This window comes from Salvelinus alpinus, chromosome 8 (genome assembly GCF_045679555.1).
Source record: "Salvelinus alpinus chromosome 8, SLU_Salpinus.1, whole genome shotgun sequence".
NCBI classification, from domain to species: Eukaryota; Metazoa; Chordata; class Actinopteri; order Salmoniformes; family Salmonidae; genus Salvelinus; species Salvelinus alpinus.
The window spans coordinates 40906874-41195231 of record NC_092093.1 but is presented as its reverse complement, the minus strand read 5'-3'; the positions used below and the strand labels follow the sequence as shown (position 1 = coordinate 41195231).

General features: G+C 43.2%; 5 protein-coding genes across 15 annotated transcripts in view; 2 read left to right on the top strand and 3 right to left on the bottom strand.

Annotated features, from left to right (window-relative positions):
• Window positions 1-2630: 2630 nt before the first annotated feature.
• LOC139583167 (eukaryotic translation initiation factor 5-like) lies at window positions 2631-36962 on the bottom strand. Of its 3 annotated transcripts, none has more exons than XM_071413971.1 (12): window positions 36912-36962; window positions 36482-36677; window positions 35358-35637; window positions 34716-34797; window positions 34013-34185; window positions 23463-23574; window positions 22675-22790; window positions 21747-21908; window positions 7365-7526; window positions 4917-5081; window positions 4567-4707; window positions 2631-3030 (listed from the first exon to the last, which is right to left on the bottom strand). In XM_071413971.1, the coding sequence occupies exons 3-12, from the start codon at window positions 35427-35429 to the stop codon at window positions 2932-2934; spliced, it is 1284 nt and encodes a 427-aa protein (XP_071270072.1). In that variant the 5' UTR covers window positions 35430-35637; window positions 36482-36677; window positions 36912-36962; the 3' UTR covers window positions 2631-2931. The 3 variants fall into 3 exon arrangements, with proteins under 3 accessions (XP_071270072.1, XP_071270071.1, XP_071270073.1); XM_071413970.1 differs by having other exon boundaries at window positions 36445-36677; window positions 36912-36956; XM_071413972.1 differs by having other exon boundaries at window positions 36821-36915.
• A 27829-nt stretch (window positions 36963-64791) lies between these two features.
• Window positions 64792-80071, bottom strand: LOC139583138 (protein LBH). Of its 2 annotated transcripts, none has more exons than XM_071413922.1 (4): window positions 79818-80071; window positions 68958-69062; window positions 65497-65665; window positions 64792-65188 (listed from the first exon to the last, which is right to left on the bottom strand). In XM_071413922.1, exons 2-4 carry the CDS (start codon window positions 69042-69044, stop codon window positions 65157-65159), a joined length of 288 nt encoding a protein of 95 aa, XP_071270023.1. In that variant the 5' UTR covers window positions 69045-69062; window positions 79818-80071; the 3' UTR covers window positions 64792-65156. The 2 variants fall into 2 exon arrangements, with proteins under 2 accessions (XP_071270023.1, XP_071270022.1); XM_071413921.1 differs by lacking the exon at window positions 79818-80071 and adding an exon at window positions 78725-79215.
• Window positions 80072-106369: 26298 nt separating this feature from the next.
• Window positions 106370-235709, top strand: LOC139583136 (serine/threonine-protein kinase MRCK beta-like). 5 transcript variants are annotated; one of them, XM_071413919.1, is made up of 38 exons: window positions 106370-107287; window positions 133021-133112; window positions 156743-156826; window positions 163696-163791; window positions 164620-164768; window positions 168519-168612; window positions 174320-174520; window positions 175969-176217; window positions 176775-177018; window positions 177208-177327; window positions 182638-182771; window positions 183460-183702; window positions 185160-185270; window positions 186360-186598; window positions 187115-187220; window positions 187422-187546; window positions 187733-187838; window positions 191774-191922; window positions 195689-195783; window positions 197471-197550; window positions 198616-198645; window positions 203992-204075; window positions 204638-204718; window positions 204831-204936; window positions 205163-205299; window positions 205843-205982; window positions 206068-206149; window positions 206940-207156; window positions 207636-207698; window positions 209713-209954; window positions 210322-210676; window positions 214740-214837; window positions 219197-219281; window positions 223973-224090; window positions 228176-228293; window positions 230206-230314; window positions 230660-230730; window positions 234044-235709. In XM_071413919.1, the coding sequence occupies exons 1-38, from the start codon at window positions 107113-107115 to the stop codon at window positions 234134-234136; spliced, it is 5121 nt and encodes a 1706-aa protein (XP_071270020.1). In that variant the 5' UTR covers window positions 106370-107112; the 3' UTR covers window positions 234137-235709. The 5 variants fall into 5 exon arrangements, with proteins under 5 accessions (XP_071270020.1, XP_071270018.1, XP_071270017.1 ...); XM_071413917.1 differs by lacking the exon at window positions 234044-235709 and adding an exon at window positions 233692-234028 and having other exon boundaries at window positions 223976-224090; XM_071413916.1 differs by lacking the exon at window positions 234044-235709 and adding an exon at window positions 233692-234027.
• A 28397-nt stretch (window positions 235710-264106) lies between these two features.
• Window positions 264107-269865, bottom strand: LOC139583135 (cell division cycle-associated protein 4-like). Of its 3 annotated transcripts, none has more exons than XM_071413914.1 (3): window positions 269548-269687; window positions 267400-267470; window positions 264249-266124 (listed from the first exon to the last, which is right to left on the bottom strand). In XM_071413914.1, coding segments are annotated over exons 2-3 (828 nt in total). In that variant the 5' UTR covers window positions 267402-267470; window positions 269548-269687; the 3' UTR covers window positions 264249-265298. The 3 variants fall into 3 exon arrangements, with proteins under 3 accessions (XP_071270016.1, XP_071270015.1, XP_071270014.1); XM_071413913.1 differs by lacking the exon at window positions 267400-267470 and adding an exon at window positions 267991-268070 and having other exon boundaries at window positions 264605-266124; window positions 269548-269733; XM_071413915.1 differs by lacking the exon at window positions 267400-267470 and having other exon boundaries at window positions 264107-266124; window positions 269548-269865.
• Window positions 269866-287720: 17855 nt separating this feature from the next.
• The window catches only part of LOC139583134 (probable G-protein coupled receptor 132), a 9821-nt gene continuing 9183 nt past the window's right edge, over window positions 287721-288358 (top strand). Inside the window, exon 1 of one of the 2 annotated variants that reach the window (XM_071413911.1) lies at window positions 287721-288022. In XM_071413911.1, coding sequence (XP_071270012.1) covers window positions 287980-288022 — 43 coding nt within the window. In that variant the 5' untranslated portion in view covers window positions 287721-287979. Of the gene's footprint in view, window positions 288023-288200; window positions 288292-288358 lie in introns of those variants that run through there. The other variant, XM_071413912.1, reaches the window with a different exon arrangement.

Sequence of the window (288358 nt, the reverse complement as noted above, 5' to 3'; positions counted from 1 at the left end):
CCCCTTATATGGAATACACTTAAGGTGTTTATTAACAACTTAAATGACAAGCTACAGTATTATTCAACTTAGTCTGACGGTGACATTGGTTTTGACATTCAGTTCTCTATTTGCACTCAGGCATTGATTTATTATTTTGACTTTTCATTCTTATTTTCGTAGGATTGTGTAACGTCTATTTTCCTATGTTGAATATACTACACGAGTTGAGTACTTCGCTGCTATTCATTTACATATTTGCTTGTTTGTTGTTGCTGGATTCAAGTTGAAACTGTAGGTAATAGCTCCCCCTACTGTTTTACGTGGGAATAGGACTACTTGTATGAGCGTCATGAAATCAATTCAATTGCTCGATCTTGTGAATATAGTTGAAAACTGCTGATTCCATAGTATTAAACTTTGTCCTAAATATGTCATTCTCGGCCTGCTAAATTGGTGTGGTCACTCACTCATAATCCCCTTGTTATCATAAAAGAAAACACTAACTCAAGTCCAGACAATGTAGGAACAAAGTACCGTACCTAATGCTGAAAAACATCCCCACAGCATGTTGTCACCACCATGCTTCACCGTAGGGATAGTGCCAGGTTTCCTCCAGACGTGATGCTTGGCATTCAGGCCAAAGAGTTCAATCTTGGTTTCATCAGACCGGAGAATCTTGTTTCACATGGTCTGCGAGTCCTTTAGGTGCCTTTTGGCAAACTCCAAGCAGTCTGACCACTCTACCATAGAGGCCTGATTGGTGAAGCGCTGCAGAGATGGTCCTTCTGGGAGGTTCTCCCATTTCCACAGAGGAACTCTGTCAGAGTGACCAGTGGGTTCTTGGTCACCTCCCTGACCAAGGTCCTTCTCCCCAGATTGCTCAGTTTGGCCGGGCGACCAGCTCTAAGAATCTTGTTGGTTCCAAACTTCTTTCATTTAAGAATGATGGAGGCCACTGTTTTTGGGGACCTTCAATGCTGCAGCAATTTTTTGGTACCCTTCCCCAGATCTGTGCCTCGACACAATCCTGTCTAGGATCTCTACGGACAATTCCTTCGACCTCATGACTTGGTTTTTGCTCTGATATGCACTGTCAACTGTGGGACCTTATATAGACAGGTGTGTGCCTTTCCAAATCATGTCCAATCAATTGAATTTACCACAGGCAGACTCCAATCAAATCATAGAAACATCTCAAGGATGATCAATGGAAACAGGATGCACCTGAGCTCAAGGGGTCTGAATACTTATGTAAATAAGGTATTTTTCATTATTTGTAATACATTTGCAAATATGTTTAAAAACTTGTTTTCGTTTTCTCATTATGGGGTATTGTGTGTAGATTGACGAGAAAAACAACAAATTGAATCCATTATAAAATAAAGTTGTAATTTAACAATGTGGAAAAGGAAGGGGTCTGAATACTTTGTCATTATGGGGTAGTGTGTGTAGGGGGGAAATATTTTATAATAAAGCTGTAATGTAACAATGTGGTAAAAGGGAAGGGGACTGAATACTTTCCCAATGCACAGTGCCTATAGAAAGTCTACACATTGTGTTAAAGTGGGATTAAAATTCATTTGTAATTTTTTGTTAACCATCTACACAAAAAAAAAATGTAAAGATGAAAAACAAGACACTAATATTCGACAAGTATTCACCCCCAAGTCAATACATGTTACAAACACTTTTGGCAGCGATTACAGCTGTGTCTTCTTGGGAGCTTTGCACACCTGTATTGTGCAATATTTGCCCATTATTCTTTTCAAATATCTTCAAGCTGTCAAGATGGTGGGGTTCATGGCTAGACAGCAATTTGAAGTCTTGCCATAGATTTAAGTAAAAACTAGAACTAGACCAAAAGAGGATTCACTGTCTTCTTGGTAATCAACTCCTGTGTAGATTTGGCTTGGTGTTGTAGGTTATTGTCCTGCTGAAAAGTGAATTCCTCTCCCAGTGTCTGGTGTAAAGCAGACTGAAGCAGGTTTTCCTCTAGGATTTTGCCTGTGCTCATCTACATCTAGTTTATTTTCATCCTGAAAAACAACAATATTTGGTGTAGATCAATGACAATAAAAATTACAATTAAATCTATTTCAATCCCACTTCGTAACACAAAATGTGAAAAAAGTTCCAAGTGGGTGTAGACTTTCAATGGCAACCGTACATCCTGATGTAGTTCCCTGTTAATCACAGATTATGTGAACTCACTGCTGTCTAGTGGATTTAGAACCTGCAGCCAAATCCCAAATGACCCCAAAGTCAGTTGGAAATCCATACAGGAGTTGCTTGTTGCACATTTTACACCATTGTCAATTTAGCACGACATCTCGATTCTCACATGAACCTGTTTGGGATATTCCTAGGTAGACTGACTACTAGCCTCAACTTTAGTAGAGATCATAACATTACCATCTGTAGGTGAAAATAGTATCCATTTTACTCCACTATGAACAACAATCATATTGGTGTAATACCTACAGGCATTGAAGAGTAAACCGCACCAGTCCAATTCATTGTCAGTTTCCGTTTCGTCCCTATATTCAGTACGCTAGTATCGGATCTGCCTTGGGAGTTTTTGTTTTTGGAAACATTATTAACCATGAAAACACCTGAAACTGTTTTACTATAGAAACAACACAATTAAATAAGGCAAAACTTATTTAATGATTGAAGAGGAAAATATTTCAGGGAGAAAACAAATGCAGCATTTGTATTTAGTCTCTAGTATTAACCAAAAAATAACTCTTCATCCATATACAAACACAAGATCTCATCACTTCAACTAGCGCAAAGTAAATAGATTCATCGCGCAAAGCTGGAAGGTAGCCAAAGCAGCAGGTGGGGTGAGGGTCGACCAGGACCAAAGGCATGCTGTTATTATTTATCATCATAATCCTCAGAGTGCTTGCAAAACTCATGTCGGTGGAGGCTTGTTAAGTTTTGTTTTTAGATGGCGTCGATGTCAAAGTCGTCCTCTTCCTCTGCAGGCTTCTCTGGTTTCACAGTCTCCACTTTCAGCTCGCGGGCTGAGGCTGAGTAGACCACCTGGGAGGAAAGAAGGGGATGTTAATTGGGTGAAATTAAAGACACTGCGGTGCCACTCATTTCTCACCAGGCACTTCAGTAGGAAGCATAAGTATTCTGTACACTCGAGTCAATACTTTGTTGAAGCACCTTTGGCAGCAATTACAGCTGGGAGTCTTTCTGGGTAAGTCTCAGAGCTTTCCACACCTGGATTGTGCAACATTTGCCCATCATTTTTTTCAAAATCCTACAAGCTCTGTCAAATTGGTTGTTGATCATTGCAAGACAGCCATTTTCAAGTCTTGCCATAGATTTTCACCCAGATTTAAGTCAAACCTTTAACTCAGCCACTCAGGAACATTCACGGTCTTCTTGGTAACCAACTCCAGTGTAGATTTGGCCTTGTGTTTTAGGTTATTGTCCTAATGAAAGGTGAATTAATCTCCCAGTGTCTGGTGGAAAGTAAACTGAAACAGGTTCTCCTCTCGGATTTCCCATTTCCATAACATGACGCAGTCACCACTATGCTTGAAAATATGGAGTGGTACTCAGTAGTGTGTTGTATTGGATTTGACCCAAACATAACACCGTATTCAGCTCAAAAAGTGTATGGCTTTGCCAATTTAAAAAAAAAATTGTATTACTTTAGTGCCTTTTTTCAAACAGAATGAATGTTTGCTTTTAAAAAAATCTGTAGGGGAAACGTTTTCACTGTCAATTAGGTTAGTATTGTGGAGTAACTACAATGTACAATGTGATCCAGCCTCAGTTCTCCCATCACAGCCATTAAACTCTGTATCTGTTGTAAAGTCACCATTGGCCTAATTTTGAAATCCCCGAGCGGTTTCCTTCCTCTCCGGCAACGGAGTTAGGAAGGACGCCTGTATCTTTGTAGTGACTGGGTGTATTGATACACTTTGTGTGGTGTAATTAATAACTTCACAATGCTCAAAGGGATATTCGATGTCTGCTTTTTTTAAATATTTTTTTTTTACCCCCATCTACCAATAGGTGCTCTTCTTTGCGAGACATTGGAAAACCTCCCTGGTCTTTGTGGTTGAATCTGTGTTTGAAATTCACTGCTCGACTGAAGGACCTTATAATTGTATGTGGGGTACAAGGATGAGGTCGTCATTCAAAAATCATGTTAAACACTATTATTGCAAGTCCATGCAACTTGTGACTTGTTAAACACACTTTTGCTTCTGAATGTATTCAGGATTGCCATAAAGGGGTTGAATACTTATTGATGAAAGACAAGCTTTATTTTTTATTAAATTTGTAAAAATGTAAAACAGTATTCCACTTTGACATTATGGGGTAGGCCAGTGACAAAATCTAAATTTTATCAATTTTAAATTCAGGTTATAACAGTAGATATGTCAAGGGATGTGAATAGTTTCTGAAGGCACTGGATCTGAATAGGTCCATGGTAAGAGGAAACCTTGCAACAGTGGCCATTTTCATGTCAGTGCCATAATACCAAACCTATGTCTATATGCACGTGATGGGAATGAATGTATATAGGTCAAATCAGAGGCAGTGATAAGTCATTACCTCCACATTATCTTCATCTTCCTCCTCGTCCACCCCGCTGCCCTCGCTCTCCTCTTCCGCTTCCTTCAGCCACTTGACGAATGGCGCTGCCTTGGCGTGGATCTCTTTGGCCAGCTCCTTGGACACGTATTTCTTGGACACCTGACAAGACACACAGGATTGATGTGTTAGAGGTAGGATGAAAAAAATGACAGTTTCATTTCACAGGTTCTAGTGTAGGTTACAGAGTCTCCTCTTAATATGTAAAATATCTTGGACGGGTCTCTTGCAAAATAAGTGACCTTCATGACACTGACCTGGGTAAATAGAAAGTTGAAAAGCAGAAAAAAATATCCCATCATCCCCGTTACCTTCTCAGCCCAGGCCAGGATGACGTCCTCCTCCAGCAGGTCGGCGTCGTACAGGTCTTTGAGGACAAGGGGCACGCGGGGCAGAAGCTGGGACTGGTGCAGCTTCACCAGACACTCAAAGCCCCCCAGGAGGTACTTCTGGGCCTTCTTGTTGTTGTGGGTAAACTGGACACCAGAGAAATGTTTTAAATTCACGGTGCGGCTGGAGTTTGAGCAAAACCCAACAACAGGATTATAGCCGTTTCTATTGCCACAATTATTTTGGTTGAGGTTATGGCCGTACAAATTGCTAGTGTTAAGATTACTAAGCATATCTCCGTCAACTAGTGTTGTGACACTGCTTCATGTCTTATGCGTTATGGAACTCACAGTTCACAAACACCAACTATGGACAACATTATGCTGATGTCCATCAAATGCATCAGGGCACTGACCTCGTGCCCAACAACTGATGTGACAGCACTGACCTAATGCCCAGTTTGCATTAACAGAGGTCCTCTGTAGCTCAGTTGGAAGAGCATGGCTCTTGCAATGACAAGATTGTGGGTTCGATTTCCTGGACCACCCATACGTAAAAAAAATATGCGCCTGACTCAGTCGCTTTGGATAAAAGCATCTGCTAAATAGCATATGTTATTATATTAACGGGTGCGGAAGACACATTTCAGTTGAATGCAATCAGTTGTACAACTGACTAGGTATCCCCCCTAGAGTAGCAGCCCTGACCCTCACACTCGAGAGCTGCAAGCATTTTTCACACAGCAGGCGGTCATAAACAACTTCAGGATTAAAATATTTTACTATTCATGAACTCTCAAAGGATAATTCTGCTTGAAGTTCAGTGACATCCCTCAACTCCAGTGTTGTGTACATGCGAGATCAAATGTGCATATTAAAAAGCCTGTGTAGGCTACAGACATGGGCGGAAAAGCACGCGCAGTATTATTTCCATGGAAATTAAAAAGGTATACCTAACGATTTTGGCAATGAGCAGCACTTAATCTACAGAGTCAGACAATCTTATGGATACCATTTTAATGTCCGTGTCCACTATGAAGGACGTTAGAGGAAGTTTCGGGAGCAAATACCAAATAAACTCAGCAAAAAAACTAACAGACCTTTTTCAGGACCCTGTCTTTCAAAGATAATTCGTAAAAATACAAATAACTTCACAGATCTTCATTGTAAAGGGTTTAAACACGGTTTCCCATGCTTGTTCAGTGAACAATTAATGAACATGCACCTGTGGAACGGTCATTAAGACACTAACAGCTTACAGACGGTAGGCAATTAAGGTCATAGTTATGAAAACTTAGGACACTAAAGAGGCCTTTCTACTGACTCTGAAAAACACCAAAAGAAAGATGCCCAGGGTCCCTGCTCATCTGCATGAACGTGCCTTAGGCATGCTGCAAGGAGGCATGAGGACTGCAGATGTGGCCAGGGCAATGAATTGCAATTTCCGTACTGTGAGACGCCTAAGACAGCACTACAGGGAGACAGGACGGACAGCTGATCGTCTTCGCAGTGGCAGACCATGTGTAACAACACCTGCACAGGATCGGTACATCTGAACATCACACCTACGGGACAGGTACAGGATGGCAACAACTGCCCGAGTTACACCAGGAACGCACAATCCCTCCATCAGTGCTCAGACTCAGCCTATTGCGGACAGAAAGGCTGGACTGAGGGCTTGTAGGCCTGTTGTAAGGCAGGTCCTCACCAGACGTCACCGGCAACTACGTTGCCTATGGGCACAAACCTACCGTCGCTGGACCAGACAGGACTGGCATAAAGTGCTCTTCACTGACGTGCCGCGGTTTTGTCTAACCAGGGGTGATGGTCGGATTCGCATTTATCGTCGAAGGAATGAGCGTTACACCAAGGCCTGTACTCTGGAGCGGGATCAATTTGGAGGTGGCGGGTCCGTCATGGTCTGGGGCGGTGTGTCACAGCATCATCGGACTGAGCTTGTTGTCATTGCAGGCAATCTCAACGCTGTGCGTTACAGGGAAGACATCTTCCTCCCTCATGTGGTACCCTTCCTGCAGGCTCATCCTGACATGACCCTCCAGCATGACAATGCCACCAGCCATACTGCTTGTTCTGTGCGTGATTTCAGTGTTCTGCCACGGCGAGCGAAGAGCCCGAATCTCAATCCCATTGAGCACATCTGGGACCTGTTGGATCGGAGGGTGAGGGCTAGGGCCATTCCCCACAGAAATGTCCAGGGACTTGCGGACTAATACTTTTGATTTTGACCCCCCCCCCTTTGTTCAGGGACACATTTTTCAATTTCTGTTAGTCATGTCTGTGGAACTTGTTCAGTTTATGAATCTTATATTCATACATATACTTACACAAAGAAACACTTTTTTTGCTGAGTTTTGCATTAGCGCAATGACTAAGTCTAAGTATCTACTAGCATGCTACTCGGAGACTCACTCTGAGGAAGTGACGTTTGTACTTCTTGATCTGGTCGCGGATGTTCTCGTCCATCAAAAGCTCAGTCAGGATCAATGGGGCCGTGTCCTTCACATCCAGGCGCTCCGCCTCGGCCAGGATTTCTTTGTCCGAGAAGTCGACGGCACCGTCCTCCTTCTTTTGCTGTCGAGGGAGTGACAGAGTGAGCCACTCAGAGACATCTCACAAACAGTTATGAGGACATTTTGAGTCAGCTTTCCACTCACTCATTGTCTTTATTGATCCTTATACAACTGATATATACACAGTACCAGTCAAAAGTTTGGACAACTACTCATTCCAGGTTTATTTGTACTATTTTCTACATTGTAGAATAATAGTGAAAACATCAAAACTAATGATATAACACATATGGAATCATGTAGTAACCAAAACAGTGTTAAACAAATCAAAATATATTTTTTATTTGACATTCTTCAAAAGTAGCTACCCTTTTGCCTTGACAGCTCTGCACACACTTCACATTCTCTCAACCAGCTTCATGAGGTAGTCACCTGGAATGCATTTCAATTAACTTTTTAGGGATAGGGGGCAGCATTTTCACTTTGGATGAATTGCGTGCCCATATTGAACTGCCTCCTACTCTGTCCCAGATGCTAATATATGCATATTATTATTACTATTGGATGGAAAACACTCTGAAGTTTCTAAAACTGTTTGAATTATGTCTGTGAGTATAACAGAACTCATATGGCAGGCAAACTTCCAAACAGGAAGTGGAAATTCTGAGGCTGGTGTTTTTTCTACTCATCGTCTATTCAAATCCCAGGAAGATATGGATTTGTTTGCACTTCCTACGCCTTCCACTAGATGTCAACAGTCGGTAGAACGTTGAATGAAGTGTATACTGTGATGTGGGACCGGATGGGAGGTGTTTCAGTCAGTGGTCTGGCAGATTGCCAGTTCCTGGTCACGCGCATTTCTCATGATATCGCCTTGCGTTCCATAACTTTTACAGACAGAAGGAATGCTCCGGTTGGAACGTTATTGGATATATATGATAACAACATCCTGAAGACTGATTCTCTACTAAGTTTGACCAGTTTATTCGACTTGTAATATAACTTTTTGAAGTTTTCGTCCGACGTTATGCGTCACTTGCACGAGCGTTTGGATATGTGTACTAAAAGCGCTAGCAAAAGCAGCTATTTGGACATAATTAATTGACATTATCGAACAAAACAACAATTTATTGTCGAACTAGGATTCCTGGGAATGCATTCTGATGAAGATATTCAAAGGTAAGGGAATATTTATGATGTAATTTCGTATTTCTGTTGACTCCAACATGGCGGAGAAAATTTATTTATACTTGAGCGCCGTCTCAGATTATTGCATGGTGTGCTTTTTCCGTAAAGTTTTTTTGAAATCTGACACAGCGGTTGCATTAAGAACAAGTGTATCTTTAATTATATGTAAAACATGTATCTTTCATCAAAGTGTATGATGAGTATTTCTGTTATTTGACGTGGCTCTCTGCAATTTCTCCGGATATTTTGGAGGCATTTCTGAACATGGCGCCAATGTAAACAAAGATTTTTGGATATAAATATGCACATTATCGAACAAAAAAATACATGTATTGTGTAACATGATGTCCTATGAGTGTCATCTGATGAAGATCAAAGGTTAGTGATGAATTTTATCTCTATGTTTTTGTGACTCCTATGGCTGGGAAAATGACTGTTTTTTGAACTTGGTGGTGATCTAACATAATCATATGTTGTGTTTTCGCTGTAAAGCATTTTTTAAAATCAGACACGATGGGTAGATTAACAAGATGTTTATCTTTCATTTGCTGTATTGGACTTGTTAATGTGTGAAAATTACATATTTCAAAAAAAAAAAAAAAATGAATTTCCCGCGCTGCCTTTTCAGCGGAATGTTGTGGGGGGGTTCCGCTAGCGGAACGTGTGTCCTAGAAAGGTTAACAGGAGTGCCTTGTTAAAAGTTCATTTTTGGAATTTCTTTCCTTCTTAACGCGTTTGATCAGTTGTGTTGTGACAAGGTGGGGGGGGGGTTACAGAAGCTAACCCTACTTGGTAAAAGACCAAGTCCATATTATGGGAAGAACAGCTCAAATAAGCAAAGGGAAACAATACTCAATCATTACTTTAAGACATGGAGGTCAGTCAATGCAGAACATTTCAAGAACTTTGAAAGTTTCTTCAAGTGCAGTCGCAAAAACCATCAAGCGCTAAGATGAATATGGCTCTCATGAGGACCACCACAGGAAAGGAAGACCCAGAGTTACCTCTGCTGCAGAGGATACGTTTCTTAGAGTTACCAGCCTCAGATATTGCAGCCCAAATAAATGCTTCAGAGTTCAAGTAACACACATCTCAACATCAACTGTTCAGAGGACACTGTGAATCAGACCTTCATGGTAAAATTGCTGCAAAGAAACCACTACTAAAAGGACACCAATAAGAGACTTGCTTAGGCCAAGATACACAAGCAATTGACATTTTTGTAGGCTCCCCGGTGGCGTAGAGGCTTAAGGCACTGCATTTCAATGCTTGAGGCATCAATACAGACCCTGGTTCGATTCCAGGCTGAATCACAACCTGCCGTGATTCGGAATCCCATAATGCAGCGCACAATTGGCCCAGCATCGTCCAGGTTAGGCCGTCATTGTAAATAAGAATTGGTTCTTAACTTTTCTAGGGTAGGGGGCAGCATTCAGAATTTTGGATGAAATGCATGCCCAAATTAAACTGCCTGCTTCTCGGGCCCAGAAGATATGCATATAACTGGTAGATTTGGATAGCAAACACACTAAAGTTTCCAAAACTGTTAAAATAGTGTCTGTGAGTATAACAGAACTGATTTGGCAAGCGAAAACATGATACAAATCCATTCAGGAAGTAGTTTGTTTTGTTGGTTTCTATTCAATGCCATTACAGTATCCATTGACTTAGGGCTCAAATTGCAGTTTCTATCCCTTCCACTAGATGTCAACAGTCTTTAGAAATTGTTTCAGGCTTGTATTCTGAAAAATGAGGAAGAGCAGTCTGAATGAGTGGACCCTAAAGTGGCACAGAGCTTGCTTTCATGCGCGAGACCGAGAGAGTGCCTTTCTCGTTTACCTTTAACGCCCTTTTGCGTGGGGGGAAAACCTCATTCTGATTGGCTGGGCCTGGCTCCACAGTGGGTGGGTCTTAGCCCTCCCATCCCCTTTTTTTATTTTTATTTTTAATTATTTTTTAATTCTGGGTTATGAAATTGAAATTCTAACCAGCTCTGCATTGCTTGTTTGAAAAAGGTTTCAATTTCAATTACTCGAAAATGTGACATGGCAATCTGCAAAAAGGCCATTTCAAAACAAAGAATAAGCTTTTCTTAATTATCTACTTGAGAACCATTTTGGGTTCAAGTAAAACATTTGTATAAGTGAAGCTTTTACAGTGGTGTATGCATGCTATATATGGCCTGGTTTAGCATCCCAGATCGAGCGAAAGTCTTTGCCCATATGATTTGAAAAACGAATCCGCAGTAGGCACCGTCATAAGTACTTTTTTTATTTCACCTTTATTTAAGTAGGGGGCAGTATTTTCGTTTTTGGCTAAAAAACGTATCCATTTGAAACTCCCTATTTCTCAGCCCCCGAAACTAGAATATGCATATAATTGTCAGATTAGGATAGAAAACACTCTAAAGTTTCCAAAACTGTCAACATTTTGTCTGTGAGTTTAACAGAACTGATATTGCAGGCTAAAACCTGAGGAAAGTCCATTCAGGAAGTGCCTCTGTTTTTGAAACTTCTCTGTTCTTATGCATCCCTATTACCCATTTAAAGGGATATCAACCAGATTCCTTTTTCTATGGCTTCCCTAAGGTGTCAACAGCCTTTAGACATAGTTTCAGGCTTTTATTTTGAAAAATAAGCAAGAACGATCACATTGCGTAAGTGGATAGGTGGGGGCTCTCAGAGTGAGTTGTGCGCAACAGAGATAGGCAGCCATTGTTACTCCCGGTCCTAGTGAAAAACCAACACTCCCAGTTGATATATTATCGAATAGATATTTGAAAAACAACCTGAGGTTTGATTATAAAAAACGTTTGACATGTTTCTGTGGACATTATCTGGAATTTTTGTCTGCGTTGTCGTGAACGCTTTTTCCTGTGGATTTCTCAGCATAACGCGCGAAACGAACGGAGGTATTTGGATATAAAAATATCTTTATGGAACAAAAGGAAAAGTTGTTGTCTAACTGGGAGTCTCGTGAGTGAAAACATCCGAAGATCAAAGGTAAACGATTAATTTGATTGCTTTTCTGATTTTCGTGACCAAGTTACCTGATGCCAAGTGTACTTAATGTTTTGTCGAGCGATCGATAAACTACCACAAACGCTTGTATTGCTTTCGCTGTAAAGCATAATTTCAAAATCTGAGATGACAGGTGGATTAACAAAAGGCTAAGCTGTGTTTTGCAATATTGCACTTGTGATTTCATGAATATGAATATTTTCTAGTAATATTATTTGACTGTGGCGCTATGCTATTCAGCGTTGCTGATGACAATTATCCCGGAAACGGGATGGGTGGTTCAGAAAGGTTAACCAGGTTGGCTAGTTGAGAACAAGTTGTCATTTACAACTGCGACCTGGCCAAGATAAAGCAAAGCAGTTCGACACAAATAGTTACACACGGAGGGGTGCAAAGGAGCAAGATAAATAAATACAGTATGGGGATGAGGTGGATTGGATGGGCTATTTACAGATGAGCTATGTACAGGTGCAGTGATCTGTGAGCTGCTCTGACAGCTGGTGCTTAAAGTTAGTGAGGGAGATATGAGTCTCCAGCTTCAGAGATTTTTGCAGCTCGTTCCAGTCATTGGCAGCAGAGAACTGGAAGGAAAGGCGGCCAAAGGAGGAATTAGTTTTGGGGGTGACCAGTGAGATATACCTGCTGGAGCACGTGCTACGGGTGGGTGCTGCTATGGTGACCAGTGAGCTGAGATAAGGCAGGGCTTTACCTAGCAAAGACTTATAGATGACCTGGAGCCAGTGGGTTTGGTGACGAGTATGAAGCGAGGGCCAGCCACCAGAGCGTACAGGTCGCAGTGGTGGGTAGTGTATGGGGCTTTGGTGAAGAAACGGAGGCACTGTGATAGACTGCATCCAATTTATTGAGTAGGGTATTGGAGGCTATTTTGTAAATGACATCGTCGAAGTCGAGGATCGGTAGGATGGTCAGTTTTACGAGGGTATGTTTGGCAGCATGAGTGAAGGATGTTTTGATGCAAAATAGGAAGCCGATTCTAGATTGAATTTTGAATTGGAGATGCTTAATGGGAGTCTGGAAGGAGAGTTTAGTCTAACCAGACACCTAGGTATTTGTAGTTGTCCACATATTCTAAGTCAGAACCGTCCAGAGTAGTGATGCTGGACGGGCGGGCAGCGATCGGTTGAAGAGCATGCATTTAGTTTTGCTTGCACTTAAGAGCAGTTGGAGGCCACGGAAGGAGAGTTGTATGGCATTGAAGCTCATCTGGAGGTTTGTTAACACAGTGTCCAAAGAAGGGCCAGAGGTATACAGAATGGTGTCATCTGTGTAGAGGTGGATCACAGAATCACCAGCAGCAAGAGCGACATCATTGATGTATACAGAGAAGAGAGTCAGCCCGAGAATTTAACCCTGTTGCACCCCCATTGAGACTGCCAAAGGTCCAGACAACAGGCCCTCCGATTTGACACACTGAACTCTGTCTGAGAAGTAGTTGGTGAACCAGTCGAGGCAGTCATTTGAGAAACCAAGGCTGTTAAGTCTGCCGATAAGAATGCGGTGATTGACAGAGTCGAAAGCCTTGGCCAGGTCTATGAATACGGCTGCACAGTAATGTCTCTTATCGATGGCGGTTATGATATCGTTTAAGACCTTGAGCGTGGCTGAGGTGCACCCATGACCAGCTCTGAAACCAGATTGCATAGCGGAGAAGGTACGGTGTGATTCGAAATGGTCGGTAATCTGTTTGTTAACTTCTTTGGGACAGGGGGGCAGTATTGAGTAGCTTGGATAAAAAGGTGCCCAGAGTAAACTGCCTGCTACTCTGTCTTAAAAGCTAGAATATGCATATAATTAGTATATTTGGATAGATAACACTCTGAAGTTTCTAAAACTGTTCGAATGATGTCTGAGTTCATATGCTCATATGGCAGGCAAAAACCTGGCAGGCAAAAACCTGAGAAAAAATCCAACCAGGAAGTGGGAAATCTGAGGTTTGTAGTGTTTCAACTCTTTGCCTATCCAATATACAGTGGAAATGGGGTCATGTTGCACTTCCTAAGGCTTCCACTAGATGTCAACAGTCTATTTTTTTTTATTTTTTTTTATTTCACCTTTATTTAACCAGGTAGGCTAGTTGAGAACAAGTTCTCATTTGCAACTGCGAACTGGCCAAGATAAAGCATAGCAGTGTGAACAGACAACACAGAGTTACACATGGAGTAAACAATAAACAAGTCAATAACATGGTAGAAAAAAAAGAGAATCTATATACAATGTGTGCAAAAGGCATGAGGTAGGCAATAAATCGAATAATTACAATTTAGCAGATTAACACTGGAGTGATAAATCATCAGATGATCATGTGCAAGAAGAGATACTGGTGTGCAAAAGAGCAGAAAAGTAAATAAATAAAAGCAGTATGGGGGGTGAGGTAGGTAAATTGGGTGGGTAGTTTACAGATGGACTATGTACAGCTGCAGCGATCGGTTAGCTGCTCGGATAGCAGATTTTTAAAGTTGTTGAGGGAGATAAAAGTCTCCAACTTCAGAGATTTTTGCAATTCGTTCCAGTCGCAGGCAGCAGAGAACTGGAAGGAAAGGCGTCCAAATGAGGTTTTGGCTTTAGGGATGATCAGTGAGATACACCTGCTGGAGCGCGTGTTGCAGGTGGGTGTAGCCATCGTGACCAGTGAACTGAGATAAGGCGGCACTTTACCTAGCATAGCCTTGTAGATGACCTGGAGCCAGTGGGTCTGACGACGAACATGTAGCGAGGGCCAGCCGACTAGGGCATACAGGTCGCAGTGGTGGGTCGTATAAGGTGCTTTAGTAACAAAACGAATGGCACTGTGATAAACTGCATCCAGTTTGCTGAGTAGAGTATTGGAAGCTATTTTGTAGATGACATCGCCGAAGTCGAGGATCGGTAGGATAGTCAGTTTTACTAGGGTAAGTTTGGCGGCGTGAGTGAAGGAGGCTTTGTTGCGGAATAGAAAGCCGATTCTTGCTTTGATTTTGGATTGGAGATGTTTGATATGAGTCTGGAAGGAGAGTTTGCAGTCTAGCCAGACACCTAGGTACTTATAGATGTCCACATATTCTAGGTCGGAACCGTCCAGGGTGGTGATGCTAGTCGGGCGTGCGGGTGCAGGCAGCGAACGGTTGAAAAGCATGCATTTGGTTTTACTAGCGTTTAAGAGCAGTTGGAGGCCACGGAAGGAGTGTTGTATGGCATTGAAGCTCGTTTGGAGGTTAGATAGTACAGTGTCCAAGGAAGGGCCGGAAGTATATAGAATGGTGCCGTCTGCGTAGAGGTGGATCAGGGAATCGCCCGCAGCAAGAGCAACATCATTGATGTATACAGAGAAAAGAGTCGGCCCGAGAATTGAACCCTGTGGTACCCCCATAGAGACTGCCAGAGGACCGGACAACATGCCCTCCGATTTGACACACTGAACTCTGTCTGCAAAGTAGTTGGTGAACCAGGCAAGGCAGTCATTAGAAAAACCGAGGCTACTGAGTCTGCCGATAAGAATATGGTGATTGACAGAGTCGAAAGCCTTGGCCAGGTCGATGAAGACGGCTGCACAGTAATGTCTTTTATCGATGGCGGTTATGATATCGTTTAGTACCTTGAGCGTGGCTGAGGTGCACCCGTGACCGGCTCGGAAACCGGATTGCACAGCGGAGAAGGTACGGTGGGATTCGAGATGGTCAGTGATCTGTTTGTTGACTTGGCTTTCGAAGACCTTAGATAGGCAGGGCAGGATGGATATAGGTCTGTAACAGTTTGGGTCCAGGGTGTCTCCCCCTTTGAAGAGGGGGATGACCGCGGCAGCTTTCCAATCCTTGGGGATCTCAGATGATACGAAGGAGAGGTTGAACAGGCTGGTGATAGGGGGTGCGACAATGGCGGCAGACAGTTTCAGAAATAGGGGGTCCAGATTGTCAAGCCCAGCTGATTTGTATGGGTCCAGGTTTTCCAGCTCTTTCAGAACATCTGCTATCTGGATTTGGGTAAAGGAGAAGCTGGGGAGGCTTGGGCGAGTAGCAGCGGAGGGGGCGGGGCTGTTGGCCAAGGTTGGAGTCGCCAGGAGGAAGGCATGGCCAGCCATTGAGAAATGCTTGTTGAAGTCTTCGATTATCACGGATTTATCGGTGGTGACCGTGTTACCTAGCCTCAGTGCAGTGGGCAGCTGGGAGGAGGTGCTCTTGTTCTCCATGGACTTTACAGTATCCCAGAACTTTTTGGAGTTAGAGCTACAGGATGCAAATTTCTGCTTGAAAAAGCTGGCCTTTGCTTTCCTGACTGACTGCGTGTATTGGTTCCTGACTTCCCTGAACAGTTGCATATCGCGGGGGCTCTTCGATGCTATTGCAGTTCGCCACAGGATGTTTTTGTGCTGGTCGAGGGCAGTCAGGTCTGGAGTGAACCAGGGGCTATATCTGTTCTTGGTTCTGCATTTTTTGAACGGAGCATGCTTGTCTAATATGGTGAGGAAGTAACATTTAAAGAATGACCAGGCATCCTCAACTGACGGGATGAGGTCAATATCCTTCCAGGGAACCCGGGCCAGGTCGATTAGAAAGGCCTGCTCGCAGAAGTGTTTTAGGGAGCGTTTGACAGTGATGAGGGGTGGTCGTTTGACCGCGGACCCGTGGCGGATACAGGCAATGAGGCAGTGATCACTGAGATCTTGATTGAAGACAGCAGAGGTGTATTTGGAGGGCAGGTTGGTCAGGATAATGTCTATTAGGGTGCCCATGTTTACGGATTTAGGGTTGTACCTGGTGGGTTCCTTGATGATTTGTGTGAGATTGAGGGCATCAAGCTTGGATTGTAGGACTGCCGGGGTGTTAAGCATATCCCAGTTTAGGTCACCTAACAGAACAAACTCTGAAGCTAGATGGGGAGCGATCAATTCACAGATGGTGTCCAGGGCACAGCTGGGAGCTGAGGGGGGTCGGTAGCAGGCGGCAACAGTGAGAGACTTATTTCTGGAGAGATTAATTTTTAAAATTAGAAGTTCGAACTGTTTGGGCATGGACCTGGAAAGTATGACAGAACTTTGCAGGCTATCTCTGCAGTAGATTGCAACTCCTCCCCCTTTGGCAGTTCTATCTTGACGGAAAGTGTTATAGTTGGGTATGGAAATCTCAGAATTTTTGGTGGCCTTCCTAAGCCAGGATTCGGACACGGCAAGGACATCAGGGTTGGCAGAGTGTGCTAAAGCGGTGAGTAAGGCAAACTTAGGGAGGAGGCTTCTGATGTTGACATGCATGAGGCCAAGGCTTTTTCGATCACAGAAGTCAACAAATGAGGGTGACTGGGGACATGCAGGGCCTGGGTTTACCTCCACATCACCCGAGGAACAGAGGAGTAGTAGGATGAGGGTGCGGCTAAAGGCTATCAAAACTGGTCGCCTAGAGCGTTGGGGACAAAGAATAAAAGGAGCAGATTTATGGGCGTGGTAGAATAGATTCTGGGCATAATGTGCAGACAGGGGTATGGTGGGGCGTGGGTACAGCGGAGGCAAGCCCAGGCACTGGGTGATGATAAGAGAGGTTGTATCTCTGGACATGCTGGTCTCAATGGGTGAGGTCACCGCATGTGTGGGGGGTGGGACGAAGGGGGTATCAGAGGTACGGAGAGTGGAACTACGGGGTCCATTGCAAACCAAAACAATGATAGCTAGCCTGAACAACAGTATGCAAGGCATATTGATATTTGAGGGAGACATACAATAAGGCATAAAGTGATTGCAGGTCTTGATTGGGAGAGCTAGCTAAAACAACAGGTGAGATAACAGCAGCTAGTCAGTTAACACAGCAGCAGCAGGTAAAAATGGCGACGGCTAGGCAGAGAGGGTCGGATTAACTACACACAGATCCTGAGTTAAAGCACAGAGCCGACAGATAAAACACAAATAAACGGAATGGAGTACCGTGAATTAATGGACAGTCAAGCAAGCATCAGCTATGTAGCCAAGTGATCATAGTGTCCAGGGGGCAGCCGTAGATGGAGCAGTGAGGCCTCCACTAAGCTAGCCCGCGGCGTAAGATTGTTCGATAGACCTGTTCAGATAGCAGCCGATATGCTCAAGACAGCTAACGATTAGCGGGCCGCAGTTAGCATATGGGCGTTCAGGTTACGTCGCGATGGAGGGGCCAGTTGAATAACTCCCTCGGGCAGATAACGTCGGTATCCCAGTCGTGAAGGCCCGGTGGGGCTCCGCATCGGCAGTAAAACGGGTCCGGATAGGTGATTGTAGCCCAGGAGTGGCTGATGGAACTCTTCAGCTGGCTAGCTCCGGGATAATTGGTGTTTGCTCCGGAATTGATGTTAGCCAATAGTCACTCGGATAGCAGCTAGTTAGCTGCAAGATCCAGGTGTAAATGTCCAGAGATTGCGGTAAAAATCCGGGGATATGGAGAGAAAATAGGTCTGGTATGCTCTGGTCTGAGTCGCGTTGTACAAAACTGGCAATAGTTTTCCGAGCTAAAGGATAGCTGATAAGCGCTAGCTGTGGTTAGCTGAACTACTCACGTTAGCTTGTGAGCTGGCTAACTTCTGGCTAGATGAATAACTCCCTCGGGCAGATAACGTCGGTATCCCAGTCGTGAAGGCCCGGTGGGGCTCCGCATCGGCAGTAAAACGGGTCCGGATAGGTGATTGTAGCCCAGGAGTGGCTGATGGAACTCTTCAGCTGGCTAGCTCCGGGATAATTGGTGTTTGCTCCGGAATTGATGTTAGCCAATAGTCACTCGGATAGCAGCTAGTTAGCTGCAAGATCCAGGTGTAAATGTCCAGAGATTGCGGTAAAAATCCGGGGATATGGAGAGAAAATAGTTCTGGTATGCTCTGGTCTGAGTCGCGTTGTACAAAACTGGCAATAGTTTTCCGAGCTAAAGGATAGCTGATAAGCGCTAGCTGTGGTTAGCTGAACTACTCACGTTAGCTTGTGAGCTGGCTAACTACTGGCTAGCTTCTGTTGTAGATTTCGGATACGAGGTGAATAATAACTTTGAGGAGAAAAAAAGCAGATCCGCACCACATTTGGTGAGGTAGGTTGCAGGAGAGTGTTTTGAAGTTGAGTTTTTAAGAAGAAAAAATATATATATAAAAAGAAATGCGAAGAAAAATATATAAAAAATATATACACGGGACAGGACGAGGACAAAGGACATCTGACTGCTACGCCATCTTGGATTCACTATAGAACCTTGTTTGATGCTTCTACTATAAAGGAGGAGGGAATGAGAGGGGATTTGAGTCAGAGGTCTGGCAGAGTGCCACGAGCTGGCCACGAGCTGGTCACACGCATTCACATGAGAGGTAGCTTGCGTTTCATCGCATTTCTGAAGACAAAGGAATTCTCCGGCTGGAAGATTATTGAAAATTTATGATAAAAACATCCTAAAGATTGATTCTATACTTAGTTTGACATGTTTCTATGGACTGTAATATGACTTTGTCTGAACTTTCGCCTGGACCTGCCAGCGCGTCGTCAGTTTGGATTGTGTACTAAACGCACGAACAAAAGGAGGTGTTTGGACATAAATGATGGACATTATCGAACAAATCAAACATTTATTGTGGAACTGGGATTCCTGGGAGTGCATTCTGATGTAGATCATCAAAGGTAAGTGAATATTTATAATGCTATTTCTGACTTCTGTTGACTCCAACATGGCGGATATCTCTTTGGGTTGATTGGGCTGAGCGATGTACTCAGATTATTGCAAGGTGTGCTTTTTCGGTAAAGCTTTTTTGAAATCTGACACAGCGGTTGCATTAAGGAGAAGTTTATCTAAAGTTCCATGCATAACACATGTATTTTCATCAACATTTATAATGAGTATTTCTGTAAATTGATGTGGCTCTCTGCAAAATCAGCAGATGTTTTGGAAGCAAAACATTACTGAACGTAACGCGCCAATGTAAACTGAGATTTTTGGATATAAATATGAACTTTATCGAACAAAACATACATGTATTGTGTAACATGAAGTTCTATGACTGTCATCTGATGAAGATCAAAGGTTAGTAATTCATTTTCTCTATTTATGCTTTTTGTGACTCCTTTCTTTGGCTGAAAAAATGGCTGTGTTTTTCTGTGGCTATGTACTGACCTAACATAATCGTTTGGTGTGCTTTCGTCGTAAAGCCTTTTTGAAATCTGACACGTTGGCTGGATTCACAACAAGTGTAGCTTTAATTTGGTGTATTGCATGTGTGATTTCATGAAAGTTAAATATTTATAGTAATTTATTTGAATTTGGCGCTCTGCATTGTCACTGGATGTTGGCCATGTGGGACGCTAGCCCAGAGAGGTTAACTTGGCTTTTGAAGACAGAAAGGCAGGGTAGAATAGATTTCGGTCTGTAACAGCTTGGGTCTAGAGTGTCTTCCCCTTTTAAGAGGGGGATGACTGCGGAAGCTTTCCAATCTATGGGAATCTCAGACGATACGAAAGAGGTTGAACAGGCTAGTAATAGGGGTTGCAACAATTTCGGCAGATCATTTTAGAAAGAGGGTCCAGATTGTCTAGCCCAGCTGGTGCAGGGCTGTTGATCGGGGTAGGGGTAGCCAGATGGAAAGCATGGCCAGCCGTAGAAAAATGCTTATTGAAATTCTCGATAATTGTAGATTTATCGGTGGTGACAGTGTTTCCTAGCATCAGTGCAGTGGGCAGCTGGGAGGAGGTGCTCTTATTCTCCATGGACTTTAGTGTCCCAGAACTTTTTGGAGTTTGTGCTACAGGATGCAAATTTCTGTTTGAAAAAGCTTTCCTAACTGCCAGCGTATATTTGTTCCTAACTTCCCTGAAAAGTTGCATATCACGGGGGCTGTTCGATGCGAATGCAGAACGGATGGATGTTTTTGTGCTGGTCAAGGGCAGTCAGGTCTGGAGAGGAGCAAGGGCTATATGTGTTCCTGGTTAAAAAAAATTGAATGGGGCATGCTTATTTAAGATGGTGAGGAAGGCACTTTTAAAGAATAACCAGGCATCCTCTACTGACGGGATGAGGTCAATATCCTTCCAGAATACCCGGGCCAGATCGATTAGAAAGGCCTGCTCGCTGAAGTGTTTTAGGGAGCGTTTGACAGTGATGAGGGGGTGGCCGTTTGACCGCAGACCCATTATGAGTAAACTGATATGACTAAGGAGTTAAATCAGATACATTTTTCCATAAAGAGACAGGTATTAACCTCTCCATGTTTGCAGGATCTAGTCCATTTTTACTAGTTTTCTATTGAAATTCATTGTGGAGAGCTCATCTATATATTTTGTGATAGGAATACCAAGTATGTCTACTTCACCATCAGCCCACTTTATAGGTCAACAGCAGGGTAATGTAAAAGTTTTTTATATATTTTTTTTATCCAATACGTAATATAATTATAATTAGGTTTTCATCCAGAGACCAGAAAAGTTACCTAGATCTTCAATGAGAAATTGCAGGGACCTAGCTTGCGGACTTCTTTTAAAACTTGTCGACTTTGTTTTTAAACCTTGGATTTCTAATCCTGTTATTTGATCTGATTTTAATAGCTAGCATTTCGATGGCCATAATGAATAAATATGGTGACAGTGTGTAATTTTAAACGAAGAGACCTGCTCAAAAGGCAGCAGCAACATAATTACATACCACACTGCATTTGAGCTCTGCTTAGTGCGTGTTCATTTCCTTGTGGAGTCTAGCAAACCCATTTAGCTACATCTATGAATTATTTAATTAATTTATGCAAGCGAGCAATAAGCAAGGCAACAGGACCCAGGCAAAATAGGCTTTAGTTTAGAGAATTGAGGTGACAACCCTAAGGTCACTTTTTTTTTTTTACCCCTTATCTTACCAGGTAAGTTGACTGAGAACACATGTATTTACAGTAACGACCTGGGAAATGGTTACAGGGGAGAGGGGGGGGGGGGTGAATGAGCCAATTGTAACCACTGTGACCTTTAAACGGAATCTCTATGAAGCCTGAACTAGGGAGGTGCGGGTTGTTTCTGCGCAGGGCTCGAATCTTCACACGTAACTGAGCAATAAGCAAGTGTGTTATGGCAAAACAGAAAAAGGGTCATTCCTAGACAGGGTCAGGAGTCTGACCTTGACAAAGTTGTAGAAGAGGTTGACCCTCTCCTCCAAGGGCTTCTCCAGGTCCTCGCTGAGGGTCAGGTTCTTAGCGTGCGTGCTGATCTCCTCCATCCTGCGCTGCTGGGCCTCCTCAGTCGTCTCCTCTGCCCAGTCCTCGTCATCGTCGTCTCGGTCCTAGAGCATATCCATTAGATTTGAGTTATACAGCGCTATTGAAAATAAGACGGATCAGTGTTACACAGTGGAAACTATTCCAATGAGGCTGTATGCTACAGAGAAACAAGACCAATGGGATAGAATGGAGACTGGGGTTGGGTTTCATCCCCTCCCATCTACTCTCGTTCACTCCCCGTCATGGCTCCGAGACAATTGGTTAAGTGTAATAAACAGCTCTACCTAGATCGTGCTATATTGCTTTCACCTATCCAGTTATATCAGATCTGTGAAGGAGAGTGAACAAAGGCAGAGGGATGGGAATACAATCATGTGCCATAATGTTGTCATGACTGTCCTGTAAGGATCACAATGGGTCAAATCAGCCTGGCAATGTCTGACAATAACCATACCCTCTCCCACCCCTTAGGTAAATGTATGTAATAGGTAAAGACCTTAAGAGTTTAATTCTGGAGATGTTTAACTCTTTAAAACTACTTCTTCCATGGTGCCCCAAATCCTAATGAGTTAATTGTGACATGATTCATTTAAATCGGGTAACAATTAAACATGGTGGATTAAATAAATAGTCATCAGATTAATGAAAGTAAAGCCACGACAATGTCAACGGTTAGGCAACTAGGCCTTGCAAGACAAGTCTCCAGGTCAAGGTCTGTCAAGCGCAACCTTCACGCCAGTCAAGCTAAAATCGAGCGCACCTGAAGTTTACAACAACGTATTTGACCGAGGTCTGGCTGGCACTGGGAGATGAAGTGCTTGTACTCACCACAACATCGGGGGCGTCTATGTCATTGTGGTTCGCGGCTTCGCCATCACTGGAGCTGTTCTCCTTGTCTTTCTTCTTGCTCTTCTTCTCCTTCTTCTTGGCAGACCCGGTGTCCTCTGTTTGCAGACAGCGAGATGACGGCAGTCAGGATAGAAGCTATTATTACAATCTGTCCTCCAATCCTTGTGTTTCTCAGACATTTACCCAGCAGGAGAAGCAGTGTTTTTTTAGTGTAGTAAATTCAATACACCCAGGGAGCCTTCAATGATTTCTGGCAGTGTTAAAAACCACTGGGAGAGCAGATGACACAGCAGATGCTGCCCTCAGAATACTCCAATGCTCACTGCAGCTCATCTTTGACAATGACTCATGTAAATTCACCCTGCACATTGACACCCTTAATACACCACTTAACGTGACTCAAATAATGCCTTTATGTTGCTTGTGTCTAGCAACATAAAAGAATGGCTGTGTTCACGTGTGCATTAAAATGAAGGCTAGTGTGTCTGGGGTTCTCTTTAAACCAAGGCCACATTGAACAACCTCAGACTGAACAAACCTGTACAGTATATTCAGAAATTTCCTGACTTTGCAAGACAACAGTAGCATATTAAATGAATGGAATTTCCAGAATGTCCATGCTCGGAATGCATGTTTGACAAAGCAGTTTTCCTGAAAGAAATAAAAGGCTTCTGTCCAGCTACATTTGAACACATACTTTACAATTCCCTGCTTTTCTCAGGCATTCCCAGAGCATGCATAAACCGTTTGTTCCTGGTCTGGCGCACCTGGTGGATTCCTGAGGATGAACGTGCAGAGCTTGTGTCGTGTGTCCAGCATGCCCCTGTAGCCGCAGGCCTTGCAGGAGTTCCCAATGGTTTGTTTCTTGGCGTTGATGTGCTGGAGGACAGTGATATATAAAAATTACAATAACATTTTCAGTACAGCCTTAGGGCTAAAGCCTAAGTTATACCCTTTGCAGTAGGCAAAGGAAGAACTACAATAAGATATGCAAAATGGCAATCCTGTGTAGTTGCGTCACAAAAGTACGCAGACGTGTGCAGCCCCAAAATTATAAAAACACAAGTATGCAGGATTGCCATTTTGAGTAGCTAATTGCATTCTTGCAGCTATAAAAATGCTTTTGTGACCATCAATTCTGTTTAATTTCATCTCCTAAACATAATGGTGCATCATTACGGGCCAGCTGCACGGACATAGATTAAGCACAGGCCGGGACTAAAAAGTAGACTCAACGGAGTCTTGGCTTATTCTACATGTAACAAAAATATTTAAAAAGTGTAGGTCCCATATTTAATAAGCTGAAATAGGAAGATCCCAGAAATGTTCCATACACACAAAAAGCTTACTTCTCAAATTGGTTTACATCCCATTTGTGAGCAATTCTCCTTTGCCACAATAACCCATCCACCTGACAGGTGTGGCATATCAAGAAGATGATTAAACTGCATGATCATTCAGGGCCCGAAATGAACACCCGCAAGTACATTTTGGCTGGTAAGAGGTCCATTTCACCAGCCACATTGGCGGGTGGTCAGGGCACCAGAGTGCGAGCATAACACTCATATTTGTGAATAAAAAAAGTCCAGTATGATCATATTTATAGTAAAATAATTGCTGCAGTAGCTGTTTTCAAAGTATTTCTGCCGTTTTGTTTCATAGCTGGTAAATTAAAAGCACAAAGCCAAAAATCTATTAATTATATAAAATCGCCTATCCCACCTGAGCTACAACACTGCCTGGCTGGGGGTTGTGCGCACTTGAAGAGCAGAGTAAAATATGAATTTTTTGAAGCACAGGCATAAAAGTTAATCTTATTTACTTTAAACAAAAGTTGGTAACACTACTTGACACCCAGTGTCAAAACACATTATGACGCTGTCAAAACCTGTCAATACATTTAGTTAGACCTGTTGTGACTTCAGTTACCTGATGTGGAATAGAGTTCCATGTAGTCATGGCTCTATGTAGTACTGTGCACCTCCCATTGTCTGTTCTGGACTTGGGGATTGTGAAGAGACCTCCGGTGGCATGTCTTGTGGGGTATGCATGGGTGTCCGAGCTGTGCGCTAGTAGTTTAAACAAACATCTCGGTATATTCAGCTTGTCAACACCCCTTACAAAAACAAGTAATGAAGAAGTCAAATCTATCTTCCACTTTAAGCCATGTTAGATTTGACATGCATGTCATTAATGTTAGCGCTCCGTGTACTTTCAATGGCCAGCCATGCTACCCTGTTCTGAACCAACTGCAATTTTCCCAAGTCCCTCTTTGTGGCACCTGACGACATGACTGAACAGCAGTCCAGGTGAGACAAAACAAGGGCCTGTAGGACCTGCCTTGTTGATAGTGTTAAGGCAGAGCAGTGCTTTATTATGGACAGACTTCTCCCTTCTTAGCTACTGTTGTATCAATATGTTTTGACCATGACAGTTTACAATCTATGGTTACTCCATGCAGTTTAGTCATCTCAACTTGCTCAATTTCCACATCATTCATTACGAGATGTAGTTGAGGTTTAGTGAATTATTTGTCACAATGCTTTTGTAAATATTTAGGACCAATTTATTGCTTGCTACCCATTCCCGAAACTAAACTGCAGCTCTTAAGTGTTGCAATCATTTCAGTCACTGTAGTAGCTGATGTGTATAGTGTTGAGTCATCCGCATACATACACACACACTGGCCTTACTCCAAGCCAGTGGCATGTCGTTAGTAAAGATTGTAAAAAGCAAGGGGCCTAAACAGCTACCCTGGGGAATTCCTGCTTCTACCTGGATTATGTTTGAGAGCCTTCCATTAAAGAACACCCTCTCTGTAGATGGTGTAATGCCATAACACGTTTTTCAGCAGCAGACTATGATCGAAAATGTCAAAAGCTGCACTGAAGTCTAACAAGACAGCCCCCACAATCTGTTTATCATCAATTTCTCTTAGCCAATCAGTCATTTGTGTAAGTGCCATGCTTGTTGAGTGTCCTTCCCTATGAGTGCGGAAAGTCTGTTGTCAATTTGTTTACTATGAAATAGCATTGTATCTAGTCAAAGACAATTATTTCTAGAAGTTTAATAAGGGTTGGTATCAGGCATATTGGTTGGCTATTTGAGCCAGTTAAGGGGGCTTTACTATTCTTGGGTAGTGGAATGACTTTAGCTTCCCTCCGGGTCTGAGGTCACACACTTTCTAGTAGGCTTAGATTGAAGATGTGGCAAATAGGTATGGCAATATCATTAGCTATTATCCTCAGTAATTTTCCATCTAGATTGCCAGACCCCGGTGGCTTTTCATTGTTGAAAGACAATTTTTTCACCTCACAGAATTCATAAGTACAATCGTCTTTCATAATTTGGTCAGATAAACGCTAACACCACAGCCAAGTATGTTGCTGGCATGTCATCCCTAAATTTGCATTTCGTGCCAATGAAAACGTCTTTAAAGTAGTTGGCAATATCAGTGGGTTTTGTGATAAATGAGCCACCTGGATTCAATGAATGATGTCATTTAAGGTGCTCCAAAGCTTTTTACTATCATTCTTTAAATCATTTTTATTTCATAGTATAGTTTATTTAGCTTAGTAACATTTCTTAATTTGCAGTACTTTTCAATTCTTCATCAATCCAAGGGGATTTAACAGTTTAGTCATTTTCATAATGGGTTCGTGCTTATTAGTAACTGGAATAAGCAATTTCATAAAATGTGTCACGCACAGCATCTAGTTGCTCATCATGACACACACCCAACATGCATCTACCACAATGCTCTGTTGCTGATGAATGAAGGAGCAGATTGCAGGAGCAGGACAAGGACCCTCTGATAAGGTAATGTACAGTGCATTCAAAAAATATTCAGACCCCTTGACTTTCTCCACATTACAGCATTATTCTAAAATGTATTTAAAAAAGGTACCTCAATCTACATACAATAACAAAGCAAAAACAGGTTTAGAAATGTTTGCAAATTAAATAAAACAAACACATTTACATACAGTACCAGTTTGGACACCTACTCATTCAAGGATTTCTTTATTTTGACTATTTTCTCCATTGGAGAATAATAGTGAAGACATAAAAACTATAAAGTAACACATACTGAATCATGTAGTAACCCCAAAAAAGTGTTAACCAAAATAATTTAAAAGTAGTCACCTGGAATGCATTTTAATTAACAGGTGAGCCTTGTCAAAAAGAGAATGTGGAATTTCTTTCCTCCTTAATGCATTGAGCCAATCAGTTGTGTCGTGACCAGGTAGGGGTGGTAAACAGATAGCACTACTTGGTAAAAGACAAAGTCCATATTATGGCAAGAACAGCTCAAATAAGCAAAGAGAAATGACAGACCATCATTACTTTAAGACATGGTCAGTCAACAAGGAAAATTAAGAACTTTTAAAGTCTCAAGTGCAATCGCAAAAACCATCAAGCACTACGATGAAACTGGCTCTGATGAGGACCGCCACAGGAAAGGAAGACCCAGAGTTACCTCTGCTACAGAGGATAAGTTCATTAGAGTTGCCAGCCTCAAATTGCAGCCTAAATAAATGCTTCAGAGTTCAAGTAACAGACATCTCAACAACTGTTCAGAGACTGCATGAAATCAGGCCTTCATGGTTAAATTGCTGCTGCTGCAAAAAACACTACTTAAGGATGCCAATAAGCTGAAACATACACAACAGACATTAGACCAGTGGAAATCTGTCCCTTTGTGGTTGGAATAAAATTTCAAATTTGGACTCAGACCAGTGTCTTTGTGAGATGCAGAGTAGGTGAACGGATGATATCCGCATGAGTGGTTCCCACCGTGAAGCATGGAGGTAGTGCGGGGGGGGGGGGTGCTTTGCTGGTGACACTATCTGTGATTTATTTAGATTTGAAGGAACAATTAACCACCATGGCTACCACAGCATTCTGCAGCAATACACCATCCCATCTGGTTTGGGCTTAGTGGGACTATCATTTGTTTATCCACAGGACAATGACCCAACACACCTCCAGGCTGTGTAAGGGCTATTTGACCAAGGAGAGTGATGGAGAGCTGCATCAATGACCTGGCCGCCACAATCACCCTACCTCAACCCAATTGAGATGGTTTGGGATGAATTAGATCGCAGAATGAACAAAAAAAAGCCAACAGGTGCTCAGCATCTGTGGCAACTCCTTCAAGGCTGTTGGAAAAGCATTCCAGGTGAAGATGGTTGAGAGAATGCAAAGCTATCAAGGAAAAGGATTGCTACTTTGAAGAATCTATTATTTAAAATATATTTAGATTTGTTTCACACTTTGTTACTAAATGATTCCATGTGTTATTTTATATTTTTGATGTCTTCACTATTATTCTACAATGTAGAAAATAGTAAAAATAAAGAAACCTTGAATGAGTAGGTGTCTAAACTTGAATGTTACTGTAAGTATTCAGACTCCTTGCTATAAAAGACTCGAAATTGAGCTCAGGTGCATCCTGTTTCCATTGATATATATACACTGCTCAAAAAAATAAAGGGAACACTAAAATAACACATCCTAGATCTGAATGAATGAAATATTCTTATTAAATACTTTTTTCTTTACATAGTTGAATGTGCTGACAACAAAATCACACAAAAATTATCAATGGAAATCAAATTTATCAACCCATGGAGGTCTGGATTTGGAGTCACACTCAAAATTAAAGTGGAAAACCACACTACAGGCTGATCCAACTTTGATGTAATGTCCTTAAAACAAGTCAAAATGAGGCTCAGTAGTGTGTGTGGCCTCCACGTGCCTGTATGACCTCCCTACAACGCCTGGGCATGCTCCTGATGAGGTGGCGGATGGTCTCCTGAGGGATCTCCTCCCAGACCTGGACTAAAGCATCCGCCAACTCCTGGACAGTCTGTGGTGCAACGTGGCGTTGGTGGATGGAGCGAGACATGATGTCCCAGATGTGCTCAATTGGATTCAGGTCTGGGGAACGGGCAGGCCAGTCCATAGCATCAATGCCTTCCTCTTGCAGGAACTGCTGACACACTCCAGCCACATGAGGTCTAGCATTGTCTTGCATTAGGAGGAACCCAGGGCCAACCGCACCAGCATATGGTCTCACAAGGTGTCTGAGGATCTCATCTCGGTACCTAATGGCAGTCAGGCTACCTCTGGCGAGCACATGGAGGGCTGTGCGGCCCCCCAAAGAAATGCCACCCCACACCATGACTGACCCACCGCCAAACCGGTCATGCTGGAGGATGTTGCAGGCAGCAGAACGTTCTCCACGGCGTCTCCAGACTCTGTCACGTCTGTCACATGTGCGTGTGAACCTGCTTTCATCTGTGAAGAGCACAGGGCGCCAGTGGCGAATTTGCCAATCTTGGTGTTCTCTGGCAAATGCCAAACGTCCTGCACGGTGTTGGGCTGTAAGCACAACCCCCACCTGTGGACGTCGGGCCCTCATACCACCCTCATGGAGTCTGTTTCTGACCGTTTGAGCAGACACATGCACATTTGTGGCCTGCTGGAGGTCATTTTGCAGGGCTCTGGCAGTGCTCCTCCTTGCACAAAGGCGGAGGTAGCGGTCCTGCTGCTGGGTTGTTGCCCTCCTACGGCCTCCTCCACGTCTCCTGATGTACTGGCCTGTCTCCTGGTAGCGCCTCCATGCTCTGGACACTACGCTGACAGACACAGCAAACCTTCTTGCCACAGCTCGCATTGATGTGCCATCCTGGATGAGCTGCACTACCTGAGCCACTTGTGTGGGTTGTAGACTCCGTCTCATGCTACCACTAGAGTGAAAGCACCGCCAGCATTCAAAAGTGACCAAAACATCAGCCAGGAAGCATAGGAACTGAGAAGTGGTCTGTGGTCACCACCTGCAGAACCACTCCTTTATTGGGGGTGTCTTGCTAATTGCCTATAATTTCCACCTTTTGTCTATTCCATTTGCACAACAGCATGTGAAATGTATTGTCAATCAGTGTTGCTTCCTAAGTGGACAGTTTGATTTCACAGAAGTGTGATTGACTTGGAGTTACATTGTGTTGTTTAAGTGTTCCCTTTATTTTTTTGAGCAGTGTATATATATAATCTCAATCACAACAGGTGTAAATATGGGTCAGGAGAGTTAGGACCAGTGGTGCAGCGGTCTAAGGCACTGCATCTCAGTGCGAGAGGCATGACTATAGTACCTGGTTCGAATCCAGGCTCAAACACAACCGGCCGTGATTGGGAGTCCAATAGGGCGGCGCACAATTGGCCCTGCGTCGTCCAGGTTTGGCCGTCATTGTAAATAGGAATTAGTTCTTAACTGACTTGCCCAGTTAAAAAGGTAAAAAAATAAATGACATGTTATGACGCTAGTCAAAGTGTAACCCGAAAGTCATCGGCCCGATGAAGTGAGACTGTTTGGTTCACAAGCTAGGTTGTTTTGATGTTTGAGTTTCAACTGCTAGGAAGAAGACAACACTTCTATTAGTCAGACTCAACGCAAACATGACAAGTTGCATTACCAAGGTAAACTCCCGCACTTAGTGGCAGTTGAACATTTGTCTAAGTTAATTTGTTTAAAGACTCAAGTCACAATATACACCACGTTATTTCTTACTCGTAATACACATGACCAAAAGTATTCGGAAACCTGCTCGAACATCTCATTCCAAAATCATTGGCATTAATAAGGAGTTGCCATGACAGCCTCCACTCTTCAGGGAAGGCTTTCCACTAGATATTGGAACATTGCTGTTGCCAAAGTTGGAAGCAAAGAATCTCCTAGAATGTCATTGTAGGCTGTAGCGTTAAGATTCCCTTTAACTCGAACTAAGGGACCTAGCCTGAACCACAAAAAACAGCCCCAGACCATTATTCCTCCTCCACCAAAAATTGACCGTATGCTTTTGGGCAGATAGCGTTCTTCTAGCATCCACCAAATCCAGATTCGTACGTCGGACTGCCAGATGGTGAGCGTGATTCAACACTCCAGAGAACGTGTTTGCACTGCTCCAGTCCAATGGCGGTGAGCTTCACGCCACTCCAGCCAATGCTTGGCATTGCATATTGTGATCTGAAACTTTTGTGCGGCTGCTCAACAATGGAAACCCATTTCATGAAGCTCCAGATGAACAGTTCTTGGTCGTACTTTGCATCCAGAGGATGTTTGGAACTCAGTAGTGAGGGTCGCAACCAAGAACAAATGATTGAAGCGCTACGCGCTCATCGATCCTGTTCTGTGAGCTTGTGGCCTTCCACTTCACGGCTGAGTCGTTGTTGCTCCTAGACGTCTCAACTTCACAATAACAGCACTTACAGTTGACTGGGGAAGCTCTAGCAGGGCAGAAATTGACAAACTCACTTGCTGGAAAGGTGGCATCCTATGACAGTGCCACATTGAAAGGCACTGAGCTCTTCAGTACAGGCCATTCTATTGCCAGTGTTTGTCTATGGAGATTGCATGGCTGTGTGCTCAATTTTACAGTGTACATTTACTTTAGAAACATCAACAACAACAAAAATTGGGTGGGGTTGGATAAAACAGTATAAAATCAGGGGTGTCAAACACATACTAAGGAGGGCCTAGTGTCTGCAGGTTAAGATAACCAGGTGAGGGCAGTTCTTTACTAATTAGTGACCTTAATTCAGCAATCAAGTACAAGGGAGGAGCGAAACCGTGCAGACATTCGGCCCTCTGTGGAATGAGTTTGACATGTGGTATAAGTGGAGAAAGCCCCATTGAAAAATCACTTAAATTTACGTGGTGCCACCCTAGAGTCATGACCTACTCAGAACTTTCATTATTACAATGTATTATTTTAATACCACCAGTCATAAATATATTTTTTCCATATCACCCACCCCATTAGTGGGTATTATGGTTGTGGAAGACATTTAGCCTAGGTAGGCTAAAACTTCACAAGCCTTAATTCATTAGATTATTGCTGACTGTTAGAAATGCAGTGTAATTGACCTTTACATTTTACAACAAAGCTTAGAGAAAACAAAATCAAGATGTCGTAAATTCACCCATAAATATGAAAAAAGATTTTTTTGGCCATATTGTCCAGCCTTACCTCTAACCCTGGCAATTTGACTGGTAAACTGTTGGTAAACAGCTGCCTGGTAATGTGATGCAATCATTTCCATGGTAATGTAAAATCTTCATTCAAATGATGTGGCCCATGCAATCAAATCAAATGTATTTATTTAGCCCTTCTTACATCAGCTGATATCTCAAAGTGCTGTACAGAAACCCCCCCCAAAAAACCTCAAATCAAAGGTAAGTCAGTACCTGGTGTGGCCACCAGCTGCATTAAGTACGGCAGTGCAGCTCACGGACTGCGCCAGATTTGCCAGTTCTTGCTGTGAGATGTTACCCCACTCTTCCACCAAGGCACCTGCAAGTTCCCGGACATTTCTGGTGGGAATGGCCCTAGCCCTCACCCTCCGATCCAACAGGTCCCAGATGTGCTCAATGAGATTGAGATCCGGGCTCTTCGCTGGCCATGGCAGAACACTGACATTCCTGTCTTACAGGAAATCACACAGAATGAGCAGTATGGCATCATGCTGGAGGGTCATGTCAGGATGAGCCAGCAGGAAGGGTACCACATGAGGGAGGATGTCTTCCCTGTAACGCACAGCGTTGAGATTTCGTGCAATGACATGCTCAGTTCGATGATGCTGTGACACCGCCCCAGACCGACCCTCCACCTCGATCACGCGCCAGAGTACAGGCCTCGGTGTAATGCTCATTCCTTCGATGATAAAAAGCAAATCCGACCATCACCCCTGGTGAGACAAAACCGCAACTCGCCTAAGAGCACTTTTTGCCAGTCCTGTCTGGTCCAGCGATGGTGGTTTTGTGCCCATATGATGTCTGGTGAGGACCTGCCTTACAACAGGCCTACAAGCACTAAGTCCAGCCTCTCAGCCTATTGAGGACAGTCTGAGCACTGGAGGGATGGTGCGTTCCTGGTGTAACTCGGGCAGTTGTTGTCGTCATCCTGTACCTTTCCCACAGGCGTGATGTTCGGATGTACCGATCCTGTGTAGGTGTTGTTACACGTGGTCTGCCACTGCGAGGACAATCAGCTGTCCGTCCTGTCTCCCTGTAGCGGTGTCTTAGGCGTCTCACAGTATGGACATTGCAAATTATTGCCCTGGCCACATCTGCAGTCATCATGCCTCCTTGCAGCATGCCTAAGGCACATTCACACAGATGAGCAGGGACCCTGAGCATTATTCTTTTGGTGTTTTTCAGATTCAGGAGAAAGATCTCTTTAGTGTCCTAAGTTTTCATAACTGTGACATTAATGAGCATGCAATACGGCTTTCGTCAGTACGAAATCCTTGTCGACCCACTGTGCTGTCAGACTTGGCATGCTCATGGGGCTGACGTCGCTGGCCCAAATGTGTACAGGTTGGCTTTCGCCGACTGGTCAAGCACATCAACCACGTCAGAACGGTTGATTGTTAAGGGCAATGAATTCCATCATCTTGGCATTAAGGGATTTCGCTTGAGTTGTCTCGCTGAAAGTCTCTTACTCTTTCAAATGACTGCTCGATCCACACAGCACATTGTAGGCTAGGAATGCTGTGTTGAACGTGTAGCGCTATATTTTACGTGGTGTCATTACGTCAGCTTTGACATCGGTTTTGCAAATCAGCGTTAAACTAGACAAAAATCGGGACGATGCCGGCATTTTTAGCTAACATCGGGCGATTCCGATGTGCTTACCGATACATTGTGCATCCCTAGACATAACACTTAACTAAACACAGTTTGGGCCGGCCCCAGTTATCCAATGAAAGCTGTGGAATGAGTCACTGTACACATTTCATTCCATCCAGTCATTTGTAACGGCACTGCCGCATAGATATTCATCGGCGAAAAACAGAATCCCCCTGGCTGCACGGACCGACGACAATGCTAACATTATTAGAATAGAAACCTGCCCTGTCAATGAAAACATGGCATAAACAGAGGAGTGGGGTATAGGGGTAGAGAGTTCACCCCTCCCTTCCTCACTGTACAGACAACACAGGCCAGAAGATGCCAAGCCCAGGAGACAAGGCTGTTTTGATGGAAAACTGCACTAATGCCAAATGGAACCTCAATCATGTGACCCTGCTGCTACAAACAGTGGATTTATTATTTAAAACGAAGGAGGCCGGTCGGTACTGGTTGGATATAGGAAACAAGTATTGTCAAAAGCCAAAATGGATTGATAGTGAAGAGCTGGCATTCCCACCCCTTTCAAGTGATAGCAGAGTGTGGGTCGGTTTTCAATTAGACCTTTTCCAGAATCTGACAAATGGTGGACGGGGGAAAGGAAAAGCTTTCCGGACTATTTACCAGGTCGGTTTCAGGATTGTCACACTCGGGACACAGAACAAACTTCCGGATGAATCCGTCCAGCATGTCCTGCAGCTTGTTTGCCTCGTGGGACCCATTGACGATGAAGCGGTCGTTTTTGGCATCAAACTGGGTCTGGGCACCCAACTCACAACCAAAAAATTTGGTGGGATCTGGACAGGGAGAACGAGAAAGACATACGTTTGAGTTTAGCGTTGTTTAAAGCCTTCCTATCCTCATCATAGGTTTTGGAGAGTGGGTTATATTTTCTTCTGATATTCATAGCCAATAGGCTCTTCACCTTTCCTAAAGATAAAGGGGGTCCACCACATCAAGATGATTCCTGCTCCCATGCCATCAGTGTTGTAGATCAGGCTATATGCCACAATCCAAAATGAATGCAAAAGCACCATATAATTTGATTCACTTTGAGCCCAATCTACACAACTAATGTGGACTCATCTTGTCAGACTACTTGAGGCCTGAAAACATCCAACAAACTATGATTTGAGTGTGAAGTCCCCTTTCATACTATCTTTACAGATGACTGGGCACACTGGAGAGGCCAGGGAAAGTATGCAATTTACAAGTACTGACAAATATTCCAATCTGTTCACAATCACAACCTTGGGAAATGGATGCCAATTTAGTGGGTCAGACCAGTGCCCAACAGGCACTGAGCTGGGGAAGGGGGTATACTCACACGTGGGAGGCCTATTCAGAGACTTGGCAACGTCGGTCATGTTGACTATGACAGTCTTTATCCCATTCCCCTTGCCTTCCACCTGGAGGATAGGGAGGGGGACATCTTTCAAACTGTTTCACAGTGGTCACATTCTAACAGCGTAAATACCTTTCCACTCAATGTGCCAATTAAGTTGCTCCTCGTGTGCGAGACGAGCGCACAAAGGCAGACGGGGTTCACTTTCATTTAAGTACAACATTTGAGAAAAATCACATTAAATCTAAGCATCTTTGAGTGGAAAGTATGTCTCGTAAAGTCTTTCAGAGGGAACATTTATTTCAGTGTTGTTTCAAGAACAAGGTTTCCCCTAGGGCTATACATGACCTTCCCTTGAGCAATTAAATGGATTGGTTAGGTCTCCACCATAGTGATTTCAATGCATTTCCGTGCTCAATAAGGAAGAGACAAGGGAATGAAGCTCTGTGACCATCGGGACATCCCTCGGCCCCCGACACTAGTTGAGCTCTGAACAAACCTTCATGACAACCACCGCACTGTTCAAGGTAAAGGTTCCCCATAACCACAGGTCTAGGATCAGATCCTGAGCCCCAAATATGAGGGGGATGACAGTGACTCCAGACCACCACAACCCGTACTCACCTTGGCGATTATACGGGGCATCTTGTAGCGGTAGAACTGGTCCAACACGCTGCGGTTGACGTTAACAGACATGATGGCTGGCCGCGGGCTTTATCAGTACGACAGGAAGATCTTGGACTGAAAATTTTTGGTATCCTCTGTCTGGCGAAGAGGGGATGACATAAACGACTGGAAGAGGGTTCGGGCTCGGACATGAAAAAGGTCTTGCCACTGAGGCTGCAAGCACCGCGCTTGTAGGCTAAGTTCCCCACACACAGGTTCCAACAGCTGCGCAACAGCTCTGAGAAGAGAGGGGAAGACTTAAATCGATGGAAGGCATTACAGCAAAGAATGAATGTAGTATAAAGTATGATTGGACGTTGCTTTCTAGTGTCAGACTGGAACAAGACACGAGTCCCTAGGCCCTATGGGCTTCCCACACTTGCATACGGTCACTTATGTCACCTGCCAAACGGCAGTGCCCATGTATTTACATTTGTTGTATCCCATTATACGGGTTATTACAGAGTCATTACTTAATTTCTAAACTTGAGATGTACGAATAGTCCTAATTGTCAAATCAGACCAATTATCATTAACGTCCCTTAGTAGGTTGACAGTCACCACAATGTACAAGATCACATTTGCAGAGTAATAACTAGTCCACATACAGTGGTGTAATATGGTCAGGTATGCCATTGCAGCTTCCTACCTATGTAACACTAAACATGTGGCAAATGCACATGAGAATTCCAGAAACATATGGCATATAAATAATCCAAAAGCACAGTGGACTAAAATAAATTAAGACAACCAGCACATGTTAATTGCACCATTGCTACGAATACATTCATTGTCAATATAGTTAACACATCACTATAAATCATCGCACATGTAATGTAGGTGATAAATGGGTAAGACCGAAAAGCACACCAGGCCTCAATTGTGCTGCAGAGTGCGTCATACAGTGAAGCAGTGCGCGGGGGGAGAAAGACGCCATCTTTGGTCCACATAGGAGGCGCATTCACTATACAAACAGGTTTGAAATAAATTAAATACGTACTGACACAGAGCAGTAGGGATTAAAGTATAAGTGAGGTTAAAATACCTTTCCCATCCGTCGCTCCTTTCGTCCGGGTACTCACCGTTTTCGCAAAACAAAGACATAAACACACCGCTGGTCGCCCAGGCAGAGAAGCAATAAAGTGTTGTGTGGATGAGCAGTAAGGTTGTAGTGGAGACCGAGCCGCACTGCAACGGTGCCGAAAGAGTAGTCCGACTTTACGATGGGGGGGGGGGGGGGGCCACTAAGAAAACTCGAGACGCCCAAAAATGGGGTATCTGTAACGAACAACAAACAAACAAGTTACTATAACTTATAAAATGACAGCGAAAGCTGACATCTATCTGTACTGTGGTGATAATAGCTAGCATCGGCACATTAGCAACGAATATATATAGAAAATAGTATTAACGTTAGCTACCTAAAAAGGATTCAAGTTGATTTGCTCTGTTACGTTTGAATATTTGCTGATTAATACAAATTATATTTCTAGCCAACTTGCTTGGACTCACCTCCAGAACGCTCTCACATAGGTGCTTGCAACGCCACTATAATGTGCTGTCAATCTACACGAGCTCCAACACTATTCCCGCCCATTTTGACGACGTCATTAAATCAGCGATTTGAACGGGTCCTTAAAGTATGGGAAACATGTTCTACTAAAATAGACCACATCCTGTCGTTTCCGATGGGAGGCAAGTGAGCCAAGTAGGCCTGGCTGGTTGCCTACTTGGCAGGCCAACCAATCAGAATTTGGGTTTAATACTTTTTATGGAAAAGTTTGATCTTACTGATATATGGAGAGAGGTTTCCTTCCAGACAATCCAGAATAGATTTTTGGCTTATATCCAAATGTATTGATAGTGAGTGTTACTACAAATATTTGTACTATTCCCCTCACAGGCCATAGAACCATTTACATTGATATCAAAATATTTACCCCTGATACTAACCTTGGTAGAGCATCCTACTGGAAGCTAAATAGCTCGTTATTAAATAATGATATAGTTAAGTTTGAGGTTAAAGATCTGCGTTCACACTTTTGGGAAAGGGCTTGTGAAGAAAAATATTTTTGCAAGAACTGGGAGCTCTTTAAATTTGAGGTGTCTAAATACCTTAGAAAATATGGTAGTAATCTTGCTAAGACCAGAAGAGCTGAGGAGAAAAAGGTGATCATTAACATAACTTCCCTTTCTCAGAGGTCCCCAGCCGGCCTCTCAGGAGAGGAGAAGATGGAACTGATTGAGTTACAAAATAAACTGGATAATATATATAGATTAAAAGCAGAAGGAGCCTTTATTAGATCTAGAAAAAATTGAATTGAGGGAGAACAGAGTTCATCCTATTTCTTTAGACTTGAGAAATTTCACTCTACAAATAACACGATCCATAAATTAAACATTGATGGTGTTATTACAGATGACCATTTTACAGAAAATTGTATAGCTCTACGTACTGTCAGGAATCCACAGATATGTTTTTTGGCTCACTGAATAATGTTCACTCTATCAGTGATACAACATCTAAACAGTGTGATGAACCCATCAAAGTTGGAGATTATAGAGTCTATCAAACATCTAAAGAGCAATAAATCACCAGGTGTTGATGGAATTACATCAGAATTTTACAAATAATTTTCTGAACAAGTAGCTCCCTTCCTACTTGAAGTATTTTTTAGAGAGTATTAAAAACAATGTTCTCCCTCCTACAATGAGTCAGGGGTTAATAACACTGATACCTCAGCCTAAAAAATAAGTGCTGCACATCGATAACTGGCGTCCAATTTGTCTTCTTAATAATGACTATAAGATATTAGCCTTACTATTTGCAAAAATAATTAAAGAAGTCCTGGATGCAATCATTGATGAAACACAGTCTGGCTTTATGAGGAACAGACATATTTCTAACAATATCAGACTAGTATTAGACATACTTGGGTACTCAGACCTAATAACCGAGGATAGCTTCATGTTATTTTTAGATTTTTATAAAGCACTTGACACAGTAGAGCATCAGTTCCTCTTCCACTCCCATAAGAGACTTGGATTTGGGGATTTTTTCTGTAAGGCTATTAAGACTCTCTGTACGGCTATTAAGACTCTCTATACAAATGGTAACAGCTCTATCAAATTGAAATATGGCACCTCACCTAGATTTGAGTTAAAGAGAGGAATTAGGCAAGGTTGTTCTATCTCTCCGTACCTGTTTTTATTAATCACCCTTACAAATTCTTTAAATAATAATAATCATATTCACAAATGTAAATTCACAAACAAAGCACCACATTTTCTTACCTTACAAAAAGAAATTGAACTGTATTTTAAAACAATTATATACTCTACTAACAGAAAAGCTGTTCGAATAATAATTGTATTTATGTCCCTAAAGGTCCTTGTGTAATGTGATATTGTACCCCCTAGCCCAATTGTCCTTTGTATATTATTTATATATACTTGTGTTCCCACATGTACTTCCTGTATTGATTTGTTGTTAATAAAAAAATAAAAAAATAAAAGTGAGCCAAGTAGTTGGGATCAAGTGTCGAGATGGGTTTTTGGGGCGGCAGGATCTAGTTGCTAGATCGAATATCCCCGAGCTTACAAGGTAAAACAGCTGTCGTTCTGCCCCTGAAAAAGGCAGTTAACCCACTGTTCTTAGGCCGTCATTGTAAATAAGAATTTGTTCTTAACTGACTTGCCAAGATAAATAAAGGTTAAATAAAAAAATACATTTTCAACGTCACGTTTATTGGTCTATCAGATGAGTCAGATGACTTAGTGACGTCATTAAAAATATCGTCATCATATTCAAATTAGGTTCAAAATGAGATGCAGACGTTGAACTTCAGCTTTTTATAAGGCCACCAAGATAGAACAGTTAGTTTTAAATATATAGTTTAATGTTATAAGTGATATATTAAAACGTTTTGTAGTGGGCGTTAACTGTTTGGCTAGCTATTTTCCGGTAACATGCTGAGGAACAGTACCGGTTAGCTAAATGAATAACGTTACATTTGCTGGGCTCCGCACATGCAAGAAACTAGCTGAGGACTAGTTAACAGTTGTCATTTTCGAATCAATACGGAAGACTTTTGGTAACATAATTGATTAAAGTTATTAATAGCTAACCCTTTACTCTTCTCTTAATACATTATATAATTTCACATGGGCAAGAAGAAATAGTAGCTAGCTCGGTAAATACAATATTATATATTTCTCAGGTAGTTAGCTAGCTAACGTTACTGTAGCACAATAAATCCGATTCTGCACGTGTCAGAAAAATAGCAGAGTAACTAGCTAGTTTAGCGAGCTAACGTTAATCATTCAGGACCGCACATCAGAGTGAACAGGACCTAAGTTACTTGTTTACTCGAAGTAGAACATGGATGAGCACGGACGAACAGCGTTTGTATGAATTAATGTACTCTACAGTACTGCATTGTTACACCTTAAAAGAGCTAGAACAAACATTATTTTACAATCGTTTTGTTTTGAACAGAACCATTACCAGGCGGACATTGGAATTCGTTTGAGTGACAGTGAAAATAAAATTTTAAAAACTCTTCCCTCAACTCGCTGGCCGAATTTGGCACATGGGTGGTTTTATTTGGCCCTCAAAGTTGAGGCAATTTAAAATATTAATATTTTTATTGTTGTACGTAAGACTGGAAAACACCAGGAAATCAGCTCCAAGTGATTTTTAAGAATCTATTAATGTATTCCCATGCATAAGAGACACCTGATCATATACACATGTAAGCAAGGTTTGAAATATTTTATGGAAAGATTTATATTTGTTTGCAAATTGACTGGAAGATGTAACTACAAATTATTTGTAATTACAGTCCTGCCCCCTAACCATCTGCTCAAGAAAAAATGTTGGCATGCGCCTGAATCTAGTTGATGATCCCTGGGATAAAGGGAATGGATGACTCCCCTTTTCTGTTTGTTTTTGTTCTCTTCACCAGGATAGTGAGACAGGGGAAGTCCAGGCACCGAAAGAAAAGTACTATCTGCTATGTTTTTTGGTTAGTTAACTTCACCATGTTTTTTTTCTAAGCTGCGCTCGCATTCTACACATGGTGCATTTCTTTATAATTTTTTCTATGAAGGCACTAGATCTAAGTAACATGCTGACCAGACCGGACACGTCGCGTGCGTCGCAAAATAAATGTAGAAATCCATGTTATTCAATTATTGCACCCACACTGCTCACGCGCACCAACACGCGTCTGCGATGCCAAGGGCTAAAATAACTAATTTCTATTTCTGACACAGATCGCGCTGCAAGTCCTGCCTCTCCCATCTCCTCATTGGTTTATAGAAGCAGGTAACCACGTGCCATCTCATTGGTTATACCCACGTGGGTGATTGAAAGACGAACTGTTTTGCCAGTTGTCGTGGTAATACTATGAAAGTGTAGATGGATCACCATATAAGTTCAAAGACGAAAAAGCCTGGAAGGAGGAGAGATGACTAGAAACGAGTCGGTTGGCCGTTTTGTGTGTGGATTAATTGTCGGAGTAGAGGACCTTGTGCATTTCAGGTAAAATAACTCAATGTTTATATCCCAGGACAAATTAGCTAGCAACTGCAAGCTAACTAGCTAAATTGCCATACATGTTTAATGCTTTTTGACCTGTCCCCAAATTAATGTCATTGGTTCAGAGTTTGTTTTGATATTTTAACCTGCGGGTCGTGATCACGTTTGGTGTAGGGGCACAAAATAAACTTATGCACGATGGCGCACACGCGCAGCCAGTTTGGGTTCCGTGTAAAAGGACTCTTAGTCCTTACGCAATGCCAGTTTCTGCCCAGAGGCTGCTAAAGTTATCAATTATGTCCTCCACTTTTGTTAATCCAATTTATAAGATGACGATGTACTTGGTTTTGGTGGCTTGCGGCATGCCTACTTTGCATTTGCCTGTTGTTTTTGACAGTTTATTTTCCAGGGGCTGTATTCTCTTAAAATAATGTCTGTTTGAGATTAACTTTGTGATATTTTTGTCTCAATGTGTGTGCAATTAATCGCTGTGGGTGTATTGTTATTATACGAAAGACCTTCAATTGGATGATGGCCTTCTCCTGCATGACACCTTTGCTACATGAACTTCCTCTATGCTCGTGAGGATGATTTCCTCCGCCACCTGAGCCTCCTCCTGTATGCTTGTGAGGAAGCCTCCTGCCACCTGACAGACCATCTCCTGCAGACCACCTGAACTAAATTTAGCCTCTGCTGGGTCTACGCTCTCCTTCACTTTCTTGTTCTCTCCTAAAACTCCTACTTCCCTGTCCTCTTTCAAAAATAGACAATTCAAGACTTTAAACCTGTTGACATAAAACAATAACAATGCAACTTTAATTTCTACAAACTTTGTGGTTGGTTGGCTTTTTCTACTACGCCGTGCATCTGTTACAGATTGAGGGGGTGAATTCATGCAATTTATTCTGGTAGGTACTGCCTCAGGATAGTGTCTTCCGTGAACCCTGTTGAAAGACATTTTTACCAGAAAAGTATGAGTGAAATTTATTTTTATTGACAAAGATAATCAGAATAAAATGCTTCAAAGTGATCACACACAGCATAACCCCCTTTCTTCAGATCCTCAAAGGACTTCTGCAGACTGATGTCCTGACGTTTCTCAGCCACATCTTCCACCTGAGTAATTTTAAAAAAGTGCAAGGTTTAATCTGAAATTTGATTGAATTCAGCTGGATGTTGGTCTATGCTTAAGGTCTCCTGTTTTATAGTTAATTTAGTTGCTATAACATCTGGTAGTATATTGTAGTTTGCAGATAACCATAAACTATTATGTCCTCTATCCCTGTTATTGACCCTGATTATTATTATTTAATAGTACTCTTCAGATAATTTAAACAGCAGCCTGGTTGTTTTTCTCTCTGTATGTGTAGGAGGAGTGTGATGTAGATTCCAGAAGTCATTAGAAAGGCAGCCTTTCTTGCTACTCCCGTGACCAGTACCCAAATGAGGACCTTATATTCTTACCGATCGTGCCCTGCTATAGTTAGTAGTGTATATGAACTCATCCCTGTTGTCTGCAAACTCCTGGGGTCTATGTCACACTCCTTCTCTTCCATCAAAACTGACACTACCTTAACAACCATTGCCTGATTAGCAACACCCCCAATAACAGAGAACATATTATAGAATAAAGACCGACACTTTATCCTATGAAACATTTTCAGTTGCATCCCTCTGAAACCTGATTGATCTTTGGAAGCTCTGCTCTAATGCTACACATGGTGTATGTCTTTCTGCTTGAACCATTTTCCTATTGAGGGGTTGCATGCACAATGTGTTCTTCCAGGTTGTGATCAAATGCTCTACTTTCATGGTGTCTATATGTTCACCGTGTTAATAGGCATTTAATAAATGTACAACCTTTGAGTTGTCTATTTTCTGAAGCTGCATATAATTATAGTTGACTATATTTTGTGGTATTCTTACTTAAATCTGATCATAGAGCAACAGAACATAAGTAGTTGCCTATATAATGTGCTGAGGAAGTAAAAACTCTGAAGCAGCAGAACGCAACATTGAACATTCAGGTTGCAAAGCAGGAGAAGAAACTCACTGAAATGGAGTCAAAGGTAAATGAGAATGACCGGTATAGTCAGAGATGGAATCTTCGAATTTATGGAATTGCAGAAAGATCTGACAAGAACATCAAAGCAAAAGTGACGAACATTTGCAGTGCAGTCAGTGGACATTCTAAACCTTGTTTGAAGTCAGTAGGTCACATGACCAAGGAGCTATTGCAATTTTAAATTTTGTGAAATTCATGAAAAATCATGTGAGATGAAAATGGACAAACTAAAGCGTGTGGGAGTAGGCCCACTGATTGTACATTCTGAACCTGTTTGAAGTCAGTAGGTCACATGACCAAGAAGCTATTGAAATTAGAATGTTAAACAAATTCATGTAAAAACATGTGAGATTAAAATGGACAAACTAAAGGGTGTGCAATATAGAAGGATAGTCAGTGGACATTCTGAACCTTGTTTGAGGTCAGTAGGTCACATGACCAAGGAGCTATTGAAAATCAAATGTAAAAAAGTGTGTACTTTGTTTACACTCCCTAACTAATTCAACTAGGAATACAAGATGCTGCTCACATTTCCACATGTTTATTGGCTTTGCAAAGCGAATTACGATCCAAATCGTGAAAATAAGACCTGTGCAATGTTGTGCACATTTTTTTCCAACATCATGACACTTATTTGGAGTCTGTGGCTCAAGTGGTTTGAAAGCGCGAATATCCGTTGAATATCCAACCTGAAACTGTCTTTACCTCGGTCCACCACGACCAGTGATCATGAGATTCATCTCCAGGACAGCGAGATATCTGACATGGAAAAGTGCAACAAAAAAAAAGACTATTTACAGAACAACAACCTGAGGTTCAAGGAGGACATGACAACATTTGACAAAGAAGCTCGGAATCGTCTGTTGCCAATGATTGAAAGAGCAAGGGGGGAGTGCATACTTTGCGGGAGCCAAGGCTTTTGATACTGGAAGGGAATTCGCGCTGACGCCTAGCTTGATGCTTATTGGATTTACCAAGTGAGTTGTGCAGGACTGATTTTTATTTGCAAATTATAAAACGTTTTATTACTAGAGGGAAAAAACAATATTTGTGTGAGCCAAACTTTTATTTTTTTAAATGATGTCATGGAAATTTGCACTAACACTTCATGTTAGCCTGATGGCTATTCGTTTTACCAATCTATGGCACAATGTTATTTGCAATTGTATAAAAATATGTATACTTTCGGTCTACCACCTGTGTGGTGCAAAGGACAGTTTTTTTTGTTGCAACTAGTACGAACGTTTCATTTGTGAGAACGCGGTTCATGTGAACGTATAAAAGTTTAATATTCTTCATATAGTCACTGTGATAGTAAAATGTTAATTTCTGTATTTTCTATTAATGCCAGGGTTATCCGTCATTTTGAAAAGGAAATATTTATTTTTGTATTGTAAGGGTAAGAGTGACGACTTATTTCATTCATCTGTTCCACAGATACTGCGTTTTGGAAGTGGCAAAGGGGGAATGATATTTGGCACTAATCGGTCAGCAGGTGTCGCTATTTTAAAAGGCAACTTTTAAGGGTCATATACTGAGACATGAAGCGGATAATGCAGGGAGAAGGATTATGTTATTGGTAGATGTCATCCATATTCAATTCATCTTTGTGAATACTTATGCTACCAATAACAAGTCAAATAACGATTTTATTTAGAGACATACATTTCCATTGGCCAAAGTAATATGGGGTGGAGATGTTAATACAGTATTACATGATGATCTAGATAGATGGCCTCCTAAGGATAGCAATTCTGTTTGTGAGATAAGGAATATTTGTCTAAGGTTAGGTGTTCTAGATATTTGGAGACATAAGAACCCAGATAAGACCTCCACAAGTCTGGTTCATCCTTGGGAGCAATTTCCAAACGCCTGAAGGTACCACGTTCATCTGTACAAACAATAGTACGCAAGTATAAACACCATAGGACCACGCATCCGTCATACCACTGAGGAAGGAGACGCGTTCTGTCTCCTAGAGATGAACGTACTTTGTTTTGAAAAGTGCAAGTCAATCCCAGAACAGCAAAGGACCATGTGAAGATGCTGGAGGAATCGGGTACAAGTGTCTTTATCCACAGTAAAACGAGTCCTATATCGACATAACCTGAAAGGCTGCTCAGCAAGGAAGAAGCCACTGCTCCAAAACCGCCATAAAAAGCCAGACTACGGTTTGCAACTGCATTTGGGTACAAATATTGTATTTTTGTACCATCATTATGTTTGGAGGAAAAGGGGGAGGCTTGCAAGCCAAAGAACACCATCCCAACCGTGAAGCGCGGCGTTGGCAGCATCATGTTGTGGGGGTGTTTTTCTGCAGGAGGGACTGATGCACTTCAAAATAGATGGCATCATGGAGGAAAATTGTGGATATATTGAAGCAACATCAAGACATCAGTCAGGAAGTTAAAGCTTGGTCACAAATGGACAATGACCCCAAGCTTGCTTCCAAAGTTGTGGCAAAATGGCTTAAGGACAACAAAGTCAAGGTATTGGAGTGGCCATCACAAAGCCCAGACCTCAATCCTATAGAAAATGTGTGGGCAGAACTGAAAAGGTGTGTGCGAGCAAGGAGGCCTACAAACCCGACTCAGCTACACCAGCTCTGTCAGGAGGAATGGGCCATAATTCACCCAACTTATTGTGGGAAGCTTGTGGAAGGCTACCTAAAAAGGTTTGACCCAAGTTAAACAATTTAGAGGCAATGCTACCAAATACTAATTGAGTGTGTGTAAACTTCTGACCCACTGGGAATGTGATGAAAGAAATAAAAGCTGAAATAAATCATTCTCTTTACTATTATTCTGACATTTCACATTCTTAAAATAAAGTGGTGATCCTAATTCACCTAAAACAGGACATTTTTACTAGGATTAAATGTCAGGAATTGTTCAACTGAGTTTAAATGTATTTGGCTAAGGTGTATGTAAACTTCCGACTTCAACTGTATATAACGTGACATGACGTAATGATGCCATGTAAAATTTTGCACTACACGTGCAGCATTCCTAACCTAACCCACAATGGCTGCTGTGTGCATTGAGCAGTCAACAAGTTAAGCAGTCATTTAAAAGAGTAAGAACATTTCAGTGAGACAACTCAAAGGTGAAATCAAGTAACACCAAGATAAGGGAATTCATTGCCCTTGACAATCAACCGTTCTCTGTCGTGACTGGTCAAGCACCGGTACACACTACCAAGTGCGCTATTTTTCAGATGTTGCCATACCGGAGTTACAGTAATAGCGTCACTGCTATTAGCTTCACGACATACTATGGAACGCCGTTTGGGTCTTTGCGTGTCAAAAAAGATACGTCAAATAATACTATTTGACGCGTTTAAATAAGCTTTTAATTTTAAAGAAGGTTTCAATTTGACATGTCAAATAATTGTTTTATTATAGAATGTTGTGTGTTCTGAATTTGCATGTGCAAGCCAAGCACCACCACTACCATCAGTAGCACTGTCAAAGCTGTACAAAAGTCTGTAAACACCGGCCACGAACGATGTGTTTACAATACCGTGTTGGGAACAAAGCATAATTTGTTTGACCTCAACTTCTGGGGTAGCTAGCTAGCTTTAGCTTGGTACCCAGCTAGCACCAATACAATCAGCCTGAAAACAATGACCAGTAGAAACTGCAGTCATTTAAATTATTCTTAGCAATGATTTAGGAATCCTTGTGAGTAAGTATTAGCTAGGTAACCACTTGTTGTTCGCCGATTGAAATGTAACTTCAGTTCATGAAAATAAATAGCTAGCCAGCTACTTAACCATGTTGCAAAAGGCTAACGTTATAAGCAGCCAGCTAGCTTCATCTGGCTAGTGAGGCTCGACCGGACTGGGTTAGGTGTTGTGAAGCAATGAAATGGGGTATCAGTCTACTTGGTGACACCCACAGAACACAACTGAAGAGTTAACGCAAATATTAGCTTAGTAGCTCTTATCGCGGGACTGTGACTATTGTGTATTGACATTCATATTGTACGGCTTTATCTAAGGATTGGGGATCAATGAATAGGGTATCAGTCTACTTAATATATTTTTATATTTTTTCTAAACGTCCTTCAGAGTTCTCAGACTCCAAAACATCCATGCAGTATTGTTTTTCCTCAGGAATAGTGTTCAATACACATAGGTTGACAATAAATGTGGCTCAATTGAGTTGTTTCAGAGTCCGGCAATAAGAGCTACGACGCTAATGTTCTCTGGGTGTCACCGAGTAGACTGATGCCCCATGTCATTGATCCACAATGTAAGGCTGTAAGGCTGTACAGTGAAATAAGTATGCCCCAATGCAATTCTAAAGTATAATACATCCAGTGTGATTTCAAAAGCCCCGGCCCGCTAGCTTTCTAAACGCCTTGCCTCCCGCTCGCCTAGCATAGTAGCGACTACCGAACGGCTCCCAGACTCACGTATTGCTGCTCATTGGACACCATGATCACTCGGCTACACATGCCTCTCTAATGTCAATATGCCTTGTGTTCTGCTGTTTTGGTTAGTTATTGTTTTATTTCACTGTAGAGCCCCCAGTCCAGCTCAACATGCCTTAGATAGCTGTTTTGTCACACACCCCACACATGGGGAGACCTCTCCTGGCTTAGCTGGTGTCTCCAGAGATGCAAGCTCAATCATAGTCACTCAATGCCTAGGTTTACCCCCACTGTACTCACATCCTACCATACCCTTGTCTGTACATTATACCCTGAATCTATTCTACCATGCCCAGAAATCTTCCCCTTTTACTCTGTTCCCAACGCACAAGACGACCAGTTCTTATAGCCTTTAGCCATACTCTTATCCTACTCCTCCTCTGGTGATGTAGAGGTGAATCCAGGCCCTGCAGCCCCCAGCATCACTCCCATTCCCCAGGCGCTCTCATTTGTTGACTTCTGTAACCGTAAAAGTCTTGGTTTCATGCATGTTATCAGAAGCCTCCATCACTAAATTTGATTATTCACCGCTTTAGCACACTCCGCAAACACTGATGTCCTAGCCGTGTCTGAATCCTGGCTTAGGAAGGCCACCAAAAATTCTGAAAGTTCCATTCCCAACAACAACATTTCCCGCCAAGATCGAACTGCCAAAGGGGGCGGAGTTAGCCTGCAGAGTTCTGTCATACTATCCAGGTCTCTGCCCAAACTTTTCGAGCTTCTACTTTTAAAAATCCATCTTTACAGAAATAAAGTCTCACTGTTGCCGCTTGTTATTGACCCGCCTCACACCCCAGCTGTGCACTGGACACCATATGTGAATTGATTGCCCCCCATCAATCTTCAGAGTTCAAACTTATGTGACCTAAACTGGTATATGTTTAGCACCCCGGCCATCCAACAATCTAAGCTAGATGCCCACATTATCACACAAATGATCAGGGAACCAACCAGGTACAACCCTAAATCCGTAAACATGGGCACCCTCACATATATCATCCTGACCAACTTGCCCTCTAAATACGAGCACCCCTTATCACTGTCAAATGCTCCCTAAAACACTTCAGCGAGTAGGCCTTTCTAATTGACCTGGGTATCCTGGAAGGATATTGATCTCATCCCGTCAGTAGAGGATGCCTGGTTGCTCTTTAAAAGTTATTTCGCCATCTTAAATAAGCATGCCCCATTCAACAAATGTAGAACAGATATAGCTCTTGGTTCACTCCAGGCTTGACTGCCCTTGACCAGCACAAAAACATCCTGTGGTGTTCTGCATTAGCATCGAATAGCACCCGCAATATGCAACTTTTCAGTGAAGTCAGGAACCAGTATACACAGCCAGTTAGGAAAGCTAAGGCTAGTTTTTCAATAGAAATTTGCATCCTGTCGCACTAATTCCAAAAAGTTTTGGAACACCGTATAGTCCATGGAGAATAAGAGTATCTCCTCCTAGCTGCCCAGTGCACTGAGGCTAGGAAACACTGTCACCACTGATAAATCTACGATAATTTCAAGCATTTTTCTACGGCTGGCCATACTTCCCACCTGGCTACCCCGGGCAAAAGCTCTGCACCCCCTGCAGCAACTTGCCCAAGCCCCTCCCCCACTTCTTCACCCAAATCCAGATAGCTGATGTTCTGAAAGAGCTGCAAAATCTGAATCCCTACAAATCCGCTGGGCTAGACAATCTGGACCCTCCTTTCTAAAATGATCTGCCGAAATTGTTGCAACCCCTATTACTATCCTGTTCAACCTCTTTCGTATTGTCTGAGATCCCTAAAGATTGGAAAGTTGCCGCGGTCATCCCCCTCTTCAAATGGGGAAGAGACACTCTAGACCTATATCCATCCTGCCCTGCCTTTCTAAAGTCTTCGAAAGCCAAGATAACAAACAGATCACCGAATCCCACTGTACCTTCCCCACTATGCAATCTGGTTTCAGAGCTGGTCATTGGTGCACCTCAACCACACTCAAGGTCCTAAGATGAAGCTAGCTGGCTGCTTATAACGTTAGCTTTTTTGCAACATGGTTAAGTAGCTGGCTAGCTATTTATTTTCATGAACTGAAGTTCAAGTGGGGAACTACAAGTGGCAACCTAGCTAATACTTACTCACAAGGATTCCTAAATCATTGCCAATAATAATGAAAATGACTGCAGTTTCTACTGGTCATTGTTTTCAGGCTGGTTGTATTGGTGCTAGCTAGGTACCCCAGAAATTGCGGTAGAACAAATAATGCTTTATTACCAACACGGTATTGTTAACACATCATTCGTGGCCGGTGTTTGCAGACTTTTTGGTCCAGCTTTGACAGTGCTGCTGATAGTCGAGTGGTGGCGCTTGGCCTGTATGTGAATTCAGAATACACAACAATCTATAATAGAACTGTGTTATTTGACATGTATCTTTTTTGACACTGACACGCAAAGACTCAAATGGCGTTCCATAGAAATTAATATTGTTTTTTAGAACACATTTGTGGCCATTCAAATAACATAAAAATTGATCACAAATACAGTGTAGACATTTGATAATGTTGTAAATGACTATTGTAGCTGGAAACGGCAGATTTAGGTGTATAGAGGCCCATTATCAGCAACCATCGCTCCTGTGTTCCAATGGCACGTTGTGTTAGCTAATCCAAGTTTATCATTTTAAAAGGCTAATTGATCCTTAGAAAACCCTTTTGCAATTATGTTAGCACAGCTGAAAACTGTTGTCCTGATTTAAAGAAGCAATACAACTGGCCTTTAGACTGGTTGAGTATCTGGAGCATCAGCATTTGTGGGTTCGATTACAGGCTCAAAATGGCCAGAAACAAAGTACTTTCTTCTGAAACTCATCAGCCTATTCATGTTCTGAGAAATGAAGGCTATTCCGTGTGAGACATTCCCAAGAAACTGAAGATCTCGTACAACACTGTACTACTCCCTTCACAGAACAGTGCAAACTGGCTCTAACCAGAATAGAACGAGTGGGAGGCACTGGTGCACAACTGAGTAAGAGGACAAATACATTAGAGTGTCTAGTTTGAGAAACAGATGCCCCACAAGTCCTCAACTTGCAGCTTCATTAAATAGTACCCGCAAAACACCAGTCTCAACATCAACAGTGAAGAGGCGACTCTGGGACGCTGGCCTTCTAGGCAGAGTTGCAAAGAAAAAGCCATCTCAGACTGGCCAATAAAAATAAAAGATTAAGATGAGCAAAAGAACAGACACTGGACAGAGGAACTCTGCCTAGAAAACCAGCATCCCGGAGTCGACTCTTCACATTTGACGATGAGACTGGTCCAATGTGCCATTGGGAACACAGGACTGTTGGTTGCTGATAATGGGCCTCTATACGCCTAAATCTGCCATTTCCAGCTACAATAGTAATTTACAACTGTTAATAATCCCTTTTGCTTTACATTCTAGAGGGATGGCAACAATACCCGTAACATAACTCATGCAAATTATAACAGTGAAAAATAAGTAAAATAAATTTGGTAGTGAGAGGAATTCCAGTTACGGGTAGTGGGAGAAGATGAAACTAGGAGGGGACTGAGCACGCACCCCTGACGGGCCCCCGTGTTGAGCATCAGCGTGGCGGATGTGTTGTTACCTACCCTTACCACTTGGGCGCCCCTCAGGGGTGGGTGCTCAGTCCCCTCCTGTACTCCTTGTCCACTCAGGAAGTCTCGGATCCAGTTGCAGAGGGAGCTGTTTAGTCCCAGGCTTGCCATTGACATATTTGGTTGCCATTGCTCCATGTGGACTCGTTAAGTTCATCAACCAAACTCTGGCTTCCTGGAATACCTTAATCCTGGTGATGAGGGGACGGTAAACCTTACCAAACCAGCCATGACTCAGAAAGGAGGCCAGCTGTCTGATGAGGATGTCACAAGCACGAGTAGGATAGCTAATGTACGTATACATGTTGAGAGAGTTATCAGACGACTCCAGGTGTTCAAAATCATCTCCCAGACTGTCCCCATCAACCTGGCACACAAAATGGACAAAGTCCTTAGAATCTGTGCAACACTGCCGAGTGAGCATTGAGAATGTTCATACATCTGAAATGCAACTTTATACACTATAATTTCATCCACATGATACTGTGCATTTGGAAAGTATTCAGACCCCTTGACTTTTTCCACATTTTGTTACGTTACAGCCTTATTCTAAAATGGATAAAAAATATAATCTCATCAATCGACACACAATACCCCATTATTACAAATCAAAACAGGTTTTAAAACATATTTGCAAATGTATTAAAAATAAAAAACAAATACCTTATTTACATAAGTATTCAGACCCTTTGCTATGATAATCGAAATTCAGCTCAAGTGCATCCTGTTTCCATACAACTTGATAAAACTGTGATAAATTCAATTGATTGGACATGATTTGGAGAGGCACACACCTGTCTATATAAGGTCCCACAATTGGCAGTGCATGTCAGAGCAAAAACCAAGCCATGATGTCGAAAGAATTGTCCGTAGAGCTCTGAGACAGGAAATCAGCATTAAAGGTACCCAAGAACATAGTGGCCTTCGTCATTCTTAAATGGAAGAAGTTTGGAAACACCAAGACTCTTCTTAGAGATGGCTGCCCGGCCAAACTGAGCAATCGGGGGAGAAGGGCCTTGGTCAGGGAGGTGACCACGAACCTGATGGTCACTCTGACAGAGCTCCAGAGTTCCACTGTGGAGATGAGACAACCTTCCAGAAGGACAACCATCTTTGCAGTACTCCACCAATCAGGCCTTTATGGTAGAGTGGCCAGATGGAAGCCACTCCTTAGTAAAAGGCACAACAGCCCACTTGGAGTTTGCCAAAAGGCACATAAAGGACTCATAAGAAACAAGATTCTCTGGTCTGATGAAACCAAGATTGAACTCTTTGGCTTGAATGCCAAGCATCACGTCTGGATGAAACCTGGCACCATCCCTACGGTGAAGCATGGTGGTGGCAGCATCATGTTGTGGGGATGTTTTTCAGTGGTAGGGACTGGGATCGAGGGAAAGGATCGAGGGAAAGATGAACGAAGCAAAGGACAGAGATCCTTGATGAAAACCTGCTCCAGAGCGCTCTGGACCTCAGACTGGGGTGAAGGTTCACCTTCCAACAGGCCCATGACCTTAAGCACACAGCCAAGACAACGCAGGAGTGGCTTCGGGACAAGTCTCTGAATGTCCTTGAGTGGCCCAGCCAGAGCCCGGATTTAAACCCGATCAAACATCTCAGGAGAGACCTGACAATAGCTGTGCAGCGACGCTCCCCATCCAACCTGACAGAGCTTAACAGGATCTGCAGAGAAAAATTTGAGAAACTCCCCAAATACAGGTGTGCCAAGCTTGTAGCGTCCCACAGTTGACAGTGCATGTCGTAAAAACCAAGAAGACTCGAGGCTGTAATCAAGGTGCTTCAACAGAGTACTGAGTAAAGGGTCTGAATACTTATGTAAATGTTATATTTCAGTTTTTTTATTTGATATATTTTTCAAACATTTCTAAAACCCTGTTTTTGCTTTGTCATTATGGGGTATTGTGTTTAGATTGGTGAGGGGGGAAAAAACAATTTAATAAATTTTAGAATAAGGCTGTAACGTAACAATGTGGAAAAAGTCAAGGTGTCTGAATACTTTCCAAATGCCCTGTGTTTAATCTGAATCATTTGAATGTACTGTAACTTTGCCTGTTCCTGATAATTACAGGCGTCCACTAGGTGCTGCTATCATGCATTCTTAAATCTTTTTCAAATATATTTTCTTCAACACCAAAATGTCTCTAACAGACCAAGAGGGAAGACAACTGTTTTTCAAGTGCCACACTGTTTTCTAAATTGGTGCCCTTTAAAACCAAACGCAGAATCTAACTGAAAACACATTTGAAACCCTTAGACGTGACTCCTCGTCCTTCATTTCAAAATGTTAAGTATCAAAGAAAATGTCAACAAAGTGGAATTTCATTGTGTTTTTATTAACACCATCATTTGCCAAGCGCAAGATGAGTTACGGTATGCTTAGATAAGTTCATGAGGTGCCATATGACAAGAACGAGCTATACAAGGTACAATAAAAATATTCATAAATCATGAGGAGTTATCCGTAGGCATTAGATAAACATGTATGAAGAGAGCTGTACAAGACATAAAAAACACCAAGAAGGATTATGCAAATATAAATCAGGTAAATGTGCATATGAAGAGAACTGTGCAAGACAAAAAAAAACACCAAGAATTATGCTTTGATAATAAGGTAGAGCTGACGGAACTTCACAAGGAACAAAATATAAGAACTATTTAAAAACACAAAGTATCAGGCCCCGTGCCTAGGTATCACAAAGATGAACATGTTTGGAGCGCAGAGTTAGTCTGCCTGACTGGAACTCATAAACAGTTGAAGTCAGAAGTTTACATACACCTTAGCCAAATACATTTAAACTCAGTTTTTCACAATTCCTGACACTTAATCCTAGTAACAATTCCCTGTCTTAGGTCAGTTAGGATCACCACTTTATTTTAGGAATGTGAAATGTCAGAATAATAGTAGAGTGATTAATTTCAGCTTTTATTTCTTTCATCACATTCCCAGTGGGTCAGAAGTTCACACACACTCAATTAGTATTTGGTAGCATTGCCTTTAAATTGTTTAACTTGGGTCAAACGTTTTGGGTAGCCTTCCACAAGCTTCCCACAATAAGTTGGGTGAATTTTGGCCAATTCCTCCTGACAGAGCTGGTGTAACTGAGTCAGGTTTGTAGGCCTCCTTGCTCGCACATGCTTTTTCAGTTCTGCCCACACATTTTCTATAGGATTGAGGTCTGGGCTTGGTGATGGCCACTCCAATACCTTGACTTTGTTGTCCTTAAGCCATTTTGCCACAACTTTGGAAGCATGCTTGGGGTCATTGTCCATTTGGAAGACCCATTTGTGACCAAGCTTGAACTTCCTGACTGATGTCTTGAGATGTTGCTTCAATATATCCACATAATTCTCCTCCCTCATGATACCATCTATTTTGTGAAGTGCAACAGTCCCTCCTGCAGCAAAGCACCACCACAACATGATTCTGCCACCCCCGTGCTTCACGGTCGGGATGGTGTTCTTCGGCTTGCAAGCCTCCCCCTTTTTCCTCCAAACATAACGATGGTCATTATGGCCAAACAGTTCTATTTCTGTTTCATCAGACCAGAGGACATTTCTCCAAAAAGTATGATCTTTGTCCCCATGTGCAGTTGCAAACCATAGTCTGGCTTTTTTATGGCGGTTTCTTCCTTGCTGAGCGGTCTTTCAGCTTATGTCGATATAGGACTCGTTTTACTATGGATATAGATACTTTTGTACCTGTTTCTTCCAGCATCTTCACAAGGTCCTTTGCTGTTGTTCTGGGATTGATTTGCACTTTTTGCACCAAAGTACGTTCGTCTCTAGGAGACAGAATGTGTCTCCTTCCTGAGCGGTATGATGGCTAATTGGTCCCATGGTGTTTATACTTGCGTACTGTTGTTTGTACAGATGAACGTGGTACCTTCAGGCGTTTGGAAATTGCTCCCAAGGATGAACCAGACTTGTGGAGGTCTACAATTTATTTTCTGAGGTCTTGGCTGATTTCTTTAGATTTTCCTATGATGTCAAGCAAATAGGCACTTAGTTTGAAGGTAGGCCTTGAAATACATCCACAGGTACACCTCCAATTGACTAAAATAATGTCAATTAGCCTATCAGAAGCTTCTTAAGCCATGACATCATTTTCTGGAATTTTCCAAGCTGTTTAAAGGCACAGACAACTTAGTGTATGTAAACTTCTGACCCACTGGAATTGTGATACAGTGAATTATAAATGAAATAATCTGTCTGTAAACAATTGTTGGGAAAATTAATTGGTGTCATGCACAAAATAGATGTCCCAACCGACTTGCCAAAACTATAGTTTGTTAACAAGAAATGTGTGGAGTGGTTGAAAAACGAGTTTTAATGACTCTAACCTAAGTGTATGTAAACTTCCGACTTCAACTGTACTATCCTTGGCAGCACGTGTGAAATAGAATGCCTTCAGATTAGGGATAACATCAGCACAGAACTTCATATCAATAGATACATCATTAACAACCTGCTCAGATTTAGCCCAGATAGCAGTTTGCATCTCTCCAGTCCTCTGCAGAATATGCCCATTTGCACCTGCATGTAGTACCCACGGGGTCAATTAGGTTGCAGCTGAGGAACCCCATCCACCAGCTTCACGTCAATGAGTTGGCCAGAGAACAGTTCAGTCAGAGACTCACACTTCTTATTCAGAACAGGACATTTGATTTCTAGAGGTTCTTGAGAGTTTAACACTCTATCTTGGCTTGCGGGAAAGCCATGGCTCCTTGACACTCACTGCTGTGCCTCTACTCTTCAGACTAAACCCACAGCTCTCCATCCATGTGTAGGCCACCTGCTTGTTCTCCTTGCCATATGTGGTTGCTGAGTTCCCATGGCTCTGGATAAGAGCGTCTGCTAAATTACTTAAATGTAAAATGTAAATGTAAGAGATGCTCCCGAACAAAGTTTTCGGGATTTGTTGAGGTGTGCACAGGGACCTTCTTTGGTGGGCTAGCAGTGATCTGAAGTTTACGTGCGTCATACCATGCATGGGAGCACTCTGTGCTTTAGTGACCTCCTCCAAGCTGGCACATTTACACTCCTCCAGCTTCATAAAATGACTTGCATTTCTGACACTGCATGTTGATGCCGTGTTCACTATGAGGCTGCTCTAGCTGTGTGGCTGCTACTGGATCCTGATGAATATTTGGTTTAGCTTTAATGCACTTGTGCAGAAGGCTCCCCACTGGAACATTGGCCCATCCAAACTATTCTTATGTGCGTTGTGGGAGTGGTATGCAAGAGTTGGAGTTGGAGGTAGAGATGGAGAACCGGCCGGGGTGATGTCAGAGAACTCTCACTTGGTTTGTGACGTTTGAAGCAGATCTCGCTCAATGTTTTTGTAGCTAAATTGCGCTGCGTCCCGAGTTCCACTGGCATTGCTCATCTGTACAGGACACCCCTGTCAATCCTCAATACACAGCATTCTGTACCTTCAACAAAAAACTACTGATAGAATAGTCCATTACAGTACAGAATACTAGTACAGAACACATGGTGTTCACAGTTGACTAGTTTAGTTCCATTTTAACTAGTAGGTTTAGGTTATGTTGGTAATTTCCTATTTGGTTGTAAAACTCACCTTGATTCTGTACCTACCTCATTGCCATTCGAGATTAGACTGATACTTACACAATGAGCCATTGAAACCAATAACCGTGTGTGCATGTTGAAATCAGTTCAGGTCAGTGATATGGTCTCATCACAATTAGCTAGCTAGCGAACATCAAACATATCAGTCATGGAAAGGGCAGGTTATGATAAACAAATAGCCAGCGAGCTAGCTACCTTCCACAGTATTGCAGCTGCATGACTGTAAGACTTCGACCTGCCCTGCAACACATGAACACCCTACAGTCTCCACCGTGTGGTCAGATACCGAGGTAAAGACCGTTTCAGGTTGGATATTCGCGCTTTCAAACCTCAATATGTTTCAAACCACTTGAGCCACAGACTCCAAATAAGTGTCATGATGTTGGAAAAATTGCGCACAACATTGCACAGGTATTTCATGAATTGGACATTAATTTGCTTTCCAAGCTAATAAACGTGGAAATGTGAGCAGCATTCCGTATTCCTTGTTGAATTAGTTAGGGAGCGTAAACAAAGTACAAACTTTTTAAACATTCGAATGTGACCTACTGACCTCAACCAAGGTTCAGAATGTCCACTGACTACCCTTCTATATTGCACACTCTTTTGTTTGTCCCTTTTCATCTCAGGTGATTTTACATGAACTTTTCAAAATGTAACATTTCAATAGCTCTTTAGTCATGTGACCTACTGACCTCAAACAAGGTTCAGAATGTAAACTCAGTGGGCATACACATTTCACACCCTTTAGTTTGTACATTTTCATCTCACATGTTTTGACATAATTTTAAAAAAAACTTTAATTTCAATAGCTCCTTGGTCATGTGACCTACTGACCTCAAGCAAGGTTCAGAATGTCCACTGACTACCTTTCTATATTGCTCACCCTTTAGTTTGTCCATTTTCATCCTACGCGGTACATACATTTTTAATTTCAATAGTTCCCTGGTCATGTGACCTACCGCCCTAAAACATGCTTTAGATTGTCCACTCTGCCTTCATATCGCAAACTCTGTTGTTTTTCTACTTTCATCTCATGCTATTAGACTTAAATCTGTAAGCCTGAGACCCAGTAGGTGTGGACATTGCTGCACAGTGGACACCCACACTCAGAAGTCATTTGGAGAAAAAGAGAGTATCTGACTGACAGAGTAGTTAACAGTGATTACTATTATCTGTCTGACCCCCTTGTAGCTTCAAACTCTTTGAGGAAATTACAATCTAACCATGCAGGATTTTCCATGGTCCCTAGACTCCCTTCTGACTATGTAACTGTTGAAATTCAGATTGTAATGCTATAATTTTTTGTAAGTCTTATGGTCGGGCATAAAATGTTGTCTACAATTTCTTGCTTTCTCAGGTCCTGCTGAGTGGATGGTATTGATGCCTTTTCAGTCTAGCTCCAGTCAGGTGTCATTATGTTATAAGCAACACGGCACCTCCCTCCCGTTTTATAACACCCTTCTACCATTTGTCTACACTCCAAGAACCACGAGAGCCCTCTAGCTGTAGACGCCCAGTACAACGCTCTGTACTACTCCCTTCACAGAACAGCGCAAACTGGCTCTAACCAAAGGAGAAAGAGGAGTGGGTGGCCCGGGTGCACAACTGAGCAAGAGGACATGTACATTAGAGTGTCCAGTTTGAGAAACAGACGTCAAGTCTCCAACTGGCAGCGTCATTAAATAGTACCTGCAAAACACCAGTCTCAACTTCAACAGTGAAGATGCGACTCCGGGATGCTGGCCTTCTAGGCAGAGTTCCTCTGCTAGTGTCTGTGTTCTTTTGCCCATCTTAATCTTTGATTTTTATTGGCCAGTCTGAGATATGGCTTTTTCTTTGCAACTCTCACCATTACATACTTTTAATGTGGGGCAGTCAATTGCAAACGAGTCTGTCTCTTATCTCAGCACCACTAACGAGATGGCTGTGCTTGATGCATGTCGCGTCGGAGCTTCTCAAAGTCAGGAGGCGTGGTCCACACAGTGCACTACTCATCGCTGCTGTCACATCCAACGTGGAATTATTGTCATCAAAAGGAGAGACTTTTACATTTCTTCAAAACAATCAAACTTTATTATTTAATTACTGCAAGAATGGAGCTTGTCAACAACCCTCCCGTAGGTGATTCGATGAGAGCCCAACGAGGGGATTTGAGCCACAGCATTTTATAGCAAAGTCCGTCCTCCAGGATGTTCATGACAAACAGATGTATGGAATGGGTCACAAGGTTAGGATTCGTATGAAAGATATGAATAATTCACAGCAAACAGTATCTGCTGTAAAGATTGTTCTCATTGTGTAGATGCAACAGGGTTGAAATAGAAATTCTTAGTTGTACGAATTTTGTCATAATTAAGCAGTCAGGTTATGTAAACTCAGCAAAAAAGAAACATCCCTTTTTCAGGACCCTGTTTTTAAAAGATAATTTGTAAAAATCCAAATAACTTCACAGATCTTAATTGTAAAGGGTTTAAACACTGTTTCCCATGCTTGTTCAATGAACAATAAACAATTAATGAACATGAACCTGTGGAACGGTTGTTAAGACACTAACAGCTTACAGATGGTAGGCAATTAAGGTGACAGTTATGAAAACTTAGGACACTAAAGAGGCCTTTCTAGTGACTCTGAAAAACACCAAAAGAAAGATGCCCAGGGTCCCTGCTCATCTGCGTAAACATGCCTTAGGCATGCTGCAAGGAGGCATGAGGACTGCACATGTGGCCAGGGCAATAAATTGCAATGTCCGTACTGTGAGACGCCTAAGACAGCTCTACAGGGAGACAGGACGGACAGCTGATCGTCCTCGCAGTGTCAGACCACGTGTAACAACACCTGCACAGGATCGGTACATCCGAACATCACACCTGCGGGACAGGTACAGGATGGCAACAACAACTGTCCGAGTTACACCAGGAACGCACAATCCCTCCAAGTGTTCAGACTGTCCGCAATAGGCTGAGAGAGGCTGGACTGAGGGCTTGTAGGCCTGTTGTAAGGCAGGTCCTCACCAAACATCACCGACAACAACGTCGCCTATGGACACAAACCCACCGCCGCTGGACCAGACAGGACTGGCAAAAATAATTATTCCCTGACGAGTTGCGGTTTTGTCTCACCAGGGGTGATGGTTGGATTCTCGTTTATCGGAGGTGGAGGGTCCGGAGGTGGAGGGTCCGTCATGGTCTGTGGTGGTGTGTCACAGCATCATCAGACTAAGCTTGTTGTCATTGCCTGCAATCTCAACGCTGTGCGTTACAGGGAAGACATCCTCTTCCCTCATGTGGTACCCTTCCTGCAGGCTCATCCTTACTTGACTCATCCTGACATGACACTCCAGCATGACAATGCCACCAGCCATACTTATTGTTCTGTGCGTGATTTCCTGCAAGACAGGAATGTCAGTGTTCTGCCATGGCCAGCGAAGAGCCCAGATCACAATCTCATTGAGCATGTCTGGGACCTGTTGGATCGGAGGGTGAGGGCTAGGGCCATTCCCCCCAGGAATGTCAGGGAACTTGCAAGTGCCTTGGTGGAAGAGTGTGGTAACATCTCACAGCAAGAACTGGCAAATCTGGTGCAGTCCATGAGGAGGAGATGGACTGCAGTACTTAATGCAGCTGGTGGCTACACCAGATACTGACTGTTACTTTTGATTTTTCCCCCCCCCCCTTTGTTCAGGGACACATTATTCAATTTATGTTAGTCACATGTCTGTGGAACTTGTTCAGTTTATGTCTTAGTTGTTGAATCTTGTTATATTCATACAAATATTTACGTTAAGTTTGCTAACAATAAACCCAGTTGACAGTGAGAGGACGTTTATTTTTTGCTGAGTTTATATACACACATATATACATACTGTGGCGTACAGCAGGTCAGCCACCAGGGGGAGACTCGTCTAGGCCTGGTGACAGACAGAGTATACATCGGGTCGAGGCACTATCTGCTGGACGTGCCAGGTCTCGACGGGCTCTCCGCCCAGGACTAATTAGTGCTGATTGGGGAGTTGGTGAGTAATCAAGGTCTGATTGCTCACCAGCTGTACAAGCCCCATAAAGCTGCCAGAAGGGCAGCACACAGGGGAGGACTCGGGGAAGTAAGGTGACTTTGGTGTAGTTGGAGACGGTGCTGGGAGGGAGTTGAGTTTGTGTGCCCCGACAGGATACAGCAAGACCCGGACTCCAGAAGACGGTATCCCGGAGAGGGTCTCATGGGGGAAACCTATCCTTTTCTTTTGATTTATTATTTAATAAACACCCTTGAAACCGAGCTAATCCTACTCTGTCTGTGTCTGATCTGTGTAAACGTCTTGACCAAACCCGCTGGTCTGCCACAATACATACACACATACATACAGTTGAAGTCGTAAGTTTACATACGTTTTAGTGACTCCAACCTAAGTGTGTCTTTCAACTACTCCACAAATGTCTTGTTAACAAACTATAGTTTTGGAAAGTCGGTTAGAACATCTACTTTGTGCATGACACAAGTAATTTTTCCAACACTTGTTTACAGACAGATTGTGTCACTTATAATTCACTGTATCACAATTCCAGTGTATAACTTGACCCAAGGTAAACAATTTAAAGGCAATGCTACCAAATACTAATTGAGTGTATGTAAACTTCTGACCCACTGGGAATGTGATGAAAGAAATAAAAGCTGAAATAAATCATTCTCTTTACTATTATTCTGACATTTCACATTCTTAAAATAAAGTGGTGATCGTAACTGACCTAAGGCAGGGAATTGTAACTAGGATTAAGTGTCAGGAATTGTGAAAAACTGAGTTTAAATGTATTTGGCTAAGGTCTATGTAAACTTCCGACTTGAACTGTATATTAATATATTCAAAAGGACGTAACACGGAACCCAAACTGGCTGTGCGCGTGCGCTATCGTGCGCTATGGTGCGCTATTTGGCCCCCTACACCAAACCCGATCACGACCCGCAGGTTAAAATATCAAAACAAACTCAGAAACAATGACATTAATTTGGGGACAGGTCAAAAAGCATTAAACATGTATGGCAATTTAGCTAGTTAGCTTGCACTTGCTAGCTAATTTGTCATATTTAGCTAGCTTGCTGTTGCTAGCTAATTTGTCCTGGGATATAAACATTGATTTGTTATTTTACCTGAAGTGCACAAGGTCCTCCGACAATTAATCCACACACAAAACGGCCAACCAAATCGTTTCGAGTCATCTCTCCTCCTTCCAGGCTTTTTCGTCTTTGAACTTGTGGTGATCCATTTACACTTTCATAGTATTACCACGACAACCGGCAAAACAGTTAGTCTTTCAATCACCCACGTGGGTATAACCACTGAGGATTTGGCACGTGGGTACCTGCTTTGATAAACCAATGAGGAGATGGGAGAGGCAGGACTTGCAGCGCGATCTGCGTCAGAAATAGGAATGACTTTTCTATTGTAGCCCTTGGCAACGCAGACGCTCGTTGGCGCGCAATAATTGAATAACATGGATTTCGAAATTTATTTTGCGACGCTCGCGCATGCGACGTGTCTGTTCTGGTCAGCATGTAAGCAAGACATGTTTGTAGAAGGATGTGTGACTTTTTAATTGAACTATAGTATCAGAGACTCCAAACTATCAAAAGTTTAATGAATAAAAACAAACCCAGACATGCATTGAAATTGGGCAATAGATGAAAGACAAATTAGAAAAAAACTGAAAGTTATGTTTTTTTCAGTTAGCCCTTGATTGAAAAGACGTGCTATGTAAAATATTAACTACGATGATTCTTCAAAGCCTATGGTTTGAAAGAAGAAGAAAAAACATTGTAATAAGTGCTTATAGATAATAACATGCATATGAGCAGAAGCCGTAATTGACAGCTATACAGTTTAATGTAAGATAGCCATATTCCTCATGATGAATTCTCCTCTCCCAAACTCACTGTATAAAACTGTTTATCTTCAACAGGGGTTGGAACCAAAATTATTTTCCAATTGTTCTGAACAGAAACCATATTTTTTTGTTTCATTCCAGTGTTCCAACCAGCATTATAAGGTTCTGAATCGGTTAGAACACCCGAAAAGTAACGGTTCATATAATTCCCTTTCGTACAATTTTTTTGAACCTGTGAAATCAACATAGTTTTTACATTTAGCTCATTATTTTACCCCACCAATCAGCACGGATAGAGCAGCTTGCTATGGAATGGGTAAGCTACTTGTTGATATGTTTAATTGGTCAGAGATGTTGTGTCTGAGATTTCACAGGTGGGGAGAGAGCGGTGGACATGGAGGGTGCATGGTTAGAAGAGCTAAACCTTATGACATGATGTTAATTGGAGTGTGTTTAGGCTATTACTACAGTAGCATCATAAGTTCACTGAATTACAGAATTACACTACCGGTCTAAAGTTTTAGAACACCTACTCATTCATGGGTTTTTCTTTATTTTGACTATTTTCTACATTGTAGAATAATAATGAAGGCATCAAAACGATAAAATAACACATATGGAATCATGTAGTAACCAAAAAAGTGTTAAACAAATCAAAATATATTTGAGATTCTTCAAATAGCCAACTTGATGACAGCTTTGCACTCTGTTGAAATTCTCTCAACCAGCTTCACCTGGAATGCTTTTCCAACAGTCTTGAAGGAGTTCCCACATATGCTGAGCACTTGTTGGCTGCTTTTCCTTCCCTCTGCGGTCCGACTCATCCCAAAACATCTCAATTTGGTTGAGGCCAGGGGATTGTGGAGGCCAGGTCATCTGATGCAGCACTCCATCACTCTCCTTCTTGGTAAAATAGCCCTTACACAGCCTGGAGGTGTGTTGGGTCATTGTCTTGTTGAAAAACAAATGATAGTCCCACTAAGCGCAAACCAGATGGGATGGCGTAACGCTGCAGAATGCTGTGATAGCCAAGTTGGTTAAGTGTGCCTTGAATTCTAAATAAATCACAGCCAGTGTTACCAGCAAAGCACCCCCACACCAGAACACCTCCTCCAGCATGTTTTACGTCCAGACCAAAGGATACATTTCACCAGTCTAATGTCCTTTGATCGTGTTTCTTGGCCCAATCATGTATCTTCTTCTTATTGGTGTCCTTTAGTAGTAGTTCTTTCCAGAAATTCGACCATGAAGGCCTGACTCACACGGTCTCCTCTGAACAGTTGATGTTGAGATGTGTCTGTTACTTGAACTCTGTGAAGCATTTATTTGGGCTGCAATATCTGAGGCTGGTAACTCTAATGAACTTGTCCTCTGCAGCAGAGGTAACTCAGGGTCTTCCATTCCTGTGGCGGTCCTCATGAGAGCCAGTTTCATCATAGCGCTTGCTGGTATTTGCGACTGCACTTGAAGAAACTTTAAAAGTTCTTGAAATGTTCCATATTGACTGACCTTCATGTATTGAAGTAATGATTGACTGTCATTTCTCTGCTTATTTCAGCTGTTCTTGCCATAATATGGACTCAGTCTTTTACCAAATAGGGCTATCTTCTGTATACCCCCCCCTAACTTGTCACAACACAACTGATTGGCTCAAACGCATTAAGAAGGTGAGAAATTCCACAAATTAACTTTTAAGAAGGCACACTGGTTAATTGAAATGCATTCCAGGTGACTACCTCATGAAGCTGGTTGAGAGAATGCCAAGAGTGTGCAAAGCTGTCATCAAGGCGAAGGGTGGCTATTTGAAGAATCTCAAATATAAAATATACTTAGATTTGTTAAACACTTTTTTGGTTACTATATGATTCAATATGTGTTATTTCATAGTTTTGATGTCTTCACTATTATTCTACAATGTAGAAAATTGTAAAAATATAGAAAAAGCCTTGAATGAGTAGGTGTTCTAAAACTTTTTACCGGTAATGTATATGCTCGACATAAGAAATATTTTTGTAACAAAAAAATATGATTATTTGCCGGTTCTCAAGATTTGAAAATAATGGTTCTGTTCCAGAACACTAGAGATCACTTTTGTTCCTGGTTGTTTCTGTTCCTTGAAAAATTATGTTATTTTCCAATTGTCTGTTCTGACCAGTTCCAACCCGTGATCTACAGTGTACAGTACATATAGTTTTCATAAGAGTACTGTGTTATAGACTTTGGTCTAAGGCAGCAAGATACATAAAAATTGTATATACAGAACTTTATCTTTATTTTGTATACTGTATCTAAAGATCACAGCTAAACAAACTCTGAATGGGGTGTACATAAAAAAATGTTGTTTGTGAAACCTAAAAAAGTAAAACAAGCAACAAATGAATCTACAGTAACAAGCTACTCACTGGAGTTTGGCACCTATGAGCAATTTAAGACAATCGTACAGGGCTCAGCCCCACCAAGTGTTGTGGAGGTCTACCAACAAGTTGGCGGTTCTAGTTGATTACGGGCTTAGCCTGAACACCCTCCTCCTTGCTTCTGTCCATCATGGAGACACTCACAGTGTGTGGCTGGAATGGTGCCAGCACTGTGAGAGTCAGTTTTAAACTCCTCCCATCATAGCTGTACCTCTGCTGGATTATCCTCGCCTGCCACCAACACACACACACACACACACATTTAAATACATTCAATTTGTATAGCTACATTTTGATAACAGGCTCCACCCCAGACTACAACCGACAAGCTCCTAGTCTTTACCGGTATTCCAAATCACATCCCACAATACTATTGTTTAAAAATGTTCTTCAGTAGGCATAGAAAGTAAGAGTTCTGTAGTCCCTCTCTTTTGTTTGAAGTTCTGGGAAAAAATAAACCGATTCTATTATATTGTCCCCTGGAAAGCCCTTTTGGTTCTCACTTCTCTTGGCTGGAAATGGATTTGAGCGGTTCTCACCTGCTGCCTGGGCCTGGGCCTCTCCGGGGTCTTCATCAGGGTAACTAAGGTCATCGGGGGGCCAGCGGAGCTCGCCACTCTCCACTTCCCCGCTCTCAGTGGGCTCCACCACGATGGAGGGAAGCCGTTTGGACAGCTTGGGGAACCGTTCGTGGGAGTCCGGAAAGATCTGGAAACACAATCATGTCAGTGTCACCAAAAAAAGAGGGGGAAATCTGGCAACCAGGGTAAGGGTTGGGGTGAATTCCACTGAATTAAAAACTGAATTGCTGGTAACCCCAACCCTGCTTGTAACATGTGACATTGATGGAGTAGTATCAGGTTGACCCTAGATTCTATGGTCAGTTTTCTGATTATGCAACTTTCTTGGCATACAACAAATGTGTAATTTACCAAGTAGTCTCCAAGGTCTCAAATACATTCCAGAACCAGACAGTATGGATAATCGCAACCACTAGATGATGCTCTGTGAGAGAGGTACTTGTTGTTGCCTCAGATATGTCTAGTGACTTAAATGGGAAATTAAAGACATAATTATACAGTGCATTTGGAAAGTATTCAGATCCCTTGACTTTTTCCACATTTTGTTATGTGACAGGCGAATTCTAAACTAGATTAAATATTTTTTTTTTCATCATCAATCTACACACAATACCCCATAATGACAAAGCAAAAAATGTTTTTTAGAAATAAAATTTAAAACTGAAATCACATTCACACAATCACATTTACATAAGTATTCATACCCTTTCTCAGTCTTTGTTGAATTACCTTTGGCAGCGATTACAAATTCAAGTCTTCTTGGTATGACGGTACAAGCTTGGCACACCTGTATTTGGATAGTTCCTCCCATTCTTCTCTGCGGATGCTCTCAAGCTCTGTCAAGTTGGATGGGGAGCGTTGCTGCACAGCTATTTTTAAGTCTCTCCAGAGATGTTCGATCAGGTTCAGGTCCAGGCTCTAGCTGGGCCACTCAAGGACATTCAGAGACTTGTCCCGAAGCCACTTCTCTTGGCTGTGTACGTAAGGTCATTATCCTGTTGGAGGGTGAACCTTCGCCCAGTCTGAGGTCCTGAGTGCTCTGGAGCAGGTATTCATCAAGGATCTCACTGTACTTTGCTCTGTTCATCTTTCCCTCGATCGTGACTATTCTCCCAGTCCCTGCCGCTGAAAAACATCCCCACAGCATGATGCTGCCACCACCATGCTTCACCGTAGTGATGGTGCCAGCTTTCCTCTATACGTGACACTTGGCATTCAGGCCAAAGAGTTCAATCTTGGTTTCATCAGACAAGAGAATATTGTTTCTCATGGTCTGAGAGTCCTTTAGGTACCTTTTTGCAAACTCCAAGCTGGCTGTCATGTGCCTTTTACTGAGGAGTGGCTTCCGTCTGGCCACTCTACCATAAAGGCCTGATTGGTGGAGTGCTGCAAAGATGGTTGTATTTCTGGATGATTCTCCCATATCCATAGAGGAACTCTGGAGCTCTGTCAGAGTGACCATCGGGTTCTGTCAGAGTGACAGCTCTAGGAAGAGTCTTGGTGGTTCCAAACTTTTTCCATTTAAGAATGATGGAGGCCACTGTGTTCTTGGGGACCTTCAATGCTGCAGAAATGTGTTGGTAACCTTCCCCAGATCTGTGCCTCGACACAATCCTGTCTCGGAGCTCTACAGACAATTCCTTCGACCTCATGGCTTGGTTTTTGCTCTGACATGCACTGTCAACAGTGGGACCTTACATAGACCGGTGTGTGCCTTTCCAAATATTCTTCAATCAATTGAACTTACCACAGGTGGACTCAAATCAAGTTGTAGAAACATCTCAAGGAGGATCAATGGAAACAGGATGCACCCGAGCTCAATTTCGAGTCTCATAGCAAAGGTTCTGAATACTTATGTAAATAAGGAATCTGTTTTTTATTTTTAATACATTTGCTAAGATGTCTAAAAACCTGTTTTCGCTTTGCCATTATCGGGTATTGTGTATAGATTGATGAGATTATATATATTTTTTAATCCATTTTAGAATAAGGCTGTAACGTAACAAAATGTGGAAAAAGTCAAGGGGACTGAATACTTTCCAAATGCACTGTATGTTTTCCAATTCCTCCCTCCCTGATTTGTCATTGCCCACTGCTCAAAAATGTAATTTAATGCTTTGAAATGGATGCCGGGGGGAAAGAGGTGCTTTGCATTCGCCACATGCTGCAAGTGTGACTTCTCTGGCAAAAGCCCATGCCTCTGAAGAGCTCAAGCCGATAAGAGGATGTGTGACTCACTTTGTGTGGCGTGCGATTACTTCCATTACACCCCTGCACTAGAGCAGGAAGAGGGGGCTCAGTGAAGGACACCTGCATCTGCAATGGGGCAAGCCAGTTGGCTGAGAAAGGAACTGCTTGCTGCTGGATTGGCTGCCATCTCTTACTTGAGAGCTTGCGTCGGCTTTACTCAAGGCCCCTATTGATTACGAGCCAAATCCATGAAGTCCCCACATGCATATGTTCGTCAAAGTAATGACACACTTTTCCTTTAGATTTTAGTCACAAGAGAGCAGTGAGTTCTTTGGGGGGACGTGAATTCTTTGGGTTTTGACTGTAAAAGGTTAGCAGAGGATGAGAGGGGGATGAAAGGGTGTGATTGAGGTGCAGTCAGAAATTGCCTTGACGTCAGCTCAGAGCGGTGGAAGGACATTTACACCTGTCATGGGTCTACAGAGAAGGAGAGAGGAGAAGAGAGAGATCTGAGCGCATGCCATGAAGAATTCAATTCTATGGGGTTACTACGTGGGTAACTATGTTGTGCTGTTACGCGGAGCGGGTGAACCCAAGAGCAGACTCAGACGAGGAGACTGGGATAAGGTAATCAAGGTATTTATTGAAAAACGGGGAAGATGGGGTGCAGGCCAAGGAAAGCTAGGGCGGATTGCAGGGAGCCAGGTGCTGAGGCTGGAGTGAGGGGAGTTGGGGCTGGGTAATCTGGTCCGGAGAGGCATCCAAGAAAGCAGTAGAGTGGAGGGGGGGGGGGGACACAGGGTAGCAGGACTGACGAGACGTGGGACTGGAGACAGGGACCAGAGTCAGAGCGGACAGAAAAACAGGCACAACACGAAAACAGGATCTATGCAGGAACAAATGGCTAAAAATGCAGACTGACTGAGCAGAGGTTACAATCTGGCAGCGTGGAAGTGGCAGGGCTGAGTATTTGTAGAGGTCTTGATTATGGAACAGGTTGCAGCTGGTGGGGATCTGCTCTGCCTCCAGCATACCTGTCTCCGCCCACACACACACACACACACACACTGGGGGAACGGCAGGTTAGGGAGACACAGGATGAGCAGTAGTCGGCATGGCAGGCGCTGTAGTGTCTTCTTGTGAGTTTGTGTTGTTTGTGGAACTGTGGGTGTGTTCCTTTTGTTTGTTTTAGTGTTGTCTGTGAGTGTGTCTGTGTGAATTAGTCCCACCTGAAAGGATATACCCTCTTCTCCTGAGGCGCCTCCAATGTTGAAGTCTCCCACCGTCGAATCACAGGTGTTCATCACTTCTGTCATCCTGTCAGTAAGCCTCGCCTTCAGCCAAGCCAAAAGATAAGAAGGACATGTTCTCACTACACTAACAAAGCTGTAAAGTATTGCATTGTTCCAAACCAAACATCCCTAGAACTAGTCCCTTGTTCACTATCCCTCATAGACTAACGAGGGCTGAATTGGTTTGGGAAATAGGGGGGAAAAGTCTATCTAATACCATACTCCTGATTCCTATTCAATTACATTTTTATCTGTGAGTCACTTGGGACCTAGCCTGGTCCCAGATCTGTTTGTGCTGTCTTGCCAACTTATCATAGGAGTTGGCCAGACAACACAAACAGATCTGGGACCAGGCTAGTAACGACCTACAGGCAAGTAATGAATGATTGGTTTGGAATTGGGTGTATCTCTGACAGTCATTAAGTACTCTTGTGCCAATGATTGCTACACGGCCTGATTCTGCTCATGCGCCTACCAAATGCTCTGATCAGTATTATGAAATAAGTCCCAAATGGAAGGGAAACAGATCATTTGTAATCTGTAGCCCTGTGAAATCAGCCAAAACAAGCAGAAATACTTCATGCATGCACACACTCCTACTGAATATGCATTCACCAGTATTGTGAATAGGCTTCTTGATTTACCCAATTTATCAATAGGGTAAATTAAGTCAAATTGATAATATGAACGTTTAATTGATTAATGAATGCATTGATATTGAACTCAAAAGTTCAGTCCACCATTCTGTGACTTTGACTAAATCGCCACCTTTTTTGCTGTTGTGTCATTTTGGTTGTCGAGTATTGTGATACGAAACATGGTATCGGTATCAAAGTCAAAATTTTGGTATCGTGTGTGTGCATACGAAATGAAGGTTTACTAATGTGTGTGTGTGTCTGTGTGTATGTGTTTGGTAGGATGACTAATCTACTGATTTCCTTTGCCAAGCAACCCTTCCATTTCAATGTGTGCATGGTCTTCCCCTGGCTGTTGCCACGGAGACATGGTGGGCAGTCAATAATCAACATGCCTTTTATGAAAATAAGTGCCATACTCCAGAGGGGAAGTGGGTATTGATAGGGTAAGGATGTGTTTATTGCATTGGCCCAGTCCTGTAAACAGAGAATAACCTTAGGGAGTGAGCTGTGACCAAAGTGGGTTGGATTGGAGGGTTGGAAGGCATCTATGGGGGAAAGTTCAAAAACCGAGACGTCTTTCATGGAAACGAGTGCCATACTCAAGAGGGTATAAATGGCGAGTAGGTGGATGGACAGTGGGTGGGCAGTGTGTGTGTGTGTGTGTGCGTGCGTGCAGTATAACCTAAGGGAGCCAGTTGTGACATAAGTGTTTTGAGACTGGAGCAGAGCCCAAAACAGTGACAGATCGTAAGATCGACATGCCTTGCATCAATCAGGCCCAGAAACAAATGCATAACTCATCACACATTCCATAGTCTTCATCAAGATAACAGTCAGTTGCTGGCTTAACATTCCAAATCAGCCAACACCCAGATCTCTGCCAAAAATCTAAACTAAGCCAATAGTGATGACTAAATATCAACCATATGTCAATCAAGCTCTCATTCGGAAGAGACTTAGCAAATGTCCTGACTCACTATGGTGACAAAAGAGTCAATTGCCCTTCATGCTATCATGTCCATACTCACCCTGGTCTCTAATTGGCCCATGTCCATTCTTATCCTGGCATCTAATTGGCCCATCGCCATACTTATCCTCACTTCTAATTGGCTCATTTTATATATGCACATCTTTCATTGAGACATGCAGTGCCTCCATGATAGAAGACAATGACATAAAATGAGAACTAGCAGTTTGTTTTCTCCCAGTAATGTGGGCTGGCAATGGCGCTTACTATGCACACATACTATTGTGATTAGAGTAATACACTGACACTCCAACACACACACACACACACACACACACACACACACACACACACACACACACACACACCACATACGCACACACACACACACACACACACCACATACGCACACACATGCATGCATATTGACGCCATACACTCACGGAGACACACACACTCTTCACATACACTGCTGCTACTCTGTTTATTATCTATCCTGATCAGGGTATGTGAGCAGTGTTGAGTGGTTGGAAATCCCACTCATCCCTCAGAGCGGTTTTTGCTCAAAATCCTTTCCCCTGCTTTGCAAAAAAATTAAATAAATAAAATCGCTCTGCGCTCTCACAAGATAAAAACTGCTGCTCCAAATTCGCTTCCTTCATTTTTTGTTTAAAAAGATAATTTAACAACCATCTCATCTAATTTTGTGACTAACTTTTGTACCATTTTGTTTTGAACTAGGCTATCTTAAGAAGCTTCAACAATACAACAACGTGTGTGTGTGTGTGTGTGTGTGTGTGTGTGTGTGTGTGTGTGTGTGTGTGTGTGTGTGTGTGTGTGTGTGTGTGTGTGTGTGTGTGTGTGTGTGTGTGTGTGTGTGTGTGTGTGTGTGTGTGTGTGCATGACTCAGCCACACACACTCGCAACAAATTTTCACTAATTATCCTTGATTGATTTTCCAATCCTTTTCCCCAGACAGCGACAGGTTAAACGTCTCCAGAGTGAGGGAGCCATTGACACAGTTAATTTCTCCTTTACTCCAACAATACACAAGGGAAAGTAAGGTGGAGGAGGGAGAAAAATATATATTGAGCGAGGTTAGTTACACCTGCTCTGAGCAATATGGAAAACCATATTCAAATCTATGGAAATGTCACACATAGCACAGTCCACTGCACTACAAACTAGAGGTGTCATTAACAAATGCTGACCAGGACTAAGGGCTTCACCTGAAACATCAGAGAGTCAAAATTGACACCTCACCTGATTTATCAAATGCGCATATTATGCACAGTTTGCACCTGTTATTGTTTCTTATGGTAATAAAACAGATGATGTAGTACAAAACCACATAGGCCAAAAGATTATGGAAATATTGTATTGCCTTCTGCTCATTACACTTCTGAAATTCTTTTCATATGAATTCATTTTACAAATCCTTTCAATCTAAGAAACAGATGCTTCAATACTTGTGTGCATGTCCATAAGATTTTCTTTAATTACATTTTTATTTTTATCTTTATTTAACCAGGTAGGCCAGTTGAGAACAAGTTCTCATTTACAACTGCGACCTGGCTAAGATAAAGCAAAGCAGTGCGACAAAAAAAACCCCACAGAGTTACACATAAACAAACGTACAGTCAATAGCATAAAATAAAATACAAATAGAAACATCTATGTACAGTGTGTGCAAATGTAGAATATTAGGGAGGTAAGGCAATAAATAGGCCAAAGAGGCGAAATAATTACAATTTAGCGTTAACACTGGAGTGATAGATGTGCAGATGAGAACTTGGGGTGCAAAAAAGCAAAAAAAAACATATGGGGATGAGGTAGTTCGGTGTGCTATTTACAGATTGGCTGTGTACAGGTACAGTGATCGGTAAGATGCTCTGACAGCTGATGCTTAAAGCTAGTGAGGGAGATATAAGTCTCCAGCTTCAGTGATTTTTGCAATTCATTCCAGTCATTGGCAGCAGAGAACTGGAAGGAAAGGGGGCTTAAGGGGGTGTTGGCTTTGGGGATGACCAGTGAAATATACCTGCTGGAGCGCGTGCTATGGGTGGGTGTTGCTATGGTGACCAGTGAGCTGCGATAAGGCGGGGCTTTACCTAGCAAAGACTTATAGATGACCTGGAGCCAGTGGGTTTGGTGACGAATATGTAGCGAGGGCCAGCAAACGAGAGCATACAGGTCGCAGTGGTGGGTAGTATATGGGGCTTGGTGACAAAACGGATGGCACTGTGATAGACTACATCCAGTTAGAGTGTAGGAGGCTATTTTGTAAATTACATCGCCAAAGTCAAGGATCGGTAGGATAGTCAGTTTTACGAGGGTATGTTTGGCAGCATGAGTGAAGGAGGCTTTGTTCCAAAATTGGAAGGCGATTTAATTTTGGATTGGAGATGCTTAATGTGAGTCTGGAATGAGAGTTTACAGTCTATCCAGACACCTAGGTATGTGTAGTTGTCCACATATTCTAAGTCAGAACCGTCCAGAGTAGTGATGCTAGTCGGGCGGGCGGGTGCGGGCAGCGATCGGTTGAAGAGCATGCATTTAGTTTTACTTGCATTTAAAAGCAGTTGGAGACCACGGAAAGAGTGTTGTATGGCATTGAAGCTCGTTTGGAGGTTAGTTAACACAGTGTCCAAAGAAGGGCCATATGTATACAGAATGGTGTCGTCCACGTAGAGGTGGATCAGAGAATCACCAGCAGCAAGAGCGACATCATTGATATATACAGACAAAAGAGTCGGCCCGAGAATTGAACCCTGTGGCACCCCCATTGAGACTGCCAGAGGTCCAGAGAACAAGCCCTCCAATTTGACACACTGAACTCTGTCTGAGAAGTAGTTGGTGAACCAGGCGAGGCAGTCATTTGAGAAACCAAGGCTATTGAGTCTGCCGATAAGAATGTGGTGATTGACAGAGTTGAAAGCCTTGGCCAGGTCGATGAATATGACTGTCTTTTATCGATGGCGGTTATGATATCGTTTAGGACCTTGATCGTGGCTGAGGTGCACCCATGACCAGCTCGGAAACCAGTTTGCATAGTGGAGATGGTATGGTGGGATTCAAAATGGTTGGTGATCTGTTCGTTAACTTGGCTTTCGAAGGTTTTAGAAAGGCAGGGCAGGATGGATATAGGTCAATAACAGTTTGGGTCTGGAGTGTCTCCCCCTTTGAAGAGGGGGATGACCGCAGCAGCTTTCCAATCTTTGGGGATCTCAGAAGATACGAAAGAGAGGTTGAACAGGCTAGTAAAAGGTGTTGCAACAATTTTGGCGGAAAATTTTAGAAAGAGAGCGTCCAGATTGTCTAGCCCAGCTGATTTGTAGGGATCCAGATTTTGCAGCTCTTTCAGAACATCAGCTGGGAGGCGGTGCTCTTATTCATTATTGACTTTACAGTGTCCCAAAACTTTTTGGAATTAGTACGACAGGATGCAAATTTCTGTTTGAAAAAGCTAGATTTAGCTTTCCTAACTGACTGTGTATATTGGTTCCCGACTTCCCTGAAAAGTTGCATATCGCGGGGGCTAATCGATGCTAATGCAGAACGCCACAGGATGTTTTTGTGCTGGTCAGGGGCAGTCAAGTCTGCGGTGAACCAAGGGCTATAGAGTGTCCTTTCTTAGTTCTACATTTTTTGAATGGGGCATGCTTATCTAAGATGGTGAGGAAATCACTTTTAAAGACCAACCAAGCATCCTCTACTGACGGGATGAGGTCAATATCCTTCCAGGATACCCGGGCCAGGTCGATTAGAAAGGCCTGCTTGCTGAAGTGTTTTAGGGAGCATTTGACAGTCATGAGGGGTGGTCGTTTGACCGCAGGCCCATAACGGACGCAGGCAATGAGGCAGTGATCGCTGATATCCTGGTTGAAGACAGCAGAGGTGTAATTAGAGGGCAAGTTGGTCAGGATGATATCTAAGAGGGTGCCCATGGTTACGGATTTAGGGTTGTACTAATAATTTGTGTGAGATTGAGGGCATCTATTTTAGATTGTAGGACGGCCAGGGTGTTAACCTGTTTGGGATAGGGGGCAGCATTTTCACGTTCGGATGAAAAGCATGCCCAGAGTAAACTTCCTGCTACTCATGCCCAGAAGCTAATATATGCATATTATTAGTAGATTTGGATAGAGAACACTCTGAAGTTTCGAAAACTGTTTGAATGATGTCTGTGAGTATAACAGAACTCATATGGCAGGCAAAAAGGTTTGTAGTTTTTCAAGTCATTGCCTTTCGAATATACAGTGTCTATGGGGTCATATTGCACTTCCCAAGGCTTCCACTAGATGTCAACAGTCTTTAGAACCTTGTTTCAGGCTTCTACTATGAAGGGGAAGAGAATAAGAGCTGTTTGACTAAGCTTATGGCATTGTCCGGTTGAAACATTATTGAAGATTTATGATAAAAACATCCTAAAGATTGATTCTATACATCGTTTGACATGTTTCTAAGAACTGTAATAGAACTTTATGACTTTTCGTCTGGACTTGCCTTGTGAATTTCGATTGGTGAACTAAACGTGCTAACAAAAAGGAGGTATTTGGAAATAAAGATGAACTTTATCGAACAAAACAAACATTTATTGTGGAACTGGGATTCCTGGGAGTGCATTCTGATGAAGATCATCAAAGGTAAGTGAATATTTATAACGCTATTTCTGACTTTTACTGACTCCACAACATGACGGGTATTTGTATGGCTTGTTTTTGTGGCTTAGCGCTGTACTCAGATTATTGCATGGTGTGCTTTTTCCGTAAAACTAAGGAGAAGTATATCTTTAATTCTATGCGTAACACTTGTATCTTTTATCAAAGTTTATGATGAGTATTTCTGTAAATTGATTTGATGTGGCTCTCTGCAAATTCGCCGGATGTTTTCGAAGCACATCATTACTGAACATAACGCGTCAATGTAAACTGAGATCTTTGGATATAAATATGAACTTTATCGAACAAAACATACATGTATTGTGTAACATGAAGTCCTATGAGTGCCATCTGATGAAGATCATCAAAGGTTATTGATTCATTTTATCTCTAATTCTGCTTTTTGTGACTCCTCTCTTTGACTGGAAAATGGCTGTATGTTTTTCTGTGACTAGGCGCTGACCTAACATAATTGAAGGTTGTGCTTTCGCTGTAAAGCCTTTTTGAAATCGCACATGATGGCTAGATTAACAAGAAGTTAAGCTTTAATTTGGTGTATTGCACTTGTGAATGTATGAAAGTTAAATATTTCTAAAAAATATTTTTGAATTTCGCGCGCTGCCATTTCAGCGAATGTAGCGGAACCCCTAGCCTTATTAAGCATATCCCAGTTTAGGTCACCTGACAGTACGAACTCTGAAGATAGATGGGGGTCAATCAATTCCCATAAGGTGTCCAGGGCATAGCTGGGGGCTGAGGGGGGCCTTAACAAGCAGCAACGGTAAGAGACTTGTTTCTGGAAAGGTGGATTTTTAAAAGATCTTTCCTGAAGGGTGCATGCGAGTCCCAATTTGTTAAACGTGGCATTCAAATCCATGCAAATGATTGAAGTCTTTTCATTTAACATCATTTAGAAATAACACGCTCAAGCTTGTAAACCGACAGAAGGTTAAAACCTGTTGAGGACAAGGGGGTGCTGTTTTCACTTTTGGAGAAAATCGTATGATTTTTAAACGGCCTCGTACTCAATTCTTGCTCGTACAATATGCATATTATTATTACTATTGGATAGAAAACAGTCTCTAGTTTCTAAAAACGTTTGAATTATTTCTCTAAGTGAAACAGAACTCCTTTTACAGACCATTTCCTAACCGGAACTGAGATTTCCAAAATCGAACTCTCTCTTCAGGAGCTTGTCTATAAAAGGGCATGTCACTTATGACTGTAGAAACACGTCATACGCCTTCGCCTGTGTGTAATGCGGAAGTGAGAGAAAAAATCAGTTGATTATCTTGACCAGGGACTGAACACAACGTCTTGGACTGAGACGTGCGCACTTTTATTTATTTTCTGGGCGCGAAGTCTGACCTGTACTCGGCTCATTGAAGAACCTTTTTAAAGGTGAATATGATCTCTGGCTTCGATTTTCTTTGATACATGTCACAATATCATCTTAAAGTATGTTTTTTCAATATAGTTTAATTATATTATTGAAATTTATTCTGGACTTTAGACGTGATGCGACGCAAGAATTGGTTCAAGAACGAGAGGCTAGCAATGCTAGCTAATGTTGCTTGCTAATTCTGAGGGAAATCGTTCGTTATGGATCCAAATAAAGTCGGTTCTGAATCAAAGGACCCCTTGGAGAACATTCTGATGGAAGATCCACAAAGATAAGGACCCAATTTGGGATGCTTTTTCATATATATCTGTCGAACTGTGCTATGCTACCGTTTGACTAGAAGCAATGCTGCTGTGTGCTAGCTATTGTAGTAAGCTAATATAACGATATATTGTGTTTTCGCTGTAAAACACTTAAAAAATCGGAAATATTGGCTCTGTTCACAAGATCTTATTCTTTCATTAGCTATCCACCATATATTGTTCTGAAATGTTTTATGATGTGTAATTAGTAGTTGACGTTGGTGTCTGTATTTTCTCTGGCTACTGCCGTGCGATTTCTGACTGTAGCTGTGATGGTGGCTATGATGGTAGCAGTAATGTAAAACTGATTTATAGCTAAAATATGCACATTTTTCGAACAAAACATAGATTTATTGTGTAACATGTTATAGGACTGTCATCTGAGGGAGTTTTTTCTAGGTTATTTAGGTTGGTTCTAGGTTGGTTCTAGGTTAGTTAGGTTAGCTACTTGCATGCTACCGTTGCTGTGAAAAACTGTCTGTCTGTCTTTTGTATTTGGTGGTGAACTAACATAAATATATGTGGTGTTTTCGCTGTAAAACACTTCAACAATCGGAAATATTGTCTGTATTCACAAGATATTTGTCTTTCATTAGCTATCCACCATATATTTGTCTGAAATGATTTATGATGTGTAATTAGGTAGTTGGTGTCTGTATTTACTCTGGCTACTCCCATGCGATTTCTGACTGTAGCTATGATGGTAGCAGTAATGTAAAACTGATTTATAGCTAAAATATGCAATTTTTTTGAACAAAACATAGATTTATTGTGTAACATGTTATAGGACTGTCATCTGAGGTAGCTTTTTCTAGGTTATTTAGGTTGGTTCTAGGTTAGTTAGGTTGGCTTGTGCATGCTACCTGCAGCCTACTTGTGCTGTGAAAAATGTCTGTCTGTCTTTTTTTATTTGGTGGTGACCTAACATAAATATATGTGGTGTTTTCTCTGTAAAACATTTAAAAAATCGGACATGTTGGCTGGATTGACAAGATGTTTATCTTTCAAATGCTGTATTGGACTTGTTAATGTGTGAAAGTTAAATATTTCAAAAATTTTTTTTGAATTTGCCGCTCTGCCTTTTCAATGGAATGTGGGAGGAGTGCCGCTAGCGGCACCCGTAGCCTCAACAGGTTTAAGGCACGGCAAGGTATATTACACAATCAGGAAAAACTATGGCCCAAAGAATCACATAAAATCACATATTTTGCCAGCTTGGTTGTGCAAATTGAAACCAACCACGTTCTAAACAAAAGTAGCCTATAGTAAGTACATTGTAGGCCTACATCTGAATGTGTCATACGTGTGTTTTATGTATTTAGTAATTTAGGGTAATCTGCATATGACATCAAAATGACATAATTTCTTCATATTTACAAATCACTGATTGATCAACTACAGCTACAACTACAATTGATCAATTGTTTCAACTACAGCCTTTTTTGGTAGCTTACAACATAATATCAATAAATTATACTATTTTCATCTGTGTTCTACATGCATTTTTTAAAATCTAAAATAAAATAATTTTAGATTCCATATATGGCTTTATTTAGATAGGAAAGCTATCTTGATAATGCCATGGAATGGACCGTTGGACATACTCCTTTTATCCAAGCAGTAAACACTTAAAAGGGCAATCACCTCAAACTTGTGATTCTGCTTATGAGGATGTTGCTGAAAACACGCATGTTTGAAAATGGCCCTAAGGAGAAGAAACTGAGCAACGCTTACCTTTATCAAACGTTAATGTTCTGTTATGGTCTTGATTTATCCGCAGATGGTGTAGGCTACTCCGATATAGAGTGGAGCTGTCGTCGCCTTTCGCCGAGGTCTTACTGGAGTTACAACAATAGTTTGATTGTTTCTCTGTGAGTTCGTGGCTCTGTGCATACACTGAAGTTTCCGATTCCACTTCCCAACAGGAAAAAACAGCTTTAGTTCACTGGAGAACTGGAGTGTCAGTGAGCTTTGGAAGTGTGTGCGCACGCGATTTGTATATCTCACTCTGTGCATGTACAGTACCAGTCAAGTGTGGACACACCTACTCATTCAAAGGTTTTTCTTTATTTAAAAAAATGTCTACATTGTAGGATAGTAGTGAAGACATCAAAACTATGAAATAACACATACGGAATCATGTAGTAACCAAACAAGTGTTAAAGAAATGTGATATTTGAGATTCTTCAAAGTAGCCACCCTTTGCCTTGCTGACAGCTTTGCACACTCTTGGCATTGACTGTATGTGTGTATGTGTCTCTCTCTCTCTCTCTCTGTTGTGAGAGGATACGAGAGAGGGAGATTGAGAGAGGAGGATAGAAAGATAACATATCCTAAGAATGTGAAGACAATGATTCTCACTTTTTACCAAATGTAGGCTACTTGGCCACAGACCCAAAGTGCGTTATATAGCCTTGCCTCCTATGCTCCCTATATAAGTGGGGTTCCACTAATGCAATGAAAGTGTATATTTCATTGATTTAATAGGACCTTTTGGTTCATGTATATGTACAATTGGGTAATTTGCATAAATAATGAAACAATTTAATTTCTCCCTATATTCAAAGCCTGTCATGTCATTCTGACTCAGGCTAACATGCTGACCAGACCGCTCGCTCATGTGCACCATCACATGCATGTGGAGTTTGTCCACCCACACCAGATGCGATCCGGACACGCAGGTTGAAATTTCAAACCAAATTCTGAACCAACTATATTAATTTAGGAACAGGTGGAAAAGCATTAAACATTTATGGCAATTTAGCTAGCTAGTTTGCTGTTGCTAGCTAATTTGTCCTGGGATATAAACATTGGGTTGTTATTTTACCTGTATTGCACAAGGTCCTCCACTCCAACAATGAATCCACACATAAAAGGGTAAACCGAGTTTGTTTCTAGTAATCTCTCCTCCTTCCGGCTTTTCTTGTTCTTTGGACTTTATATGGCGGTTGGCAACCAACTGGACTGGACTGTGGATATCAGTTCATCTTTCAATCGTTGATGTGGGTATATGCTCATAAAAAACAATGAGAAGATGGGAGAGGCTGGACTTGCAGCGCGTCATGCGTCAAAACTAGAACCAAGTTATTTTTTAGCGCCTGGCTATGCAGACGCTCGTTGACGCGGACCAGCAGTGTGGGTGCAATGATTGAATATCATGTATGTGTACATTTATTTTGCAACACCTGCGCACGCAACACAAGCGGTGTGGTCAGAATGTAATATGCAGGAAGCTGTTTTGTAGGTAATGCCAGGCATACTCTACACCCAGGAGTTCCCAAACTTATTTGACCCATGACCAGATTTCGATATCGGAAAATTCTTGCGACCCCCAACCATGTTAAAAAAATATGTAATTAACCGCCCATGTTAACTTTTTTTTTATTTGGGGCTTTGGCAGTCAATTGAAAAACATTCTAACAGTATTTAGATTCTCGAGTGGCGTAGTGGTCTAAGGCACTGCATCTCAGTGCCTGAGGCATCACCCTGGTTCAAATCCAGGCTGTATCACAACTGGCCGTGATTGGGAGTCCCATAGGGCTGCGCACAATTGGCCCAGCGTCGTCTGGGTTTGGCCGTCATTGTAAATAAGAATTTGTTCTTAATGTTATATTTCAAATATATATTTCTGATTTGTCTTTTCAACTCGCCAGCACATTCTTTTAATGTGGTGCTGTGACAGTCAATTGCAAATGAGTCTGACATAATGTCTCTTATCTCACCACCACTAATGAGATGGGTGTGCTTGATGCATGTCACATTAGAGCTTCTCAAAGTCAGGGAGCGTGGTCAACAGTGTGCACATCATCTCTGCTGTCAAATGCAACCTAGATCGATATTTGGTTTTAATGCAGATGAGAGCACTAACTCCAGCTTCACACAGATTTGAGCTGGCGAAGAAGGGTAGCCTTGTGTTGAATGATGCTTTTAAGACAACTGGGAACTCTGAAAAATATGAGGTCAAATCATGACATCAATGATCTTTAGGTCGGAAAGTCGGAGCTCTAGAAAGAGGCTAGAGTTCCCAAGTTGGAATTACCAGTTAGATGCCCGTTCAAAATGATTTTTTCCAGTCTGAGCTCATTTTTTTTCAGAGTTCCCAGTTATCTTGAACGCACCGAAGTTGTAAGTCGGAGATTTCAGAGTTCCCAGTTCCCAGTTGTTTTGAACACGGCATTAATTCTCAGAGGGAGACGGCAGGGTATTCCCTTTGACTCAGGAACCAAAACTCCTCCGTAGTGACCCGTGAATGCGTTGTCTGCAGCATTCGGTCACATGACAGCTCGATCAGCTGTTCGATTTCACTTACCGACATGCCAACTGAGCCAGGATCATCGTCAAATGGATTGGGAAGTAGATCCAAAGGTGCTCTTCCAAGCATTGGAGGTGAGCATTCATCACTTGTCATGGTGCAGCCGAACGACAGCTAGTGTCCGTTCTACTCTGGGAACATAAACAACAATACAAAACCTAGGAGGCTTGTGGTTCTCACTCCCTTCCATAGACTTGCACAGTAATTATGACAACCTCCAGAGGACGTCCTCCAACCTATCAGAGCTCTTGCAGCCTGAACTGACATGTTGCCCACCCAATCAAAGGATCAGAGAATGGTCAGTACAGGTGCATCAAAGCAGAAGCTGTTTTTCAGTCTCTCGGTCCCTATCTCAAGGCCATCAGACTGTTAAACAGCCACCACTAACATCGAGTGGCTGCTGCCAACACTCTGACTCAACTCCAGCTCACTTTAATAATGGAAATTGATCAAAAATGTATCACTAGCCACTTTAAACAATGCCACTTAATATAATGTATATGTATATACTGTACTCTATATAATCTACTGCATCTTGCCATCTTTATGTAATACATGTATCACTAGCCACTTTAAACTATGCACTTTTATGTTTACATACCCTACATTACTCATCTCATATGTATATACTGTACTCGATACCATCTACTGCATCTTGCCTATGCCGTTCTGTTCCATCACTCATTCATATATCTTTATGTACATATTCTTTATCCCTTTACACTTGTGTGTATAAGGTAGTAGTTGTGGAATTGTTAGGTTAGATTACTCGTTGGTTATTACTGCATTGTCGGAACTAGAAGCACAAGCATTTCGCTACACTCGCATTAACATCTGCTAACCATGTGTATGTGACAAATACAATTTGATTTGATTTGATTTTGAATGTAGTACTGAAAGCATAAACTACAGCTAGCTAGCACTGCAGTGCATAAAATGTGTTGAGTAGTTGACTCAAAGAGAAAGACAATAGTTGAACAGTTTTGAGCAAATATTTTTTATCAAAAATGAAGGAGAAGCAAGAGAGGGAGAGAGAGAGTGCTAATCTATATTTCATATATATTTTTCCTTTCACTTTCACTTACTTAGATAGCGAATGCAGCCACCAAGTTTAGCATACTCAAACACCCGGCTCAAACAGAGGGATACTATCTTACCAAGCCTGCTCGGGCTATCCAACACTGGAAATCTTCCAAGTTAAGGTAAGCTTTTTGTTTTATAAATGTATTGCCATCCGGGCCCGCCGGTGGTACTGCTAAACTGCTTCCTAACTGTACACTGTACTGCATGATTGTAGCAGGTTTACTAACGCGTTAGTTCCAATAGCTATGTGTTGACTTGAGGTTAGCCAATATGGTGACAATGATGTAGGCTGTGTGTAGAGATTAGAGCTTTATAATATGAAGGTTCGGCTTGGAAAGTTTTTTTTGCCTGGTCACAGACAGCTGATGTGTTGTGTACTGAAGTCCACACGTGAAGGGAAAAGGTGAGAGGAGGAGAGTGCGTAGATGTGAGAAGGAATTATACAACGATCAGGCTGCTATGAAAGTGAACTGTGTTTGTGTGTGATCAGGGGTATATTTATTCCGCCGATTCTGTTGAAAAACGTTTCTGAAACGGAAGCAAATGGACCAGAACGGGGATAAACATACCTGAATTTGTCCAATAGAAACTATTGTTTGCAACTGTTGGACTAATGATTACACCCTAGATGTCATGGTTCCACCTGTCACCAGAGGGCGGCAGAGACCATCCTAGAGACATTAACGACACTCAGGTGTGTCCTATTTACTCGTTATGATTTCCCTGTTAAAAGAGGTGTGTTTTCTGTTGTCCTTTGCAGAAGCTTGAAATGTTTACCGTGTGGTTGTTTTGTGAGTGAGGTTGAGCCACTGTGTTTTGTTTTAGTATTTCAAGTGTAATGTGATCCTGCGACTACCGTTTTGTCAGTAAAGTATTATGTTTATCCTTAACCACTGATTCCTCGTCTGGTATCTTCTCTGCACCTGGGTCCAACTTCACCACGTCACAGTAAGCTTCTGCCTCAACATGGACCCAGCAGAGATCACCCAGATCCAGAATGCTATAACCCACCAAGGAGCACTGCTGGGGAAGCAGCAAGAACAACTCTCCCAAATATCAGAGACCTTCCGGGCACTCCAACCACGGCCCAACCTAAACCCAGGAGGAACCAATGCCCAAGTCTCATCACCCAGTGCTACAGGCGTCACCGTAGTTCCTCCAGGGAACCCAAGATCCCAGCCCCCAAGCGGTATGATGGCCACCCGGGAGGATGTAAGAGGTTCCTCACACAGTGCTCTCTGGTGTTCGAGCTACAGTCCTCCTCGTTCCATGCCGATCGGGCCAAGATCGCCTACATCATCTCTCTACTCTGGGGCAAGGCCCTGACGTGGGCAATGGTGATGTGGGAACAGCAGCCACCATCCTGCAGCTCCATTTTAGCCTTCACTGCCAAGCTGCAATGAATCTTCAACCACCCAGTTGGTGGACGAGAAGCGGCAAGCCGACTGTTCAACTGTTCAGACCAGTTGCTGACTTCGCCATTGAGTTCCTCACCCTCGCCAGCCGAGAGTGGGTTGAATACTGAGGCACTGGTTACGGATTTACACCAGGGTCAACTCCATCAAGGATGAACTGGGCGCTCGGAAACTGGGAGATGACCTCGAGTCCCTGATAACGCTGCCCTTCAGGATTGACAACCGCATCCGAGAACGTGTGGGACAGAACCTTTTTGACACTATCCCGGTTTCCAGAGCACCCCAGCCCCCCAAGCCCAGCATTTGTATTTATTATGGATCCCCAAGGCAGCAGCTACTCTTCCTGGGGTCCAGCAAAATTAAGGCAATTTGTGCAATTTTAAAATCATTACAATACATTCGCAGAGTTCACAACACACTGTGTGCACTCAGACTCCTACTCCACCACTACCACATATCTACAGTACTAAGTCTGTGTGTGTGTGCATATGTGTATGTGCCTATGTTTGTGTTGCTTCACAGTTTCCACCCCTGATGTTCGCCGCTTTGGAGTTGGCCGATGGGGCCCAATTCTTCACCAACTGGACCTCCGCAACGCTTACAATCTGGTGAGAATCAGGGAGGGAGATGAATGGAAGACTGCCTTTAACACCCCGAGTGGCCACTATGAGTATTTAGTCATGCCCTTCAGATTATCGAACTCGCCGGCAGTCTTCCAAGCATTGGTCAATGACACGCTTAGGAATATGTTGAATCGGTTAGTCTTTGTTTACCTCGACGACACCCTGATCTTCTCCAAGCCCCTTCCAGAACACGTCCACCAAGTCCTGAGATGCCTCCTGCAGAGTCGACTATACATCAGATAGAGAAGTGTGAGTTCCGTGTATCCCACGTTTCTTTCCTAGGCCACATTATCTCTACCACCGGCACCCAAATGGACCCCGTAAAGGTGAGGGCAGTCACAGACTGGCCCCATCCCGCCTCACTCAAACAAGTCCAGCGGTTCCTCAGGTTTTGCCATTTTTACAGGGGTTTTATACGCAACTTTGGTGCGGTGGCAGCACCTCTCACGGCCCTAACCCTCTCACGGCCCTAGTCCCAGAACAGTTTTTGCTGGACCCCGAGGCTGACATGGCATTCAGGGAGCTCAAGGGACGTTTCATCATCCTTTCGTGATCTGGACGGACCATAAGAACTTGGTCTCCATTCAAGAAGCCAAGAGGTTGATAGCTCACCAGGCTAGGTGGGCTCTGTTCTTTAACAGGTTCAACTTCACACTAGCCTATTCCCCGGGATCCAATAATTAGAAAGCAGACGTCCTGTCCCGCCAACACAATGTCTCTAACAAGCAGAGGGACTCCGAGCCCATCATCCCCAGCTCCCGCATTGTGGCCCCCTTGATATGGAGTATTGAGACCACGGTCCAACAAGCCTAGACCTGAGAACCTGACCCCGGCGGGGGTCCCTCTAACAGACTTCATATTCCGCAATCAGCCCGTTCCTGAGTACTACAATGCGGACACTCTTCTAAATTAACTGTGCATCCAGGGGTTAATTGGACACTGGAGTTCCTGGGGCAGAAATTCTGGTGGCCCGACATGATTGAGGATGTGAGATCCTTCGTTACGTTCTGCTCCACCTGTGCCCAAAGCAAGTCCTCACGACAGCGACCTGTGCCCAAAGCAAGTCCTCACGACAGCGACCGGGGATGGTCAGAGGGTGGAGCAACCCAGCCGGCCCTGGTACCACCTGTCCATAGACTTTATCACAGGGTTACCCCCATCCCAAGGGCTTACCACTATCCTGGTGTTTGTCGATCGGTTTTCCAAGGCAGCCCATTTCATCGCCTTACCCAAGTTACCCTCAGCAAAGGAAGCCTGCTGATCTCATGATTACCCAAGTCTTTCGACTACACAGACTTCCCCAGGACATTGTCTCAGATTGTGGGCCCCAGTTTGTCGCATGGTATTGGAAAGCCTTCTGCTCCCTGTTGGGTGCGTCGCTGAGTCTCTCCTCGGGGTTCCACCCACAGTAGAATGGTCAAACGGAGCGGGCCAACCAGGAGCTGGAGATGTTCCTCCGCTGTTTCGTCTCCACCCAGGCCAGCAGCGGGAGCAAGTTCCTTGTCTGGGCAGAGTATGGTCACAACACACTGCCAAACAGTCTGCCAAACTTGAATGACTGTCGCCGTTCAAGTGTCAGTTCGGGTTCACCCCCCACCCCCGTATCCTGAACAAGAGGCCGAAGAAGGAGTGCCATCACTGAGGCATTCATTCGACGATGTCGCCGCACCTGGATCAGAGTGCGATCCTCCTTGCTCCGCTCCTCTGCCTGACACCAACACCAGGCATACCGGCACCGAAGGTCTCTTCGGTTCCTCCGACTGGGTCAACAGGTGTGGCTTTCCACCCATGATCTCCCCTTAAAGGTGGACTGGAGCTCACCCACCCTCTTCATGGAAGTAATCGCTACCAAGAAAGCCACCTTCATAGAGAGGTGTTTCAGGGAGGCGGACTCCAACGGTTCAAAAGGCGGCTTTGCCAAAGCTGCCAAGACCACATCCAGATCCCAGCTCGCCATTGTTAGTTGATGTCACAGGGACAGTCAGTACAGGAAATTAGTTAATGCAACAGGTCAAAATGATAAGATTACAAGAAATGTGCCCTGGGATTGTTTACTTTAGTAGGTGCCTATTCTGCTAAAGGGGACACTGTATCATCTGATATGTCTGAAGTATGATTCTGTATACACATGGTTTCATCAAGACTTCCTGCCCAATATGAGATTAAGGATTTTTAGGACTGACTAAGTTTACCAATGATTCTGTATCTCTCCCTTTGAAATGCTTCCTGAGGCAGGGCTCTTAGGAGAGCAGTTATTAAGACTGTGCACTATACAGTATTACCAAGGCTCAGGAGAAGACCCATATGCAGACAGTTTCGAAGTAACAAAAGGTTATTACAGAAACAGGCGGGCAGGCCAATGACAGGTCAAGGGCTGGCAGAGGTCAGCAGTCCAGAGCAGAGTCCAAAAGGTACAGAACGGCAGGCTAGCTCAGGGTCAGGGCAGGCAGTAGTCAGTAATCCAGGGTGGTGTGACAAGGTACATAATGGCAGGCATGCTCAGGGTCAGGGCAGGTAGAATGGTCAAAACCGGGAGAACTGGAAAACTAGAGAATGAAGAGCACGGGAAAAAACCCTAGTAGGCTTGATGAAACAAAACGAACTGGCAACAGACAAACAGAGAACACAGGTATAAGTACACTAGGGATAATGGGGAACATGGGCGACACATGTAGAGGGGTGGAGACAAGCACAAAGACAGGTGAAACAGATCATGGTGTGACAGTACCCCCCCCCCCCCCATACCCCTCTAGGGGTGCCACCTGGCATCCTACCCGGGTGTATACCTGGTTGACCGGGGTGCCGGCATTGGAACACTGCGATGAGGCCTGGGTCCAGGATGTTCTTAGCGGGGACCCAACACCCCTCCTCCGGGCCATAACCCTCCCAGTCAACCAGGTACTGGAATCCCCTACCCCGCAATCAAACCTTCAGGAGGCACCTCACCGTGTACACCGGTTGGCCGTCAATGAGACGGGGAAGAGGGGTTGGCCTAGAAACAGAAGACGAAGGGCTGTGAGACATAGGTTTAACCCTAGACACATGAAAAGTGGGATGTATACGGAGGGTACTGGGCAACAGAAGACGAATAGCAGAGGGGCTAATAATCTTAGAAATGGGGAAAGGGTAAATAAAACAGGGGGAAAGTTTACGGTACTCCACCCAATATCTCGAGTGGACAGCCATACCCTCTGACCGAGACGATACTGGGGTGCCGGGGTCTGATGGCGGTCCAATTCACGCCGATACCTCGAGGTAGTCTTGAGAAGAGCTGACCGGGCTCTTTTCCAGGTGCGGCAACAGCAGTGGACCAATATCTGAGCTGAGGGTATGCTGACCTCAGGGAACACTTGAAAGGCGAGAGTCCATTGGCAGAGCAGGGGAGGGTGTTGTGGGCGTATTCAACCCACATGAGTTGTTGGCTCCAGCTGGCGGGGTTGGCGGAGCGAGTCTTTTTCCAGGTCTTGATTGGCTCTCTCCGACTGACCGTTGGACTGAGGATGGAACCCGGAGGACAGGCTGGCCGACGACACAATGAGTGTGCCTTTCAGAAACAGCATGAGATATGAAGACCCCGGTTGGAGACCATGTCCACCGAAGACGTGCTGCAGCATGAGCTGGGCCATCTCTTTGGCAGAGGGTAGGTTGGGGAGAGGAATGAAGTGGGCGGCTTTGGAAAACTGGTCCACTACTGTCAGGATGGCGGTTTTAATTTAGAGGCGAAAGAAACGCACACCTATTTAGGCGAAGTGCTTGCTAGCGGAGTAGAACAATTAAAAATGAAAGGAGAGCCGCACACTCTCGGAACTCAGATGCAATAATTTAATAACCTAATATCCAATGTTTCAACAGACGAGCCGTTTTCATCAGGATATAATGACAAACACTAGTTAATATAGTGCCAAAGGACATACACAGGTATCTGTAATCATGGCCAGGTGTGGCTTGATATCATTGGTTAATACTCAGATATAAAAGTAACATACCAAAAACATGAATGGATAGCATAGGATCATAGATACAATTTGGCAGGATGGCGGTGTTGCTATCAGACGGGGGGAGACCCGTTACGAAGTCCAGGGATATGTAAGACCAGAGACGATGGGGCACAGACAGTGGTTGAAGGAGACCAGCCTGAGCTTGCAGAGGAGTCTTGTTCTGCGCACAGATCGTGCATGTGGCGACGAATGCGGAGACATCAGGAACCATGGTAGGCCACCAAAAGCGTTGCCTCAAAGGCCAGGGTCCGACGGGAGTCCGGGTAGCAGGTAAGCCTGGAGGAGTGGGCCCACACCAGGACCGAGTGGCAGACAGCGGCAGGAACAAATATCCGGGGTTTTTTGGACCCCCCCGGGGTTCGGCTGGGAACGTTGCGCCTCACGGACCTGCACGAGGTGGGAAGGATGATCTCAGGGTTCGAGGGTGTAGCCCCTCGAACCCTGTGACAGTGCATCCGGCTTGATATTCTTGGATCCTGGTCGGTAGAAGAGGGAAAAGTTAATCCGGGTGAAAAGCAGGGCCCACCTAGCTGTCCTGGAATTGAGACGCTTGGCGGTGCGGAGATATTCCAGTTTCTTGTGATCCATCCACACAATGAACGGATGTTCCGCCCCCTCCAACCAGGGTCTTCACTCCTCCAACACCATCTTCACGCGAGAAGCTCATGATTTCCCACATCAGAATTCCTCTCCGTGGCGTCGAGGCGATGGGAGAAGAAGGCGCAGAGATGTAACTTGAGGTCCAGGCCACTCCGACATCTGAAGCATCGGCCTCCTCCACGAACTGACAGGACGGGTTAGGATGAACCAATATGGGAGCTGTGGTGAAGCGGTGCTTAAGGTCCCGGAATGCCCGGTCTGCAGCTGGGGACCACGTGAACGGAACCTTTGGAGAGGTGAGTGCAGACAGGGGGGAAGCCAGGGTGCTGTAACCCCAGATAAAGTTGGCAAATCCCAGGAAATGTTGCAGCTGCACTCTGGACTGCACTCTGCACTCTGGAGCAGTCCGCCCCTGCCTGCGGGAGTCTCACAACTGTCATTTAGCGCATCATCTAGTGTGGATGTGGAACTATGCCTCAATTCTAGATCTGGGTGCATTATTGAGGATTTATGTTTTCTGCACAGATGAGCAGAAAAAGACTTCACACAAAAATAACATTTACAATCATTGAATTTACAGACTATATTTTATTCATTCCTGATATACAGTATCAGATGCTCGCAAAAGCTGGAGAAATTGGACGATATACAGTACCAGTCAAAACGTTGGACACACCTACTCATTCCAAGGTTTTTCTTTATTTTTACAATTTTCTACAATATAGAATAATAGTGAAGACAACAACACTATGAAATAAGACATATGGAATCACGTAGTAACCAAAAAAAGTGTTAAACAAATCAAAATATATTTTAGATTTGAGATTCTTCAAAGTAGCCACTTTGCCTTGGTGACAGCTTTGCACACTGTGACTGAGAAGTCTGTCACTGGCCGCGGGCAGCGTTTGGTACACTAACACAGACACATTCATCGTGCCTCCCTGCTCCGTTATCGCCTACTTTAACAATGTGGGTCGACACACAAGTTAAGTTCTCTTTCTTAGTAAATACTGTACATGTTACACTTTATTCTTACCTTTTTTAATTAATTAATTAATTTAACCTTTATTTAACCAGGAAGGGCTCATTGAGATTTAAAATCTATTTTTCAAGAGCGTCCTGGCCAAGATAGGCAGCACCAAGTCATTACAAAAATTACAGACAAACAACATGAAAAACTACAAGTAATCTAGTAAAAACCATAGAATTCACAAGAGTATAACAAAAATCAAAAACAGCAAATTAAAAACATTGACAGGTCAGGGAATCAGTCTCAAGATCATTCATCAGTGATTTAAAAATACCAATCGGGACAAGTTCTTCCAGTTTAAAAGTATTTTGTAAGGCGTTCCAAGACGATGGCGCAGAGTACATAAAAGACCTTTTACCAAATTCAGTTCGGACATTTGGAACAGTTAGCAGGATAAAGTCCAGCGAACGAACATTTCTGAACAATAAAAATGCCCAAATAAAAAGGTAGTAAACCCAAAATGGCTTTGTAAATAAAAGTATACCAGTGACTGAGCCTACGAGTGACTAGAGAAGGCCAGCCAACCCTGGTATACAAAGTGCAGTGGTGCGTAAGGGTTTTGCAGTTTAAAATAAATCTCAAAGTGCCATGGTAAAGGGTGTCAATTGATCTCAAACACTGAGCGGAAGCATTCATATAAAGAATATCCCCATAGTCTAGTAAAGGCATACATGTAGCTGATACTAGCTTCCTTCTGGCTTCAAAAGAAAAACAGGCCTTATTCCTAAAATAAAATCCCAATTTCACCTTCAATTTTTTTGTAAGTTGTTGAATATGCAATTTAAAAGAGGCCGTCATCAATTAAAATTCCAAGATATTTATATGAGGTTACAACCTCAATCTCCTTGCCCTGACAGGTAGTAATATGTGAAAGGTTCAGAGGTTTATTTCTTGCTTTAGAAAACACCATTAGTTTAGTTTTGTCAGTATTGAGGATAAGCTTCAATTGACACAAGGTATGTTGAACAGTATAAAAAGCAGTTTGCAAGTTCTGGAAAGCTTCTGTAAGAGACGGGGCACAACAGTAAATAACAGTATCATCAGCATAAAAATGAAGTTGCGCATTTTGGACATTTTTGTCTAAATCATTTATATAAATAGTGAATAAGAGAGGACCAAGTACAGAGCCTTGGGGCACACCATTAAAGACAGACAATTTAACAGACATAAGCCCATGAAATTGAGTGCACTGAGTTCTATCAGACAGATAGTTAGCAAACCATGCAACTGCATGCTCTGAAAGACCTACACTCGACAATCTCTGCCTTAGTATAGCATGATCAACTGTATCAAAAGAGATCAATAAAAAGTGAGACACAGTGCTGCTTTTTGTCAAGGGCTTCAGTGATATAATTTAAAACCTTCATGGCTGCTGTAATTGTGCTATGCTTCTTCCTGAAGCCCGATTGGTACATTGATAAAATAGAGTTAGTAAATAAAAACTCTTTTAGCTGTTTACTCACAAGGGTTTCAAGTATTTTCACCAAGGGTGACAGCTTTGAGATTGGCCTGTAATTATTTAAAAGAGTTGGATCTCCCCCTTTTAAAAGTGGTAGGACAAATGCTGATTTCCAGATTTTCGGAATTTCATTACATTCCAGGGTTAGATTGAATAGATATGTAAGTGGTTCAGCTACCTCTCGTCAGTAGCAGTTTATGGTATAAAGAATATACAGACAAACGTTCATGTTTAATTTAAGCAAAGTTTATTGTACTTGTCAATGTTATGGATGAGTGCATTGTTTGTTTGGTTCTGTTCCTCTCCCTCCATCTCTGTAGCTTCTGGGTATGCTGGGATAAGGACCAGAGCTATGGTAATCGGGCTGGCTTTGTAGTGCCTGTCCCGATTGGCTCGTTCATGTGAATGGGCATATTGGAAGACTCCATGTCAGTAGGGATGGGATTTTGTAAATGGGTTATATTGGTATATTATATCATGAGAAACATGTTGCAATGTATATCATTCAGTATGTTTAGCTGAGTGGAAAATGTAGGCTTTGATGGTAATTGCTTAATTAATTAGTGCTGGGTATGTTCTGATGGGAGGGGCTTCCCCTACAAAAGGAGCCTCTCTTTCAGTTCCAAGGGGGAACCATTTTGGATTGAGCTGTTGATGGGGCAGCATTGTTTTTAGTTGTCCCATAATGGATACTTTGGATGGCAGTACTGTTGTTTTTCTTCCGGATTCACTACGTAAATAAACACCATTGCACAGAAGTACTTTTGTGGCTCCGTCATCTTTTTATTTGATAGAGGTTAGGTTAGGTTCAGTTTAGCCTTCTGGCCTACTCTACGTGACACACACTCTCGGCATTCTCTCAACCAGCTTCCCCTGGAATGCTTTTCCAATAGTCTTGAAGGAGTTCCCACAAATGCTGAGCACTTTTGGCTGCTTTTCCTTCACTCTGCGGGTTGTGGAGGCCAGGTCATCTGATGCAGCACTCCATCACTCTCCTTCTTGGTAAATTATCCCTTACACAGCCTGGAGGTGTGTTGGGTCATTGTCCTGTTGAAAAACAAATGATAGTCCCACTAAGCACAGTCCCAGTCAAAAATGTAAAGGGTTTTTCTTAATTTGTACTATTTTCTACATTGCATTATAATAGAGGAGACATAAAGACTATGACTTTTCAGTGGTATTGTTAACAAACACGCCCCCATAAAGAAAATGAGAACTAAAAACAGGTTCAGCCCCTGGTTCAACCGTGATCTTGCAGAGTTACTCCAACTCAAGAATTGCATTTGGTGAAAGGCTCGGCACACGCATACTTAGGCTGACTGGCTCTCGTTCAGGCAAATGAGAAATAAGTGCACTCAGGCTATCCGGAAGGCCAAAGTTACTTTAAGGAGCAGTTCTCTCTCTGTGGGTCTAACCCCAATAAGTTCTAGAAAACGGTTCAAGACCTGGAGAACAAACCCTCCTCCTCCTCACAGCCAACCATGTCCCTTAATGTTGATGATGTGGTTACTCACGAGAAGCAGATTGCTGAGCTCTTTAAGACTGTTGGAAAAGCATTCCAGGTGAAGCTGATTGAGAGAATGCCAAGAGTGTGCAAAGCTGTCAAAGGCAAAGGGTGGCTCCTTTGAAGAATCTAAAATCTATTTTGACCAACACTTTTTTGGTTACTACATAATTCCATATGTGTTATTTCATAGTTTTGATGTCCACTATTTTTCTACAGGGTAGAAATAGTAAAAAAATGAGTTATAACCCTTGAATGAGTAGGTGTCCAAACTTTTGACTGGTACCGTAGGTTTTCTTGCTTGTTTTTAGCCTTGTACAGTTTGTCAAGTACCAGCTGTTATTTTTCTTGTCCTGGAATGTATGAAAACTGTCTCGGGAGGTAGAGAGTCGGAATTTGACCATCAGTTTATTCCAAGATGGGTGAACAGTGTGTCGACACTTCGACCGCGCCGGAGTTAGCACACCAGTTGGTGTTGGATGTAGAGGCAAACATCTCCCCCTCGATTTCCCCGACTCCACTGTCCTGTCTGTGAATGGAGAATCCATTGAGCTGAATAGCCTTGGGGGGTATCTGTCCGAGAGAAAAGCAAAGAATATTGCAGTTTCAAGAGTAGCAAGTAGCAAATCCGCGATTGGTAGTCATCCGTCTTATTATCGAGTGACTGGCCAGTAGAATGGAGGGAAGAGGTGGCTGGTTTTCCCTTTGCCTTAATCTCACCAGGATCCCCGCCCTCTTGCCTCTGTAACGCCGGCGCTTCCTCTTAGGTAGGCCGAAAATGGGACGGCATTACAGAGAGAACCTAGTGCAGGTGAGTCGAAGTTGAATTGGGGTAAGTAACTGCCGATCTGAAGTTCAAAAGTTATTGTCGGTTGTAAGAAATAATAGGGCATATATTATGAAAATAAAGTAAAAATGAATGGAAAATTGTCAATGTTACAGTGTGTGATGGCAACACTGTTGTCCTTCTAGATACCGTTCTTCAGTATACTCTGTCCGTTAGCACACACTTTAAACATGTCTTACATAACCAAGCTTCACATGCATAGGTAGGGGCTCTATAAAAAAAAACAACTGACAGACTTTCTTTTTTCTCCATTCACCCAGCAGGTCAGACACGGGGCACCAAACACACCAGGAATTCTCTTCAGGTATTCAACCTGAACATCCATCGTCACACCTGACATGACTCCTTTGACGGGTGCTCTGCTCCAAAGTTCAAAGCACAATACTTCTGGTTTCCAGATTATTTTGAGGCCCACTGCAATCTTCCTCTGCACTTTAGAAACACAATTAATCAAAATAAGACCACTCCTGTTTACTCTGATAGACTCCATGTCACGCCCTGACCTTAGAGATCCTTTATTCTCTATTTTGGTTAGGTCGGGGTGTGACTAGGGTGGGCATTCTAGTTTCTTTATTTCTAGGTTGGCGTGGTATGGTTCCCAATCAGAGGCAGCTGTCTGTCATATTTAGGCAGCCTTTTCCCACCTGTTTGTTGTGGGATCTTGTTTTTGTGTAGTGCCTGTGAGCACAGCATTTGCTTCACGTTTCGTTACTCTTTATTGTTTTGTTGCTGGTTCACATTAATAAACATGACGAACGCCGAGCTGCACCTTGGTCCAATCCTTCCAACAACGATCGTGACACTCCACTTTTCCCAGCGCATACTTCACCATTTGACACCTACAATGGATCTTCCACATATGCATCCTAACTCAACAAACACATCCCAAAAAGAAACGATTAATTATGCAATCATACACTTATCCTCCACTCCAATTTTAGACAATTTCCTTTTTGTTCCATTTTCCCACACTACTGTTGTCCATTCAGGACATTCGACTTCACCAACTTTGCTTGACGCGCTGCTTGATTCGAACTCAGCATCCACTTCCGCCGTCTCTCACTCAGTCGCCACCTCTCTGACATGCACTGTCAACTGTGGGACCTTATCTAGACAGGTGTGTTTCTTTCTAAATCATGTCCAAACAACTGAATTGACCACAGGTGGACTCCAATCAAGTTGTAGTGACAGCTCTAGGATGATCAAAGGACATTGGATGCACCTGAGCTCAAGTAGGATTGCCATAGCAAAGTGGTGTGAATACTTATGTAAATGACATATTTCTGTATTTTCTTTTCAATAAATTAGCAACAATTTCTAAAAACATGTTTTTCACTTCATCATTATGGGGTATTGTGTGTAGATGGGTGAGGTGAAAAAAGTATTTAATCCATTTTGAATTCAGGGGTATAAATAATTTCTGACGGCACTGTACATTACACATGTAGCAGAGAACTGATTTAATCCATTTTGAATTCAGGGGTATAAATAATTTATTAAGGCACTGTACATGACACATGTAGCAAGTAGCAGAGAACTGTAATACCTTTTTGAAATACTGGATAAGAAATGTACTAAATTTGTACCTAGGAAATGCGTGAAATGTCCTGTGTTATTTCCATTTTTGCTTCCTTGTGAATATTTAAGGCACTATCACCAGGTTCACACTGTAACACCCCTTCTGTGAAATGCTGATATTGCCAGAGAAAGTAGACCTGCTATAAGCATATGACAAGGAGAGCGGTTGCTGCTGGGTGGAGTAGTTGTCAGTCAGTGCAGGGTCCTTCAAAGACTGTGATTGTCACATGTGCTCCCTCTTTGGCCTCTAGGTCACCACCTGCGCGTCATCAGACTCACCTGGACTCCATCACTTCCCTGATTACCTTCCCTATATATGTCACTCCCTTTGGTTCCTTCCCCAGGCGTCGTTGTTTCTGTTTCATGTCTGTGTGCTGTTAGTGTTTCTTGTTTTGTATTATGTTCCGTTTATTTGATTAAAACACCCACTCCCTGGAATTGCTTCCCGACTCTCAAGGCACATCGTTCCAGTGATGCTCCACTTATACATCAACCAAGCTTCCTATCCTTAAATGGCTACACACAAATATCCCTCCACCCCCACCACACCCAAAACATAATAACGTGTTGTTCAGTGGCTACAAAAAGTATGGATTACCTGGATTTCTGCATACATTTGACATAAAATTTGATCTGATCTTCATCTGTCACAACAATAGACAAACTCGGTGTGCTTAAACTAATAACACACAAATTATATTTTTCTTGTCTATATTGAATACATAATTTAAACATTCACAGTGAAGGTTGGAAAAAGTATGTGAACCCCTAGGCCAGGTGTGCTCAACCTTCTTTGTCGTGAGATCTACTTTTTCATTTGCCAGCCTGATGAGATCAACCAGTCTCTAAATCTAAACCAACCAACAAAATGTATGAAACGCAACACACCACTGAGTATGGACCTGCTGCTATGATACCTATTTGATACCCAAATATAATGTGGACCAATAACATGTTTTCCACAAATAAGTACAACTATTTCATTTCCTACCTTAGTGAGACTTTTGGCATTGGGTGGAGGCAAGTAGTTTTTCATAGTCAGGGCTGTAGCAGCTTGTTGCAAGTCTCATGCAGGCCACAAGGTCATAGTAGATCTGTACTTAATGTGAGAAAATGCAGACTCACAGAGGTAGGTTGATCCAAAAAGGGCTGATAAGTTGAGAGCACATCTTATGTTGGGATACTTCTCCTCCAGCAGTAGCTCCCAGAACTGTTCCTTCATCTCAGTGGTTGCCCTGGATTTCAGCTGAATGTCACATCGAAGGGTAAGAATTTCAGTTTCTGTTATAGTTGTGTCCAATTGGAAAAGTGATCCCATTTTGGAGGCAATGACTTCCACATGTACACTACCGATCAAAAGTTTGGGGTCACTTAGAAATGTCCTTGTTTTTTAAAGAAAAGCAAACATTTTTCCATTAGCTAATCCAAGTTTATCATTTTAAAAGGCTAAGTGATCATTAGAAAACCATTTTGCAATTATGTTAGCACAGCTGAAAACTATTGAAACAATAAAACTGGCCTTCTTTAGACTAGTTGAGTATCTGGAGCATCAGCATTTGTGGGTTTACAGCCTTAAAATGGCCAGAATCAAAGAACTTTGATCTGAAACTCGTCAGTCTATTCTTGTTCTGAGAAATTAAGGTTATTCCATGCGAGAAATTGCCAAGAAACTGAAGATCTGGTACAACACTGGGTAAAACTCCCTTCACAGAACAGCGCAAACTGGCTCTAATCAGAATAGAAAGAGGAATGGGAGGCCCCGGTGCACAACTGAGCAAGAGGACAAGTACATTAGAGTGTTTGAGAAACAGACACCTCACAAGTCCCCAACTGGCAGCTTCAATTATAGTACCGGCAAAACACCAGTCTCAACGTCAACAGTGAAGAGGCGACTCCGGGATGCTAGCCTTCTAGGCAGAGTTCCTCTGTCCAGTGTCTGTGTTCTTTTGCCCATCTTAATCTTAATTTTTTTATTGGCCAGTCTGAGATATGGCTTTTTCTTTGCAACTCTGCCTAGAAGGCCAGCATCCCGGAGTCGCCTCTTCACTGTTGACATTGAGACTGTTGTTTTCCGGGTACTATTTTACAAAAACAGCACCCTAACTAAACATTACAGAATGACAATATTAGCTGTCCATTTGTCAGTATTGTTGTGTCACTGTAATATTAGTATTGACCCTAATTCTAAAGTCCCAAGCGGTCCCCATTGGAATTCTCTTGAATTCTTCCATGGGAATCCCATAGGACTTTTCCATAAGGGATGCACTATAGGCCCTGTTGTCTGTGTGTGGGAGTTTATGCACAGTGTACTGCGAACCATCCAGAGGTGTGGGGGTCAATGGGAGTCAGATGCGGGGAATCCCCACCCATGTCACAGGGTTCCCCAAGCACACCCATTATTACCGGCACAGGTGAAGGAACGGGAGCAAAAACGCATGGGAGAAAAGAGAACAATGGAGACGCGGGAGAGGAATAACACATGCGAAAAGAAGGAGAAATATAGAACGAAGAAACCAGAAAAGAAAAGGACATTGACAGAAAAAGACAAAGAACAGATTAAAAGAGGAAGAACGTGCGTGAGTCATTCCCGTAAGGCCGAGAGCCAAAGACAAGCCACAAAAGAGTATTTAATATGATGATTATCGAAAGACTCTTTGGTTTACAAGTGAAGTGCTCTTAACCAAGATAGGTTTTTATTTCCCCTTTCTTGAACCAGTCGAGTGCCATGCTGTGAGTATCAAATATATAATGTAGATGCTTGCAACTTAAAAAGCTGACTCTTCCTCTGAATAAACCACACCTCGCTACCTCATAGACTGGAACCCCTCTGGACCAATCACAGGACATACATACATACAGTATATCGCTGGTTTTTGGTATGGTATGCCTTGAACACACATCTCATAACTAATGTATCTAATAGACACTTGTGGCCAAATATACTGCCACCCTTGCACTTTTCTTAAATAATTCCCTATTTCTTATTCTTCCAAAAAAATGTTTACTTTTGGTCTCCACCCCTTGTTATTGGATGTTCAACATTGCAGAACCAATTTTACCTTTGTGAACTTAAGTTTACATTTATAATTCAGAAAATAAAGACAAATCGCATGGACAAAATTATTGGCATCCCAGAGATAGTACTTGGTTGCACAATATTGGACCAAGAAATGTGCAGACAAATGCTTGTTGTAGCCATCAATAAGCACCTTTCTACTGGCAATTTGGCCCACTTTTCTGCAGCAAATGCTCTAATTATTCCATGTTTGAGGGGTGCCCTCCACCAACTGCTGTTTTCAGCTCTCACCATAGGTTATGATGTGATTCAGATCTGGACTCACTTGCCACTCCAGAACAGTCCAGTGTTTCTTCTTGAAATATTCCTGGGTGCTTTTGATGTTTGTTTGGGTCATTCTCCTGTTGGGAGATCCACAGCCTTCAATGGAGATTCAGTTTTTGGATACTGGGTTGAACATTGGACTCAAAACCCAGATAATATGCTGATTTCATGATGCCATGATGCGCACGTTCAAGACCCAGCAGTACCAGAGCCAGCAATGCAATCCTACAGCATTATCAAACCTCCCCATGTTTGATTGTAGGGAGGGTGTTCTTTTCATTTAATTATTCAAGTGTTAACTTCCTCCATTTTATACTTTACTTTTTATAGATGCAGACCTGAAGATGTTCAAGCAGCACCTTGAGAGCAAAGCACCCCAAGTCTCCAATGGTCCCAGTACTGGTTGATGTTCAGGCTTAAGTGACCACACACACTCAAATGGACCTACAGGAATAAGATTCCGACTTCATTCACACACAGTAGACATAGTATAAACCACCATGCTGTCAACAAAATTCTGTCCTCAGTCCTTAAGTTGTATTGTCCACGGCTCAATTTGTGGCAATGCTGAGATCACTCATCGTCTTCAATGTTGTGATTCACAGACACACGATGACCACGATTTGAATGCTGCAACTGAGACGGAATGATGTTGAGGGACAGGTTGAGACCCCGAGTATGACTGAACATGGCCCAGTTATTTGTGACGACAACCTAAAAGGTGTGCAGAAGCACACCAGCACCCCACTTTATGTTTATTCCATGGCCAACCACCCCTTATGGTCCCTCAACTTCGGACACTTTGGAATTCTCCATCTTATATTCCCTATGCTACTTCCTTCACTTGTTCCTATCAAATAAATATGCTTATTCATTCACGATTATGGATACATTCTGCAATTAGTTACTCTGGCTTTGAATCTGCAATAGAACATGTCAACAAGTGAAGTTCTGATATGCTTTAATACAGAAGTGCATTCTGACACCATTCATTTAAATAGATTTCACCTTGTCATATAGTTGGCAGAAATGAGAAGGGGATAAATAAAGACCTCCACTGGCTAAAAGAGAAGAGGATCTGGTAAAACAAGGGTATGTTTCTAATATCGTCTAGGAAGGTAGCTAGCTAGCTATATAGCTTCTTTGCAAAAGACAAGCCTAGTATTCATGGCACATGAAAAATATCTGACTGCTACTAGGATAGTATTCTGTATGAGACACAATACCAAATTCATTAATAAGAAAATAAAAAATGACTTCAATTAAATATAGAACAGTAAATTAAAATGTTCTATATAGCTTAATTGTTCGATCAAGGTACCATCACCTCCTGTTTCAACATGATAATGCATGGCCCCATGTCGCAAGGATCTGTACACAATTCCTGGAAGCTGAAAATGCCCCAGTTCTTCCATGGCCTGCACACTCACCAGACATGTCACCCATTGAGCATGTTTGGGATGCTCTGGATCGACATCTACAACAGCGTGTTCCAGGTCCCACCAATATCCAGCAACTTCGCACAGCCATTGAAGTGGGGTGAGACAACATTCCAAAGGCCACAATCAACTCTATGTGAAGGACTACATGAGGCAAATGGTGGTCACTGTTATGGGTGTAAGATGGCACAGTGATGCCATCTGTTGGTAAATGTTAAGTAGAGCAACTCCAGTGTTTTACCGGTGTGCTTGATATACCTGGATGGATTGTATTGTACTGAACAAGACTGGTTACTCGCATCAATGCCTCTGTCTCGTCATTTAACGTCCAAACATGGTGTCAGAGAGTCGGATAACTAACCATAATTTCTGCAAATTAGAGTAAACTGTTCTGGTTCACAAAAAAATGCTTCTGTGAGTAAAATTGTGCTGAAATTTACCTTAGCTAGAGTGAGTTTGCTAGTTAGCAGTTAGCTTCAGTGTTGTTAGCACTGGTTAGACATGGCAGCGAACATTCCCCCTCCTGCCATTATGAAGCTCAGCAGAAATTAGAGCACATACTGGGATACGTTTAGAGGTGAATGGGAGGACTATGCACTAGCCTCGGCACTTCTGGAATAGGATGATGATGTAGTGACTGCCACTTTGAGGACTATAATGGGAGCTGAATGCCGACACGTACACAAACACAACCTGAACCTAACAGCAGCTTAGCAAGGTAACGCAACAGCTATTCTTGATGCTCTTGAACATTACTTTAAGCCAGCAAAAAATGCTATCTATGAGCGTTATGTTTTCGGTTGTTGCAAACAGGAGGACGGGGAGTCCGTTGACAGCTTTGTCACCAGGCTAAGGGAAAAGGCAGCTACATGTGAATATGGTGTTTTAAAGAGATGAACTGATCAGAGATCAGATAGTGCTTGGTATAGCTGATGAGGGCACGCGCAGACGTTTGATGTAAAATTGGCGCCGCACGTTTTACGTGCCCCCAACCGATTGTGTTTTGTTGTTCGTTTATTTGCGTTGTTTGTAACTTCTTTTTTAAACTTTTTTTGAACAGCTCTTATGACCCAAAAAAACTTCTAGACATCAGGACTGAGATTACTCACCACGGACTAGCAGAATCCTTTTCTTCATTCACAACACTGACGAGCCCGAGGCGGAGGATAAACGGCTCCCTCGGGAAAAGGCCCCGACCCCAGTGATCTGCGTGAAGAGGAGGCGGAGAAAGAGAGTCCGGAGGGCGGGCTGCCTTCTGAGGAGTAGATGCGATCGAATAAACCCCCACTCCCCTCAATTCTGCTCGCAAACATGCAATCTTTGAACAATAAAATGGACAAGTTATTGGGAAGATTAAACTACCAACGGGATATTAAAAACTGTAACATCTTATGCTTCACGGAGTCATGGCTGAACGACAACAATATCAACATACAGCTGGCTGGTTGTACGATGTACCGGCAGGATAGAACAGCGGCGTCTGGTAAGAGAAGGGGCGGCTGTCAATTTCATTTTGTAAACAACAGCTGGTGCACGATATCTAAGGAAGTCTCGAGCTATTGCTCGCCTGAGGTAGAGTTTCTCATGATAAGCTGCAGACCACATTACCTACAGAGAGTTTTCATCTATATTCTTTGTAGATGTTTACATACCACCACAGTCAGAGGCTGGCACTAAGATAGCATTGAATGAGCTGTATTACGCAATAAGCAAACAATAAAACGCTCACCTAGAGGCGGCACTCCGAGTAGCCGGGGACTTTAATGCAGGGAAACTTAAATCAGTTTTTACCAAATTTCTATCAACATAATAAAATGTGCAACCAGAGGGAAAAGAACTCTGGACCACCTATACTCCACACACAGAGACGCATACAAAGCTCTCCCTCGCCCTCCATTTGGCAAATTCCTGCTTACAAGCAAAGATTAAAGCAGGAAGCACCAGTGACTAGATCAATAAAAAAGTGGTCAGATGAAGCAGATGCTAAGCTACAGGACTGTTTTGCTAGCACAGACTGTAATATGTTCCGGGATTCCTCCAATGGCATTGAGTAGTCTGTCATTGGCTTCATCAATAAGTGCATCGATGATGTCATCCCCACAGTGACCGTACGTACATACCCCAACCAGAAACCATGGATTACAGGCAGCATCCGCACTGAGCTAAAGGTTAGAGCTACCGCTTTCAATGAGTGGGAATCTAACCCGGAAACTTATAAGAAATCCTGTGATGTCCTCCGACGAAACATCAAACAGGCAAAGAGTCAATACAGGACTAAGATCGAATCGTACTACACTGGCTCTGACGCTCATCGGATGTGGCAGGGCCTGCAAACCATTACAGACTACAAAGCGAAGCACAGCCGAGAGCTGAGTGACACGCACAGCAGGGCTACTGTATCAGGCACACACACACACTCCATGCATGAACAACACACAGTGTGCAGCTTACAAACAGAGCAAGTGGATGTTGAACACATCAACCAGGTTGACTATCTCAATGTTACGGACCAGCGCCTTATACAAGTCAGATAGCACACAGACAGGGACGAGCACTTCCAGGCATTGAGGTCTGTGATTCTGATGGGCTGGCCTGACTGCAAGGAAGAAACTGCTCTAGCCGTCAGAGAATATTGGCCAGTCAAAGAAGAGCTCAGTGTTCAAAACTGAGTAATATTCAAGGGTCAGACAGTCATTATTCCCCTGTCTCTGCGCCCTGAGATGTTGGCGTGCGTGCACTCAAGTCACATTGGAGGTGAGGCCTGTTACAGACAAGCACGTGACACACTGTATTGGCCATAAATGCACAATCTGCAATGAATATGCCATTGAGCAACCGAGTGAGGCGATGATGTCGCATGAGCTACCAGTGCACCCCTGGCAGAGAGTAAGTCTAGATCTCTTCCAGCACAGTGGCAAAGACTTTTTGCTGGTAGTCGATCATTATTCAAACTTCTGGGAGATTGACCTCCTCCCCGACCTCTCAGCAGAGACAACAATCTAATGCTGCAAGGCTAAGTTTTCCCGCTATGGCCAGCCAGATAGGGTAATCTCAGATAATGGACCCCAATTCTCCAGATTTGAGTTCGGAAAATTTGGAGCAGAATGGGAATTCGAGCACATCACCTCAACGCCACAACACCCCTACAGAAGGCATGGATAGCAGCCCGGCCCAGCGCCTCATGGCAAGGCACTTAAAAGCAGCTCTGACAGTAGCCAACACTCTTCTCGATCCCTGTGTGGTGACAGACGTGCTGGTGAAGCTACGTCACAGAAGACAGGTCTCCAAGTTCATCTACGCCGGGCCTCTGGAGACTCGGATCTTGTGTACAGAAAGTGGCACCACGCTCCTACTTGGTCGAAGTGAATGGATCAGTGTACCGTCGTAACAGGGTTGACCTTCGGATTGCTGAGCCAGCACCTACTCATGACTAACCATGATGGTCATACGGGTTGCATGACAAAGGATGGAACCCCAGCAAATCAGGTGAGGCCTGAGGCACTGGGCGAAAAGCCAGGGGATCACAGTTCGGCCGCTCCCTCGCCCATCAATATTCCCCTTAGACAGTCAGGTGACACGCCTGTGTGGGAAACCGCAGTCCTCGCAGACAAGCCCCCTGTCTTTTCACGCTGCGGGCGTCTGTACCAGCCACCTAAAATACTTAATCTGAAGGTTTCCCATTTGGGATTGTTGACTGACAGAGATATAAAAATATAGAACAACTGGGAAAAGTGAAGAAACTATCAAAATGTGTTAAGTTAATACCTGAAAAAATCCTAAACTGTTCATGTTGAAAATTATTACTAGGTTTGTTTTGTTAGTGAATTGACAGCTCCTGTCCTATTTTATAAAAGGGCAGATGTTATGGGTGTAAGATGGCACAGTGTTGCCATCTGTTGGTAAATGTTAATTACTACAGCTCCAGTGTTTTTACCAGTGTGCTTGATATACCCAGATGGATTGTAATGTACTGATCAAGACTGGTTACTCGCATCAATGCCTCTGTCTCGTCATTTAACATCCAAACAGTCACACCAGATACTGACTGATTTTCTGATCCATGCCACTACCTTTTTTTTTAGGTATCTGTGACCAACAAACTTTCTATATGCAGTGTGTTAATGGTACATTGTAAATGGAATTGTGTTCTTAGCCAAGCTAATGACATAAGTGTGAAACATACTGTTGACTATGGTTCTATATCTGTATTTCCAGTCATGTGAAATCAATAGATTAGGGCCTAATTAATGTATTTCAATTGACTGATTTCCTTATTTGAATTGTAACTCAGTAAAATCTTTGAAATTGTTGCATGTTGTGTTTATATTTTTTGTTTCAGTGTAGCTACAGAATTGTAACGTGATATGTGATGTTCCATATCATCGTGTCAAATATATTGATAAAAGTCTCTTTGTCCGAGATAGATTTACATGGTTATCAAAACATGGTTCTACAATGGATAAAATTAATGGTGAAAAAACTGTTGGAAACATTTCTGTGTTTGACCGCTAGGTTTTATCGGTATTATGTCGCTTGGGATACAGCTACCCCCATTTCTCTTCAGTCTAGCCTGAGTCCATCAAAGAACAGGAAGTTAACAAAACAGAAAATAAAAATATGTGGTTTTCAGCGATGGCTTTATGAGATAGCTAGCAACTTGTAAACAATGACCCATTCCTATATGTAAGTACTATTTCAATAGTAATATTAAATAATACACATTGACTGTTAAGCCAATCATATCATATGACTGTTGCCTTCCGTTTAAGTTTATTGGGATGGTAATGACGTTTATTTTTGATTATAATTATTAGGTGGAGGTCGCTAGCTACAATAGTGTCTTCAACCTAGCCTAGCTTTAAGTTAGCTAGCTAGCTGCTCTGCAGAGCAAGCTAGCTTGACTTGCTATAAAGTTAAAGAAACAAGTTGAGGAAAAAGTAACTAAACAAAACATGTTTTATTATCACCTGAAACAATATATGTATCATGTCTTGAATAAAAAGGTCATATTTTTGCAATCTCCCAAAATAAATGCAATCTTTGATGAGAGACAGGCTCTCCTCCAGTGGTGTGTATGGAATGGAATGGGTAATTGTTTACAAGTTGCTAGCTATCCCATAAAGCCAACCCATGAAGCCCACAGTAGATGCATCAAAACAGCACCCCATAGAAAATAATGTCTCTCTGTGCTTCATCATTTTCCTTCAATTCGCAAGAGGCTGAATGTATCTCACTGGAGAAAGCATCCGAGCGAGGGAAACAGCGCCCCTCTGTCTCTGTATGTGAAGCCCATTTATCTGATGCTGTCTGGTCAAAAATAATATGATATTGTTGCATTGAATACAAGGGAAGCCAGCGAGCATTTGGCCTCCAATGATATATATTTTATATATTTTTAAATAATATTTATCATAGCCAATCAATGTTGAGCTAATCTGAGAATATGAATGATCCTGGTGCACCAAAAAAAAAGGGTAAAGGGAAGTCAATTTGGATTTGGCTTCACACCAATCACATCACCTCAAAAGCCAAACCTTAGGCCAAACCTTAGGTAATGACATTTGTTTTTGATTATAATTATTAGGTGGAGGTCGCTAGCTACAATAGTATCAAGGCACAGTGTCACGGCATATGAACTAACAGGTTATAGAGGAAACAACACAATTATAACATTTACATTACATTTACATAATTTAGCAGACGCTCTTATCCAGAGCGACTTACAAATTGGAAAGTTCATACATATTCATACATATTCATATAACAACACATAGATTGGAATATGGCCTTTTTTCCTGGTTTAGCTTCACATGTGATTTTGCACGCTCTCCTCCAATTTGCATAACAAACACTACACTTCTCCGTTCAGGTTCAGCAGTGGGGCAAGACTCCATGAAGATGACCTAAAATGTAATGACATACGTGACGATGTAAACGGGCACAAGACTCCGCGAAGATGACGTATGGCGTAATGAAAAACGTCACGATGTGTACAGGGCATTATTTGATGTGTATATTTTTTGACACGCAAAGACCCCAAAAGCGTTCCATATGAAAGCACCATTGCGCCCAGTGTCCGTCAATCATAGAATGACGTCATCTATCCATAGCGTTTCCAGTGTGGGTAGGCGGGGGCTCCATATTCCCTGGTCTCGACTCTTCTGCAAACTAGGGAGAGACAAGGCTAGACACGATTTCAGCTCCGTTGTGAGCCACACCGGCTACCATTGGAAGCTATTAAGAAAAAAATGTTTAATCTACGAAAAGACAGACACTCCCCAATGTTGTGGTCATACCGCTCTTTAGCAGTGTTGAAGATGATTTATTGGGCATGCAAATGAGTAGATAATCCGACCGGTCAACCTGAGATTCGATGGGAGGAAAGCCCAGCATTACATGTCTGGATTAAAGCAAATGGGACCCACTGGGCCTCGAGTCTGAGTGAAGGAACATGGTGGCGACGCTTAGAACAAGGCAAATCTATGCATTGTTTATCAAAATGTCGGTCTTTTCTTTTTTCTAGCTAGCTGAATTGGAGTTTGGGATTTCAGGGGTGTATTCATTAACTCTAACGTTAACTATTTATTGTTTAAGCACTAAACCGAAGCAAACAGTGCAAACGAAACGGGGAGGGACGCACCTGAATTTGTCCAATAAACTCGTTTTCTTTTCAAAACGTTTCCGTTTGGAGTAAGCGGTTTTTGTTTCAAAACGTTTTGCAACATACTCGGCATAATGAATACACCCAAATGCTCCACCTTGGCAAAATAAATCTTTACTTTTTCGGTTGCGCTTGAAGAGGGTAGGGCTAGATTTCTTCTTCCATACCAACTCGGGGAGCGATTTTTCGACTAAGAGAGTGGTAACTAACTAACTTCGCTCATTGATAGAAACATGTCAGCGAAGGTACGCCTGAAGAAGTTGGAGCAATTGCTCGTGGACGGAACCCTTAAGAACGCAAATTCACTGAGCGTCGAGACCCTTCTGGATATACTGATATGTTTGTACAACGAATGCAGCAACTCTCATTTGAAACGAGAGAAGCACGTGACCGACTTTCTGGAGTGGGGTAAGTTTTGACGTTTGATAACCTGTTCTGATTTCACGGTCTGTGACAGGGCTTGTGCTCTTTATGTGCAATTATACATTCTCCGTTACTTGTAACCCATCTATGCTAACTCTGTAGCTGACAAGCTAACTGCAATTCTGGCCTAGCTAAGAGTCGGTCATTTGGAATAATTACATAAAGCTCTAACATACTCGCACTTAAACCAATTAGCTTAATTAGGCGACTTATTTAAAGTCATGGTACATTGTGCATATAGTTTGTGAAATAACCAATACCTTCATGATCATTCTTTTGTCGAAACCTCTTCACACTAAACAGTTGTTTCTGAAATGTGGCCGGGTTAGTATTCTCTTACAGAGGTGAATGTAATGTTTTTATTGGATTGCTTATCTATTGGGACTCGGTGTGTGTGTGTGGAATCAAAATAGAAACAGAATGCACTCTCAAGGATTGTGTTTTGTCAGGGAAACCAGTTGCTGATTTTTGACCTTCCTTCAGCCTGTCCTATCAGGCACTGTTTACATTTTACTTGTCAGAGCTGTTCTACAAATGTGACCACATCTCCAATTTGAACCTCATACCCAAGGAATGGTGTTCAGAATCAGGTGAGGGCGAGGCTCATAACCTCTTGGTTTATAGTTTCCAGGTTAAAGGGAAATTGAGGAATGTTACATCTAAAAGTCATTAATTTAGCCAAATAGGCTAATTGTTATTATTCATAATGAATAATAATAATGAATGTCAGGACCCCCCCCTCTCATTCCTTACTCAATCTGCTCCATTCCAGACACACAAACTGTAGTCCACCCTGGCCTTTGGGCTGCAGTCATTCGATACAATGAGAGGATTCTCTAACTTGGGCTTTTCATTGACGTCATTAATGAGATTACACCCCAGTGTGTCTGCTCCTGAAAATACGGTCGCTGTCATCAGAAGGTGCCAGAACTGTTTTCACTGTCCAAGAGAGTCCAGTGCACCACTCCTCCTTTGGTCCTGGAACTATCTTAAGTCAGCATCTGAAGGGGGGGAGAGAGTATGGCTGCACGGTTTCCTGCCCTACCACTGGATTCATAACATGGGCTCATTTGGTTTAGCCTAGGCCCGTTTGTGAATGGTCCTTTTGGAATTCAACCAGGGCAGCTAAATTATACTGTAGCGAAGGGCTCCCCAACCCTCTTCCTGGAGATCTACTGTCCTGTGGGTTTTCAGTCCAACCCTAATTTAACACACCTGATTCTACCAATTAGCTGCTCAACAAGACCTTAACTAGCTGAATCAGATATGCTAAATTAGGGTTGGACTGAAAACCTACAGGACAGTAAATCTCCAGGAAGAGGGTTGGGCAGCCCTGTTGTAGAGTAATGAATGAACCAGTCCCAAAACCCTACACATGATTTGTGACCGGCATGTCCAAGAGTCAAGTTTATCGCTGTGGTCTTGGTCACATCGAACACCTCAGGGTTGTGTTCAGTCACCACCAAATGGATGAAAGGTAGAGCGATATACACTACCGGTCAAAAGTTTTAGAACACCTACTCATTCAAGGGTTTTTCTTAATTTTTTACTATTTTCTACATTGTAGAATAATAGTGAAGACATCAAAACTATGAAATAACACATGGAATCATGGTGAACCAAAAAAGTTTAAACAAATCAAAATATGTTTATTTGAGATGCTTCAAATAGCCACCCTTTGCCTTGATGACAGATTAGCACACTCTTGGAATTCTCTCAACCAGCTTCCTGAGGTATTCACCTGGATTTGCATTTCAAATAACAGGTGTGCCTTAAGTTAATTTGTGGAATTTCTTTGCTCAATGCGTTTGAGCCAATCAGTTGTTTTGTGACAAGGTAGGGGAGTATACAGAAGATAGCCCTATTTGGTAAAATACCAAATCCATATTATGGCAAGAACAGAGCAAAGAGAAATGACAGTCCATCATTACTTTAAGACATGGTCAGTCAATGCGGAAATTTAGGAACTTTGAAAGTTAAAGTGCAGTCGCAAAAAACAAGCGCTATGGGGAAACTGGCTCTCATAAGGACTACCACAGGAAAGGAAGACCCATAGTTACCTCTGCTGCAGAGGAAAAGTTCATTAGAGCTACCAGCCTCAGAAATTGTAGCCCAAATAAATGCTTCAGAGTTCAAGTAACAGACACATCTCACCGTCAACTGTTCAGGGGAGACTGTGACAGGCCTTCATGGTCAAATTGCTGCAAAGAACTACTACTAAAGGACACCAATAAGAAGACGAGACTTGCTTGGGCCAAGAAACACGAACATTTAGACCAGTGGAAATTTGTCCTTTGGTCTGGAATTCAAGGCACACTTAACAAACATGGTAAACACAGCATTCTGCAGTGATACGCCATCTGGTTTGGGCTTCGTGAGACGATCATTTGTTTTTCAACAGGACAATGACCCAACACACCTCCAGGCTGTGTAAGGGCTATTTGACCAAGAAGAAGAGTGATTGAGTGCTGCATCAGATGACTTGGCCTCTAAAATCACCCGACCTCAACCAATTTGAGATGGTTTGGGATGAGACGGACCGCGGAGTAATGGAAAAGCAGCCAACAAGTGCTCAGCATATGTGGGAACTCCTTCAAGACTGTTGGAAAAGCATTTCAGGTGAAGCTGGTTGAGAGAATGCCAATTGTGCAAAGCTGTTGGTGGCTATTTGAAGAATCTCAAATAAAAACTTTTTTAACACTTTTTTGGTTACTGCTTGATTCCATGTGTTATTTCCTAGTTTTGATGTCTTCACTATTATTGTGCAAAGTAGAAAATAGTAAAAATAATAATAAAGAAAAACCCTTGAATGAGTAGGTGTTCTAAAACTTTTGACCGGTAGTGTACATTTTGCATATACATTTTACATAAGGTACTTTTATATAAAGCAATCACATAACAATAATATATTACCAAACAACATAAGCTCAATCTTTAATCTTACCCCACCTATCACCCTAGACCACCCTCGTTTGGTGTCCATGTGCCATATATTTTTCAATTGCTGTAATGTAAATTTGTTTTTAACCTTTCCTAAACAAGCTACATAGGGGCAATACCAGAATAAATTATCTATTGATTCTGTATCTTCCCAGCAAAATCTACAGAGCTGAGATTGTTGTGTGTGATATACAGTGGGGCAAAAAAAGTATTTAGTCAGCCACCAATTGTGCAAGTTCTCCCACTTAAAAAGATGAGAGAGGCCTGTAATTTTCATCATAGGTACACTTCAACTATGACAGACAAAATGAGAAAAAAAAATCCAGAAAATCACATTGTAGGATTTTTAATGAATTTATTTGCAAATTATGGTGGAAAATAAGTATTTGGTCACCAACAAACAAGCAAGATTTCTGGCTCTCACAGACCTGTAGCTGCTTCTTTAAGAGGCTCCTCTGTCCTCCACTCGTTACCTGTATTAATGGCACCTGTTTGAACTTGTTATCAGTATAAAAGACACCTGTTTTTCACAATTTAATCCAAGTAAAAATGCCCTGTCTTAGTTCAGTTAGGGTCACCACTTTATTTTAAGAATGTGAAATGTCAGAATAATAGTAGAGAGAATTATTTTTTTCAGCATTGATTTCTTTCATCACATTCCCAGTGGGTCAGAAGTTTACAAACTCAATTAGTATTCTCCGTTGACTGATAGTTTTTGTATTCTTCCTCCTTTATTGCCATTAGAACAATATTATTCTTCTGCCCTTTAAATCAAGTAATTTGGCTTTCTTTGTTTTATCATACCGTAGCACCTCTGTAGTGTCTTTTAGGGAGTCCACGTTAGTTTTCAATATCATATTCGCCGCTTGTGTTTCTTCCATAATTTTATTACTGTAATCCATTCCTGTTTTTAAGGCCTCAACCTCCCCCAGTAGCCCAGACAATAGAGACATAGTTATAAAAACATCCCCCTCAAATGTTACATTTGGAATTGCTTCCCTTTTGGAATTGGATTTTGGAATTGCTCGCTTCCCTTCAGTTTCACTCGCAGAGCTCGAGGAAAGGTCTTCTCTTGTTCACTTTGATGTATCTGATTCTTTTTCAAGCATATCAAAATGCTGATCAATAAATAGTTCAAGGTTCTCTATTATCCAGAATGTTCGTTTCGCAGTTCAGCTAATCCTCAGTTTTTATGATTAATTCATGGGACAAACTGTACCTGCCAATAAATAGCTTATTTACAGACCCGTTTGATCATCGTTGGGATGTTCCTACAATTTGATTGGAGGCCACCTGTGGTAAATTCTATTGATTGGTCATGATTTGGAAAGGCACACACCTGTCTATATAAGGTCGGACAGTGCATGTAGGAGCAAAAACCAAGCCATGAGGTCGAAGGAATTGTCCGTAGAGCTCCGAGACAGGATTGTGTCGAGGCACAGATCTGGGGAAGGGTACCAAAACATTTCTGCAGCATTGAAGATCCTCAAGAACACTGTGGCCTCCATCATTCTTAAATGGAAGAAGTTTGGAACCACCAAGACTCTTCCCTAGAGCTAGCCACCTGACCAAACTGAGCAATCGGGCGAGAAGGGCCTTGATCAGGGAGGTGACCAAGAACCCGATGGTCACTTTGACAGAGGTCCAGAGTTCCTCTGTGGAGATGGGAGAACCTTACAGAAGTGCAGCACACCACCAATCAGGCCTTTATGGTGGCCTGACGGAAGCCACTCCTCAGTAAAAGGCACATGACAGCTCGCTTGGAGTTTGCCAAAAGGCACCTAAAGACTCTCAGACCATGAGAAACAAGATTCTCTGGTCTGATGAAACCAAGATTGAACTCCTTGGCCTGAATGCCTAGCGTTGCAGTTAAGAAATTCATGTTATCAGGCAATATTAATTAGTGAAATTGTCACTTCTCTTGCGTTCAGTGTAAGCAGAGTCAGGGTACAGTTGAAGTCTAAGTTTACATACACATAGTTTGGAGTCATTATAACTAGTTTTTCAACCACTCCACAAATTTCTTATTAACAAACTATAGTTTTGGCAAGTACACAAGTAATTTTTCCAACAATTGTTTACATTTCACTTATAATTCACTGTATCACAACTCCAGTGGGTCAGAGGTTTACATACACTATGTTGACTGTGCCTTTAAACAGCTTGGAAAATTCCAGGAAATGATGTCATGGCTTTAGAAGCTTCTGATAGGCCAGTTGACATCATCGGAGTCATTTGGAGGTGTACCTGTGGATGTATTTCAAGGCCTACATTCAAACTCAGTGCCTCTTTGCTTGACATCATTGGAAAATCAAAAGAAATCAACCTCATAAAAAATATTGTAGACCTCCACAAGTCTGGTTCATCCTTGGGAGCAATTTCCAAATGCCTGAAGGTACCACGTTCATTTGTACAAACAGTAGTACGCTTGTATAAACACCATGGGATCGTACCGCTCAGGAAGGAGACGCGTTCTGTCTCCTAGAGACGAACATACTTTGGTGCGAAACGTGCAAATCAATCCCAGAACAACAGCAAAGGACCTTGTGAAGATGCTGGAGGAAACAGGTAAAAAAGAATCTATAGCCACAGTAAAACAAGTCCTATATCGACATAACCTGAAAGGCCGCTCGGCAAGGAAGAAGCCACTGCTCCAAAATCGCCATAAAAAGCCAGACTACGGTTTGCAACTGCACATCGACAAAGATGGTACTTTTTGGAGAAATGTCCTCTGGTCTGATGAAACAAAAATAGAACTATTTGGCCATAATGGCCATCGTTATGTTTGGCGGAAAAAGGGGGAGGCTTGCAAGCCAAAGAACACCATCCCAACCGTGAAGCACGGGGGTGGCAGCATCATGTTGTGGGGGTGTGTTGCTGCAGGAGGGACTGGTGCACTTCACAAAATAGATGGCATCATGAGGTAGGAAAATGATGTGGATATATTGAAGCAACATCTCAAGACATCAGTCAGGAAGTTAAAGCTTGGTCGCAAATGGGTCTTCCAAATGGACAATGACCCCAAGCGTACTTCCAAAGTTGTGGCAAAATGGCTTAAGGACAACAAGTTCAGGTATTGGAGTGGCCATCACAAGCCCTGACCTCAATCCTATAGAACATTTGTGGGCAGAACTGAAAAAGAATGTGCGAACAAGGAGGCCTGCAAATCTGACTCAGTTACACCAGCTCTGTCAGGAGGAATGGTCCAAAATTCCCCCAACTTATTGTGGGAAGCTTGTGGATGGCTACGCGAAACGTTTGACCAAGTTAAACCATTTTAAAGGCAATGCTTCCAAATACTAATTGAGTATGTACAGTATACTTCTGACCCACTGGGAATGTGAAAGAAATAAAAGCTGAAATCATTCTCTATTATTCTGACATTTCACATTATTAAAATAAAGTGGTGATCCTAACTGACCTAAGACAGGGAATTTTTCTAGGATTAAATGTCAAGAATTGTGAAAAACTGAAAATGTATTTGGCTCAGGTACTTCCGATTTCAACTGTAGCTACATGTCTTAACTTATGGCTGCAGGGGCAGTATTGAGTAGCTTGGATAAAAAGGTGCCCAGAGTAAACTGCCTGCTCCTCAGTCCCAGTTGCTAATATATGCATATTATTATTAGTATTGGATGGAAAACACTCTGAAGTTTCTAAAACTGTTTGAATGATGTCTGTGAGTATAACAGAACTCATATGGCAGGCAAATCTGAGGTTTGTAGGTTTTCAACTCATCGCCTATCGAATACACAGTGGGTTTTGGGTCAGTTTGCACTTCCTATGGCTTCCACTAGATGTCAACAGTCTTTAGAACCTTGTCTGATGCTTCTACTGTGAAGTGGGGCCGAAGGAGAGGGGAATGAGTAAGGTCTGCCATGAGCTGACCATGCTCTGACCATGCGCGTTCACATGAGAGGGAGCTCTGTTCCATCGCACTTCTGAAGACAATGGAATTCTCCGGTTGGAACATTTATTGAAGATTTATGTTAAAAACACCCTAAAGATTGATTCAATACATCGTTTGACATGTTTCTACTGACTGTTACGGAACTTTTTGACATTTCGTCTGCTTTTAGTGAACGCACTTCGTGACTTTGGATTTGTTTACCAAACGCGCTAACAATAGTAGCTTTTTGGACATAAATGATGGACATTACCGAACAAAACAAACATTTCTTGTGGGAGTCCTGGGAGTACATTCCGACGAAGATCAGCAAAGGTAAGTGAAGATTTATAATGCTATTTATGACTTTTGTTGACTCCACAATTTGGCGGGTAACTGTATGGCTTCCTTTTGTGGCTGAACGCTGTTCTCAGATTATTGTGCTTTTGCCGTAAAGCTTTTTTGAAATCTGACACAGCGGTTGCATTAAGAACAAGTGTATCTTTTAATTCTATGTAAAACATGTATCTTTCATCAAAGTTTATGATGAGTATTTCTGTTATTTGATGTGGCTCTCTGCAATTTCTTCGGATATTTTTGGAGGCATTTCTGAACATGGCGCCAATGTAAACTGAGGTTTTAAAATATGAACTTAATCGAACAAAACATATATGTATTGTGTAACATGAAGTCCTATGAGGATCATCAAAGGTTAGTGATTAATTTGATCTCTTTCTGCTTTTTGTGACTCCTGTCTTTGGCTGGAAAAATGGCTGTGTTTTTCTGTGATTTTGCGGTGACCTAACATAATCGTTTGTGGTGCTTTCGCTGTAAAGCCTTTTTGAAATCGGACACTATGGTGGGATTAACAAGAAGTGTATCTTCTGAAATACTTGTGTGCTTGAGGAATTTTAATTATGAGATTTCTGTTTTGAATTTGGCGCCCTGCACTTTCACTGGCTGTTGTCATATCTATCCCGTTAACGGGATTGCAGCCCTAAGATTTTACAGAAGACTCCACTTCGCCAGAGGGTTACATGACCCATCAAGTTAGCCAGGTGTCTGATTGTGATTACGGTATCTATTGTATAATAATGCTAAAATATTAATATCTGGAATTGGTCCTTTAACATCAGAACACGCCTGACTCTCCTCCACCAGTCATACAAGGAGAATGGTCTAATGCTTCCCATCAAAAAGAGAGCTGGCCCAAGCAAGAACAGGTTACAGCTGATGAATGAAGACTTGCAGTGAGTGGTGAACTTCATCAAGAACTACGAAGAGGATAATGCAATAGTATTACCAGGACGCCACCCAGTACACAAACACTTTGGTGGAAAGCTGTGCCATCCCATGTAACAAAAGCAGCGTTGTGGCATCTCTACAAGGAATCGATGACAACACTTGGTATGTAAAGCATAAATACATTTTGATTATTTAATTGACATGATTGGCACTACTTTTTTTGATCTCACGTTGTTTCTGTATTTTCCAGAAGCTGTTAAGTCAGCCAAGCTGAAGAAGCAAGAGCAGCATCTCCTGCTTGTTCAGAGTGAGCGGTCTGTCTACCAGAAGATGTTTGCTGACTACAAGACCACTTGTCAAAACCTGCAGTTGTCTCTGAGGGCCCTACTGAACCAGCAAGCAATGACAATAGGATGCCTTACAGCTTTGATTTTGCTCAACATGTGAGCAACATTTCCTCCTTTATACTGATGACAGACAGACAGACGGACAGACAGCGGGGCAAACAGACACACAGGATTATGGGAAGCAGGCAAATGCCTTTCACTGAGCTTTGTAAAGACAGGTGAGACAATAAAAAAAAAAACTATCTTAATGTTATTTTGTTGTTGTTTGCAGGTGCACTATCCTTTTGACCCTATGCAGCCAGGTCCCATCTACTTTTTATCTCCTGTGACGTTTTGTCACCAAAGCCCCATATACCACCCAACAATGCGACCTGTATGGTCTAGTCGGCTGGCCCTCGCTACATATTCGTCGCCAGACCCACTGGCTCCAGGTCATCTATAAGTCTTTGCTAGGTAAAGCTCCGCCTTATCTCAGCTCACTGGTCACCATAACAACACCCACCCGTAGCACGCGCTCCAGCAGGTATATCTCACTGGTCATCCCCAAAGCCAACACCTACTTTGGCCGCCTTTCCTTCCAGTTCTCTGCTGCCAATAACTGGAACGAATTGCAAAAATCACTGAAGCTGGAGACTTATCTCCCTCACTAACTTTAAGCATTAGCTATCTGAGCAGCTTACCGATCGCTGCAGCTGTACACAGCCCATCTGTAAATAGCCCATCCAACTTCCTACCTCATCCCCATATTGTTTTTATTGACTTTTTTGCTCTTTTGCACACCAGTACTTCTACTTGCACATCATCTGCACATCTATCACTCCAGTGTTAATCTGCTAAATTGTAATTACTTCGCTACTATTGGCCTATTTATTGCCTTACCTGCTTACTCCATTTGTGCACACTGTATATAGATTTTTCTATTGTGCTATTGACTGTACGTTTGTTCGTGTTTAACTGTTGTTTTTTGTCGCTTTGTCTTGGCCAGATCGCAGTTGTAACTGATAACTTACTCTCAACTGGCCTACCTGGTTAAATAAAGGTTAAATAAAATAAAAACTCCTCGCAAGTGTGGCTTGTTTGGTGTCTGCTGTGAAGGAATACCACAACAAGTCAACTACTTGACTGATGAAGGCATGTCATCCAGCAAAGACAGCAGCGCAGTCATCAACTACATGCACCATTTCTTCACCAACTACGGAGTTGGGAAAACACGTGTGGACCTGAATTGTGATAACTGCAGTGGCCAAAACAAGAACAAGATTGTGCCTGGCGGACCATGCACAAGCTCCTCCACAGTCTGGACCTTCATTCACTTCCTGATCACAGGCCACATCAAGTTTGTCCCTGACTGGTGCTTCGGCCTCATCAACCAGCGCTTCAGAAAGACCAGAGAGAACACTTTGTCTGAGATTGCTGGTGTTGTGAAGGACAGCCCTGTGACAGGGGTCAACGTCCCACAGCTGGTTGGACTGGAGGATGGTACGGTGCTGGTGGAAAGCTATGGCTGGCAACAACACCTGAATCTGTACTTCAGGCCGCTGCCACAGATCAAGCAGTGCCAGCACTTCAGGTGAATATCATTTTCATTGTATGACGATATTCTTCTTATCTAAACATGGGAGATTAATTGATGTTATGCAAGGTTGTAATGTCTTGTACATTTTGTTTGTTATTTCCTGTTTAACAGCTTTGATGCTCTGGAGCCTGATGTTGTCTCCAAGAAGCATTCGGACTCAGTCGGGACCAGGTTTCAGCTGCTGCACAACGCTGACATCCCTCCTCCCATAGATGGTCTGCCTGTAGATGCACCACTTAGACTGGACACAGCTAGACAAACTTATCTTTTTGAGAAGATCAGGGCGTTTTCTGACGAAGAGGCTATGGACATCACATGCCCTGCACCAAAGTCAAGGGCAGGACTGAAACAGGCTGTCCGAATATAGATTCCCTTGTTCATGTGTGGTTCGGACAGACCAGTCATCAGCACTTTCTGCAGTGCCTCTATTCACATGACTCTCTCTTAACACACACGCCATACGTTGCTGCTACTATTTATTTTTTATCCTGTTTTTCAGCCACTTTATCCCTGATTGTATGCATATAACTACCTCATCTATCACTAGTAACACTGATATGGTTATTGATATTGTTCTTGTACATACTGTATATTATGTAATTATTTCGCTACTGTAGTTCTGCCCCTGAGGAAGGCAGTTAACCCACTGTTCCCTGGGCGCTGAAGACGTGGATGTCGATTATGGCAGCCCCCCCTGCACCTCTGATTGAGGGGTTGGGTTAAATTCCTGATTCAGAGGGGTTGGGTTAAATACGGAAGACACATTTCAGTTGAAGGCATTCAGTTGTACAACTGACTAGGTATCCCCCTTTTCCACATTGATACTTGTTTTTTTAAACTTTTTTATATTGACACATTATTTTTGATATTGCTACTGTCATCTAATTATAAAAGATTTGTATCTGGACACTTTGTTTCCCTGGAATGTTTCCTTATTGTCATCTACTACTACCACTTTTAGTCTTCATCTTTACTACACTACTCACTGTTTAGCACATCACCTCACATGTGAATCCTTAAAGAGATGGGTGGGCTGGCTTAACAATGTTGACTGGGTGTAGACAAAGAGGAGCTCTCCAGTAGGTGTACCAAAATATTCAAGGGCCATTTTCTCAAAAGTAGGGTTATAAGTTAATCAACTTTCAAAGCAGAATTACTTTCCCATTGTTCCTCAAATGCAGTGTATGATATACCATTTTGTATCTCGGTCTCTGCTTTTATCCAATGTAAAAAAAAAAAAACACACAATTTCAAATTTTGCTACGTAAGACCGAATCAAGGCGGTCGGTAACATAAATCAAATGGATGCACCACACAGAACTCACTGCCTCTGCAACGCATTGCTGCGAGGCATATGTAGCGTTCCATTGGATATGAATGTACTTCTGGTTCATCAAAACGCATTGACGCTGTTGGTCTGATCGAGGCGTTACCCACCATATAATCACAGTTGAGTGATGGGACAATGTGAAATGCAAACAGCAGAGTTTTATTACTTGAGGCAAAGTCGAAAGCAATATATTTTTGGAAATTGTAAAAGCCTTAAAGAGCGACTGAATACACCAATACCGCATGTTTCTCTGTTGCTCATTAAGAAAAACAAGATTTCAATCTTGGGGTGTGGTTCGATGTGGCAGTTACTGATGTTTGTCCTCAATGAGACACCATATGCACAAAGCCAGTATCACTTCTTCAAAATAGTCATAATGAATCTAAGAAGGTCAAACTCCAAAAATCTGTAATTTTGACATTTTTGCAGATAGTTTTAGTTGTGCAATTTGACATCTAGCTAAGGTGTTTCGTGCAGTATTTCTCAAGTGAAAAAATGCATGACTTGTTGTCTTGTGTAAACAGTCTGCCCAGCAGTGCAGTGGATTCTCACTGTCCGTGTGTTTTGGTAGGATTGGATAGAGTGCAATCACCGCAGCTGTGTAGGGCTGGGTGATATGACCAAAATGGCAAATGACACCATTTTCCAATTTTTTGGGGACCGTATGATGGTGTTTTATAATACCATAATACAAATTCTAAATTTGCTTCAGGAGTTGTGCATGACCCGAGGGTGGCAACACGTGACTTCAATAGGGGATTCTCTGTTCTGATTGTTTTATACTTTTTAATCAAACTTCAACCAAAAGTTAATCTCATTTGAGATCATTTCCTCACTGCTGACTGTATTACCGCCACACCAGAAGTCGTGAGTCACAGTAATCTCCTCCACAGTAACCAACGCGCTAAAGACCATCAGGTCGCTAATGGCCTGGTACTCAGCACTCTATTGTCCCTCTAATCACTCTGGAAAATCACATCAAACACATGAAAACAGTATCATGCTTTTAAAACTAACCGTTGACCTCACTGTGATCAATCAATTTGAAGAAATTATTTCAACGGGTTAAAACTGAGTGGAAAACATGGTGGTTGTGGATCTCGTTTCAAAAGCTAAAAACAACAAAATGTACCACACTTTCTAAGGTGATGTTTAACTCAAAGCATGTAGAACACCCATACACATTAGAACTTACTCATAGGCCTATATACAGTGCATTCAGAGGGTATTCACACCCCTTTTTCCTTATTTTGTTGTTACAGCCTGAATTAAGGGATAAACGCCTACGTTCTGTACATTACCTTGGAAATAATGGACGCAGCTGGACGAGGCTGTCCCTTTTTCCAAGGTAATGTACAGAACTGAGGTGTTTATCACGCTTATACCACAGTTGCCAAAGAAAACAATATGAAGCATTCATTTACAGGTGTGTGTGTGTGTATATATACAGTTGAAGTCGGAAGTTTACATTCACCTTAGCCAAATACATTTCACAATTCCTGACATTTAATCCTAGTAAACATTCCCTGTCTTATGTCAGTTAGGATCACCACTTTATTTTAAGAATGTGGAATGTCAGAATAATAGTAGAGGGAATGATTTATTTCAGCTTTTATTTCTTTCATCACATTCCCAGTGGGTCAGAAGTATACTGACAACTGACTTTGTTGTCCTTAAGCCATTTTGCCACAACTTTGGACGTATGATTGAGGTCATTGTCCATTTGGAAGACCCATTTGCGACCAAGCTTTAACTTCCTGACTGATGTCTAGAGATGTTGCTTCAATATATCCACATAATTTTCCTACCTCATGATGCCATCTATTTTGTGAAGTGCACCAGTCCCTCCTGCAGCAAAGCACCCCCACAACATGATGCTGCCACCCCTGTGCTTCACGGTTGGGATGGTGTTCTTTGGCTTGCATCCCCCTTTTTCCTCCAAACATAACGATGGTCATTATGGCTAAACCATTCTATTTTTGTTTCATCAGACCAGAAGACGTTTCTCCAAAAAGTACGGTCTTTGTTCCCATGTGCAGTTGCAAACCATAGTCTGGCTTTTTTATGGCGGTTTTGGAGCAGTGGCTTCTTCCTTGCTGAGCAGCCTTTCAGGTTATGTCGATATAGGACTTGTTTTACTGTGGATATAGATACTTTTTTACCTGTTTCCTCCAGCATCTTCACAAGGTCCTTTGCTGATTTGCTTTTTTCGCACCAAAGTACGTTCATCTCTAGGAGACAGAATGCGTCTCTTTCCTGGGCGGTTTGACGGCTGCGTGGTCCCATGGTGTTTATACTTGCGTACTATTGTTTGTACAGATGAATGTGGTACCTTCAGGCGTTTGGAAATTGCTCCGAAGGATGAACCAGACTTGTGGAGGTCTACAAATTCTTTTTTCTGAGGTTTTGGCTGGTTTATTTTGATTTTCCCATGATGTCAAGCAAGGAGGCACTGAGTTTGAAGGTAGGCCTTGAAATACATCCACAGGTAGACCTCCAATTGACACAAATGATGTCAATTAGCTTCTAAAGCCATGACATTTTCTGTAATTTTCCAAGCTGTTTAACCTCTCTGGGATATTCGGGACACTAGCGTCCCACCTCAACAACAGCCAGTGAAAGTGCAGGGCGCCAAATTCAAAACAACAGAAATCTCATAATTACAATTCCTCAAACATACAAGTATTTTACACCATTTTAAAGATTATCTTGTTGTAAATCCAGCCACAGTGTCCGATTTCAAAAAGGCTTTACGACGAAAGCACACCAAACCCATTATGTTAGGTCAGTACCTATTCACAGAAAAACAGCCATTTTTCCAGCCAAAGAGAGGAGTCACAAAAAGCAGAAATAGAGAAAATTAATCACTAACCTTTGATGATCTTCAGATGACACTCATAGGACTTCATGTTACACAATACCATATATGTTTTGTTCGATTAAGTTCATATTTATATCCCAAAATCTCAGTTTACATTGGCGCGTTACGTTCAGTAATGTTTTGCTTCCAAAATATCCAGTGATTTTGCAGAGAGCCACATCAATTTACAGAAATACTCATAAACATTGCTAAAAGATACAAGTGTTATGCATGGAATTTTAGATCCACTTCTCCTTAATTCAACCGCTGTGTCAGATTTCAAAAAAGCTTTACCGAAAAAGCACACCATGCAATAATCTGAGTACAGCGCTCAGACAAAACAAGCCATACAGATATCCGCCATATTGTGGAGTCAACAGAAGTCAGAAATAGCATTATAAATATTAACTTACCTTTGATCTTCATCAGAATGCACTCCCAGGAATCCCAGTCCACAAATGTTTGATTTGTTCGATAAAGTCCATAATTTATGTCCAAATATTTCCTTTTTGTTCGCACGTTTAGTACACAATCCAAGGCGTGGGCAAGTCCAGGCGAAAGTTCAGACGAAAAGTCATTACAGTTTGTAGAAACATGTCAAACGAAGTATAGAATCGATCTTTACGGTGTTTTTAACATAAATCTTCATTAATGTTTCAACCGGAGAATTCCTTTGTCTGTAGAAATGCGATGGAACCCAGCTAACTCTCACATGAGCGTGCGTGATCAGCTCATGCCAGACACCTGACTCAAGTCAGCTCTCATTCCCCCTCCTTCACAGTAGAAGCATCAAACAAGGTTCTAAAGACTGTTGACATCTAGTGGAAGCCTTAGGAAGTGCAACATGACCCCATAGACACTGTATATTCGATAGGCAATGACTTAAAACTACAAACCTCAGATTTCCCACTTCCTGGTTGGATTTCTTCTCCGGTTTTTGCCTGCCATATGAGTTCTGTTATACTCACAGACATCATTCAAACAGTTTTCGAAACTTCAGAGTGTTTTCTATCCTAATCTACTAATTATATGCATATTCTAGCTTTTAGGACTGAGTAGCAGGCAGTTTACTCTGGGCACCTTTTTATCCAAGCTACTCAATACTGCCCCCCCCTGTCCCAAAGAAGTTAAAGGCACAGTCAACTTAGTGTATGTAAACTTCTGACCCACTGGAATTGTTATACAGTGAATTATAAGTGAAATAATCTGTCTGTAAACAATTGTTGGAATAATGACTTGTGTCATGCACAAAGTAGATGTCCTAACCAACTTGCCAAAACTATTTAAAAAAAAAACTAAAAATACATTTGTGGAGTGGTTGAAAACAAGTTTTAATGACTCCAACCTAAGTGTATGTGAACTCCCAATTTCAACTGTAGGTGCCTAACTTTAGGCTAATCTATTGGTTAGGGTTAAAGTTAGGGTTACATTTAGGAGCTAGATAAAATGGATAAGATGATGGTTAGCGGAAGGGTTAGCTAACATGCAAAATAGCTCAAGAGTTGTAAGTAATTGAAGTGGCTAATTAGCTAAAAGGCAAAAGTTGTCCGTGAGGAGATTCGGTTATACGCCCACCCATCCACGCTGACCAACCACCCTACTTTCGTTTTTGCGTTAAGTAACCATGTCTTATGTAACCGTATCAAACGTAACATAACATATTCATTTGAGTGTCCTGGATTTACGTTTACTATGTTACGTCTATGAGACCAGGTTGGCAGAGTAGGCAGGCCAGCTCAAGGGAGAGAGGCAGACGCCTGCTCATACAGTGCATTTGGGAAGTATTCAGACCCCTTGAGTTTTTCAAAATGTTACTTTACAGCGATATTCTAAAATGTATTAAATGTTTTCCCCTCATCAATCTACACACAACACAATACCCCATGATGACAAAGCAAAGCAGGTTATTAGACATTTTTGTAAATGTATAAAAAATGTAAAACTGATCACATTTACGTAATTATTCAGACCCTTTACTTAGTACTCTGATGCACCTTGGGCAGCGATTACAGCCTCGAGTCTTCTTGTGTATGACGCTACAAGCTTTGCACACCTGTATTAGGGGAGTTTTTCCCATTCTTCTCTGCAGATCCTCTCAAGCTCGGTCAGGTTGAGAAGTGACGCTGCACTGCTATTTACAGGTCTCTCCAGTAGTGATGCACCGATATGACATTTGGCCGATATCCAATATTTTCTTTGCCAAAAAAAAACCCAATACCGATAACCGATATTTACAATTTTAACGGCCTTTTAAGCATTCTAGTACAGTTAAATAGTTAACACGCACACATGGACGCAGCAGTCTAAGGCACTGCATCTCAGTGCAAGAGGCGTCCCTACAGTCCCTGTTTCGAATCCGGTCTGTATCACATCCGGCTGTGACGCTAGCTGACTGCTTATAATGTTGCTTTGGGCAACAGGGTTAAGTAGCTGGCTAGCTATTTATTTTCATGAACAATACTCACAAGGATTCCTAAATCATTGCTAAGAATAATGAAAATGACTGCAGTTTCTACTGGTCATTGTTTTCAGACTGGTTGTATTGGTGCTAGCTAGGTACCAAGCTAAAGCTAGCTACCCCAGAAGATGCGGGCGAACAAATTATGCTTTATTACTAACGCGGTATTGTAAAGACATCCTTCGTGGCTGGTGTTTGCTTGTTTGCAGACTTTTTTGTACAGCTTTGACAGTGCTACTGTATCTTTTTTGACACGCAAAGACACAAACGGCGTTCCATAGTATGTATGTCGTGAAGCTAATAACAGTGACGCCATTACTGTGTAAATCCGGTAGGGCAACATTTGAAACATAGCGCACTTGGTAGTGTGTACCGGTGCTTGACCAGTCGGCGAAAGCCAACATTACCCACGACAGAGAACGGTTGATTGTCAAGGGCGTTGAATTCCATTATCTTGGCTTTAATGGATTTCGCCTCTGAGTTGTCTCGCTGAAATTTTGTTACTCTTTCAAATGATTGCTTGATCCACACAGCAGACATGGTGGGCTAGTTTAGGAATGCTGTGTTGCACGTATAGCGCAACATTTTACGTGGCGTCATTAAGTCATGTACTTACATTATATAGGTATGCACGTCAGCTTTGACAACGGTTTTGCACATCAGGGCGTTAAACTAGACATCGGCCTATACGATGTTGGCATTTTTAGTTAATATCGGCTGATTCAGAGATGTTCGATCTGGTTCAAGTCCGTAGTCTGGCTGGGCCACTCAAGGACATTCAGAGACTTGTGCCATAGCCACTCCTGTGTTGTCTTGGCTGTGTGCTTAGGAGCGCTCAGGACTTCATCAAGGATCTTTCTGTACTTTGCGCCGTTCATCTTTCCCTCAATCCTGACTAGTTTCCCAGTCCCTGCCACTGGAAAAACATCCCCACAGCATGATGCTGCCACCACCATACTTCACCGTAGGGATGGTGCCAGGTTTCCTCCAGACTTGGCATTCAGGCTAAGAGTTCAATCTTGGTTTCATCAGACCAGAGAATCTTGTTTCTCATGGTCTGAGAGTCCTTTAGGTGCCTTTTGGCAAACTCCAAGCAGGCTGTCATCTGCCTTTTACTGAGGAGTGGCTTTTGTCTGGCCACTCGACCATATAGGCCTGATTTGGTGGTGTGCTGCAGAGATGGTTGTCCCTCTGAAAATTTCTCCCATCTCCACAGAGGAACTCTGTCAGTGACCACAGGGTTCTTGGTCACCTCCCTGACCAAGGCCCTTCTCCCCCGATTGCGCCGGTTGGCGGCCAGCTCTAGGAAGAGTCTTAGTGGTTCCAAACTTCTTCCATTTAAAAATGATGGAGCCCAAAGTGTTTTTAACCCTTCCCCAGATCTGTGCCTCAACACAATCCTTTCTCGGGGCTCTACGGACAATTCCTTCGACCTCATGGCTTAGTTTTGGCTCTGACATGCACTGTTAACTGTGGGACCTTACATAGACCGGTGTGTGACTTTCCAAGTTGTAGAAACATCTCAAGGATGATTATTGGAAACAGGATGCACCTGAGCTCAATTTCGAGGCTCAAAGCAAATGGTCTGAATACTTATGTAAATAGGTATGTCTGTTTCATATTTAATACATTTGCTGAAATGTCTAAACCTGTTTTCGCTTTGACATTGTGTGTAGTTTGTTGATTTTTATTTTATTTTAGAATAAGCCTGTAACGTAACAATGTGGAAAAAGTCCATGGGGCTGAGTACTTTCCGAATGCACTGAATGTTTTGGTAATCTGCATCTCACAATGTCTTGTCTTGCATGACTTGCAAATTCACCAAGTAGCCTAAAGTTTGCCCCTTCCTCTCTGGTTTTATTTGAATTACTCAACATCCCCAGACCTTTTATAGTCTGTTGGCTATAACACTGAAAATATGTTTTGTGATAACTAAAAAGTGATTTTAATTAAGTGGGAAAATAACTTCCTGCTTCACCATGCTCAACGGGATATTCAATTTTTTCCCCATTTCTTTTATTTTTTTTAACACATCTACCAATAGGTGCCCTTCTTTGTGAGGCATTGTAAAGCCTCTCTGGTCTTTGTGGTTGAATCTGTGTTTGAAATTCAATGTTCGACTGAGGGTACCTTACATATTATTGTATATGTGGGGTACAGAGGAGTCATTCAAAAATTCATGTTAATAAACACTTATTGCACACAGTGAGTTCATGCAACTTATTTTTACTCCTGACCTTATTTAGGCTTGCCATAACAAAGGGGTTGAATTTGTATTGACTCAAGACATTTCAGCTTTTCATCCTTTATTCATTTGTGTACATTTCTAAATACATAATTCCACTTTGACATTCAGGGATAGTGTGTGTCAGCCAGTGACATAAAATCTCAATTTAATCCACTTTAAATTGACTGTAACACAACACAATGTGGAACAATTCAAAGGGTGTGAATAGTCTCGGGTGACGAAATTGAATTTAGAAGTATATTACGTTATTTCTCACTGGTAATACATTTTTTGTTTTATAAACATAAATGATGCTCACCTGTTACTTTAGATTTTTTGTGCAATTCAACATTTTTGCTCGTAAATCTGAGTGGCTGGACATTTAAAAAATAAATAAAAAATCTACCTGCCAGAAGTTACTTTTCCAACCTGGTAACTGCAGCAGAGACAATCCCCACCTGGATTACGATCCCTGCTGTCTACTGTTTGTTTTGTGTTACAATCTAAGTTTTGAGGTACTTGCATTAGGGCTGTGATGTTTAAGCAAATTCTGTGACCTAATACTAATATTATGCAAGATGGATGTCAATTCTTCGTGGGTAGCGAGCTAACAATTCTTTGTGGCTAACAGTAGTAGCTAGCCAGGTAGCCCTATTGACTTATTATGGGCTTGCGAGCTATGGTACCTAGGCAGATAAACATGCCAAAATTAACGCAGCATGTATTTATTAACGTATCAAGATACAATATTGAAGGTAGGCAACATATGAGATGTGAACAGGCAACATTTCGTTCCGAAGTCGGAGTCTATTTTCTCTCGCTTCAGCTCAAATAATGGCTGCCATTGATTTCAAGAAATGTTGCATCATTTTTTACCTGGTTGCTTCAAAATATATACAAACGGAGTACCCATTAGAGAAGTGCCCTCCTTGCTCCATTACGCAAACTTTGATTTGGACTCATACTCCGATCCTCCCGTGCTCCAATTTGTGTGCTCTGAGCACGGTAGTGTGCATTTTGAGAAACACAGAGAGAATCTGACTAGTAGCTTAGCATCTGAAGCAAACTCAAATTTTGAAAAACAACCTAATTGTGAACAAAACAATGTAAATCGCCAAAACTTTAAAGTAAATTAGAACAACTTGTGCCAGCGCTTCTAAAACGGGATCTTCACCACTTAAATCAGTGAGCACAGCACCCCATCTAGGCAGTGTTGCTGCACATCAGGGGATATATATATGAATCGTAGTTCTTTGTGTGATTATCTACCAGCTATGAAAGAAAATGACAAAAACACTTTGAAAAACAGCTACTGCAGCATTTATATTGCGTGTGTGTGTGTGTAAGTAAAGAAATAAAACGACAGTAAAAATACATTTGAAAATAAGAGTAGCAAGGCTATATACAGACACCGGTTAGTCAGGCTGATTGAGGTAGTATGTACATGTAGGTATGGTTAAAGTGACTGCATATATGATGAACAGAGAGTAGCAGTAGTGTAAAAGGAGGGGTTGGCGGGAGGTGGGGCACAATGCAGATAGCCCAGTTAGCCAATGTGCGGGAGCACTGGTTGGTCGGGCCAATTGAGGTAGTATGTACATGGATGTATGGTTAAAGTGACTATGCATATAAGATAAACAGAGTAGCAGCAGCGTAAAAGAGGGGTTGGGGGGGGGGGGGGGGGCACAATTGGTTACCTGTTCAGAAGTCTTATGGCTTGTGGGTAAAAACTGTTGAGAAGCCTTTTTGTCCTAGACTTGGCACTCCGGTACCGCTTTCCATGCGGTAGTAGAGAGAACAGTCTATGACTGGGGTGGCTGGGGTCTTTGACAAATTTTAGGGCCTTCCTCTTCCTCTGGTGTAGAGGTCCTGGATGGCAGTGATGTATTGGGCCGTACGCACTATCCTCTGAAGTGCCTTGCGGTCAGAGGCCGAGCAATTGCCATACCAGGCAGTGATGCAACCGGTCAGGATGCTCTCGATGTTGCAGCTGTAGAACCTTTTGAGGATCTCAGGATCCATGCCAAATCTTTTTAGTTTCCTGAGGGGGAAAAGGTTTTGTCGTGCCCTCTTCACGACTTTCTTGGTGTGTTTAGTTTGTTGTTGATGTGGACACCAAGGAATTTGAAGCTCTCAACCTGCTCCACTACCACCCCGTCGATGAGAATGGGGACGTGCTCGGTGCTCCTTTTCCTGTAGTCCACAATCATCTCCTTAATCTTGGTTACGTTGAGGGATAGGTTGTTATTCTGGCACCACCCGGCCAGGTCTCTGACCTCCTCCCTATAGGCTGTCTCGTCGGTGATCAGGCCTACCACTGTTGTGTCGTCTGCCAACTTAATGATGGTGTTGGACTCGTGCCTGGCCATGCAGTCGTGGGTGAACAGGGAGTACAGGAGGGGACTGAGCACGCACCCCTGAGAAGCTCCAGTTTTGAGGATCAGTGTGGCAGATGTGTTGCTACCTACCCTCACCACCTGGGGGCGACCCGTCAGGAAGTCCAGGATCCAGTTGCAGAGGGAGGTGTTTAGTACCAGGTTCCTTAGCTTAGTGATGAGCTTTGAGGGTACTATGGTGTTGAACGCTGAGCTGTAGTCAATGAATAGCATTCTCACATAGGTGTTCATTTTGTCCAGGTGGGAAAGGGCAGTGTGGAGTGCAATAGAGATTGCATCGTCTGTGGATCTGTTTGGGCGGTATGCAAATTGGAGTAGGACTAGGGTTTCTGGGATAATGGTGTTGATGTGAGCCATTACCAACCTTTCAAAGCACTTCATGGCTACGGACGTGAGTGCTACGGGTCTGTAGTCATTTAGGCAGGTTGCCTTTGTGTTCTTGGGCACAGGGACTATGGTGGTCTGCTTGAAGCATGTTGGTTTTACAGACTCAATAAGGGACATGTTGAAAATGTCAGTGAAGACACCTGCCAGTTGGTCAGCACATGCCCGGAACACACGTCCTGGTAATCCGTCTGGCCCCGCAGCCCTGTGTATGTTGACCTGTTTAAACGTCTTACTCACGTTGGCAACGGAGAGCGTGATCACACAGTCGTCCGTAACAGCTGACTTACTTGACTTATCTATTTTTATTTGCAAATGCGAGTGAAATGTTCGCGCTGTGGAGTTCTGACCATCCGCCAACCTGACTTTTGAAATGGACATCTTTCCTGCCAATGCCAAAATCTACCAGCTTTTGGCAAGTGTTCATTTTAGGTCCTGAAGGTGAGCACCATCTGGTTGGTAGCCAGGACTGCGGTAGATTGAACGGTGTTGCCCCCAGCGGTCATAGTCAGGACAATATCTGAATTGTGAATTCACTGCGTTTTATAAAACGTTATTATTATTTTTTTAATTGCAGTTTAAACATGACATTTTTTGTTGTTTTTGATTTTGTTAGCATTCTGGTAACTGACGTTATTTGTTCTTTTTTATGTTTAGGAAAAAAGGATGGTGGCCCTTGTGTGTAGTACCATAGATCCCAGAATAGCACAGGCACATTTGAAAGTATGGAAAACTGGATACCGCGCAACCCTAGCTTATTTTGTTAACGTATTTCCATCTGAGAACCCATGCTTTGGTAATGAGGATGGATGGGGGTGTACAGTCTGGCCCATACTGAAGGAAGCAGGAGAGATATTTACTGCTGTAGATTATTGAGTTGACTTTGGGTAGTGCTGCACATCCATCAGGGTCAGATTCTGAGTAGGGCTGCCAGTCCAAGACGGTTGGAAGCGGTCTTCACGTTCCTGCTCTGTCACCGGTAGCCTATGTCATGGCTTCGGTGTTGGAAAGCACTGACTGACTTTTGCCATCAATCCCTCTAGGCTCCTGTTACATCTGCGATTTATTACCTCCGCCCTCTCTGAGTCCTGTTCGGTTTAGGTGTCCTGTTTAAGATAACATACACACTTTAAGGCTAATGTTTCATATAGACGGATGGATAAAATACATCTCAGGCGAGGGGAATTAAGGTAAACATGCTTAAATGATATTTAAAGCTTCCTCTTTAACATCTTGCAGTGCACGTCCACAAATCGTAATTGCGTTGACATGAATGGCATTCATTTAAGGCTGCCAGTATTCCTATTTAATTAAAAGACGATGGTTCGTCTTTCCATCAGTGTGACCAGCTGATGCCTCTGTCACTGTGCTGCCCCGTTCTCCAAGTGGCACTCTGTCCTGTGCCAAGCGTATACCCTCTGGATCTGTATGGGAGCCTAAAGCAGCTGTCAAAGCTGCAGGCACCCTCGTGCATACTGAACATTCTGTGGCGTGAAGAACTACCAACTACCTAAACGGTTCAAAGACACTGGCTGCCAGAGTTGTCGAAGTACTCTATGTACTGAATACATTTATCCAAAGCAGCTCAGTGTAGGCAGAGACCTAATTCGAGTTTGAGCTATGAATGGAAAAAAGCAATCAACTGCGCTCTACATTTCCATTCACGCTGTTGTGATGTTTGCCCCAAAAAAAGTGCAAGTCATTTCATGATGTTTGCGGAGATGGGGTGCTAAATTTCCAGAGGGACAGGGATCCTATAAAAAGTACAGTAATACAAAGCTTCTGTAGCTGGTGTTTCACTTTCCGCATGTAATCACTCTGATTGCCGGTGATGGGAGTTTATTGTAATTGACAAGACGGGGCTTGTGTGAATTACAGAAATAACACATCATTTAGGCGGAGAATATGAAAGGCCGGTCTTTGTCTTCAAAGGGTTTTGCTGGAATAATGTTGGCACGTCAATCGACATAGGACGCCTGATGGTCGTGTGAAGACACTAGTGTGTAAGTCATTTTCGTTGTCACTCTCCTTATACTGACAAGGCCCATATGTAGGCCTATCACTGTCGCTCACTTGGTATGCACGTGCAGAGCATCAAATCGAGATTATAATCTGAGAGCTCATTTCGTAATGCTGGTTTACGTAATCGTTCAGGCAATCCAGTGTTTGGGTTTGGGTGATTGGTGGGTGGTCACTTGGCCCACCGCTATCTGCTCTGTCTCAAGGGGACACTGCCTACCCACATTTTTATTGGTTACGTAAATCCTCACCACCTCGCCCAATGTGTCTTGAATGCTGCGAGGCTTCAGTTAAACAGTAGGGACCAATCACATCAGGGATTAAAAAAATAAATAACAGGGATCTGAAGGCAAAAGGTGCGCTCAGTTTAAGTTGTTGTCAAAATCATCCGTGCTAATGGTCCACAGTTTTTAGCATGCACATTTGTTACATTTGTGGTAGCCATTACTCCACACTTCATGTGTGTATCGTGACCCTTTTGTGAGCTCCATTGCTGAGCCGTAAACCCGTCATTCTGTGTGTAGGCTCTGAAGGATCTGCCACAGGAGAGAACGAACGTCTCGTCTGTTTAAATGAACACAGCCAAGAGGCAGGTTTGCTCCCTCTGTTTAGAGAAAAAGGCTTGGGAGTGATAAACGCACTGTACACAGGCTCGGTCTGCATGTCCTCATATGGCGAGGAGTGCTGCAGATTGGCTCCTCGCAGGCCCCGCTCGGGTCCGTGCCAGCCCTCCAGCAGAGCCTTGTAAACCGGGGAGGAGGGGTGGAGAGATGGGGTACAGGGCTCACAGTTTGTGGCTGTGTTGTGAGGTCTGTTGGCCATACTGGCTCATGACTTAGTCTGCTGGTTGGTCAGTCTTGACCAGCTCACTGTGGAGACAGGTTTATTTTCCAAATAAGCATGCTCCTTTAGACTTGGCTGCCGTTTCCCAAATAGTTTATGATGGAGTTAAGGCATATTTAAACAGAATAAAGTGTCAGCACTTGGAAGCTAGGGACGGGCATGGTTAATCGAATATCCGAACGGAGAAAAAAAATATAGGCTTATTTTAACAATGGAAAGACTGTCTAAATTAAATAATTATCTCTATGACATTGCTACACACAAGGATATACTATGACATTTGGCGTTTGTTGTTATTGTCGGACATTCAAAGTGACACTAGGCTACAGTCGGGCCTCCATGTGTAGCTATCAATGTCAGAGATCTCTAATCAATGTGAAATGGAATTAAAATGACAGAATTCAATTGGCTAAATGAGACGGAGTAGGCTACAACAAGTAACCATCAGGTAGGTTGTTTTTTAGTTTGAATGAAGTTGTTAGACAAGGACGGGAAGCGCAGCATAATATGGCTGGCTATCTTTGTTAGCTTCAATTTTGAAGCAGTCGAGAGAAGCACTACCAGACGGGATGATAGATACTATATGGGATCTACACGTTTGTTTCACTAGCACCAGTCTGTATGGCTCTCTCCCTCCTGTGTGTAACTGACCGGCCCCAGCCCATCCCCCGCTCCCAAGTCACGCAGGCTGCACATCAAGCTATTTCCCAACTTTTAAACATGTATTTTGACTATCTGGGTATCCGAAAACATTTCATAAGTATTCAAATAGTGCTATTATTTTAAATGCCCATCCCTATTGAAAGCCTAAGTAACATTTTCTATGCAGTTGCTAACGTCGCCGCAATCCCTCTTTGATCCCATTTTGCATGTAACACATCAGCATAACAGACAAAGATACGTTGTCACCTTCTATTCATTGGATAATGTTGACAAAAGGTCTAATGTAAAACATCATGGTCTTCTGAAATGTATGTGTAACAACGTCTGGTTATTCACACAGGTTCGTCCTATGGTTGAGAAACGTTGAGGTACACGGACCGACTGCTCGTGCTTCATGCATGTGCTAGCATGGCTCATGTGACCGAACTGCGATACTAAAACAGATTCACCTAACATATGACACAACAGGGACATTATACGATGGTGTATTGTGAGCTAGGTGTATGCCTAAAGTTTATTTTTTTGTCCCTTTTGTTTCTTGCAGTGAAGCCGTTCACCACCACCGTGAAGGAGATGCGTCTGCACAGGGAAGACTTCGAGATGCTCAAGGTGATCGGCAGGGGAGCATTTGGCGAGGTAAGACTGCCTGAAACAACCAGTCATGCTTCCATTCAGTATAAAGCTTTATTGGCATGAAATATGTGTGTTAGCCTGTCACTATCGTGAGTGGAAAAGCTTTGATGAGAGCCAGAGAGGAGGTGTGCCAAAGTTTGTCAAATGTTTTCAGACGTCCCAGGGCTATCTAGTCCCCGTTACAGGGCTATCTAGTCCCCGTTACAGGGCTATCTAGTCCCCGTTACAGGGCCATCTAGTCCCCGTTACAGGGCCATCTAGTCCCCGTCCCAGGGCCATCTAGTCCCCGTCCCAGGGCTATCTAGTCCCCGTCACAGGGCCATCTAGTCCCCGTCCCAGGGCCATCTAGTCCCCGTCCCAGGGCCATCTAGTCCCCGTCCCAGGGCCATCTAGTCCCCGTCCCAGGGCCATCTAGTCCCCGTCACAGGGCCATCTAGTCCCCGTCACAGGGCCATCTAGTCCCCGTCCCAGGGCCATCTAGTCCCCGTCCCAGGGCCATCTAGTCCTCGTCCCAGGGCCATCTAGTCCTCGTCCCAGGGCCATCTAGTCCCCGTCCCAGGGCCATCTAGTCCCCGTCCCAGGTCCATCTAGTCCCCGTCCCATCTAGTCCCCGTCCCATCTAGTCCCCATCCCAGGGCCATCTAGTCCCCGTCCCATCTAGTCCCCGTCCCAGGGCTATCTATTTTGTAGATCCATATAACTTGCAGATCATAATTTGTTTTAGTTTATTTTACATATATTTTACATTTATTTTCCCCTGACCCTACCACCGCGCCCCAAATTGGAGTAAACTAATGGACAACGACACTTAGGCTTCTACTCCCAGCTATTACATACTATATACATTTTACATGAGTTATCTTATTTTTAGTCCCACCCTGAACTCTATTTGACATATATTTTCCAGCTGTGATGTTCAGCAAAAGCTCTGAACCTTTCTATTCTCATAGTTTCTACTGATAGTAAATGAATGATACACATTTTTGCTAAGAGTGTTTATTATATTATTGATCGATTGACTATGACGTTTCAAATCACCCAGCAGTGTTATTTGCAGAGTTGGCTCCAGATAAATGTTGCAATTCTTCTGTCATTCCTGAACCTGCTACCAAAAACAAGCTACATATGGACAGTACCAAAACAAATTATCTAATGATTCTGTCTCTTCGTAGCAAAATCTGGTGGTTGTATCCCCCATATATATTACATTCTGTTGGTTTCAAGAATTTTGTATTATAATTTAAATTGAATAATTCTAAGTTTCGTATCCGGCGTCATTTTGTGTGTCAGTTAATAAACCATGTGCTACGGAATCGGTATATCAAGAATCTCTTTCGAATTTTGTTGCAATCTATATGGCCAAGCTGTACATTTTTTTTGTTTGTCATTAAATTTAATTGGTATACTTTTTAATTTATCACAATTGTCTTTAACCAATTTTGGTCTTTAATGCAGGGCCGACAGACAAGTTCCTTACTTTCTCCCCCTTCCACTTGCCTCTTCCATTTTTGCGGCAATGTTGCAATTAGTTGTTTTTAATTTTGGGTAGATGAGACATTTCCATATATTTTTGTTTGTGAAATACTTACGTATTCCAACAATGCCGAGAGAAAAATAGAAAAATAATAAATACACAATGACTAACCAGTGTATATAGATAATAGGCAGGAGCAGCAGCGTATGTGATGTGTCAAACGGGTTGGAGCAATGCAGTTAGTTCGGGTAGCTATTTGATTAACTATTTAGCAGTCTTATGGCTAAGGGATGGAAGAAGCTCTTCAGGGGCCTGTTGGTTCCAGACTTGGTGCATCGGTACCGCTTGCCGTGCGGTAGCAGAGAACAGTCTATGTGGTAGCTGGAGTCTGACCTTGTTTAGGGCATTTTTATATTTTTATTTTACCTTTATTTTACCTTTATTTAACTAGGCAAGTGAGTTAAAAACACATTTTTATTTTCAATGACGGCCTAGGAACAGTGTGTTAACTGCCTCGTTCAGGGGCAGAATGACAGATTTTCACCTTTTCAGCTCGGGGATTCGATCTTGCAAAATTTGGTTACAAGTCCAACGCTCGAACCACCAGGCTACCTGCCGCCCCTTTCTCTGACACCGCCTGGTATAGAGGAACTGGATGGCAGGGAGCTCGGCCTTAGCGATGCACTAGGCCGTATACACTACCCGCTGTATCGCCTTGCGGTCGGATGCCAAGCAGTTTCCATACCAAGCGGTGATGCAGCCAATCGATGGCCAGGCCATTAGCTGCTCCGGCCCACATGTCTGTTTCCCAAATGGCACCCTATTGTTAAGTTCATGTTTTAAGTAGCCCTATACTTCTGTAATTACAGCGTAATTGTTATTAGTGTGCTTGCTCAGATGTCACTGTTGGACCGGGCCTGAGCGTGATGGCACCTATGTACTGTGCTGATACTGTGACGTGAACGGTGTTCAACTGGAACCTGATCACCGCGTCATTTGGCGTTAACGTTAGTAGCAGAGGATGGCTAAGAACAATGTGCCACCTCGCTTCGACGAGAAGAGGTGGTGTGAAAGTTCGGAATCGAACTTGGAATCTGGACGCGAGTAACCAATCTAGACAAGAAAAAGCGAGCACTTGCGGTTGTATTATCGTTCAAGGGTAGCGCGCGAGATACAGCACTGGAAATATCTGCAGAGGATTTGAACAAGGTTGACCGTATGGGAACTTTGATCATAGCCCTAGATTTTTGCATTTCTTAAAGAAGAGAAAACCGTGCCTACGAGGTATATTCCAACTTTGACAGTGTTACGAGAGACATTTCGGATGCGTTGGCATACTACATAATTGATTTCGAACAGAGGGTACAATAAGATGCGCAAGTACGACATTGTTCTCACTGGTGCTAGATACTGCCTCTTTGGATGTTAGGGAGAAACATTTTGCTTTCACTGCTTGTACTGTGCTGATTATTGTGTTGATGAACACGGCACTAAAAATGAATGTTGTTGAAAAGACGGCTGTTGCGCCAATAACAGATGGAATCCAAGTGAGTTACATGGCATACTACACCGATCAGCAGAGAAATGGCGCGAACAAGTCACGTTCTCAAGACAGCCAGACAAGGGCGCCATTGCCTGGAACCGATCCACTGGAAAGTTATGGAAGGAGATCAAAATGTGCAATTTGTCAAAGCACTTACCGTTTGGTTTGAAGACTGTCCTCATAAAAACAAACAACTTAAACTAACAGAGGAAAATGTAAGCACTGAGAGCAGTATAACATTACACTGTTGTAAAACAAATCTGTTTCAGATACCAAGATTTTCATAGTTGAATCCTTAGGATATGCTGTGATTGATATTGCATGAACACGCACAGTGTGTGATTAAAAAACGACCTGATAGCTCTGTCAGTGAATTAAATCGGAAGGAAGTACAAAATATGATTTGACCTTAACCAGTCCGGTTTCAAGGCACCTCAGTCAACTGAGACCGTTCTCTGCTCTAGAAAAAAAACTGCCTCCACTGTTCTCAACCTCCTCGATCTATCTGCAGCCTTTGACACCTTGAACGATCAGATCCTCCTCTCCACCCTCTCAGGGTTGAGTGTCTCAGGCTCTGCACTCTCCTGGATTGCATCCAACCTGGCAGGCCGTTCCTACCATGCAGCGTGGAGAGTATCTGTGTCTGTACCATATGCTCGCTCTACTGGTGTCCCCCAGGGCTCGGTTCTGGGCTCCCTCTTTTATCTGTACATCGATTTCTCTGCTCTGTCATATCCTCAAATGGTCACTCATCATTGCAATGCAGATGACACTCAACTACCTTTCTCCTTCCCCCCAACCTTCCTTATTCTCCCATGTCATCCCGCTATTCCGGATACTCCACTGGCTTCCAGCCGAAGCATGCATCATCTTCAAGACCCTGGTGCTTGCCTAGGGAGCAGCAAGGAGAACTGCTCCTCCTTACCTTCAGGCTATGCTCAAACCCTACACCCCAACCCGAGCACTCCGTTCCGCCACCTCTGGTCTCTTGGCTCTCCCACCCGTATGGGAGGGCAGTTTGTGCCCAGCAAAGCTCTTCTCTGCCCTACCTCTTTGAAGGGTATCTTAAATTACTCTCACAGCACCCCGACACAAAAATTGGTTACTCTAAGTGTCACATTGAAACAGAGGTGGTCCCTGCAGATATTTCCTTACTATTAAGCAAGACTTCCTTCAAGAAGGCAGGAGCTGTACTAAACATTGAAAATGACCAGGCAGGGATGTTTAAACACCCAGTGACCCTTTAACTTACTACCTCAGGACACTATTGTGTAAATTTTTAGACAAAGACGACATAGAGTCCGTGAAAAATCTGATTCGGACAGACAGAGCACATGGAGGTTCTGACAGTCACAGAGCACATGGAGGTTCTGACAGTCACAGAGCACATGGAGGTTCTGACAGTCACAGAGCACATGGAGGTTCTGACAGTCACAGAGCACATGGAGGTTCTGACAGTCACAGAGCACATGGAGGCTCTGACAGTCACAGAGCAGATGGAGGCTCTGACAGTCACAGAGCACATGGAGATTCTGACAGGCACAGAGCACATGGAGATTCTGACAGTCACAGAGAACATGACCACAGGGGGAAAACACAAAGTATTGTTGAAACTTCACAAACAGTTTGGACATGCTACAGTTGACAGACTTCAGAAATTAATCAGCGGTACTGGGAGTAATGATGAGAGTACTTCTATTCAACGGCAGATAGTGAGCATGTCAATGAAACAGGCCAGAAGTACAAAAAAACCTAAGCCTAGACCAGCTTTTTTTTCAGTGCTGGAGGCCTTGTGAACACCGAGAAACCCAGTAAAGTCATCAAGCATTTCATTCATTACTGGATACATGTGCGTGACCCTGACAATGGTGAAGAGTTCAATAACAATGAAATCGCAGACAAATTCAACATGGAAATAAAAGCTGCTGCATCCAGTCCATGGAGCACTGGACTTGTGGAGAGACATAATCAAAGACTCAGAGATTATGCTGAAAGTGAAGCAAGACAATGAATGTGACTGGGGAAACAGGCCTAGATTGGGAGCTGATGGCAAAGAACTCAATGCACAATGTTCCTGGCTACAGCCCATACCAGCTAGTGTCCAGGCAGAACCCTAATCTTCCCACTGTACTGGTTGACAAGCCACCAGCACCAGAAGCTTACCTCAAGCTGCCACTTTCCGTTACTGAGTGTCTTTAGGAGCACAAGATCCGATGCTTCTTTTATAGTCAGTCACAGAATCCGCTGGGGGACTGCACCTTTCAGCACCACATGCAGCGAGAAAGGCATTCACTGAAGAGGTGTTCAGAGAGAATTTGCAGGGCTCTGTGTAAACAATTCTGTCCCACAGATGAGAAGTACGAGACTGGAGACAAAGTGTGCCACAAAACGAGGTGACCGTTGAGTGGAAAGGACCCGGAGTCGTTATTGGCTAAGATGGTATGGTGATATTTGTGAGGCACAGAGGCACCATTGTCTGGGTACACCACTGAAGATTGCAGAAGGTAAATAAACGATAAACAAGTTGGAGGGGCTGTTGCTGAGAATCGGCATATCGAAAAGGTCACAGACACGAACCTACCAGATGTCGCATCCATTGATATGGACACTGAAACTGACACAGGAAATGGAGCAGAGACTTTCAACCATGACACAGGTAAACTGTTGAGGAAAACATTGAACAGCAGCCACATGTTAAAACATGGTTGTTCCAATCTGAAAACTGCACAAACTGTTAAATGGATGGACAGAGAAAGTGGTATTCCACACACAGCAACATTCGAGCAGAAAAAGAAAAAGACCAGAACTAGTACAACTTGCAGTACTCTGAACCAGCTGCCCTTTCTGTTACTATGGTCAGCGGACCTGTCACTTGCAGATATTCTCAGAATTGAAACAATGGACAATCTAGAATGACTGAATGACATTGAAGAGGATGATGTAGTCGAAACAAATGAAGTGTCATTTGACCTGGTTTAACAAGAGGAGCTCAGTAATTGGAGAGAAAAAAACAGAGCAAGTCAAAGACATTGGCCCCCAAAAATATCTCAACAAGGTGGACGTGTTCCCTTGAATAATTCTCAACTGGATTAGTGCCAAAAGCGTGGCTAGAGGTTTTGAGGAGCTGGCCACTAAAGAACTCCCAAAAGACTCACCGACATGAGTCTGTGTCACTGACAGTGGTCTGGTAGGGAAAAAATGCATACTTAATTCTATGGACGTAAGCTGCATTTCTGCAGGGAACATTGCTCTCAAGGGAGAGTAGACCTGACGTGATGTTTGATGGCTGCAACTTGGCATTCGACACAAAACATGCCGCTGTACAAACCATGCATGAGGATAAAGTGGTTTGTAAACTGAAACCAGAACAAGTGACTCTAAGGTGTCAGCATGTGGGGAAAGATGACTCTGAAACTAGTTATGGAGGCACAAAAGGTGGACATCTAATTGTCTTTAATGGGACGAGGAAGGAAGATTATCACCTATCTGTTAGCGGTCAAAGTATCAGAAGGGTTGTCAGGAGCACACTTGCTCCCGCAGATGGAATTGACAATGCAACATTATTCTCAGAGCTTGCCTGGTTAAAAAAAAAAGGTTAAATAAAATACCGCTGTTGAGGCAAAAAGGCCTGTAGTGTGTGTCACTGACAGCTACTCCCTAGTTGATGCTAACCAAGTCTGTGACAGAAAATAATACATTTTGAGATGATCATCATCGAGGGACTTATTCTGGCTCTAGCGGATTCTTTGGTCAGCTACAAAGAAACAGCTGGCTTGACTGTCTGACAAAGAAATTGTCATCCTAAAGGCACTCGGTAATGGAGGGTGGCAGCATGTGTAAAAAAAACAATGTGTCCCGTGACATTGCCACATGACCCATTGAAATGAGGGACTTGAATAATGCTTAACCATTTAATGATTTGTTTTTGTCTTTCAAGAAAAGTGTGCGATTTAAGTTGTAAGTATCCTTAAACTTTTGTAATTACGCTGCTCTCCCTCTGTTATTAGTGTGGCTGTGCAGAAGTTACTGTTGGACCGGGCCTGAGCGTAATCGCCGCTATGTACCGTGCCGTGAAGTAAACGTTGTTAAACTGGAACCTAGTCGTTGTGTCCTTTGGAGTTGACACTATTCCCCATATTGTAAGTGCAATACTTTTGACCAGAGGCCTATGGGCCCTGGTTGAAGGTAGTGCACTGCATAGGGAGGGAATAGGGTGCCATTTTGGACACAGCCCATCACTCATTGAATGTGAGGGAGTTTAACTGTGTGTGTGTGTGTGTGTGTGTGTGTGTGTGTGTGTGTGTGTGTGTGTGTGTGTGTGTGTGTGTGTGTGTGTGTGTGTGTGTGTGTGTGTGTGTGTGTGTGTGTGTGTGTGTGTGTGTGTGTGTGTGAGCGAAAGAGAGACAAAGATGGGGAGAGAGTGTTTCCAATATGTGTGTGAGAGCCTGTATCATTTTGTATTTGTGTTCATGCCTTGTCTCAGCTAGACGTCCTTAGACTTGGACTACTACTTGGTACTATTTAAAATGCACACACACACACACACCGAACACACACTAGGCACAAGGAGGTCCGGACAACAGCCCTGCTTCCAGGAAACCCTCAGGAAAGGAATACCGTAACCAAGGGGAAACTCTGACCAAAATAGTGTTTCCCTTAACAGATAATGTCCCGTACACACGCACACACTGATAATGTGCCATTTCGCATAAACTGGGCAGGGCCACTGAAGTTCAGTCCAGTGCTTTGGTTGCTAGATAGGATGTGGTTTGTTTGCTCTAAGGGGTGCCATCTTGAGGGTGGTAACACTGCGAAAGTTCAAACTTTATGATACTTTTTGTGAAACCAATACTCCACGTCACTTTTTTGCTAGTCAACACAATTAATTCCACCATTGTTATTGTCAATTTCAAAATATAAGACCTAGTTGTAGGCGCTAATTTAATAGCTTGGTCACCCGTGTGCGCGCGCACACACACACTTGTTACTTTGCACTTTCTCACCGTGAGTGTTTCTGTGTGAACAAGGCTGCACGTCTCTACGTCTTGTTAGCTGCTGTTGCCGTCGACTCTGGCCTACCTCGCGCCCTCTGCAGTTTTCTGTGGGCTCGTAAGTTACATGATGCCTTTCCAGATAAACAGGAAATGCAGGCCAAACACTTATGATGGATAGTGTCTCTGTCTCTCTCACCACATTCAACAAAGTCCTTTTCAGGGAGAAATGGAGGTCAGAGAACCGTCCCTCTCCGACTAATGCCAAAAAGCTCACTCCGTCCTGACTCTTCCTTCCTCCCTCTGAAACTGACCCTGCATGACTTTTAAAACAAGGGAGAGCAAGAACGAGGGTGATAAAAGTTAGGGGGAAAATAGAGTGAAAGGGAACCAAGAGACGGGAGAAAAAGCCAGATATTCACAGAGAGAGTGATTTATGAGTAGAGTGAAATGGAACCAAGAAACGGAGCAAGAGCCAGATATTCACAGAGAGCGAGGGATGAGAAGAGGGAAAGGGAACGCAGGACAAAGGAGCAAAAGACAGATCCTCACAGAGAGTGAGGGAAAGGGGACGCGAGAGACGGGAGCAAAAACCAGATAATCACAGAGAGAGAGCAGAAAGAATGGGGAAAGGGAACCAAGACACGGGAGCAAAAGACAGATCCTCACAGAGTGCGAGGGGAAAGAAGAGTGAAAGAGAACGCGAGACACAGGAGCAAAAGACAGATCCTCACAGAGAGATAGGGATGAGAAGAGGGAAAGGGAACGCGAGACACAGGAGCAAAAACCAGGTAATCACAGAGAGCGAGGGATGAGAAGAGGGAAAGGGAACGTGAGACACAGGAGCAAAAACCAGGTAATCACAGAGAGCGAGGGATGAGAAGAGGGAAAGGGAACGCGAGACACATGAGCAAAAACCAGGTAATCACAGAGAGCGAGGGATGAGAAGAGGGAAAGCGAACGTGAGACACATGAGCAAAAACCAGGTAATCACAGAGAGAGCGAGGGATGAGAAGAGGGAAAGGGAGCCAAGAGACGGGAGCAAAAGACAGAATCACAGAGAGCGAGGGGAAAGAAGAGTGAAGGGGAAAATAATAAAGAGACAAGAGGGGGAAGGAGAACGCAGACGGATGCCAAAGTGGATTTGGTCCAACACCGACTAGACCGGCTACTTTGTGAACGTGCGCAAGCGTTTTTTTTTAGTTTTTTTTACATGTACATGTATTTCAATCAGTTCACCCACACTGCTTGCACCTGTCAACCAGTGTTTGTGTTGCCAAACACGGGTCAGAAAATATTCAGACCCCTTTCACTTTTTCCACATTTTGTTATGTCACAGCCATATTCTATGGATTCAATAAAACAATTTCCTCATCAATCTAACCACAATACCCCATAATGTCAAAGCGAAAACAGGTTTTTAGAAATGTTAGCATATTATTAAAAATAAAAAAACAGATACCTTATTTACCTTATTTGCTATGCGAGCTCATGTGCATCCTTTTTCCATTGATCATCCTTGATGTTTCGACAACTTGATTTGAGTCCACCTGTGGTAAATTCAATTGATTGGACATGATTTGGAAAGGCACACACCTGTCTATATAAGGTCCCACAGTTGACTGCATGTCAGAGCAAGTCAAGCCATGAGGTCGAAGGAATTGTCCGTAGAGCTCCGAGACAGGATTGTGTGCAGGCACAGATCTGGGGAAGGGTACCAAAAAATATCTGCAGCATTGAAGAACACAGTGGCCTCCATCATTCTTAAATGAAAGAAGTTTGGAACCACCAAGAATCTTCCTAGAGCTCCGGCCAAACTGAGCAATCGGGGGAGAAGGCACCTAAAGGCCTGTGATTGTGAGAAACAAGATTCTCCGGTCTGAATGCCAAGCGTCACGTCTGGAGGAAACCTGTCCTTGAGTGGCCAAGCCAGAGAACGGACTTGAACCCGATTGAACATCACTGGAGAGACTTGAAAATGGCTGTGCTTGAGAGGATCTGCAGAGAAGAATGAGAGAAACTCCCCAAATACAGGTGTGCCAAGCTTGTAGCATCATAACCAAGTAGACTCTGATGCAACCGCTGCCAAAGTATAAGGTCTGAGTACTCATGTAAATGTGATTTTTATATTTGTTATAAATTTGCCAAAATGTCTTAACAGTCGGGTGTTCCTTTGTCATTATGGGGTATTATGTGTATATTGGTTAGGAAAAAAAGTACTTTGATCAATTTTATAATAACGTAACGAAATGTGGAAAAAGTCGAGGGGTCTGAATACTTTCCGAATGCACTGTATTTTGGATGCTAGAGAGAGTGCCCGTGCATTGATTTATATCAATGATATTCGACTGAACTCAGCAAAAAAATAAACTTCCTCTCACGGTAAACTGCGTTTATTTCCAGCAAACTTAACATGCGTAAAGATTTGTATGAACATAACAAGTTTCAACAACTGAGACATAAACTGAACAAGTTCAAGAATAATGTGTCCCTGAAAAAAGGGTGGGGTCAAAAGTAATAGTCATTATCTCGTGTGGCCACCAGCTGCATTAACCTTTTATGGCTGCAGGCCGGTGTCGGGCTCAATATGACAACAGCCCGTCCAAGTGCAGGGCGCGAAATTCAAAATATATTTTTTTGAAATATTTAACTTTCACACATTAACAAGTCCAATACAGCAAATGAAAGATAAACATCTTGTGAATCCAGCCAACATGTCCGATTTTTTTAATGTTTTACAGCGAAAACACCACGTATATTTATGTTAGCTCACCACCAAATACAAAAAAGCACAGACATTTTTCACAGCACAGGTAGCATGCACAAAACCAACCAAACTAACCAAGAACCAACCAAACTAACCAAGAAACAACTTCATCAGATGACAGTCTTATAACATGTTATACAATAAATCTATGTTTTGTTCGAAAAATGTGCATATTTGAGGTATAAATCATAGTTTTACATTGCAGCTACAATCGGAAATAGCACCGAAGCAGCTAGAACAATTACAGAGACCAAATTGAAATACCTAAATACTCATCATAAAACATTTATGAAAAATACATGGTGTACAGCAAATGAAAGACAAACATCTTGTGAATCCAGCCAATATTTCCGATTCTTTAAGTGTTTTACAGCGAAAACACAATATAGCATTATATTAGCTTACTACAATAGCCAAGCACACAGCTACATTGATTCAAGGCAATAGTAGCGATAGCGACAAAACCAGCAAAAGATATTAATTATTTCACTAACCTTCATAAACTTCATCAGATGACAGTCCTATAACATCATATTACACAATACATATATGGTTTGTTCGAAAATGTGCATATTTAGAGCTGAAATCCGTGGTTATACATTGTGAAAACTTAGCATCTTTTTCCCAGAATGTCCGGATATATTTCTGACACTCACCTATTCTGACCAAATAACTATTCATAAACTTTACTAAAAAATACATGTTGTATAGGAAATGATAGATACATTAGTTCTTAATGCAATCGCCGTGTTAGAATTCTAAACATAACTTCAGTACGACATGCAGCTTACGTTATAGCGAGAGAGCGCCCAAAATCTGGGCGCAAACTAATAGTAAACATGTTCGACAGATATATGAAATAACATCATAAATGGCTCCTACTTTTGATGATCTTCCATCAGAATGTTGTACAAGGGGTCCTTTGTCCAGAACAATCGTTGTTTGGTTTTAGAATGGCCTTTTTCCCTCTCGAATTAGCAAGCAAAACTAGCCAAGTGGCGCTAAGCTGTCCATCGTCACCAAACGCAGAGAACGCAACACGCCTAAACTCCCGAAAAAATTTCAATAATCGGATAAAACTATATTGACAAAACATACTTTACGATGATATTATCACATTTATCAAATAAAATCAAAGCCGGAGATATTAGACGTCTATAGCGAATGCTTTTCAGAAGCCAATACTGATGACCTTTATGCGCTTCCTGAACAAAGGAATTCGGGGGTCATGTCATTCCAAGCTCTCTCTTTTGACCATAGAAATACCTAGAAACCCCATTTCACCTCTCACAGCCTATTGACATCTAGTGGAAGGCGTATGAAGTGCATGTATACTAATAGATTTCAAGCACATTTATAGGCAGGCCCTGGAACAGAGCCTCGATTTCAGATTTTTCACTTTCTGACAGGAAGTTTTCTGCAAAATGTGTTCTGTTTTACTCACAGATATAATTCAAACGGTTTTAGAAACTTGAGAGTATTTCTATCCAATAGTAATAATAATATGCATATTGTACGAGCAAGAATTGAGTACGAGGCCGTTTGAAATGGGCACCTTTTATCCAAGCTACTCAATACTGCCCCTGCAGCAATAAGAAGTTAAGTACTGCAGTGCATCTCCTCCTCATGGACTGCACCAGATTTGCCAGTTCTTGCTGTGAGATGTTACCCCACTCTTCCTCCAAGGCACTTGCAAGTTCCCAAACATTTCTGGGGGGAATGGCCCTAGCCCTCACCCTCCGATCCAACAGGTCTCAGACGTGCTCAATGGGATTGAGATCCGGGCTCTTCACTGGCCATGGCAGAACACTGACATTCCTGTCTTGCAGGAAATCACGCACAGTACGAGCAGTATGGCTGGTGGCATTGTCATGCTGGAGGGTCATGTCAGTATGAGCCTGCAGGAAGGGCACCACATGAGGGAGGAAGATATCTTCCCTGTAACGCACAGCATTGAGATCGCCTGCAATGACGACAAGCTCAGTCCGATGATGCTGTGACACACCGCCCCAGACCATGACGGACCCTCCACCTCCAAATCGATCCCGCTCCAGAGTACAGGCCTCAGTGTAACGCTCATTCCTTCAACGATAAATGCGAATCCGACCATCACCCCTGGTGAGACAATACCGCGGCACGTCAGTGAAGAGCGCTTTTTGCCAGTCCTGTCTGGTCCAACGACGGTGGGTTTGTGCCCATAGGCAACTCTGTATATATCAATGATGTTGCTCTTGCTGCGGGCGATTCCCTGATCCACCTCTACGCAGACGACACCATTCTGTATACTTCTGGCCCTTCCTTGGACACTGTGCTATCTAACCTCCAAACGAGCTTCAATGCCATACAACACTCCTTCTGTGGCCTCCAACTGCTCTTAAACGCTAGTAAAACCAAATGCATGCTTTTCAACCGTTCGCTGCCTGCACCCGCACGCCCGACTAGCATCACCACCCTGGACGGTTCCGACCTAGAATATGTGGACATCTATAAGTACCTAGGTGTCTGGCTAGACTGCAAACTCTCCTTCCAGACTCATATCAAACATCTCCAATCCAAAATCAAATCTAGAGTCGGCTATCTATTTCGCAACAAAGCCTCCTTCACTCACGCCGCCAAACTTACCCTAGTAAAACTGACTATCCTACCGATCCTCGACTTCGGCGATGTCATCTACAAAATAGCTTCTAATACTCTACTCAGCAAACTGGATGCAGTTTATCACAGTGCCATCCGTTTTGTTACTAAAGCACCTTATACCACCCACCACTGCGACCTGTATGCTCTAGTCGGCTGGCCCTCGCTACATGTTCGTCGTCAGACCCACTGGCTCCAGGTCATCTACAAGGCTATGCTAGGTAAAGTGCCGCCTTATCTCAGTTCACTGGTCACGATGGCAACACCCACCCGTAGCACGCTCTCCAGCAGGTGTATCTCACTGATCATCCCTAAAGCCAAAACCTAATTTGGCTGCCTTTCCTTCCAGTTCTCTGCTGCCTGCGACTGGAACGAATTGCAAAAATCTCTGAAGTTGGAGACTTTTATCTCCCTCAACAACTTTAAACATCTGCTATCTGAGCAGCTAACCGATCGCTGCAGCTGTACATAGTCCATCGGTATATAGCCCACCCAATTTACCTACCTCACCCCCATACTGTTTTTATTTATTAACTTTTCTGCTCTTTTGCACACCAGTATCTCTACTTGCACATGATCATCTGATGATTTATCACTAAATTGTAATTATTCGCTCCTATGGCCTATTTATTGCCTACCTCCTCATGCCTTTTGCACACATTGTATATAGATTCTCTTTTTATTTTATTTTTATTTTTTTCCTACTATGTTATTGACTTGTTTATTGTTTACTCCATGTGTAACTCTGTGTTGTTGTCTGTTCACACTGCTATGCTTTATCTTGGCCAGGTCGCAGTTGCAAATGAGAACTTGTTCTCAACTAGCCTACCTGGTTAAATAAAGGTGAAATAAAGAAAGAAATAAAAAATGTCTGGTGAGGACCTGCCTTACAACAGGCCTACAAGCCCTCAGTCCAGCCTCTCTCAGCCTATTGCGGACAGTCTGAGCACCGATGGAGGGATTGTGCTTTCCTGGTGTAACTCGGGCAGTTGTTGTTGCCATCCTGTACCTGTCCCGCAGGTGTGATGTTCGGATGTGCTGATCCTGTGCAGGTGTTATTACACGTGGTCTTCCACTGCTAGGACGATCAGCTGTCCGTCCTGTCTCCCTGTAATGCTGTCTTAGGCGTCTCACAGTACTGAAATTGCAATTTATTGCCCTGGCCACATCTGCAGTCCTCATGCCTCCTTGCAGCATGCCTAAGGCACGTTCACGCAGATGAGCAGGGACCCTGGGCATCTTTCTTTTGGTGTTTTTCAGAGTCAGTAGAAAGGCCTCTTTAGTGTCCTACGTTTTTATAACTGTGACCTTAATTGCCTACCGTCTGTAAGCTGTTAGTGTCTTAACGACCGTTCCACAGGTGCATGTTCATTATTTGTTTGTGGTTCATTGAACAAGTACGGGAAACAGTGTTTTAAACCCTTTACAAGGAAGAGCTGTGAAGTTATTTGGATTTTTACGAATTATCTTTGAAAGACAGGGTCCTGAAAAAGGGACTTTTCTTTTTTTGCTGAGTTTATTTGGTATTTGCTCGCGAAACTTCCTCTAACTTCCTTCATAGTGGACACAGACATTAAATTGGTATCCATAAGTTCACATTGATTAGCATGTTCATAAATGGTAAAAAACAAAATGTATCATAAGGTTGTGCGGAGTCTGTCCGAGGAGGTATATGAAAGCTGAGAAGGTATTTTAGGTGGGTTTTTTAACGCATATTTAACCCCTTATTTTGGTTGGCACAAAACTCTCCTTCTGTTTGTTTTGTATGGGTTGCCTTCAGAGGAGTTCCGTGACACTTGTGGGGGTCGGAGAACAGCATCATGTTCGTGAGTCTTCCACTTGGTCCTAAACATTTTGAAGGCCAAACCGTTCAGATGATACAAATGTTTTTTGTGAGAAGACCTATTTTCTCATGGTCTGACAAACACCGCTTTAACTAATTTTCTTTCCAGCGCAGTTGCGGAAGGCCAACATAGGCTGATGCGGTGTATTGAGATGCAGCCCATTCAAAAAAAAACATATCTTTGTCTTAAACTAACAGGTTTTGAGGTGGATGTTTTTATTATGTTACTTTTAATGACGTATGGGTGCGTCAATAGACTTATGGTTTGATTCACAGTTGGTTTTGGTATTTTAACCTGCATGTTACGATCGTGTCTGGTGGGGATAGACTCAATGATCATGCAGACGATGGTGCACACGGGCGCACGGGCGGACATCATGACTGAAATGACACCCTAGCCTAAATAGTGCGCTAGTGGTTAGAGCGTTGGGCCAGTAACCGAAATGTTTGCGAGATCGAATCCACGAGCTGACAAGGTAAACATCTGTCGTTCTGCCCTCGAACAAGGCAGTTAACCCACTGTTCCTAGGCTGTCATTGTAAGGAATAATTTGTTCTTAATTCTTATGGCTGAGATCCCATTAACGGGATTGACTTGACAACAGCCAGTGAAATTGCAGGGCGCCAAATTCAAAACAACAGAAATCTCATAATTACAGTTTCTCAAACATACAAATATTTTACACCATTTTAAAGATGATCTTGTTGTAAATCCAGCCACAGTGTCCGATTTCAAAAAGGCTTTACGACGAAAGCACACCAAACGATTATGTTAGGTCAGTACCTAGTCACAGAAAAACAGCCATTTTTCCAGCCAAAGAGAGGAGTCACAAAAAGCAGAAATAGAGATAAAATGAATCACTAACCTTTGATGATCTTCATCAGATGACACTCATAGGACTTCATGTTACACAATACATGTATGTTTTGTTCGATAAAGTTCATATTTATATCCAAAAATCTTAGTTTACATTGGCGCGTTATATTCAGTAATGTTTTGCCTCCAAAACATCCGGTGATTTTGCAGAGAGCCACATCAATTTACAGAAATATTCATAATAAACATTGATAAAAGATACAAGTGTTATACATGGAACTTAAGATAAACTTCTCCTTAATGCAACCACTGTGTCAGATTTTTTCTTTTTACTTTAGGGAAAAAGCACTGCTATAATCTGAGTCCAGTGCTCAGAGCACAAACAAGCCATACAGATATCCACCATGTTGTGGAGTCAACAGAAGTCAGAAATAGTATTATAAATATTCACTTACCTTTGATCTTCATCAATATGCACTCCCAGGAATACCAGTTCCACAATAAATGTTTGTTTTGTTCGATAACGCCCATAATTTATGTCCAAATACCTCCTTTTTGATTGCGCGTTTAGTTCTAAAATCCAAATTGATGACGCTCAGGTCAGACGAAAAGTAAAAAAGTTCCATTACAGTTCGTAGAAACATGTCAAACGATGTATAGAATCAATCTTTAGGATGTTTTTAACATAAATCTTCAATAATGTTTCAACCGGAGAATTCCTTTGTCTTCAGAAATGCGAAGGAACGCAGGTCGCTCTCACGGGGGCGCACATGGTCAGCTTATGCCAGACACCTGACTCAAAGAGCTCTCCTTCCCTCATTCTTCACAGTAGAAGCATCACACAAGGTACTAAAGACTGTTGACATCTAGTGGAAGCCTTAGGAAGTGCAATATGACCCCAAAGACACTGTATATTGGATAGGCAAACCTACAAACCTCAGATTTCCCACTTTCTGGTTGGATTTTTTTCTCAGGTTTTTGCCTGCCATATGAGTTCTGTTATACTCACAGACATGATTCAAACCGTTTTAGAAACTTCAGAGTGTTGTCTATCCAAATCTACTAATAATATGCATATCTTAGCTTCTGGAACTGAGTAGCAGGCAGTTTACTCTGGGCACCTTATTCATCCAAGCTACTCAATACTGCCCCCAGCCATAAGAAGTTAACTGACTTGCCTAGTTAAATAAAGGTTAAGAACAACTCCTTATTTACAATGACGGCCTACCCCGGGCAAATCCTCCCCTAACCCGGACGACGCTCGGCCAATTGTGCGCTGCCCTATGGGACTCCCGATCAGGGCCAGTTGTGATACAGCCTGGGATAGAACCAGGGTCTGTAGTGACGCCTATAGCACTGAGATGCAGTACCTGAGACCGCTGCGCCACTCGGGAGCCCTAGGGAATAGGGTGCCAGCCATAGTGTTTTGATCCTCATGTGCACACCAACATCCAGTATGCATTAAGGGGGAATAAAGGCTTCTGTTCATTTTGCAGCAAATGGAAGAAAACGGACAGAAAAAGGGAGGGACTAACTGGACTTGTCCAATAAAAACGCTCAGTTAGATTTTTCCGTTGCAAGCCAGCGTACTACAGTGTTTCCCCTAACATTGTACATATGGGTTTTTTGCCCTCCCACTAAGCTCTGTCCCCCCCGTCTAAAATATTTTGGCTTCAACATGTTGGATTTTGATTTGAGGGGCTAATTTGATTATTTTCCAGATGGGACGCAATTAGGCCTTAAAATAAAATGTTGAAGCCAAACTATTTTAGACAGGGGTGGGACAGAGCTTAGTGGGAGGGAAAAAAGCCATATGTACAATGTTAGGGGAAAAACTGCAGTAAACTGGCTTGTGGAGATTCTGGTCCGTAAAATAGTTCTGGCCCTAGACATATGTATGAGAGCTGTTAATGAGCTATGATTAAAAAGACATTATAAACTAAAGTTTTTAAAATGTATAAATTGACCACTTCGGCACATTTGGGCAAACTCCTGGCAGTCTGTAACTTTGCACATACACTGCTGCCATCGTGTGGACAACATCTAAATAACACCTAGAATCGCTAGGTTGTATCACAACTACGGACAAAAAAAAAAAAAGTTTTGGGGGGTTTGTATTAGCTTTTACGTTTTGTTTTACGTTATATTCTCCGACATTCATTTCACATTTCCTAAGTTTTTCCTTTCAAATGGTATCAAGAAAATGCATATCCTTGCTTCAGGTCCTGAGCTACAGGCAGTTAGATTTGGGTATGTCATTTTAGGTGGAAATTGGAGAAAAATAAGATTTTTTAAGATGCAAATTCAAAACCGTACACAAGCACTTACAGGCCAAATACATCTAAACCAACAGTTATGGTGCTTCAGACACATCTGGAGACAGGGGTTAGATACTTACAGTTGAAGTCGGAAGTTTACATACACTTAGGTTGGAATCATTAAAACTCGTTTTTCCAACCACTCCACAAATTTCTTGTTAACAAACTATAGTTTTGGCAAGTCGGTTGGGACATCTACTTTGTTCATGACACAACAATTGTTTACAGACAGATTATTTATAATTCACTGTATCACATTTCCAGTGGGTCAGAAGTTTACATACACTAAGTTGACTGTGCCTTTAAACAGCTTGGAAAATTCCAGAAAAGTATGTCATGGCTTTACAAGCTTCTGATAGGCTAATTGACATAATTTGAGTCAATTGGAGGTGTACCTGTGGATGTATTTCAAGGCCTACCTTCAAACTCAGTGCCTCTTTGCTTGACATCATTGGGAAATCTAAAGAAATTAGCCAAGATCCCAGAAAGAAAATTGTATCAAATCAAATCAAAACAAATGTTATTTGTCACATACACATGGTTAGCAGATGTTAATGCGAGTGTAGCTAAATGCTTGTGCTTCTAGTTCCGACAATGCAGTAATTACCAACATGTAATCTAACCTAACAATTCCACAACTACTACCTTATACACACAAGTGTAAAGGGATAAAGAATATGTACATAAAGATATATGAATGAGTGATGGTACAGAACGGCATAGGCAAGATGCAGTAGATGGTATAGAGTACAGTATATACATATGAGATGAGTAATGTAGGGTATGTAAACATAAAGTGGCATAGTTTAAAGTGGCTAGTGATACATGTATTACATAAAGATGGCAAGATGCAGTAGATGATATAGAGTACAGTATATACATATACATATGAGATGAGTAATGTAGGGTATGTAAACATTATATTAAGTGGCATTGTTTAAAGTGGCTAGTGGTACATTTTTACATAATTTCCATCAATTCCCATTATTAAAGTGGCTGGAGTTGAGTCAGTATGTTGGCAGCGGCCACTAAATGTTAGTGGTGGCTGTTTAACAGTCTGATGGCCTTGAGATAGAAGCTGTTTTTCAGTCTCTCGGTCCCTGCTTTGATGCACCTGTACTGACCTCGCCTTCTGGATGATAGCGGGGTGACCAGGCAGTGGCTTGGGTGGTTGTTGTCCTTGATGATCTTTATGGCCTTCCTGTGACATCGGGTGGTGTAGGTGTCCTGGAGGGCAGGTAGTTTGCCCCCGGTGATGCGTTGTGCAGATCTCACTACCCTCTGGAGAGCCTTACGGTTGTGGGCGGAGCAGTTGCCGTACCAGGTGGTGATACAGCCCGACAGGATGCTCTCGATTGTGCATCTGTAGAAGTTTGTGAGTGCTTTTGGTGACAAGCCGAATTTCTTCAGCCTCCTGAGGTTCACAACGCTGTCTGTGTGGGTGGACCAATTCAGTTTGTCCGTGATGTGTACACCGAGGAACTTAAAACTTTCCACCTTCTCCGCTACTGTCCCGTCGATGTGGATAGGGGGGTGCTCCCTCTGCTGTTTCCTGAAGTCCACAATCATCTCCTTTGTTTTGTTGACGTTGAGTGTGAGGTTATTTTCCTGACACCACACTCCGAGGGGCCCTCACCTCCTCCCTGTAGGCCATCTCGTCGTTGTTGGTAATCAAGCCTACCACTGTAGTGTCGTCCGCAAACTTGATGATTGAGTTGGAGGCGTGCATGGCCACGCAGTCGTGGGTGAACAGGGAGTACAGGAGAGGGCTCAGAACGCACCCTTGTGGGGCCCCGGTGTTGAGGATCAGCGGGGTGGAGATGTTGTTACCTACCCTCACCACCTGGGGGCGGCCCGTCAGGAAGTCCAGGACCCAGTTGCACAGGGCGGGGTCGAGACCCAGGGTCTCGAGCTTGATGACGAGTTTGGAGGGTACTATGGTGTTAAATGCTGAGCTGTAGTCGATGAACAGCATTCTCACATAGGTATTCCTCTTGTCCAGATGGGTTAGGGCAGTGTGCAGTGTGGTTGCGATTGCGTCGTCTGTGGATCTATTGGGTCGGTAAGCAAATTGGAGTGGGTCTAGGGTGTCAGGTAGGGTGGAGGTGATATGGTCCTTGACTAGTCTCTCAAAGCACTTCATGATGACGGAAGTGAGTGCTATGGGGCGGTAGTAGTTTAGCTCAGTTACCTTAGCTTTCTTGGGAACAGGAACAATGGTGGCCCTCTTGAAGCATGTGGGAACAGCAGACTGGGATAAGGATTGATTGAATATGTCCTTAAACACACCAGCCAGCTGGTCTGCGCATGCTCTGAGGACGCGGCTGGGAATGCCGTCTGGGCCTGCAGCCTTGCGAGGGTTAACACGTTTAAATGTTTTACTCACCTCGGCTGCAGTGAAGGAGAGCCCGCAGGTTTTGGTAGCGTGCCGTGTCAGTGGCACTGTATTGTCCTCAAAGCGAGCAAAAAAGTTATTTAGCCTGTCTGGGAGCAAGACATCCTGGTCCGCGACGGGGCTGTTTTTTTTTTTGTAATCCGTTATTGACTGTAGACCCTGCCACATACCTCTTGTGTCTGAGCTGTTGAATTGCGACTCTACTTTGTCTCTATACTGGGACTTAGCTTGTTTGATTGCCTTGCGGAGAGAATAGCTACACTGTTTGTATTCGGTCATGTTTCCGGTCACCTTGCCCTGGTTAAAAGCAGTGGTTCGCGCTTTCAGTTTCACGCGAATGCTGCCATCAATCCACGGTTTCTGGTTTGGGAATGTTTTAATCGTTGCTGTGGGTACGACATCGTCAATGCACTTTCTAATGAACTCGCTCACCGAATCAGCGTATTCGTCAATATTGTTGTTGGACGCAATGCGGAACATATCCCAATCCGCGTGATCGAAGCAGTCTTGAAGCGTGGAATCAGATTGGTCGGACCAGCGTTGAACAGACCTGAGCGAGGGAGCTTGTTGTTTTAGTTTCTGTTTGTAGGCTGGAAGCAACAAAATGGAGTCGTGATCAGCTTTTCCGAAAGGAGGGCGGGGGAGGGCCTTATATGCATCGCGGAAGTTAGTATAACAATGATCCAAGGTTTTACCAGCCCTGGTAGCACAATCGATATGCTGATAGAATTTAGGGAGTTTTGTTTTCAGATTAGCCTTGTTAAAATCCCCGGCTACGATGAATGCAGCCTCAGGGTGTGTGGTTTCCATTTTACAAAGAGTCATATAAAGTTCGTAGACCTCCACAAGTCTGGTTCATCCTTGGGCGCAATTTCCAAACGCCTGAAGGTACCACGTTCATCTGTACAAACAATAGTACGCTAGTATAAACACCATGGGAACACGCAGCCGTCATACCGCTCAGGAAGGAGACGTGTTCTTTCTCCTAGAGACAAATGTACTTTGGTGCGAAAAGTGCAAATCAATCCCAGAACAGCAGCAAAGGACCTTGTGGAGATGCTGGAGGAAACAGGTACATAAGTATCTATATCCACATTAAAACAAGTCCTAAATCGACATAACCTGAAAGGCCGCTCAGCAAGGACGAAGCCACTACTCCATAAAAAAAATAAAAAGCCAGACTACGGTTTGCAACTGCACATGGGGACAAAGATCATACTTTTTGTAGAAATGTCCTCTGGTCTGATGAAAAAAATATATAATTGTTTGGCCATAATGACCATCGTTATGTTTGGAGGGAAAAGGGGGAGGCTTGCAAGCCGAAGAACACCATCCAAACCGTGAAGCACGGGGGTGGCAGCATCATATTGTGGGGGTGCGTTGCTGCAGGAGGGACTGGTGCACTTCACAAAATAGATGCCATCATGAGGCAGGAAAATTGTGGATATATTGAAGTAACATCTCAAGACATCAGTCAGGAAGTTAAAGCTTGGTCGCAAATGGGTCTTCCAAATGGACAATGACCCCAAGCATACTTACAAAGTTATGGCAAAATTGCTTAAGGACAACAAAGTCAAGGTATTGGAGTGGCCGTCACAAAGCCCTGACCTCAATCCTATAGAAAATGTGTGGGCAGAAATGAAAAAGCGTGTGTGAGCAAGGAGGCCTACAAACCTGACTCAGTTACACCAGCTCTGTCAGGAGGAATGGGCAAAATTCACCCAACTTATTGTGGAAATCTTGTGGAAGGCTACCCAAAACGTTTGACCCAAGTTAAATAATTTAAAGGCAATGCTACCAAATACTAATTGAGTGTATGTAAACTTCTGACCCACTGGGAATGTGATGAAAGAAATAAAAGCTGAAATAAATCATTCTCAATCTACTATTATTCTGACGTTTCACATTCTAAAGTGGTGATCCTAACTGACCTAAGACAGGGTATTTTTACTAGGATTAAATGTCAGGAATTGTGAAATATTGAGTTTAAATGTATTTGGATAAGGTGTATGTAAACTTCCGATTTCAACTCTAACAGCCCACTTGGAGTTTGCCAAAAGGCACCTAAAGGACTGAGTAAAGGGTATGAATACTTATTACATTTACATACTTCAGTTTATTTTTTAAATAAATTTGCTACCATTGATAAAAACCTGTTTTTGCTTTGTCATTATGGGGTATCATGTGTAGATTGATTTGGGGGAAAAAATGATTTAATACATTTTAGAATAAGGCTGTAGTAAAGTAACAAAATGTTGGAAAAGTCAAGGGGTCTGAATGCACTGTATCGAAGGACATGCATAACAAACAAAAAGTGTGTGTTGAGAGTGAGACTAAGGAGTTAGAGACTTGACAACGGCCTTCCAATACGTTCTAATACAATTTGTACCAAGTCCGTCATGATTGACTGAGTGGAAGGAAGGTGAGAGGTCGAAGAGCTTCCATTGGGTCTGATGCCCGGGTAACTGATTGACTTATCGGGTACAGAATCCCTCAAAGCCCTCATGCACTTGCACAGCCCTGTGTTTGTGGGGGGGGGGGATATGCTGGATATGAGGATATGCTGTAGTGAATATGGAAAGCAGGTGGTGATCAAAATGTTAGTGCCACTACTAACTATTACGCATTGATGAACTAACTTATTATAGGTTACCTACTGGGGCTATATAAGTGACATTATTTAAATCCAACCTTTATTTAACTAGGCAAGTCTGTGAAATAAATACAAATAAATAGTGCACTGCTCTTGACAAGGGCCCAATATAGCGAATGATTAATGATTTCTCTCTCTCCCCCCCTCCATCTCTTTTTTATCTCTTTCCCAATCCCTCCATTTCACTCCCCCTCTCTAGGTTGCGGTGGTGAAGATGAAGAACACAGAACGTGTTTACGCCATGAAGATCCTGAACAAGTGGGAGATGCTGAAGAGAGCCGAGGTATGGATCATACTGTAGTATCCAAAATCTCCAATTGAAGGCTGTAAATAGAAGTGCTAGAAGTCCCAGTCAAGTCAAGGTCCTGCGCTGGATGTAGTTTTATTTATATGTGATAGAGAAGACCCATTTCTGCATACTGATTTGTGCTCCAAATACAGTGAGGGAAAAAAGTATTTGATCCCCTGCTGATTTTTCACATTTGCCCACTGACAAAGAAATGATCAGTCTATAATTTTAATGGTAGGTTTATTTGAACAGTGAGAGACAGAATAACAACAGAAAAATCCAGTAAAAAACGCATGTCAAAAATGTTATAAATTGATTTGCATTTTAATGAGGGAATGGGGCTAAGCTGCCTGCCATCCAGGACCTCTACACCAGGCGGTGTCAAAGGAAGGCCCTAAAAATTTTGAAAGACCCCACCCACCCCAGTTAGACAGTTCTCTCTGCTACAGCATGGCAAGCGGTACCGGAGTGCCAAGTCTAGGACCAAAAGGCTTCTCAACAGCTTTTACCCCCAAGCCATAAGACTCCTGAACCGGTAATCAAATGGCTACCCGGACTATTTGCGTTGTCCCACCCCCAACCCCTCTTTATACTGCTGCTGCTCTCTGTTTACCATATATGCATAGTCACTTTAATAAGGATCGGCGTTCCGTCAACGGGACAGTTGTAAATCATGCAGCCCGTTGTGTCAAGATGGCACATTTTAGAGAAACAACAAATGTTGGTACATAGCAGTGTCTTATATCGGCTGAAAGCTTAAATTCTTGTTAATATAACTGCACTGTCCAATTTACAGTAGCTATTACTGCGAGAAAATGCCATGCTATTGTTTGAGGAGAGCTAACAAAACACTTTTTTCAACGCGATAGGTTTGCCTTTGAGAAAGACCCAATCACGTGACAGATCCATGTGAGTGAGAGGTGCTTCGGCACGTTGCCGGGATAAAGGAATTACAATTATTATGTTCAGCCCAAGGGCACAATTGCCGCTGGTCTCAAAAAGCATGGATTTTTTAGGGGACATTACAGCCGCACAAAGGGGATGCAGCTGGGGAATTCGAGGCATTATCAAGTGCTTGTCAAATTGTTAATGAGAGACTGATGAAGTGTGTACAGCCTGCGCAAGAAACATCAGAGCTCATGCCTTACTTGCAATTGTTTTTCATATCACCACTAGTCACATTATGCAGCCTTAGAATGTATTAAAAATGAAAACATATAAGCCAACATTTGTATCACAACTAAAGTTACATTAATAACTCTAAATTAAGCAAATAGGAGTACCTGTTTCTTTGTTAACCGCTCAACACAGAATAGCCACATAGCAATATCCTTTCTATTTGATTCAGCTATGTCCAATTGTATTCTTCATACTATAAAATAATATAAAATAATTCCACTGAACTCTAAGCAAAGCTTGTCTGCTAAAAATAGTTTGTGTAGCCCACAGCCATATGGCATAGCCAGATCAGGGACTAACATAAGGACAACTCAGAGTATGCTATTCTGTTCTTCTGAAATAGACTACCTTTTCTTCATATCATGTTTCTTTAAATCTGTCTAAAATAAATAATGGATTTATTGTGATGGTGAAGGCTATATTACATGGATTTATTGTGATGGTGAAGGATATATTACATGGAATTATTGTGATGGTGGAAGGATATATTACATGGATTTATTGTGATGGTGAAGGATATATTACATGGATTTATTGTGATGGTGAGGATATATTACATGGATTTAGTGTGACGGTAAAGGATATATTACATGGATTTAGTGTGACGGTGAAGGATATATTACATGGATTTAGTGTGACGGTGAAGGATATATTACATGGATTTAGTGTGATGGTGAAGGATATATTACATGGATTTAGTGTGATGGTGAAGGATATATTACATGGATTTAGTGGACATTTTAAAATATAGATGTTCCAAAGGTCTACATCAGTGGCTGGTAGGCTATGTGTGGAAGCCAGGTGCTAAATGTGTTTTCGTTAATGAACGGTCAATTTCCGTGAGACCGGCAGGTTTTTGTTTGACATTCACCGGCTGACTAAATTGAATGACCGCCACAGCCCTAGCTATTACCCTTGGAGGCTCGGCTTTAGTATAATACCTCTGTCCCAGAGTATATTTAGCCAGGTTGCCCCTAACCATTGATCCAGGGTCAGATATGAATTCATCCCTGCAATGCTCAAGGTTAGGATTGATCCAAATCAACTCATCCTAGAGGACAAGGACATTGAGCTGAACCTAGTCAGCGCCTCTGGAGATTTTCTGGTTTAGGGTGAATTTGCTTCTAGATGTTGTTTTAGGGCCAGTTTTGCATTCCTCTCACACCCTACACCGGTGTATTCTAAGCTTGGAGAGCGGAGGGCCAGGCCAGGACGGCCACTTTCTTAAGACTGTGCCGCTCTCCACATCTTGACCTAGTTTCAGCTCAATGGGCTCTGACAGTGGCCTGAGGCCCCGATACGCTGCGTCGTGGGAGCTTTTGTCAGTAATGATCAGTAATCCCCATCCCACAATCCCTCAGTGTGTTTGCAGCCTAGGCAAGACGGGCGTGCAGTTAACGATTGTACTGTACACACAGCACTGATTGCAGCATGGCATTCCAACCAGCAGCGGAGGAAACTTTAGTATTTAAAGATGAGTAGATAAATGAATAGGTAAATACGTTGGTATTTAGATCCTAGGTAGATGGATAGACGGATGGGATTCGCAAACAAACCACTGCTTAATTAATAACTATGACGACAAATATTTGTCAACAACCTATTTTCCCTGACGAAAACTGATGACTATAACGAGACCAGATGCCATGAAAAGAATGCGAACTATAACAAATTAGTTTTCATTTTTGTTGACGGAAATGTGACGAGACGAGAATTCCACGTGAGACTAACACGCTGAGAAGACCGGGCATGTTGAGTTTGTCCATTCACACCAGACGCAATCAGGACACGCAGGGTGTGTACCTTAACTAATCTGTCAATCACCCACGTGGGTATATGCTCCCGAGTGGTGCAGCGGTCTATGGCACTGCATCTCAGTGCTTGAGGCGTCACTAAAGACACCCTGGTTCGAATCCAGACTCTATTGCGCCTGTTACCTGACTTGTCTAGTTAAATAAAGGTTAAATATGATTTTTTTTTTAATAATATGTTCCTAAAACCCAACGAGGAGATGGGAGAGGTGGGACTTGCAGCGCGTTGTCAAAAATGGATTATATTTTAGCGCCTGTCTATGCAGATGCACGCAAGCAGTTTGGATGAAGTAATTGAATAACATGTGCATTTATTGAGCAATGTGCGCAACGCGAGAGGTGTGGTCAGAATGTGACGGACACTCAATTTGACATCAACTCTCCTTTTCATCAGTTTTTTCCAATCAGTAGCATGCATGGCTTTGCATAATATTTATTCTCTCCTTGGCAGAATTAACGTCTTTCAGTTGCGCGGTCTGATTGAGCGGATCTGCCCAGCTGTCCCATACCGCTCCCAGCTGGTCACTTCAGTCACTCGTCAATCTTTGGAACTGAAGGGCAGCCAGGACATTTCAATAGTAAATAACCTAAACTAGAAACAATGTTTTCCCTCCGTTACTTTCATGTAGGCTATTTTTTGCTTTGATCACATCAGAAGCTCTTTTTTGCCATGTGCTCTGTTATTCATCTCTGTTGCCGCTCTCGCGAGTGCATTTGTGTTTTCCCGATCGGAGATATTAATGCTATTTGCTGAATATTAGTAGCAGTAATATTGCTGGCATTGTTGGAATGCTCAGATTCTCCTCTTTATTAAGGGGATCGTTGTTATTCACTCCCATCCTAAGGTCATGGTGGGAAGGAAAAATCTGTATGCCTAAATTGTTTAACCTGTAGCCAAGGCTTTCTAGCCTAGGCTACAGTGTATTTGGAAAGTATTCAGACCCCTTGACTCTTTCCATGTTTTGTTATGTTACAGCCTTATTCTAGAATTCAGTACTGTTGAAGCACCTTTGGCAGCGATTATAGCCTCGAGTCTTCTTGGGTATGAAGCTACAAGCTTGGCACACCTGTATTAGGGGAGTTTCTCCCATTCTCTGGTTGGATGGGGAGCGTTGCTTCACAGCTATTTTCAGGTCTCTCCAGAGATGTTCGATCAGGTTCAAGTCCGGGCTCTGGCTGGGACACTCAAGGACATTCAGAGGCTTGTCCCGAAGCCACTCCTGCGTTGTCTTGGCAGTGTACGTAAGGTCATTATCCTGTTGGAGGGTGAACCTTCGCCCAGTCTGAGGTCCTGAGTGCTCTGGAGCAGGTTTTCATCAAGGATCTCTCTGTACTTTGCTCCGTTCATCTTTCCCTCGATCCTGACTAGTCTCCCAGTCCCTGCTGCTGAAAAACATCCCCACAGCATAATGCTGCCACCACCATGCTTCACCGTAGGGATGGTGCTTGGTTTCCGGTAGACGTGACACTTGGCATTCAGGCCAAAGAGTTCAATATTGGTTTCATCAGACCAGAGAATCTTGTTTCTTATCAACTCAAATGTATTTATATAGCCCTTCTTACATCAGCTTTAATCTCAAAGTGCTGTACAGAAACCCAGCCTAAAACCCCAAACAGCAAGCAATGCAGGTGTAGAAGCACGGTGGCTAGGAAAAACTCCCTAGAAAGGCCAAAACCTAGGAAGAAACCGAGAGGAACCAGGCTATGAGGGGTGGCCAGTCCTCATGTCCTAACCAACTTGCCAAAACTAGTTTGTTAACAAGAAATTTGTGGAGTAGTTGAAAAATGAGTTTTAATGAATCCAACCTAAGTGTATGTAAACTTCTGACTTCAATTGTGTATATTTATAAAATGGCAAACATTTCTAAAAAACAGTTTTGGCTTTGTCATTTTGAGGTATTGTGTGCAGTTTGATTAAAATGTGTATCCATTTTAGAATAAGACTATAACGTAACAATGTGGGAAAAGGGAAGGGGTCTGAATACTTTCCTAATGCACTGTATATGGTAAATCATTGCTGGCATTGGTTACAATCTGCCAATAGCAATGTGTCAGCTATATGAGGGGATAGTAGGCCTAGTTGGAGATGGCTGTCTTAATTTACACTATATAAGTTAAAGGTAAATCTGAATTATCTCATGAAAAAAAAAAAAAAAACAGTGACTAAAATGACTGTGACTAAAACTAGAGTAAAATAGTCCAGAGATTTAGTCGACTGATATGAACTAAAACTAAGGATGAAATTACTAAAATGGGACTAAAACTAAATCTAAAATACCTGACAAAATGTACTAGTGTCAAATCCACAGTTAGAACACAGTACATTGTTTGTCATGAGGTTTTGGCCCTGGATTGTGACGTCAATCTGGTAAAATACTGTAGCTACAAACAGTTGTTTGAGTATGCCCTTTGCCCAATAGGTTATTGCTTATTTTGTATATTATTTTCAGTTTAGGAATAGATTTAGTAAGCATCTGTACTTTTTTTTTTTTATATATACATTTTTTGCAATTGAAAACTATTGGTCAAGTTCAGGTTGTAAAGTAGCATTTCACGAGCCGGAACGGCTCATAGGAGCAGGAGTCAATCTGCTGTTTCTGTAGCGTGAGGCAGCTTGACGTAGAAGTACACCCTCTGGACGGGACGCTAGTCTGTTGCAGGTCCTTGCCCCTAATCCACCTCTTTAATGCTGAGTGCCAAGCAGACACTCATAGACTCCCATTTTTAGTATTTGGTATAACTTGGCCGGGTATCAAACTCCCATCCTTCCAATCTCAGGCGGACACTCAAACCACAAAGCCGGTACATTTATGTTTTTTTCTTTACCATTTGTTGGCATTTAGCGTGCCCAATTAGTGAGCTATTTTCATAATATGGACCAAATTGACCTATTAGGGCATTATACACTGAGTATACAAAGCATTAGCAACACCTGCTCTTTACGTGACATAGACTGGCCAGGTGAATTCAGGTGAAAGCTATGCTCCCTTTTTGATGTCACTTGTTAAATCCACTTCAATCAGTCTAGAGAAGGATTTTTAAGCCTTGGGACAATCAAGACATGCATTGTGTGTGTGTGTGTTTGTGTGTGTGTGTGTGTGTGTGTGTGTGTGTGTGTGTGTGTGTGTGTGTGTGTGTGTGTGTGTGTGTGTGTGTGTGTGTGTGTGTGTGTGCGCCATTCAGAGGGTGAATGGGGATGACAAACACCTTGAGTCCATGCTCTGATGAATTGAGGCTGTTCTGAGGGCAAAAGGGGGTGCAAAACAATAGTAGGGAGGTGTACATGTGGAGTGTCTTTTAGACACATTCATACGTTTCAAATTTTGCACACAAAAGTAGGGTTGCAAAATTCCCAGAAGCTTTGCTAAAGTTCCCATGTTTTTCCAGAGAACCTGTTTGGAGGATTCCTGGAAAGGTGGGAATAGCAAACAGCACTGTACATAACGGTAATAATGTTTACCCTCATGACATCAGTCTTGACATGTAATAAGGAGCATGAGTGAGAGCAAGCAAGTGGGGGATCTATGAATGACCATTTGTGTGTGGGGGAAATTGTGAGAAAGACTGCTCGAGTGAGAGGATGAGTACGGGAACTTAGTAACTGAGAGGAGGAGGGTCAACGATGTGGTTTTTAGTGACTGAGAGGAGGAGGGTCAAAGATGTGGTTTTTAGTGACAGAGGGGGAGGAGGGTCATTGATGTGGTTTTCAAGAATTCCTCATTCAGACTGACCTGTATGAAATTGACCTTTTTAAAATAGTTTTCCAATTCTCAGTTGATCCACATTTGTGTGTATGTGTATGCGCGTTCTTGTGTGCACGAAAGTAGGGAATATGTCATAGCTGACCCCTCGATGTCATTGTTTCCTACACAGACGGCGTGTTTCCGCGAGGAGAGAAACGTTCTGGTGAACGGAGACTGCCAGTGGATCACCACCCTCCACTACGCCTTCCAGGACGACAACTTCCTGGTAACAGCTTTACACACGCACGCACACATTATGTTCTTCTATCCTCATGGGTACCTAAAGTACATTTACATTCAAAATCCTATTTTCCTTTACCTTTACCTTAACCCCAAACCCTTACCCTAACTCCTAAACCTAACCACTAAACCCTAACCCTAATTGTAACCCTAACCCTAAACCTAAAATAGCCTTTGTCCACAAGGGGATGTGGAAAATGTCCCCACAAGGGAAGTTTTTTCTTGTTTTACTATCCTTGTGGGGACATTTGGGGATTTTAGGTTCCCACAAGGATAGAAGAACCAACAAACACACACTTGTATATACTCTGTCTGGGTGTGTTTATGTATACAGTGCATTCAGAAAGTATTCAGACCCCTTGACTTTTTCCACATTTTGTTACGTTACAGCCTCAATCTAAAATTGATTCAATGTATTTTTTTCCTCATCGATCTACACGCAATGCCCCATAATGATAAAGCGAAAACAGGGTTTTCAAAAATTTTTGCGAAATTATGAAATATTAAAAACAGAAATACCTTATTTACATAAGTATTCAGACCCTTTTGCTATGAGACTCGCAATTGAGCTCAGGTGCATCCTGTTTTCATTCATACCTAAGAAGACTCGAGGCTGTAATCGCTGCCAAAGATGTTTCAACAAATTTCTGAGTAAAGGGTCTGGATGCTTATGTAAATGTCAAATTTCAGTTTTTTTATTTGAATAAATTTGCTAGAATTTCTCAAATCAATTTTTTGCTTTGCCATTATCTCTGCAATACCTGGTGATGGACCACTGTGTGTGAACACAATATAACCTGTCTCTCCTCTGTAGTACCTGGTGATGGACTACTATGTGGGCGGTGACCTCTTGACCCTGCTCAGTAAGTTCGAGGACCGTCTCCCAGAGGACATGTCCAAGTTCTATGTGGCAGAGATGGTGCTGGCCATCCACTCTATACACCAACAACACTACGTCCACAGGTAAGAGGGATGTGTGTCTGTGACCGATATATAGAAAGGCAGAGCTCTCTCTGGAAGTGTTTTGAAGAGAGGTGAGTGTGAATGTGTAACAGGTACAGAGTAGGCAGAGCTCTCTCTGGAAGTGTTTGAAGAGAGGTGTGTGTGAATGTGTAACAGGTACAGAGTAGGCAGAGCTCTCTCTGGAAGTGTTTTGAAGAGAGGTGAGTGTGAATGTGTAACAGGTACAGAGTAGGCAGAGCTCTCTCTGGAAGTGTTTGAAGAGAGGTGAGTGTGAATGTGTAACAGGTACAGAGTAGGCAGAGCTCTCTCTGAGAGGGAACTGTGTGGAAGTGCTGAAGTGTGTGTTAGGGGGTTTCTCCCCACGTGACTGGCCCTGTACCTGATGCCTGGGATGTGTGTGGATGTGGGATATGGAAGAGTATTTTCCTGGAAGCAATGCCCCCTGGGAAATACAGTCCTGGCCAGCCATCCTGCGCTGCTGCTTCCTTCCTGCCCGACCCACAGACAGAGGCTGCTCTCCCGTTCTTTATTACTCTACCCTTCTCCCTGAAGTGTGCACTTGTTCACTCATGGATTTAAAAAGGAAAGAAGGGACTTATTTGATGATTGTGCTGAAAAACTCCCTGTAAGCCCCATGCTTACACCAAAACCTATTCCCCCTCAGGAGTCTTAAAATGTTTTGCATGGGTCCTCAGATCCTCAAAAGATTTTACAGCTGCACCAACGAGAGCATCCTAATGGGTTGCATCACTGCCTGGTATGGCAACTGCTCAGCCTCCGACCGCATGGCACTACAGAGGGTACCACTAGGCTACCTGCCGCCCCAGTGTGTCTGTGTGTGTGTGCCCAGTACATCACCGGGACCAAGCTAAGTGGAGCCTTCTGCAAATTGCTTTTCCTCCTATGGCATCCTTTCAGATTTGGGAAGACCGGAGGGGCCAGGGGCCACAATGGAACGGGCCGTATTAGACTGTGATGTACTGCAGTGAGATAGAGGGGGAAACTGAGGGAGAGGGACAAGATTAATCAACGGAGGGAGGGAAAGAGATGGAGGGTGGGATAGAAGGGAAACGATGAGAGAGGGAGAGAGATGAAGTGTGAGAGAGAGGGAGCAACAGAACGAGAGAATGAAAGTGTAGGGGGAAGCCTACTTTCTCTCTGTGACAATAACTCCGACACACTTGCTGACTCACACACACTCTAAAACACACACACACACACACTAGAGCTGGGACTATAAACCGAAAATGATTCACTGACTTTACCGATCAGTTATCGCAGGCATTTTGCTGATATCGTTCGTTGCGATAAGTAGCCTATACTAGAGAAATGTGAGGTTTGAAATTAAATACGTTTGCATATATGAGTGATTGTAACACTTGTTGTTAACCCCGTACACTCATACCTGTACACGGGTTGAAAATGGCAGATTTGAGCACTAATATGCGCTTAAATTGGGACGTGGAGGCTGTACAGTAATTGTCAGAGCTCTGGCTCTGCGCTTCACGGTGCGGTATGGGTTTTGACTGACAACCGTTCTGAATTTGAGCACCACGCGTGACAGGAAGTTGTCCCCATCCCTCCCTGTAATTGGGCAACTTTTGCAAAAAAAAAATTGTCTGAGTGAGGGAAATGCTGAAAAAAACGCCATAAAAAAGCCAGACGACGGTTTGCAACTGCACATGGGGAGAAAGATTGTACTTTTTGGAGAAATGTCCACTGGTCTGATGACACAAAAATCATGCATCATGTTGTGGGGTGCTTTGCTGCAGGAGGGACTGGTGCACTTCCCAAAATAGATGGCATCATGAGGAAGGGAAATTATGTGGGTATATTGAAGCAACATCTCAAGACGTCAGTCAGGAAGTTAAAGCTTGGTCGCAAATGGGTCTTCTTAATGGACAATGACCCCAAGCATACTTCCAAAGTTCTGGCAAAATGGATTAAGGACAACAAGTTAAGGTATTGGAGTGGCCTACAAAGCCCTCACTTCAATCCTATAGAAAATTTGTGAGCAGAACTGAAAAAGCTTGTGCGAGCAAGGAGGCCTACAAACCTGACTCAGTTACACCAGCTGTGTCAGGAGGAATTGGTCAAAATTCACCCAACTTATTGTTGGAAGGCTACCCAAAACGTTTGACTCAAGTTAAACAATTTAAAGGCAATGCTGCCAAATACTAATTGAGTGTATGTAATCTTCTGACCCACTGGGAATGTGATGAAAGAAATAAAAAGCTGAAATAAATAATTTTCTCTTCTATTACTCTGACATTTCACATTCTTAAAATGAAGTGGTGATCCTAACTGACCTAAGACAGGGAATTCTTACTCGGGTTAAATGTCAGGAGTTGTGAAAAACTGAGTTGAAATGTATCTGGCTAAAGTGTATGTAAACTTTCGACTTCAACTGTATCCCACATTTTCCAGGAATATTCTTATCACGTTACTGAACGTATCCAGAGTATTTTCAGATTTCGTTATCAACAAATGCGGCGAAAAGTCCTGTAAAATGTCACACAAAATCAACAGTGGTAATGTTTGGATTCAGTCTTGTCAGGTGTAAAGGGTTAATGGGACAAGTGATGGCTACAACCGTCATGGTAGTTGTTTAAAGGATAAAGGAACTGTGAAATTAGAAGAGCCATGGTAGATTGCTTTCGTGCACTAATTGACAAACACACCACCTTACAGTTTGATTGTTCTCTACTCTAATGGTTGTGTGTGGATGCTTCGGTTTGTGGGAGAGAGAGAATGAGTGTGTCTGTGAAGAGAAATGCATGAACAAAGGTGTGTGTGTATTAATATTGTGTGTGTGGCCTATTAGTTTGCGTTGGGCTGGTTGTGTTTAGGTGTTTATGCCGTGCCCACTGTGCCCAGCATGGTGCCAGGATTAGTACAACAGAGGGCACTGCCAGGGAGCGGGAGGTGAGGGGGAACGGGAGAGGGAGGGACGGTGGATAAACAATGGCGAGCTGTTCAGCTCAGATAGCCACCCGGGAGAGAAATGTTGAGGAGAGGGTGTGTGTATTGAGCCGTACATTTTATCTGATGCACTTTAAGGTGCTCTTTAAGACAATGTCACAATCATATACAGGGCTATATATTGGTGGAGAGGAGACACACATGGCCAATCCTAACCATTTCTGTCTCTCTCTCTCTCTCTCTCTCTCTCTCTCTCTCTCTCTCTCTCTCTCTCTCTCTCTCTACCTCTCTACCTCTACCTCTACCTCTACCTCTACCTCTACCTCTACCTCTCTACCTCTCTACCTCTCTACCTCTCTCTACCTCTCTCTACCTCTCTCTCTCTCTCTCTCTCTCTCTCTACCTCTCTCTCTCTCTACCTCTCTCTCTCTCTACCTCTCTCTCTCTCTACCTCTCTCTACCTCTCTACCTCTCTCTACCTCTCTACCTCTCTCTCTCCTCTCTCTACCTCTCTACCTCTCTCTACCTCTCTACCTCTCTCTCTCTACCTCTCTACCTCTCTCTCTCTACCTCTCTACCTCTCTCTCTCTACCTCTCTCTCTCTCTCTCTCTACCTCTCTCTCTCTCTCTCTCTCCTCTCTCTCTACTCTCTCTCTCTCTCTCTCTCTCTCTCTCTCTCTCTACCTCTCTCTCTCTCTCTACCTCTCTCTCTTTCTCTACCTCTCTCTCTCTCTCTACCTCTCTCTCTCTCTACCTCTCTCTCTACCTCTCTCTCTCTCTACCTCTCTCTCTCGCTACCTCTCTCTCTCTCGCTACCTCCTCCCCCAGAGATATCAAGCCAGACAACGTGCTGCTAGACATGAACGGCCACATCCGGCTGGCCGACTTTGGCTCCTGCCTGAAGATGATGCAGGACGGCACGGTCAGTCAGTCAGACAGACACACACACACAGGTTTAGCTGCCTTAGGGGGAAACCGCTCCGCTGGCTGCCCCACCACCATTGTTTTTGATGCCGAGCTGTGGAGCTACGCCCAGCATGGTAAAAAGAACACACTGAACAGCACTTGCACTGCAAACTGCTTCCAGAGGGAGCCACTGCTAGGAAACAAGACAGATCATCAGCTTCTCAGCGTGCTCTGCGTGGGACTGGTTTTTGAAAAAGTTATGCAGGGCCTGGTCATCAACGGTCAAAGTAGTACGCCATGGACAGGTAGACCTATGAAGGGTACAGCTCCAGGTTGAGAGAGGGTGGATGCAGCACAGGGTCACCTACAGTGCAGTGCCCCTGGAGCAATGTAAAGCTCTCCAGACACATAGGACTTGAAGCCTCTCCTTTATCGACACATACCAGCCCCTTAGCTCCAATAGACAGGAAATCACTATGCTTCTACTACTGTAACTGTGTCACGTGTACACGTGTGACAATGACATAACCCCACAGGCTATGCCTCATCTTCAAGACACGTCACAAGCGTAGAATGCAGTTGAATATACCGACGTTCAGGCTTTTTTCTTACTGACTGACAATGTGTCCCAAATGGCATCCTTTCCCACATACAGTACACTGCTTTTGACCAGAGCCCTTTTTAGTTTACAAGAAAGCGTCACGTTTGGGTGACGCACGCGCATCCCGGTACCAAAAAGCTTTGTCGCATGATAGATAACATTTTAAAGTCCTTGACACACTTAAGTGAGTGGGTGATGACCATGAAAACAAGCTTGACTGCTTCTGGCTTCATCGAGCTCTTATTTGTGATATTTTACCTTGCCTCGCTAACTTGCTAGGTAATCAAAATCTTCCTCTGACATATGCGATGATGAAGTTGCATGTGATTGCATCCCGTGCTTGGTGAACAGGTTTCTGATGATGACCTGCGCTCGCTACTTTTCATGACGGGCCGGTAAATGGGTCTATAGGGGATAGGGTGATATTTAGCATGCAGACAAGAGTTGTCAATAAGAGACTCCTACGCTTTAGTCAGGTCAATGAGGAGTGACTTACAGTAAATACTTCCAACCATAGAAATACAATGACTAGAGATTCCAATGGATTCTAATTATTTACATACAACAAGGACCTGAACAATCGTATAGAGAACTAGTACCAGAAGTAGAAGCCACATTCAAATGCAACAGGAACTGTGCAGCAGCAGCACTGCGGGTTAAGTTTTTCCCTAGGAACAGATCTAGGATCAGCTTCCCTTCCCCAAACCTTAACCATTTTTGGGGGAAATGGACGATGCACGGTCAGCGTCTAGGGGCAACTTCACCCGACTGCAGCAACTTTAGACCGATGCTCACCAACGAGGATATATCTAATAGTTTACACACTATCTGTTTCACACTCCACAGCAGCTAACGTCATCATCCAGTTTTAGTAGATTCAGTAGTTAATGGTGGCTATATAATCAGATTTAGGGGGCTTCACTTAGTGTCTTTTTCACAGAACCTGATTAACTCACAACAAGAGAAATGCTCAATTTAGGTTTAGCCAATAAGTAAAAAATTATATTTTTAATCAGTGTTTAAAGTTGGAATCTGCCTTAGGGGGAAACAGTGCCACTACCGTTGTTATTGTTGCCGAGCTGAAGAGCATCACGCAGCATGGTAAAAATACCCTCTAAGGATGCTCAATCCTCTCCCCAAGCTTCCTATGACTTTGCAGTGTCCTACATTTCCCACAAAGCCACTCAGGATTCTGATATCTGAGCCACTGGGCAGCACTATGCAATAGGAGAAATGTGATGGACCCTCTGTTAAATTACACATTTCTCCATGTAAGAATATAGAAAAAAAAAAAGGATCAATGGCTCATTCAAGAAAATACAGTCTCCCTCTTTGACGTGGGCCAGTATTGAAATCTGACATGTACGATATACATTCTTGCGATCTAAAAGTAATCTTCCTATTCACTTCTGGTCTAGTGAGAGTGGCTTTATCACAATGCTATGTCATACCGGCTGTATTTCTGCCTGCGCGAATGGCAAGAGCTCATGATACACATGAAATGACCCGGAGAATCGATAGAACATGCTCAGAGAAGCCCCCAAAAATATCTATCATTTAAAATGGGTGAATCTTTCCTTGAAGTTCTGACTATAGGCCTCTAGTCTCTAAACTTCTTACGCAAAGATTAACGACAGTCCAAGTCGTGTATGCATCGCCAAATTACCATTAAACTTGATTAAAAATCAAAGTAGCTAAGGAGTGGCTTAATCTGTCTAGGAATCAAGCTCTTAATTTTTTATTAAGATTTATCTCCCTCTTAAAAACCTAGCATCTGTAAATAAAAAGTAAACGATGTGATATGCCGAGTGCCCTCAAATTTCAGCGGGTGTAAAATGGAAAGAAGGCTTGCGTCCCAAATGGCACCCTATTCCCTACTACAGTGCCTTGCAAAAGTATTCATCCCCCTTGGCGTTTTTCCTATTTTGTTGCATTACAACCTGTAATTTAAATTGATTTTTATTTGGATTTCATGTAATGGACATACACAAAATAGTCCAAATTGGTGAAGTGAAATGAAAAAAATTACTTGTTTCAATAAATTCAAAAAAATTCAAAATGGAAAAGTGGTGCATGAATATGTATTTACCCACTTTGCTATGAAGCCCCTAAATAAGATCTGGTGCAACCAATTACCTTCAGAAGTCACATGAATCTAAGTGTCACATGATCTGTCACATGATCTCAGTATATATACACCTGTTCTGAAAGGCCCCAGAGTCTGTAACACCACTAAGCAAGGGGCACCACCAAGCAAGCGGCACCATGAAGACCAAGGAGCTCTCCAAACAGGTCAGGGACAAAGTTGTGGAGAAGTACAGATCAGGGTTCGGTTATAAAAAAATATCTGTAACTTTGAACATCCCACGGAGCACCATTAAATCCATTATAAAAATGTTTAAATAATATGGCACCACAAACTTGCCAAGAGAGGGCCGCCCACCAAAACCAGGCAAGGAGGGCATTAATCAGAGAGGCAACAAAGAGACCAAAGATAACCCTGAATGAGCTGCAAAGCTCCACAGCGGAGATTGAAATATCCATCCATAGGACCACTAAGCCATACAATCCACAGAACTGGGCTTTACGGAAGAGGGCCAGAAAAAAGCCATTGCTTAAAGAAAAAAATAAGCAAACACGTTTGGTGTTCGCCAAAAGGCATGTGGGAGACTCCCCTAACATATGGAAGAAGGTACTCTGGTCAGATGAGACTACAATTGAGCTTTTTGGCCATCAAGGAAAATGCTATGTCTGGCGCAAACCCAACACCTCTCATCTTCTCGAGAATACCATCCCCACAGAGAAGCATGGTGGTGGTGGCAGCATCATGCTGTGGGTATGTTTTTTATCGGCGGGGACTGGGAAACTGGTCAGAATTGAAGGAATGATGGATGGCGCTAAATACAGGGAAATTCTTGAGGGAAAACCTCTTTCAGTCTTCCAGAGATTTGAGACTGGGACAGAGTTTCACCTTCCAGCAGGACAATGACCCTAAGCATACTGCTAAAGCAACACTCGAGTGGTTTAAGGGGAAATATTTAAATGTCTTGGAATGGCCTAGTCAAAGCTCAGACCTCAATCCAATTGAGAGTCTGTGGTATGACTTAAAGATTGCTGTACACCAGCGAAACCCATCCAACTTGAACGAGCTGGAGCAGTTTTGCCTTGAAGAATGGGCAAAAATCCCAGTGGCTAGATGTGCCAAGCTTATAGAAACATACCCCAAGAGACTTGCAGCTGTAATTGCTGCAAAAGGTGGCTATACAAAGTATTGGCTTTGGGGAGGTGAATAGTTATGATTAACATATAGCTTGCAGGCTTTAATTTTTTTCGGCAGGATGGAACAGGGGTCTCTGGTAAGACAAGGGGCGGCGGCCTATGCATACTTGTAAACAACAGCTGGTGCACAATATCTAAGGAAGTCTCAAGGTTTTGCTTGCCTGATGTAGAGTATCTCATGATAAGCTGTAGACCACACTATTTACCTCGAGAGTTTTCATCTGTATTTTTTGTAGCTTTCTATATCCACCGCAGACCGAAGCTGGCACAAAGACCGCACTCAACGAGTTGTATAAGGCCATAAGTAAACAGGATACACTCATCCAGAGGCGGTGCTCCTAGTGGCCGGGGACTTTAATGCAGGGAAACTTAAATCAGTTTTACCTAATTTTACCTAACACCAGTCTCAACATCAACAGTGAAGAGGTGACTCCGAGATGCTGGCTTTCTAGGCAGAGTTGCAATCAAAAAGCCATATCTCAGACTGACCAAGAAAAAGAAAAGATGGGCAAAAGAACACAGACACTGGACAGAGGAACTCTGCCTAGAAGGCCAGCATCCCGGAGTTGCCTCTTCACTGTTGACGTTGAGACTGGTGTATTACTAACCGGTGCCCCCGCACATTGACTCTGTACCGGTAACCCCTGTATATAGTCTCATTACTAACCGGTGCCCCCGCACATTGACTCTGTACCGGTACTCCCCTGTATATAGTCTCATTACTAACCGGTGCCCCCGCACATTGACTCTGTACCGGTACCCCCCTGTATATAGTCTCATTACTAACCGGTGCCCCCGCACATTGACTCTGTACCGGTACCCCCCTGTATATAGTCTCATTACTAACCTGTGTCCCCGCACATTGACTCTGTACCTGTACCCCCCTGTATATAGTCTTATTACTAACCGGTGCCCCCTCACATTGACTCTATACCTGTACCCCCCCTGTATATAGTCTTATTACTAACCGGTGCCCCCGCACATTGACTCTGTACCGGTACCCGCCTGTATATAGTCTTATTACTAACCGGTGCCCCCGCACATTGACTCTGTACCTGTACCCCCCTGTATATAGTCTTATTACTAACCGGTGCCCCCACACATTGACTCTGTACCGGTACCCGCCTGTATATAGTCTTATTACTAACCGGTGCCCCCGCACATTGACTCTGTACCTGTACCCCCCTGTATATAGTCTTATTACTAACCGGTGCCCCCACACATTGACTCTGTACCGGTATCCCCCCGCATATAGTCTTATTACTAACCGGTGCCCCCGCACATTGACTGTACCGGTACCCGCCTGTATATAGTCTTATTACTAACCGGTGCCCCTGCACATTGACTCTATACCGGTACTCGTCTGTATATAGTCTTATTACTAACCGGTGCCCCCGCACATTGACTCTGTACCGGTACCCGCCTGTATATAGTCTTATTACTAACCGGTGCCCCCGCACATTGACTCTATACCGGTACTCGCCTGTATATAGTCTTATTACTAACCGGTGCCCCCGCACATTGACTCTGTAGCGGTACCCCCTGTATATAACTTTGCTTTTAAATGTTTCTAATATTTAAATGTTCAAACTTGATGAGGTGCTTGAAGGCCATAGTGGGTTTTTCAAATAGTATTTGAACGCTCATATCCGAGCAAACTCGAACTGGGTTTTTAATACTTGAATAGGGTCTCATTATACACACGCAAACCCCTCTGAGTTCACCACAGCAGGACCTCTTTACAAGTACAATGTTAAATCGTGCTTCTCTGACAACCCTTCAATTCCACCCCTCATTTGTAGTTCCCAACCTCTCTCCCCCCGTCTATCCTCTCCTATTCTAGGTCCAGTCGTCTGTGGCTGTTGGCACTCCGGACTACATTTCCCCTGAGATCCTGCAGGCCATGGAGGACGGCATGGGGAAGTACGGCCCAGAGTGTGACTGGTGGTCCCTGGGGGTCTGTATGTACGAGATGCTCTACGGGGAGACGCCCTTCTATGCCGAGTCCCTGGTGGAGACCTACGGCAAGATCATGAACCACGAGGTAAACTTGAGGAAACTGGCTGACATTTTTTTGAAAAGTTTAGTTTAGTTGTGACAATGTGGTGAGGTGAAGCGGAAAGCGGGCCTTGGAAAGTCTATGCTTTCACACATTTGTGTCCATTCCTAAAAACAAGGAAAGGAAGCAAGGATAGGATGCCATGCAAGAGAATTGGGTCACAGGTATGGGTAGGGAAATCTGGTCTTAGAACTGTGTTTAAGGACCAGCGTGTTGCCTACCTCTGAGTCAGGACAAATTGAGGGGGCCCTAGTGACTAGCTTGCAACAATCTAGTGAATTTAGCTTGTGTGTGTGTTGTCAGCATCCAAACTGCCTTAGTGACAGCTAGCAACTCGCATATGCTTTTCCTGCCTCCTTTTCTGAATCTATTGGCCAGCAATAAGTGCTACATATTCCAAACAGTTGAATCATTTTTTTTTTTACGGTTTACTGATTGTTTACTTTCAAATGTACAGTATTTCACTGTTAATTACAGGGCATACTTATCAAATATTCCAGGCATTTTAATTTTGAATGGGTTGAAATAGTCTGTCATGGTTTATAGATTGTTTATAGAATACTGCCTTCAAAAAGTATTCACACCCCTTGACTTTTTCCACATTTTGTTGTTACAGCCTGAATTGAAAATTAAATTGAGATTTTTGGGTCACTGGCCTAAACACAATACCCCATAATGTCAAAGTGGATATTAAAATGTGTTTTTTTCCCAACAAATTAATTGAAGGAAAAAAGGAAACCGCACACTGCTCTTGATAGTATCACCGATATTTAATAAGCTTTACGTATCGGCCACACGGCCTTCGTCAGAGCTTTTGGAATTTTTTGAAAGTTGCACCCTTATGTAGACCTGGCCCCACCCATATCCGTTCGACACATCGAAGGGGGTTGGAGGCAAAGGAAAAAACAAATAAGTGCTACCAAATATAACAATATGCATTTCATAAATATTACAAAAGTGTATAAATAAGGCGTATTGAACACTTCTGTATAATCTCAATGAGGACATAGCAAGTTTTCATTAGTCATATGAAAAACGTCAGAATAATCTACAAGAGATCACAAGAGATCACAATAATCCGCAATAATCACTCCGCACCCAACAAATTAATTACAAATGAAAGGCTGAAATGTTTTGAGTCAATAAGTATTCAAACCCTTTATTATGGCAAGCTTAAATATATTCAGGAGTAAAAATGTGCTTAACAAGTCACATAAGTTAATTAACTCACTCTGAGTGCAATAATAGTGTTTTACATGATTTTTGAATGACTACCACATCTCTGTAACCCACACATACAATTATCTGTAAGGTCCCTCAGTCGAGCAGTGAATTTCAAACACATATTCAACCACAAAGACCAGGGAGGTTTTTCAATGCCTTGCATAAAGGGCCCTCTTCCTCTCATTCCTCTCTTCCCTGCTCTCTTACAGGAGCGTTTCCAGTTCCCCTCAAACATCAGCGATGTGTCGGAGGAAGCCAAGGACCTGATCTCGCATCTCATCTGCGGCCGCGAGCGCCGCCTGGGCCAGAACGGTATCGGCGACTTCAAGGACCACCCCTTTTTCGCTGGCATCGACTGGGATCACATCCGCTACACCGAGGCGCCCTACATCCCCGACGTCAGCTCGCCATCTGACACCTCCAACTTCGACGTAGACGACGATATTCTTAAAAACCCGGTGGGTGGATTTGGGGAAACAAGCTATCTAGCTAAAGATAACAGAAAAATAGCTAACTAGCAAATGCTACCTAGACTCAAGCTAGCTAGTTAACAGTAACTGAAAAGGAGCTAGCTAATTAACGCTAACTGGAAACAAGCTAGCTCGTTAACACTAACTGGAAACAAGCTAGCTCGTTAACACTAACTGGAAACAAGCTAGCTCGTTAACACTAACTGGAAACGAGCTAGCTAATTAATGCTAACTGGAAACAAGCTAGCTCGTTAACACTAACTGGAAACAAGCTAGCTCGTTAACACTAACTGGAAACAAGCTAGCTAATTAATGCTAACTGGGAAACAGCTAGCCAGCCAAGCTAAAGTGAATGAACTCTATTTCACTGATTGGCCAGCAGAAGACACTCAGTTACAGTCCCAAGTCCCTGGTTAAGAATGAAAACCAGAAGTGTTTTTGTCCTCCACGACCTCAGTAGTTTAATTACCTCTTCCCTTGGTCAGTTTGGCTGTTCGACTCTAACCGATCTCTCTTTCTCTTTCTCTCTCTCTCCTACCCAACAGGACATTGCCCCTCCAGTTACGCACACCGGCTTCACTGGCCAGCACCTGCCCTTCGTGGGCTTCACCTACACCACGGACAGCTGCTTCTCGGACTGCGGCAGCGTCAACAGGGCCGGCCTGTCCGACGGGGGCTCCCAGGAGGGCGGTCCCAGGGACCAGGAGAGGGAGCTAGGGGTGGAGGTTTTTGAGAGGAGGATCCGCCGGCTGGAGCAGGAGAAGCAGGAGCTGAGTCGCAAGCTGCAGGGTGAGAGGGAAAAAAGAAACACACACACAGATCGCATGCGTAGACACACACCAGCGAGGCCAGGAGAAACACTCACAAAGCATGCACACACAGACACCCTTGATACGCACCCTTAGTGACCCACAGTTTAAAGTGGACATGACTTCTGACCCTTGACCTGTGTTTCTTGCCCCCTCTGACCCCCTCCAGAGTCCACTCAGGCTGTGCAGTCTCTCCACGGGCCGGGCCGCGGGGCCTGCACCCAGGGCCGAGACAAGGAGATGAAGAAGCTCAACGAAGAGATTGAGAGGCTCAAGAAGAAACTTGCAGGTCAGTGTCTCTCAATGTAACACAATCTGGCAACCCAACGTCATTGACTGGCAACTCAACACTGTCTGGGCGTTTAAATCACGCCTGGCTGGAACACAAAGGTCAAATACCTGAAAGTGTTTGATGTGCCCTCGGTTTACTTTTGAGGCTATTACTGGAAAAAAATTGCAGAGTGTTCTGACTCAAAAGGTTTTCTTCAGGAGAATCTACCAAAATGGATACCATTGCTACAAGGGAGGAAGATTGAAATTCAACGGGCACACCGAATCTACAGTGGCAGTAATAACCATAGCCGTCCCCGCACCCTCATATTCTGCCTGTTAACCTCTAACGAGTCACCCTCCCGGATCCGGGATCCTCCTCATCAAAAAAGCTGACTAGCATAGCCTAGCCTAACGGGACAGGGATATCATATAATATAATTTCATGAAATCACAAGTCCAACACAGCAAATGAAAGATAAACATCTTGTGAATCCAGCCATCATTTCCGATTTTTAAAATGTTTTACAGCGAAAACACAATATGTATTTATATTAGCTCACCACAATAGCCAAACACACAACGCCATGTTTTCACCATGTTTCCACCGCATAGGTAGCTTTCACAAAACCCACAAATAGAGATAAAATTAATCACTAACCTTGAACAACTTCATCAGATGACAGTCTTATAACATCATGTTATACAATACATTTATGTTTTGTTCGAAAATGTGCATATTTGAGGTATAAATCGTAGTTTTACATTGCAGCCACCATCACAAATAGCACCAAAACAGCCAGAATAATTACAGAGAGCAACGTGAAATACATAAATACTCATCATAAAACATTTATGAAAAATACATGGTGTACAGCAAATGAAAGATAAACATCTTGTGAATCCAGCCAATATTTCAGATTTTTTAAGTGTTTTACAGCAAAAACACAATATATATTTCTATTAGCTCACCACAATAGCCAAACGCACAACGCCATTTATTCACCGCCAACATAGCTTTCACAAAACCCAGAAATGGAGATAAAATTAATCACTAACCTTTGGACAACTTCATCAGATGACAGTCTTATAACATCATGTTATACAATACATTTATGTTTTGTTCGAAAATTTGCATATTTAGAGCTGCAAATCGTGGTTTTACATTGTGAATACGTAGCCACAATGCACCAAAATGTCCGGAGATATTTTGGACAGTCACCTAATCTAACCAAAGAACTCATCATAAACTTTACTAAAAAATACATGTTGTACAGCAAATGAAAGATACACTGGTTCTTAATGCAACCGCTGTGTTAGATTTTTTTAAATAACTTTAGTACAACATACAGCATGCAATATTGTGAGACAGCGCCCTACAATTCTCCGCCTTGTTGGAGCCAACATAAAACACAAAAATACGAAATAACATCATAAATATTCTCTTACTTTTGATGATCTTCCATCAGAATGTTGTGCAAGGAGTCCTAGTTCCAGAATAAATCGTTGTTTGGTTTTAGAATGTCCATTTCTTCTGTCGAATTAGCAACTTTGGCTAGCACATGTCCAAGAAATCGTTGCGCCTGGAACGAAAAATTCCAAAAGTCCCAATAAACGTTGAATAAATTGGTTAAACTCTGTTGAAAAATCCTACTTTATAATGTTTTTCTCATATGTATCCAATAAAATCAGAGCCGGAGCATTTCGTCGTGTATACGTAACACATTTCAGAAGACAATGTGGAGTTGAAAACTGACAAAAGAGCGGACCTGTCACTCCAAAAGCTCTCATTCGGCCTCACATCAAGCTAGACACCCCATTCAACCTTCTACTGCCCGTTGACATCTAGTGGAAGGCGTATGAAGTGCATACAGATCCATAAATATAAGCCAGTTGAATAGGCAGGCCCTGAGAGCCCCATTTTCATAATTTTCACTTCCTGTCTGGAAGTTTGCTGCCAAATGAGTTCTGTTTTACTCACAGATATAATTCAAACAGTTTTAGAAACTAGAGTGTTTTCCATCCAATAGTAATAATAATATGCATATTGTATGATCTAGAACAGAGTACGAGGCCGTTTAATTTGGGCACGATTTTTTCCCAAAGTGAAAACAGCGCCCCCTATTAAGAAGAAGTTAACAAATGAGGACCGAGTGGATATTCTGCGGTGAACCAGATCCCTGGAGAACCCACCGAGACATAGGAGACCCAATCTGGCATTCTACCCAGAATACGGCAACGAAACTGGAGAGGAAATCCTTCGACCACGTCAAACGACAGATGACAGCAAGAGGAATTCACCCGTTCGTGTTATACCCAGCCATCCTGAAGATCAGGAAACACGTTTAGGAACACTCTAGTATTTTCCATAATGTGAAAGAGGCATAGGCATGTCTTGCAGCTGAAGACGACTACTAGAGAAGGACCCCGCTCATAGCACACCCAATTCCTCCAGGTTCTCCCCATGGAACATTTTAGAAACAGAACCACGGCCTGCCTCCTTCCTTGGATACCCCATCGCATGAAGGGTCATCTTAACTAGTAAGATGGACACAACTAATGCTAAGCTAACAAGCTAACGTCACCCATTTTTATTTGTTATTCATTGACATAATGTAGTTCATTTGGTATGAGCGGCTTGGTGGATTTGTTAACTTGGCTGTTAGCATTCTGGTTATATGGCAAAGATGCAACTGGCTGGCAAGTGGCTCGCTAGCTGGCTAGGTTAGCTGACTGGCACGTGGTTCGCTAGCCCCCCCCCCCCCCCCAAAGGTGCGGACTCTGGCCGCAAAACCTAAACCTATAGGGGAGGGTCTGGGTGGGCATCTATCCGCGGTGGCGGCTCTGGTGCGGGATGTGGACCTCGCTCCACCTTAGGCTTGGCCCACTTAGGTGGCGCCTCTGGAGCGGGGACCATCGCCGCCGACACCGGACTGGGAACCCTCGCAGCGGGCCCCGGACAGGAGGGCGACTCCGGCAGCTCCGGGCCGGAGGGCATCTCCGGACAGGAGGGCGGCTCCGGCAGCTCCGGGACGGAGGGCGGCTCCGGGCCGGACTGGAGGAAGACTCTGGAGGGAGGAGACGCAGAGACAGCCTAGTGCGTGGGGCTGCCACAGGGCCCACCAGGCTGGGGAGACCTACAGGAGGCCTAGTGCGCAGAGGAGGCACCACTCCTCCAGGCTGAATGCCCACTTTAGCCCGGCCCCTTCAGAGTACAGGCACAGGTCGAACCGAGCTGTGGGGGAGCACTGAAGATCTGGTGCTCAACGCTCGCACCTCTCCATTAGGCTCAATGCCCACTTTCGCCTGGCACGGGCGGAGCGCAGGCATAGGACGAACTGAACCCTCCCAGCGCCCCGGAGAACCAGTATGCAGAGCCTGCGCAGGATACCCTAGGTCGAAACGGCGCACCGGAGACCAAACACGCTGAGCTGGCACAATCTGCCCTGGCTGGATGCCTAGTCTCGCATGGCACTTGTGGGAGGCTGGCCTATAGCGCTCCGGGCTATGAGCGCGCACTGGCGACACCGTGCGCTTCACCGCATAACACGGTGTCTGACCAGTACCACGCTGCTTCTGGTGAGCACGGGGAGTTGGCTCAGGTCTATCGCCTGACTCCGCCAATCTCCCCGTGTGCCCCCCAAAAAAATGTTTTGGGGCTGCCTCTCGTGCCTGCTGCGCTGCCTTGCCTCATATCGCCGCCTCTCAGCTGTCGCTGCCTCTAGCTCTTCCTTCGGGTGGCGATATTCCCCAGCCTGTCTCCAGGGTCCCTGTCCGTCCAATATCTCCTCCCAAGTCCAGGAGTCCTGAACCCTCTGCTCCTCGATACCACGCTGCTTGGTCCTTTGGAGGTGGGTAGTTCTGTAACGATCGTCTAAGGGAGGAGACCAAAACGCAGCGTGGTAAGTGTTCATGCCTTTTAATGAGAAGTGAACACTACGACAAAAATAACAAAGTTATAAACGAAAATCGAACAACACGAAACAGTTCTGTCTGGTACAGACACAAAGACAGAAAACTACCACAAAACACAAGTGGGAAAAGGCTACCTAAGTATGGTTCTCAATCAGAGACAACGATAGACAGCTGCCTCTGATTGAGAACCACACCCGGCCAAACACACAGAATAGAAAACATAGAACACAAAACATAGAATGCCCACCCCAACTCACGCCCTGACCAAACCAAAATAGAGACAAAAAAGGATCTCTACGGTCAGGGCGTGACACACAGCTACACCTCCAATTGACTCAAAATGTCAATTAACCTATCAGAAGCTTCTAAAGCCATGACATAATTTTCTGGAATTTTCCAAGCTGTTTAAAGGCACAGTCAACTTCGTGTATGTAAACTTCTGGCCCACTTGAATTGTGATACAGTGAATTATAAGTGAAATAATATGCCTGTAAACAGTTGTTGGAAAAATTACTTGTCATGCACAAAGTAGATCTCCTAACCAACTTGCCAGAACTATAGTTTGTTAACAAGACATTTGTGGAGTGGTTGAAAAACGAGTTTTAATGACTCCAACCTAAGTGTATGTAAACTTCCGACTTCAACTGTATATATATATATATATGTGTGTGTGGGGGTGCTTTTCTGGTGACAGTCAGTGATTTATTTAGAATTCAAGGCACACTTAACTAGCATGGCTACCACAGTTTTCTGCAGCGATACGCTGCATTTGGACAATGACCCAAAACACATCTCCAGGCTGTGTAAAGGCTATTTGACCAAGAAGGAGAGTGATGGAGTGCTGCATCAGATGACCTGGCCTCCACAATCACCCGACCTCAACCCAATTGAGATTGGTTTGGGATGAGTTGGACCGTAGGGTGAAGGAAAAGCAGCCAACAAGGGCTCAGCATATGTTGGAACTCCTTCAAGACTGTTGGAAAAGCATTCCATGTGAAGCTGGTTGAGAGAATGCCAAGAGCGGCAACGGGTGGCTACTTTGAAGAATCTCAAATATATTTGTTACTTCATAGTTTTGATGTCTTCACTATTATTCTACAATGTAGAAAATAGTAAAAATTAAGAAAAACCTTTGAATGAGTAGGTGTTGTCCAAACATTTGACTGGTACCGTGTGTATATATAAGGCACATCTATGGTTCTTCATCTGTAGGGCTCAGTTCTTGTCACCTTTCACATAAACAAAGTATTATATTTTATTAGTTATGTTTTTTACAAAATAAATCAAAGATTTCTCCCTGAAGCCCAGTCTGAAGCCACTGTCCAGTAAAATTGTGACCTTTTGGGAAACATTGACCCTAATCTATCACCATCCTGCTAACCAGGAAGTCCCTCCCCTTTTCGCTGTCTTTCAGACTCTGATAAGCTGGAGCACCAGCTGGAGGAGGCGGTGACGCTGCGCCAGGACTTCGAGAGCTCCTCCTCCAAGCTGAAGACCCTGGACAAGCAGGTCAAAGCCCTGAGACTAGAGAAGGAGGAAATCCACAAGGTAACATCACTCTTTTCTTCCCCCCCTGACCTTCAACCCCACCCCCCTACTCCAGGGTAATTTTTATTAGTGCACACCATGTGTTTGTTATTGGACAAGTTCAGGCAGCCATAGAATCTCACCATTTTCACATTTTGGGGTGGAGCTGGAGATGATGAATTGAATGCTGAAAAGGGGTGGAATTTCCCTTTAAAGAATTTGTTCGGTGCTAATTGTCTATGTAAGTTTTATAGTGTCAGTCGAGCTTATAATTGGTAGTTCTCTGATGACTTTTTCTTTCTCCCGATTCCTCTCCTCTCATGCGGTCCTCCTTTCTCTCTCTTTCTCTCATGCTTTCGCTCCCTCTCCTCATCTACTCACCTTTCATTCTGTCTGGCTCTGTCTGGTTCCCTCTCACCATCTCTCCTGCCTCCTCTGCTCTCTCTCTTTTCTTTTGCTGCCCTCTCCCTCCCTCCCACCCTTCCATCTTTCCCTCTCCTGACTCTTTCTTTCTCTCCATTTCCCTCCCCTCTCTCACCTACCCACCCACCCTTTCACTCTACCTTTCTCTCCCTTCCATCTCTTCCCCATCTACAACCTACCTCCCCCACATCTCTCACCCTCTTTCCTTCTTTCTCACTCCCTCCCTTATCCACTCTCTCCACCTCTCTCTCACCCCCCTGCTTCCCCTCTCCATCTCCACCAACAGCAACTGGTGGAGTCCCTGGAGCGCCTGAAGTCCCAGACCAAGGAGCTGAAGGAGGCCCATAGCCAGCGGAAACTGGCCCTTCAGGAGTTCTCTGAGCTGAGTGAACGCATGGCCGAGCTGCGTTCCACCAAGCAGCGCCTCTCGCGCCAGCTCCGCGACAAGGAGGAGGAGATGGATGCTGCTGTGCAGAAGGTGGACGCAGTGCGCCAGGACATCCGCAAGACTGAGAAGGCTCGCAAGGAGGTGAGACGTAAAAGTTGACTAGCGCACTGCTCACTAATGCTAACACTTAAAGTGCTAGCATTTAGCTTGCTAACTAACAATTTTCTCGGTTATACTTTGCTTTATAACACTTAGCTCGCTAACAGTTAGCTTGCTAACCTTTACCTTGCTAGTACTTAGATTGCTAACTCTTAGCTTGCTAACGTTTATCTTGTTCGCTTGCTAAGTCTTTGTAAGTCTTTGCTTGCTAAGTCTTTGCTTGCTAAGTCTTTGCTTGCTAAGTCTTTGCTTGCTAAGTCTTTGCTTGCTAAGTCTTAGCTTACTAACATTAAGTTCACTAGCACTTAGCATGCTAATCATTGTGGATAAAGTTAGCATGCCGGAGGCGGAATGGCAATGTGTTAGCAACATTAAACAAATTTGCAATGTTTAGCTTTCTGTGATGAGGGAATAATTGAGTGTATTGGTTGTGGTTGATATGTGTATTGTTAACTGTGTGTGTGTGTGTGTGCTTATGTGAGTGTGTCTATACAAGAATACCAGACTCTAAACCTCAACACACAACCAGTTTTAGTGCTATGGCTCCTCCTGCCGTTCAGAAAGCACACACTAGCTTCTCTCCTCTCCAGCTGTATCTTTTATCATCAGCTTTTATCTATGTGTTTATTTCTCCATCTGAATGTCAGTATCCCCTTAAGGGCCTCGTCTTTCATGTGCTGTCTGCGTTGGCGACAGCGGAAGCCTCTACTTGGGATGTCCTATACGGCTCCCCTTAGGGGCTCTATGCAAACGGAACGACGGAGTTCCGTTTGCGTCACTCTGTTTGCGTCTCTCTCTACACAGGTCCACGTACCAAAGTGCGGCTGAATTTTTGGAACGGACCGTATACGATACACCGTAGCTCAGTTTGCGTATAGTTTGTAAAGCCCTTTAAGGGGCTAATTAGGAAACATAATACACACACTGCCGAAACAACCCAGGGTTGTATCTCAGTAGTCCTAAAATAGCGTCCTCCACCTCCACTGAAGAACTAGGCAGGTTAAAGCAAACTCCTAGTAGGCTTCCTCCCATATTGCTTTGGCCGTGTTTTTAGATTAGTGCAGATGAAGAGTTTAGACTATTTAGACTATTGAGATGCACCCTCAGGCCTTCCCCGAGATGAGCGCTAACAGAGTCCACATGGGTTTTGGTGACCCCAGCTAAAGTTAATGGGGCCAGGGAGGGTTCAATGGTGGCAGGATGATAGACCAATGTCTCATCTCCTCACCATCTCCCAATATTGTTCATTCATATTCACAGTACTGGTATGCATAATGCCAATACACATATTTACTCAATACATGCCCATGAATGTTTGGTGTGGTTCAGAATGAGAACGTGGTATATGTGTGCATAAATATTTCCTGATAGAAGGATATAAAACTCTGTGTGTATGATGACGTTAACCTCTGCTTTGTCTCCATGTGTTTGCGTGTTAGTTGGAGGCCCAGTTGGAGGATGCCAAGGCGGAGGCATCTAAGCAGCATAAGCTGCGCAAGCACAGCGAGGTCTACTCCAAACAGCTGGAGATGGAACTGGAGACCCTCAAGGTCAGAGTTCACACTCTCCTTTTCACTAATGTTCCAGTGCCCTTTCAAGTTCTCTCCCCTCTCCCTCCTCTACCTGTCTCCACTCTCCTCTCCCTACCCCTACTAGTACCTCTCCTTCTCCCGCCTACCTCTTTCTCCTTTCCCTGCTATGCTTCCCTTCCTTTTCCACCCTTTTCCCTATCCTCGTACTCTCTCCCCTATCCCCCTGCTCTATCGGTTTCCTTCTCCCCTCCCTTCCCCCCAGCTAGCTGAGGGGTCTTCCCTCTGGCATGGCTATATATAGTTGTGTGTGTTTGTTGTTGTTGGCAATGGGTCTAGACTAACAGCTGGCCCCCATAGAACATTATGGAGGCTTGGCTGGGTTGCATTAGAGCAAGGTTTGTGGCCTGGCATTCAAAACTACTTTACTGTATATACTTCTCATCTAAACCAGGGCTGACTCAGTCAGGGCTGGATTGGGAGGTACCTTGGCTTCCAGGAAGCAAGGCAATAATGATGAGAGAAAAAATGAGAGAAGCATTACAGACATCCTTGTCTGTCGTTTTTGAGAGGTTGCTAGCCTGTCAGTTTGTCCACCCCATTTTCAGATTTTTTCCTTTTCAACAGGGGTTCAAACTGTAGAACCCAGTTCCTACATTTTAATATAAAAATGGATTTTATCCAATAAAACAATGCTACATTTTATCTCTGGGACCCTCAGGATGACAAATCAGAGCAAGATTACTGAATGTAAGTACATTCTTTACCTTCAGAGATGAATGTATCAAACCAGTTGCCGTGATAAAAGTTTTGTTGTACACTCTCCTCAAACAATAGCATGGTAGTTTTTCACTGTAATAGCTACTGTAAATTGGACAGTGCAGTTAGATTAGCAAGAATTTAAGCTTCCTGCCCCTATAAGACATGTCTATGTCCTGGAAAGTTTGTTGTTACTTACATCATTCTAGTCACAATAGCACACGTTTGCAACAACCGTCCCGGTATAGGGACACCGATCCCGTAGATCCTTAAGAGGATTTATTAACTTTCTCTCTTTCATGTTGTACACTTTTTGTTTATTTGCCATTTCTCTCACTTCCTCCCCCCCAGGTGAAGCAGCTGGGCAGCGCGTGCGGCAGCGGAAGCAGCAGCCCAGGGCTAAAGGTAAAGTCGGAGCTGGACAAGAAGGTGCTGTTCTACGAGGAGGAGCTGGTGCGCCGCGAGGCCTCCCACACCAGCGAGCTCAAGGGCCTCCGGAAGGAGCTCCGCGACTCAGAGGGCCAGCAGCTCTCCCTTAACAAGGCGCTGCTCGTGCTCAAGGACAAGCTGGAGAAAGCCAAGAAAGAGAGGTGGGTTTAGGATATGCTTTTCCAAGAGCAAGAGGTGGGTTAGGATAGTAGACGTTTAGCTAGAACAGGTTTTAATAGCATAGGCTTTGTCGAGAGTGAGAGGTGGGCTAGGCTGGCATCCACTATATGGCTAAAGTAACAAAACAATTTTTTTCTAAGTTCATTATTTATACCCATTGATTCTTGGAGAATTTAACTTATGAGCTCAGTTCAACTGTCGTACCCCATCAGAACCCCAAATATAAACTTGTTTTACTCCAATCTTTGTGAACAACCTAATTATAAACAAGCACTATAGCTTCAAAACAAGCCTATCGTTTAGATCTCATGGATGGTCAGTACTTGCATCTATGAACCGTCTGCAGTTTAGAAAATGCTGTCATAATGCTGTGCTGATAAACATTTACAATACATGTTTAACATCCTGCCCCATCCCCACGCTGTGTAACCAAGGGGTGACCGCTTTATTTGTTTGACCTGCAGACTTGAGATCTCGTTCTGTGCGTGTGTGTGCAGGCAAACCGAAATGGCGGAGGCAGTGGGCGCTCTGAAGGACAAGTACGACCGTGAGCGCAGCATGCTGACCGTGGACAACAGCAAGCTGACCGCGGAGACCGACAGGGTAAGGACCACACGTAGGTACAGAGGTACACGCTGTGGGAAAGACGGGTGTTGTGAATGGACACTTAACCTGACACTCTCTCTCGCTACCGCTCTCTTCTTCTCCCCCCACTCTCTACCTCTTTCCTGCTCTCTCCTTTCCTGTCACTCTCTTTCTCCCCCCCCCCATCTCCTGCTATCTCCCGCTTTCTCTCTCTCTCAGCTGTGTACATTTGTGGACAAGCTGACCGCTCAGAACCGTAAGCTGGAGGACGAGCTACAGGACCTGGTCTCTAAGAAGGAGAGCGTCGCTCACTGGGAGGCCCAGATTGCCGAGATCATCCAGTGGTGAGCGGAAAGGCAGCCATACGGGGCCGTGAACTTGTCCAATAGGATAGCAAATGTTCCTTTTCTGTTTAAAAATGTTTTGCCATGGTGTGCCTTAATGAATGTAAGGCTTAGTAAACCCTGTGTAAGGCCTGTATAGATTCTTCAGAAACCTTTCCTAAGCTGATGTCTGTTTGACCCCCGTAGGGTGAGCGATGAGAAGGACGCCCGCGGCTACCTGCAGGCCTTGGCCTCCAAGATGACCGAGGAGCTCGAGTCACTCCGCTGCTCCAGCCTGGGCTCCAGATCCCTGGTAGGATGGGTACCAGAGAGAAACCCACGCACACGCCCCATCCCCTCCGTGGTGTTTGTATCCAGGGATTCTATCTGTCATTGTTAAATTACCCCCCCCCCCTGGTCTGAGCACAGGCGTCTCTAGGGAACACCACCACATCAGACGGTTCCTTTCCCTTGTTGTCGTGATTCTAAAGTTCCCCTACTAAACACTTTTATCCTTTTATAACAACTTGTTTTACACACTCCATTGGCACTACAGCGATCCAGGTCAAGTGCCTGACTAGAGGGTACAGCAGCTGTTTTTGCGCCCCACAAGCTGTGTAGTGTGTAGGCTACACCCTGTCTACTCATTTTACCTTGTTATTACTGCTGTGCTGCAGTATAAACCTACAATTTTTCCGATGCCCCAGTGGTGCTTCCCAGTGAAAGTTTGCCGGAATGACTCATAGGAGCGTGAGGGTACAAGTACACCCCCTGGACAGAACTGTAATCTGTCGCAGGGCCTTCCTTACCCCCAATCTATTTCCTTAATGCTGAGTGCCAAGTCGAGACAAATCCGGTCCTATTCTTATAGTTTGGTATCGACCTTCCAATCTCAGGGCGAACACGCTAACCACAAGGTCACACTGAGTAGGCCCCATAGTGCACGACTTTTGACCAGAGCCCTATGTATGGAATATGGTGCTTATGGAGTAAGTTTGACTTGCTGTAGGCCCATAGGGCTCCTGTTAAAACTACAGAACTATGTATGGAATAGGGAGCCACGGTGAAAAAGCATTTAACTCCTCAATGGTAGAGAAACCATTTGATTTAGAATTGGGAAGAAATCGACATACATTGTCCCTGGCCCTTAGTCAGACAGCTATCCCTTTAGCCTACTTCTTTATTACATTCTGATTTATTGGACCATACTCCACCACTGCCACATATCTACAGTACTAAATCCATATGTATTTTATTGTGTGTGTGTGTGTGTATGCATGTGTCTGTGCCAATGTTTGTGTTGCTTCACAGTCCCCGCTGTTCCATAAGGTGTATTTATATCTGCTTTTTAAATCTGATTCTACTGTTGCATCAGTTACCTGATGTGGAATAGAGTTCCATGTAGTCATGCCTCTATGTAGCAATGTGCACCTCCCATAGTCTGATCTGAACTTGGACTGTGAAGAGACCTCTTGTGGCATGTCTTGTGGGGTATTCATGGGTGTCCGAACTGTGTGCCAGTAGTTTAGACAGACAGCTCGGTGCATTCAGCATGTCAATACCTCTCATAAATAAAAGTAATGATGAAGTCAATTTCCACTTTCAGCTAGGAGAGTTTGACATGCATATTATTAATATTAGCTCTCTGTGTACATCCAAGGGCCAGCCGTTCTGCCCTGTTCTGAGCCAATTGCAATTTTCCTAAGTCCCTCTTTGTGGCACCTGATGACACAACTGAACAGTAGTCAAGGTACGACAAAACTAGGGCCTGCCTTGTTGACAGTGTTAACACTTTGACACTTTATTGTAGGCAGACTTCTCCCCATCTTAGCTACTACTGCATCAATATGTTTAAATGCAACAATCTCCAAGATTTTACTGAGTTACAGTTCATATAAGGAAAACAGTCAATTGAAATAAATGAATTAGGCCCTAATCTATGGATTTCACATGACTGGGAATGCAGTTATTCATCTGTTGGTCACATATACCTTAAAATGAAGGGGCGTGGATCAGAACACCAGTCAGTATCTGGTGTGACCACCATTTGCCTCATGCATCGCGACACTTCTCCTTTGCTTAGAGTTGATCAGGCTGTTGATTGTGGCTTGTGGAATGTTGTCCCACTCCTCTTCAAATGGCTGTGCGAAGTTGCTGGATATTGGCGGGAACTGGAAAACGCTGTCGTACACGTTGATCCAGAGCATTCCAAACATGCTCAATGCGTAACATGTCTGGTGAGAATGCAGGCCATGGAAGAACTGGGCCTCTTTTAGCTGCCAGGAATTGTGTACAGATCCTTTCGACGTCGGGCCGTGCATTATCATGCTGAAACATGAGAAGGTGGATGAATGGCACGACAATGGGCCTCAGGATCTCGTCACGGTATCTGTGCATTCAAATTGTCATCAATAAAATGCAATTGTGTTCGTTGTCCGTAGCTTATGCCTGCCCATACCATAACTCACCGCCAATCATGGGGCACTCTGTTCAGCAAAGTTCTCTCCCACACGATGCCATACACATGGTATGCGGTTGTGAGGCCTGTTGGACGTGCTACCAAATTCTCTAAAACAACCTTTTATTGTCTCCAGCACAAGGTGCACCTGTGTAATGATCATGCTGGGACGGCAGGTTGCCTAGTGGTTAGAGTGTTGGACTAGATACCGAAAGGTTGCAAGATCGAATACTGAGCTGATGAGGTCAAAAGTCATTCTGCCCCTGAACAAGGCGGTTTCTAGGCCATCATTGAAAATAAGATTTTGTTCTTAACTGACTTGCCTAGTTAAATAAAAAATAAATGCTGTTTAATCAGCTTCTTGATATGCCACACCTGTCAGGTGGATGGATTATCTTGGCAAAGGAGAAATGCTCACTAACAGGGATGTAGACACATTTGTACTCAAAATTTGAGAGAAATATGTTTTTTGTGCTTTTGGAAGATTTCTGGGATCTTTTATTTCAGCTCATTAAACATGGGACCAACACTTTAGGTATTGCGTTTATATTTTTGTTCAGTGCAATTAAAAATGGAAAGCAATAAATATTCAACCCCTTTGTTATGACAAGTCTAAATAAGTTAATGAGTGACAATGTGCTTAATAAGTCACATAATAAGTTGTATGGACTCACTCCGTGTGCAATCATTTTGTTTAACATGATTTTTTCATGACATCTCGTCTTTGTACTCCACACATACAATTATATGTAAGGTTTCGCAGTCGAGCAGTGAATTTCAAACACAGATTCAACCTCAAAGACCAGGGAGGTTTTCCAATGCCTTGCAAAGGGCGCCTATTGGTAGAAGGCACAGTATTTGACATGGCTTTCAGTCACAATGAACAAAATTTAAGCAATTACATTTCATATAGCACTCAAGCTACTTTGAGTAAAAAGGGCTCCACATTTGTGCTGTGCAAAATGTACACGCAGTTTAATGTCCTGGACTGTGCTCCATATTGACGTTTGCACAGTGCATGTCATTGCGGTCAGTGGTTCACATACAGTATATAGCACTGTATCGATCCTGAATATGATATTGAGATGAGCATCCATTCCAGACATATTGCCCCTATCTCTCTCTTTCTCTCCTGTCTCTCTTGCTCTTTCTCTCCCTCCCCCCATATGATGCCTCATCATTTCCTGTCTCGTTAGGCTGCGATGTTACGCGATCCGCCAGCATCCACGGAATGTCATCTCAGCTTCCCGAAAAGTCAATTTGTCATCGGCAGCTGAATGGCGCTCCCTCCTTCGCTCAATAAAACGCGTCCATCGCATGTGTTTGTGAGAGAGGGTAGGGTGGAATTGATGAAATCTCATAGGATCTTCGCACCTGCTGAATTGTGTTTTAGTTGGGCCGATATGGTTGTGTTTGAGGTTTATTGTTGAACAGGTGTTTTCATTGAGGCCACGTTCAGTTATCTTTTTTTTCTCGAATGATGGATTCTTACATCTTACACACTCTATTGAATTACATGTGGACTATTACATCACAGCTTGTTGATAGACAGGAATCCAGTGAGTCACTCATCTCTGACAGGAATTAGTTAAGTGACTTAGTTAACCCATTTTGGCCCACCAGAGAATCCAAACCACGTTCCTGGTGTTGTCAGCGCCGTACTCTTAACTGCACCCCATACTCAGAGAGTTGAATTGACCATACCCAATAATTGGCCACTGATTAATGTAATCAAATGAAACCTTGCTCCCCACCCTGAATACAATATAATAATCATGCCTCGTCCCCAGGACCCCCTGTGGAAGGTGCGTCGCAGCCAGAAGCTGGACATGTCGGCCCGTCTGGAGCTGCAGTTGGCCCTGGATGCTGAGATTCGGGCCAAGCAGCTGGTCCAGGAGGAGCTCCGCAAGTTCAAGGCCGCCAACATCTCCTTTGAAAGGTCAGCCCCGCCCAGGCGCCGCCCCCCAACCGTAAAGAAGAGAATGTGCTCAACTCTAAATCCTCTTTTGTAATGGCATAGGTTTTGGCTTGCACCATCCTCAGTGCGCGTAGTGTGTATGTGTGACGCACCGGAATTGCAAGGAAGGCGCTCCCATACGATGTTGCAGCTTTGTTTTGTTACAATATTAGTTTTATTTTTCAGATACACAATATAAAGCATTCTATTTGGAATATGTGACCCACCACCTCGATTCAGTCTTATGTCGCAAAATGTGAAATGGTGTTTTGTACATTGGATAAAAGTAGAGACTCGGTATATCACACACTGCATTTGAGGAACAATGGGAAAGTAGTTCTGCTTTGAAAGTTGATCAACTTGTAACCTCACTTTTGAGAAAATTGCCTTTCATCGTTTTGGTACACCTACTGGAGAGCTCTTTGGCTACACCCATTGAGCATCGGCCACACCTCTAAAGCCTTAGCCCCACCCATCCCTTTAAGCATTCACACACTCATTCACACACATTCCATGTACTAAACAACCAAAGATTTCAAGGCTAAAGGCTGGTTTATACTACGGGTGTGTTTGTACATTTAATCTGGAGTGCCAGAGTGTGCTCAGAGTGATGAATTCAGAGCATTGTCAGATTGTCCGTTCGTAAATTCAGAGCAGTGTGTTCAGTGTGCATACTGGACGTTCTGGCCGTGGAGTAGGGTTGATCCGAGCGTTCTGACCTAACAGCAGCAGTCAAGCACCCACGTTAACGTTGGCTAGCTTGCTAGCTACTTCGACACAAATGAGACAACAGGTTACTGACTATTTTACTCGCCCTAGCAGAGCTGGTTAGGCTGTATTTATGTTATTCAGACCATTGGTGACTGCAACTGTGCTGCTGGCAACAATTTAATTACGCTTTTTTGCCAACATTTACTGACACCGGCCATATTCAACTGGTGTTGAGCGTTCGTAAACTTGTCAGTTATTCTGCGCTCCGGCACACTCAGACAAGTGCTCTGAAATCGCAGTAGACGGCCAGAGTGAATTTACCAGCTATGTCTATCGACAGTTGTCGCAGTGACATCATGAACATTCTATTAAAATGGTTACTTGCATAGTAGTGGTCTTTTGTTTAGATGTGTAGCTAGTGGATCGGTCTAAGGCACTGCATCTCAGGGCTAGAGGCATCACTACAGACCCTGGTTAAATCCCGGGCTGTATCATAACAGGCCGTGATTGGGAGTCCCATAGGGCAGCGCACAATTGGCCCTGCGTCGTTAGGGTTTGGTCGGTGTAGGCCATCATTGTAAATAAGAATTTGTTCTTAACTGACTTGCCTAGTTAAATAAAATAATAAATAGCGTTAAAATTAACCATAATCCCAACTCATAACATTACTACCATGCATGAATTTGCAGGTATCTAACCAACCAGATTCAATGTTAGCTACCTACATTAGGCTATAACTAGCAATGCAATTGGCTCGGAGATACGAGTAATATAACTACACACGGATCATACACGTAACGTTAGCTAGCGAGCCAGCCAGCTAACGTTATCTAGCTAAAAGTGCACTTTAACTTGAAATGAAAGCGACTTTTTAACAAAATTAGAAACGTGTAATATCTGAAAATTGAGATAGCTAGACTAACTTACCCGTCCGTATACATGTATGGACCATGGTTGCCCTTAGTTTGAAGGTATAATCCGGAGACAGGTTTTTATACAACAGCCTTCTGTGTGTTCTCTTTTCAACTCCGTCTGCATATTTGCAATCAAACGCTAGAATTTTCTCTATCTCCTTAGCGATCATTCTCTAATTCCACTGATTTCAAAACTCGGTCCTCCAAAAAGTGGAGAGGAACACTTTTGCAGTTTTACTACGTGTTATCTTTCAAAAAAGCTGTGTTAGAATGGATTACTTACACATACTGACCAGTTCATGTTATAGACAGAAGTTTGCTACATGGCAGACCAATCCAAAATAATTTCCTCGGCATGTCTAGCCCAGTCATTATCTCAGTCAATCAAGACTTTTTCTGTGGCTAAACCAACTAGGCTCGTAATTTAACAATTTTATTCGGATTTACAGATGGCGTACAAATTTGTTATTAAGGCACATGAAAGTTCACATGTTCCAGAAGTCATTTCTGACAAAAAACACATTTTGATTTAAAAAAAGTTTGTTAAAATTAAGTAGTGACGCGTGACATAGACCTACTTTCCTGAAACGAGTCACATATGAAGTTATTATATGGTACCAGACAAAAGTTTGGACACACCTACTCATTTGAGTTTTTCTTTCTTTTTACTCTTTTCTACATTGTAGAATAATAGTGAAGACATCAAAACTATGAAATAACACATATGGAATCATTTACATTTACATTTAAGTCATTTAGCAGACGCTCTTATTCAGAGCGACTTACAATCATGTATCATGATCTGTATCATCTGTACATGAATCATGTAGTGACAGTGTTAAACAAAATATTTGAGATTCTTCCAAGTAGCCACCCTTTGCCTTGATGACAGCTTTGCACACTCTTGGCATTCTCTCAACCAGCTTCACCTGGAATGCTTTTCCAACAGTGTTGAAGGAGTTCCTACATATGCTGAGCACTTGTTGGCTGCTTTTCCTTCACTCTGCTGTCCAACTCATCCCAAACCATCTCAAATTGGGTTGAGGTCGGGTGATTGTGGAGGCCAGGTCATCAGACCAAAGGACAGATTTCCACCAGTCTAATGTCCATTGCTTGTGTTTCTTGGCCCAAGCAAGTTGTCTCTTCTTATTGGTGTCCTTCAGTAGTGGTCTCATTGCAGCAATTTGACCAATAAGGCCTGATTCATACAGTGTCCTCTGAACAGTTGATGTTGAGATGTGTCTGTTACTTGAACTCTGTGAAGCATTTATTTGGGCTGCAATCTGAGGTTCAGTTCACTCTAATGAACCTATCTTCTGCTGCAGAGGTAACGCTGGGTCTTCCTTTCCTGTGGTGGTCCTCATGAGAGCCAGTTTCATCATAATAGTTGATGGTTTTTGCGACTGCACTTGAAGAAAATTTAACTTTTCCGTATTGACTGATCTTAAATTAATGATGGACTGTTGTTTCTCTTTGCTTATTTGAGCGGTTCTTGCCATACTATGGGCTTGGTCTTTTACCAAATAGGGCCATCTTCTGTATACCACCCCTACCTTGTCACAAGGCAAAGGTGGCTGATTTGAAGAAACTCAAATATAAAATATATTTTTATTTGTTTAACACTTTTGTTTACAACATGATTCCATATGTGTTATTTCAGCATGTTGATGTCTTCACTATTCTACAATGTAGAAAATAGTAAAAATAATAAAGCTCTGGAATAAGTAGGTCTATCCAAACTTTTGACTGCAACTGTATTTTTTTTTATTAATAAGAATTTCAACCTCACTTCAACCTTAACCCTGATACTAACCCCACATACATACATACACTACACACAAGCATCCGCAGTCACCACCCCACATGGTTGGCTCCAGGCATTGGACCTTTCAAGGGATGTGGAGACACATGTATCTTCTCAAGGGTCAAACGTGAAAGAGCTAATGCAAGGTAGCTAGCTAGCTAGATGTTGATCTATGTGAAGACGTATTTTTATTTCGATTAAGTAAGCATGGCTGATCTCCTTTCACATTTGAAAGCCATGAGGAGGATGACGTGGAAACCACGTGTTTTTCTCTCTCTCACCCCATGACAAACACACTCTCTTTCAATCTCTCACACAGCAAACTGAAGGATTCCGAGTCCAGGAGCAGGGAGATGGCGGAGCAGCTGGAGAGTATGAAGAAGGACTTGGAGAGCCGCTCCCGCTCGGTCAAAGGTTGGCCAACCATGCTCTAACCCTGAACCTAACCTCTGGCCAACCATGCTCTAACCCTGAACCTACCCTCTGGCCAACCATACATTACCCCTGAACTGTACCAGGCATATGTCACCCTACACAAATACATTGCCATCAGAAAGTATTCATACCCTTTGACTTTTTCCACATTTTGTTGTTTTACAGCCTGAATTCAAAATGTATAAAATATACATTTTTCTATCCCTCTACAAACAATACCCATAATGATAAAGTGAAAACCTGTTTTAATACATGTTTGCAAATGTATTGAAAATCAAATACAGAAATATATCATTTACATAAGTATTCACACCCCTGAGTCAATACTTTGTTGAAGTACCTTTGGCAGCATTTACAGCTGTGAGTCTTTCTGGGTATGTCTCTCAGAGCTTTCCACACCTGGATTGTGCAACATTTAACCATTATACTTTTCAAAATTATTCAAGCTCTGTCACATTGTCGAGCAATGATCAACAACCAAACATGTTCAGGTCTTACCATAGATTTTCAAGAAGATTTTCAAAAAGATTTAAGTCAAAACTGAGTGAGCCACTCAGGAACATTCACTGTCTTCTTGGTAAGCAACTCCAGTGCAGATTTGGCGTTTTAGGTTATTGTCCTGATGAAAGGTGAATTATTCTCCCGGGGTTAGGTGAAAAGCAGACTGAACCAGGTTTTCCTTGCTTAGGGTTTCCCCCCTGCTTAACTCCATTCCATGTATTTTTTATTCTGAAAAACTCCCCAGTCCTTAATGATTACAAGCATACCCATAACATGATGCAGCCACCACTATGCTTGAAAATATGTAGATGGTACTCAGTAATGTGTTGTATTGGATTTGCTACACACATTTGTTATTCAGGACAAAAAGTGAATTCCTTTGCCACATTTTTTGCAGTGTTACTTTAGTGCCTTGTTGCAAACTGGAGCGCATGCTTTGGATAAATGTATTATGTACAGGCTTCCTTTTCACTCTGTCAATTAGGTTAGTATTGTGGAGTAACTACAATGTTGTTGATCCATCCTCAGTTTACTCCTATCACAGCCATTAAACTCTGGAACTGTTTTAAGCAAATGTTTACTCCTCAACTTACTTATGCGTGCCATAATTATCAAATGGGTTAAATACTTATTGACTCAAGACATTTCAGCTTTTAATTTTTTATTATATAGTAAAAAAAAATATATAATAGTAGGAAAACATAATTCCACTGATATTATGGGGTATTTTGTGTAGGCCAGTGAATAAAGAAAAATCTAAATTTAATCAATTTTTTTATTCAGGCTGTAACACAACAAATTGTGGAAGAAGTTAAGGGGTGTGAATACTTTCTGAAGGCGCTCTAGGTTGTTAGAGTCTCTTCATCTGGACTAATATAACCAGTATTTGGTATACTATACTTCATATAACTGTTGTATGATTGTAGTTGGTCGTACAGGTTTAGAATAAGGTTTGTTTGGTTTTATTTGATCATTGGAGATGCACATACATCCATAACTTCTAAGGATTACCTCAGATATAAACAGAACATTACATTTCATTTTCTAGTAATGTCAGTTACATGTTTCCCTTCAACTGTACAAATATGAACAGTATTCCTCTCTAGAATCGTTTAAATGCAGGCTATGAACATAATAGCTGACTGTCCTTCTCTTCTAAACACAGGGATGAAACTGCCTGATTTCCAGGACTCAATTTTCGAGTACTTCAACACCTCTCCCCTGGCCCATGACCTGACGTTCAGAGTGAGTGTCTCTCTGCACGTCTCTCTCTCCTCCGTCACATGTCAGAAACGAACCTTCATAGCCACTGTCTCGCCGCCTCTGTGTGTATTGGTGGTGACAGGCCGGTGGGAGTTGATAAAGATATTTCAAAGGGTGAGAGACTTGGCACATAAACAGACACACACACAGACAGACCGGCTGGCGCTGTTGTCACACTCGCATTGTCAAACAGTGATAAACACACACACATTTACACACACACTAAAATCCTTAGATGCAGTGATTGTGAGACACACATCCACACAGTTCAAAATGTGAGAGTGCCAAGCCCCGGAGTTCATATCACCAAGTCCTCTGATGTGCTCAATCACCTCATCACCTCAAAGGACTTCAATAGCACGGAGGGGGGAAGCGAGCGGTATCATACTTCCTGACCCTCTCCCCCCAGGGTATAAATCAGTGTTATGTTACCCATCAGCATATGGTAACCCGATGCAGCCACCACGGTTTGGACAGGATCTGCAGTGAATGGGCCAAAGTTATGAAAGGGAGGAACTGCACCGGAGAGAGTAGAGGTGCAAGAAAGCTGGCCGTGACCTGAACTTAATGAGCGAGAAGCTAGTTTGGTCTAACTGTTTCCCCTCATTTTCATCACCACAAGTGCGTGTGGCTTTGCGGTGGAAAGATCTTACTGCTCAACGCAAACGTGAACTACGGGGTTTTTTTACCGCCTGGCTGCCTCAAGTTTGTAAAAAAATTGATTAGTCAGCATCAAAGTCACAACGGGTCAGCTTAAAGGCCCCAGAAACCTGTTTCAAACAAACAAAAAGTGTTTGTTCAGAGGAAACGTATTGTTGTGAAGGGGCCATTTTGTCTCTGTTCCTTCTACTCTCTTAGGGCCATAAATTGAAACGGGATAAACCATCGGAAGCGATGACCTAATTATGTTCTCGCAGTAAAAACCCTGGTAAATGACCTTGTCAACTCTTGACCCCCTTGTGTTATTTTCTTTGCAAAATAAACCCCCCGAAAAAACCTGTGCTTTTTATTTTTTGGTCCCTCTCGTGTGTCACCCTTCCAAAAAAGGACTCTGTCTCTTCCTCGTCCGCATATGAAGTAAGTTTGCTGCTCAAAGCTTCCTTACCCTCTTTTTTCTCACAGTTAACCCCTAACCTGAGGGGTTGTGCTGCCAGCGTACAAAAAGGTTGGGACGAAAGCATTGAGCTTCCTCCTGGCGTGTTGGCCTATTTTTTTAGCAATTAGCCGTTATCCAGTCGCATGCTAATGTGCACTAATGCTCCTTTAATGTCTTGTCTCATATAGTAGTGTGCATACTCTTATAGTTTGAACTTTTCCTAGTATTTCTGTTGTTAATATCGTGAACAGGTTCGCTGCTACACATTTAGTGGAATAAAATAACTTGTGATTAGCACAGGTTTTTGGCTAATGCTAATTTAATTAGAAGGATGTTATGCTAAAATAGACCTTTTCATAGCTGGTGGCACTCTCCTCCCCTAGTAAACCTCCCCCTAAACCTGCATAGCATGTGTTGGGCACTAAAAGGTTACTGAGCTGCTCCTGTAGAACGTACTTCCGCATTAGAATCCCCACCGTTAGCATTAACCGGCCCTCTAACAGCTAATACCGCTAACGTCAGTCATAACTCCTCAGTAGTATAGTATAGCCAATCACCTCACAAAACCCTGTTAACTATTAGCATACTTGTTATCTTCCTCCACAACTAACGACGAGTCAAAAGGAATAAAACCCAATAGCAGCACACTGAGAATATTAATGAGCAGGACCTTTTCACTGTGTCTTTAGTCAGTGAATGAGTGGGATGATATATAAAATCAAGTCAAATCAAATTTATTTATATAGCCCTTCTTACATCAGCTGATATCTCAAAGTGCTGTACAGAAACCCAGCCTAAAACCCCAAACAGCAAGCAATGCAGGTGTAGAAGCACGGTGGCTAGGAAAAACTCCCTAGAAAGACCAAAACCTAGGAAGAAACCTAGAGAGGAACCAGGCTATGAGGGGTGGCCAGTCCTCTTCTGGCTGTGCTGGGTGGAGATTATAACAGAACATGGCCAAGATGTTCAAATGTTCATAAATGACCAGCATGGTCAAATAATAATAATCACAGTAGTTGTCGAGGGTGCAGCAAGTCAGCACCTCAGGAGTAAATGTCAGTTGGCTTTTCATAGCCGATCATTAAGAGTATCTCTACCGCTCCTGCGGTCTCTAGAGAGTTGAAAACAGCAGGTCTAGGACAGGTAGCACGTCCGGTGAACAGGTCAGGGTTCCATAGCCGCAGGCAGAACAGTTGAAACTGGAGCAGCAGCACGGCCAGGTGGACTGGGGACAGCAAGGAGTCATCATGCCAGGTAGTCCTGAGGCATGGTCCTAGGACTCAGGTCCTCCGAGAGAGAGAAAGAAAGAGAGAAAGAGAGAATTAGAGAGAGCATACTTAAATTCACACAGGACAACGGATAAGACAGGAGAAGTACTCCAGATATAACAAACTGACCCTAGCCCCCCGACACATAAACTACTGCAGCATAAATACTGGAGGCTGAGACAGGAGGGGTCAGGAGACACTGTGGCCCCATCAGATGATACCCCCGGACAGGGCCAAACAGGAAGGATATAACCCCACCCACTTTTCCAAAGCACAGCCCCCACACCACTAGAGGGATACCTTCAACCACCAACTTACCATCCTGAGACAAGGCCGAGTATAGCCCACAAAGATCTCCGCCACGGCACAACCCAGGGGGGGGGGGGGGGGTGCGCCAACCCAGACAGGAAGATCACATCAGTGACTCAACCCACTCAAGTGACGCACCCCTCCTAGGGACGGAATGAAAGCATGAAATATAACCTGCCCTTCATTTTACTTTCATGAAAAAGTGATTAGCGTCGGATACCTCCATGATTTCTCCTAATCTTGCCAATCTTTTTTCAAAAGTAAAAACCCTATCTGTGACACTGTTAGGCTATTTGTGTTCAATGTAGACTACATGACGTTTCAGTTGATACGCTCCGTGTTTAAATTGACCATGGTTATAATGTAATTATTGTGTATAACTATGGTCAATATAATAGTTCCTTTAAAGTGTTGATGCTTTGCAAACAGAACGATTTCCCTAATAATCATGTTTACACGGACACATCTGAAATCAGGCAACATGATGGGACTTTTGATAAATGCAGAAAATCGGCAATCAAAATGAACGTTCTACCACAGGGACCACGTTATTTTTGCAAAGACTATTTGAGTTCGGACATATATACACAACTGGAACACAGATGAAGCTATTTACATGTCCTGATAATTTGAAAGATTGCTCAGAAAACCAGGTGTTTTAATCGGCGTATGCTTACTTCGATTATGACCTTACGCCAATTAAGATAAGCAGAGTAAGGCGTTTACATGACTAATGCCATACGTGGCCTTCTGCCATAAGCAGTTTAATATTGAATTGTGTGTTCATGTAAACGTCCTCATTGTTAGACTCTGAAGTGGGCCGTATACTGAAGGTTTCTCACAGATTAGTAGATCATCGACATCAACATAGTGTATGATGACACGATTTGTGTATAATACAGTATACTGTTAAGTTTGAGACAATACAGTGCCTTCAGAAAGTATTCACACCCCTTTACTTATTCCACATTTTGTTGTGTTTGTCGTGGCAGAATCAGATTTAGCTAGGCAACATAGATAAGATGTTATTTTCATCATATGCTTGTGAGATACTTGTCATTAGAATGGGGCCAGAGAGGGGAGAGGTCAGGCTTGTCTTCATATGTCAATGTATATGTTAAACCATGTGGTGCTATGTAGAATATCAGAAGGGGAGGAGGACAGAATGGAACGTTGTTTTCGTATGGTGTCTGTAACTATTCCTAAACCATGTGACGGGATGGCGTTATTAATGGGGAACCAGTTAGTTATCTCATACAATGTCTGTACGCCAGTCACTCCCTACTTTTCTCATAGGGGGAAGGAGTTTGGCCGTGTTTGGAACCATTGTATGTTCCCTCTGAGGTTGCCCATATCTTGACCTAGTATTTGACCGAAGAGGCTCACTGTCTGATTTTGAGTTTGTCCAGGTTTGGGAGTATTTAGAAATGACAATTGATATATGCCATTGGATGAGGTAATGTTTGGTAGACAGTGAAGTATCAAGCATGAGATTGAAACCTTGTCTTGGGAGACCAAACTGAACGATGATTTATAGCTGATGCTGTCTAGCGATAGGATACTCCTCTTTCGGGTAAAGGATTCTTTGTAAGTTGAGAGGGGTGTATCTTGGCTATAAATGAAACTAAGAATTATTTTGTAAGGACATTTATAGACACTGAATTGATCTGAGAGTCAAAAAAAAGGCCTTTGGTGAAGCTTGTATATATATTAAAGATGGAATATATAATTTAACTTTGACTTGTGTGTGGTTGGCTCTCTCTCTCTCTTTATTGAGTAATACAGGAAATTACCACGACATGTTACAGCCTGAATTAAAAATGGATTGTGTCACTGGCCTACATACAATACCCCATCATTTCAAAGTGGAATAATTTGACATTTTGACAAATGAATAAGAAATGGAAAGCTCAAACGTCTTAAGTCAATAAGTATTCAACCCCTTTGTAAATAAGTTCAGTAGTAAAATGTTTCTTAATAAGTCACATGTGTTGCATGGACTCACTCTGTGTGCAATAATAGTGTTTAACAGGATTTCTGAATAACTACCTCATCTCTGTACCCCACTAAATACAATTTATATGTAAGCTCCCTCAGTTGAGCAGTGAAATTTAAACAGATTCAACCACGAAGACCAGGGAGGTTTTCCAAAGCCTCACAAAGGAGGGCACCTATTGGTAGATGGGTAAAAAATAAAATAAAAAGCAGACATTTAATAACCCTTTGGGCATGGTGAAGTTATTAATTACACTTTATTTGGTGTATCAATACACCCAGTCACAACAAAGATACAGATGTCCTTCCTAACTCAGTTGCCAGAGAGGAAGGAAAGCACTCAGGGATTTCAACCGAAGGTCAATTGTGACTTTTAATGGCTGCGATGGGAGAAAACTGAGGATAGATCCACAACAGCATTGTAGTTATTCCACAATACCAACAGAAATGACAGAGGGGGAAAAGCCTGTAAAGAATACAAATATTCCAAAACACTCATCCTGTTTGCAATAAAGATGTTTTCAAGGAATCCCGAGTGGCGCAGCGGTCTAAGGCACTGCTTCTCAGTGCTAAAGGCATCACTACAGACCGTGGTTCGATCCCGGGCTATATCACAACCGGCCATGATCGGGTCCCATAGGGCGGCACACAATTGGCCCAGCGTCGTCTGGTTAGGGTGAGGATGTGGCCGGGGTAGGCCGTCATTGTAAAATAAGAATTTGTTCTTAACTGACTTGCCTAGTTAAATAAAAATAAGCCACTAAAGTAAAACTGCAACAACAGAAAATGTGGCAAAGAAATGTACTTTGTCCTGAGTACGAAGGATTATGTCACTGAGTACCACTCTTCATATTTTCAAGCATGGTGGTGGCTGCATCATGTTATGGGTATTCTTGTCATTGGCAAGGACTTTTTTTTTGATAAAAAGAAACAGAATAGACACAAGGTCAAATATACACTGGAGTTGCTTACCAAGACGACATTAAATGTCCCTGAGTAGCCTAGTTACAGTTTAGACTTAAATCAGCTGGAAAATCTATGGCAAGACTTGAAAATGGCTGTCTAGCAATGATTAACAACCAACTTCAGAGCTTGAAGAATTTAGTAAATAATAATGTTCAAATATTGTACCATTCAGGTGTACAAAGCTCTTGGAGAATTACCCAGAAATAGTCACAGCTGTAATCACTGCCAAAGGTGTATTGACTCAGGGGTGTAAATACTTAGGTAAATAAAAAAATTCTCGATTTTAATTTGAAATACATTAGCAAAAAGTTCTTAAAACAAGTTTTCACTTTGTCATTATGGGTTTTTGTGTGTGTGTAGATGTGACAAAAAAGCAATTTAATACATTTTGAATTCAGGCTGTAACACAACAAAATGTGGAATAAGTCAAGAGGTGTGAATATTTTCTGAAGGCATTGTAAATATGGGCTGATGTATTTTACTTTTATTCACAAAACCACATCAACTCCGTACATGTCCCTAGTATGCCTTCATGATGGGTCAAATACTATTAGCGTTGGCAGTTCTTACGTGTGTGAGTTGGTGCAGGTGTTGTTGAGATGTGTTCCTCGCCTCAGATACTGATACTCATTTATCAAAACACTAGTTAGTACATGGGAAACACAAGTATTTGAGGAGAGGAACACATCTGGACACAACACAGGCATTGAGACCCTGGAAATTAGTACCACCCGCCCAGTACACAGACACACACACTTACTTGTCCTGTCATTCCTCTCCCTCCTCCAGAGCAGCTCTGTCAGCGAAATTGACGCCGCGCCCCAGAAGTCCGACGTCCTCTCCTCGTCAATCTCTGTGGCGTCCGAACAGGATGTGAGTGTCCTGTCTCTCACACACACTTCCGTCCCGGCGCACATTCCTCCCAGACATCCTTGCTTCAGACGCTCCCTGTGTGTCATTCCAGTTCGCCAGTCACCATTGTACAATTTAAGCTTTTACGGTGTGCTATGACTCACAATGCCTATTGTTCATTTTATCAGGGTTTAGGTGTGTTTTAACTCATTTTCAAAGTAGGAAATTAGGTCAAATGCAGGGATTTTTCCAATCAGTCATTTTTCCAGTCAATTAATTAAATAAAATTCTAGAATTAACATTTGACCTTAATCCTGAATGTAGCTCATTGAACGACTATCTTATCCCAGTAAAGCGTAGTTCAGTTTCACAGTATAGAACCAGAGTTCTTTTCATTAGGGTGTGCAAGGGAAAAGGTCTTGCAACGGGGGAAGAAAAAAAAAATGTGTTTCTTATTGGGCAACTCAATGTAGTCCCTCCCTGTTTCAGTAAATTATCTTCCATTTGGTGCCTTATGAACACGACTCAGCTCTATCCTTTTTCCAGTCTGACCTGTGAACTTTGACCCCTCTCTCTTCCACAGGAGCCAGTCCGCAAGCCCCCAGCTGCTGCCCCTGCCGCCCCGTCCCCTGTCTATCAGACATCGCTGCTGACCGCACCAAAGGTACCGCCTGGCCACACACACACGCTGTCAGGTAGTCTGTAATGCTTGGCTATGTGTTCTGTGTTCTTATCTCTCTCTCTTCTTGTGTGTGTTTGCGTGCGTGTGCCCGCAGCCCAAAGCTCACCAGCTGAGCATCAAGACCTTCTCCAGCCCCACCCAGTGCACCCACTGCAGCTCCTTGATGGTGGGCCTCATCCGCCAGGGCTACGCCTGCGAAGGTAGGTTTCATACACACGAACGACCACGCTCTCCGCCGCCGTTGTCGGTGAGTTGGGGGACTGAGGAAACTATGGGTGGCATTTGTTTTCCGGCAAAAACACACACACTCTCTGAGTAAACAAAGACATTTTAAATAAACAGCAGATCTGATACTGCAGCTCGCCATTGTACTGCATGTGTCCTTGTAAACTAATACTCTCTCTCTCTCTCCCTCGCTCTCGCCAGTGTGCTCCTTCGTCTGCCACGTGTCCTGTAAGGACAACGCCCCCCTGGTGTGCCCCATCCCCCCCGAGCAGGCCAAGAGGCCGTTGGGCATCGACGTACAGAGGGGCATCGGCACCGCCTACAAGGGCTTTGTCAGGGTGAGCACCCAGTGAAAGGTTATGAACATAGAAATAGAATGACTAGAACATGCATTCTGGCTGCATGTTGCGTGTACCCATGAGTGTGCATTCAGAGGCTTTTTCCCATTCAAGTCAATATAATTCTGTGGTTAAGTCATTGTCTTGGCCTTGAAGTTTCAGAGCGTCATGCGTAATTCAGTTACTTGATAATTCACTAATATCATGTTTGGATGTTGTATCTGATGTAATTCATGTTAAGTTCATGTTTTAAGTATTCCTATACTTCTGTTATTACGGTGCTATCACTCTGTTATTAGTGCGCCTGTGCAGACGTTGCCCTTGTTGTTGGCCCGGCCCTGAGCGTAATGGTACCGATGTACCGTGGAGATACTGTGAAGTGAACGGTGTTCAACTGGAACCTAGTCGTTGTGTCACTGGGAGTTACCGACCAAAACATCTAAAATTCTGTTCAGCTTAACAAGATAGGAACTGTAGCGTGTTTTGGAAATGAACAACATACACAGCCCTCAATTGAACGGTTGCCGCTCCCCTCTCCGTCAGATCCCCAAGCCCACGGGGGTGAAGAAGGGCTGGCAACGGGCGTACGCTGTGGTGTGTGACTGTAAACTCTTCCTGTACGAGGTGCCTGAGGGCAAGTCCACCCAGCCGGGCGTGGCGACCAGTCAGGTCCTGGACCTCAGGTAGGATCTCTGTGTGTGTGTGTGTGTGTGTGTGTGTGTGGGGCGTGTATGTGTTTGTAACACTATGTTCGGTGTATGTCCACAGGGGTGAGGATTTTTCCGTCAGCTCCGTTATGGCCTCAGACGTCATCCACGCCACCCGCAAAGATATCCCCTGCATATTCAGGGTAAGCTTCGAACTGCAGCATGAAAAATGCCATATGTCTAAAGTTATTATATGGACCCTTTTTATAATATATTCCGACTATGGGATGATGTTTCCTGTTGGAGAAAACCCAATAAACAATCTCTAAGTAAAGTCATTATTGTACCACTTTCTGAAGAATTTTATAACTCTGAGTTACTATGGAGCGTTGTATTGAATCATACGCATGATAAGTGTGTCATAACACATGACCCTTTTTGTGAGTGTTATTATATTGTTTACTCTATCATTTTATTCTAATCTACTGTTAATCTGGGATGTTTCATATGTCGAAAAAGTCAACGCAAGCGAAATTGAAATAAGAATAATTAAACGTGGGTTTTATATAGCGCTTTTCCTGCTGCGTTTCCATGGAGACTTTACCCCCGCACCAGCGTGTGGCCCGTCTTTGTTAATGGTAACTGTAGTGTAATTGGGTCCATTAGGAGTGTGACACTGAACTTTGGGAGAGCAGAATCAGCAACCTCTGCATCATCAAGACTGTTGCTTTGTGAGAAGGTGTTAAAGTTCGAAGTTGGCCATTGTTTTGTAAATGCCAGCTGAAAAGTACCAGTGACCTGGCTTTTGCCCCAGGTGAAAGCAGGTTTTCCGGAGCCATGGCCCAGTGAAACAACGGGTGCCGGCCCGCGTAGATGGAAACAGAAAAGTCTGAGCCTTTTGGGTAAAACACTGGGGTCAATCCTGTATGGAAATGCACCATTGAAGGACCCAAAGACACTTCCTGTTATTATTAACCCTTGCCTCTGTCCCAGGTGACATCATCCCTGCTGAGCTCGCCAGTGTGCGCCGCCTCCCTACTGGTGCTGGCGGAGAGCGAGGCGGAGAAGAGGAAGTGGGTTGGCATCCTGGAGGGCCTTCAGAGCATCCTGGCCAAGAACCGCCTCAGGAACTGCGTGGTACACGTCATGCACGAGGCCTACGACTCGTCACTGCCCGCCATCAAGACCATGCTCTCCGCCGCCATCGTCGGTGAGTTGGAGGAAATGGGGAGACTGTATGTGACATTTACGTCTCACCAACACAACTGCGCTGTGTGTCTTTGTGTGGGTGTGCGAGGCATACGACTCGTCTCTGTCTGCCGTCAAGACCACACTCTCCATGATCAGTGAGTAAGGGACAGTGGGCCTCATTCATCATTCGTGACCAGCAAAACATTTGTGTAAATCTTTTTTTCTGATTACAGCTTTTACACAGTTTAGTAGCTGGAACAGGTAAAACAACTATATTCAAGGGTTAAATATTTGTTCAATCTCTTGTGGGTTTTGTTTATGCGCTTTTCATCGTAACAAATGTAAGGTATGTATTGATAATTTAGTTCCAGAATGTGGGCGGGAAAAATGGAGAGGGGGGAAAGAGAAAGAGAGAGCGAGGGAGAGAGAGGTATATGCAGAGAATGTGTGACTGTCAGAGAAAGTGTGACTGACTGTTGACTGCTCTTCTCTCTGCAGATCGAGAGCGTATCGCCCTGGGCACAGAGGAAGGCCTGTTTGTAGTGGAGGTCACCAGAGATGGTAAGAATATACTTTTCCCGACATCAGGTCATACCCAAAGGCCGTTTTCACATATGACATCCGATACCACGGTACGGTTTCCTGGCCGTTTTCACAGTTTGACATTCCATACCATGGTACGGTTTCCTGGGCATTTTCACAGTTTGACATTCGATGCCACGGTACGGTTTCCTGGGCGTTTTCACAGTTTGACATTCGATACCACGGTACGGTTTCCTGGCCGTTTTCACATATGACATCCGATACCATGGTACGGTTTCCTGGCCGTTTTCACAGTTTGACATTCGATACCACGGTACGGTTTCCTGGCCGTTTTCACCGTTTGACATTCGATACCACGGTACGGTTTCCTGGCCGTTTTCACATATGACATCCGATACCATGGTACGGTTTCCTGGCCGTTTTCACAGTTTGACATTCGATACCACGGTACGGTTTCCTGGCCGTTTTCACAGTTTGACATTCGATACCACGGTACGGTTTCCTGGCCGTTTTCACCGTTTGACATTCGATACCACGGTACGGTTTCCTGGGTGTTTTCACAGTTTGACGTTCGATACCACGGTACGGTTTCCTGGGTGTTTTCACAGTTTGACGTTCGATGCCATGGTACGGTTTCTTGGGCGTTTTCACAGTTTGACATCCGATACCATGGTACGGTTTCCTGGGCATTTTCACAGTTTGACATCCGAAACCACGGTACGGTTTCCTGGGCGTTTTCACAGTTTGACATTCGATACCACGGTACAGTTTCCTGGACGTTTTCACAGTTTGACATTCGATACCACGGTACGGTTTCCTGGGCGTTATCAGTTTGGCAACCGATACCACGGCACGGATTCCTGGAGCGGTTGTGAAAGTTCGACCATATACGTTGTGCTTTCACAAGACCTGAAAATCACTGTTTCATGTTGCAATTTGCCTAGACGCTCATTCTGCATGACAGTAGCAAGCTAGCTTGTTTACAAAGGGCAAAAAAGTTCCACTCAACTCGTACTGGCACGTCACTATACCTGGTACTGTGGTCCTGGATCTTGGACCCACCACAGGATTTGTTTCTACCCGAGTTCATGTGCAGATCATCAGCTCCATTATCTGGATCAAACAGGGATATGTGAGAGCTCCCATAGATGCTCAGATGATATCATATGAACATAACTGGTTTTGTGCACAGCAACATGCAGACTCCTTCGTGCAGCTCAATACTTTTTAGACTTCTATGATCACATGATGCTCTACAGATGGTCATACTATCAACAAATCTGTTGATAAGCAACTGCTTGCTAAGGTTAAGGTTAGAATAAATGTACGGGTTAAGTTTAGAGCGAGGGTTAGGGTCAGTAGCTAGTTAGTTGAAATGTTACGGATGGACTTTCCAAATAAGTTGTTAATGGGATATGTGAGATCGCCCATAGAGGCTCAAATGATACGGAACACAATTACAAATAATTTGTGGACTGCAAGAAGCCCAAACAGATATAATATTTGACGAGCACAATCATTTCAAACCCTTCTGTCTATTATGTGTGGGAATACGAATACTTTGGAACAGATTTCCAAAATTAAAATTACTTGGAGCTGATTTGATGATGTTTTTATAGTCTTATGTCCAACAATTGCTCAGAAAACTTGAGGGGCCAAATACAATCATCAGCTTCAAGTGATTTTCATTTTGGAAATCTGTTCCAAAGTATTCGTATTCCCATACATAATAGACAGAAGGGTTTGAAATGATTGTGTTAAGTCAAATATTCTATCTGTTTGGGCTTCTTGCAGTCAATTTGCAGTCTACAAATTATTTGCAATTGTGTTCCGTATCATCTGAGCCTCTACGGGCGCTCTCACATATCCCTGTATGATCCTGGAGCATTTGGTATCCTGATGATCTCCTCTATAGAGCATTTGTGAGATGCAAATGAACCCTGGCTGAGAATTTGGCTCACGGGCCGCCAGTTGGGGAGCCCTGCCCTACAGACTCCCCTGTTGATGACTCCCGCCTCTCTCCCTCCTCCAGTGATCGTCCGGGCGGCTGACTGCAAGAAGGTGCACCAGATCGAGTTGATCCCAAAAGAGAAGATGGTGGCCCTGCTGTGCGGACGCAACCGCCACGTGCACCTGCACCCCTGGGGGGCGCTGGAGGGGGCTGAGTCGGCCTTTGACATCAAGTTGACGGAGACCAAGGGCTGCCAGGCGCTGACCACCGGCGTGCTGCGTCCCGGGGGACCCGCCTGCCTGCTGGCCGCCATCAAGCGCCAGGTCAGTATTTTATTTATTTATTTATTTACACCTGCAGGCAAATTTAGTGACTAAAGTAAAACAAAGTTAGTTAATAAAAGAGTTTCAATACAAAATAGTTCAAATTACATGTGAAGGTGAAGTTATGTTACTTTTATAAGAAATAGGGTGGGAAAGTCATAAGATACATCTATCTTCCCCACTTCAAAACAAACAACAACATATAAAGGTAGCATCCATGAAGTCTTCATAAGAACTGCATCGATGCTTTGCATATCGTTCATAAGCGAACTCATACTAGCTACTTCAAAGGTGACATGAAAGGTCCTTTACATCTGCTGCTTTGCCTGAATGTATGGCAAAATGTCCCCCCCTCCACCTCTACCAGGTGCTGTGCTATGAGATCACCTGGGCCAAGCCGCACCACCGCAAGCTGTGGGAGGTGCAGGCCCCGGGGGTGGCCCAGTGGCTGGGCATGGTGCGCGAGCGCCTGTGCGTGGGCTACCCCTCGGGCTTCGCCCTGCTGGCCCTCCAGGGTGAGTCATCGCCCGTAAGCCTGGTGAGCCCCGGGGACCCGTCGCTGGCCTTCCTGGCCCAGCAGCCCCTGGACGCACTGCACGCCCTGGAGGTGGGCACGGCCGAGCTGCTGCTCTGCTTCAGCCAGCTAGGCATCTATGTGGACCCCACAGGAAGGAGGAGCAGGGCCCAGGAACTGATGTGGCCTGCCACGCCGCTAGCCTGTAGTACGTAACGGTTTTGTTTTATTTTAAGTGGTTAAGTTGGGTTAGGCTAGGTTTGGAGAAGAAATGCAGTGGCCTTGCTGGTCTAACGGTAATGCTGCAGCATCTGGCACACACATCTACGGTTTTGGCACAAGTTTGAATCCGGCCTACTGCTCTTTGACACAACTTCACCCTGTCCTTCCCCACTGTCATCTTCTATCTGTTCTATAAAATCAGAAACCATCTTAAAATATACAGTGAGCTCCAAATCTATTGTGACAGTGACAACGATGTTGTTTTGTCTCTGTACTCCAACACTTTGGATTTAAAATGATACAATGACTGAAGTTAAAATGGAGACTGTCAGCTTTAATTTGAGGGTGAACCGTTTAGCACTTTTAGAACATAATACCCCCATTTTAGGGGAACAAAAGTATTGGGATAAATTCACTTACAGTACCAGTCAAAAGTTTGGACACACCTACTCGTTACAGGTTATTTTTTATTTTTTTACAATGTAGAATAATAGTGAAGACATCAAAACGATAAAATAACACATATGGAATCATGTAGTAACCAAAAAAGTGTTAAATCTAAATATATTTTATATTTGAGATTCTTCCAAGTAACCACCCTTTGCCTTGATGACAGCTTTTCACACACTCGGAATTCTCTCAACCAGTTTCACCTGGAATGCTTTTCCAACAGTCTTGAATGAGTTCACACATATGCTGAGCACTTGTTGGCTGCTTTTCCTTCACTCTGCGGTCCAACTCATCCCAAACCATCTCAATTGGGTTGAGGTCGGGTGATTGTGGAGGCCAGGTCATCTGATGCAGCACTCCATCACTCTCCTTCCTGGTCAAATAGACCTTACACAGCCTGGAGGTCTGTTGGGTCATTGTCCTGTTGAAAAACAAATGATAGTCCCACTAAGCGCAAACCAGATGGGATGGCGTATCGCTGCAGAATGCTGTGGTAACCATGCTGGTTAAGTGTGCCTTGAATTCTAAATAAATCACAGACAGTGTCACCAGCAAAGCACCATCACACCACATCCTCCATGCTTCACAGTGGGAACCACACATGCAGAGATCATCCGTTCACCTACTCTGCGTCTCACCAAGACGTGGCAGTTGTAACCAAAAATATAAAACTTGGACTCATTAGACCAAAGGACAAATTTCCACTGGTCTAATGTTCATTGCTTGTGTTTCTTGGCCCAAGCAAGTCCTCTTGTTATTATTGGTGTCCTTTAGTAGTGGTTTCTTTGCAGCAATTCGACCATGAAAGGCAGTTGATGTTGAGATGTGTCTGTTTCTTGAACTCTGTGAAGCATTTATTTGGTCTGCAATTTCTGAGGCTGGTAACTCTAATGAACGTATACTCTGCAGCAGAGGTAACTCTGGGTCTTCCTTTCCTGTGGCGGTCCTCATGAGAGCCAGTTTCATCATTGCGCTTGATGTTTTTCGCAACTGCACTTTCAAAGTTCTTGAAATTTTCCACATTGACTGACCTTCATGTCTTAAAGTAATGATGGACTGTTGTTTCTCTTTGCTTATTTGAGCTGTTCTTGCCATAATAAGGACTTGGTCTTTTACCAAATAGGGCTATCTTCTGTATACCACCCCTACCTTGTCACAACACAACTGATTGGCTCAAACACATTAAGAAGTAAAGAAATTCCCCAAATTAACTTTTAACAAGGCACACCTGTTAATTGAAATGGATTCCAGGTGACTACCTCATGAAGCTGGTTGAGAGAATGCTTAGTGTACAAAGCTGTCATCAAGGCAAATGGTGGCTACTTTGAAGATTCTCAAATCTAAAATATATTTTGATTTGTTTAACACTTTTTTGGTTACTACATGATTCCATATGTGTTATTTCATAGTTTTGATGTCTTCACTATTATTCTACAATGTAGAAAATAGCACAAATAAAGAATAACTCTTGACTGAGTAGGTGTGTCCAAACTTATGACTGGTACTGTTTGTGTATTAAAGTAGTTTTTCCACAATATAGAAGAAATTACCCTCAATTTAAAGCTCAGTCTGCTCTGTAACCTCCTAGTCATTGTATCATTTCAAATACAAAGTGCTGGAGTACAGAGCTAAAAAACAACAATGTGTCACTGTTCCAATACCTTTAGACACCGATTATGGCCGATTACATTGCACTCCACGAGGAGTATATATCTGTGTATACAGTGGGGAGAACAAGTATTTGATACACTGCCGATTTTGCAGGTTTTCCTACTTACAAAGCATGTAGAGGTCTGTCATTTTTATCATAGGTACACTTCAACTGTGAGAGACGGAATCTAAAACAAAAATCCAGAAAATCACATTGTATGATTTTTAAGTAATTAATTTGCATTTTATTGCATGACATAAGTATTTGATCACCTACCAACCAGTAAGAATTCCGGCTCTCACAGACCTGTTAGTTTTTCTTTAAGAAGCCCTCCTGTTCTCCACTCATTACCTGTATTAACTGCACCTGTTTGAACTCGTTACCTGTATAAAAGACACCTGTCCACACACTCAATCAAACAGACTCCAACCTCTCCACAATGGCCAAGACCAGAGAGCTGTGTAAGGACATCAGGGATAAATTGTAGACCTGTACAAGGCTGGGATGGGCTACAGGACAATAGCCAAGCAGCTTGGTGAGAAGGCAACAACTGTTGGCACAATTATTAGAAAATGGAAGAAGTTCAAGATGACGGTCAATCACCCTCGGTCTGGGGCTCCATGCAAGATCTCACCTCGTGGGGCATCAATGATCATGAGGAATGTGAGGGATCAGCCCAGAACTACACGGCAGGACCTGGTCAATGACCTGAAGAGAGCTGGGACCACAGTCTCAAAGAAAACCATTAGTAACACACTACGCCGTCATGGATTAAAATCCTGCAGCGCACGCAAGGTCCCCCTGCTCAAGCCAGCGCATGTCCAGGCCCGTCTGAAGTTTGCCAATGACCATCTGGATGATCCAGAGGAGGAATGGGAGAAGGTCATGTGGTCTGATGAGACAAAAATAGAGCTTTTTGCTCTAAACTCCACTCGCCGTGTTTGGAGGAATAGAAGGATGAGTACAACCCCAAGAACACCATCCCAACCGTGAAGCATGGAGGTGGAAACATCATTCTTTGGGGATGCTTTTCTGCAAAGGGGACAGGACGACTGCACCGTATTGAGGGGAGGATGGATGGGGCCATGTATCGCGAGATCTTGACCAACAACCTCCTTCCCTCAGTAAGAGCATTGAAGATGGGTCGTGGCTGGGTCTTCCAGCATGACAACGACCCGAAACACACAGCCAGGGCAACTAAGGAGTGGCTCCGTAAGAAGCATCTCAAGGTCCTGGAGTGGCCTAGCCAGTCTCCAGACCTGAACCCAATAGAAAATCTTTGGAGGGAGCCGAAAGTCCGTATTGCCCAGCGACAGCCCCGAAACCTGAAGGATCTGGAGAAGGTCTGTATGGAGGAGTGGGCCAAAATCCCTGCTGCAGTGTGTGCAAACCTGGTCAAGAACTACAGGAAACGTATGATCTCTGTAATTGCAAACTAAGGTTTCTGTACCAAATATTCAGTTCTGCTTTTCTGATGTATCAAATACTTATGTCATGCAATAAAATGCAAATTAATTACTTAAAAATCATACAATGTGATTTTCTGGATTTTTGTTTTAGATTCCTTCTCTCACAGTTGAAGTGTACCTATGATAAAAATTACAGACCTCTACATGCTTTGTAAGTAGGAAAACCTGCAAAATTGTCAGTGTATCAAATACTTGTTCTCCCCACTGTATATATTTTTTTAAAGAAATGCAGAATGACATGTAATAATAGGGCTCAGCAACAATGTCGGCTCCAGATAATAGTGATAGAGACACCTTGTAACAGCCTATGTAGAATGCCTGAATGCATGACACCAGAAATTATTAGCTTATCCGAAGGGGCACTAAAAGACAAAAACTTTATATTATTGAAACATGAAAATGATTTGGTATATTGGATCCTACAAATAGATGAAAGGCCTCTGTTTTTGCTCAGCGTGTGTCTCCTGTGGGTCCTCCAGGCTCCAACTCGTCTTACCTGACGGTGTACAGCGAGTACGGAGTGGATGTGTTTGACATCCACACCACCGAGTGGGTCCAGACCATTTCACTGAGGAAGGTAAGAGCTGCTTTCCATGGCTACCCATCCATATCGCTCCTGCCAACTGATGAGTCTGGATTTGCCTCCCTCCCCAATGATTTCTAGATTGCAAACACATTCTCAACGTTCCGGTTTGTCCTAGAAACCGATGGGTTAGGCCTGAACAGGCTTACATGATGGCGTTATTAACTTTGATACTCTGATTGGTTAGATTTGTTAGAGACGATCCAATCGCTGATTCATTTTTGTACAACGCCCCTCATTTTGAAATCACACAAATTACTTGTAGGATTGCAGTTTCAGACTAAATGTATGTAGCGATCGATAAATTAAATTCAGATAAATTAAATTCAGGGTGAGTCATCAGGCAAAAGAACAGCGCTGCCCCGTACAACAGTCTGGAATGTCCATCTGTGTGTGTTGTGTGCGGTATGTCTATTCTACGCTGTGTAGCTGTTAGCGATAATGATAAACGGAAACCTGAAAAAACAAAACGAAGAAAACTGAATTTGGGAGAAAACATAATGGAATCAGACAAAAATCTGGATTTTATAGGGCTCTACTGGACCTAGTTCACTCTTATCTATTGAATTTGAGTCAATGGCATTACCTTGCCCATGTAGAACAATGGTTCTGGTTGAACATAATGCTCTATTTCATGTGTTGGAATTATTTTGAGTAGTGGCAAATTATTTTCTGCCTTGCATGCATGCAGAAGTGAGGTCTGCATTTTCTTGTGCATGTCACTAGATGTATTGTGAAATTACATTGTTGCCTTTGTGTCCCTCCACTGCATGACTGCCTGTTGAAAGTACACAAGAGTGCCCCTGCATGGACGTGGGGTGTAAATGCACCAATGACGTTAAAATAAATCTGTCACCAGTGTCTGCTTGTACAGTCATGGCCAAAAGTTTTGAGAATGACACAAATATTAATTTTCACAAAGTCTGCTGCCTCAGTTTATGATGGCAATTTGCATATACTCCAGAATGTTATGAAGAGTGATCAGATGAATTGAAATTAATTGCAAAGTTTCTTTTTGCCATGCAAATAAACTGAATCCCCAAAAAACATTTCCACTGCATTTCAGCCCTGCCACAAAAGGACCAGCTGACATCATGTCAGTGATTCTCTGGTGTTAACAAGGACAAGGCTGGAGATCACTCTGTCATGCTGATTGAGTTCGATTAACAGACTGGAAGCTTCAAAAGGAGGGTGGTGCTTGGAATCATTGTTCTTCCTCTGTCAAACATGATTACCTGGAAGGAAACACGTGCCGTCATCATTGCTTTGCACAAAAAGGGCTTCACAGGCAAGGATATTGCTGCCAGTAAGATTGCACCTAAATCAACCGTTTCTCGGATCATCAAGAACTTCAAGGAGAGCGGTTCAATTGTTGTGAAGAAGGCTTCAAGGTGCCTAAGAAAGTCCAGCAAGCGCCAGGACTGTCTCCTAAAGTTGATTCAGGTGCTGGATCAGGGCACCACCAGTACAGAGCTTGCTCGGGAATGACAGCAGGCAGGTGTGAGTGCATCTGCATGCACAGTGAGGTGAAGAACTTTAGAGGTTGGCCTGGTGTCAAGAAGGGCAGCAAAGAAGCCACTTCTCTCCAGGAAAAACATCAGGGACAGACTGATATTCTGAAAAAGGTAAAGGGATTGGACTGCTGAGCATTGGGGTAAAGTGATTTTCTCTGATGAATCCCCTTTCCGATTGTTTGGGGCATTCGGAAGAAAGGTTTGTCCAGAGAAGGCGAGGTCAGCGCTACCATCAGTCCTGTGTCATGCCAACAGTAAAGCATCCTGAGACCATTCATGTGTAGGGTTGCTTCTCAGCCAAGGGAGTGGGCTCACTCACAATTTTGCCTAAGAACACAGCCATGAATAAAGAATGGTACCAACACATCCTCCGAGAGCAACTTCTCCCAACCATCCAGGAACAGTTTGGTGACGAACAATGCCTTTTCCAGCATGATGGAGCACCTTGCCAGAAGGCAAAAGTGATAACTAAGTGGCTCGGGGAACAAAACATTGATATTTTGGGTCAATGGCCAGGAAACTCCCCAGACCTTAATCCCATTGAGAACTTGTGGTCAATCCTCAAGAGGTGGGTGGACAAACAAAACCCCACAAATTCTTACAAACTCCAAGCATTGATTATGCAAGAATGGGCTGCCATCAGTCAGGATGTGGCCCAGAAGTTAATTGACAGCATGCCAGGGCGGATTGCAGAGGTCTTGAAAAAGAAGGGTCAACACTGCAAATATTGACTCTTTGCATCAACTTCGTGTAATTGTCAATAAAAGCCTTTGACACTTATGAAATGCTTGTAATTATACTTCAGTATTCCATAGTAACATCTGACAAAAATATCTAAAGACACTGAGGCAGCAGACTTTGTGAAAATTAATGTTTGTGTTATTCTCAACTTTTTGCCACGACTGTATACACTGTGTACAAAGTAGAGGTCGACCGATTGTGATTTTTCAAGCCGATACCGATTTATTGGAGGACCAAAAAAGCAAATTCCGATTAATTGGACGATTTATTTATTTGTATTATTTTTATTATTCCTTTTCTTTTTTTACATTTAAAAAAATATATATATTTATATATATTTGTAATAATGACAATTACAACAATACTGAATTAACACTTTTATTTTAACTTAAAATAATACATCAATAAAATCAGTTTAATCTCAAATAAATAATTAAACATGTTCATTTTGGTTTAAATAATGCAAAAACAAAGTGTTGGAGAAGAAAGTAAAAGTGCAATATTTGCCATGTAAAAAAGCTAACGTTTAAATTCCTTGCTCAGAACATATGAAAGCTGGTGGTTCCTTTTAACATGAGTGTTCAATATTCCCAGGTAAGAAGTTTAGGTTGTAGTTATTATAGGAATTATAGGACTATTTCTCTCTATACCATTTGTATTTCATATACCTTTGACTATTGGATGTTCTTATAGGCACTATAGTATTGCCAGCCTAATCTCGGGAGTTGATAGGCTTGAAGTCATAAACAGCGCAATGCTTGAAGCACAGCCAAGAGCTGCTGGCAAATGCAGGAAAGTGCTGTTTGAATGAATGCTTACGAGCCTGCTGCTGCCTACCACTAGCTAGCAACTTACCTTTGCTCCTTGTTGCACTCACGTAACAGGTAGTCAGCCTGCCACGCAGTCTCCTCGTGGAGTGCAATGTAATCGGCCATAATCGGTGTCCAAAAATGCCGATTACCAATTGTTATGAAAACTTGAAATCGGCTCTAATTAATCGGTCGACCTCTAGTACAAAGCATGTCAGACTAACCAGGTGAAAGCTTTGATCCCTTATTAAATCTACATAAATCAGCGTAGATGAAGGGGTAGAAGGATTTTTAAGCTTTGAGACATGTGTGCCATTGACAGTGAATGGGCAAGACAAAAGATTTAAGTCCCTTTGAACGACGTATGGTAGTAGGTGCCAGGCGCACCGGTTTGTGTCAAGAACTGCAACACTGCTGTGTTTTTCCATGCTGAATGGTCCACCACCAAAGGACCTCCAGCCAACTTGACACCTCTGTGAAAAGCACTGGAGTCAACATGGGCCAGCATCCCTGTGGAACGCTGTTGACACCTTGTAGAGTCGATGCCCCGACAAATTGAGGTGGTTCTGAGGGCAAAAGGGGAGGGTGCAACGCAATATTAGGAAGGTGTTCTTAATGTTTTGTACACTCAGTGCCATGTGTCGATATGGTGTTGTAGCCTGTAAGATCTTCATGAGCAGGCTAAATTAAATGTGTGAACAGGTGATCCACTACACACCTTTGATCATGTTACATATTTAGACACATTGGTACTTGCATTCAAAACTCACTTAGGCAGATGCATAGATTCTCAGACACTCTCATTCTCACACACACACACACACACACACACACACACACACACACACACACACACACACACACACACACACACACACACACACACACTTGTACACAGCCACACCCCTCCAACTCCTGGAGAGCTACCCTCTTGTAGGTTTTTGCTCCAACCCTAATCTAGTGCACCTGATTCTAATAATTAGCTGGTTGATAAGCTAAATCTGGTTAGTTACAAACTGGGGTTGGATTGAAAACCTGCCGGAGGGTAGCTCTCCAGGAACGGGGAGCCTGATGCCCCATCTTGGTGAGTGTATGAGAGGACGCGTGTTCTAATCTCGGGTGTGTGTAGGGGGTGAGGTGTTAAAAAGTGTGTGCACCCATGAGTGAGAAGAGTGTCCGTGTCTTTGTGCACGTGTGTGTTTTTACGCATCATGCGCACGTTTATGCCCCTTCATGAATGTGTGCGTTTGTAGTGTGGCTTGGTGTAACTCATGTCCCTGCCCCCTCAGATAAGGCCTCTAAATGTGGAGGGCAGTCTGAACCTGCTGGGCTCCGAACAACCACACCTCATCTACTTCAGCAACAACTCCACAGGTACAAATACACCTCAATATACTCACTCGCCTACAATATGGCCCAATGCACAACTATATCTCAATGTACTCACTCAGTACATACAGTGCCTTATTCCACATTTTGTTGTTACAGCCTGAATTCAAAATGGATTTAATGTATCAATTTTTTTCTTTTTTTTCTTTAACCTTTATTTAACTAGGCAGGTCAGTTAAGAACAAATTCTTATTTACAATGACAGCCTACCAAAAGGCAAAAGACCTGTGGGGACAGGGGCCTGGGATTAAAAATAAAAAATAAATTAAATACAAATATAGGACAAAACACACATAACGACAAGAGAGACAACGCAACACTACATAGAGAGAGACCTAAGACAACAACATAGCAAGGCAGCAACACATGACAACACAGCATGGTAGCAACACAACATGGTAGCAGCACAAAACATGGTACAAACATTATTGGGCACAGACAACAGCACAAAGGTCAAGAAGGTAGAGACAACAATACATCACGCAAAGCAGCCACAACTGTCAGTGTGTCCATGATTGAGTCTTTGAATGAAGAGATTGAGATAAAACTGTCCAGTTTGAGTGTTCATTGCAGCTTTTCTAGCTCTCTGCGGGTTTTGGCAGAGAGCTAGACACAGACAGAGGCCTCAATATTCAGCTATACCGTGAGCATAAGTACAATGGCACGTGAGCAAATGAATAACAACATAATCAATGGTGGGGGTCTTTAGAAGACCCCCGTAATCAATTTTAGTCCTTCACAGCCTTAAAGAAGAAAGGGTCTAAACCATCTGACCCAAATGTTTTTTTGGGGTCAAGTTTCAGGAGCTCCTCTAGCACCTCGGACTCAGTGACCGCCTGCAGGGAGAAACTTTGTAGCGGGGCAAGGGTAAAAGAGGGAGAAGCATCGGGGATAGTCGCATTAAAAGGGGTGGGAGATGAGGAAATGTTGGACGGGCAAGGAGGCATATCTACCATCTACATCTACACACAATACCCCATAATGATAAAGTGAAAACAAGTTTTTAGAAGTTGTAGCAAATTTATTGAGAATGAAATACAGAAATATGTCAATTATATAAGTATTCACACCCCTGAGTCGATACTTTGTAGAAGCACCTTTGTTTTTTTCTCTCATCAAGCTACACACAATACTCCATAATGACAAAGCAAAACCAGGTTTTTTTTACATTTTTGCTAAATTATTAAAAATTAAATGTGCTTTTCAGACCATTTACTCAGTACGTTGTTGAAGCACCTTTGGCAGTGATTACAGCCTCGAGTCTTCTTGGGTATGACGCTACAAGCTTGGCACACCTTTATTTGGGCAGTTTCTCCCATTCCTCTCTGCAGATCCTCTCAAGCTCTGTCAGGTTGGATGGGGAGCTATTTTCAGGTCTCTCCAGAGATGTTTGATCAGGTTTAAGACCGGGCTCAGGCTGGGCCACTCACGGACTTTGAGACTTGTCCTGAAGCCACTCCTGCGTTGTTTTGGCTGTGTGCTTAGGGTTGTTGTCCTGTTGTAAGGTCAACCTTCGCCCAAGTCTGAGCTCCTGAGAACTCTGGAGCAGGTTTTCATCAAGGATCTCTGTAATTTGCTCCATTCATCTTTGCCTCGATCCTGACGCGTCTCCCAATCCCTGGTGCTGAATCCCCCCTCCCCCCAGCATGATTCTGCCACCACCGTGCTTCACTGTAGGGATGGTGCCAGGTTTCCTCTAGACGTGACACTTGGCATTCAGGCCAAAGAGTTCAATATTAGTTTCATCAGACCAGAGAATCTTGTTTCTCATGGTCTGAGAGTCCTTTAGGTGCCTTTTGGCAAACTCCAAGCGAGCTGTCATGTGCCTTTTACTGTGGAGTGGCTTCCGTCTGGCCACTCTACCATAAAGGCCTGATTAGTGGAGTGCTGGAGAGATGGTTGTCCTTCTGGAACGTTCTCCCATCTCCACAGAGGACCTCTGGAGCTGTGTCAGAGTGACCATCGGGTACTTGATCGCCTCCCTGACCAAGGCACTTCTCCCCCGATTGCTCAGTTTGCCCGGGTGACCAGCTCTAGGAAGAGTCTTGGTGCTTCCCAACTTCATCCATTTAAGAATGATGGCGGCCACAGTTTCCAAATCATGTCCAATCAATAAAATTGACCACAGGTGGACTCCAAACGAGTTGTAGAATGTGGCGACATCACAATGATAGAAAAAGGTTTTCCTATTAATTATATGGCTCCTTTTGAAATGTCGTCGTGTTTCCAAGCCACACTTTTGACAAAATCTCCGTCAGCGCCACTCGAGAGTAGAACTTTGTTGGGCATCAGTCTTCAAAAGAAACGTAAAAAACAAAATATGTGACAGGAGAGTAGCAATTCCAACCAGAATAACCTACTCCAAGGTCCTCTGATAATACTAGTCCAGAGTTTGACAGATGTTGCTCACGGTTTGGGCAAGAAACCAACTGATTCAATAAATGTAACTAAGTGCTGCGTATAAGCTATATGTGAATGGCCTACATGTATCCAATCAACTTTCACAGTGAATGTTTTTGTTTTGTGCGTATGAATGAAATATTACCAAATGCATCAGTAAAAAATATTGAGCCTATTTAATGCAACCCTTGCTGTTAATAGATCGCAAAGCAGCAGCATACAACTGACCTAAACATTTGGAAATGATAACTATACAATAGGAAAGATGGTTTGGTATGTTTTAGAAACTTGGGAACCAAGCTCGAGTTATCAGTGTGGCTCTGTCACCTGGACAGAGTTGAAATACTGTCTCTTCACGCCTAGAATAAAAACCTCCAGGCTTCCTTCATAACTGTCAATTTATTGGGGGAAAAAGAAAGAATTACAGGGGGCAGTTTGGAAAAAGCGATTCTCGTCCGAATCGTCTTCTGGAATAACGGACATTCTGGAGTGATAATTACATAACCAACGTTCTCTAGTAATACTAGTGCAGTGCGAATAGGGCTTTGGTCACGTGCATGCGATGCATTCAGTGTGTCACATAAAGAGAGCAAGGGTTGAGGGAATAGGGAATGTTTCTCCTAAACTGTTGAGGCATTTCGGAAACAGGACTTTTCAGTCAGAAATGGCTGTAGTTATGTTGCAGCATCAGCAACATAGACAGTGCGATAAACACTTTGATAAACTCTTTGATGTTCTGTGGCGGTCGCTGAAGCAGGGAGGAGAGAGAGACAACAGGTGCTAGTCACAGTCACTTGCTGTCAAAATGTTGTGTCTCAAACTAGACACTCTAATCTACTTGTCCTCTTGCTCAGTTGTGCACCGGGGCCTCCCACTCCTCTTTCTATTCTGGTTAGCGCCAGTTTGCGCTGTTCTATGAACAGAGTAGCACACAGCGTTGTACGAGATCTTCAGTTTCTTGGCAATTTCTCGCATGGAATAGCCTTCATTTCTCAGAACAAGAATAGACTGATGAGTTTGAGAAGAAAGTTCTTTATTTCTGGCCATTTTGAGCCTGTAATTGAACCCACGAATGCTGATGCTCCAGATACTCAACTAGTCTAAAGAAGGCCAGTTTTATTGCTTCTTTAATCAGACAACAGTTTTCAGCTGTGCTAACATAATTGCAAAAGGGTTTTCTAATGATCAATTAGCCTTTTAAAATGATAAACTAACACAACGTGCCACTGGAACACAGGAGTGATGGTTGCTGATAATGGGAATCTGTACGCCTATATAGATATTCCATAAAAAACCTGCCGTTTCCAGCTACAATAGTCATTTACAACATTAACAATGTCTACACTGTATTTCTGATCAATTTGATGTTATTTTAATGGACAAAAATGTGCTTTTGGTTAGAGTCCAACGCTCTAGTGGTTAGAGCGTTGGACTAGTAACCGAAAGGTTGCAAGATCGAATCCCCGAGCTGACAAGGTAAAAAATCTGTCGTGCTGCCCCGGAACAAGGCAGTTAACCCACTGTTCCTAGGCCGTCATTGAAAATAAGAATTTGTTCTTAAGAGACTTACCCAGAAAGACTCACAGCTGTAATCACTGCCAAAGGTTCTTCTACAAGGTGTTGACTCAAGGGTTGGAGATACTTATGTAAATGAGATATTTCTATTGAATTTTCAATGCATTTGCTAACCTTTTTTTTTTTAAATCACTTTGTCATTATGGGGTATTGTGTGCAGATTGGTGAGACATTTTTTTTATTTAATCCATTTTGAATTTGTGCTGTAACACAACAAAATGTGTCGTAAGTCAAGGGGTAAGAATACTTTCTGAAGGGACTGTATACAGTATCCCCAAATACACTCACCTACACCTTAAAGGTAGACTCAACGAAATGACGTTGCCATGAGCAGCCCCGCAGATATTGAGATGAGCGAGATGCAAGACTTCACTCTCACACAGTCACACACAGTATCTGCGCATGTGCGCGGGTTGGCTTCACACTGTTACAATGTGGTAGCCAGGAGGAGAAGTTGAGCCTCTCGCTTCAACACTCTTAGTTGTTGCGGAAATTGACCCCCTATGCTGTTTTTCTTTCTGCATCTACATCATATCGCTGAGTCTACCTTTAATATACTTACCAACTACTGAGCCCTCAATGCCTTAACTCACTGCTACCACCTCAGGCACAACAACACCTATACACGATATAGTCATTAACGAATCCTCAGGAGCATTTTGGTCTCAGTACAGCTTCTCAATATAGTCTCTCTCCTCCAGAAGGTGACCTGTCCATCCCGGAGACGTCTGACAACAGTAAGAAGCTGATGATGAGGACGCGCAGCAAGAGAAAGTTCCTCTTCAAGGTCCCCGAGGAGGAGAGACTTCAGCAGAGGAGGTAACCTTTTTTCCGTTCCTTTTTATACTTTGATTGCCTTTTTTGACTGTGAAGCAGTGAAGTAGAGAGGGGAGACAGAAAGTAGGGGCATAGACAAGGGAGGTGGAGTCTGGGCTTGAACCACAGTCGCCAGGAGGTTATTTGTGGTCCGGAGTCGAGAGCGCTACTGCTCGACCAGACTCCAGCATCAGAGGAGGTAACATTACTCTGTTCACTTATCATTATTATACCTTTCATACTAAGATGTTTTTCTGGCAACCATCATAACGCCAACTTTTTTCCGCATTTTCTTTATATGTGACCGACCGGCTCATGTTGCAAAATTTGAAATGGTGTTTTTTACATTGGATAAAAGTAGAGACTCGGTTTATCACACACTACAGTTGAGGAACAATGGGAAAGTAATTCTGCTTTGGAAGTTGATAAACTTGTAACCTCACTTTTGAGAAAAGGGCTATAACTAGCTCTGAGATTAATAATATTACTACACAGATCATACACATAATGTTAGCTAGCAAGCCAGCCAGCTAACGTTGGTTAGCTAGCTAACAGTACACTTTAACTTGAAATGAAAACGACTTTCTGACAAAACATATAATATCTGAAAATGTAGCTAGCTAGACTATATTACCCATATACATGGATGGACGCTTCTCCCTCTGTCACGGATGCCATGGTTGCCCTTAGTTTGAAGATGTAATCTGGAGACAGGTGTTTTCTACAACAGCCTTCTCTGTGTTCTCTTTTTTTAAATCTTTCTGCATATTTGCACTCGAACGTTCAAATTTTCTCCATATCCTTAGCTATAATGGAGAGCAACACTTTTGCAGTTTTACTACGTGTTATCTATCAAAAAAGCCAAGTTAGAAAGGATTACCTACACATACTGACCAGCTCATGTTATAGACAGATGTGAGCTACATGGCAGACCAATTCGGACTCCTCTCTCGGCATGTCCAGCCCACCCATTATCTCAGCCAATCATGGCTAGCGGGAAGGTTCCTGTCTTTTTTACGTGGCTAAACCGACTAGGCTCGTAATTTGACACATTTTATTCGGAAGTTTACATGTTCCAGAAGGCATTTCTGAATCAAATGGCTCTCCTGTGAAGTAGTGATGCGCAACACATGCCCAGTTTCCTGAAACTAGTCACAAACTGGTATCAAAGCCGAAACCTTTATTTTCGCCAAACGACCTAGTAATCATTTCGGTGAAGTTCTGCCTGCAGCTAAGTATGAAACATTGGCGCGCACTACGCTCTTAAACTCTTAAACGACTTGACTCATCGCGCTCTAGTGACTGCTTGTGGCGGGCCGGGCGCCTGCAGGCTGACTTTAGTCGTCAGTTGAATAGTGTATCCTCCGACACACTGCAGGTAGCCTAGTGGTTAACCCACTGTTCCTCGATGTGGATGTCGATTATGGCAGCCCCCCGCACATCTCTGATTCAGACACATTTCAGTTGAAGGCATTAAGTTGTACAACTGACTAGGTATCCCCCTTTCCCCACATTGGTGCAGCTGGCTTCCGAGTTTAGCGGGCGGGTGTTAAGAAGCGTGGTTTGGCGGGTCATGTTTCGGGAGGACACATGACTAACTTCGCCTCTCCCGAGCCCGTTGGGGAGTTGCAGCGATGATACGAGATCGTAATTGGATTTTGAAACATTTAACATGCAACAATGTAGCCTAAGTCAAGTGTTCATCTATCACCGATCAGAAACATTTAGCATGTAATAATGTAGCCTAAGTCAAGTGTAGACCAATTATTTTGTTTAATCGTATATAGCAGCTCCAAAAGCCCTTGAGGTTGTGAAATATGAACGAGACTCACATGCTTTTGAAAATAGGATTGCTAATATTTTCGATCAGGATGAAGGTAAGACCCTACGGCTGCTCCCTAACAAAGTGGAGTGAGGGTAGGAAAGAGATTTAAATAGATAAAGAAGCATGGGCCTTAAGGTCTGTTTCAAAATCTAACTTTTTTTATATGCCAACGGCCCCACATGTTCCGTGACACAAGCTGTGTGTGAAAAATATCTGTATTTTATTCTGTTATATTCTTAGTATAAAATACACTATATGGTAAAAAGTATGTGGACAACCCTTCAAATTCTTCTATTTCAGCAACACCCATGCTGACGGGTGTTTAAAATCGAGCACACAGCCATTTAATCTCCGTAGACACGCATTGGCAGTATAATGGCCTGTACTGAAGAGCGCAATGACATTCAACGTGGCACCGTCATAGGATGCCACCTTTCCAATAACTCAGTTCGTCAAATTTCTGCCCTGTTAGAGGTGCCCTGGTCAACTGTAAGTGCTGCTATTGTGAAGTGGAAACGAATAGGAGCAACAACGGCTCAGCCGCGAAGTGTTAGGCCACACAAGATCACAGAATGGGACCGCTGAAGACCGTAGCATGTAAACATCACCTGTCCTCGTTTGCAACCCTCACTACTGAGTTCCAAACTGCCTCTGGAAGCAACTTCAGCACAAGAACTGTTCGTCGGGAGCTTCATGACATGGGTTTCCATGGCCGAGCAGCCGCACACAAGCCTAAGATCATCATTCGAAATGCAAAGCGTCGGCTGGAGTGGTGTAAATGCTCGCCGCCATTGGACTCTGGAGCAGTGGAAACACTTTCTCTGGAGTGATGAATCACGCTTCACCATCTAGCAGGCCTATGGACAAATCTGTGTTTGGTTGATGCCAGGGGAGCGCTACCTGCATCTATGCTTAGTGCCAACTGAAAAGTTTGGTGGAGGAAGAATACTGGTCGGGGGCAGTTTTTCATGGTTTGGGCTAGGCCCCTTACTTCCAGTGGAGGGAAATCTTAACACTACATCATACAATAACATTCTAGACGATTTTGTGCTTCCAACAGTTTGGGGAAGGCCCTTTCCGGTTTCAGCATGACAATGCCCCCATGCACAAAGCGATGTCCATACAGGAATGGTTTGTCGAGATCGGTGAGGAAGAACTTGACTGGCCTGTACAGAGCCCTTACCTCAATCCCATCGAACACCTTTGTGATGAATTGGAAGGCTGACTGCGAGCCAGGCCTAATCACACAACATCAGTGCCCGACCTCACTAATACTCTTGTGGCTGAATGGAAGCAAGTCCATGCAGCAATGTTCCAACATCTAGTGGAAAGCCTTCCCAGAAGAGTGGAGGCTGTTACAGCAGCAATGTTCCAACATCTAGGGGAAAGCCTTCCCAGAAGAGTGGAGGCTGTTATAGCAGCAATGTTCCAACATCTAGTGGAAAGCCTTCCCAGAAGAGTGGAGGCTGTTATAGCAGCAATGTTCCAACATCTAGTGGAAAGCCTTCCCAGAAGAGTGGAGGCTGTTATAGCAGCAATGTTCCAACATCTAGTGGAAAGCCTTCCCAGAAGAGTGGATGTTGTTATAGCAGCAATGTTCCAACATCTAGTGGAAAGCCTTCCCAGAAGAGTGGAGGCTGTTACAGCAGCAATGTTCCAACATCTAGTGGAAAGCCTTCCCAGAAGAGTGGAGGCTGTTATAGCAGCAATGTTCCAACATCTAGTGGAAAGCCTTCCCTGAAGAGTGGAGGCTGTTATAGCAGCAATGTTCCAACATCTAGTGGAAAGCCTTCCCAGAAGAGTGGAGGCTGTTATAGCAGCAATGTTCCAACATCTAGTGGAAAGCCTTCCCAGAAGAGTGGAGGCTGTTATAGCAGCAATGTTCCAACATCTAGTGGAAAGCCTTCCCAGAAGAGTGGAGGTTGTTATAGCAGCAAAGGGAGGACCAACTCCATATTAATGCCCATGATTTTGGAATGAGATGTTTGACCAGCAGGTGCAAAGCTGTCATCAAGGAAAAGGGTGGCTACTTTGAAGAATCTCAAATTCCATATGTGTTATTTCGTAGTTTTGATGTCTTCGCTATTATTCTACAATGTAGAAAATATAAAAATAAAGAAAAACCCTTGAAGGTGTGTCCTAACTTTTGACTGGTAATGTACGTCAGTTTGTAGTACACTCACTCATTCTCTGTTACACTCACTCACAACTATTCACAATAATATACACTGACCATTGTTAACCACGTGTCTTGTGTTGACAGAGAGATGCTGAGGGACCCTGAGCTGAGGTCCAAGATGATCTCTAACCCAATCAACTTCAACCACGTGGCACACATGGGCCCCGGCGACGGCATGCAGGTCCTCATGGATCTGCCTCTGGTAAGGGCCTCAACTGACCACCTGTCAACACAGCTTGAGCCAAAATGTCTGCCTCATCCTGTATTCATAACCCACAAACAAAAATGGCCTCCCAACCCCCTGATAAGCTTACTGATATTGCGGGTGACAAAACAGGAGCCATAACAGCTGGATTCTAACGATCACAAGACACCGCTGGAGCTCAAAATTGTCTCCTAGCATTTTCTGACAGCAGCAGCTCCCACTCCTAACTCCACAGAATAGCACTGCTATACTACCTTCTAGATGTCACCCTTCTCCTACGTTCCACCATCTCTGCCCATGTTTTCCTCCTCCTTTTGGAGAATGACCCTATAGTCCACGCCCTCTTTCACTTTCTCCCTCCCTCTTCCCTCTCTTTTTTCCTCTGTGTCCTGTTTGTGTCCTTTTTTCCCCCTCTCTCTCTCACCCCCCTCACCCCCCGCCCGGCCCAGCAGCAGAGCGAGAGCACCCCCCCCTCATCCTCCCGCCACCACGCCCTGATCTCCCCACCGAGGCAACTTTGAGCACGTCTATCACATGAGCCTTGTGTCGGCCGACCTCTACCTGCATAAAGAACCTGCCACCACCACCTACTCGCTGCAGCACTGCATCCTGCCCCAGTTCTCCTCCTCTCCCTCCACCTCCTCCCTAGGAAGGGTAGGCCTAACCTGACGCTTCCCACCCCTCCTGCCTCCTCCTTTTACCACCACCATCTCTTTTGCGCAATTACAAATCGCCACCCTATGCCAGGGTTACTGGTAGTCAAATACGAGCTTGGAGTACTGCTGGTCCTCGTTTTCTCTCTTTCGTTGTTAATTGATTGATTCACTTTCTTTTTTAATTGGACAGAGTTACCTGGTGTCCCAGGTCTGAATCGGTCCCTAATCAAAGGGAACTTATACAACTGGCTGTACTTCTACCCTCATGGCCTAGATTTGAGGGAAAGACCCCTATGCACTTGTGTGAATCTGAGGGGATAAGCAATATGACTGATCATACCTATCTGACTGTTAGTCTTCGATCTCCACAAGTAAACAGGGAGTTGGTACGAGGGGTCGACTTGGGACCGGGCCTATTTCCAGCGTTCCCGCCACCCTCTCTCTCACCCCTTGCACTCTTCCTTCGTCCCATTCCTTCCTTTCTCGCTTCCTTTTCCCCTTTGCTTGAGTGCAGTTTTTTCGAAAGCCGGGGTCGTTTTATTGTCGTCTGATGTCATATGAGTCTGTTTTTCTGTACTGGCTGCAGTGCGGTTGTGTTTTGTGCGATCTCTGCATATTTGTCATGTTAAAAACAGCAACATACTTGAAAAGCTTACCTCAGGGTTTCAATGGAGAGAAAGATTTGAAAAAAGGGTTAATTTTATTTGTAGACAGCCACCAACACCAAAAGTGAAGTAGACACTTCTCTATGGCTATTTCCCCCCTGTAGAATTTTGTGAAAACATGCCACGGTACGTGTGACTTGTTTCAGTCAAACGAGGGACTTGCTGTGCATTTGGAGTTTATTTATCACAAAGTGCATGTGTGTGAGCGTGTACAAGGCTGTTGTAAGTATGCATTTCACGGTATGATCTACACCTGTCGTATTCGGTGCATGTGACAAATACAATTTAATTTAATTTGGTTTAATGTGTGAGCATCCATGTAAATGTCTTGACATTGTCTACTCGTGTACATGGGTCGTGTTCATTAGGCACCCAACGGAATTAAAGTCAATGAAACGGAAGGTCCAAACTGGGATTTGTCCAATAAGAAACACTAATTAAAATAAAATAGAAAAACGTTTTCTGTTGTGTGTCCTAATGAGCATAAACCTGTTCACTCATATAGTAAGGTCCTTCTATACCAATGGCTGTATTTGTCATTATCTTACTGTCTTGTCTGTGTGTGTTGGCGACTGCGTTGTGGCACAGAGTGTGATGCATTCTTCTCAGGACGACCCGGCCAAGGATAAGCCCCGCCCGCTATCCAGTATCTCCCGGCAACAGAGGAGCAAGACCCACATCACCCGCACGGCCTCTGGTGAGAGGATCCCAAGCACACGCACCTTCCACATGTGAACACATACAACACATAATGCATACATTTCAACACACACACTAGTAAATCCATTCTCTCTCTCTGTCATTGATGCTCTATGTCTGTGTTGTGTGTGTGTCTCGGGGTGTGTGTGTCTCGGGGTGTGTGTGTGTGTGTGTGTGTCGGGTGTGTGTGTGTGTGTCGGGGGTGTGTGTGTGTGTGTGTCTCGGCGTGTGTGTCTGTGTGTGTCTCGGCGTGTGTGTGTGTGTGTGTGTCGGCGTGTGTGTGTGTCTCGGGGTGTGTGTGTGTCTCGGGGTGTGTGTGTGTGTGTGTCACTGTGTCATGAAGGAGGTGCAGACTTTGGAGGAGCAGGATCGTTGCGGAACATCTCCGACCCAGACGGGGACTTCGAGAGAGAGGTAAAGACCCCAGACACCGCACACACACACTGACTGTACATTAAATCACTCACACATTTACTCAATCTATGCCCCTCTCTTTTCCCTGTCCATCTCCCTCTCTATCCCACATTCTCTTTTACATTAAATGCAACTATCTTCCTGGGTATGATAACACATTCTGTTACATTAAATTCAAATATCTTCCTGGGTATGATAACACATTCTCTGTTACATTAAATTAAACTATCTTCCTGGGTATGATAACACATTCTCTGTTACATTAAATTAAACTATCTTCCTGGGTATGATGACACATTCTCTGTTACATTAAATTCAACTATCTTCCTGGGTATGATAACACATTCTGTTACATTAAATTCAACTATCTTCCTGGGTATGATAACACATTTTGTTACATTAAATTCAACTATCTTCCTGGGTATGATAACACATTCTCTGTTACATTAAATTCAACTATCTTCCTGGGTATGATAACACATTCTCTGTTACATTAAATTCAACTATCTTCCTGGGTATGATTACACATTCTCTGACATTGCCAAAGCAAACATTAATCATTCATATTTCAGTTTGTATTGTTAAAGGCATCAGTATATGGAACTTTTGTCTATTGGAATGCTTTTAAGCCAAAAGGGGTCCCCTAAATGGACAGAAATATTGTCCAGAAATTACCTAATTTGATAGGAAAATGATACACCTCTCCACACTGATGAGCAAAAGCATATAATATATATTGTGGATAGTCCGATTAATATAATAGTTTAAAACGTTTACAACAATTTCCCTAATAATCCTGTTTACATGGACACATCAGGCGACTGATGGGAATTTTGATGAATGCAGAAAATCACTAATCAAAATAAACGTTCTACCACAGTGATCATGTTCATTGCAGTTCTTGACACAAACCGGTGTGCCTTGCACCTACTACCATACCCCCTTCAAAGGCACTTGCATCTTTTGTCTTGCCTACTCACCCTCTGAATGGCACACATACACAATCCATGTCTGGATTATCTCAAGGCTTGAAAACCCTTCTTTAACCCTTCTCCTCCCCCTTCATCTACACTGATTGAAGTGGATTTAATAAGGGATCATATCTTTCACCTGTAGTCACCTGGTCAATCTATGTCTTGGAAAGAGCAGGCGTCCTTCATGTTTTGTTCACTCGGTGTGTAAAGTTTGTATGTGAAAACTATTTCTAAGATGTATAATTTCGGTTTTTCCGAACTGGTGTATAAGCGGGAGGCTTGCACGTGTGCAGATCAAATACACAGCTGGGGAACGCCAATTTAAGCTGTTAACTTGTCCTAATAATTAAATCAAATCAAAGTGTATTTGTCACGTGCGCTGAATACAACAGACCTTAGAGTGAAATACTTACAGGCTCTAACCAATAGTGCAAAAAAGGTGTTAGGTGAACAATAGGTAAGTAAAGAAATAAAACAACAGTAAAAAGACAGGCTATATACAGTAGCGAGGCTATATAAGTAGCGAGGCTACATACAGACACCGGTTAGTCAGGCTGATTGAGGTAGTATGTACATGTAGATATGGTTAAAGTGACTAAGCATATATGATGAACAGAGAGTAGCAGTAGCGTAAAAGAGGGGTTGGCTATATAAGTAGCGAGGCTACATACAGACACCGGTTAGTCAGGCTGATTGAGGTAGTATGTACATGTAGATATGGTTAAAGTGACTAAGCATATATGATGAACAGAGAGTAGCAGTAGCGTAAAAGAGGGGTTGGCGATGGGTGGTGGGACACAATGCAGATAGCCCGGTTAGCCACTGTGCGGGAGCACTGGTTGGTCGGCCCAATTGAGGTAGTATGTACAAAAAAACACATAATAGCACAATTGGTTGGGCGCCTGTAAAACTGCTGCCATTTCTTCCGGCGCCATTTTAGACAATTAGAACGATTTCTCAGAAAACCAGCTGTTTGAATCAGCAGTGTATGTGTATGTGGTATGTAGTGTATGTGGACACCTGCTGGTCGAACCTCTCATTCCAAAATCATGGGCATTAATATGGAGTTGGTCCCCCCTTTGCTGCTATAACAGCCTCCACTCTTCTGGGAAGGCTTTCCACTAGATGTTGGAACATTACTGCGGGGACTTGCTTCCATTCAGCCAAAAGAGCATTAGTGAGGTCGGACACTGATGTTGTGCGATTAGGGCTGGTTTGCAGTCGGCGTTCCATTTCATCCCAAAGGTGTTTGATGGGGTCGAGGTCAGGGCTGTACAGGCCACTGATCTCGCCAAACGATTTCTGTATGGACCTGGCTTTGTGCACGGGGGCATTGTCTTGCTGAAACAGGAAAGGGTCTTCCCCAAACTGTTGCCACGAAGTTGGAAGCACATGTTGGAAAGGTGGAATCCTGTGACGTAGCCACGTTGAAAGTCACTGAGACATTCTGCTGCCAATGTTTGTCTATGAAGATTGCATGGCTGTGTGCTGGATCTTATACACCTGTCAGAAACAGTGTCCACATAGTGTAAGTAGAGTAGGTGTTTACATTACTATTTCCTTGCTCTAACTACTGCCATAATCAGCTTAATATTGAATTATGAGTGTGCATGTAAACATACTCGCTGTTTTCACATGCTAATGTTTTTGCATTTGTGGCACAAATCCCATTCAAGTCATGAAACCAATATTAGCCTTTTTCGCACGTCATGTCCAGATAATCCGAAAGTATCTCAATTTGATTGTAAAACTCAACAAAATCACTTGTAGACGTGATGTACGAAAAATGCTAATATCGGTCCCATGACTTCGGGAATGGGATTTGAGCCACAAATGCCAGAGAAACTAAACCAAAGCATGGATTGAAGTCATACCTTGTCCATAGACTGCTTACAGGGTAAGGAAACCAATATGTAATTTGGGTGAACTATCCCTTTAACTTCGATAATCCATCTTTACCATAAACACCCTCTCTCTCTTCCCTCAGCCGGACTGGGACTCCACCCCCTCCAACAGGCCCAACTCTCCCCACCGCAGCCATCTTTACCATAAACACTCTCTCTCTCTTCCCTCAGCCGGACTGGGACTCCACCCCCTCCAACAGCCCCAACTCTCCCCACCGCAGCCATCTTTACCATAAACACCCTCTCTCTCTTCCCTCAGCCGGACTGGGACTCCACCCCCTCCAACAGCCCCAACTCTCCCCACCGCAGCCATCTTTACCATAAACACTCTCTCTCTCTTCCCTCAGCCGGACTGGGACTCCACCCCCTCCAACAGCCCCAACTCTCCCCACTGCAGCCATCTTTACCATAAACACTCTCTCTCTCTTCCCTCAGCCGGACTGGGACTCCACGCCCTCCAACAGCCCCAACTCTCCCCACCGCAGCCAGCTAACGCTGGATGGCCTGGAACACGCCCTGGACGGCTGAGGACCCCACCACCTTACACACACACACATAATATGTGCTTAATCATTCGACGCACCTACATTCAACTAACGTGCATTGTTTTTAGAACTTGTGTATCACTGCAAAAGTGCCAACAACAGACTGTGTCCCAGCCCCCCCCCACCCTGATTTTTGATGAACGTTTATCGTTTTGGTCCCCCCCCCCATTCTTACTTGTCTTCTTTCCTCTCTTCCTTTTCACTTTGTAAAGGGAGGATGCCACCAGGTACACCCCACAGCACTACTAGCAATCCTGTGCTGACACCTCCCCCCAACACACACACACACACCTCTCCAGTTCCCTGTTGGAGGAGACACCCATTGTCCTATGAGTTTTTAGGGGTTATTGATACTTAGTTGAGGTTATTGATACATAGATTCATGCGATGAACTGAATTAAAAACCCAGATCAATGAGGATAGGACACTCGCAGGGGGAAAAAAAGCATTCATAATGAACGATCCTAATCATAGGTATATGTTTGTGTTTCTAAACAAAGATTAGAGGAAAAAAAGAAAAGAGTGAAGGATAACTTTTTGTTTTTAAACTGTATAGTGTGGGGTACACACAACTGAACAGTGAAAGAAAGGGCGACTTTCTTCAAAGGGACCATAACCCCCCCCCCCCCACACATTCCAGCCCCTGCCATACTGGCGTTGTAACCCTTATCGAGCTGTTCCCGGACAAGTGGCCATTCATTTGAGAGCAGTACCTACCCAGGGGACGAGCTGCCACTCAACAGACTGCAGGGGTTTTACTGTGAAGCTAAACCAGTGGGTCTTTATATCGTGAATTGTTTTTAACTTAGATATTTTGCCATAAAAGTATAGTTGGCAAAACCAATGTGCCATAGCCACATAATCTTGAGACTAAGACTTGGTGGGAATCTGAACAGCGAAAAAGGACCACAACTCATAGGATTAGTAAGTGTTCTCACAAGCTGCTGCTGTCGTTTGCTATGTTTTATATAAGTATGTGTGTGTGAAGAGCCGCTCACCATAGAGAGAGAACCTCCTGGACAAGGCCCTTCATTTTTAACCGTTCAATCATGAGTGAGAAGCATTAGCCTAGTTAAATGAAATAAAAATAGCGGAGGTGTAGTCATAGCGCCGTACCGCCACAAGGGGGCATGTTTCATTGTACAGTAAGAAGCGTGAGATGCTGTACAGGCATGTGTTGCATATCCAGTTTAAGCACTAGTGTGCCTTCAGTGCCATTTTCTTTTTTTGTCTTGCAGCACCACATTTGGATCAATTACTGAAGTGACTTTAACTCTGCAGGCCATCGGTGGGAGGGGGGGGGGTTTCAGAAACACTGTATTAAACTTGCACATGTTTTAATCCCAGGAAAATCCTCTTTGATTTTGTCAGTGATCTTTGTTTTTGTTTAGTTTTTTTCTTCCTGGTCTTTTCAGCTCTCTGAAAATGTGACTTTTTTTCTCTTCGAAACACTACTACTTTTTTCCCTCTTAAATCACTAGTTGAAATCTTTGTAATTATTGAATTGTTAGCAACAAACATTTGAACATAAAATAAAATAGTATCTGTTGTGCTTTGCTTGTCTCTGTGTGCGCTGTCTTTTCTATACTGTATCTATTATATATGGATTATTTCATGCATTTTCATCACCTCAAAACACAACTTTAGTGCTATGAATTTATTACATTTTTTAAATTGTTTCATGAAAAATATGTCTAGAAAATAATTAATGAAACAAACAAATGAATGGTGAAAAGTTCATCAGAAGTACAGTTGAAGCCGAAGTTTACATAAACTTAGGTTGGAGTCATTAAAACTAGTTTTTCAACCACTCCACAAATTTCTTGTTAACAAACTATTGTTTTGACAAGTCGGTTAGGACATCTACTTTGTGCATGACACAAGTCATTTTTCAAAAAAAAATTCCAGAAATGTATGGCTTTAGAAGCTTCTGTTAGGCTAATTGACATAATTTGAGTCAATTGGAGGTGTACCTGTGGATGTATTTCAAGGCCTACCTTCAAACTCAGTGCCTATTTGCTTGACATCATAGGAAAATCAAAAGAAATCAGCCAAGACCACAGAAAAAAAATTGTAGACCTCCCCAAGTCTGGTTCATCCTTGGGAGCAATTTCTAAACTCCTGAAGGTACCACGTTCATCTGTACAAACAATAGTACGCTAGTATAAACACCACGCAGCCGTCACACCACTCAGGAAGGAGACGCATTCTGTCTCCTAGAGATGAACGTACTTTGGTGCGAAAAGTGAAAATCAATCCCGGAACACCAGCAAAGGACCTTGTGAAGATGCTGGAGGAAACAGGTACAAAATTATCTATATCCACAGTAAAAACGAGTCCTATATCGACATATGACCTGAAAGGCCGCTCAGCAAGGAAGAAGCCACTGCTCCAAAACCACAATAAAAAAGCAAGACTACGGTTTGCAACTGCACATTGGGACAAAGATCATACTTTTTGGAGAAATGTCCTCTGGTCTGATGAAACAAAAATAGAATTGTTTGGTCATAATGACCATTGTTATGTTTGGAGGAAAAAAGGGGACGCTTGCAAGCCGAAGAACACCATCCCAACCGTGAAGCACGGGGTTGGCAACATCGTGTTGTGGGGGTGCTTTGCTGCAGGAGGGACTGGTGCACTTCACATAATTGATGGCATCATGAGGGAGGAAAATGATGTGGATATATTGAAGCAACATCTCAAGACATCAGTCAGGAAGTTAAAGCTTGGTCGCAAATGGGTCTTCCAAATGGACAATGGCCCCAAGCATAATTCCAAAGTTGTGGCAAAATGGTTTTAGCCCTTTCTCCTGCGAAGATAAGACAGAAGAAAAATTATCAAACTGCTTTACCTTGCACTTATGCTTTGCCGGGTTTCATTAGTACCATTGCAGACTTCACGGCTAACCATTGAATTACATAGGATCTCCAGGATGCCAACACCCTTTCATGTCCTGTACTAGGACCATCCAGAGAAGGAAGTGCCAGATGCTTCATAATCGCCTGGAAGTAAAGCAGCACTGGAAGTTAAATGGAATACAACATGGAGAAGGGTGGAGGAAAAATCGCATTAAAACACGATTTATATATATTTTCGGAAGGGCTATGGTCACCATTAAATGAATACATTAAATACAGTGGGGCAAAAAAGTATTTAGTCAGCCACCAATTGTGCAAGTTCTCCCACTTAAAAAGATGAGAGAGGCCTGTAATTTTCATCATAGGTACACTTCAACTATGACAGACAAAACAATAAAAAAAAATCCAGAAAATCACATTGTAGGATTTTTTATGAATTTTTTTGCAAATTATGGTGGAAGATAAGTATTTGGTCACCTACAAACAAGCAAGATTTCTGGCTCTCACAGACCTGTAACTTCTTCTTTAAGAGGCTCCTCTGTCCTCCACTCGTTACCTGTATTAATGGCACCTGTTTGAACTTGTTATCAGTATAAAAGACACCTGTCCACAACCTCAAACAGTCACACTCCAAACTCCACTATGGTCAAGACCAAAGAGCTGTCAAAGGACACCAGAAACAAAATTGTAGACCTGCACCAGGCTGGGAAGACTGAATCTGCAATAGGTAAACAGCTTGGTTTGAAGAAATCAACTGTGGGAGCAATTATTAGGAAATGGAAGACATACAAGACCACTGACCGTCTGAAGACCGTCTGAAGTTTGCTAGAGAGTATTTGGATGATCCAGAAGAAGATTGGGAGAATGTCATATGGTCAGATGAAACCAAAATAGAACTTTTTGGTAAAAACTCAACTCGTCGTGTTTGGAGGACAAAGAATGCTGAGTTGCATCCAAAGAACACCATACCTACTGTGAAACATGGGGGTGGAAACATCATGCTTTGGGGCTGTTTTTCTGCAAAGGGACCAGGACAACTGATCCGTGTAAAGGAAAGAATGAATGGGGCCATGTATCGTGAGATTTTGAGTGAAAACCTCCTTCCATCAGCAAGGGCATTGAAGATGAAACGTGGCTGGGTCTTTCAGCATGACAATGATCCCAAACACACCGCCCGGGCAATGAAGGAGTGGCTTCGTAAGAAGCATTTCAAGGTCCTGGAGTGGCCTAGCCAGTCTCCAGATCTCAACCCCATAGAAGATCTTTGGAGGGAGTTGAAAGTCCGTGTTGCCCAGCAACAGCCCCAAAACATCACTGCTCTAGAGGAGATCTGCATGGAGGAATGGGCCAAAATACCAGCAACAGTGTGTGAAAACCTTGTTAAGACTTACAGAAAACGTTTGACCTCTGTCATTGACAACAAAGGGTATATAACAAAGTATTGAGATAAACTTTTGTTATTGACCAAATACTTATTTTCCACCATAATTTGCAAATAAATTCATAAAAAATCCTACAATGTGATTTTCTGGATTTTGTTTTCTCATTTTGTCTGTCATAGTTGAAGTGTACCTATGATGAAAATTACAGGCCTCTCTCATCTTTTTAAGTGGGAGAACTTGCACAATTGGTGGCTGACTAAATACTTTTTGCCCCACTGTATATACATCTTATGGTAGTGGGTAGCTATTTTATAGCTTTTTCACAGGTCCATTATTTTCTCATTTACATCTTTTGGCAACCCAATATTATTGGCAGCCCTGGTGTGAAGGGGAGGTTTGGCAGAGCAGACCGTTATATGACCCTAAACATTTTGATGTGCAGCTTGGAATTACAATTTAACAGAACCAGTGCTTCGAGCGGAACGAAAATCTCACATCTGTGATGTTGTTCGACAACACGTGGTTGTTTCCTCCTCTTCAGAGTGCACTGGTGCACAAGTGATACAATTGTGTCATTTGGCTTGATTGTGAGAAGGTCTTTCAAGTTTCGCACTGTACTTTCTGAAGGTTTGTATAAAAAATGAAGACTATTACATATCACTGGAGTAGCCTACAGGCAAACAATTTCATTTTTTCACGGATGCCCCTCACCTACTGAACGAACGGCTGAACACTCCACCACTGCTTTGTTCTCCCGTCAGGTCAGATAAATCATACAATTCAATGGCGCGCTTCAGGAGGAGTTTCTATCATTATTATGAACAACTCCCCATATGGGCAGGAGTGGGGTGGGATCAGAGGGTAGGAAAGGTATGACTGTTCCTATTGTTTTCTGCTGTGTTTTCTATATGTTTTGTTTAGGCCTATGTGATATGTGAGAAGTGCTACGATTTCCTCTTGTAGGACAAACGTGAATCAGAATTGTTTTCACTTTTCCTACATTACTTGTGGATCAATGACTGTCAACACAGTTACATGCAGTTTGACACTGAGGGGCGGCGGGTAGCCTGGCGGGTAGGAGCATTGAGCCAGTAACCGAAAGGTTGCTGTATCGAGTCCCTGAGCTGACAAGGTAAAAATGTGTCGTTCTGCCCTTGAGGAAGGCAAAGGCAGTTAATCCACTGTTCCCCGGGGCGCCGATGACATCGATGTCGATTAAGGCAGCCCCCCGCACCTCTCTGATTCAGACGGGTTGGGTTAAATTTGGAAGACACATTTCAGTTGTACAACTGACTAGGTATCCCCCTGAAGGAGAGGACGCATCAGTTGTCACAAAAGATTATGCATTTTTGGAAGGTAGAAAGAATTTGATAAGAGCTAAATAAATTGTGAACAACCAATTTGTCACGTTTTAATCGATTTTCTAACCGATGCATGCTCCATTTGGATCGGTTTGGGTTCTGCAGACCAAGGCACTTGCATCTTAAACATTTGAATAGGGAACCGATGCGAATAAGTGAATTGTTACATCCCTACTAAATATGTGCTGTAAAATTCACCATCTGCTGTAGAATTTGCACACTATACATAATGGGAAACACTATACTTTGAAACAACACCGTACATAATTAAAACCAACACTGTACTTTGAAACCCCTCTTGACATAATTCCTGTGTCTGCTGTGCTGATAGATGCCATCATATCATCGCAGAACGTTGCCCTGGTAGGTGGAGGGTCTGGAAGCATGTAGATGCTTTTGGCAAGGTCACTTTCAATGTCTCAGTCGGGATTCTCCCATTCCGACCCACTATTTCCTCAGCATGTCGCTTAATTAAGGCTAAAATAAAATTATTAGATTGCTTTAATAGTGGGTACTTTTGAGAAAAATGTAACGGTTACAGCAAAACTGAATGTCGACCTAAGTATTGAGCTTATTTACCGTTTTCAATAAACTGCCTAAGGTAACCAGTTGTACCTTGTGCTGGGCACTCGTCTCCACTGTCATCACCGTTGTTCTCCAGGGGCCAGACAATTTGTGCAAGTACAATCTAATGGAAAAACAGGAAACAAAATCAACTCTTGAGAATAGCTAGAATCAAAACAGTGGCTGATCTAGACTGAGGTAGTACAACATAACCTACATATGAAATCCTGCGACTAGTGATATTCAGCCGCCCAACAACCTTCCCGCTCGACCCCATCCCCTCCTCCCTTCTCCATCTCTGGAGACCTTCTCCCCTTCCTCACTTCCCTCATCAACTCATCCCTGACCACTGGCTGCATCCCCTCTGACTTCAAGATGACAAGGGTTGCTCCACTCCTGAAATTAAAAACTACACACTGGTATCCCTTCTTTATTTTCTTTCCAAAAGACTCTGACCAACTCTCTCGTTATCTCTCTCAGGATGATTTTCTTGATCCTAACCAGTCACGCTACAAGACGGCTCACTCAACTGAGAAGGCTCTCCTCTGTGTCACGGAGGATCTCTGTGCTGCTCTTCCTGCCGGGTAAGGAGTGCCCGCTCCAAGACCTCTCCATCACGGTTGCCAACTCCACGGTCGTTCTCTGCCAACATCAAAGCAGTTACTCACTCCTGCAGGTTCATACACTACAACATCCGTAGATTACGACTTTTCCTCCCACAGGAAGATACACAGGTCCTAATCCAAGCACTTGTCATCTGCCGTCTGGACTATTGCAACTCTCTGTTGGCTGGGCTCCCCACTTGTGCCATCCGACTCCTGCAAACTTGTTCAGAATGCCGCAGCCCGCCTGGTGTCCATCCTTCCCAAGTTCTCCCATGCCGCTACTCCGCACACTCTACTGGCTTCCAGTTGGAACTCGCCGACGCTCTAAGACCCTGGTGCTTGCCTATTGAGCAGAAAGGGGAACTACCCCTCCCTACCGTCAGACAATCGGCAAAGAGACGTGTTCTCAACTACCATAGTCTTTGTTGTCTGTCAACTCATGTGGTGAAGCCACAGAACAGCAACCGGACATTGGACACCACGACGAAACAAAGGCTACATTTACGTGTTCTCAAGATCCACACAACAGGATAAAGTCAATCTAATGACACATTGACTCAATAAATATTGTGTTCATAGAATAACAACAATGTACAATTATAATATGCACACCAGGTGAATGGTCTTGCAGGTCCACTGTGGCTATTTCTGCTGCTATCTCGTTTTTGTTTTTCTTGTGTAGCTTCTTAATCATTGTACCTAAACTGTATGTGTAAACATGTATACGCAGGGCCCAGCTGTAAAAGAGACCTTGGTCTCAGTCTGTGTTCCTTGTTGAAATAAAGGTAGAATAATAATAAATAGCATAATTCAACTGCGGTCGCAGATAAATATAAGTTCACCCAAATTCTTCAAACTCTTTACCTACTCATGTTCAACTGAAAATCATTCTGCAGTCTGTTCGTTATTGTGGAGAGGATGTTGCGTGTCACCCCTTCAACAGCAGTATCCGCTATAAGTGGAGACAAGCTGTGGATTACATGACAGGCTATTTAATTACATACCTAATATTGGCTAATACTCTGTAAAAGAAATAATGAAAGGGAACGACTGCAAGTACACAGAGCACAGGAGGCTGCTGAGGGGAGGACGGCTCACAATAATGGCTGCTACGCAGTCAATGGAATGGCATCAAACACATGGAAACCATGTTTGATGTATTTGATACCATTCCACCAATTCCAATCCAGCCATTACCACGAACCAGTCCTTCCCAATTAAGGCGCCAGCAACCTCCTGTGATACACAGGTACATATTTGCGGAAGAAGGTGCTCTTCGGGGTTGGTTGATTGGTCATCAAAACAAGGTGGACCATGGCATTCTTAATTTTTTATTAAAATGTCTTTATTGTGACTGCATGAGCAATAGAACAAAATCTTAAAATCTTAAAAACTGTAAAATGTTTATTAGATGGCAGCAGACAATGGTCTTGTTTGCTGCCATCTAATGGGCTTTTTACACATTGCCCTCATTGCTTTTATCATTTCATTATTCCTTGACAAAGACCAATGGAGGTGATTATATGAGGGTACCAGAACAATTGTCAGGTTTTACCTTCAAGTCAGAACTTAAGCCACTCAACTTTCAGTGCCTTGTAAAAAGATATCAATGCCAACTCCTGTTCTTCCACACTGTCTCGGAGGTCCATGGATAACTTTAAGGCACCAAACCCTGGTGACTGATTTTGCAATATAAAATCCATCCAAATATACCATAGAGCTAAACGATCTGGTTTATAATGCCTGATATACCAAGGCTTTTAGCCTATCAGAATCGAGGATGCAAACTACCCAGTTTATAATAATAAGTAGAACATATACCCTTGACAGGATTGACTGAAGCCCCTTGCTGTTCCTCGTCCACACTTGCCCCGCGTGATGTAGATGGTGATGGTAACAGATCAAGAGCTGGCACTGCGTCCTCGCGATTATATTTTGCAGTACTTAAATAATAAAGAAATCATAATCATAAATAATAAAGAAATCAGTGCCACAAATTTTGGAACACAAGACTGAAAAGAGACTGTGGGTCACAATTGTCCGTGTGAGGTCTGCAGTGATTCAAAGCTTATTATTGAGATAGCATTTAGACATCTTTGTGGGGACTAACATGTCCTCACAGAAATGAATGTATGCAGTCACTGTTGACACTTACTCATCAAGAGTATGCTGCTAGCAGTGGAACCGGGAGGGCTAGGAAACAGAAACTAGGAGCACGGGAAAAAACCACGCTGGTAGGCTCGACGAAACAAGATGAACTGGCAACAGACAAACAGAGAACACAGGTATAAATGCACTGGGGATAATGGGGAAGATGGGTGACACCTGGAGGGGGGTGGAGACAAGCATAAGACAGGTGAAACAGACCAGGGTGTGACACGTGTCAAAAAGTGTTAAACAAATCAAAATAGATTTTAGATTCTTCAAAGTAGCCACCCTTTGCATTGATGACAGCTTTCCACTTTATTGGCATTCTCTCAACCAGCTTCACATGGAATGCTTTTCCAACAGTCTTGAAGGAGTTCCAACATATGCTGAGCCCTTGTTGGCTGCTTTTCCTTCACTCTGCGGTCCAACTCATCCCAAACCATCTCAATTGGGTTGAGGTCGGGTGATTGTGGAGACCAGGTCATCTGATGCAGAACTCCATCCCTCTCCTTCTTTGTCAAATAGCCCTCACACAGCCTGGAGGTGTGTTGGGTCATTGTCCTGTTGAAAAACAAAATGAAAGTCCCACTAAATGCAAACCAGATGGGATGGCGTATCGCTGCAGAATGCAGTGATAGCCATGCTGGTTAAGTGTGCCTTGAATTCTAAATAAATCACTGACAGTGTCACCAGTAAAACACCATCGCACCTCCTCCTTCATGCTTCACGGTGGGAACTACACATGCAGAGATCATCCATTTATCTACTCTGCGTCTCACAAAAACACAGCGGTTGAAACCAAAAATCTAAAATTTGGACCAAAGGAAAGATTTCCAACGGTCTAAAGTCCATTGCTCGTGTTTTTTGGCCCAAGCTAGTCTCTTCTTATTGGTGTCCTTTGATAGTGATTTCTTTGTAGCAATTCAACCATGAACTCCTGATTCACGCTGTCTCCTCTGAACAGTTGATGTTGACATGTGTCTGTTACTTGAACTCTGTGAAGCATTTATTTGGACTGCAATTTCTGAGGCTCCAGTCGTTACTCCTAATGAACTTATCCTCCACAACAGAGGTTTCTCTGGGTTTCCTTTCCTGTGGCGGTCCTCATGAGAGCCAGTTTCATCATAACGCTTGATGGTTTTTGCGACTGCACTTGAAGAAAGACATTATCTAGGAGACAGAACGTGTCTCCTTCCTGAGCAGCGGGACGGCTGCGTGGTCCCATGGTGTTTATACCACCGTACTATTGTTTGTACAGATGAACGTGGTACCTTCAGGAGTTTAGAAATTGCTCCCAAGGATGAACCAGACTTGGGGGGGGTCTACAATTTGTCTTCTGAGGTCTTGGCTGATTTCTTTAGATTTTCCCATGATGTCAAGCAAAGAGGCACTGAATCTGAAGGTAGGCCTTGAAATACATCCATAGGTACACCTCCAATTGACTCAAATAATGTCAATTAGCCTATCAGAAGCTTCTAAAGCTATGACATAATTTTCTGGAATTTTCCAAGCTGTTTAAAGGCACAGTCAACTTAGTGTATGTAACTTCTGACCCACTGGAATTGTGAAACAGTGAATTATAAGTGAAATAATCTGTCTGTAAACAATAGTTGGAAAAATTACTTGTGTCATGCACAAAGTAGATGTCCTAACCGACTTGCCAAAACTATAGTTTGTTAACAAGAAATTTGTGGAGTGGTTGAAAAATGACTCCAACCTAAGTGTATGTAAACTTCCGACTGTATATTTCATGTCGGTACACTACTCTTGTTTCTTGTTTTGTTCCATGTTCATTTATTAATTAAATTCACTCCCTGTTCTTGCTTCCCGTTTATTAGAGTCGACGTTACAGAATAACGCTTCACCAAAGGGAAGCAACAGGGATTTATTTTTTAATTTTTTTTACTGGAGACGTCGGGTCCATGGGCCGCTGCTGAAGCAACCGGGGATGCCTCAGCTGGCTTGATAGGTTCACAAGCCTCGGTTGGCTCATCAGGCTTCCATTGTCGAAGCTACCGGGGATGCCTCAGCCGGCTCATCAGGCTTCCATGCCTCAGCCAGCTCGTCAGGCTCCCGTGCCTCAGCCGGCTCGTCAGGCTCCTGTGCCTCAGCTGGTTCTACAGGTTCCCGCGCCTTAGCAGAGGTGACCGGCCCGCTTCTGGTCCCCGGGACCGTCCCTCTGGTCAGTGTCCTGCGGCTGGAGCCGCGAGTCAGATTGGGGGTACTGTCAAGTCTACTCAAGTCTACTGGCACTCATTGTCGCCAGTTTTTGGATTATTATGCACACCTGCCACCATCGTTACGCACACCTGCACCTCATGAGACTCACCAGGACTCCATCACCTTCCTGATTACCTCCCCTATATCTGTCATTCCCTTTGGTTCTTTCCTCAGGTGTTATTGTTTCTGTTTCTGTTTCATGTCTGTACGCTACTTATGTTTCTTGTTTTGTTCCATGTTCGTTTATTTATTAAATTCACTCCCTGTACTTGCTTCCCATTTATTAGCGTACACGTTACAGTCTAGCTTGCTCGCTAAGATTTTTTAAGTGTGTATTTGACATCAGTCCAATCAAAGCTATGGTAGATTTAACGGGATTTGACATTTTATCTCTGGCAAATGACCTTGAGCCTTCTTGGATGTTCACTTCTAATGTAAGTCTATGGCAGCACCCAAGGGCTTGAATATTCGAGCTCTTCCCATACATTTTGCGGTGACGTAGTGTCCCCATGAGTGACAGAACACTAAGCCAATCACAGCGCAACTAGACAACATTACCAACCCTTACTCCCCATATATTCCGCTGGGTGCCCCGTGTGAGAGCAAAATTGCAAGATTATTTTATAATACTTTTATTGTATGAAATGGTTGTTTTATTCAACAGAATAGAGTATTCTGTTAACTATTGTGTGTGTGTTCTACTGAGGATGGGCCTCTGGGAGATAACACTGACAGGAGATTTATGATGTCTTTTGGGTGATAAAACCTAAAGAGCATTCCAGAGAATGAGTTAATGTTTCTGTTCTATACCGTACCAGGGAGAGATGGTTCCAGTTTAGAGTCGGAGGGCCAGACACTGATCTCGATACAATGAAAACTGTTAACACAACAGATGCTGTCTGCTATGTATTGTAGGTATCTTCCATACAGATCTTAACCTTATGACCCATTCTATATATCTGTTGTTCGTCATGTAGTTTGAAAGGGGTGCGTCTTGGCTATAAAAGACCTATGTACTTTTGTCTCGGGGTTCTCAACGAATCATTTGATCGTGAATCGTCGACCAGCCATGACCAGCCGTCATTATCGTAGAGCACTCAATCGATTCACTTTATATGTGTGCGTTGTATTGACCTTCTCCATTATTAATAAGTGATTAAAGATTTTGTTTAAGTATAACTCTGACTTGTGTGATAAGTTTGTCTCTCCTCATTTGATAGTAAAGAAATGAACCTCCACACCCACGACCAGTTGTAGAGGCTATTACCTGTCACGGTCACCTAATCATCCCCCCTCCTCTCCCCTGGAACTATTCCCCAGGTCGTTGCTGTAAATGACAATGTGTTCTCAGTCAATTTACCTGGTAAAATAAGGGTTAAATAAAAAGATATGGTTTACAGTGTTTAGGCTATTAGCTGTCACGGTCACCTAATCATCCCCCCTCCTCTCCCCTGGAACTATTCCCCAGGTCGTTGCTGTAAATGACAATGTGTTCTCAGTCAATTTACCTGGTAAAATAAGGGTTAAATAAAAAGCTATGGTTTACAGTGTTTAGGCTATTAGCTGTCACGGTCACCTAATCATCCCCCCTCCTCTCCCCTGGAACTATTCCCCAGGTCGTTGCTGTAAATGACAATGTGTTCTCAGTCAATTTACCTGGTAAAATAAGGGTTAAATAAAAAGCTATGGTTTACAGTGTTTAGGCTATTAGCTGTCACGGTCACCTATTCATCCCCCCTCCTCTCCCCTGGAACTATTCCCCAGGTCGTTGCTGTAAATGACAATGTGTTCTCAGTCAATTTACCTGGTAAAATAAGGGTTAAATAAAAAGCTATGGTTTACAGTGTTTAGGCTATTTGTCAAATTATGTAGCCATGACGTTATGCATGGGTGCAGACTGCAGATTGGCTCGCCCTATAAGCCAGATAACAATAAGACAAATGTTATCTAAATGAGCCTAAAGAGATAAAGATATGGTCATCTAACTACAGGTAAAAAGAGTAAAAGGTCATCCCTAGACCAATAATTGTATGTAAGGCTAAGAATATATATTTTTCCAAATAACAATCAAATCAAAATCAAATACATTTTTATTTGTCACATACACATGGTTAGGAGATGTTAATGCGAGTGTAGCGAAATGCTTGTGCTTCTAGTTCCGACCATGCAGTAATGTCTAACAAGTAATCTTGGTATAGGCTATGTCTGTGAAAGCTTTAAACGTACTTCTGAAAGTTGTAATAGTAGAATGCACAAGGTGAAATTTCGAAATTGGGTAGTGCATCATCAGTTCATCATGTCATTGCATACCTTAGAGCTATTTATAACTCTCTTTTTTTAGCCCATAGATATTGTTGTAATGTTTTAGGCACTCAAATGTCATATGTATACACATTAGACATGCAAAATGTATAGAATTGCAAGAACATTTTCTTTAAAACTGAACAGTTTGTGTCATGAACAGTGCTTGGAAATAGAGGTGATGCCCACAGTTTATGTTCGGGGGATGTTCCACATCGCTGGAAGGAGGGCCCCGATTGAAAACGTTTGGGAACCCCTGGCATAGTGTTGGGCTACCACTCAGAATCTTGCTGGTGACATTGCAGTGAATTTGGGGTGTAGCCCCGACAGGGACTTAAACCCTGGTTCAGCGACTGTCAAGCCAACACCTTAACCGTTACGCGAAGAAGTCTGAACCTCTTGTCAAGGTCGCTAAGTGTTGGTTTAACATCTTTGCATTACCCCCTTAGGGAGAGCGTCCCTCACGTGTACACATCTACGATGGCCTCATGGGCACCATCCCATTTCTATTACCAATGTAGCGAATTTGGGGGAGTAGCCCTGACCTGGACTTAAACCCGGGTCGATGCGTATGGTGTATGACTTTCCCGCCAGCAAACTAGGTAATGTAGCGACCTAAACCCAACACCTATCAACCTTATCAAGAAGCGGCCGTGAGGGCATCGGAACGCAAAGCCCAGAAGTGTAAAGGGGCTGTGAGGGAAATGTTATGTTTATGTATCAAATCAATTCTACAAAGTACCAAATGAATGCTAGTTTCTAATAACTAATTAGAAAGGTTCATGCAGGTGACTGACTGATCGTGTATGGAGGAATCCTCATTATCACTGTTCCTCAACTTGGCAGTACGCCCAGAATATTGCTATGGGAACAACCGAGGTGTCTCAGTTTCAAGGTCTCAACTTGGAGAGAGAGAGCATCGTGAGGTATTGGTCAGTCACATGTGCGAGCCACCTGTAGTGATGAATTAATTAGGCTAAATCATGCAAATATAACTTGTCTGTGTATAACCGTATATAAGACAACTGCTGGGACTGCCCCAACAGAGCTTCTGATAGACCTGTACGGTGTGCAGTTTGTTGTAATCTCTCCAGCTTGCTGATTATTTTTTTATATTTTTTATTTCACCTTTATTTAACCAGGTAGGCTAGTTGAGAACAAGTTCTCATTTGCAACTGCGACCTGGCCAAGATAAAGCATAGCAGTGTGAACAGACAACACAGAGTTACACATGGAGTAAACAATAAACAAGTCAATAACATGGTAGAAAAAAAAGAGAATCTATATACAATGTGTGCAAAAGGCATGAGGTAGGCAATAAATCGAATAATTACAATTTATCAGATTAACACTGGAGTGATAAATCATCAGATGATCATGTGCAAGAAGAGATACTGGTGTGCAAAAGAGCAGAAAAGTAAATAAATAAAAGCAGTATGGGGGGTGAGGTAGGTAAATTGGGTGGGTAGTTTACAGATGGACTATGTACAGCTGCAGCGATCGGTTAGCTGCTCGGATAGCAGATTTTTAAAGTTGTTGAGGGAGATAAAAGTCTCCAACTTCAGAGATTTTTGCAATTCGTTCCAGTCGCAGGCAGCAGAGAACTGGAAGGAAAGGCGTCCAAATGAGGTTTTGGCTTTAGGGATGATCAGTGAGATACACCCGCTGGAGCGCGTGCTGCGGGTGGGTGTAGCCATCGTGACCAGTGAACTGAGATAAGGCGGCACTTTACCTAGCATAGCCTTGTAGATGACCTGGAGCCAGTGGGTCTGACGACGAACATGTAGCGAGGGCCAGCCGACTAGGGCATACAGGTCGCAGTGGTGGGTCGTATAAGGTGCTTTAGTAACAAAACGAATGGCACTGTGATAAACTGCATCCAGTTTGCTGAGTAGAGTATTGGAAGCTATTTTGTAGATGACATCGCCGAAGTCGAGGATCGGTAGGATAGTCAGTTTTACTAGGGTAAGTTTGGCGGCGTGAGTGAAGGAGGCTTTGTTGCGGAATAGAAAGCCGATTCTTGATTTGATTTTGGATTGGAGATGTTTGATATGAGTCTGGAAGGAGATTTTGCAGTCTAGCCAGACACCTAGGTACTTATAGATGTCCACATATTCTAGGTCGGAACCGTCCAGGGTGGTGATGCTAGTCAGGCGTGCGGGTGCAGGCAGCGAACGGTTGAAAAGCATGCATTTGGTTTTACTAGCGTTTAAGAGCAGTTGGAGGCCACGGAAGGAGTGTTGTATGGCATTGAAGCTCGTTTGGAGGTTAGATAGCACAGTGTCCAAGGAAGGGCCGGAAGTATATAGAATGGTGTCGTCTGCGTAGAGGTGGATCAGGGAATCGCCCGCAGCAAGAGCAACATCATTGATGTATACAGAGAAAAGAGTCGGCCCGAGAATTGAACCCTGTGGTACCCCCATAGAGACTGCCAGAGGACCGGACAACATGCCCTCCGATTTGACACACTGAACTCTGTCTGCAAAGTAGTTGGTGAACCAGGCAAGGCAGTCATTAGAAAAACCGAGGCTACTGAGTCTGCCGATAAGAATATGGTGATTGACAGAGTCGAAAGCCTTGGCCAGGTCGATGAAGACGGCTGCACAGTAATGTCTTTTATCGATGGCGGTTATGATATCGTTTAGTACCTTGAGCGTGGCTGAGGTGCACCCGTGACCGGCTCGGAAACCGGATTGCACAGCGGAGAAGGTACGGTGGGATTCGAGATGGTCAGTGATCTGTTTGTTGACTTGGCTTTCGAAGACCTTAGATAGGCAGGGCAGGATGGATATAGGTCTGTAACAGTTTGGGTCCAGGGTGTCTCCCCCTTTGAAGAGGGGGATGACCGCGGCAGCTTTCCAATCCTTGGGGATCTCAGATGATACGAAGGAGAGGTTGAACAGGCTGGTAATAGGGGGTGCGACAATGGCGGCGGACAGTTTCAGAAATAGGGGGTCCAGATTGTCAAGCCCAGCTGATTTGTATGGGTCCAGGTTTTCCAGCTCTTTCAGAACATCTGCTATCTGGATATGGGTAAAGGAGAAGCTGGGGAGGCTTGGGCGAGTAGCAGCGGGGGGGGCGGGGCTGTTGGCCAAGGTTGGAGTCGTCAGGAGGAAGGCATGGCCAGCCATTGAGAAATGTTTGTTGAAGTTTTCGATTATCACGGACTTATCAGTGGTGACCGTGTTACCTAGCCTCAGTGCAGTGGGCAGCTGGGAGGAGGTGCTCTTGTTTTCCATGGACTTTACAGTATCCCAGAACTTTTTGGAGTTAGAGCTACAGGATGCAAATTTCTGCTTGAAAAAGCTGGCCTTTGCTTTCCTGACTGACTGCGTGTATTGGTTCCTGACTTCCCTGAACAGTTGCATATCGCGGGGGCTCTTCGATGCTATTGCAGTTCGCCACAGGATGTTTTTGTGCTGGTCGAGGGCAGTCAGGTCTGGAGTGAACCAAGGGCTATATCTGTTCTTGGTTCTGCATTTTTTGAACGGAGCATGCTTGTCTAATATGGTGAGGAAGTAACTTTTAAAGAATGACCAGGCATCCTCAACTGACGGGATGAGGTCAATATCCTTCCAGGGTACCCGGGCCAGGTCGATTAGAAAGGCCTGCTCGCAGAAGTGTTTTAGGGAGCGTTTGACAGTGATGAGGGGTGGTCGTTTGACCGCGGACCCGTGGCGGATACAGGCAATGAGGCAGTGATCGCTGAGATCTTGATTGAAGACAGCAGAGGTGTATTTGGAGGGCAGGTTGGTCAGGATAATGTCTATTAGGGTGCCCATGTTTACGGATTTAGGGTTGTACCTGGTGGGTTCCTTGATGATTTGTGTGAGATTGAGGGCATCAAGCTTGGATTGTAGGACTGCCGGGGTGTTAAGCATATCCCAGTTTAGGTCACCTAACAGAACAAACTCTGAAGCTAGATGGGGAGCGATCAATTCACAGATGGTGTCCAGGGCACAGCTGGGAGCTGAGGGGGGTCGGTAGCAGGCGGCAACAGTGAGAGACTTATTTCTGGAGAGATTAATTTTTAAAATTAGAAGTTCGAACTGTTTGGGCATAGACCTGGAAAGTATGACAGAACTTTGCAGGCTATCTCTGCAGTAGATTGCAACTCCTCCCCCTTTGGCAGTTCTATCTTGACGGAAAGTGTTATAGTTGGGTATGGAAATCCCAGAATTTTTGGTGGCCTTCCTAAGCCAGGATTCGGACACGGCAAGGACATCAGGGTTGGCAGAGTGTGCTAAAGCGGTGAGTAAGGCAAACTTAGGGAGGAGGCTTCTGATGTTGACATGCATGAGGCCAAGGCTTTTTCGATCACAGAAGTCAACAAATGAGGGTGACTGGGGACATGCAGGGCCTGGGTTTACCTCCACATCACCCGAGGAACAGAGGAGTAGTAGGATGAGGGTGCGGCTAAAGGCTATCAAAACTGGTCGCCTAGAGCGTTGGGGACAAAGAATAAAAGGAGCAGATTTATGGGCGTGGTAGAATAGATTCTGGGCATAATGTGCAGACAGGGGTATGGTGGGGCACGGGTACAGCGGAGGCAAGCCCAGGCACTGGGTGATGATAAGAGAGGTTGTATCTCTGGACATGCTGGTCTCAATGGGTGAGGTCACCGCATGTGTGGGGGGTGGGACAAAGGAGGTATCAGAGGTACGGAGAGTGGAACTACGGGGTCCATTGCAAAACAAAACAATGATAATGATAACTAGCCTGAACAACAGTATGCAAGGCATATTGATATTTGAGAGAGACATACAATAAGGCATAAAGTGATTGCAGGTCTTGATTGGGAGAGCTAGCTAAAACAACAGGTAAGATAACAGCAGCAATAACAGGGTGCTAGTCTAACACAGCAACAACAGGTAAAAATGGCGACGACTAGGCAGAGAGGGTCGGATTAACTACACACAGATCCTGAGTTAAAGCACAGAGCCGACAGATAAAACACAAATAAACAGAATGGAGTACCGTGAATTAATGGACAGTCAAGCAGGCATCAGCTATGTAGCCAAGTGATCATAGTGTCCAGGGGGCAGCCGTAGATGGAGCAGGGAGGCCTCCACTAAGCTAGCACGCGGCGTTTAAAGTTAGTAGCCCGGGGGGTGGTCTGCTCAGACGGAGGGGGTCTGCTCAGACGTGGTCGTGTCGACAGAGAATCCAAGCCGGATGGCGATGGCGAAAGAGAGGTTGTGAATTGTAGAATTGTGTTTGCTAACTGGTGCTAGCTTCGTGGCAGTGGCGCTAGCTGCGCTAGCTGCAAGCTAGCTGTGAGGATCAGAAGTAGTGGCTCAGGGATTACGGCAGGAATCCGGCGTTGTTGTCGAGAGACAGTCCGATGCTGGTAAATTGGTGAGTAATATCCAGGCTAATAACAGGGCTGGTGTCTGTGCAGAAGGTAAAAGCTGCTAGCAGCGGCAAAAAATGGCTAAATTAGCTTGTAGCTGATTTAGACCAGTTGTGATGGATTGGCAGGGCTCTGTGTCGGCAAAAAAAGGTCCAGGCCAATTGGCAAAATATGTATTGTAGCACAAGAATTAGCCGGAGGACCTCTTCGGCTAGCCGGGAGATTGGCCTAGCTCGAGGCTAGCTCAAGGCTAACTGTTGCTTGCTTCGGGACAGAGACGTTAGCCAGGAGTAGCCACTCAGATTGCAGCTAGCTATCTGATCCGGTGTAAAGGTCCAGAGCTTGCGGTAGTAATCTGGAGATTTGGTAGAGAAAAAGCAGTCCGATATTCTCTGGGTTGATATCGCGCTGTGCAGACTGGCATGTATTGACCAAGCTGAGGCTGGCTGGTGTCCGAGTTAACGGTAAAGACCACTAGCAGTGACTAACTGATAACTAGCTAGTAGTTAGTTAGCTGGCTAGCTTCTGATGGGGGTTCCGGTTCTAAAGTATAAAAATAGCAGATCCGTACCACATTGGGTGTTGGGGGTTGCAGGAGAGTATATTCAGTCCGTAGATGGAAAGTGAGATTAAAATATAAACGGAAAAAACGAGGAAAACGATTATTTACACGGGACAAGACAAAACACACGTCCGACTGCTACGCCATCTTGGAATCCAATAATAAAGTCATTCATTTTAAGATTGGCTTCAGGTGTCCCTGGTGTTGAATTTCCACCACAATCAGGCATCACGAACAGGATCAGTGATTCTACCTGTGGAGCATCCCAGTCTGTGAGGGAACACCGGTGGCGCATTCCATGTGAAGGCTTCCAAGGGAAATTCCCCTCTGACCAAAGACAACGTGGACCCGCCCAGACCAGACTTTTACTATGAGCTAACCGGGGGAAGATACCTGATCCGCGAACCTCTGAGGGACACGTCTACTGAATTTCAGTAAGTCAATTTAAATGTATTACTATAAAAATATAATAAAAATGATAAAACCAATCAAATGTAACTTCTTTGGGGTAGGGGGCAGTATTTTCATGTCCGGATGAAATGCATGCCCAGAGTAAACTGCCTGCTACAATGCCATAAAAGCTACAATATGCATATTATTAGTAGATTTGGATAGAGAACACTCTGAAGTTTCTAAAACTGTTTGAATGATGTCTGTGAGTATAACAGCACTCATATGGCAGGCAAAAACCTTAGATAAAATCCAACCAGGAAGTGGGAAATCTGAGGTTGGTCGATTTTCAACTCAGCTCCTATTGAAGATACAGTGGGATATTGGTAATGTTGCATTTCCTAAGGCTTCCACTAGATGTCAACAGTCGTTAGAACCTTGTCTGATGCTTCTACTGTGAAGTGGGGCCGAAGGAGAGAGGAATGAGTCAGGTCTATCATGACCTGAACATGCCCTGACCATGCGCGTTCACCTGAGAGCGAGCTCTGTTCCATCGCACTTCTGAAGACAAAGGAATACTCCGGTTGGAACATTATTGAAGAATTATGTTAAAAACATCCTAAAGATTGAATCAATACTTCGTTTGTCATGTTTTTACGGACTGTAATATAACTTTTGGACTTTTTGTCCGTACTTTCCGCTGGACCTGCCCGCGCGTCGTGAGTTTGGAAAGTGTACTGAACGCTAGAACAACAAGGGGGAATTTGGACATAAATGATGGACATTATCGAACAAAACAAACATTTATTGTGGAACTGGGATTCCTGGGAGTGCATTCTGATGAAGATCATCAAAGGTAAGTGAATGTTTCTAATGTTACTTCTGACTTCTGTTGACTGCATAATATGGCGGATATATTTGTGTCTTGATTGGGCTCTGAGCGCCGACTCAGATTATTGCATGGTTTGCTTTTTTCGTAAAGCTTTTTTGAAATCTGACACAGCGGTTGCATTAAGGAGAAGTGCATCTAAAATTCCATGCATAACAGTTGTATCTTTTAGCAATGTTTATTATGAGTATTCCTGTAAATTGATGTGGCTCTCGTAAGGCGCCAATGTAGACTCAGATTTTTGGATATAAATATGAACTTTACCGAACAAAACATACCTGTATCGTGTAATATGAAGTCCTATGAGTGTCATCTGATGAAGATCATCAAAGGTTAGTGATTAATTTAATCTATATTTCAGCTTTTTGTGAATCCTCTCTTTGGCTGGAAAAATGGCTGTGTTATTCTGTGAATAATCGTTTGGTGTGCTTTCGTCGTAAAGCCTTTGTTACGCACGCCTCTGAGAAGAGGGAACGCAACTCCCTGCTGCAACTCAACTCTCTGTGAAGTGCAAGAGGTATGGACTGTAGGTGCGAGAAAGGACGACAAAGGCAGAATTTACCGTTTACTAGGATTTATTTCCTACACGGTAATATGGGGAAAAGGGGCTGGACTGAACCAAAGCAAAGAAAGTAAATATCAAAGTTCCCCCTCTCCTATCTAACCTGACTACCCACTACTTACCTATCTTAACACCACCTGGTGCCCTAACCAAAATACAGGGGGTGGTCCGCCCAGGTCTTACCTAGTGTGCCTAGACAGTGAATATACTACGGGTATATGTATGCCCGCGGGCCTCTTGCCTAAGCAATCCCAAAGTGCCTTCTCCTTCCCCCCCTGGGAACAAATGAAACAGAATAATTATTAACAATTTCACAAACACTTTACAACAAAACTGAGTAAACTAACTCAGGCCACTAAAGAAGCTTTGACAAAGCAACAAACACAGAACATATCAAAGCTGCTACCAACAACAACACATTACATACCACACTTTCTGTTAAACAACCAACACTATACCACAATCTAATTCTCCAGCAAGGATCTCAGCCTGCCTATCATCTCTCTCTCTCTCTAATGTTCTCTCCAAAATATTCAATCTCCCTCTAATCTCTTCTCTCTTTCAATCAAACTCTCTGTATTCCTCAGCCTTCAATGATCTCTCCCTGCCTATCCTCTCTCTAATAATTTCTCCAAAATATTCAATCTCCCCATCCTGAACTGAACACTGGCTTTTCTAGCTTCAGGTGGCAATGGTGATTAGAAACAGCTGTATCTTGACGAGGGGGCGGGGTCAGCTCCAATCATCAATTAGCTTGGGGTCGACCAATCAGCTGCTTGGGGAGCTGTTTCTCCTGAAACACACACACTCAAATACAAAACACAACACAGAAACTGGGGAACGTAACAGCCTTTTTTAAATCGGACACTGTGGCTGGATTTACAACAAGTGTATCTTTAAAATGGTGTAAAATACATGTATGTTTGAGGAATTATAATTATGGGATTTCTGTTGTTTTGAATTTGGCATTACATTCTTGGTGGACACTGGGGCCACGGTCTGTGTTGAAAATGTCTGACCTGTCTGTCTCCCCCTCTAAGAAAACAATTAACACAGTGGGAGCGTCTGGAATTCCCTCTGAAGAATGTTAGACTTTTCCCCTGAACGTGGAGTGGGGAGAGGGCAAATGGAGACACCGATTCCTGTACTCCTCCGCCTGCCCAGTAAATGTATTAGGAAGAGATTGATGTGTAAAATGTATTTATCTGTTGCCTGTACTGAAGGAGGATTGTCATTGGGATCGAGAGAAAATGGAATCTTCCCATGCCTGAGGGGCAGCTGAGAGAGACATTTCTCTTCCTGGTTGCATGGTAACTGGGAAGTGTCTCAATACAGTGACTTGCGAAAGTATTCACTCCCTTGGCATTTTTTCCTATTTTGTTGCCTTACAACCTTGAATAAAAATTGTAAAAATTGTGGGGAGGTTTGTGTCATTTGATTTACACAACATGCCTACCACCTACCACTTCTTGAAATCAGACATGTTGGCTGGATTCACAACAAGTGTAGCTTTAATTTGGTGTCTTTCATGTGTGATTTCATGAAAGTTGGATTTTTATAGTAATATATTTGAATTTGGCGCTCTGCATTTTTACTGGGTTTTTGCCAAGTGAGACAGTAGCGTCCCGCCTAAACTCAGATTTTTGGATATAAATATGAACTTTACTGAACAAAACATACATGTATTGTGTAACATGAAGTCCTATGAGTGTCATCAGATGAAGATCATCAAAGGTTAGTGATTAATTTTATCTCTATTTCTGTTTTTTGTTACTCCTCTCTTTGGCTGGAAAAATGGCTGTGTTTTCTGTGGCATCTACTGACCTAACATAATCGTTTGGTGTGCTTTCGCCGTAAATCCTTCTTGAAATCAGACATGTTGGCTGGATTCACAACAAGTGTAGCTTTAATTTGGTGTCTTTCATGTGTGATTTCATGAAAGTTGGATTTTTATAGTAATATATTTGAATTTGGCGCTCTGCATTTTTACTGGGTTTTTGCCAAGTGAGACAGTAGCGTCCCGCCTAAACTCAGATTTTTGGATATAAATATGAACTTTACCGAACAAAACATACATGTATTGTGTAACATGAAGTCCTATGAGTGTCATCAGATGAAGATCATCAAAGGTTAGTGATTAATTTTATCTCTATTTCTGCTTTTTGTTACTCCTCTCTTTGGCTGGAAAAATGGCTGTGTTTTCTGTGGCTATCTACTGACCTAACATAATCGTTTGGTGTGCTTTCGCCGTAAATCCTTCTTGAAATCAGACATGTTGGCTGGATTCACAACAAGTGTAGCTTTAATTTGGTGTCTTTCATGTGTGATTTCATGAAAGTTGGATTTTTATAGTAATATATTTGAATTTGGCGCTCTGCATTTTTACTGGGTTTAGGCCAAGTGGGACCAAGGACCAAGGACAGGCTCACAAGCAACACGTTCACCAAGTCCTCCATCGGCTGTTGGAGAATAAGCTATTTGTCAAGGCTGAGAAATGTGAGTTTCATGTTTCCTCTGTGTCCTTCCTGGATTACATCATTGCTCAAGGAGAGCTACGAAGGACCATGCCAAGGTTAGGGCAGTCAGAGTGGCCTGTGCCCGCGAATATGAAGCAGTTACAGCATTTCCTGGGGTTTGCCCATTTTTACAGAAGTTTCATCCATGACTACAGTCGTTTGGCAGCTCCTCTCACCACTCTCACCTCCGTTCCACTGGTCCCCTAAGGCAGAGGCAGTGTTCCGGAAACTCAAGCACCCCTTCACTTCCGTTCCAATCCTTACCCAGCCAGACCCAGAACTCCAGTTCGTCCTCGAGGTGGACGCTTCCGACACCGGGGTAGGTGCGGTTCTGTCTCAACATTCACCCTCTGATCAGAAGCTCCATCCATATGCCTTCTTGTCCCGCAAGCTCTCACCTGCAGAGATACATTTTGAGAAAGGTAACCGGGAACTTCTGGCCATGAAGCTGGCTCTTGAGGAGTGGCGTCACTGGTTAGAGGGTTCGGTTCTCCCCTTCATTGTGTGGACAGATCACAAAAACATATCCTACATCCAGACCGCCAAACGTCTGAACTCTCGGCAGGCCAGGTGGGCATTGTTTTTCAGAAGATTCAACTTTCCATTCCCTTATCGCCCCGGATCTAAGAATACCAAGCCTGATGCCCTATCCCGTCAGTTCACCGCCGACAACACAGGTTCTGAGCCAGAGACCATTATGCCATCCACCTGCATCGTTGCCGCTGTCTGCTGGGAGATCAAGTCCCGTTCTCCAGGCTCAGTAGAACCAGCCTGACCTAGGTAACGGTCCTAGTAAGGCTCTGTTTGTGCCAGATTCAGTTCGCTCTGAAGTTCTTCAGTGGGCCCATTCTACTCACCTCACCTGTCACCCTGGCATGAACCGGACTGTCGCCTTCCTGAGTCAGCGATTTTTGGTGGCCCACCATGGAGAAAGACTCTCTGGAATTAATCTCAGCCTGCTCGGTCTTTGACCGGAACAAAACCTCCACCAAACCTACGTCCGGTCTTCTTCGCCCTCTTCCCATACCCAGTCGCCCCTGGTCACACATAGCTCTGGATTTTGTCACTGGCCTTCCCCATCTAACAGTAATTCAGTCATCCTCACTATTATCAACAGATTTTCCAAAGCAGCTCACTTCATTCCCCTCTCCAAGCTTCCTTCCTTAAGGGAGACTGCGGACCTGCTGGTATCCTATGAGTTTCGGCTGCATAGCATCCACATTGACATCGTTTCTGACAGGGGACCCCAGTTTACATCCCAGGTATGGAGAGCTTTCTGTTCAGCGCTTGGTATTAATGTTAGCCTTTCATCTGGATATCACCCCCAGACTAACGGCCAGACCGAGCAGGTTCCCTGCCCAAAAGGTCGAGGTAGCGGTGCCTTCAGTCCAGGACCACATGCACCGTTGTCATCGCACCTGGAGGAGGGCCCGGGCTGCTCTTCACCGTGCCTCCACCAGGACCCAATCCCAAGCTAACCATCGCCGTGCTTCAGCTCCAGTCTACATTCCAGGCCAAAAGGCATGGCTCTCGTGTAACGACTTGCCCTTGAAAGTGGCTTCCAGAAAACTAGCCCCGATTCATTGGTCCATTTGAGATTGATCGTATCATTAACCCCTCTGCTGTGCATCTGAAACTCCCAGACTCTCTCAAAATCCACCCCACCTTCCATGTCTTTGATTAAACCAGTCTGCTCCAGTCACCCCATTGGCTCATCAATGACCATCCTGCCTATACCGACCGGCGGCTTTTGGATGTGCGCCGTTGGGGTTTCGGTTGGCAGTATCTAGTGGATTGGGAGGGATACGGGCCTGAGGAGCGCTGCTGGGTGCTCCGTCATCACATTCTGGACCCATCCCTTCTACATGATTCCCATACCTCCAATACAGGTGGCGCCCGTAGGGGGGAGGGGGGGGTACTGTCACATCTGCTCCTGCCACACTCCCTAGTGGACATCCGGTGTCTCCTTGACCTGCAGCCATTCCCCCAGTACACTCTCTCTCTCTCGTGTGACTGGAGACAGATGTGCTGGAGTCAGAGCAGATCCCCACCAGCTGCAACCTGTTCCATAATCAAGACCCCTACAAATACTCAGTCCTGCCACTTTCAGTCTGCCAGATCGTAATCTCCATTCAGTCAGTCATGCTTCTAGCTGTTTGTTCTTATTTAAAATCATGTATCCTGCTGTGCCTGTTTCCCTGCCTGGTGCTGTTTATCCTCTCATTGCAGTTTTTCCACTCTGACTCTGTTTCCTGTTCAACATCTCACCACCCGGCTACCCTGTTCTGGATTCAGCTCACCACCACTCCCTTGGATTCCCCTCTGGACCTGTTTACCCTGTCCCAACCCAGCTCACTCCAATCTCAGCCTCCGCATCTGGTTTCCTACAACTCATCTGAGCTTCCCCGGATCTGCACTCTGTCTCTCCCTGTGTTACAATAAATACCTTGGTTCATTCATCCCTGTTTCCTTGTCTGAATCTGCTCTTGGGTTCCCCTGTGCTGCTCCGCCTAACAACGAAGGCTGCATACTATCGTTGACAGTGACGGACTGCTCAGAGTTGGAGGCCGAATCAAGCAATCTAAATTAGGAACAAACAATGTCAACCCCATCATAATTCCAGGTCACCACCACCTGACAACCTTGCATGTGTATCACCACCATGAGGCTGTGAAGCATCAAGGGAGACGCTTCACATAGGGTGCCATTCGAGCAGATGGACTCTGGTTGGTTGGAGCTAACAAGCTGACCAGACTGAAAGCGTGCGAACTTCCACCATCGCACGCAAGGTGATTAAAAAAATTAATAATAATAATTGTCCCCCCACACCAGACGCAATCAGGACACGCAGATTGAAATATCAAAACAAACTCTGAACCAACTATTTCATTTGGGGACAGGTCGAAAAGCATTAAACATTTATGGCAATTTAGCTAGCTAGCTTGCTGTTGCTAGCTAATTTGTCCTGGGATATAAACATTGGGTTGTTATTCTACCTGAAATGCACAAGGTCCTCTACTCCGACAATTAATCCACAGATAAAAGGGTGAACCGAGTTTGTTTCTAATAATCTCTCATCCTTCAGGCTTCTTATTCTTCTTCGGACTTTATATGCCGGTTGGCAACCAACTTTAAGGTGCATTACCACAACCGACTGGAGTGTTGGCCTCAGTTCACCTCTCAATCACCCACATGGGTATATGCTCCTATAAACCAATGAGGAGATGGGAGAGGCAGGACTTGCAGTACGTCGAGCATCACAAATAGAACCAAGTTCTATTTTAGCGCCTGGCTACGCAGACGCTAGTTGACATGTGCGAGCAATGTGGGTGCAATGATTGAATAACATGTATGTGTACATTTATTTTGCAACACTTGTAACATGTAAGGGGTGTGGTGCAGTCTTCAAGTGTGTCCCGTGCAATTAGCTCCATGGGAACTCCAGCAGATGGCAGAACTGCCAGCTGAGTGGCTACAGGTAGCACCACCTTTCACTTACGTAGGTGTGGACGTTTTCGGCTCTTGTGCACATGGGAGGTGGTCTCACGCCGCACCAGAGGAGGACACGCCAATAGCAAAAGGTGGGCGGTGATGTTCTCGTGCATGTGCACAAGAGCTGAACACATAGAAGTAATTGAATCACGAAGTGCTTCCAGCTTTATAAACGCCCTGAGAAGATTCTACTCAGAGGCATAGCAAAGCAGATACATTCAGATTGCGGAACAAACTTTGTTGGTGCTTGCTGAGACCTGAGGATGGTTGGATCAAGCTCCAATTCAGAAAGCAAGTAGAGGTATCTCCAAGAACAGAAATGTATCTAGGTATTCCACCTCACTCATCCCAAATGGGTGGTGCATGGGAGTGGATGATTGGCATTGCACGTCGTATCCTCGACTGCATGCTCCTCAAAGGTGGATCTTCACACCTTACACAGTCCTGACAACACTGATTACCAAGGTCACTGCTGTGATGAATGCCAGGCATCTCATCCCAGTATCTTCAGACCCAGAATCACCCCTCATCCTCACTCCAGCTATGCTTTTGACCCAGAAGACTGGCGTCCCCTCTCCTCCACCAGCCAAGTTCGGGGAAGTAGGACTCTACAAGCAAGAGTGGAAGCAGGTACAAAGTCTAGCGGACACCTTTTGAAACAGGTGGCGGCAGGAGTATCTCTGCACGCTGCAGAGCCGATGCAAGTGGCAGGACAAGATGCCAGATCTTAAAGAAGGGGATGTTGTCTTAATGAAGGACAGTCAGGCTAAAATAAATGAATGGCCTATGGCCATCATTGTGAAGACCCTTCCCGGTCGGGACGGGATGGTGAGGAAAGTCCACGTGAGAGTTGTCAAGGAGAGAACTACTTCTCTCGGCCTATCTCCGAAGGGGTTTTCCTTCTTTCTTCAGAAGACCTCAGTCGTCAGCGTTAGGTTTATGTGGGATTGTTAAAGACCCCAGGCAGGGAGTGTTTTGGACCTGTTAGTTGTTTAGCACCCCCTAGTGTCAGTTTAAGTGCAGCAGTGTAGAATTTACCTGTTTGTGTCATGTGACAGAAAGCAGTTTCCGAAGTCAAGCAATGTGTAAGATGTGCAAGTGTGACAGAGTAGTTTACAGTCCTTCTTAAGATGCAATGTCTAAGTACATTTGTTTATTAACACAAGATAAAAGTTTGTCACAATTTTCATGTTTCTGTAAAAGATGAAGATTTGAGTTAGCTGTTAACAACTTTGCATTAGCTTCAGTGCTATTTCTCCCTAGGGACACCTAGCATAGCAATATCAAGAATACAGTTGCATTCTAGTAACTTTATTTTATATTTGAATCTAGATTGAGTACTCATTCCTTATTTAGTGCAGTTAATGTGTAAGCCATTCTGTGCTCTACACTACTGTAACTAAAAACATGTACTTTCGTGTTTGTTGCAGTTTCACACTGTGATTCAAGTAAACTTTCAAAACTGCACCCTGCTTCTCATTTATTTGAATGAGTGTTTAGCTAACTGGATAGCTGGATTAGGGCTACTGTACATTTAGCGAGTTCAGTATAATGACATTATAGACGATTCTGTGCTTCCAACTTTGTGGCAACAGTTTGGGGAAGGCCCTTTCCTCTTTCAGCATGACAATGCACCCATGCACAAAGCGATGTCCATACAGAAATGGTTTGTCAAGATCGGTGTGGAAGAACTTGACTGGCCTGCACAGAACCCTGACCTCAACCCCATCGAACACCTTTGTGATGAATTGGAAAACCGACTGCAAGCCAGGCCTAACCGCACAACATCAGTGCCCGACCTCACTAATACTCTTTTGGCTGAATGGAAGCAAGTCCCTGCAGCAATGTGCCAACATCTAGTGGAAAGCCTTCCCAGAAGAGTGGAAGCTGTTATAGCAGCAAAGGGGCCATCATAAGCATAATGCCTATGATTTTGGAATGAGATGTTGAACGAGCAGGTGTACACATACTTTTGGTCATGTAGTGTATATATGAAACACAGGCAAATCACGTTTTTGACTGCACTGAGCCTTTAATATGACATACCACAAGAGTAACATAACTTTTCTGGGAGTTTGTCGACAAAACCTAGAGGCGTTACTACAGACCCTGGATACGATTCCAGGCTGTATCACAACCGGTCGTGATTGTGAGTCCCATAGGGCGGCGAACAATTGGCCCAGCGTCGTCCGGGTTAGGGTTTGGCCGAGGTAGGCCGCCATTGTAAATAAGAATTTGTTCTTAACTGACTTGCCTAGTTAAATAAAAAAAATAAAAAAATTGAAATCAGGTCCTTAGTTCTTGGGTTGTGATGACATTTGATTGTGGCGACATTACCCAATACCTGGTAACCTTGTCAAGAGGCTCAGATCTATTGGTATAACGGTGAGGGGCTTGAGATAGAGAAGTGCGAAGGAAGGGTGTAGTGACCTTAACCTAAGAGCAACCTCATTAAGAGGTCCGGAACTTGTCATAACAGCTAAGGTATTGGGTTGACATTGGACTGGGATTAAAGTCCTGGTTAGGGCTGACCCTGAATTCACTGCAGTGTCTGAATTCCTAGCGGTACGTCAGTAGTTGAAATCGCCAGCAGCAGGAATCATTTTTTAATAAGCAGGAAATCCTACGAATTTGAAATCAGAGACGTGATTGTTTGGCTTAGCTGCCGTACATCGTTTTGAATAAGAAAAGGGCTCTTTAGCTCAAAGATTGGCAGGAAAACTCAAAATACTGGATAAGCACACAATTCATTCATATTATGATTTTGGAACCTTTATTAAAAATGGTATAAACTGCTAGGTGACTCATAAAAAGCATAATCTTCTCAAGCTCATTGTCATGTATGTCAAGTGTATAGTACTTCATTATATAAAAAAAAAGAAACATGGTATCTCCCACCTCATGGCTGTTTAATCAGAAATCAGTTGTTTACTCACAATTTTATCTCGTGGCCGAGTGCAGGCTTTGAACGTGGTAAAAATAAAAAACCGCTGTTGGAACAGGTCAGCTGAAAAGCACAATTCTTTGCACGTTCTCAGTTTGGTTTGAACAAGGTCATTACTTCACTAAAAGTACGCAAAGAAAGTCAAGAAACGAAATACCAATTGATGTTTGAAAGGTGAAAAGCTTCTGCAACCGTTAGTATTGCCAAGGTTTAACATCACCATATGACTGAAATGAATAAATAAAGTCAGAACAGAAAATTAGACATATACCCATTATAATTATTCACTTGTAAGGAGACAATATAAGAACATGTGTAACTTTAATAGCAAACAGATGGCACCACATGCTAGGTGACAGCTAGCCGCAGTGCAAGATGGAACTGTCTGGCTCAACAAATGCCAAGTGTTTATAAGGAATACTGTATATAGTGCATATAGCACCAAACCATAGACCAAGATCACATTGTGAGCATACTGAACATAATTCATGTTTTCAACAATGCCTATTTGCTCTTGTAGCTCAAAGACACAACCAAAGATAAACCTGTGAAAACAAGGTAAATTACTCCCCAATCACACATTGAGCTTTCGTGCAATCGTTCTTGCTTACAAATGTAAAAAATAAAGACAGTCGGGAACAATTCCCAGACTGTCTCTACAGTAAAAAATATATAGTTTAACTATACATATTTTCTTTAAAAAAAGATTATTAATGTAAATGTTGTGCTGCTCTGAATTCATGTAGTGTAATAGGTACAATAATTTAAACCAAAAAGAGGACATATTGAAATACAAAGTAAACATAATAAATAAGTATGGTGAACTTGAGAAACTGTTAACCTCTAAGATAAAAACAAAACAAAATGGCATTGCATGGAGACGGATATCACTCAGTTTCCATACAGAGGAAGGTATGTAGACACTGTATGTTCACACATACAAGACAAAAAGTCATAGGCACAAGTTCAACCAAACAGTCGAGTTTTAAGTCTGTAAGCTATGAGCCGACAATGATCTCCATAATGTGGTCAAGTTCACTGAGATCGGTTCTATAGCTGGAGTTGGACGCGGGGCCGTGGGAGGAGGCCATGCTGTCCAGAAGGTTGTAAGGCCCCATCTTGGGGGTGCTCTGAATGCCTGTGAGCATGGTGTCCAAGTCATAATAGGAGGCATCCACGGCTGAGAACAGCTCCTCTAGTGCCGGGTCTGACCCAGGGGTGCCATTTTTGATCTCGAACGTCCCAAACACCTGCCCCATCACTGTTTTAGCCCCCTCCCCAGACATCGCCCCATCCTCCACCTCCGAACCGGAGTCTTTGATGACCCGGTCCTCTACCGCCGCCATTCTCACTTCTGCCCTGTCCCAGCAGTGGTCGATGGTCCCCAAGAGGGCCGGGGCCCCGTCGCTAACTGTCACAGAACAGAGAGCCTCGTCCGTTACCACTTCTTCCTCGCGGCAACTATCGTAGCCCATCACTGAGTAGAGCTTGGGCCCACCGCCCTGCTGCTCCAGCGCCGATGACCGACACAAAACCTCGGTGGCCACCAGGTGGTCAGATGGGCCAGAGCCGCCGAAAGCCTCAGTGACCAACTGCCAGCTACCGTCATGGGTCATCTCCTCCTGGATATGGCGCACCGTGTTGGCAACGAGCACCGAGCGGCACATGTTGGGCTCCACCAGCATGTGGCACAGCTGCAGCTTGATCAGAGACATGTCCAGCAGGAACTGGCGCTGCCGGCTGTACAACACTGCCTTGTTGTCCGTCGCCGCGTCCACACTGTCAGAGAACTTGCGTTTGGTGCCCTTGGAGTACATGTTGGCCCTGTGGGTGGAGCCAAATAGGACTTTGGTTAGAACATATTAAGCTTTTTAAATAATTTGCCTTTTCCATTCACTTGTTTAGCATGTTACGCTTAGTATTTCAGTGTTTTGTATTGTTCTGTAAAGATGTCATAAGCCCTATTTACTTATTGTAATAAGATTTCTTAATAAAACATACTAGAATATCAAGATTTTAAAAGGTTGTCATGACAATTTGCTAATGCTAGAAATGAAATGTACAACCCGAGTGCACCTGAAAATCAAAGATATTATGAATAATGTACTTGTGTTCATTTACTTTGCTTCACCTTTCCTACGGGTACGGACAGGCACATACACGAGGCGGGTTCCTCTTTTGCGCATCGCTTCAGTACGTCACTGAACAACTAGCTCTCGAAACTAAGCGGCATTCTAGTTTAAAAATATATATATTTCTCGCTGATATGAAAGGTCCTTATGCTTCCAAAACCATACTGCAAGCGACACGTCTTACTGTTCAGATTGAGCATCGGGGCTCTTAACAAAACTCCCCTGTAAAGACGACGCCTTCGTCCAATGACTCCTATGTGTAATCTAATGGAACTGAGAGTTATGATCAAGTGGTATTGAACAACTGCTTCTATTCTTAACTCTCTTTCAGGTCTTTTCAGACAGACCTGGAAGGTGCCAGCTAAGTGGAACATCCAACTTAGATCACCACACTGATAAAAAAGATATCATTTGCTACCAGAATTCTTGTGATTGGAGCACACTCTAGCTCTCCAGTCTTGAAACAGATAGCAAGTTCAAGGCTTGTTTGTGTGCTACAGTATAAGGAAAGAAAGAGGAACAATGCCAGTAAGCCATTCGTCTGAACTGATGCTATCTTTGCCAACGTCCACATCTTCTAATATGACATTTTAGTAAATGCCTTTTAAGACAGAGGGATTCAAAAAAAGACATGTTTACAGACAAAGAGTTACATCAACTAAAAAAACAGTTTGTTAACTATCAAGAGCATATTCCAACCAATGTCAGTATTGGTAAATCATTTTCAAAAGTACATACTGTAGCCCTAAAATAAATACATACAGACTTGTTTTAGCCATTTGCAAGAAAGGCGAAACACGAAGATGTGGAAATTGGACCTTTGTCAATTCAAGCATAGTGCCTTCTATAGAAGAAAATAACCCACTCCTGATGCAAGCATTAGTAATATTAACCCAAAATATCACACCGAGTACAAATAAAATGGCAGACACGCACTGAAAATGGCTAAACAGCACTTTGTACATACATCCAGAACTGAGACGAGTGTTGGACATTTGCCTCCAGCCACAGCGGCCAGCCAACCAGAGCAGCGGAAGCCTAAAAGTGACAAACATGCAACTAGAGCAGGGACAACACATGACAGTTCCAGCATGTCAATGCACATTACATCCAATGTCACTGGGTGACCCGTGTGTGCGCAGAGGGGGAGGGGAAGATGCACTACAACTCAGCTACTGGGACCAGGCGCTGAGGAACTATGAAAAGGCTAATAATAATGCCCGCTTTACCTCCTCAATGCCAAGTTGTTTGTGTCACATCGCATTGGGTTAGAACCTAGTGTGGTTGTTTGAGCTTCAGGAAGAGGGAAGGGCAGTGTGCATCGTTTTGTACACCAAACCAAACAACCGTTAGTTGCAGGCAAAAACGAAGAACCACATACGTAATGCAAAAAATATATAATGTTGAAGGGTGGAATTGTTATGAAAATTATAGGATTTGTTTGATAGTCACAAATATCACAGGAGAAAATCTTAATTAACAACCGTTAGCTATAAGGATAACACATAACATTGAAGGGGGGTCAAGGTTGAGATGAAGGCATGGGAGATTAGCCTACCTGACAAGAGCGACATCCCAGCACTGTAGATACATTGACCAGAATGCAAGCCGACACATCCTCTGCAGCGTGACTAAAAACTACACCACATGTCAGGGGACACACAGCAGCAGCTATTTCACTTCCTTGCCCGTTTGCAGTCATTTGAGAAGGTTACATTGTTTTTAGGGCAATGTGGAAGTGACTTACTGAAAGTGGAATGACATTAATGTTTCAAAAAAAGAGTTGCATCTATGTTCTTATTCCCCACACCTCAAATCGTGAAGCAATTTATGAGCATTTCCCAGGGTGAATAAACTCCCAGCTGCCTCTTGTATGGCAAATCGCAACAAAAATCTACACAGGACAAATTATGTTCAAGTGGATTGGATTTATTTTAATACTTCATCTTTGTACACAGCATTGCAGTAACAAACCTATTGGACAGTTGAGTTTCCAGTGTTTGCTTTGACAGTGACATCAAACTCCAAGAGGGCCTTAATAGACTGATGGGCTTTTTATTTCTTATAAAAATGTCAATTTTAAAAGAAAAAAAAATAACTGCCAAATAAAATGAACATCTGCCCTTTTGGCCACATATTATCCCTTAAAAAAAGGTTGCAGTTTAGTAGCTGCAGTCAACTGCAGTATTTTGGACACAGTAATTGCAGAAAATTGAATTGCAGTTTACCTCCACTCTCATTTCTGAATCATTATTTTCCTGCTATGTTAGAATGTAGCCAGAGCTCTACGTCATCTGGCCAGTAATGGTAGCATTGTGACCACGTCAGGCAAACGGAGTAGTAACATTTTCATGGGTGGAGCGTCCACAGTAGGGAGGCATGATGGTTTGTTAGAAATAGCGGTATGTGTAGGTTATTCAACACTTCGACAAGGTAAGAGGCCTGGAGGGTGGCACGGTGGAAATTTGAAAAACGTTACAAGAAAACACTGAAGATGAGCTACTAGGTTTTATCGTTTACATCCACTGGTGTAAAGGTCAAATGATCCCTTACGAAAAAAGATTGCAGTCAGAGTGCAGTATAACTGCAGTATGCGGCAAATACTGTGTCAAAGTTTTTTTTTATTTTTTTAACAGTATAACATACATTATTATAAGACAACAAAACTTGGTCCACCACGATAAGTTACTTTACATGTTGTTTGTGTTGTCCTCTTTAACTTACTTTTTAGACACGAACATAAAAACCTAGAGGGAAAGGGAGGCCATTTTGAATTGACAAATCTAACGTTAGTCCTGCTAACTTCTGGTCGCCGAAGTCGCTAACAAGTAGTTTTAAAATGTATCCTGATAGACCACGTCTGGATCTAACCCATCAAAGTACTGATTTATTACCAGTCTATTTACTGGTAACAGAGGTTACAGTGTAACAAATATATTTGGAAAGTTCAGCATTAAATACCGCTCGTGAACATCATGATAACTTACGTTCGAAATCCACCGCGCATTTGAAACACTTTCGGGGGACTTTTATTTTTAAAGAACAAACTGACCATTTAAAACTCGTTACACTCAACGCACATTACGTAATGCATATTTCAATGTGTTGGGCTTACCTTTACAAAATCAGTTTTTTTAGCCGAGGGTTCATGTGATCTTCGTGAATAAACAGATTAAAGGCGTAGCTTCCACCGACACAGATTGCAGTCGAAGCACTGCTGCTTGGCGTAACGGGCAGAGGGAAGGGTGTCGTGAGCGGACACATAGGTCTTGATCGACAGGCCGTCTGTTGAAATGGGAGAAACATGAACAAAAGCCAGACTGAAGAAACAGGAGATGCCAGACCAGTACTCTGCCAGCAGCACAAATAATGACGTCAAGTTGTATGGTAATGCTGAAACCTTCAAAATAAAAGACCACATTTCAATGTGGATAACTCAAAGACATTGAATTTTGGCCACTTTTATTGTGCCAACAAGAAAAGGCAATAGGTTATTTAAGTAAACAAATATACAAATATGGTTTTCACATTTATTTTAACAGAGAAGTCATACTGAGACTAGGATCTCTTTTACAGATGAGCCCTGCATAAATACTTGAAACACATACAATATACAAAATTACAAAACACTAAGAAAAACAGACACATTTATCAACATAGAGATCATTATTCTGAACTGACGAAGGGGGACAAGATCATCTAATAATCTCTAAATAAAGGGGGCAAAAAAACTAAAAGCAGGTTTACCCAACTCTGTGGAGACCGAAGGGGCCTCCAATATTATCCAAGCCTGAGACCGGGTTTGGTAATTTGTCAGTCTAAATTAAAATAATGATGATAGACACAAGTTTCTGCATGAGTGCATTGTAGAATAACACAAGAAAATGCTGTTCTCTTCTTACATACAAAGAGGCCCGTCAAATCACTTTTTGATACAAAGCACAATGGTGAGTTATTTTACCATCACCGTACAAACCTAAGGGCACAATGGAAAACATAATCTAGTGGTTTAAGTGTAGATGCTGCTGCATGCATACAGACGGTGGTGATTTTAGCATGTCAATATTGGTGGCGCAAACAATGTTTTTTGGGGGGGATGCATGCCGGCAAGGCCACAACACAACACTAAACAATACATTCATTGCACTATAACAGTGACAAACGGTGCCCACAAACTGTTAGGGCCTACATAAAGCTGCCCCAACAGCAGAGATTTCTTTTCAGCACCATAGAGTGAATCCTTACCACCGCTACACCTGGCTATCAGTGGAGCCTTGTCTGGCAACGAAACAGTTCATTCAGCCTCATTTACTGCCTTTTTCAAAAACATAGCTGATATGGCTGACTTGCTTAAACAAATGTGGTTTCTACTGACAATTGAGATGTACAAACTATGGCATAAGGGAATGACGAGCGGATAAGAGGCAATCCGTCATTTCGATTAAGACATTAATGGGTGAGCTAGGACGGACGTAGTCAATATAGCTATTTGTTCAGCACTTTTGAAATGTACAGCGACAGAAATCAGAACATGGGCTGTTCTTACAGTATTCTCCATGTACACCAAGCAGGAACCGTAGGATAAATAAAGGGGGCATGTAAGCAGACAATGAAAGCTCTTACAATATTACTAAACAAAATACACTTAGTATTACTTTCTTGGCTACAGTATACAGTGGGGAGAACAAGTATTTGATACACTGACAATTTTGCAGGTTTTCCTACTTACAAAGCATGTAGAGGTCTGTAATTTCTATCATAGGTACACTTCAACTGTGAGAGAAGGAATCTAAAACAAAAATCCAGAAAATCACATTGTATGATTTTTAATTAATTAATTTGCATTTTATTGCATGACATAAGTATTTGATACATCAGAAAAGCAGAACTGAATATTTGGTACAGAAACCTTAGTTTGCAATTACAGAGATCATACGTTTCCTGTAGTTCTTGACCAGGTTTGCACACACTGCAGCAGGGATTTTGGCCCACTCCTCCATACAGACCTTCTCCAGATCCTTCAGGTTTCGGGGCTGTCGCTGGGCAATACGGACTTTCGGCTCCCTCCAAAGATTTTCTATTGGGTTCAGGTCTGGAGACTGGCTAGGCCACTCCAGGACCTTGAGATGCTTCTTACGGAGCCACTCCTTAGTTGCCCTGGCTGTGTGTTTCGGGTCGTTGTCATGCTGGAAGACCCAGCCACGACCCATCTTCAATGCTCTTACTGAGGGAAGGAGGTTGTTGGTCAAGATCTCGCGATACATGGCCCCATCCATCCTCCCTTCAATACGGTGCAGTCGTCCTGTCCCCTTTGCAGAAAAGCATCCCCAAAGAATGATCTTTCCACCTCCATGCTTCACGGTTGGGATGGTGTTCTTGGGGTTGTACTCATCCTTCTATTCCTCCAAACACGGCGAGTGGAGTTTAGAGCAAAAAGCTCTATTTTTGTCTCATCAGACCACATGACCTTCTCCCATTCCTCCTCTGGATCATCCAGATGGTCATTGGCAAACTTCAGACGGGCCTGGACATGCGCTGGCTTGAGCAGGGGGACCTTGCGTGCGCTGCAGGATTTTAATCCATGACGGCGTAGTGTGTTACTAATGGTTTTCTTTGAGACTGTGGTCCCAGCTCTCTTCAGGTCATTGACCAGGTCCTGCCGTGTAGTTCTGGGCTGATCCTTCACATTCCTCATGATCATTGATGCCCCACGAGGTGAGATCTTGCATGGAGCCCCAGACCGAGGGTGATTGACCGTCATCTTGAACTTCTTCCATTTTCTAATAATTGTGCCAACAGTTGTTGCCTTCTCACCAAGCTGCTTGGCTATTGTCCTGTAGCCCATCCCAGCCTTGTACAGGTCTACAATTTATCCCTGATGTCCTTACACAGCTCTCTGGTCTTGGCCATTGTGGAGAGGTTGGAGTCTGTTTGATTGAGTGTGTGGACAGGTGTCTTTTATACAGGTAACGAGTTCAAACAGGTGCAGTTAATACAGGTAATGAGTGGAGAACAGGAGGGCTTCTTAAAGAAAAACTAACAGGTCTGTGAGAGCCGGAATTCTTACTGGTTGGTAGGTGATCAAATACTTATGTCATGCAATAAAATGCAAATTAATTACTTAAAAATCATACAATGTGATTTTCTGGATTTTTGTTTTAGATTCCGTCTCTCACAGTTGAAGTGTACCTATGATAAAAATGACAGACCTCTACATGCTTTGTAAGTAGGAAAACCTGCAAAATCGGCAGTGTATCAAATACTTGTTCTCCCCACTGTACATATCTCCCTGGCATATTAAATCATTTATGCAGCAGCATACAATATATTTTTGGACTCACCTTGTTGTGCTGTGCTCAGTTGAACAGGAAGGTGGCGCAGCGGTCCTTCTTGTGGGCTCTAGAAAGAGGCCCGAAATCCCGACTTAGAATTCCGAGTTGGATGACCGTTCAAAATCATTTCCCATATTTTCCCAGTTGGAGCTAGTTTTATCTGAGTTCCCAGTTGTCTTGAACTCACTGAAGTCTGAGATTTCCCAGTTCCGAGTTTCCAGTTAATTTGTAAGCGGCAGAAGTCATGCTGGATTAACAGCATGGTTAATGTATTCAAACTTTTTTGGCACATGGTGTTATTCCCTTTTTCGTGATATCCAAATGGTAGTTACAATCTTGTCTCATTGCTGCAACTCCCCTATGGACTCGGCGAAGGTCGCACTGCTTCTTGACACACTGCTTGCTTAATAACCTGGAAGCAAATATGCGGCTGGCTGGAAACACTGTTGAACTGACGACCAGGGTCAGCTAGCTTTTGCAGTGACGTAGTGTCCCTCAGTGACAGAACACTGAGCCAATCCCGGCGCAACTAGAGAACATTACCAACACCTGTATTTTCCGCTGGCTGCCCCACCACAACAGAAAGCACTGAGCTAGGCTGAAACACCTGCATTTTGGAGCTGGCTGCCCCACCACAACAGAAAGCGCTGAGCTAGGCTGAAACACCTGCATTTTGGAGCTGCCTTACTCAAGAAAGCAAAAAAGAGACCATGTTCGTATGCGGCTTTATTATCTCAATGATTTTTTTGGTACATTGTTTGCAAACTGATATGTGACACGTATTAATGCCAAAATAACATGCAAAACAGGCACTTTTTAAAAATATATTTTTGCTCTGCCCCACCTGCCCTTAATGACGCGTCGTCACTGCATATAGATAATATCCACATAATCTAAAATAGACATACATTTTGCCTGGAAAATTTCATATCTATTAACAAAAGTCGGACACACTTTGTTTCTGTAAAAGAAACCAACCTTGAACTTCAACTTCTTCACCAGCTCAGTGACATGGTTTTTAAAGGACAGTTTGTCATCAAGCCAGATACCAAGATATTTATAGGAAGGAACTCGCTCAATTTGTGTACCATTCAAACTAGTCATTACAAATTCATTTAAATCTGGGTTATGGGATATAAAAAGCATGCATTTTGTTTTGTTTGCATTTAGCACTAACTTTAGATCCAATAGTGACCTCTGCAGTGCTAGAAAATCAGACTTCAAATGGGAATAGGCTTGGCCAACCGATAGAGCAATGGAACACAAATCTGCATACAAATGAAACTTTTTTTTTTTACAGCATTACCAATGCTCTTTATATAGATTGTAAACAGTAATGGTCCGAGTAGTGAACCTTGGGGCACCGCTTTATGCAACTCATGGAACTCAGATTTGATACATCTACCGTGATGGCATGAGTTCTGTCATTGAGATAATTATGAAACAATCGGCAAGCATCTGTATCCAACCCTATCGAGGACAGCTTATTCAACAGAATAACATGATCTACAGTACCCTATCAGGACAGCTTATTCAACAGAATAACATGGTCTACAGTACCCTATCAGGACAGCTTCTTCAACAGAATAACATGATCTACAGTACCCTATCAGGATAGCTTATTCAACTGAATAACATGGTCTACAGTATCCTATCAGGACAGCTTATTCAACAGAATAACATGGTCTACAGTATCCTATCAGGACATCTTATTCAACAGAATAACATGGTCTGCAGTATCCTATCAGGACAGCTTATTCAACAGAATAACATTGTCTACAGTACCCTATAGAGGACAGCTTATTCAACATAATAACATGGTCGACATTACCCTATCAGGACAGTTTATTCAACAGAATAACATGGTCTACAGTACCCTATCAGGACAGCTTCTTCAACAGAATAACATGGTCTACAGTATCCTATCAGGACATCTTATTCAACAGAATAACATGGTCTACAGTACCCTATCAGGACAGCTTATTCAACAGAATAACAGTGTCTACAGTATCCTATAGAGGACAGCCTATTCAACATAATAACATGATCTACAGTATCCTATCAGGACAGTTTATTCAACAGAATAACATGGTCTACAGTACCCTATAGAGGACAGCTTTTTCAACAGAATAACATGGTCTACAGTATCCTATCAGGACAGCCTATTCAACAGAATAACATGGTCTACAGTATCCTATCAGGATAGCTTATTCAACAGAATAACATGGTCTACAGTACCCTATCAGGACAGCTTTTTCAACAGAATAACATGGTCTACAGTACCCTATCAGGATAGCTTCTTCAACAGAATAACATGGTCTACAGTACCCTATAGAGGACAGCTTCTTCAACAGAATAACATGGTCTACAGTATCAAAAGCTTTTGACAAGTCTACAAACATGGCAGCATAATTATTTATATAATTTAAGGCATTTGCAATATCATTTACCAAAATACACTTTATGACACTGTCATGAAGCATTATGACCATCCTATGCAGGAGCGGTAGAGATATTCTGAATGCTCGGCTATGAAAAGCCAACGGACATTTACTCCTGAGGTGCTGACCTGTTGCACCCTCGACAACCACTGTAATGATTATTATTTGACCCTGCTGGTCATCTATGAACATTTGAACATCTTGGCCATGTTCTGTTATCTCCACCTGTCACAGCCAGAAGAGGACTGGCCACCCCTCATAGCCTGGTTCCTCTCTAGGTTTCTTCCTAGGTTCTGACCATTCTAGGGAGTTTTTCCTAGCCACCGTGCTTCTACACCTGCATTGCTCGCTGTTTGGGGTTTTAGGCTGGGTTTCTGTACAGCACTTTCAGATATCAGCTGATGTAAGAAGGGCTTTCTAAATTAATTTGATTTGATTTTGATTTGAAGCCATTTCCTGAAATACACACATACAAACCCAAAACAACACGGAAACTGGGGAACGTAACAACGTGGCATCGTCATAGGATGCCACCTTTCCAACAAGTCAGTTCGTCAAATTTCTGCCCAGCTAGAGCTGCCCCGGGCAGCTGTAAGTGCTGTTATTGTGAAGTGGAAACATCTAGAAGCAATAAAGGCTCAGCCACGAAGTGGTAGGCCACACAAGCTCACAGGACCGTGCAAAAAAAAAGTTTGTCCTCGGTTTCAAAAATTCACTACTGAGTTCCAAACTGCCTCTGGAAGCATCGTCAGCACAATAACTGTTCATCGGAGCTTCATGAAATGGGTTTCCATGGCTGAGCAGCCTCACAAGCCTAAGATCGACATGCGCAATGCAAAGTGTCAGCTAGAGTGGTGTAAAGCTTGCCGCCATTGGACTCTGGAGCAGTGGAAATGCGTTCTCTGGAATGATAAATCACGCTTCACCATCTGGCATTCCGACGAACTAATCTGAGTTTGGCGGATGCCAGGAGAACGCTACATGCCCCAACTGTAAACTTTGGTGGAGGAGGAATAATGGTATGGGGCTGTTTTTCATGGTTCGGGCTAGGCCCCTTAGTTCCAGTGAAGGAAAGCGCTATAGCATGCAATGACATTCTAGGCGATTCTGTGCTTCCAACTTTGTGGCAACAGTTTGGGGAAGGCACTTTCCTGTTTCAGCATGACAATGCCCCCGTGCACAAAGCGATGTCCATACTGAAATGGTTTGTCGAGATCGGTGCGGAAGAACTTGACTGGTCTGCACAGAGCCCTGGCCTCAACCCCATCGAACAGCTTTGGGATGAAATGGAATGCCGACGGCGAGCCAGGCCTAATCGCCCAATATCAGTGCCCAACCTCACTAATGCTCTTGTGGCTCAATGGAAGCAAGTCCCCCCAGCAATGTTCCAACATCTAGTGGAAAGCCTTCTCCGAAGAGTGGAGGCTTTTATTGCAGCAAAGGGGGGACCAACTCCCTATTAATGCCCATGAGTTTGGAATGAGATGTTCAACAAACATGTCCACATACTTTTGGTCATGTAGTGTATATTGCTTCTTTGTTTTTTGCTCTTGAAGCACTTTGAGATTCTATGAAAAGTGCTTTAAAAATTGTATAAATTTATATTTATGCATTTAATTTGTTATGTTTCCTGTTTGGACCCCAGGAAGAGTAGCCTTTGCCTCAGCAGCAGCTAATTGGGGATCCTAATAAATACGGTGGAGATCAACATGTGACATTATTGTATGCAGATGTGTCAGAGTCTATCTAAAAGATAGCGAAGGAGTCAGGCGCAGGACACAGATAAGAGTAACAATCACTGATTTACTCAATCCAAAACGTAACAAAATCCCGTTCCAAACAAGGACAAAACAGGACTCAAAATACAACACACTGGAATACACGAAAGACAATCACGCACAAAACATAAAGGGAAACCAGAGGGTTAAATATGGAACATAATTATGAGATGGGAACCAGGTGTGTAAACAGACAAAACAAAAGGAAAAATTAAACATGGATCGGTGGCGGCTAGAAACGCCGAACGCCGCCCGAACAAGGAAAGGGAACAACTTCGGTGGAAGTCATGACAAGATGACTTTTTATCTGAACCAGAACATTCTCTGTCAATTATTTGATTACTGTTGGACACATATGGTGCTGTATCAGGATTCAAAGTGAATTGGCAGAAAACTGAAATAATGTACATTTCTAATTATGACTTAGAAAGTATATTTAAGTGGAAATGGACAAAGACACATGAAATATATTGGTGTACTGATGTCATGCAATCTGGAAGAGGCATATAAAACTTTCCTTTAACAGATAAGATTGGATTCGATGTTTAGAGATTGAGATAGAAATAGGGTGCTATGTTAGGTAGGGTCAACATAATCAAAATGAATACAATACCAAGGTTGACGTATTTATTCCAGGCCCTGCCAGTTTCAAGTCCATCCAATCTTCATACGTCATATGAAGATGTATTACTGGGCTGCACAACTGCGATCACTTAAACAATGTACAGCAGACTATCCTTGTCAATGGAGGAGTATGGAAGCCATACACGTAATGTCTTATGATCTAAAAATGATTCACTACTTCAGGTCCAAGGCGTTGAAGAATCCAATGGTTCAAAATTCCTTTTGTATTTGAGAAATGTACATAAATCCATATGGTGGAAAGGCACCCCTATTTGGAATAGCCCTGCCTTATCTCCAGTGTTTAATGACAACACGTCTAATGACAAGTCCTGGTTCCAAAGTGGCATTATGAATTTTGAACATGTGTACTATGATGGATCTGTCATTCAATCAATTACAAGGAAGGTTTGGATTATCCAAGGCCGATTTTTAAGTTCTTACAACTCTGATATCTTATTCCACTGCAAATCTACCATTCCAGTGTTTTACTTGCTATATTGTATTTACTTCGCCACCATGGCCTTTTTTTGCCTTCACCTCCCTTACCTCACCTCACTTGCTCACATTGTATATAGACTTATTTTTCTACTGTATTATTGACTGTATGTTTGTTTTACTCCATGTGTAACTCTGTGTTGTTGTATGTGTCGAACTGCTTTGCTTTATCTTGGCCAGGTCGCAATTGTAAATGAGAACTTGTTCTCAACTTGCCTACCTGGTTAAATAAAGGTGAAATAAAAAATAAATAAAATTCAATCACTTCAACAGAATCTGGATGAACCTAAGGCATCTAACAGAATCTGCAACGCCAAAGAAGTTGATTGCCAAGTTATATCAAGGGTTGATTTAAACTCTACATGATGGTTCTGAACCTATCAGACCTCAGGATAAGACGCAGATGCAGACAGTTCGAAGTAACAAAAGTTTATTACAAAAACAGGTGGCAGGCAAACGACAGGTCAAGGGCAGGCAGAGGTCAGTAATCCAGAGCAGAGTCCGGAAGTCAGGGTCAGGGCAGGCAAAGGTCAGTAATCCAGGGCAGTGTCACAAGGTACAGAACTGCAGGCAGAATGGTCAAAACCAGGAAAACAGGGACTAGAGCGAAAAACAGGAGTACAGGAAAACCACTGGTAGGCTTGACGAGACAAAACGAACTGGCAACAGTCAAACAGAAAACACAGGTATAAATGCACAGGGGATAATGGGGAAAATGGGCGACACCTGGAGGGGGGTGGAGACAAGCACAAGACAGGTGAAGCTGGTTGAGAGAATGCCATGAGTGTGCAAAGCTGTCATCAATGCAAAGGTTGGGAACTTTGAAGAATCTTTTTTGGTTACTACATGATTCTATATGTGTTATTTCATAGTTTTGATGTCTTCACTATTATTCTACAATGCAGAAAATAGTAAAAATAAAGAAAAACCCTTGAATGAGTTGGTGTGTCCAAACTTTTGACTGGTACTGTGTATTTTTTTAAATAAATTCGTACATTATTTCACAACCCTGTTTATAAGCTTTTAAATTATATCAAACTCAATGTTAATCTTTTACAGTGATTGATGGTATGGCGGGGTACTAAAATGGGTAAACATTGAGCACCTCTATCTCCTGAATCTCCTCAGCATTCAACACCATAGTACCCTCAAAGGTCATCACTAAGCTAAGGATCCTGGGACTAAACACCTCCCTCTGCAATTGGATCCTGGACTTCCTGACGGGCCGCCCCCAGGTGGTGAGGGTAGGTAGCAACACATCTGCCACACTGATCCTCAACACTGGAGCTCCCCAGGGGTGCGTGCTCAGTTCCCTCCTGTACTCCCTGTTCACCCACGACTGCATGGCCAGGCACGACTCCAACACCATCAAGTTTGCAGACGACACAAAAGTGATCACCGACAACGACGAGACAGCCTATAGGGAGGAGGTCAGAGACCTGGCCAGGTGGTGCCAGAATAACAACCTATCCCTCAACGTAACCAAGACTAAGGAGATGATTGTGGACTATAGGAAAAGGAGGACCGAGCACGCCCCCAATCTCATCGACGAGGCTGTAGTGGAGCAGGTGGAGAGCTTCAAGTTCCTTGGTGTCCACATCAACAACAAACTAGAATGGTCCAAACATACCAAGACAATCGTGAAGAGGACACGACAAAGCCTATTCCCCCTCAGGAAACTAAAAAGATTTGGCATGGGTCCTGAGATCCTCAAAAGGTTCTACAGCTGCAACATCGAGAGCATCCTGACTGGTTGCATCACTGCCTGGTACGGCAATTGCTCAGCCTCTGACCGCAAGGCACTACAGAGGGTAGTGTGTACGGCCCAGTACATCACTGGGGCTAAGCTGCCTGCCATCCAGGACCTCTACACCAGGCGGTGTCAGAGGAAGGCCCTAAAAACTGTCAAAGACCCCAGCCACCCCAGTCATAGACTGTTCTCTCTACTACCGCATGGCAAGCGGTACCGGAGTGCCAACTCTAGGACAAAAAGGCTTCTCAACAGTTTTTACCCCCAAGACATAAGAGTCCTGAACAGGTAATCAAATGACTACCCGGACTATTTGCATTGTGTGCCCCCCCCCCCACCCCTCTTTTTACACTGCTGATACTCTCTGTTTATCATATATGCATAGTCACTTCAACTATACATTCATGTACATACTACCTCAATTGGGCCGACCAACCAGTGCTCCCGCACATTAGCTAACCGGGCTATCTGCATTGTGTCCCACCCACCACCCGCCAACCCCTCTTTTATGCTACTGCTACTCTCTGTACATCATATATGCATAGTCACTTTCACCATATCTACATGTACATACTACCTCAATCAGCCTGACTCACCGGTGTCTGTATGCAGCCTCACTACATTTATAGCCTCGCTACTGTATAAAGCCTGTCTTTTTACTGTTGTTTTATTTCTTTACCTACCTATTGTTCACCTAATACCTTTTTTTGCACTATTGGTTAGAGCCTGTAAGTAAGTATTTCACTGTAAGGTCTGTTGTATTCAGCGCACGTGACAAATAAACCTTGATTTGATTTGAAGTAACTGGGCCTTGTCTTTAGTATTGGGTAAATGTGACCGACTTTAGTCACTGTTGTGAATATTTTATTTCAACAATATTCTGGATCTGTTTGCAATGAAACGGTCTGTGTATCATGTATTTATTGGTTATTTGATTCAAAGGATTCTGTGGAAAAATGTAAAACGGCTCCTTTACCATTATTGGTTTCTGAATTACCAAACAAATCTTGTTCTCATTTATTTTGTCAAAATGGGACATGGAATCAAACCAATAACTAAATGTATTTAATTTTTGTTTTGTTCAAACCCGGAACTACATGCCCCCTCATCGAATATTCACGGGGTTTAAGGGATGAAAATGCATGGCGCTCGTCCCGGGTCAAATCTCAAATCTCAAATATGGCTGAATTGCAGTAGTGTACACTTTTTTTTATCCACTAGATGGCAGTAATGTGCTACCACCTCTACTGAAAGTTGACAGATGTCACTTGTATAGTTAGCTGTTTCAAAGTATAACGTGAGCATGAAGCCCATTTTTCAGTTGGTTTTTGAATCAGAGTAAACCAACTAAAACATATCAATGCCAGTCCTAATTTCAATATAGTAAAGCTTGCACATATGTTAACAGTGTACACCGCTGAAAGTAGAGTCTGGGTTTAAAAGCTCTCATAGGGTATTTGACATGATCATTTTGGTGGGTACTATGCTGGCCCAAAGGTTCCATGGCCACAAAATGATGAATGAGAATGTCATAATAATTGTAGTGCCTAGTTGGAGAATAGTTTGCTTCACTTTGGCCTTGCACCTACTCAGTATAATGTTTATTTTGCTGCTAATGGACTCGGATTGAGCCTAGTCCCGTACTAAAAAGCAAGATCAATGGAGATTACTCATTGAAAGTGCTTTTTAGTCTCAGACTAAGCTTAATCTGTGTCAGGGAAACCTGCCCTTAATGTACCACAGGTACCTTTTACTTACAGCTAGTTGTTTTCCAGACATCTCCTGGTGCAATGTATATAGTGTTGCATATTGATGTATCTGTTTTTGCCCTTTTACGGTTGTATTGCTCGCTTCTTAAGATTATACACTCTTTATATTAACTCTACATTTACCTCATGTAGTTCTAGTAGAGATACATCTATAATAGGATTTTTACTATCCACTTTATCTCTCAGTATTACATCTAGTGGCCTTTTTGGGAACTTAAATTATCCGCTGGCTTTTGATTATCTCTTGCTCTTTTATTTTTTATTGATTTATTTCACCTTTATTTAACCAGGTAGGCAAGTTGAGAACAAGTTTACAATTGCGACCTGGCCAAGATAAAGCAAAGCAGTTAGACACATACAACAACACAGTATACCACATGTAGTGAAACAAACATACAGTCAATAATACAGCAGAAAAATAAGTCTACATACAATGTGAGCAAATGAGGGGAGATAAGGGAGGTAAAGGCAAAAAAGGCCATGGTGGCGAGGTAAATACAATATAGCAAGTAAAACATTGGAATGGTAGATTTGCAGTGGAAGAATGTGCAAAGTAGAAATAGAATAATGGGGTGCAAAGGAGCAAAATAAATAAATAAATAAATACAGCAGGGGAAGAGGTAGTTGTTTGGGCTAAATTATAGATGGGCTATGTACAGGTGCAGCGATCTGTGAGCTGCTCTGACAGCTGGTGCTTAAAGCTAGGGAGGGAGATAAGTGTTTCCAGTTTCAGAGATTTTTATAGTTCGTTCCAGTCATTGGCAGCAGAGAACTGGAAGGAGAGGTGGCCAAAGGAGGAATTGGCTTTGGGGGTGACCAGAGAGATATACCTGCTGGAGCACGTGCTACAGGTGGGTGCTGCTATGGTGACCAGCGAGCTGAGATAATGGGGGACTTTACCTAGCAGGGTCTTGTAGATGACCTGGAGCCAGTGGGTTTGGCGACGAGTATGAAGCGAGGGCCAGCCAACAAGAGCGTACAGGTCGCAGTGGTGGGTAGTATATGGGGCTTTGGTGACAAACCGGATGGCACTGTGATAGACTGCATCCAATTTGTTGAGTAGGGTGTTGGAGGCTATTTTGTAAATGACATCACCGAAGTCGAGGATCGGTAAGATGGTTAGTTTTACGAGGGTATGTTGGCAGCATGGGTGAAGGATGCTTTGTTGCGAAATAGGAAGCCAATTCTAAATTTAACTTTGGATTGGAGATGTTTTATGTGAGTCTGGAAGGAGAGTTTACAGTCTAACCAGACACCTAGGTATTTGTAGTTGTCCACATATTCTAAGTCAGAACCGTCCAGAGTAGTGATGCTAGTTGGGCGGGAGGGTGCTGGCACAAATCGGTTGAAGAGCATGCATTTAGTTTTACTAGCATTTAAGAGCAGTTGGAGGCCACGGAAGGAGTGTTGTATGGCATTGAAGCTCGTTTGGAGGTTTGTTAGCACAGTGTCCAAAGGGACAGAAGTATACAGAATGGTGTCGTCTGCGTAGAGGTGGATCAGAGACTCACCAGCAGCAAGAGTGACATCATTGATGTATACAGAGAAGAGAGTCGGCCCAAGAATTGATCCCTGTGGTACCCCCATAGAGACTGCCAGAGGCCCGGACAACAGGCCCTCCGATTTGACACATTGAACTCTATCAGAGAAGTAGTTGGTGAACCAGACGAGGCAATCAATTGAGAAACCAAGGCTATTGAGTCTGTCGATGAGGATGTGGTGATTGACAGAGTCGAAAGCCTTGGCCAGGTCAATGAATACGGCTGCACAGTATTGTTTCTTATTGATGTCGGTTAAGATATCGTTTAGGACTTTGAGCGTGGCTGAGGTGCACTCATGAGCAGCTCTGAAACCAGATTGCATAGCGGAGAAGGTGCGATGGGATTCGAAATGGTCGGTAATCTGTTTGTTGACTTGGCTTTCAAAGACCTTGGAAAGGCAGGGTAGGATAGATATAGGTCTGTAGCAGTTTGGGTCAAGAGTTTCCCCCCCTTTGGGAATCTCAGACAACACGAAAGAGAGGTTGAACAGGCTAGTAATAGGGGTTGCAACAATTTTGGCAGATAGTTTTAGAAAGAAAGGGTCCAGATTGTCTAGCCCGGCTGATTTGTAGGGGTCCAGATTTTGCAGCTCTTTCAGAGCATCAGCTGACTGGATTTGGGAGAAGGAGAAATGGGGAAGGCTTGGGAGAATTGCCGTGGGGGGTGCAGTGCTGTTGACCGGGGTAGGGGTAGCCAGGTGGAAAGCATGGCCAGCCGTAGAAAAATGCTTATTGAAGTTTTCAATTATAGTGGATTTATCGGTGGTGACAGAGTTTCCTATCCTCAGTGCAGTGGGCAGCTGGGAGGAGGTGCTCTTATTCTCCATGGACTTTACAGTGTCCCAGAACTTTTTTGAGTTTGTGTTGCAGGAAGCAAATTTCTGCTTGAAAAAGATAGCCATGGCTTTTCTAACTGCCTGTGTATATTGGTTTCTAACTTCCCTGAAAAGTTGCATATCACGGGGGCTGTTCGATGCTAATGCAGAACGCCACAGGATGTTTTTGTGTTGGTTAAGGGCAGTCAGGTCTGGAGAGAACCAAGGGCTATATCTGTTCCTGGTTCTAAATTTCTTGAATGGGGCATGCTTATTTAAGATGGTGGGGTAGGCATTAAAAAAAATAACCAGGTATCCTCTACTGACGGGATGAGGTCAATATCCTTCCAGGATACCCGGGCCAGGTCGATTCGAAAGGTCTGCTCGCTGAAGTGTTTCAGGGAACGTTTGACAGTGATGAGTGGAGGTCGTTTGACCGCTGACCCATTACGGATGCAGGCAATGAGGCAGTGATCGCTGAGATCTTGGTTGAAAACAGCAGAGGTGTATTTAGAGGGCAAGTTGGCTATGAGGGTGCCCGTGTTTACGGCTTTGGGGTGGTACCTGGTAGGTTCATTGATAATTTGTGTGAGATTGAGGGCATCAAGCTTAGATTGTAGGATGGCTGGGGTGTTAAGCATGTCCCAGTTTAGGTCACCTAACAGCACGGGCTCTGAAGATAGATGGGGGGCAATCAGTTCACATATGGTGTCCAGAGCACAGCTGGGGTCAGAGGGTGGTCTATAGCAGGCGGCAACGGTGAGAGACTTATATTTAGAGAGGTGGATTTTTAAAAGTAGAAGTTCAAATTGTTTGGGTACAGACCTGGATAGTAGGACAGAACTCTGCAGGCTATCACTGCAGTAGATTGCAACACCGCCCCCTTTGGCCGTTCTATCTTGTCGGAAAATGTTGTAGCTAGGGATGGAGATTTCAGAGTTATTTGTGGTCTTCCTAAGCCAGGATTCAGACACGGCTAGGACATCCGGGTTGGCAGAGTGTGCTAAAGCAGTGAATAAAACAAACTTAGGGAGGAGGCTTCTAATGTTAACATGCATGAAAATTATTACGGTTACAGAAGTCATCAAAAGAGAGCGCCTGGGGAATAGGAGTGGAGCTAGGCACTGCAGGGCCTGGATTCACCTCTACATCACCAGAGGAACAGAGGAGGAGTAGGATAAGGGTACGACTAAAAGCTATGAGAATTGGTCGTCTAGGACGTCCGGAACATAGCGTAAAAGGAGCAGGTTTCTGGGGGCGATAAACTAGCTTCAAGGTATAATGTACAGACAAAGGTATGGTAGGATGTGAATACAGTGGAGGTAAACCTAGGCATTGAGTGATGATGAGAGAGACATTGTCTCTAGAAACATTTAAACCAGCTGATGTCACCGCATGTGTGGGAGGTGGAACTAAAGGTTTGGCTAAGGCATATTGAGCAGTGCTGGAGGCTCTACAGTGAAATAAGACAATAATCACTAACCAGAACAGTAATGGACAAGGTATATTGACATTAGGGAGAGGCATGCGTAGCCGAGTGATCATAGGGGTCCAGTGAGCAGTTAGGCTGGCTGAAGACACGGCGATTCAGACAGGTAGCAGGCCGGGGCTAGCAAGCTAGCAGAAGGGCCTTAGAGGGACATCACAACGGAGGAAGTCTGTTATGGCCTCCTCGTGCGGAGCCTCCTCGTGCGGTTACGTCGATAGACCAGTCGTGATGGATTAGTAAGGTTCCGTGTAGCAAAGGGGCCCAGTCCAGTTGGCAAAATAGGTATAGTGGCCCAAGAAATTGGCCGATGGAGCTCTTCAGCTAACAGTCCAATATGCTCTAGACAGCTAGCGGGCCGCGGCTAGCAGGCTAGCAGATGGGCATTCAGGGGACGTCGCGACAGATGGGCCTGTTGGAGAAAAAAAAAACTCAGGCAGATTACGTCAGTAGTCCAGTCTTGATGGATAAGCAGGGCTTCGTGTAGTAAAAGGGGTCCAGGCCAATTGGCAAAATAGGTATAGTGGCCCAAGAAATTGGCCGATGGACCTATTCAGCTAACAGTCCGATATGCTTTAGACAGCTGAATAACCCCCTCGGGCAGATTACGTCGGTAGTCCAGTCGTGAAGGAGCTCCGTACCGGCAGTAAAACGGGTCCGGGCCAATTGGCAAAACAGGTATTGTTTTTTATTTATTTTTATTTCACCTTTATTTAACCAGGTAGGCTAGTTGAGAACAAGTTCTCATTTGCAACTGCGACCTGGCAAAGCAGTTCGACACATACAACAACATAGAGTTACACATGGAATAAACAAACATACAGTCAATAATACAGTAGGCCCGGAGTGGCTGATGGACCTCTTTAGCTAGCCGGGAGATAGGCCTAGCATGGGCTAGCTCCAGGCTAATTGGTGCTTGCTTCGGGACAGAGACGTTAGCCAGGAGTAGCCACTTGGATTGCAGCTAGCTAGCTGCGATGATCCAGGTGAAAAGATTCAGAGCTTGCGGTAGGAATCCGGGGATATGGAGAGAAAATAGGTCCGGTATGCTATGGTTTGAATTGCGTTGTGGAAACTGGCGAGAGTTTTTCGAGCTAAAGGTTAGCTGTAGACCGCTAGCAGTGGTTAGCTAGCTAGTAGCTAGTTAGCTGGCTAGCTTCTGTTGGGGGATTCCGGTTCAGAAGTAAAGAAAAATACTGTCGAAAAAAAGCAGATCCACACCACATTGGGTGAGGCGGGTTGCAGAAGAGTATTTTGAAGTTGAGGTTTAGTAAAATATAAAAAAGATATGCAAAGAAAAATATATAAAAAGGTATATACATGGGACACGACAAGACGACGACAAAGACGTCTGACTGCTACGCCATCTTGGAATGGAATGTAAGTTATTTGGATTGAGAATTCTTTCTTCTTTTATTCTTTCAGTTCCTCTTTTGAAAACATGTCTCTGTGCTGTCTTGTTTTTGGCCATGTTTTTGTGCAATTTTATCTAGGTTTGTAGGCTGCTAGTAAGTTCAGGAGTGGGGCAAGTTCAGAACAACACAAGCAGTGGGCCCACTAACCATTGCCATAGGCTATTTAATTACTTAAACAATATCCTTCGGCATTGTCTAAATGTTAACACTAATGCATGTCCTTCTGTTTTTACACAGAAGACTAAGTAAAAAACATCAACAGAAATGTCAGAGCAGTTAGCTCAGATATGGCTCCTGATGTTGGCTCTAACATTTTGTGCAATGGCCTGCATTTTTTAATCATTAACCATTGAGTAAATGATACCTGGTTTTGTTTTACAAATTGAGCTCTGAAACCAACTGAAATTCAAATAGTTAACTTTACTAGTGTGTTATCAGTGGAGTTTATTGTCTGTAGGCTATTCACTTTAGCAGCTCAGTTGCATGTAGCCCGATTCATTTATTGTAGGGTTATTTTTTTGTTGTTGTTTAAAACAACATTTTGGATTAATTCAATAGCCACATATTTACACTATTCATTTATATTGTAGAGATGTGTTAAATGAAGCCAGATTGTCAAGCAGGTAAAATAAATGTAGCTGTATACAGCGCAAAAAAATATTGCATGTGCTTATGCATGTCTTTTTCAATAGGTAATTGCAATACATTTTTTATGAGGAGGTGGTAGCCAGAGTTCACTGGAGCAGTAAATAAATAATTGTCTGTCACTTGATATTACTAGATCAAACCACGTGACACTTGAGAGCGCGAGGACTAGGACCTCCCTGTGCGCGTAGGTGGACGTGCAGACAGCTTTTTAACCGTTTCTGAATATAGCATGTATGAAGGTGGAACAAGCATCTCTTGCAGACAGCTTTTTAACCGTGTCTGAATATAGCATGTATTAAGGTGGAACAAGCATCTCTTGCAGACAGCTTTTTAACCGTGTCTGAATATAGCATGTATTAAGGTGGAACAAGCATCTCTTGCAGACAGCTTTTTAACCGTTTCTGAATATAGCATGTATGAAGGTGGAACAAGCATCTCTTTCAGACAGCAATGAATGAACACTTTTTACAGATTTCAAGAGACGATACAGCTAAACGGTGAGTTTATCTGACAAATGTTGATATGTGTGATGGTGATAATTGTAACTTTTAGGAAATGATTCATTTAACATTAGCTCTCGCCCAGGTCGTTAGTGCGCGTTCCTTCGCAGTGCAGGTCACCTCAGTCACTGGTAGTGACGAGCAATAGTCACTCATTCATCTATGGGTGGGTGGTTGAGAATTCAGTTGGGGGTCTGCTGCATTAGCTGTTATTGTTGTAGCCGACATTGGGTAATTTTACCCATACACGGAAATGAAATAAAATAGTGAGTATTGGTGGTTAGCCTGCTACCTTAATTTTTATTAGCATTAGAAAGCAATTGTGAATGTACA

Excerpts from the sequence above, each read along its gene's own strand:
- LOC139583167 (XM_071413971.1), bottom strand. The coding sequence starts at position 35,429 with ATGTCTGTTAACGTCAACCGCAGCGTGTTGGACCAGTTCTACCGCTAC. Across the intron at positions 34,798-35,357 it reads TGCCCCGTATAATCGCCAAG|GTGGAAGGCAAGGGGAATGG; the intron begins GTGAGTACGGGT and ends CCTATCCTCCAG. Across the intron at positions 23,575-34,012 it reads ACAATCCTGAAACCGACCTG|CACATCAACGCCAAGAAACA; the intron begins GTAAATAGTCCG and ends ACTGTCCTCCAG.
- LOC139583138 (XM_071413922.1), bottom strand. The coding sequence starts at position 69,044 with ATGACAGAAGTGATGAACACCTGTGATTCGACGGTGGGAGACTTCAAC. Across the intron at positions 65,666-68,957 it reads AAGAGGGTATATCCTTTCAG|ATCTTTCCGGACTCCCACGA; the intron begins GTGGGACTAATT and ends TTGTGTTTCCAG. Across the intron at positions 65,189-65,496 it reads GGCCCAGGCCCAGGCAGCAG|GCGAGGATAATCCAGCAGAG; the intron begins GTGAGAACCGCT and ends TGTTGGTGGCAG.
- LOC139583136 (XM_071413916.1), top strand. The coding sequence starts at position 107,113 with ATGTCAGCGAAGGTACGCCTGAAGAAGTTGGAGCAATTGCTCGTGGAC. Across the intron at positions 204,719-204,830 it reads CGCTGCTGACCGCACCAAAG|CCCAAAGCTCACCAGCTGAG; the intron begins GTACCGCCTGGC and ends GTGTGCCCGCAG. Across the intron at positions 230,315-230,659 it reads CATCACCCGCACGGCCTCTG|GAGGTGCAGACTTTGGAGGA; the intron begins GTGAGAGGATCC and ends TGTGTCATGAAG.
- LOC139583135 (XM_071413913.1), bottom strand. The coding sequence starts at position 268,049 with ATGTGTCGGCTTGCATTCTGGTCAATGTATCTACAGTGCTGGGATGTC. Across the intron at positions 266,125-267,990 it reads TGGGATGTCGCTCTTGTCAG|GGCCAACATGTACTCCAAGG; the intron begins GTAGGCTAATCT and ends CTCCACCCACAG.